The sequence below is a fragment of the Musca autumnalis genome, unplaced genomic scaffold (genome assembly GCF_047663935.1).
Source record: "Musca autumnalis isolate F117 unplaced genomic scaffold, ASM4766393v1 scaffold_1, whole genome shotgun sequence".
NCBI lineage: Eukaryota > Metazoa > Arthropoda > Insecta > Diptera > Muscidae > Musca > Musca autumnalis.
This window is the reverse complement of record NW_027411644.1, coordinates 6083740-6316487: the sequence shown is the minus strand read 5'-3', so window position 1 is coordinate 6316487 and position 232748 is coordinate 6083740. Positions and strand designations below refer to the sequence as shown.

At 34.4% G+C, this 232748-nt stretch overlaps 1 protein-coding gene across 4 annotated transcripts; it reads left to right on the top strand.

Annotated features, from left to right (window-relative positions):
- Positions 1-111456: 111456 nt before the first annotated feature.
- LOC141390143 (uncharacterized) lies at positions 111457-209751 on the top strand. Of its 4 annotated transcripts, none has more exons than XR_012409287.1 (4): positions 111457-111708; positions 156734-157786; positions 209047-209334; positions 209419-209751. XR_012409287.1 is itself a non-coding variant. In XM_073962811.1 (4 exons), exon 1 carries the CDS (start codon positions 184068-184070, stop codon positions 185175-185177), a length of 1110 nt encoding a protein of 369 aa, XP_073818912.1. In that variant the 5' UTR covers positions 176954-184067; the 3' UTR covers positions 185178-185358; positions 185418-185631; positions 209047-209334; positions 209419-209751. The 4 variants fall into 4 exon arrangements, 2 of the variants coding, with proteins under 2 accessions (XP_073818912.1, XP_073818901.1); XR_012409286.1 differs by having other exon boundaries at positions 111457-112005; XM_073962811.1 differs by lacking the exons at positions 111457-111708; positions 156734-157786 and adding exons at positions 176954-185358; positions 185418-185631.
- The last annotated feature ends 22997 nt before the right edge of the window (positions 209752-232748 follow it).

Here is a 232748-nt window from a genome sequence, read left to right as displayed (position 1 = left end):
CTTTTGAAGTCTTGTCTTCGGAGATTTTTCTGTTTGCTACTAGTTTCTCAATTATTTCATCGGTCGTCATCTTTACCAAGTGACATGGTTCCCTTTTTGCCGTGAGGATTACACGATTCCAAATCATCAGGCCTAAATGTGCCTTATAATATGTTTTTCCTTTTCAATGAGACCAAAATCTTGATCGCATGGTAGGCATGAATGGCCAGACACTAAAAATTTGTGGTCTATCCGTTCCACACAGAAGGCCGAATTATTGACCATGTATGTGCAAATAGTATTCATTCTTATGTTACGGTTTTGGCCACTACATTGATCGCGATACATTATTAACTTTTTACATTCTACATTGACGCCTGGGCGTAAGTCAACTTTATTACATAACCTTGGTTTTTACTTACATATTCTTCTCGAAAATTTATTTTTATAGAATTTTTCAAATATACTCCTGACTAAAACGTAACATGCGTTTTTGGCCTAACCCACACGCATTTTTTTATTTCCAGTATTCGATTTTGCCTATGTGGCTTAGGCCATTTTGGCGTCCACATTTTTTCAAACTTTCAGTAAAGGAAAAACAGTTTACGGCATGTAGAATAACCTAGGGTTAACCTATACAATTGAGGATTTTTTAGTATACATATATTACAAAAGGTTCCGGTTCGTCCAGCATAGTCAGTTTGATTTTTTTTGAAAATGTGGGTTAGGCCGTTTTGGCGCTGAGCGCCTCATATATGAATGTACATTCATGCATATAAGATTATTTATCATGTATTGGGATTACTTGCGAATTTATATGTATATTAACATATCAAAGACAAAGGATAACGAAGGTTGTATTGTTTATTTCATTTTTTATCATTTTACGCATCTGACATTTGTGTAACTGAAAACTTGGTGGAGATTTCTGAATAAAATGTATCCTTTAACATTTAGCAAGTTAAAAAAGACATACATTATCTCAAAGATTCGACTATATAGTAGACTGCGACAATAAACTGTACTGGAGAATTGGGTTTACATATAGAAAGTAGTACATTATGAGATGATGTAAATAATATTTAAAACAAAAAATATCCTATTTAGTTTCATACTCATGAAAATTTACCCATAAATAATTGTGAAAAAATTAATATAGTTATGTACGAGTATGTATGTAAATTTAGAACGGTCTAACCCAGTCAGCATTTTTTGAAAATTTTAATCAAATTCGAGTCTTTTTTGATCCGACTGCACGATTAAAAAGCTAGAATATGAGCTCATTTTCTGATCATAAATGACTCCTTTGTCGGTAGGAAAACATAACCTCAGGCGACTCTTCTAAACAAATCACAAATGAGTCTTTTTCGAGTCGTATTTCAATCATTTATTGGTGTTTTGTTGATTAATTTCGGACCCTTTTTCGAGTCTTTTTAGAGTCATGTTTAAAATCATTTATGAGTCTTTAGGGAGTCATTTATGAGTCTTTTTGTTAGACGAAATAAATTAAAAAAAATTTCTTTTTATTCTTCTTTGTTTCTTTCCTTTGTTTTATAGTCTTTTCTGCTTTGTTATGTCTTTTAATTATCCTTTATATGTTGCTTGGTGGTTAGTATACTGCTTCTTCATTTCACTTGGCAAAACCTGTTGTGTTGTGTTTGTCTGTACCTTTAATATTATACGTTACATTTATATCAAAATTTTGTAGAAAGTGTATATGAGAATTTTATTTTTTTATTTACAACCAAATAAAAATAAAACAAAGCAATCAGTTTTTAATCACCTAACTGTTCAAAATATGATCAGAGTATACATAATTATAATCACTTTTCAAACACCTGTATGACCCTTTTTTGATTAAGCATTTTTCAATCTTCCAGATGATCAAAATGTGACAATAAATAACAAAAAATTGTCACATTTTAAACACCTCAATGATTTATTTGTGATTGCTACACATTTGTTGTTGTATTTTAAATTGAACTCTTTTTAATCATTACAGGGAGTCACTTTCGAGTCCCTTTCTGATCACACAAGCGACTTAATCAATTTTTGATCACCAAAAGGACTCTAAAAAGACTCCTCAATGTGATTTTTGAAAAAACAGTCTTCTAAATGCTATCTGGGAAATCATAGAGTAAATGTGTATGTAGTTATATGTTAAAATAAAAATGAAAAACACAGGGTCTATTCTTCAATCTAACATTACGAGAAGAATAAAAGAATAAAATGGAGAAAATAAATAAATGTTTATTTAAAAATAAAAGAAAATAATAAATGTGCATTTTTTCATATTTATTGTTTCGAATATTTGGAAATGAACAAAGTACGTTACAAAGGATATAACATTAGAAGTCATACATTACCACCTATGTGGTAATTCAACGTGTGTAGAATATTATGGTTAATAAAATTCAAAATAATTCTGGATATCGATATGGAACCTCTTTAACCCGATGAGTGGTGTTTATTTTTAATTTTTATACCTTCCACCATAGCTATGGAGGGTATATTAATTTTGTTTTTCGTTTGTAACGCATTGAAATACTCATTTGCGACCCTATAAAGTATATATTCTTGATCAGGGTAAAATTCTGAGTCGATCAATGCATTCCCGTTCATATATATATTCTTGATCAGGGTAAAATTCTGAGTCGATCTATGCATTTCCGTCCGTCCGTCGGCCGTCTATGGTAATCACTCTAGCATCCACAAAAATGGAGATAAGACACTGATATTTTGGGAAAATGCGTATTTTGTTTGCACGCAGGTCAAGTTCGATGATAGGCTATATGGATCCACGTTTTGGTATAGCCCCCATATAACGGTACCCCCAGATTTGTGGTATTTTGACGTACTTAACTAAATTTTCAGACCGAATTAGCTATAATTTGACATGTAGGGTTCTTGAGTGTCATGAAACATATATAACAAAACTTGTAACATAGGTCCATGTTTTGGAATAGCCCCCATATAACGGTACCGCCCAATTTCAGGTATTTTGACGTTTTTAGTCACATTTTTAGATCGAATTAGCTATGATTTGACATTCAGGATTCCCAGTGACCACAAATCTTATATTCAAAAAATTATGGACATATGTCCATGGTCTGGCATAGCCCCCATATAACGATTTTCGGTATTTTGAGAATTTTACCTAAAATTTTTAACCGAACCAGTTGTAATTTGACATTTGGAGTTGTTAGTGATCAACTCATGTCTCCACCAAAAATTAGCGACATAGGTCCATGTTTGGATATAGCCCCCATATAACGGTACCTCCCGATTTTCAGTAATTTGAGGTTTAGAAGCAGAGTTTGTTGTTCGTGAATAAAAATAAAAAATAATCTCTGATGATGATCGACGATGCCGATCGAAATATTGGAAAAATAAAATGATAAAAAAACAAAATTAAACTTGTTTTTTATTCTACTGACCTCGAGCCAAACTAAACTAAAAAGGAAATCTGAGTCCAAAGGTCAACAAAAAACCACACAAAAAAAAAAAAACAAATCTTATGTATTTAGGGGGTTTCAAAATTTTGGTCGTATGAACCGACAAAAATGTTGATTAGGATTAAAGTTCAAAAATTTGGCGAAAAGGTACTTAAAGGAATGGACCGACATAGACCATTGGTCATTCCCATCGAGAGTTATAGTGCGAAAAATTTTTCCGAAAATTTTTGAACTTTTGTGGGGGAGGTACCTGAAGGAGTGGACCGGTAGGGCTTATTTTCAAACTTAAACTAAGTTTGCACAAAATATTACGAAGGTCACATTTTGGACTGAATCGGCAGATTCGGTCGAGAGTTATCTTGCGCTCCAACCACTACACACGGTGTCATAGGGCTTTCTTGTACCTTTCAGGCTATTTTCTCAGGAAGTATGGACTTGCCCTTGAGGAAACTTGTACCTTCGTATAGGGGACAGTGAATACAAGATGTTACAACAAAAACAACAAAACCAAGGCGATTCGAGAGCAGGTACTAAACTGAACTTTTCCGAAATTTTGTGTCGGAGATACTCGAAGGAGTTTACCGATTGAGTCCATATTGGAACCTTATATAAGTCTGGTAGAAATTTCATAATGTGCAAAGTATGGACCAAATCGGTTGCTCAATTCAAGAGTTATCGTACGCACAAATTTTCCGAACATTTTCGAACTTTTGTGGGTGAGGTACCGGAAGGAGTGGACCGATATAATCCATCTTTGAACTTGAACTAAGTTTGGACAAAATATTACGAAAGCCAAATTTTGGACCGAATCGGCAGATCCATTCGAGAGTTATCTTGCGCTCCAACCACTACACACGGTGTCATAGGGTTTTTTGTGACTTTCAGGCTATTTTCTCAGGAAGTATGGACTTGCCCCTAATGAAACTTACATCGTCGTATAGAGGACAGCGAACACAACTTGCGTAAACAAAAATCAAAGCGATTCGAGACCAGGTCCTAAACTGAACTTTTCCGAAATTTTGTGTGGGAGGTACCCGAAGGAGTAGACCGATTGAGTCCATCTAAGTTTGGTAGAAATTACACGATGTGCAAAATATGGACCAAATCGGTTATTCCCTTCGAGAGTTATCGTGCGCAAAAGTTTTGCGATAATTTTTGAACATTTGTGGGGGAGGTACCTGAAGCAGTGGACCTATATGGCCCATCTTCGAACTTAAATCGAATCTGGACAAAATATTTCGATACCCAAAATTTGAACCGAATCGAGTAATCCGTTCGAGAGTTATCGTGCGCACCAGCCTCCCAGACAGACAGACAGACAGACGGACGGACATTGCTAGATCTACTCAAAATTGTCTGAAACGGATATCGTACAAACATACTTGGGGTCTAAAACCATTATTTCGATGAGGCACATTTTTCCTTCGACTCCGACTCCAGGCAAGTTTTTTTCACGAAACAAATTCCTCTTTGGATTTTTTTAGTATAAATGCCAAAACTTGTAAATATATGTAAAAGATTGTAGTACCTAACATAACACCACATATTTTGAACTTTTGTGTAATTGTACTCGCAAGAGTGTATTGGAAAATTTTATCAAAGTCTTCCAGATTTATCGTGAACAGCACATAGACAGACCAGTTGGTCTTTTCAAAGTAATTGTTCTGACCTCTTCATTGAAGTCCTGAATGTTTCCTCATAGAAGATCCAATAGGCCCTCTCATAGAAGATAAGATGAGAAGACCTGTAGGACTTCTAGCAGACGACTTGTAGGACTTCTATAAGTCAAAACAAGTGAGAGCAATAGTAGGAAGTGGACGGTCATGTGATATCCTACATGAGTACTCCTGGACACTAGCTTTCCACGAAATGTTTTGAATTTAAATTATATTAAAAAGTATTGATCTGTTCCAGAACCTGCAAGAAGCTACTTATTTTTAATACGATAACAAATTTTCCTTTTGTGTTATCGAAAAATAGTAAAATTTAGTAGATTCTTGTAGTACTGGAACATACCATATATATTAAATGCTTTGTATTTCTAAGTTACATCACTATATTGTCCACATAATGTCATTGTTATTTGGGAAATTTGGTTAGAAAGTTTGGGTATTATTCATTTGACATCAATTCCAAGAGATCTGTTCCATATTGAAAGGAAAATATATTATCGGCTTAATTTTTGAACTTCAATAAGGTGCCTGAAAACTTTACATAATACAGTATAGTCTCGATAATCCGGACACTCGTTGATCCGGACAACGCGGTAATCCGGACACTAGAATTATTTACATTGTAGACTCTGTAATCCGGACATCACACATTTATCTTACCTCGATAATCCGGACACCAATATTTTGTCCTATTTTGAGTATTAGATTCTTATTTATTTCATTGACGTTCTCGTTCTTAGCAATAGCAATTGGTGTATAAATGAGAAAAATTGAGCTTTTCAAAGTTTTCGGTTCAAATCTCGGCTTTCTGGCTAGCCAGTGTTGATTCATTTATACAGCCAATATGGAATTAACTATCTGAATCTATCAAATGATTTTCTCATCACTCAACTATTGATGCCTGGTTATGATAAGCAACAGTATTTAAAACCTAATGTTGGGAAGCCTATTTACCAGAAAGATCAATGTTGCGTGTTCTTTTCCTCTGAAGGAATTAGTTAATTCGCCCTCCGGTTAGTGAGAAAGTCCCTTGGGCCATGTAATGTATTCAAAGGACATTTTATCTAGAAATTTTTAAATCATTTAAAGCGTCAGGTTTAATAGATTAGTTTTTATTGGAATTTATAACTAAACGAGAAAACGAGTAGGTACCATAGATTCAATGAACTAAAAAAAGCGTATGGCCCCTTTATTTTCTATCTTTGACATTCAAAATTACTGACGACTAAGGATTGTTGTATTGCAACCAAAAGATTTGAATTCCATTTTGTCTTATTCGTAAGCTAAAACATTTATATAAAAAACATCTCTTTTTGGTTCGTCGACGAGATGAAGTCATTTGGTGATGATCATAGAAATCTATATATATAAAAGAGTAGTGAGGTGAGTGACTGACTGACTGACTGACTGATTGACTGACTGATTCATCAGCGCCCAGACGAAACCGCTGAAGCTAGAAAGTTGAAATTTTGGGTGTAGGTTGCTGTTGGGGTGTAGGGGTGAGATAAGGCTGGGTTTTTGGAAATTCGACCTAGAAGTGTACGAAAAGTACTAAAAGGTACTAAATATGGTACCCTTTGTATTAGGCAAACGGTAAGAGCTAGAATTCTGATATTTGGAACGAGGGCAACTGATGTAGAGCTAGAAAGATGTACCAAAGGGTTTTTGGGAATTCGAACTATAAGTGTACGAAAAGTACAAAAGGGTACTAAATTTAGTACAATTGAGAATTGGGTGAACAGATAGAGCGGGAATCCTGAAATTTGGAATGAAGGTCACTGATGAAGAGTAATGATGAAAGGTTTTTGGAAATTCGAACTGTAAGGGTACGAAAAATACTAAATGGTACTAAATTTAGTACAATTTGGATTTCGGTAAACGGATAGAGATGGAATCCTGAAATTTGATATGAGCGTCGCTGATGAAGAATAGCGATGAAAGGTTTTTGGAAATTCGAACTATAAGGGTACGAAAAGTACTAAATGGTACTAAATTTAGTACAATTTGGACTTGGGTGAACGGATAGAGCTGGAATCCTGAAATTTGAAATAGAGTTACTAATGGAGAGTAACAAAGAAAGTTTTTTGGAAATTCTACCTCTTAGTGTACGAAAAGTACTAAATGGTACTCAATTTAGTACTATTTGGATTTAGGTGAACGGATAGAGCTAGAATCTTGAAATTTGGAATGAGGGTCACTGATGGAGAGAAGCGATGAAAGGTTTAAGGAAATTCAAACTATAAGGGTACGAAAAGTACTAAATGGTACTAAATTTAGTACAATTTGGGTTTCGGTGAACGGATTGAGCTGGAATCCTGAAATTTGGAATGAGGGTTCACTGATGGAGATTAACAAAAGTACTAAATGGTACTAAATTTAGTACAATTTGGATTCGGGTGAACGGATAGAGCTGGAATCCTGAAATTTTGAATGAGGGTCACTGGTGGAGAGCAACAAAGAAAAGTTTTTGGAAATTCGAACTGTATGTGCACGAAAAGTACTAAATTTAGTACAATTTGGATTTGGGTGAATGGATAGAGGTGGAATCCTGAAATTTGAAATGAGAGTCGCTGATGAAGAATAACGATGAAAGGTTTTTGGAAATTCGAACTATAAGGGTACGAAAAGTACTAAGTGGTACTAAATTTAGTACAATTTGGATTTGGGTGAACGGATAGAACTGGAATACTGAAATTTGAAATGAAGGTCACTGATGAAAAGTAACAATCAAAGGTTTTTGTAAAGTCTACCTATTAGGGTACGAAAAAGTACTAAATGGTACTAAATTTAGTACAATTTGGATTTGAGTGAACGGATTGAGCTGGAATCCTAAAATTTGGAATGAGGGTCACTGGTGGAGAGTAACAAAGAAAAGTTTTTGGAAATTCGAACTGTAAGCGTACGAAAAGTACTAAATGGTACTAAATTTAGTACAATTTGGATTTGGGTGAACGGATAGGACAGGAATCTTGGAATTTTGAATAAGGGTGACTGATGGAGAGTAACAAAGACAGGTTTTTGGAAATTCGAACTAAAAGTGTACGAAAAGTACTAAATATAGTACAATTTGGATTTGAATTAACGAATAGTGCTGAAATTTGGAATAAGGGTCACTGATAAAGAGTAAGAAAGGTGTACCAAAGGTCGAAAAGTCCTAAATGGTAGTGAGTGAAACTTGGAATTAAGATTACTGTTAGAATTAGAATTGAGATATGGAGGTAACTTTAGAAAATCATACTAATGTGCACGAAGCAGTACTAAATGGTACTAAATTCGATACAATTTGTATTTGCGTGAACAGATTACTGTTGGAGTGTAGGATTGCGGTTACTTTGGAAATTCGTACTTATGAAAAAGTGCTAAATGAAAGTACATTGGCTATAATTTGGATTTAGGTGAACGAAAGAAGTGAGTTATGCAAGTAGTTTTTGGAAAGCCGTGTACGATAAGTGGCAAATGGTACAAAATTTGCTACCTTTTGATATTTGCTATATGGTACAGAATTTTGTACAAATTTGAAATTCGGTATTAGATTAGCAATTGTTGTTTAGAGTGGAGGTAGGGATGAAGTTTTGAAAATTCGCACTTATTTATACAAAAAGTACTAAATAGTAATATAATTGCTTTCAGCGGAACATATAAAGCTGGAAAAGTGAATTGCGGTCGGGATATATGTTGAGTATAAGGAAGTAAGCTTTGAAACCTTTAATTATGTGTACGAAAAGTTTGGTAACATGTTGGTACCAAAACCATTTTGGTATTGTGTAAACGGTTAAAGTGAGAAATACCTACTATAGGTGAACGAAAAGTACTAAATGGTACTAAATTTGGTGTTGGGTGTAGGAACAAAGCTTGGATTATATAATTTGGACACAAAATACGAAATGGAAAAATATTTGTTATGAAGATCACTCTGAACTTGGAGATAAAGTTCGGAGTTCGGTTGGAAAATGTGCATAAAATCTTTAAAATGCTCTAATTCTTCCAAATTCCTCTTCTAATAAAAGTGGATTGAAGTAGACATTTTTTAAATAAAGCTTTTATATCATCTGAGTATTCAAGGTCCAAATCTAAAGAAAATTGGACAGTATAGATTTGTTCTATTTTTAAAAAACACTAAGTCGTGGGGTACCTTTATATGGGGATATATTTCGAAAATTTTACGAACCTATTCGGGTTCTTGGCGAAACCGCTGAAGCTAGAACCTTGAATTGTGAATGTGCGTTATTGTTGTTGTGAAGGGGTGAGAGAAAGTTTAGTGTTTGGAAATACGTATTGGGAGGGAATGCTGTGTAAGTGAAGGAGTAAAACCAGAAGTCAAGTCTGAAATTTGCAATATGAGTCGCTGTTGGTGTATGTCTGTGATATGAGGTCGTAGTTTTGGAAATCCGAAATAAAAAATATGGTAGCTGTGTAGGGGTGCGATACGGCAGATATGTTTTTTGGAATTAAATCGATTAAATGTTGGTATTTAAAATAGGTTTTAATACAACAGAACAGAGTTCATATATATTTTATGCCCTTTCCGCATACGAAGTAGCGGGTATTTGCTAGTCGCTATATATTCACCATAATGAGATGAGTGCATATGTATTCTGTAGTTCTATCGCGAGTCATACGAGGCCCACGGAAAGGAAAAGGGAAATCATTATAGGTACATGGACTACAAAATTTATATCCTTGAAATAACTTTGAATTAATATACACCAATTGTAAGGAAGTTTTAGGTGACAAAAATACTTAGCAAATGTCATCTTACGATGGAGGAATATAAGAAGTAAATTTGGTAGCCAGGAAAGCTGCTCTCGGTCTTAAAATGGTCGCAATCCGTGATATTTGCTTAATATGAATTCGTTTACCTTAGATGTCACGTTATTATATAATAAACGCCCCTTATTAATGATTTAAACTTTCAAAACTATATGTTTTTATTACTACTCGGTAATCCGGACAATTCGATAATCCGGACATCGCCGAAACACATGGTGTCCGGATTATCGAGACTATACTGTATTTTAAGCACATGCCCTAGCATTGGTTTTTGATTTTTATAATATCTACATATATCCTCCAAACGCATCCTTAGACCACATACAATAAGTGAAATACATATTACTGCAATGGATCGTCATCTAGGAAATGTATATGTAACAAAATTACTAACAAATAAATCCCTCTTATAAAGATTTATTTATCTACCAGGAATTCTCTGTCATGTGGCTAAAATATTATGTAAAGTGTTTTCTTCTTTCAATAAAATCCTTTAACAGCTATAGCAGGAACATGGCACCCTGTCAAATCTAATATGCAACTTACCTCTTAAAATCGATGCCAAATGAATAATACTCAAAAATAATTATATAATAATGCTCAATAGTAACACACTTGAGGTTTCATTAAATTGGTACACTTCGACTGTGACCTCTGTGAAAGTGTCCTTTATTAGTTTTTGTTATATATCATTCCATATAACAATGATATTATATGGGTAATATATTTTGATCGAAGTGTAGTCCTTACCGATTAAACTTAGAAATATTAAGCATTAAAAATATATTGTTTAATATATCGGAAACGGACCTCCATACACAATTTCGCGACGATAGGTCTTTAATTTTGCCTGGAGTTTGATTTAAATATTAATGGACGGAATAAACGGACAGGGTGGTACACATAGCTTGATCGTTTCGTTTGTCGATATATGAAAAGTGGTATACCAAAAGGGGTAAAAAAAAGCTGTAACACACTTTCCACATTATAGTGTAGGGTGTAAATAAGTTGGATCGAAAACCAGTGTTCCAAAGTGTAAACAAGTTTTGTTAAGATATCGTTTCAGCTTGAACGCAAAAGATTCAATAAAAATTATATTGTCATACAACTTTACATTTTTTTTTTGCAAAAATTAGGTAGATCAAAAAATAACTACAATAAAGCCTTTTCCTAAAGCCGATTCCTAAAATGTATTAATGTTCATCTCTCTACTATATAAAAATAAAATAAAAATTCCATGTTTCTGTTGCTTAAAGCGCTCTTTCACACTTCAACCACTATAACTTACCCATTGAACTTTATTATTGAATTTTACACAGAAACTGTCCTACCACTAAATTATTTGTTTGAAATCCTTTAAGAAACCACGCGTTCATATTGGCCACAAACAGCGCGTTTACTCACTTAGATGTTACAGAGGTTGTTCGTACACAATCACATTAAATTTCTTTCGGGCAAACTATAATTAGATTACCATCGAAATAGAAAACTTTTACATTTACATGAAATTTCATCAGTTGCTACAACCACCAGAGTGGTTGAAGTCGAAATGTGGATACTCCTTCTATTTCCATCATTCATTACCCATAAAAGCAGAGAGACAAAGTTATTTATGCCTATTTAGACCTTGTTTTTATGACGACTTAACAAGATAAACAAACGTATAAACATATTTATTTACAACACTTCATTAATCATGGCTGGCATCTTTACAAGATTTAAGTATCATATAATTCTTGTTTGGTTAATCTGCAATTTGGAAAGTTCAGATTATTCAACATTTTGGTTTTTCTTTTTTTTTTGGGTTTGTTTATGGAAACAAATCTCAACCTTAAATCAATTCGCTTTGTTTAATTTGAGGAAACAACATTCCGAACAAAAGCGACAGAGGTAACATAATTGCGATTATTGCTATAAATGGCATCGAAATTGAAAAAACAACAAACAAAGCAAACAAGAGCTATTTTTAATTGCCTTAAAACAGAAAAGTTATATTTAAACGTTAATTTATTACATTTATAAAAAGTGGATTACAACGAATAATAAAGAAATACAGGAATAAAAGTCCTCAAAACATTTTCCGATGTCGTGTTTTGAGGACTTTCCAATTTGTAACAGAAATTTCCTAATCTTTATAGGGAATGTGTTGTTACTTTCGATAAAATGGAAATGGATAAAATGGTCAAATATTGTTATCACAACAAAATCTGTACTTGCAACCATAGGTTTCCGTTAAGAAACCCATTATACTAAGAGGAATTGGCATTACGAAATAAGTCCCCAATGAAATAAGTCCCCAAACTGAAAATGAAATAAGTCCCCAAAATTTTATACACAAAACAACAACAACAACTATAATTCCAATTTTTGGGGATTTATTTCATGTTTCTGGGGATTTATTTCATATAAAACTTTCATTATGAAATAATTCCCCAAATTTGGAAATGAAATAAATCCCCAAAAATAAATTTGCATTTTTGTAAAATTGCATATTATTCAGAAACTAATAGAAATATCCCGTTGGACTTATTGCGCGAGTCCTTGTGTTTTCTCATATAGTTATTCCTTATCAATTAGTTAGTAAAGATCAGTATGGAATTCTCGCGAATTTTTGTTTGATACAAAAATATCAACCTATTTTCATAACGAAACAAGTTACGTTCAAATTCTTAATACAATAAAAAATTGAATATGTATCTTTATTAAAAAATGAGCCAACAGAGTTATTGGAAAACTGTAAGATAACGGTAGAAACTTTATTATTTTGGAAATGTATGAGAGAAACGGCATGGGTATGAATATGGTACCATAAGTATATATTTTTCAAGAATAAATTCGGGAAGTTTACTTTTCAGATCAAAATACAATCTTTGATGAATCACTCAATTCCTGAACATAATAACGTCTTCAAGTGACCTTATTTCCTTGGAAATGTGGAGGAAACATTGCTTATTTTTATCTAAATTCATGTTGCATAATTCTATATTGTTTTTTTTTATTTTATTGCATACGAACGAAATAAAAAATATAACAGAGAAAGAAAGTTTTGGGGAATTATTTCATTTTTAAAATTGGGGACTTGTTTCATAATGAAATATGTCCCGAACTTTGGGGGGTTATTTCATTTTATTTTGGGGACTTATTTCGTATCGCCAGAGGAATGACCTGCTGTTATCGCAAAATTTGCTAACTATATCTTTGGATCTATCGAGATAAAGGGATAAAGAAACGTCTTTTCCGCCCGAAGAAAATGTAAAAACTATGTGTGAAAAACACAGATGCTCAGAAGTGAAAATAAAGAGGAAATGTCACATAAAATAAAACTTCAAACTTTGAACTTTGGAAAACGTACCTTTCTTTTTCTGATAATATAGCGTGCTAAAGCTATGGAAATTACACTTTTTCTAGCTGTTGGTATGCGTATCATGCTGAAGGTATACCACCTATCCAGAATGAGGCAGATGAAAACATCTGCGCAAAATTTACTGCCACACTCTTCACCACCAGTACGTCAGACTGGCTACCCTAAGACACTAACTACCTCAAGACAATATCAGAAGTAGGAACAAGGTTCTGAAGACGCTGTCCGGCAGCCTTCCGGATGCTAACAAATAAACGTTGTTGACGTCTTTTAAAGCAATACACTGGTCTGAGGCAAAGGTGTACGAGTATATGTTAACTCTATGCAGTAGAAGAATATTCATTATGCCAGAATGCGGCCTACAAGATTGCAACCAGTGGACCAGCTTCATGAGATGACAAAGATTTTAAGGGTGCATCAGCACAACAAGTTGTTGTCGCCGCAGTAATTGCTTGGGTATTATGGCTTTGCCAGAATCTAGTGAAAAGACTTCCAAACCCATGTACGTCAAAAGAGGTCCTTATGATCTTGAGAAAGAGAGAGGTCCATAGGTACAAACGAGAACCTCTAGATCAACGAGACTATCAGGTACCCTTCGATAGCATTTACACTGATGCAGCTGTTCATGAAGTTTAAAGTATAGTGTGGATGCCGCACTCGAGAGCCCCCCTTTATTTGCAGCAGAAGTACGCCAGCTGCCAAGATTTATTTTAACCCAAATAAGATCCGGACTAAGCAACCACCTAAGTTGGAAATAGGCCCGTATTGAAAGCACGATGTCTAACACATGCATTGCATGTGGACGGGACCCATGGTCCCCTTGAAGCAACTTTAAATGGAAGGTGATTACACCTGGGAAGTTTTTGCGGATTCTGAAACAGCAATGTTCATAGATGAGAAAAATAAAAAAACAAAAAAAAAAAAAAAAAATAAAAAATCACAGGAGAGTTTTTTAAATAAATCGCGATGTTGACATTTTTAGGGTTTTTTATGTTTCCACGATTTTGCTTGAAAGCCGCAAGTCCTATCGAAATGACAAAGAAAATGTTGTAGCTATGAAAATTCTCCACAAGATTCACCTTTATGATAATTTCGTAGGTTTTGCCGTTGTTGGGATATAGAAGTTCAAATTGGACAATTGACTTGCATTTGTTTAACTGTCTAGCTAATACCACTGAAAGAGATATACGAGAGAACATAAAACGGCAACAATGAAATCGGTGTCATCAGCGCAGATGTGCCTATGTCCTGATTTCTATTTTATCTCCATCCCAGTGAGAATTTCTTTTTCATTTGAATTTATTTTAAGAAACAATATTATGTCCATTATTACAATCCATGGAATATAAGTTTTAATATACTCGATACATGAATACCGATACACGATACCTGTGTAAAATTTAGGAAAATCCAATAATTTTGTTGCTGCAAACATATCTCGTGTCAGTTTGCATTTTTATCCCCCGTATCACCTACGACAAATACGTATACCCCTGCATACAAGACTACTTAATTTTCTTGTATATACGTACATACTGATGTGTGTATGTACGAGTCTAGTACATTTGGTCAAATGCCCTAAAGGATTAGCTGTCATTTTTATTCAAAATGAAAAGGATTGAGGAACATGAATTTTATCCAATCATGTGTTGAAATATTTTTCAAATCATAAATCAACAGAGAACCTGCCAGCAATATATCATCAATTTCAGCAACTGTGCATGACTGTGAATTTATTGACTTGGAATAACGTTAGTTTTTGAAACAAAAAAATATTCTGTTGTTTATTATTGTTTTAAATTGCAGAAAACAATCTGAAGTAGAAGTCCAGATGTAAAGTGTTGAAATAAAAACAATCACTTGGTTAACAAACCCTAAAAGAAAAGGATGAACATTTATAAAACTGAGTGCAGTAATCCATATTCAAAAAAAATTGTAAAAAAGAGTACTACATTTACGTTATCTCTGTTATTGCATTTTATTTGTATTATTTACAATTCTAATTAATTTTGTCTGAAAATGTCCAGAATACAAAATAAACTTGTAAACCTAAAACCAAGAATTTTTATAATGTTTTCATTAACACTTTTTATTAGATTCATCCTTGTTCCTGTATAGAAAAGATTACAACAATAGATCTATTCGTTTAGCACAATTTTGGATATAATCGTTAATGATAAAAAGTCACACACACACACATACAGACTAATTTCAACATCCATAACTCATTTTAGTAACCTTTCAAACACATTGTTAACCTTAATATTAATTTTCATATTTAATTAAATCCTAAAAGTCACAATAGCTATCAATTATAAGCATCTTGTGAATACAATTCACATACATATACTCACACATATGTAGATATGTACATAAATCAATAAGCAAACACAGTTGCCCATTGCCCATAGTTATCTCTGGCAAAATGAACTCGGACACATATCCTTCATACAGTCAATGGAGAGAGATTATTCTTGGTCAATATTTATGTTTGTCAATTTAGGCGTTTGTTGGTATTGCCTAGCATAACCTCGCATCCGAAAGGTGACATTCAACATGTTGCCATTGAAAATAATCGAATAATCTAGATCGATTGACTTTGCTCCGACATCCAAATGTGTGCCCATCTATCATTGTTGGCTATTTGACATTTAATACATGAAGGAACAACACGTGTTTATGGTCCTGTTAAAATTCCAATGTTGGGTTATAACTAAAGCCAAAACGAAAGTGCCCAAGGTAATTTTTCATCTTTAAGGTTGAACTTGACGTGACAAACGTTATTTGGAATTTCATAACTAAATTTTGGGTCCATGCAGCGTTTAGGCTTGGTATTCCAAATACATTTTAGATGGAGCATGACGTAGTATATTATACAGATCGCGGTTTATACGACCTCCATATTTTCCGTTGACACATATTCGTCCATAGATTTTCCTAAGTGTATTTATACCCTACACCACTATGTGGGGAGGGTATTATAAGTTGGTTTTCGCCAAAAAGTTTGTAACGCATCGAAATAATGGTCGTAGACCCATACTTATATATACCAAAATGAATGTCTCGACGAGCTGAGTCGATCTGGCTATGTGTGTCCGTCCGTCAGTCCGTCCGTCCGTCTGTCCGTCTGTCCATCTAAACCTTGTAATCACGCTACAGGTCGCAATTTTGATCGGATCGTCACGAAATTTGGGATGTTGATCGGGGTCCCGGAGGGGAAGAAGCCTATTGATTTTGGTGATGGTCAGATAATATTTAGGAGTCGGAAAGGGCAAAAAACTTAGGTGGATAAAAAGACAACGTTTTTTTCCAAAGCCAATATCTTAGCTTCTGCATGGGGTATACCAAAAGCAAAACCTGACAATGAAAGCAGAAAATATCGCCTTTCTAGTGATGTAAAGTAGGTGCTCGTAGGTGATCAAACAACGAAGATATCGCAATAGTAGCAAATCAAACCCCAATTTTCATTTTTTGCGATTTTAATTATATTGACAAATATCACAGCTTTGGTTGAAAATTTTCCAAAAGCAAAGCCTGACTATGAAAGTAGAAGATCCCTTCTTTACAATGATGCAAACTAGGTCGGCGTAGGTAACCAAATAACGGAGATATCGCAAAAGTCGGTAATACATCCCATTTTTCTATTTTTTGGATATCACGCTACAGGTCGAAATTTGGGATGTTGATGGGGGTCCCGGAGGGGAAGAAGCCTATTGATTTTGGTGATAGTCGGATAATATTAAGGGGTCGGAATGGGGAAAAGCTCATTTGGAGACAAATTCAAAGTTTTATTCTTTGTGAATATATTGGCTTCTAGTAGGGGTATTCCAACGGCAAAGCCTGCCAAATCTTCCATTTTTTGCAATCAAGCTACAGGTCGTAATTTTGATTGGATGGTCACGAAATTTTGGTTGCTTATGTGGGTCCCAGAGACAAAGAGGCATATTATTTTTGGTATTAGTCTGTTTATATTCCCCAAAAGAAATGTTTACCTGTGAAAAGCTTATGCACAGGGGTAGTGGTGTAGGGTATCACATGGTCGGCCCTGTCCCGACTATAGCCTCTGCTCACTTGTTTTATACATATATTTTTAATAACCCTATTAAAGCAATCATAAGAGTATATATCGGTATATTTTTTAGAATAACCTTGTGGTATAAAATACTATTTTACAATTAGACCATACATGTCCCAACAAGTTTACGAACAATATTTAGAAAAGTCATCACATTTAACCTCACACCCAAATGTGTTACTCAAATTTACACCAAACAATCCACCAACCAAATGGTCATAAGCCTGTGAACAGATACAGTTTATACTAAACATAACACGAAAAATACCCACATAGGCACACTCACATCGTCAGCACCCGCACATTTCAGTAACGAACGACATGCATTTTAAAATAACAATATTTGTTGCTTACCTCAAAGTGTCCCGACTTTATTGTACTTTCTAAAGGTAAAGCCACATTAGGCAAATATTTGATCCAAATTTGTTTTCCCATATTTGCCCAAACAAATGTGAATTTCATACAGAGTTTTGTTTGTGTTCACATTACATGCAAATATTTGACACATTTTGTTTGTTCAAACAGTGACAAGTAACGCAATGGGCAAAACATGTTTGCCATGTGTTCACATTAGGAAACATTTTTTCACCCAAAAACTGTTTCAGCAAACTGTCGGCAAATATAAATTTATTTGGACGAAAAAATAGAGAGAGAAAAACAGAGAAACAAAGAAAATGGCGCTTCGTTTATTGTTCGCTGTGGAAAAGAGGAATAAAAGACCGCCTGGAGGGGTTGTTCGGAAGTCTGGAGGGGGTTGTTAGGAGGTTTGGATGGATGCTGTTTGAACCTCCTAACAGCCTCATACGAAACTCTTCCGAATATACAAACAACCCCCTGTAAACTTCCGAACCTCCTTACAACCTCATACGACCCTCCGAGCAACCTCATCTGAACCTCCTAACAACCCCATCGAAACAACCCTCAATTCCTCAAATCTCTAAATTATTTATATGTTTATTCCTTAATTATTCACTGACAGCAATGTGTTTCAACAATTACAAATTACAAACTAATTATAAGTCCAAATAAATGTTTGTTAAAAAGGAGAAAAATATATGGTAATATTCAAAAATGTTTTTCAATCGTTAAAGTTCATGTTCACCATTTAATAAGTCGCGAACTGTTAATAGATTTAATAAAATATGAATATATTTATATTAATTGAGGTGTTTTAGCCACGATCTCATAATATGGACCATAACAAATAATTTTCGTGGAAGCTGCGTTGGTGGTAATATAAAAAAATGGGAAAAATGTGTTGAAGTAAACAAGTTTTTTTGTGTTCTTTCTTGATTTCTGGCCAAACCACGCAAAATTCAAACCTGTGCTCAAAGAAAGAAGTAAAGAATGCTCCTTGTGCAACATGGTTCTAGTGTATGACTTTTCGATATATACATTGCATCCCCCTAAAATCGATGCTGACATTTTAAAGTTTTGATTTAAGTGTTTTTCGAATTTTTCTTATAATTAGAGAGTGCAACTAGATAATAATTCAAACTAGTAACAGGATTGTAGAACTCGCGATTCCACGTCGTTCGATGTATATCTCATGAGTGTGATCCGTACAGCTTCCTAGTAATAGGAATCCGAAGGCTTTAAAATGTACAACTTTCGTACAGGTACCCCTGAACCCCGCGTGATTTTAGTTTTTTTACGTGCCGCATCTAATAAACCAATCCGCGTTCGAATTCATCCACTAAAACCCCTGATATAGATACCTTGAAAGTAGGAAAATCTGCAAAAATATATGTTGACAATTCTGCGAATTGAACCGCGATTTTCTTTGATTATTTTTACATAAATGTAATCCTTATACGCGATTATAATATATGCCAAAAAATTACAAGGATTCGGGAGTAGTATCCCTATTTATCCCAAATTATAATGTGGTGGCACAGCCGCAGTTCTTGACGAATCTGTCTAAAATAATTTATATTGACGTACTTTTAATAGGCGGCCATTGAAATCGGATGCACCTTATAATCATATGCACATCGCGTAATTTTTGCCCACTTTAAGGTTTTTTGAATAGTAAGATGCAACTGATGGCACACTTTGGCCGCTGAATAAAACATGGGAAAATCCATGCGTATTGATAGACATGGACTCCCTGTATCCGAAAAGCACATGCACCTCAACTGATTTAAACGGATTCGCGAATTACACGCTTTTTAACTTTTGTGTTTTTTCTTTGGTTGTGATTTCAATATTACTCTGTCCTTCTTAACTCTATTGCTTGTCATTCTAAGCAAATATACTTTCACGATGACAAACTATTTTCCTCGAAGAAGTTTTAGCAAAATTCTTCAGGTTTTGTATGGAAATTTAGCGAATAGTAGAATAACTCCTAAAAATGTTTCTCCAATTTTTCGTATTAAACCAAAAAATATATTTTTGAAATAATATTGCTACAATAAGTTTTATCTTTTGTTGTTGCTGTAATATGCATGTTATGAACCCAGTCTTTATAATTTTGGTCTCACATATTTCTATGCGTTGTCTAGATGCTGTAGAGAATTTAAATTTATTTTTTTGAGATTTATATGGACTCTGAGTTAGAATAAATTAAATTTACTCTAAGATTTTTTTCATTATTTGTTGATTTTCCGCGAAAATAAAAACAAATTTAGAAATATTTTAACATCAGCGGATACATATAGCATTCTGTTAACGATTTATACATATATTTTCTTATTAAAACCCTAAGGGAATTTTTAAAGATTTTTTCTTTATAAGGGAACAAAACCCCCTATAATTTTTGGGTGCAGCATCCAATTTTGTGAACGCGAACATATTTGAAACCACAATTTTTTTCTTAACCTAAGCACCAAAAATCGCGGATGTGCTCGCAAAAAAAATTTAATTTTTTATCAATGGTATTTAAAAGGAAATTTGAAATTACCATATGCTGAACAGTGTTCATATTATGCATGGCACAATTACCAAGGTAGTGGTGTCACACCAACTGTTCGAATATGAAAAATCCCTTTATAAAAAAATTATTAATTATATTAAGAAAATTTTAACATAACATATTCATGATTTTACTATACCACTACCTTGGTAATTACCATGATATTATGGGCAAATTGGTCAAATTTTTGTTTGTCTGCAAATATTTTTGTTTTGTCAAAATCAGCTGTTTTCTTGTTTGGCTTCGAAAAATATTTGCTGGTCACATTGTGGCAAATAAATATTTCTCACTTTTGAGTAAATTTTTGCCTAATGTGACCTTTCCTTAAGCCGTAAAGATGAAAGGGAATGCCAACAACACCGAATTTATGGTCTCTCGGTCAATTCAGCTTAGTTTAGTCGTTTTATTTTGTTTTCGGTGTGCGAATGATGTAGATGTTTTGCGGTTGCATTCATGGTGTTACCGGCCTAAAGCGAGAAACTAAAACATAAAAAGCAATTAAGAATTTTGTTTTCCGCACAATGCTGGCATGAAGTGTTGAATTTTAATAGTGGCAATTTTTTTCAAAAAGAGCAAACTACTTCAGACAAACTAATAGCAACTATAACACTATGCAACGCTGAAAATGCAAACAACTTATAGTATGAATTTTTTGAAAGTACATATTTAGTAGGGTTTTGTCCTGTCAGATCCAGTTCGGATTTTATAGCCTCATCTAAACCGGGCTAAATCTACACTTTTTTGCATTTTTCAGGCCTTTATCTCAGAAACGAATAGGAATTTGGCCTTGCTGTCTTTAGCAATATTGTAGCCATAAACTAGTAGAACTTATCTTTTGCAGAAACCACATAAGAAAAACTCCATCTAGGGCATCAAAATCTATAAAATATAGAAAATCGTACATAATTGCTGAATTTCTTGTCAGTATCGGCTAAACTATTGGGAGTTGAACCAAGTAACCTTTCGCAAAAATCTTCCAAATAAAGTTCTCAACAATTCTTTAGAACTTTCTGAAACTCTAAAATGCTTACTTCATGTTGTTTCTGCGGTATTTTGCATCATATCTTTTACAACACGTATTTCAAACACAGTTCACACCAACAGTTTATTCTCGCATTTCGGATTTCACTACATTATTGGCATTTTTATTAAATCGTCGTTAAAAAATTTACTGAAAACAAAGGCATAGAGGTATTTTACAACAATGACATGTTCTGAAGAGTTGTGTATTACATTCCAGGGAATAGAGAAAATATTCAGAACAAATTAACGGTTTTGGAATCTGAGGCAGTAAATGTAGTTTTTCGAGTTCATTAGTTCTCCAAATATTTTATTTTTGTCCATATCTACCAATTTGCTTCAGAGGTCAGAAGAAGATTCGCATTGGTTTCAGAGATATAGCCCCGAGTTTCTTTAAAAACTCAATATTTAACCATGTTTAGATGGGGACATATTATCCGAGATGGATGTGACAAAACAAAACCCAACTAGGTTTTCTTGTCGTTTGAGTCTGTACTTTGAAAAAATCCTCAGTTCGAATTGTTTGCATAAGATCACCTTAAAAATGTTGCACAGTGTAACATGAAAATGTAGTTGATTTATACAAAATTCTTCAAAATTGAATTCCGAGGCCAAAAAACCAAAGCTGTTGGTAAGTCGGTTTTACCTCAAAAAGAACAAAAAATACAAATTTAAGATTACTACCTATGGACTGAGCTAACAGTGTGTACTCTAAATACGTACCTTAAAAAACTGTAAGGGTCGGTTTAATTGAGGAGCTTTTAGTCCTACTTTCAATAGAATTATTTGTAAATCGGTGTTTTTCTTTAGGATAGAAAATATCACAGCATATTTCTTCGAATATTAGATGAAATTCGAAGGTGGTGCTTATAGGTCCACTCCTTCCAGTACCTCCCCCACAAAAGTTAGAAAATATATGGTACGCGAGATTTCTCATAGACGTAGCAACCGATGTGGTCCAAACTTGGATCTAAATGTTGTCGAAACTTAGTTTATGTTCAAATTTAGGCCCTATCTGTCCAATCCTTGTGGTACCACCACACAAATGTTCAAAATGTTTGTGTGGTTAAGGGTCTGTTTGAGGATCCTTTGGACATTTTTATCGAAGGTTTTCTTAGTGGCCCTGTTTACAGCAATATTATGTTTTTCGTAGGCTAGTGTGATAAAAAGCTCTATCTATCGATATCCCCGCAAACTTTTGAGCTTTAATTCTATCCATATTTTGTGGGTTCATACGCCCAAAATTTTGAAATACATAAGTTTTTTTGATACTTTTTTACTTGTTTTATATTGTCTTCCCATCACCAGTAAAGATTTTGACATGGACATCCCGCAAAAAAACTTTAGTTTGTATTTCTTTATTGTATAACAAATTCTTAGAAATGTATACCCTCTTTTTTGTCTTTGGAAGAAGTTATGTCGCTGCTGGTTATTTCGCAAACTAGGGGATCTTTAAGCAAGTGCTTATAAAAAGTATCGAATGGAGTTAATTTTTTATAACTCCGTGTGGACTGAATCTGGGGATGTAGTGAAATCCTAACTCCACATTGCACCACTTCCAATGTTTTGCTGGGATAGCTTTTATAAACAGTTTCTAGTTTTCACCTACTCTTCTTAATCTATTCGAACAATTCACTGTCTAACAATTTCTTGCAATTGCAACATACTCAAATAATAACATATCATTGTACCTTCCGGTGACTTTATAGAATGTAATAATCTGATATACCGTACGTACATAAAAAACAAAATCAATATGACCAATATAACCAATGTATTACATTGAATTGAGTTGAAACCAATTTATGTAATGCTTCCGTAATGTCCAGCAATTTGCAATGCACCATAAATAAACAATATTACACACAAAATATTTGCATGATTCTGCCAGTCGATCACACTGACTTTAGAAATAGCAACAACGAATGGAAATATTATGCCATAATTTATATTGTCATAGCATACTTCTAGTCGGACTGTAAATTTGTGTAATGACCAATGTTACGACAACGAGGCACGAGGGCACCAGCTATTTGTCTGCATCTTTGACTTTGCCACAACGTAGATATAACAAACATAGACATGTTCATATACATGTACGTGATAGTATTCACTAATAAAAATACAATGTTTTTTTTTTTGTTCCTTTGGCATTTCAACGGAAATGCATTTTTACGGCGGAACATATGAAATCGTAAAATACTGCCCAACATTTCCATTTCCTTTTTGCATAGCAAAACGCAAAACTTTAAAAGTTTAATTTTTTCCTTTTTAATGTTATACAAGAGAGAGAAAATTGCGTTTCGCGTTCGAAATGAATTTATTTATTGATAGACATACATATTTTAATTTTTTTTGTTATTGTTGTAATGCAAAACAAAAATGTCCATTGTAATGGAGAGAACACGTGGACAACAAACTTCATTTGCCTAAAATGTATGTATGTGACTTTAATATATTTTTTGTTTCTACAATGAAAATTTAATAGCCGTTGTCTTCATTTCGTGTCAATGAATGAATTGTTGTGCAAAATATGTGTGCCTTTTTTTCTTCCAAATACGGTTCTTTTGTTGCCTTTTTTGTAAGCCAGCGAACTAGTTAAATCACTGTTAGCACACATGCCATGCTGTGCAACTTTGATAGATAAAGGTAAAGCACAAATTCGTATGGAGGATCGTAACAAATGTATTTTCGCTTCACAACTATAAAGGGTTCCGCTGTGTATGTACAAAATGAAAAAGGACTTCCACAAAGCAGGAAAATGAAAATACAAACAGCTACATACATATATGGGGTAAACAAGATATACAAAGCTGAAAAGTTTATTGTTTCATTACGAAAAATAGTTACCTGTAGCAAAATAAAGAAATACCGGTTTTTAGATGGAAAATACAAACGGGTTTATATGTTTATTTTATGGAAAAATGGATGAACTAAAAAATTTAATTTAAAAATATTCACAAAGACACATGGAATGTGAGATAATTCCAATTTAAAAATTGTAAACAATTCTAGAAAATAGTTTTATATCTTTGTTTGGCATTATTGCAGCTTCGTTTTGAGATAACATATCTGCAGTCAAATAGAATGAGAAATCTTTTTGTAGAACATGTCCGCTTGGTCCCTCTCTTTTTAAATCGTAGTAAGATTACACAAACAAAGAGGTGTTTTAACATCCTTGTATTCGACAAAAATGTTACGTAGAAGATTTTAGGTGTGGTATTCGAAGGCAAGAAATTTATATTATATTTATATATTTATATTTTATTTGCCTTTTTCACTTTTACCCGATCTTTCCTCAGAAAACCGGTATTTTTGTGCATTTTACTAAATTTCGTATAACCCATTAATTACTTAGAGAAGTTCGGTTTCATATAAACTATAGCTGCTGTTATGTTGAACCCTTCAACAAGCCAGTTCAGGTTACCTTAGTGAATGACATTTCTTCCAAAATGTCTGATTAGAGGTTTTAAGAGCTGTTGGACCATTATCTCAAGATTAATAGACTTCCACAATTAAAAAAATTTACGTTTGTAACCATGACCAATCAGACTAGATACAGTAAAATTTTGAAATGATCTGGGAACAAATTCTTAAACAGCTATTAAAAAAAATGGGTGTCGAAGACAGGTCTACTTCTTTTAAATTAGCACACACTAGTTCTAATCCTTAGATATAAGTTCGTTTTATCTGATGGTGTTTGTTAGCGTGTCGCCTTCGGTCATGAACAGTTCGGCTGGTTAATCATCGGTTTTTGTTGTCGGTTGTCTACATTAAATACCATCTGCAGAGAATGGTTATTTGGAATGTCCTCGAACAAACTTGGCATGGTTGACGGTATCGAAGGCCTTCGATAGGTCAAGAGCCACCATGACTGTTCGGTCGCATGGTCTGTTCTTGTTCAGTTCTCGACTAATTTGTGTGGATATGGCGTTTAATGCTATTGTTGTGGTACTGTTCATCTTCCGGAATCCATGCTGATATTGGGGAGGATTGGTGCCCTTATGATCTTCGCTGTTGGCGACAGGAAATCGGCATGTACGATTCGCCTCTGCTGACATCCTTGCCTGGCTTCAGTAGCAGGAATACCCTACCAACTTTCCAAGCCTCTGGTACGATATGTGATTCTAACGACAAATTGAGGTCACTTGTCAAATAATCAACCCAAGGTTCATCCTGTTGCATTCCTATTAAGCACTACTATTGAGATTCCGTGTGGGCTTACCGCTTTGGATAATTTCACGTATCTGATAACATCTGCAACATCGCTTATCCTAAATTGTAGTGGAAATAATAGCTGCACCATTTTTTCTACCGAATTGACTCTAATTTTATATTTTAAGTACTACGTGTAGAGAAAATCTTTTTGCCAAAAAGTATACTCATAGGTACACATTTTAGGTACCACCAATGCACACTGGTCCCAACCTGCGACAAATATCGAAAAATCGATATCAGGAATTCTCTGCGACAATTCGGCAAAGTGTCTCTAAACATATCATATTTTAATATTCCAGCACTATTTGTATAATTTATAACGGTATTTAACAAAACAGAAGAAGTTGACATTTACGTATGATCTCTCAAAATCTTACTATTTGTATGTAAGTCAAGCTTAATCTCATATTTGTTGTTTTAAAATTTAAATGCATATATTTGCAAAGGACTAATAGAACTGATGAGTCCAAGTGGCGTTGGACGAAACTAGTCTTCTCTGCCATCCCCTAAAGTAATCAATTTTAACTACATCCCACTTTAAACTTGTTGTTTTTAAATTTGAAAACAACAAATATGAGATTAAACTTGACTTACATACAAATAGTAAGTAAAACACACATCTCAACAAAACTGCCAAAGTGAATCTCTTAAAAACTTTAAAAACATCAGTAAGGTTGTGACTTCTTTTAAGGCAAGTAACTCAAAATTGAAAGGATAAATTATTTTTTTCGAAATGGAAGTTTTAGTACAAGGTTTTCTTATTACTTTTACATAAAAATTTGTACACATTATTCCCATAAAATGTGCTGGAAATCACATTTTTATAATACTTTTTTGTGGATATTTTCCAAGTCCTAAAAATTGAAGTTAAATTTTACTAACCTTGCCATCCTTCGCCACTCTCCAAACTTTTTGAAGAATATTCGGAATAGTACAATCAAGTGTACAAAAAATTGGTTCCAGCTGCATATATTTGCATTTTCGTGTGTGACATTAAAAATACTGACTATGCCTCTGGTCGTTTCAGTGAATGTGCCGTATTACTGTATTCTCAGTTTCTTCTTTGTTTTGTGTTTTAATTGTTTGTTTTGGTTTTTTCTTTAAAGATTTAGACATTTTTATTTTGGGATCTTCTTATGAGTGTATTTTTTGCATTTGCATATTTTTGATAGATGTATGATTCTACATATAATATGAAAAACAAGTAAAAATGTAAAGTTCGGTCGCACCGAAACCTGGAGCTAAGACCACAATTTTTGGCGCAGAAGGTTTTTGATTATTGAGAACTCCAAATGGCAAATTACAACCAATTCGGGCCGAAAATGTTAATACAATCTTCAAAATACCTGAAATCGGGAGGTACCGCAATATGAGGGCTATACCGAATCCTGGCCCTAAGACCAAATTTTTAAGCGCAGAAGGTTTTTGGTCAATGAGAACTCCAAATGGCAAATTACAACCAATTCGGGCGGAAAATGTTGATAAAATCTACAAAAAAACTGAAATCGGGAGGTATCGTAATATGAGAGCTCAGGGTTTCGGAGTCGAGGTATTTTTGGCTCGACTCCGACTCCGACTCCAGACGAGTTTTTTTCACGACTCCGGCTCCGACTCCGACTCCGGGTCGACTCCGAGAGTGAATTCCTATAGCACTAAAAATGAATAAAATATGCTCAAAATTTTAACTTTTTCGTATATTTTGGGCTATATAGGCTAATGTGTTAGTTTTTCCTTACATATTCATTAGAAAGGACATTCGTTCGAATACATTCGAGCATATCAATATTGTTTCTGCCGAATCTTACATTGAGAAACAGCAAAGTTAAAAAGTTGTTGCCGATTTTCCTTTTTTGCACGAGAATAGTCTGGACGGAATTCTTCCACGTGAGAAAATCTTTAAGCTTTCAAAGTATGTGAAAATGAACGGGCAATACAAATCATAAGGACTACATGCAATAAAAATTATAAGCTATTCATGACCTGGTTTCAAACTGGTGTTTAGTGGGTTTAGTGTGCTTAGACTCAAATAGAGACCCCCAGTTGTAAAGCTTAATAAAAACAATTTTTCATAATTTTTTTTCGAGAAAACTACGTAGCTTTTTGGCAGATTTTTTTCTTCATCTGACAGAGAAAAATATTACGAAGTTTTGAGACCGTCCTGTTTTTATTAAAGCATTGTGCGGTGACAACCCTAGCTCGAAAACTAATAAATCATATGTCATATATTTATGTGGCCGATTTCGAGAAAAACTCAGTTTATATGCGGCATACAAAATAAAATAAATTGTTCCCATCCAACGCTCATACTAAGGCAATATTGTTCCGATCAACTTAAAAATTTGACCACCTATTCTACGATATTTACACTTTCTACTTTTTTCTGAAATTTATAACTAGGGATCACCCTTTAAACTACAATCCAGAGCTCTAAATTTGGACTTTGGTGTGGAGTGGATAATTTTATTGAAATATTTGAAATATATTGTGTATACTACCCAGCACGTAGGCAGATGGATGTTTTCAGGAACTGAAAAGTTAGCAGACGATGAGATTTCGTGCATGAAAATATTCTACAAAAATGTTGCTAAAAAAATTGTATGTAGGGTCTGTCCATTAGGACAAGAAATCTATATTGTCATGTTTTCATTGTCCTTTATCACTTTTATCCGATCCTTTTTCATGGAAACTCTATGATTATATATTTCATTGAATTTCGTATATGATATTGATTGTGTAGAAAACTCGGATACACATGAACTATCTCTGTTCCTGGCGGACAGACCCTGTTATTTGAATGTCTACATCTAAATGAATCCTAGAAGAAGATTCGCCGTTTGTCAGACTTCTGAGATATGTCGGGATGAATCTGTCGTTGACCAACGACGAATACGATACCCTAATTCAGAAGCGTAACCATCCGAATTTCATATATAGTTAATAGATCTTGACTAGATCTTGACTTCCATTTTGTGTCACAGGGTATTCAGTAAGATTTCCCATAGAGATCACAATGTCTTTAATAGAAGACAAGGATGACTTCTCATAAAAACAAGACGAGAATACTAATAGACCTTTGTGAGAAGACCAGTAAGACTTCTTAACTTTACTTTACTTAAAAAAACTTTACTTTTGTTTGCAAAAATGTAAAGAAATTGAATCAACATAATAGGGACGAATAGACTACACTTCAGAGGATAGTAAATATCCTGTAAATTGTCCCTTAACTTAGTATAATATACCGTTTGCATATATGTTTTCTTCTACTTTTTTTTTAAAATAAATAATTATTTTTAAAAAATGTTCTTGTTCAAAATTTAATGTTATATTTCTATAACGTGAAAAAAAATTTGCCCGGAGTCGGAGTCGAGTTATTTTTTTCGACTCAGACTCCGACTCCGACTCCAGCAAAATTGCTCGACTCCGACTCGTAGACTCCGACTCCGACTCCGAAACCCTGTGAGAGCTATACCGAAACCTGGACCTAAGACCACAATTTTTGGCACAGAAGGTTTTTGACCATTGGGAACCCCAAATACCAAAGTGTAGCCAATTAGGGCCGAAAATGTAGATAAAGCTTTAACATATTGATGACATTTTGGCTCAAGTATTTTTAACTTATTTTTAGAATATACTGAAAAAACATCAGATTGATCCGACGATTATAAAAATCTTTGTCGCACCTTCCCATACAAGTGGGACCACTGTGCAATGGTAAGCACGTCCTCCTTCCACTCTGTAAGCCAGGGTTCGATCCCTTTCAATACTTTACATAGTATGCAAAAGTAGGTCCCATATCATTGAGCTAATATGAATCGGCGTGCACTCATGACATGATATGAGATAAGTCTCCGGTGTCCCTTCGGGAATGTGTATAGGAGCATATGTATGTATGTACACATTTTAGTTTACTTCCAACATAGCAGTTCCCCAACTTAAAGTAGCCTAAAAATGTTAACCACATTTTATAGACTGTAATTTAATATTTTAAAATACTAAAAAAACTATTCACATTGACCCCCTTAGTCTTCTATTTTTTAAGTCTTCAGTCACTTTCCCCGTAATCTTTCCGATTCCCGTTTAAAAATGTTTATATTTATTACATACCAGAGCGTATTAGAAATTTTGTAACTTTGGGCATTACTCATACGCTCAATTTGTTGTATTCATTAAATGGTAAAACTACATAACATAAAAACACAACCAACAGACACACGCATACACACGTGGGCATCTCGGCAGCTCGATAAATATGAAATTTTAATCGAATTTAGATGGTTTCATATACTCACATATGCATACTTTTTATGGCGATATATGGTCCAATGCTTTTATTATTGTTCACTTCCCTGCTTGTGTATTAATAATACATTACACCGATTTGAGTGGTCGTATCTATTGATATAACAGAGATAAAACTTCATTTATTAAACAGCTTTCGATAGTAACACTGTGCAACACGAAAATTATTAACACTATTCTGACACCACAGCGTTATAGAAGACCAAAAAAGAGAGGACACGTGTCTCACCGTTTTTTCTTATCTCATCAACTTTCGCGGTTATAGGCCTCCAAAGGTCTCAAGCTTTGATGTAAAAATTGTCATTTAGTCAGGACTATATCTTCCAAATCGTTAGGAAATTTAAATTTATCTCAGAGCAAAGTTGTAGCTCTTGTCTTAAAGAACAATAATTGTGAACACATATAATCCATCAAACTTCATCTGCAAGGTCAAAATCGCCATGATCAAATTTCGTTTAAATTTTTTTCTCAAGTTTTGGTCTGCAGCCATCAAACCGATGAAATTTGAAGCAAACTACAAAACTACAACAATGTACCTAATATCTCAATAAACATCTTTCTAGAACATTCGAACTATGTATAGACGATTCTTAAAGGTCAAAATAGCAAAGGACCTGAACAGGGAAGAATGATCTAAAATAATCGAATTTTGGGCTTAAAGAATCATTTGTTCTAGAAACTTATTTGTTGAAATCTAAGGTAAACTTTTGTATTTGACTGTATCCTTAACTTTTGGGCGGTTGCGTATCTTTGGTCAGGTGTCGGAGAAAAAGTATAAAAATTGGATATTTTCAAAAGGTTTTTGCTATTTTTACCATTAAGAACCGTTCACAGACATTTCGCATGTTCCAGAAAGTTGTTTACTGATGCCTTTGCTACATTATTGTAGTTGGTTGTTTTCTTGAATATTGAACGGTTTAGTATTTGGGGACCAGAACCAGAGAAAACAGTATACAAATCACATTTGCTTTGTTATTTTGACCTTTAACAAGCGTCTATATAGAGTTCGTATATTCTAGAAAGATATTTACTGAGATCTGAGGTACATTTTTAGTTGGTTGTTTGCTTCAAAATTGATCGGTTTGATAGCTGTATAACAAAACTTCAGAAAAAATTTTAAAAGAAATTCGGCCATGGCCATTTTGACCTTGCAGATGAAGTTTGATGGATTATATGTGTTCACAATTGTTGTTCTTTAAGACAAGAGCTACAACTTTGCCTCTGAGATAAATTCAAATTTCCTAACGGTTTGGAAGATATAGTCCAGCCTGAAACCTTCGGAGGCCTATAACCGCGAAAGTTGAATACAACAAACTCTTGTTTTGTACTTTACTTTTAATAAATACAACTTGATTATTTCTAATACATATGTACGGGTATAGTATTTAGAAACAGATGATATCCTCTTTTTCACGTTATATATACATATGTAATTATTTTTGCACATTCTTCTGCAAACCAGGAATTTTAAATTTTTCAAAAGAACTTGTTTTTTATAGTAAGGAATTGTCAAGTGTCACAGGGTGTCAGATTACAACGCCATCGGCTATAAATTTTGTAGCTAGCGACGACGACGTTGCTGGCGTATCGCAAACGATGGCTAAAAGTGTTAACGAATGAAGCAACGATAGTACGAACAACGACAACAATACGAATGAAGCAATGCTTAACCGCTAACAGAAATATTTCCTTCGTGATATCAAGGCAAGAGAAACGCACGCACATTCATAATAATCCGTGCGCTAAGTACAACAATATGTTTTGTAATGAAACAGGTGTAAGTTTATAGAGTTGAACACACAAGCATATACTCGCACACAAATATTATTGACAGACATACATATTTTCATTTTTTTATTATTGTTGTAATGCAAAAAATGTCCATTGTTATGGGGAGAACACGTAGACAAAAAGCTTCATTTGCCTAAAATGTATGTATGTGACTTTAATATATTTGTTTGTTTCTACAATGAAAATTTAATAGCCGTTGTCTTCATTTCGTGTCAATGAATGAATTGTTGTGCAAAATATGTGTGCCTTTCTTTTTTCTTCCAAATACGGTTCTTTTTGTTGCCTTTTTGCTAACTAATTAAATCACATGCCATGCTGTGCAACTTTGATAGATAAAGGTAAAACACAAATTCGTATGGTGAATCGAAACAAATGTATTTTAGCTTCACAACCATAAAGGGTTCCGCTGTGTTTGTACAAAATGAAAAAGGACTTCCCCAAAGCAGGAAAATGGAAATACAAACAGCTACATACATATATGGGGTAAACAAGGTATACAAAGCTCGAAAGTTTATTTTTTGATTACGAAGAATAGTTACCTGCTGCAAAATAAGGAGATACTGGTTTTAAGAGGGAAAATACAAACGGGTTTAGATGTTTATTTTATGACAAAATGGATGAACTAAAAATTTTAATTTAAAAATATTTACAAAGACACATGGAATGTGAGATAATTGCAATTTAAAAATTGTAAACAATTCTAGCAAATAGTTTTATATCTTTGTTTGGCATTATTGTAACCTCGTTTTGAGATTACATGCCTGCAGTCAAATAGAATGAGAAATGAGAGAATGATGATGAGAAATTGATGTTGTCATATTCTATTTTCCTTTTTCACTGTTACCCGATCCTTCCTCAGAAATCCGGTATGTTTATGTATTTTACTAAATTTCGTATAAATCATTAATTACTTATAGAAATTCGGATTCATTTAGACTATAGCTGCTGTTATGTTGAACCCTTCAACAAGCCAGTTCAGGTTACCTTAGTGAATGGCATTCCTTCCAAATTGTCTGACTAGAGGTTTTAAGAGCTGTTGGACCATTATCGCAAGAATAATAAACTAAACTTTACTTTTGTAACCAGGTTCAATCAGACTAGATACAGTAAAAATTTCAAAATGATTTGGGAACAAATTCTTAAACAGCTATTTAGAAAAAAAATCGGGGGTCGAAGACAGGTCTTCTTCTGGTGGTATTGGTCATCTTCCGGAATCCATGCTGATATTGGGGAGGATTGGTGCCTTTATGATCTTCGCTGCTGGCGACAGGAAATCGGCCCATACGATTCCCCTCTGCTGACATTCTTGCCTGACTTCAATAGCAGGAATACCCTACCAACTTTCCAAGCCTCTGGTACGATATTTGATTCTAACGACAAATTGAGGTCGCTTGTCAAATAATCAACACAAGGTTCATCCTGTTGCATTCCTGTTGAGCATTAAATTTTTTCTACCGAATTGACTCTAACTTTATATTTTAATTACTCCAAAAAAGAATACACATAGGTACACATTTTAGGTACCACCAATGCACGTCCTCTTTGCACTCTGTAAGCCAGGGTTCGATTCCTTTCAATACTTTTCAAAGTATGCAAAATTAGGTCCCATATCATTGAGCTTATATGAATCGGCGTGCACTCGTGATATGATATGAGATACGTCTCCCGTGTCCCTTCGGGGATGTGTATTGAAGCATATGTATGTATGTACACATTTTAGTTCACCTCCAACATAGCAATTTCCCAACTTAAAGTAGCTAAAACATGTTAACCACATTTTCATAGGCTGCAATTTAATATTTTAAAGTACTAAAAAACTATTCACATTGATCCACGGTAGGCTTCTATTTTTGAAGACTTCAGTCACATTTTGAAACTCGAATTGGAGGCAATTTAACACTGGGCAGAATAATTCACTACCAAACATTCCCTTAACTTTCAACGTAATCTTTCCGATTCCCGTTTAAAAATGTTTATATTTATTGCACATCCGAGCGTATTAGAAATTTTGCAACTTTGGGTATTACTCATACGCTCAATTTGTCATATTCATTAAATGGTAAAACTACATAACATAAAAACACAACCAACAGACAGACTCATTAGAGTTGAGTAATCTAGTTCCTAGTTCCTTGTACTAGTTCCAAAACGTATGAGTAACATCATGAAATATAACGTGTGATGTTAAGTATACGCAGTTTGTTAAAAGAAAAAATGTGGGCAATTGGAACTGCGAAGTGAACTAGATAGTTCCATATAGTTCCTTTGGCACAACTCTAATACGCATACACACGTGGGCATCTCGAATATGAAATTTTTATCGAATTTAGATGGTTTCATATACGCACATATGCATACATTTTATGACGATAGATGGTCCAATGCTTTTATTATTGTTCACTTCTCTGCTTGTGTATTAATAATATATTTTACAGATTTAAGTGGTCGTATCTATTGATATCACAGAGATAAAACTTCATTTCTTAAACAGCCTTCGGAGAGTAATAAATGTTGTTGGGAAATTTCAAAGAAAACTGATATCAAGCCTGTGCTGGGACAAAGTATAAACAAATGTGGTTGGAGGTAGGGATAGATAAATTGCAAATATAAAATTATTTAATGACCTATGGTAAAAAATATGGGAAAGATATATATGTAAATCTCAACCCTTGTTGTACTTTACTCTTACTTGTACTTTACTCTTAATAAATACAACTTTGATTTTGAAATTTTATATTTAAAATAGTATTTAGAAACAGATGATATACTCTTCTTCACTTTATATATACATATGTAATTATTTTTACAGATTCTTCTGCAAACCAGGAATTTTAAGATTTTCAAAAGAACCTGTTTTTATAGTAAAAAATTGTCAAGTGTCACTGGTTGTCAGATTACAACGCCATGAGCTATAAATTTTTTAGCTAGCGACGACGACGTTGCTGGTGTATCGCAAACGATGCCTTAAAGTGTTAACGAATGAAGCAACGATAGTACGAACAACGACAACAATACGAATGAAGCAATGCTTAACCGCTAACAGAAAAATTTCCTTCGCGATATCAAGGCAAGAGAAACGCACGCACATTCTTAATAATCTGTGTCCTATATACAACAATATGTTGTGTAATGAAACATGTCTAAGTTTATAGAGTTGAACACACACGCATATACTTGCACACATATATTCGTTTATGAATTCTCATTATTGCCTGTTATTCTACCCGTATTGAATAACAACACTTATTGCTTTTGACAACAAATTAAAAGGGAAAATATAACAGAGTTCAGTAACACTGTGCAACATTTTTGAGCCAATCGCGTGCAAACAACTTCTGTCCAGAATTTTATGAAAGTAGAGGACCAATAGGCAAAAACCATATTTGGGTTTTGTTTTCTCAGATCGGGTTCGGTTTTTATGGCCTCATCTAAAGATCGAATTTTTAAAACAAATCGGGGCTGTGTCTCTGAAACCAATACGAATCTTGTTTTGACATCTGCAGCAAACTTTTAGATAAGAGCAAGAAGAAAATATTTGGAGGAATAGTGAACTCGAAAAACTGCATATATTGCCTCAAATTTTATAATATATCTAAAAATTCTATAATTTGTGTATATTTCGCAGCATATCTCCCAAAATGTTAATTTTTTCTTAATGTTACCTTTTGGGAAAATATTCTCTGAAATGTAATACACAACTCTTCAGAACATTATATTGTTGTAAAATCCCTCTATCGCCTTGTTTATAGCAAATTTTTCAACAACAATTTGGTAAATATTTCAATAATTCATTGAAATCCCCAACATGAGAATAAACAGTCTGTGTGAACATTGTTTGAAATAAGTTTTGTAAAAGGTATGTTATGAAATACCCCTTAAACAATGTGAAATAACAATTTTAGAGTTTCAGAATGTTCTGAGGAATTGATGGTCACATTATTTGGAAAATTTTTAGAAAGGTTACTTGTTTCAACTTCTAACAGTTTAGTTGTTACTGACCAGAGTTTCAGAAATTATGTAAACTTTTCTATATTTTAACGAGTTTGATGCGCTAGATACAGCTTTTCCTAGTTCATCTGTTTCACACATAAGTTCTACTACTTTAGGGCTACAATATTGCTGAAGACTGTAGAGCAAAATTCTTATTAGTTTCGGAGATAAATGTCCGATCACTGGAAAAAAGGCTCATTTTAGGTCGGTTTAGATGAGGCCATAAAATCTAAACCCAATCTAAGAACACAAAACCCAATTAAGGTTTTTGAGTCTCAATATGTACTTTCAGAAAATGCCCATTAGAAGTTGTTTGCATTTCCAGTGTTGCACAGTGTAATTTTGGTTTTGTTATGAATGTTGTCTATTGTATTACATTCAATGGATATTTTCTTCGTTTTGTGTACACAGGAGTTACAAGCGTTTGAAGGCATAAAGATGTATGTGTGCGTGTGTTTATTTGCTTGCATTGTTATTAAAATTGTTTATTTAATACCTTTTTACTGATAATAATCGCGTTTGTATTAATCCTTATTATTGTTGTTAATATAATTTAAGCTCTGGTTTTGTTGTTACATTTTAAACATAAAATAAAATGAAAAGAAAAGAAAAAAAAAATTGAAATTCCTCGGAGCACAAGCGAACCACCTTTAGCACAAAAAGCAATACAAAGACCGACATTGATGTTAGGTATTTTTTGTGTATGAAAACGTGTTGTATAGTTTTCTTTACAACCATTTCTCATAACAAAATTATTATAGAATAAATATAATGTTGAAGAGTTTTGTTATTTCTACAAAGCACCAATGTTAAAAGAAAATTCAATTTGTTTACTTTCAACAACAAAGAAACATATTAATTTGAAAAACTGGGGTCAAACTAACGAAATTTCTAAGGTCAATAATTTAAAACATTTTGTGATTTGTCAAAACATTTTGGATGTACAAATTGCAATTCTGATATGAAATAAATTATTTTACTCACTGTATACTATTCGAACTAAGTTAGTTTTTAAACATTAAGCGTATGATTTAGATTGCTAAAATAAGTGTTTTTAAATCTGCCTTAAGTTTGCAACTACGAACATAATCATTGTCCCTTTTGGAGATTCGCGGAATAGATAAACTGTAATCGAATATACGTTAAAGCTATAATAAAAAAATCCACGAAACTACCGTATGGGTGAGGTAGTTAATTAAAGATATAATAAATGACCATGATCGGCTTTAAAAATGTTATCTTGTTAATCTTATTTTTCATCTCAAGTGGACACTGACCTCCGAATGGTGTCAACTGGGGAACTGTCGTAAGCAGACGTTAACTAACGTATAGCTAACATGTGCCCCGAATTCACCCTTAAGAACGATAAAAATTTGGCTGTTAGGACAAATATTATTTTTAATATTAATTTCTCATTTGATTTGAGCTGAATGATTGAAGATATTTTGCAAATGAAAAAGGAAGAAAGTTGAAGACATTTCCACACAACCATGAAACTATTTCAACGTAATTTGGCAAATTTATTTCTAGTTCGAATTCGGTTGCATTTCATCAACAATTTTCAGCTAAATCAACCCGTATCGACTCAAAAAGTGATTCTATGCAGAACTGTAGAACAATGGTTGTATCTCCTTGCCTCCGTCTGTCCATCTAAACCTTGTAATCACGCTACAGGTCGCAATTTTAATCCGGTCGTCACCAAATGTTGGATATTGATGAAGGTCCCGGAGGGGAAGATGCCTATTGATTTTGGTGATGGTCAGATGATATTCAGGTGTCGGAATGGGCAAAAAACTTATTTGGAGAAAAAGTCAACATTTTCTTTCAAAGCGAATATCTCCGCTTCTATATGGGGTATACCAAAAGCTAAACCTGCAAATGAAAGTATAAAATATCACTTTTGCAACGATGTAACGTCATAGGTGGTCAAACAACGAAGATATCGCAATAGCCGCTAATGGAACCCAACTTTGCATTTTTGTGATTTTAATAATAATGACGAATATCACAGCTTTGGTTGGGAACCTTCCAAAAACAAAGTCTGACTATGAAAGTAGAAAATTCCATCTTTACAATGGTGCAAAGTAGGTTAGCGTAGGTGGCCACAGCTTTCGTTGGGACTTTCCTACAGAAAAGTCTGACTATGAAAGTAGAAAATCCCATATTTACAATGATGTAAAGAAGGATAGCGTAGGTTGCCAAATAACGGAGATATCGCAATAGTCGGTAATACATCCCATTTTTCTATTTTTTTTAATCACGCTACAGATCGCAATTTTGCTCGGATCGTCACGAAATTTTGGGGGTTATTGGGGGTCTTACAGAGAAAGAAGCCTATTAATGGTTGGCGACGATGCACTTAAATGCGTTTCAAAAAATTTGACCTGTATTAATGAAGACATTCAGAGCAAAGTCAAAAGTTTATGCACAGGGGTAGTGGTGTAGGCTATCACATAGTCGACTCCTACCCGACTATAGCCTTGGCTCACTTGATCAACATAAGTCTTATTTGCGCCAATGTCTCCTAAGAAGACAAGGACGAGAAGACCAAATATGTATATACTTTACGAGCGCTTAAAACATGACCGGTGCCCTGCCCATTTGAATGCGAAAATCCCTTAGGCCCCACAGTCGGAAAATTCAGTTACCAATATGCAGTTGGAAGAACTAGATTTAGGCATCTCAACATTCATAAATGCACCGGACTGTCACCAGATCATAAAACAAGAAACCGAGCTAGTAATTCATCAATCGTTCCGAAGTGGAAACATCCGTTCTGTTCGGTTAAAAATAGAAAATAAAATAGGAACATGCACAACAACGAAGGTGATTATCGGAAAGCCGCAATCACAACAAAGATCCACATCATATTCCACACAACTGGACCAAGTGCTTAATAAAAACACTCCTCGTTCCGATAACTTATCAGCACAGTATTCTCGGACACTGGAAGCCTCCACCAACAGAAGAATGGGACATTTAGAAGTACTCTACAATCAGTAGCAATCGCATTAGTGACACGGTGCTCTTGAAACAATTTTAAATGGAAGGTGCTTACACCTTGGAAGTTTTTGCGGATTCTGAAACTACAATGTTCATAGATGAGAAAAATCAAAAAAAACAAAAAAAAATCGCCGGAGCGCTTTTTAAATAAATCGCGATTTAAGTTGACATTTTTAAGGGTTGTTTAGGTTTTTACGACTTTGTTTAGAAACCGCAAGTCCTATCAAAATCGGACTAAAGCAAATGTTGTAGCTATGAAAATTCTCTACAAGATCGACTTTTATGGTATTTTCGTAGTTTTTACCATTTTTGAGTTATAGAAGTTCAAATTGGGACAATGCACTGACTGTATCGCCCCCTTACAAAACAATGTCATGAAGGGTGCGCCTTAACTAACTTTTGATGAAAACCACTTACACAGGGAAAGTTTTTGTGAATTCTGAAACAGCAGTGTTCATTGATGAGAAAAATTCAAAAACAAGAAAAAATCGCTGTAGGGATTTTTAAATAAATCGCAGTCAAAATTCACATTTTTAGGTGTTTTTTTGGTTTTCACGATTTTGCTTGGAAAACGCAAGTCCAATCGAAATGGAGCTAAAGAAAATGTTGTAGCTGTGAAAATTCTCTAGAGGAGTGGCGTTTATTATTTGTTCCCAGCCTGTACCATTTTTGAGATAAAGAAGCTCAGTTTACATTTTTAGGTTTTTTTTGTTAGGGTTTCGCGATTTTGCTTGAATACGGTAAGTCTTATCGATATGGGACCTGAGAAAATCTTAAAGCTGTGAAAATTCTCTACAAGACTGGCTTAAGTAACTTATCCTAAGTTGTAACATTTTTTTAGATATATAAGTTTAAGTTGGGAATTTGCAGTCATGACATTGTTTTATAACGGGGCGATACAGAATTGAATTGAATTTGAATTGCCCAATTTGAACTTCTATATCTCAAAAACGGTAAACCCGACGTGGTTACCATAAAGGTCAATCTTATAGAGAATTTTAATGGCTACAACATTTTCTTTCGCCCCTTTTTGATAGGACTTGCGGTTTCTAAGCAAAATCATGAAAACCTAAACAACCCCCAAAAATGTCAAATTAAATCGCGATTTATTTAAAAAGCGCACCGGCGATTTTTTTTGTTTTTTGATTTTTCTCATCTATATACATTGTAGTTTCAGAATCCGCAAAAACTTCCGAGGTGTAAGCACCTTCCATTTAAAATTGTTTCAAGAGTACCGTGGTGAGGTTTCGGGAGAATTGAGAGAGGAAAAATAAAGAAATGGAAAAGCGGGATTGTGAAAAAAATCGAGATGTACAGACGCCAAAATGAGCCCGAAAAATTACACAAAAAAGTGAAACATCAAACTGATGGCGTTGGTACAAACACATCCTCCTGCAAGGTAATCTGGTATAATTTTTCCAAACTTTATTAAAATCATCCCTCTATTCATACACCTTGTTTGATAGTCCTATGAATTATGTGTTACTAAAAAGAATGCAACGCAATGTATTGTTATATTTATGTTTTATCAAAATTGAACGTTTTTATAGGAAATAAAATACATACTAAATAACGCTCACTTACATGTATACTAGTATACAATACGGGTATACTTTGTTGGTAAACATACTTTATAAGGAAAACAACACCTATAAAAATATCTCAACATGTATGAAAAATGTTGAAGTAAAATGAAAAAGAAAGAACAATAACTAACACATACATATGTTCTATTTACGTAAAACAAACAAACGTAAAACATTTATACTACTTGGCATTTATTCAATACAAGGGCAAGACAAAGCGGAGGTCTTTTAAAGGTACTTAAACCTTCAAAACTAATTAAAAATGTATATGGAGAACCACACATTTAAACATGAATCTGTGCATTTATAAGCGTGGTTGTTGCCAATAATGGTAATAGTATTTGCACTGCCGTTACTAAACGGTTGTGTGAAAAAAAATATAAAGTTTCGTTACCTCTTTATGACCACTTGAGGTAAAAGACCATACATCGCTTATTTAACCTCCTTCTGTTGTTATTTTCTTTTCTTTTTTTCAAGAAAATTGTTATTGCACCACATAACATTAACACATATCGTAAAGAATTTTATGGTTACCTAGAAACATATTTCTACGTTCACTACTTGCTCAAACGTTATATTACGTTCTTCTGAAAGATCCTTCCCAGACGTGTGCGTGCATCTATATTGCTAACTATTTTTACAGCTGCTTGTAACTGAAGCCAGTAGTAAAATGAAAATCATAAATGTTGAAATAACTAACGAACTTATAAGAGCATGAACAACTTCCAAAATAGCTAAAACGACAGACGACTTTTAATGGAGGTTTGTTATCTAAACAGCACCACGGAAGATTTTAACTGGAAATGTTAATCGCTTTAATGTGTTGAAAATTATTGAGGCATAACATACCCACAATATCTCAAGGATACGATTGTACACATCATTAGGAAAATGTGGTACACATATATATGTGCATGTGTATAAATATGTTAGTGTGTTTATAATAGCAAACTGAAAGGTTAGGAAAGCACATCATGCACAAATTTAGAGGTTCTTTGAAAAATTAAGCACCGGGTAATATTTTAATGGAAACTTTAAATTTGTATCTGTTAGTGATAACTGTGAAATTTAATGTAAAAATAATTCTCCCCTTTAATATGATTTAAATGGTACAAAGCAATAATTTACAAAAGAAAATATTCCCATAGATGCTTCTAAAGATTCCGGAAATTGTCCCGCAAATTTTGGAATTTTTCAGCAAACAGCTAACCACTTTTTCCAAGTATCGCAGTTGTACAAAGTTGACTAAAGTGGTATCTTAGTATGTTCGACACGACTTATTTTGATTTAGAATCTGTCCAAAAATAGATATTACCAGTTACAGAAAAACCCATTTGAAGTTTTTATTTCACATACAGGACACAACGGATTCTACCATTAAGACGCAACACATATTTGTGCTACTAATACTCCAATCAAGTAACAGAGAACCAACTAGTTGTGGTTTATTCACGATTTAATTACTACCCACTATTAAAATTTGTACATGACCCGAGATATGGCCTACAACTGAATTAAAGCCAAAATCGGTGGAAGACAACTTGCAGGAATGTAAGGATATAGTCCATCTTGGAACTGGATGTCATTTTGTGAGTCAATCTTTTCGATAGTTAAGGTCCCAACCAGCCATTTTAGTTGGTCATCGTAGGATCCAAGGAGTAACTTCGGTATAAATCCTCGATATGGTGGCTACACCAGAACCTGGTGATCTTGTGAGATGATCATGTAGCAGCTATCTATAGATACATAGATACATAGCTACCTAATTACCATGCTTTATTGGTCAAGAACTCTGCCAGCCTTATACATTAATATTAAAGCCAGAAATAATCAGACGACTCTAGGCAGATGTAAAAGAGGACATTTTCGCCTTTCTGTGAAAGCAAATCGTTAAGGCTTTTACGGCCTTTGTGGGTACATTATCACTTAAGATTGGATTTTACTACATATGGTAGAACGAGATATATTTTTAAAGACAACCGTCCTACCCACAAATTAGAAAACATATGTAGTCCATAGCAATAATACCTCCTAATCCCCCAGGAGAACGCCATGTCCACATATTTTTAGCAGGTTTACTATTGAATTGAATATATACGAGTATGTTTTAAAAATTTGTGATAAAAATGTTGATATGCTACGTTGGGACTCGTTAATAAAAATAAGTTCAGTATCAATGTGCTAAAACTGGAATCATTAAAATGAGCTTAATGTTCTCTTCTCCTTTTCGGGGATATGAAATAATTAGACCTGATTCTACTGGACCGATTACTACAAATCAAAATGTGAATTTCGAATTTCTTTAGAATCATTCAATGGACCAATAACAAATTCTAGTTACAACCGAATTGGTTGAAGTTTTATTTTTTGTGGCTAAAAACGTTTCAAAGGCTAAAAAACACTCCTAATATTTTTTTATATATGTAGGTCCACGCCCCATATGTTTCAGTACGGTACCACCATGTTTCAGTTTTTTTTTCACGTTTTAACTACATTTTCAGAATAATTGGCTGTAATTTGGCATTAACGGTTCTCAGTCGTTAATTACTTCTCCACCAAAAATCTTAGACATTGGTACACGATTTGAAATAGCACCCATATACTAGTAACAACCGATATCAAATATCAATTAGTATGAAATTTAATTTGTATGAATTTTTCCTTAAGGCCTCCAATCACTATCAGTATGCCCAACAGCATTTGTGAGAGTATATTTAAAATTTTTGAAAAATTGAGAATGTATATGTGAGTCATTCAAGACGGATGAAACTGAAAACGGGTTTGATTTCAAAATTAAACCCAATTGTCTGGTGAATGGTGTTTATTTTCAAATTGTCAATATACAATTTTTAAAAATAAATAATAATTTTTGTGAAGGAACAAAGAAAAAATATAAAATATATTAATTTTTGGAGGTAAATGTCAAGGTATCGAGAATTGAAAGCTTTGCTACACACTTGTCATGCAAGTTCTGACTCGTTGATACACAGAAAAATATATTTCAACAATTTTTACATATTTTCGTTCGTAAAGTAGTTTTTTCATATTGTACACCTCACATAAGATACATGTGTAGTTTCTCATCTCAATCCGAAAGCCACTATTTTTTCAAAAATATGTAAGATGTTCATGAGATGCAAAATCACTTTCCTATTTTTCCCTATTTTCCGCTATTTGCTCTCATATTTCCTCTCTTGTTTGGTAAATGCTCTCAACTTTGTTCTCGTTTTCTTTTGAATGGTCTCGTCGTCTCACTATCGTATTGACAATGTATCAACAAACCACAACATAACCCCCACCATCGTCTCACCATCGAATTGAGACTACCACTGTAGGTCGGTAAAATGTTGTTGTTAGTTAACTGACAAACCAAACAACAATAATCCGCAACTACAGATTTTACATTTCTTTAATATAAAGGCAACATCTAATATCTGAACTTAGTGCTGATAGACTCAACATGTATGTACATATGGTTCGTATTGTTCTGCTATGAGCACAAGACGATAAACAATTACAGCGAAAATCCATTAGAAGAAACGGTAAATTACAATAATACAAAATAAAAACATTAAATAACAAGTAAAAAAGTGTCAGTCGGCTTTGCCGACAGAGATATACCCTCAGCCTGTGCAAATTGAAAAACCCTTTTTCACAAAAAACTTATGTATTTAGGGGGTTTCAACATTTTGGTCGTGTGAACGGAAAGGTACTTAAAGGAATGGACCGACATAGACTATGGGGGTGCCATAGGGGTTTTTTACACCCTTCGGGCTGCTTTCTCAAGAAGTATGGACTTGCCCCTGAAACAACTTTTACCATCGTAATTGAGGCAGCGAATGTATGTGGAGTGGACAAATATAGTCCATATTCGAACCTGATCTATATCTGGTAGATATTATGAGAATGTGTAAAGTATGGACCAAATCGGTCACTCCCATCAAGAGTTATCGTGCGCACAATTTTTCCGAATATTGTTGAACTTTTGTGGGGTAGGTACCTGAAGGAGTGGACCGATATGGCTTATCTACGAACTTAAACTAAGTTTGGAAATAATATTACGAAGGCCAAATTTTGGTCGGAATCGGCATTTCCGTTCGAGAATTATCTTGCGCTTCCACAATAAACATGGTGTCATAGGGTTTGTTTTTCAACTTTCAGGCTATTTTTTCAGGAAGTATGGACTTGCATGAGGAAACTTGTACCTTCGTATAGGTGACAGTGAATACAAGATAATACAAGAAAAACCAAGGCGATTCGAGAGCAGGTCCTAAACTGAACTTTTCCGAAATTTTGTGTGGGAGGTACTCGAAGGAGTTTACCGATTGAGTCCATATTGGAACCTCATCTAAGTCTGGTAGAAATTTCATAATGTGTTCAATTTAAAAAAAAAAAAAACAGTATTTTTTGTTTTATGAAAAGCGTTCATGAAATGCAGAAATTTAACCTTAGCAAGACTTTACGAACACTATTCCTGAAATGAAGTAATTATTTTTTTCTGTGTATACAAAACATAACTGTTTCTATCAGTTATGTTATTGTGAGTATACACAACCTAAACAATAACTTTTACACTCATTCTCACATTTATATCAGTAATATGTGGAATGTATATGGTATATCTGTTTTGTTCATACAAACAGTATACAATTGCACATGTATAAATTTAAATATTCCGTATTTTTCTTTCTACGTCTTCTCATTAAAAATGTTTTTAAAAATTAAGCATGTTTTAGTGCCCTAAGTAATAACCAAAATTTATATTCACTTCCACTTAATTCATTATTATATCTTTGCGTAACTAGCCAGGCCAACATAGAGCTACATAGTACACAAAAAAACGTGGTGGCTATTTGGTTGCTCCAACTTAATACTTACCTGCAATTTATGTTGAGTAATTTTGAATAAATGATGTTGCTTGAAAATGGTATTCCTACATACCGGCAAGCTATTTATGTTTTTAAAGAAGTCACTATGCTATGATCTGCTGCATTAAAGATGTATAAAAGATAATAGTATTTTCGAGCAAATTTTGTGAATACATTTCTACACAAAACTATTTGAAATCAAATGTTATTCGTAGCAATTTTCTCGGATGATTTCATGCGAACTATCTAATAACGGGAAATGGTAATTATAATAATTGATTTTCACTGGAATAATACAATTACATGTGGCAACAGATTTTCTATAAGTGCACCAACATCATTACATAACATCAATTGAAATCATGTGCATCAAATGAACTTGAACAAAAAATCCAGCATTCAATTGCCAACTTATAAAAATTCAAATGAAATATATTTGATTCGAAATGTCACAAATATTTCCGTTCTCTAATCAAAATATCACTCATGAATATCATATTTAAACTGCAACTGTTTTATATATTTCACATACAAGCCTTAATTCCTTCCTCAAGAACAAATTTTAAAAAATATTTAAGATGCAGTATTTTTCTTTGAGATATCACTAAAAAGGAAACTGCTTTTCATAGCATGACCTGCTTTGGCACATTTCATCGGATTACATTTCTGAGGATAGTGCTCTTTTTTCTTAATGCTTCTTTAGTATTGATGTACATAAAATGAACCTTTTTTCTGTTCAAAGTTCATGGTACTAATGGCGATAGTAAAACCACAAATTTTATTTTCAAGATCAAAAGAAAATCCGTTAAGTTTTTGAGATTTATTACATTGGGGGATTGCACATGTAATTTTAGAAAGTACATTGCTATTAGGGCGGACCGAAAATGAAAGAGAGGCATTTATTTTATATAGTAGTAGCAGATCCCAGTCCGCGTTGCTGGCCCATCGTAATGCGTTTTAATGACAACCCATTATGGGCTTTATGCTTGACTATTCAAAAATACGTATTTTTTAACTCACTTCTCCGGTTGATTGTCAAACCGAGGAGGATTTTAAATGTATCAACAGATTATGTCTGCCATTTTTCTTTTCTCTTACGGACTTTGTCGGATTTTTTCGCCCATTGATGATGTTTAGGATTTATGGTCGTCCATGTACCCTGTCTTTATCTTAAAGCATTCTAATTATAAAAGTAATAAATGGTTAAGTCGAATTCTCCCGCTTATTGAGACTTATGTGTGTTAGTTTATTATTGCTGATGGACCGTAGAACCTCACCATTTAATGCAATTTGTAAATATATCGCTTTTCTTGATCCTCGCGCCCGATAGAGAAAAGCGATATATTTAAAAATTGCCAGCATTGTCTCGAAAATTAATTCGCAAGCCAATGCACTCATAAGTTTAGCAAATATAGCGATTATAAAATATTGCATTTTGGACCACGGTACATTCCTGAACATTTTCTAAAAATTGCATCAAATTAGTTTTAGTAGTTTTGGAAAAAAATAATGTATTAAAAAGAATAGACGTGGTCATCAGTTTTTATTATATAACATATTTAAAAAATTGTCGTGGTCCGGTACTTTGGCTCCAAATATGTACCTAGGTTACACACAACACCATTGCTTATATAGCGTTTAAAAGAAAGGCGTGGGGAAGGTACTCCACCTCCTCCGAAATGAATAAAATATACATAACAACGGCAAACGTTGAGTTTTTTCTGCAAATTTGATAGGAATCGGTTCAGTAGTATTAGAGATATAACATATTTAAAAAGCAGTGTGGTCAGGTCTTTGACAAAATTGAAAAAAGTGGGCGTACATGTAGGCGTGATCAATTTTTCTATGTATAAAAGCCTTAGTTGGGTTATGACGAACATTAAAAAAAAAAAAAAAAAAATATCCAAATCAGTCCAGCCGTTCTTTACTGATGCCATTACCAACGAACGACATTTGATTTGTATTTATATAGATAAGGAGACCGTGGTGTTATATATCACAGTGTAAAACGAAAAACTTGACCAAATTCTGACACGGCAGCGTGATAGAAGACCAAAAAAAAGTCATGTATCTCCCCGTTTTTCCCAATTCGGCCAATATTTGTGATCTCGTAATATATTGTCCAAACTCAGCTTGAGCTAGAATTGGGTATCTTTACATACAGTGCTGCTCAAAACATTTGCAACTCAGATGCCTATTTCACATTTAGACTATTTTTAAGGACATTTTATGTTTTGAAATATATTTATTTTTACAAGTTGATTCTTTATTGACCCAACTTTCAAGACTTTAAAATGATTATTCAGTTCTTAACACTTATGTTACAGAAATGTGTGAAATGTCGGAGGATCATGTGTTTTAGCCTGCTCAAAACATATGCAACTCCGTGGTTCGTATATTTATTACCTAATTTTTGTTGAGTTTTTTGTATTGTTTGGAATAAGATGGTTTTTAATCAGTAGAAGGGGGCAAAAAGCTTTGATGAGAAATGCATTCTATGCCCCCTATGTTTAATTTTGACAGACAAGTATGCCGAAAACAAGACATTTCTAATTTATTAATAAAAACAAAAGTTATGGTCCGAAACTTGTATCAAAGATATGAAAAGTGTTTATTTCTGAAAATTGTGGATCCAACGCAGTCCAGAAATAAATATAAAAACATGACAATATTTAAAATTGAGCTGTATACCGCGTAAAAAGTACTAAAATTGCGATAGGGTGGGAAGGAGGTGAATGTACAACTAGATCTACTGCAGGGGATAATCAAATAATGATGCGAATTATTAAGCAGATCCCTCAGAGGACATCAACAGACGTTAAATAAAGGGTTTACATCGATAAATTTATACAAAACACTCTGATACATACCATAGATACCGGTGTACCAATATGGGCAAATTTTAGGAAAACAGTAATTTCTAGGAAAAGTTCAATTTTTCATATAAATTTTGCAAAAAATGTTTGGAATTGATTTTGGAGTTATAAAATCGAGTAGTTTTCGTAGACTTTAATCAATATTTTAGTTATATGACTTGAAAAAATGTACTTGATCTCCAAGTCGAATAATAGTCGAATTTGTCCCCTTATACAAAAAAGTTGACCCAAAACGAAGATGGTGTTTTATATTGACCTGGAGGTATTTTTATGGACAGATATGGTACTAGAGGCATGAGGTGAGATATTTATTGGATTTAAAAACTAACAAGGCATATAATATGTCGAAATCGCACCACGTACACACCACAGATGTAGTATAAGAGAGGTTTTTGGCATAATACCGCCACTGAACTTATGTATAACCACGTAAAACTAGCAATATTTTGCAAATATTTTTTGTGTTCTTATCGGACCAGATCAGCTTAAGTGATCTGAATTCATATTATAGGTTCCGGGAACCTAAAATGGACTCTACACTATTAAATATCTAATAAAACTTTTGTATTTAATAATTATCCTTAGAGACAGGATTCAAACGGATATATTAATTTATTTAGTTACCTGAATACCTTTATGATATGTCCAGATAATAAATAAAAGGTTAAACTCACAATATATTATCAAAATACAAATCATATCTTCAGATTTTGAATAAAAATTTTCTAAGTTGCAAATGTTTTGAGCAGGACCAAAAGTGAGTCCGAGCTTTGTTTCGTGTATTTTTGTAAAATAAGTGCAATTACTGCCAATTCTTTTTTAAATCTTTAAATGGGGTCAATAACCAATCAACCTACAAAATATTTGCATTTCAAATCCATAAATTACCTCAGAACTATATAAAAAGTGAAGTAGTCATTCCATTTGCAAATGTTTTGAGCAGCACTGTATATCTAAATTGATTCGCTGGATAACTCTCGTAGAGGGTAACCTTGTTGGTTCAAAATATGAATATTGCAATATATTTTCTAAATATTTTCAAATTTTTAAAATAGTTTGCAAAACATCGTAATATTTCTTTTAAACTAAAATCAAAGTCATATAATGTATAAGTCTACTCCTTCCGGTACCTCCCATACAAAAATTTAAAATTTTCGCATAAGTGGAGATTAAGGGCTGTTCGAGAAGTCATATTTTGTAAAAAACAAATTTTTGTCTACAAAACTAGATTTGCTTAACTATATAGTAAACACTCTAATAAATACACACATACTTTTTCTTCAGTTATGTTGCTTCAAATAAACTTATTAGGCCACCTCAACTATTGAAGATCACTTTTCCACTTTCAAATTGGGACTTGTTCTTCATATAAGTATGATCTACAGTATTGAAAATATAATAATGTTGCTTAAGTTATAATAGAAATGTTATTGCACCAACTTATTAAAAGGCTTTGCTGACTGCAAATACCTTTTGGAAACAACTTTTCACACAATGACGTCCCTCTCCGTTTATTTTACGATACCTTTGCATAACGCCCAGTATTAGAATTATTGCGACATAATAACCAACTTCGTCAGAAAATACCAAACCTTCAGCACATCAACCAACTTTTCAACACCAAAATGTATGTACTTGAAAAACTCTGACAATTATGATGGTAAAGGTTCAGAAAGTTTTAATTCGGCCTTTGGAAAATTAAACAAAAATTTAAATAAAACAAACCGCATGGCACAATGAATTCATATATTCATAAAAAGGAGAGTTTTGTTGTTTTTTAAAGACCCCAAATCGCTGGAATAGGGTTTAGATTATTTAAAAATGAGTTTCGCCCACTCTCCCTCTCACACACACATGCGTAAATTTTCATTAAGCAACTGAGTCTCCCAGATTGTAAGTCAGTTTCGATACATTAAACGCAACACCTGTGCGGGCGTATAGACTGACATCCAATTTTGCTGACACAGTTGTTGCCAACAAACTCTTTATTTTTATTTTGCAAAAAAGTATTTTAAAAGAACAATAAAAAAGAACCAGATTGTCAGAGAGGGGGCAACAAATGCATAGGCAAGAGGTAGAGCTGCATTGCAAAGTTAAACGACCAGAAACAAAAAAAAAACTATAACAACGAAGAGATTACTTATAATTTACTCAAGGAAGTATCCTTCATTCTGTGCCTGAATCTTTTATGAGAATTTCTTTTAAAACACACACACACAAACATATTCGTATAAACCAGGGTGTATGCTTCCAGTTGGGATAAAATAAAGTTATGTTCAACATTAAAATAATTTTAAAGCACTTTACTTTCTCTTCTTCTACAAGTGAATCCTTCAACAGGATTTATAGTTGCCAAATATTGTTGTAAACAAAAACAAGTCTTACGGCTTTCATATTTATCAATGTGGAAAGGGTAGGTCAGTCGGAGGTGCAATTTAAAAAAAAAATGATGGCAATGATGGAAATACCTGAAGGACACTTGGAAATTCATTTAACTGCAAAACTGCATATGAATTTCATTTATGATAATAATTTTAAGCATGTGTATTAGGTATGCAGAGCAATGACTTAGAAATTTCTTTACAAAGGAATCTGAGGTACATTTTTGTAGTTGGTTGTTTCCTTCAAATTTGATCGGTTTGATAGCTGCAGACCAAAACCCGAGAAAAATTGTTAAAAGAAATTTTACCTTGGCGATTTTTACCTTGCAGATGAAGTTTGATGGATTACAATTTTTGTTCCTTAAGACAAGATCTACAACTTTGCCTCTGAGATAAATTCAAAATTCCTAACAGTTTGGAAGATATAGTCTTGAAAAATTACCCCTTTTTACATCAAAGCCTCAAACCTTTGGAGGCCTATAACCGCGAAAGTTGATGAGATAGGGAAAAACGGCGAGATACGTGTCTTCTATTTTTTGGTCTTCTATCACGCTGCAGTGTCAGAATATGGTTAATAATTTTCGTGTTGCACAGTGTTATTCGGTTAAATGACTTGAACACTACAATTTCATTGATATTTCCTTTAAAGAGAATTTGTGCAAATAAAAATTAAAATTCTTTAAATTGTTATGCACAAAATTCATTTAAATTATAGTCAGCTGCTAGCTACCATAGACTGCCTCTTCGTATTTCAATAGAACCCCATATCCTTTTTTTGTGGCCCTTCATTGTTTACACAGAGCAAATTTTCATTCATTGAACACTTTAGATCCATACTGAATGAAAACAAATTGCTTATTGTTTCCTACATGTAACCGCAAACATTATGAAATAAAAACAACAACAAAAACAACATCAAAAATCCAACAAGTATTTAATGTAATATCCAACATGACTATACCACAAGGGGTTAAGGGTGTTTGGAGGTCTATCATAACAATTGAGTTGGTATTTTAAAAAGGCATTTGTAAGGATTTTTAACGAACCTTCAACAACCACCAACACCACGATGTAGGTATGTGTGTATGATGTTTGGATTTCGCAAATATAATTTATTTTGATTATTTTTTGCAACATTTGTTGAGGGAATTTCAGGATAAATGAATGTAGTTTGTAAGTATGATATCGTTCGGGCTCCAGAAAAGCACTAACATAAAAAATTAACACAATTCCCTTTTAAACCGCAAAAGCTTTTATGATTTTTTTGTTAAACAAACAAAAGAAAGCAATGGTTGGCCTTTTCCTTTTAATACATTTACTTTTGGTCTTGTGTCGACACCAAAGTGCCTTATTTTACTTCCATTCTGTTGAAATTTGTTTTGCTGTTTTTTTACATTTTTGCAAACATACTCGTACAAACGGACAAGGTAGAACGTTTAAAATGACGAGAAAATGTCTGTGGACAAAGCATCAATAAAATTAAACGATTTCTTACAAAGATGTCAATGAAGTGAACAAAAGGCAAATTGCCAGTCTTACACCCAAAGAGGCAAAGAAAACAAAGCGATTTACAACATTTTCTTAGCAAAGAGAACAGTTCCTTAAACAATTTTTAGAAAAACACTTCATTTCAGCCTTTCTAAACACTTCAAAGAGCTAACAACCATGGTCAACTTTCTGTGAAAGATCAAACATGATTTGAAGTGTTTTTGTGCTTCACAAATTAAAAAAAATGTTGTTTATGCCAAAATCCTAGTAAATAAGCTGTAACTCATTAAGTTTTAAAGATATCAGCATGGAAATTTGACACAAAATAAAGTAGAAGTTGTAGAAAATTTTATTTGGAGAACCCACTTTTTGAGTTATGCCACCATTTCGGCAAAGTTTTAAACCCCTGAGTCATACAGCACAATCATGAATGAAAATTCCGTGCGAAATTTCTCTCTTTTCCCTTCTTTGCTATCACAAACAAAAAATCCGCACGGAAAAAAATTCCGATGGAGAAAAAGTAGGTTTCATGAACGTTCTCAAACATGTGTTTTCCTCCAAAAAAATCTCCCTTGCAACACTGAAGGAAGTTTACAAAAAATCTTAGTATTTCCACAAACTTTGTACAAAACATGCAAAATAAACACTTCTGTTTGGATTTTATACTAAAATCTTTTACTTGTAGTTGCAAATTTATTACAAATTGAACAAATTATTTTGTAATAACATCACTTTGCAAACTCAGTCACTCTCCACTTTTTGTACCGATCAACGATGGGATGAGAGAATTTTGGACATACAAAATTGTTGCACAACAATTATTGAAAAAAACAAGTAAGCCAAGGCTATAGTCGGACGGGGCCGACCATGCAATACCCTACACCTTTACCCTTGGGAATTTGCTTTCCACATATCAACATTTCTAACAAAATAATTGTTTCGCTTTATTGCAATTTTCATCAGGGGGAAGATCAGTAGTTCTATTTTCATATGTAGTATACTTTGCCGGTATATGCCCTCCAGGAAATAAAATATAGACCAAAAATATTTTTTTTTTTTTGTATTTTTCATACAAAAGCAATGGTCCATTTCACCCGCTAAATAATATAAGATCATCATCCAAAATTATAGGCATCTTCCTCTACCTAACTCCCAACCTCGTGCAAAATTTCGTGATTATTGGACTATAATTGCGACCTCTAGTGTATTTATCATTGCACTACAAACAAATAGCAGGGTATATTAGGCTGTAACTCTGTTATCTTATCATGTACACCAACACAATTGACATCAATAGAAAGGTCAAGCGTTCCTCTTCCAAGAATAGCTTACTTGCCCGGAATGTCTCTTCCAAGAATAAAGATTTAAGCTGTATACTAAAATTTTTCACAATTTTCACACAAAAGTTTTGGTCCATTTAACCCTCTAAATATTATCTGATCGCCATCTCAAATTGCAAGCTACTTCTTCGTCGTATAATCTTACCTTACTTAAAATTTCGAGGCGATCTGACTATTATTGCGACCTACAGAGCATCTACAAAATCGGATAAAAATTATGTTTTTGGTCCATTTCACCCGCTAAATATTTCACGATAATCACCAATTAAAATAGCGATCTATTCTGATGTGAAACCGACCTCCATACCAAATTTCGTGAGGATCGGTCCGTAATTGCGGCCTGGAGTTTGATTACAATTTATAATGGACAGACGGACACACGGACGGACGGACGGACGGACGGACACACATCTCAAAATCGCTTTATCTCGCCGAGATATGAAGATTGGTATACCACATTGGGGGTCTCCGACGAATATTTCGCGGTGTTACATGAATTTTTACCGAAACAAACTTATAATACCCTTTCCACATTGTGGTGTAGGGTATAAAAAACTGGATAAAAGCATATTTTTAATTATTTTTATTTCAGAATTTGTATTTCTTTCAATTTTTGCCATTATTCAATTAAAAACACTCGTTTCTAACACATTCATGATAGTGGCAGTTCCATAGCACAATGGAGTCAATTGCACTGCCTTCTTAGAAATTTCCAATCACATCTGATGTTTTTCATAATTAGTAACATCTTCTGAATGTCTTTGATGTATAAAAGTGTAATTTATTTGAATAAATTTGTTGATTTTGTCTAAAAACACAAACACTTAAAATTTTCTCTTTGTTTTCACAACAATTAGGGCACACAAGGTATGAAAAAGACCCTTCAGTGCTGCCAAATTCAATGATTACGAGGGCGGTTCGGAAACTTCTTAGCCTATCAATGAAAGAGAATAGTTAGTTTTTCAAAAATATTTTTATTTTTCAATATAATCTCCTGAAACTTCAATACACTTAGTCCAACGCTTTTCTAGCAATTCTATCCCTTGATTAAAATAGTTTTCCTAAAGGTCTTCAAAATAGTGGTTACAACTGTAATTGCATCTTCATTTGAGGTAAAACGCTTGCCAGCAAGGATTTTTTTAGATTTGAGAACAAGTAAAAGTCACTGGGAGCTAAATCAGGAGAATAAGGTGGGTGGTCAAGCAACTCGTATTTTAATTCGTTGATTTTAGCCATTTTTAAAACACTCTTGTGCGCCGGTGCGTTGTCTTGATGAAAAATTATTTTTTTGTGTTGTAAGCCAGCACGTTTTTCTCGAATTTGTACATTTAATTGATCCAAAAGGTTGCAATAGTACTCTGAATTTATTGTTTTACCCTTTTGCAGATAGTCAATCAATAAAGGTATTTTATTGAAGTCCCAAAAAACCGTTGCTATAACCTTACCAGCCGATTGAATTGTTTTTGCCTTCTTTGGGCACTTCCTCCAGCTTCAGTCCATTGTTTGGATTGTTCATTTGTCTCTGGAGTATAGTGGTGGATCCATGTATCATCAACAGTTATGAAACGACGCTTAAAATCCATTTTATTTCGCTTAAAACGATCAAAACAAGCTTGAGAAATGTTCATTCTTATGCGATTTTGATCGACTGTTAACAAATGCGGCACCCATCTTGCAGAAAGCTTTTTCATCTGTAGTTCTTCATGCAAAATTAAATGGACTCGATCATTTGAGATGCCCATGATATTAGCAATTTCACGCACTTTTATTCGTCGATCATTTAATACCATATCATGCACTTTGGCTACAATTTCTGTTGTTGTTGCTGTTTTTGGACGTCCACTACGTGGTTCATCTTCAATGCTTGTACGACCACGTTTAAATTCAGCAACCCAATTTTTTACTGTTGCATATGAAGGAGCACTTTCACCTAACACATTCACCATATCATTATGAATTTCTTGTCCCGATAAACCTTTTTTATTTAAATATTTAATGACAGCACACATTTCTAATTTTTCCATTGTAAAAAAATTGCGGATGCGTCTTTTTTGAACACCTGTTTCTATATGAAGGAGTTGCCAGATCGAAACAAAATTTAACATGTGTTCATAACAGAGATGAAAGTTCCCAAAACAATTAACTTTTTATACCCTCCACCATAGTATGGAGGGTATATTAAGTTTGTTTTTCCGTTTGTAACGCATTGAAATACTCATTTGCGACCCTATAAAGTATATATATTCTTGATCAGGGTAAAATTCTGAGTCGATCTGTGCACGTCCGTCCGTCCGTCTGTGGTAATCACTCTAGCATCCACAAAAATTGAGATAGAACGCTGAAATTTTGGGAAAATGCGTCTTTTGTTTGCAGGCAGGTCAAGTTCGATGATGGGCTATATCGGTTCCCGTTTTGGTATAGCCCCCATATAACGGTACCCCCCGATTAACGGTATTTTGCCGTTTTTAGCTACATTTTCAGACCGATTCAGCTATAATTTGACATTTAGGGTTCTTAAGTGTCAATAAACTTATATAACAAAAATTGTGGACATAGGTCCACGTTTTGGTGTAGCCCCGATATAACGGTACCCCCCGATTTACGGTATTTTGACGTTTTTAGCTACATTTTCAGACCGATGTAGCTATAATTTGACATTTAGGGTTCTTAAGTGTCTGTAAACTTATATAACAAAAGTTGTGGACATAGGTCCACGTTTTGGTATAGCCCCCATATAACGGTACCCCTCGATTTACGGTATTTTGCCGTTTTTAGCTACATTTTTAGAACGATTTAGCTATAATTTGGCATTTAGGGTTCTTAAGTGTCAATAAACTTATATAACAAAACTTGTGGACATAGGTCCACGTTTTGGTGTAGCCCCGACATAACGGTATACATCGAAAGGTCGATGTATTGATAAAGCACCTGCCGATTTTCAGCAATTTGATGATTTTAGCTACAATATTAAGCCGAACCAGCAGTAATTTGACATTTGAAGTTCTTAGTGGTCACAACACCTCTCCATAAAAAATTGGAAACATAGGTCCATGTTCGGATATAGCTCCCATATAAAGGTACCTTCCAATTTTCAGTAATTGGCAATTTTAGCTACAATTTTTAACCGAACTAACTGTAATTTGACATTTGAAGGTTGTAGTGGTCACCACACATCTGCGTCAACAATTTTCAACATAGCCCCAATATAAAGATACTTCCCGATTTTCGGTACTTTGAGGATTTTACTTAAAATGTTTAACCACGTAGGTCCATGTTTTGGTATAGCCCCAAAACAAACCTCCCGATTTTCCGTACCTTAGCTTTATTTTTTGGACGAACTTTCTGTAATTTGAAATTTAAAAGCTTCAGCTTAAGTTCATATTTTCGAACATACCACATACCTCCGAACTAGCTGTTAATGACATTTGAAGTTCCCACGTTATGTGCCGATTTTCGGTATTTTGAGGATTCTAGCTACAATTTTTAACCGAATTAGGAGTTATTTGACATTAATGGCTCCCATCAAAAACTGTCAACATAGGTCCATGTTTTACTATAACCCCTATATAACGGTACCTCCCAATTTCTCGTCCACCAAAAATTGTCAACATACATAGTTAGATATAGGCACCATAAAATAGGGCCTCCCGAATGAAGCATTTTATGTACATTATCTGACATTTTAACGCACCCACTTAAAGTTGGGGACAGGAATGAAAACTAATTATTTCATTTTAGTTCAGAATATTTTATGGTGGAGGGTATGAAAAGTTCGGCCCGGCCGAACTTAACGCTTTTTTACTTGTTTCTGTTTATACCGCGCTTTTTGTGCTAGGCTAAGAAGTTTCCGAACTGCCCTCGTATTTTTCTCACATTATTCATGATAGGAGGAATGTTCTCTCGAGAAAAATCTATTCCGCGAGAGTTGTATTCCGCAAGAATATTCATGATTGGGATGATAGATAAGATAATTAAACAATATATTGTTTGTTAAATTTATTCTTCATTGGTATGTAAAAATAACTAAAAATCTACTATCTTTACCATATATTATAAAAAATTGAAAAAATATCTTAATATTGCATTACTAAAAAATTGGCAATTTTCGCAATTTTCCTTTCCTCAATCATGTGTCCTTTTACAAGTTTCATGTGACTTATTTGAAGCATTTAAATAAAATGATCACACATCTTAATACTATTTGTTGCCATAAAAATACTGTTCAATATGAAAAATGAATAAATCTTCAACACGAAGCATTCTATCATAAATCACTATTTGCCAAAGGAGAAAGGTAGCAAAAACGTCCTGTAAGGGAAACCGTAACATTTGCTACCAAAGTTTGTATGATTAATGGATATTTGACATTTTGTTAAATTAACTTGTATCCATTTCATACCTTGAGGAGACATAAAAATTGCAAAACAAATTGAAACAAGGTGGAAAAACACTCAGCTATGGTAACTCCCTACATTCCTGTCCCAGCAATTTAGAAAAAAAAAACATCCATCCATAACAATGAATGTAACTAATTCTAAACTATCTAAGTAATTAAATGTTATATCATGGAAATTATTAGTAATTTTAGCCACACTTGTCACACTAAAAATAAAATGCAAATTAAGAGAATTTTTATCATAACCATAATTTCTAATTACACAGACGTTCTTAGTGTGTATGTGTGTGTGGTTTATATTCGAAGCATGTCATTTTACCCATTTAGCAATAAATTAGATGCCATTAATCATTTCTTCTCTAGCCGTCCTACTCATTATGTAAAAGATAAAAGATTTGTTATGCATTTGTCTATTTTTTACCACAAACAAAACATAACTCAATCATGTACACACACAAGCACAAAGAAGTGACATGTCAAAATGTCATCGTTACAAGCAGCATCTATTTAACTTTTAAATTATTTAATACAATAATATGGAAAGAAAAGAGTGGCGACTAGGCGTTTTTAGATACAGTATTTCGATATAGGAAGGAAATAGAAAATATAAAACTTTTTATCTGTCTCAATTCTAAGGAAGGCATTCCCTAGAACGTTGCAGTATCCTTAATATTGATCAATACACTTATACTTTAATCAGAAATTGTGAAGAAAATCTTTCAGTATCACACTCTGTCTAGTATTTTCCCACAAAACTCAAAAATAATAAAAGTGTGTGGAACCGTGCTTGGTTTAGCATAAAGTCCATCTTGCTGCAAGATTTTCGGCAATGATATTGTTTTCTTTGTAAAAGAAGTAAAAAGGTATCAGTCGCCTTTGCCGACACAGATATACCCTCAGCCTGTGTATATTGAAACAATTTTTTCCCAAAAAACGTATGTAAGTTAAGAGACAATATGTTGAACGTATCACATAACCAACCATCCAGCCATGGGAACAATCAACGAAATTCATTCTCATAATTATTGTATGCAATATCAGGTTGCACCAAAATGTGGGAATGAAATAATGCCTACTCAGCGCACGTGTTGTCGTTGCAGCAGAATAAATTAGTTAAGTAGCTTTAAATCACAATTGTAAATTTTAGTGCCAATATTTTATTAATAAAGTGAAGACGTGTTGCTCCGTCAACACAAAGTCTTTTTTAAAAAAATAAAATATCCTGTGTTAAATTAACTGGCGCCCGAGCAGGGACCTGAACGGTGTTATCCTGAGGAAAAATAAGTCTAAACCGCGGAGTTAGCATTTTCCCAGGACGGGTCCACGTCGATAGTAAAAAATTAAAATAAAACCCGTGAAAAATTAAGGAAGAAAACAACAAGAGAGTGCGGAAATGATGCCCCCGAGTAGATGCAATTCAAAAAGGAGTCCTCAAAAGGACAGCGGCCGCATTGTATTATAAGTGACTGTAAGAAAATAAGTAAAATTATCTACATAAAAGTGAACTAAACAAAGAAAAAATATGAAATAAATAAAGAAATGTAAGAAAAAATATTGACTCTAAAATAAGCAAGAAAAAATAAATTAAAAGAAATTTTAAAAAGTAAATGTTGTATGATCCTAAAGAAGGAGTTTATGAAAAATAAGTGACTCTAAGAAATAGAAAAATAAATATTGTGACTCTAAAGTAAGAAAGAATTTGTGAAAATAAATTAAAGAAATTATAAAAAATAAATAAGTGACTTTAAAATAAGAAAAATAAGTTGTGAAAATTGAAAGAAATTATTTAAAATAAAGAAATATTGTATTGAAAAATGAGAAAATAATAGTAAAAAAAGAAAAAAAGAAGTTAACCTTAAAAAAATACAAAGAATTTTAAATTGTTAAAAAAAAATAAGAAAAAAGAATTATTTCATAAGAGAAAAATTTTAAGAATATAATTGAATTAAAGAAAATTTAAATTGAAAAAATAAAATTTTAAGAATATAATTGAATTAAAGGAAATTTAAATTGAAAAACTAAATATTAATTTTAAAAAAAAAAAGCAAAAAGGAACTGATATTACAATTCCGAAATATGCTGCTTTACTTTCGGTAAGTTAGTTAATTTAATTTGGCACTCAATTAAATAAATAATTAAGAAAAGAATTGTTCCGTACATTTGGTTTGATCATAAAATAAAATCCTTGAAATGCATGATTTTTCCTGACTGCAAGAATTAATTTTTCTAAGTACCAAACTAATCCCCTGATTCATAAAAAATGCCTGGAAATCCCATAGATGAATTGTCAAATAGACTTAGTTCAACCTTAAATATTGCCAACATGAATAATAACAGTGAAACTTCAAGATTTTCGTCGGCGCAAAGGGACGAAATTAGAACGATAATATCTGAAATATTGAAAATAGATTCAAACAGTGACGGTTTAGATGAAGATTCCGATCAACCCATAGGAACCGTAAAAGTCGAGGAATTAGAAAAAATTCCAGACATTGTAAAAACAATAAGGGATTTTTCAGGAAAGCCTGGAGAATTTGGATCCTGGCGAAAATCTGTAGAAAAAGTATTAGACCTTTTTAAGGAACTCAAAGGCACAAGTAAATACTATGCCATATTACACACTATTAGAACTAAGATAGTAGGGGAAGCGGATACAGCCTTAGATTCATATAGAACACCTTTAGATTGGCCTAAAATTAAAAAATGCCTCATGATGCATTACTCAGATAAGAGAGACATAGGGACTTTGGAGTATCAACTCTCCACGATGATACAGGGACAAAAATCAATAACTGACTATTATCAAGCAGTATACAAACATTTATCACTAATTCTTGATAAAATTGCCTGTTTAGAATTGGACGAAAATAGTCTAATGGCCATGACTAACGCTTATCGGGATAAAGCTCTTGATACCTTTATTAGAGGTCTAAGAGAGGATCTTCCGAGACTCTTGAGCGTTAGGGAACCCTCATCATTGCCGCAAGCATTACACATATGCCTTAAATTAGACAATATGAATTATCGTATGAGTCAGGCATATGGCCATACGCAAAAACCAGATTATTTAAGAAAAAATTCTGCGGGAAATTTCTATCCACAGCTACCACATATTGGTGGAACAGCAATGCCACCACTACCACCAAGATATCCATCTAGACCAAATTATGGTAATGGTATGGTGCAACCACAACTGCATAGAACATTTGTGAATCCTTATGTGAATAATTTCCCACAACAACAGATGTATCATCGACCCAATCCTACATGGAGCACACAGGTATTTCCAGGCCAATCAAGTTCACCCAGACCTGAACCAATGGATATTGATAGGTCTATTCAGACGAGACAGGTCAATTACGCAAACAGGCAACAGTTTAACCCTACGGTCAAGAGACCAGCTGCATCGTACCAAGGGCCGTCCCCAAAGGTGCAACGGAACTTTCATTTAAATACAGGAAGTCAAAATGATCAAATGGTTGAAGCCGGGGAAAGCATAAATTTACCCGACTACGGACAACAGGTAGAGGCCGGATATAATAATACTGACTTGGCCAGCTACTCTGATATTATGACAGAGGAAAATGTAAATGATCTGTTGGATCAAGGAGGCAGTGAAATTTACACTTCTGATAATATCATTCCTGACGAAGATACCAACGCTGACTTGAATTTTTTTGCATAAAAAGTTCCTCGTTGCCATTCTTTACCGTAAGAACGAGGAACGGACATTCATTACGGATGTTAGTTGATACTGGAAGCAACAAAAACTATATAAAACCTAGTTTAGTTAGTAATCCCCAACCTAATAAAGATTAATTTGCTGCCAAAGCTGTAAAAGAAGAAATTAATGTAGACCACCACGATTTTCAAATAATTACAGAAAAAGTTGAGAATGTACTGACCAACAACAACAACCAGGCCATAATTAATCAATTATCAATACAAAGGTTGAATTTACTCTCAAATGCTACCAACAAGATTTTGAAAGAATTGAAAAACAATAAAGAAACCTCAATGGAAAAAATAACTGAGTTGAAATACAGATTAGAAATAATAAAAGAAGAAATCTTCAACGTGGAATTTGCCATAGAATGGGCGAAGGCCGGCATTATCAATTCATTTATATTTTCAAAAGTCGAAGTAGAGACATTGCAAAAACTTTTCAAAAAATCAGAAATTCCATTTAATAGCGTAGATGAATTACTAAAATTCGCCAAAGTAAAGGTAGCATCTGATTCAGAGAGTTTAATTTACATTGTAAGCATTCCAACCACAGACAATGAAAATTGTAACCATAATCTGTTAAAACCTGTAAAGTTTAAAAACTCTGTTTATAAAATAAAATATAATGAAATAATAATTTGTAAAAATAAATTACTAGGTATTAAGAACAAATGTGACAGCTACGAAAGCTTAAATATCTGTAACATTGAAAATATAGAGAAACTTAAAGACACTTAAAGACAAATGTACAATTATTACAAAGTAAACCATCCACGTGCGCTGTTACTAATAATGACGATGATGACCTGATATTTCTAAACCAGTATTCTGGCGAAGTTTTTGTAAACGAATCCCCCATTTTGTTAAACGGCACATTTATTGTCCATCATGCTGAAACGAACGTAACAATAGAAGGACGATCATTTTTCTCAAAACAAATTACGGGTCTAAAACCATTACCAGCACTGGTGCAACCCAAAGAGGCCGATAGAGAAATAGAAACGTTGTCACTTGAAATGATGAACTCTGTATCATTTAACAACACAAAAATTATAGAGACTATCCAAAGAAGAGAACAGATTGACATCGGAGTGGCTGTATTTATTTTCATAATAATACTTATCATAATAACCGTAATCACTAAACGGAAACATAACTACCCAAAAAACAACGAAAGTGCAACAAAACCAGACCAAGAATCAACAACAGAGGAAATCACAATAGAAAATGTACCCTGTTCATCTTCAAACAACAGGATCAGAAGTCTTAATAATATCCCGTTTTTCTGAAAAAAAGATGACAAATTGATTCATACGAGGACGTATGAATTTAAAGGGGGAGGAGTTAAGAGACAATATGTTGAACGTATCACATAACCAACCATCCAGCCATGGGAACAATCAACGAAATTCATTCTCATAATTATTGTATGCAATATCAGGTTGCACCAAAATGTGGGAATGAAATAATGCCTACTCAGCGCACGTGTTGTCGTTGCAGCAGAATAAATTAGTTAAGTAGCTTTAAATCACAATTGTAAATTTTAGTGCCAATATTTTATTAATAAAGTGAAGACGTGTTGCTCCGTCAACACAAAGTCTTTTTTAAAAAAATAAAATATCCTGTGTTAAATTAACTTGTATATAGGGGGTTTTAAAAAATTTCGGCGTATAAACCGGCAAAAATGTTGATTAGAATTAAAGAGCAAAAGCTTTGCGGAGGAGATACTTAAAGAAATGGATCGACATTGACCATTATGGAAGTGGATCTCCAGCCACTACATATGGTGCCATAGGGGGTTTTTACATCCTTCGGGCTGTTTGCTAATGAAGTGTGGACTTGCCCCTGAAAAAACTTTTACCATCTTAATTGAGCCATCGAATGCAAGTTGCTTCAACAAAAACAAAGGTGATTCGATAGCAGGCCTTAAAGGGAACTTATCCGAAATTTTGTGTGGGAGGTACCGGATGGAGCGGACAAATATAGTCCGTATTTGAACCTGATCTATATTTGGTAGATATATTAGGATGTGTAAAGTATGGACCAATTCGGCCACTCCCTTCAAGAGTAACCGAACGAACAATTTTTGCGGACATTTTTGAACTTTTGTGGGGGAGGTACCTGAAGGAGTGGACCGATATGGCTTATCTTTAAACTTAAACTATGTTTGGACAAAATATTACTAAGGGCAAATTTTGGACCGAACCCGTTCGAGAGTTATCTTGCGTTTCAACCACCTCACACGGTGTCATGGGGTTTTTTTGCAACTTTCAGGCTATTTACTCAGGAAGTGTGGACTTGCGCCCGATGAAACTTGTACCGTTGTATGGCGGGCAGTGAATACAAGTTGCTAAAACAAAAATCAAAGCGATTCGAGAGCAGGTCCTAAACTGAACTTATCCGAAATTTTGTGTGGGAGGTACCCGAAGGAGTGGACAAATATAGTACATATTCGAACTTGATACATATATGTGGTAGATATATTAGGATAGTCGATATAATAGTTACAGTGCTCGTAATTTTTTCAAACATTTTTGAACTTTTGTGGGGAGGTACCAGAAGGAGTGGACCGATATGGCTTATCTTCGAACTAAAACTAACTTTGGTTATTGTGCGCACCAGCCAGACAGACGGACGGACATTGCTAAGTCGACTCCAAATTGTCTGAAATGGATTTATACTCGTATTATTTTCTCGTTTAGAGGTAAGCTTGATGATCGATTTTTTTTTTTTGCAAGAGAAAAAAGAAAGCCAAGGACTCGAACCCACACAGCCACCAAACGCCTTTTTTTGCACTGCCTTTGATGTTATGAGTTTGGCTTTGAACGCTAACACGCCGTGACAAAATTTTTTCATATGTTTTCAAGGACGTGTTCAAATCCAAGCCGGGCTCAGCCCTTTTTTATTTTTTTTAAATTCTGCCTGTTAGGGCGAAGATAATTTTTAATGGTTTTTATTAATTTTCTCGTTTAAAGTTAAGCTTGATGATCGACAGTTTTTATTAACAAAATTATCTTGGAAATTTATAATCCTATTTGTTTTATTAATTTATGTTTTCGTACAATTTTTAAAGACATCTTTTAAATAAGAACTTTCGAAAGTAAGGAAGAATAATAATAGTACAGTCATTACCACAAGTTTATCGCTTTAAAACATAATGTAAGCCATTGTTATCACACAGGAAAAATTAGACCGGCCTTGTACAGTCTTTATGCCGTTTATCTTCAACTGGTAACTAGTTGTTAAATCGCTCAACTTTCCGCATAAGCAAAGCCACAATATACCAAAACTGACAAAAACGTCATTACAAAACCAGAATGGAATTTCGCCCGCCGCCACAATTCAAGTTCAACATGTTTTCATGGCTTCATTTTCCTAACGTAAGTGAAGGCATTTTTTATTGCAAATAACTTTTTGTCGTCACAATAGTGTGCCAAGATACCAGAAAAAGCGGCACTTGTCATAGCCATGACAAATATGGAAAAGTTTTAAACCACATTTACATTGAAAAAACAAGGAATGAAAACAAAAAAGCGACTTCTACAAATGGCAATGAAAAAATTAACTAAACGCACACACACACGCTCATACCCACATTTCATGAAATTAATCATGGCACACGATCATTTAGACAGGTGCTGAACCCAAAATTAAGAAGCAATTCGTGAGATTGCCTGTTTTTATGCATCCAACTTTAGATTATTTCCGTAAAAACATTTCCTTCGGCATAGCCCATTAGACAATGGCAAACAATTGAGAAAAAAGAAAAAGTCATTATTAAAAACGGATGCTGCATCCGTACAATTAGGAGCTTTTCAACCGCTGGCATACTTCAGCTTTTGATTTGTGAGAGCAACAGCAACAGGAGAATGGGCTGCCAATCCTCTGCCCTAAAGTTTTGCATTGTTCCAAATTAACATTCTGATTAAATGTCCTGTTCGTCAAGCATTTGTGGGCTTCTTGTTGTATCTTCAAACGATACAATGAATGTCAACACATTTGTTTTATGGGACCCCTTCCCGTTTGCCAATGAAAAGAAAAATTGTCCTTAAATAGATTTCTTGTTTTATTTTTTCTCTTTTCAAAGACTAGCTAAGTTTGTGTGTTTAGCATGTGTCCTTTATGGCCGGTAAACCCTAATGACAACAATATTGTCAAAGTTATTGCCCCGAGATGAATGGATGGATGGATGCTTGGGGTATTTAAAGCCAATCATCGCTTTAGAAAAAAATTTGCCACCATAAAAAACAGGAGAAAGAAACCGGACATTTAATTTGACCGAATTCAAAAGGGGTAGCATAAATCAAGTTCAATAAGGTATTCGGGTGGGCGAAGAGTCACCCAATTGTATGGGACAATTTGATGTGGCCAATAAAAATAAATTCTTATGTTAAATGTACATTTCTTATTTGTAGATGGAGTATAAAATAAAAAAGTGAGCACACAAATCATGCTCGTTCATCGACTGAATCAGAAGTAAATTGAGATGATGCTGTTTTTGCTTGTTATATAGCTAGTTTGATCAACAATTATGCCATCCGAATACAAGATTAAGTTATGTTTATTTTTCTACGAATTTTGAAGACAGCATCTCTGTTCGCTCAACCTCATAGTACAGGTTCCCAGTCTAAGCAACAATACATTTTCAACGGTAGCAAAACAAGCCTTCACCGTAAGATTGGCGATATTTCCTGAGTATTTCCCCATGTAAAACTTCTCTACAAGTGGTGTATAAAGACACACGGTTCAGAATCGGCGAATAAAAGTAGGTCCCATATCAATGAGATAATATGAAACGGAGTACACTCATTGATTATGAGAGAAGTCCCCTTCCCTTTCTCTCCTTTTTTAACAGAAAATATAATAATATATGTTTACCTCAGCTGATGTTACTGAATTTTGGTAAGTGGAAAACAATTTTGAAGTACTGTGCTGCTTAAAGAAAATAACTGATTTCGAATTGTATCCAGGCATTAAGTTTAGAGAATGAAACCCATTGTCTCCAGATTCACGGTTGTACCAAAAAGAACAGTTGCCGTCGTCGATGACATATTTGATAGGTTAAATAACTACATCCCACCGAAACAAATTATTACCAGATGATGAGTTTTAAGAGTACTTTTTTGTAGTCGTAACTACTTACAAAACCCTCTACTAGTCCCATATTTAACAAGGGCACTGAATAACTAGTTATTCTATAACCACTAGAATAACTAATTATTCTATGGCCACTAGAGTTTGAAAAATAAATTAAAAAACATATGTTCTATTTTTAGAACAGTTGATGTGGAATTTGTTTTCAATTTCAACCCACGTCATATTTATACCCTCAGCATTTATGCTAACGAGGGTATATACAGTTTCATACGGGCAACATGTGCCTCATCGAAATAATGGTTTTAGACCCCAATTATGTTCGGACGAAATCAGTTTCAGACAATTTGGAGTCGATTTACCAATACCCGTCCGTCTGTCCGTCTGTCTGGCTGGCTGGTGTGCACGATAACTCTCGAATGGATGAACCGATTTGGTCCAAAATTTGGCTTTCGTAATATTTTGTCCAAACATAGTTTAAGTTCGAAAATGTTCGGAAAATTTGTGTGCACGATATCTCTTCAGGGGAGCAACCAGACATAGATGAGGTTCCAATATGGGCTCTAACGGTTCACTCCTTTGGGTACCTCCCACACAAAATTTTGGAAAAGTTCAGTTTAGGACCTGCCATCGAATCGTTTTGCTTCTTTTTGTAACAACTTGTATTCGCTGCACCCATTACGACAGTACGCATTTTTTCAGGGGCAAGTTCATTCTTTCTGAAAAAATGGTCCGAAAGCTGTAAAAAAAACCCCTATGGCGTCATGTGTAGCGGCTGGAGCGCACGATAACTTTCGAACGGATTAGCCGAATCGATTCAAACTTTGGGCTTCGAATCCCTTTGATTTTTTGTAACAACTTGTATTCGTTTTACCCATTATGGCGGAACATGTTTGTTCGGGGCAAGTCCTCACTTCTTGAGGTCCAGACGCTCCAAAAAGCCTGGCGGCACTAACTGAACTGGGTAGTACGTAAGATAACCCTCGAAGGGAGAAACCAATTTGGTCCAGACATTGTACATCGTATTATATAGACGTCAGAAGTATTGTGTGTTACTTCTTTTCTTTAGGTCTGAGGCTGAGGGTATTTCTCTGTCGGCCAAGCCGACTGATACTGTTTTACTTGTTTTTTTATAATTACTTTATTTTTCTCTCTGCTAGATCTGATCATGCGAACTGCTGATTTGTAGCGGATAACACTACACACTGTGCTACGCGTACGAACATTAAGGGTTGTTTAAATGCTTATATGTGCACCACCAACTGGTTTTTATATTTTTAACAAAAAACACAGCAGGGTGCCTCCTCATGACACCAGTGTGCCATATTCGTGAAGAGAAGAATATTTTACCGGTGCATCAGCACAGCACGATGTTGTCGATGCAATACCTACTTGGTATTGTGACAGACGTGATCATCACTACCAAAATTTAGTGAACAGACTATCCCAATCCAAGCAAGTTGTTAGAGATTTTCATGATCAAGAGAGAGATCCAAAAAGATCCATACAGATCAAAAAACCTAAAAGACAGGCTTAACTAGATAGATGCCGTACTTGAAGACCATCGCAGCAGAAATACTACAGCTACCAAAAAACAGAAGATGGTTTTATTCGAATTAAGAAGTGGACGTTGCAGTCATCACATTTGATAGTACGATATGTCATATGTCCGACATGTGACCGCTGTATTTGCATTTGCCCAGCTAAACCCACCTCCATACTCTTTATGGACGCAGTCAATTTTTTAATCTGGACACTGAGAAACCAGATCCAGTCAACTGATAATATATACTAACCAACAGCAATAAAAATGTCAAATAAAATATGAGAAGATATCCGATTATATTAAGACAATAACTATTCGTGCAAAATCGGTTCAGATGTACATATAGCTTTTATGTTTCACCCGATTTGCTATTTAAATCCCACAAAAGTCTGATTTTATATATGAACTTTAAACATCTTCCATAATGATGACTCGACATAGAGCTAGAATTGCCTGTACCAAATTTAGTTGACCTCGGATTAGATTTAAACATGGTTTCCATATAAATATGTATTTACACCCAACGAAAGTTGTGGTGATATTACAATTGTACTGATATAACACTCTAGCACAGTGGGAAAAATACCGATCTAGCGTGCAGAAAATCAAAAAATAGACTTGAAAGAAACTATGAAACGTATTGAACTAGATTGTTGACAGTACTTACCGGCATATATAATAATTAGAAATAGTTAGCCAGAACGGAATAAAGGTACATTTAAAATATATATTGTTTACAATGTTAACGATTACTTTATTTAGCTGTAAAATTGCGATAGAAGATAAAGATTCCGTAATAGAAAGTAGACGTATTCTATTACGGAATCTTGTATATTTTTGATATACTGTAATGGAATTTAATTAAACTACATAGTTTTATAACCTAGAGTTATTTTAATTTTGATATTTCAGGCTCAATAAATATAAGATCCATTTTCTTTAATTTCTTCGATTAAAATAGTATGGAAATTCGTTTAATTTCCTTTTTAATTTTTTATTTATCTTGTCTAGAATAAAGCGATGTTAGACTGGAAACCTCACACAAATCGCATTATAGAAGCACGGTTCAGGACGAAGGCCAGAAACTTGACTATAATACAATGCTATGCGCCCACAGAAGCGGCTGAACTCGCAGCTAAAGAAGAATTTTATAACAGCTTAAATTCTGTATTGACAAATGTACGCGGGGGGTGACATAGTCATGCTTATGGGAGATTTTAATGCCCAAGTGGGCAGGGACAACACCAATCTCCAAAATGTAATGGGCACCCACGGAATTGGACGTCTGACTGAGAATGGCAAACTTCTTGCCGAAACTGGTTCGACGCACAATCTTCTGATTGGAGGCACGCTATTTCCACATAAAAGAATATATAAACCAACATGGACATCTCCGGACCACCGCACGGAAAACCAAATTGATCATATCCTGATAAGCAGGAAATGGAGAGGCTCATTACTCGACGTACGAACCAAAAGGGGAGCGGATGTAGGAAGTGATCACCACCTTCTCATTGCAACCGTCCGATTAAAAATAGCTGCTATAAAGAAAGAAGCCAAGTGTTCACGGAAGTTTGATATAGATCGTCTAAAAATTAGGGAGGTTTCTACAGCCTTTGCAAACCCTTTAAGAGAAGCCCTCAGCAACATCCCCGTTGAACAACGAAGCTCATGGAGTACTGTCAGAGAAATATATCTATCATCAGCCAAGTAGAGTTGTGTAGTTCCGGAACGAACTAGTTCCAAGGAACTATTCCGGACAAGGAACTATTGGAACTATATCCGGCTCTTTCATTTATATAGTTCCTTTAGTTCATATAGTTCCAGCCGTGCATATAATTCCTTTCAATTATATAATTCATTCTCTTCTATCTTTCGCGTTCGATTCCTTCATCATTCAGTGGGGCCACATTGTTAAGTAAACGTAAATCACATCCTCGTTACATTGCTGAAATTTATTTATTTGTATGTCAATTAATCCACCAAATGATGAAAACAAAAAGAAAGAGAAAGATTCGTTAAACTACTTCATTCTCGGAACTATTTGGAATGAAGGAAATAAAAAGAATAAGGAACGAGAAAGATGCATTGAACTATATCGGTCTCGGAACTATTTGGAACGAAGGAAATAGAAAGAACGATGAAAGAGAAAGATTCATTGAACTATATCGCTCCCGGAACTATTTGGAACTATGGAACTATATTAAGGAACTAGTTCCTTTTGGCAAAAGGAACTAGAAAGATCGATCCGCTCCAGGAACTATATTGCCCAACTCTACAGCCAAGAACAACATTGGATACGCCCATATTAAAAGAAAGCCATGGATTTCCGATGAAACTTGGGACATAATACAAAACAGGAAACTTGCTAAAGAAGCGATAAATGCTGCAAAAACGAGGAATGCTAGGATGGAAAAAAGTAACCAATACAATAGATTGAACCGCGAGGTAAAGAGAAGTGCCCGCACAGATAAACGGAAATGCATCGATCGTATTGCAACAGAAGCCCAGCGAGCAAGTGAAACGAATCGTAGCCGTGACTTATATAAAGCCACAAAGCTTTTGTCAAATCGACCATTCACATCTGTTAAGCCTATCAGGGATGGCAATGGTACACTGATCTCGGCAAAAAGCAGGCAAATTGCGGTATGGAAGAACTTTTACACAGAATTGCTATCAAACGGACCCTTTAGTGAGCGCAAAGCTCCTATATCCTACAATTACAAACTTCTGGGAAAATGGTACTTTAGACGATGAAATTAAAGAAGGTGTAATAGTAAAGTTGCCAAAAAAGGGTGATTTGTCAAGATGCTCAAACTGGAGAGGTATAACAATATTATGCACCATCAATAAAGTTAAAACCTATATAATAAACAAACGAATCAACTTAGCATACCCTGAGCTGTGTCGAGCAGAACAAGCTGGCTTCCGCCCCCACAAATCGTGCGTTGATCATATCAATAGTCTTCGCATAATAGTTGAACAATGTGTCGAATATCGGTCGCCGTTACACCTAATTTTCATCGACTTTTAGAAAGCGTTTGACAAATTACGCCACCAGGCAATATGGGCTGCAATGCGGTGCAAAGGTTTTCCCGAGAAAATCATAGAACTTGTTAGGCACCCGTACAACGGAGCAAACTGCCGCATATTGCATGAAGGAGTTCTTAGTGATAAGTTTTTCATCAAAGTAGGAGTAAGGCAAGGCTGCATATTATCCCCAACACTATTCAACATAGTCCTAGATGTTGTTATGAACCAAGCACTCCAAAGCCAAAGGGGGATTAGCTGGGGACTACATAGATTCCTGCAAGATCTTGACTATGCTGACGATATCTGTCTACTTGCGCACACATATGATGATATGGCAATACAATTGCCGCCAATGCCGGACTTCATATAAACATTGAAAAAACAAAAGCAATGCGACTAAATACAACGAACAATCGTCCATTTCTTCTAAACGGAAAACCGCTGGAAAATGTGCAATCTTTTATATATCTAGGTAGCACTATTACAAACACCGGTGGAAGCGCTGACGATATCGAGAACCGTATAAAAAAGGCACAGCAAGCTTTTGGACAACTCAAGAACATTTGGACATCAACGTCTCTTTCCATTCAAACCAAGATACGTATTTACAACTCAAACGTAACTTCAGTTCTTTTGTACGGTTGTGAAACATGGAACACGGCGCCTCAGCTCATACAGCGACTACAAAGCTTCAGCAATCGCTGCCTAAGACGCTTGCTAAGAATTTACTGGCCCAACACAATACCAAACAACAGGCTATGGGAGCTAACGACTCAAACGCCAATCTATATAAATATAATGGAACACTGCGGAAGGATGCTGGTGATATAACAAGACAAGCCATTGAATGGAATCCACAGGGAAGTCGGAGAAGAGGACGCCCAGCACACACCTGGAGACGACAAATTGAAAAAGATGTTGAAAGAAGCGGTGTTACATGGAGTGAAATAAAATTATTAGCATTAGATAGAAATAGATTTCATAATTTTGTTCTGGCCCTATGCTCCTTATAGGAGTTTAAAGGAATAAATATATACAATAAAACATTGGCTTTTATTTTCTGCACTATAGGTCTGCATTTTTTCCACTGTGTCTAGGTGGCGTAGGGTATCGCCCCCTCGAGATCTTGATCCTTTCCCTACTGGCTCTAAATTGTCCATAACTCCACTAATCCTTACAATATAGCCTTACATTCTATGGTTACTGATATAAATTCATCTAACCGCGAGTATAGCTTAGCAAACTAAACAATTTTTATGACCCAATTATCTTGGACGGTGCTTTAACAAAAATTAACTATGTTTACGAGACCCCAAAACCATTTTATATACACTGACAGAGAAAGTGGAAAACACTGATGCATGGGGAAGGTTATTTACAATTTGGTTTACACCAATGCACTATTGTTTATCCTTACTTTTCCTGCTCTCTTTGTTATCCACCAGAAAAAAGGAGGTCGATTTAAAAGCCTGGAGGTCGAAGGAGGTCGAATATAAACCAAAACAAGTTAATAAGGGTTAAGTTCGGCCGGGCCGACCTTTTTATACCATCCACCATGAAATACTATGAGCTTATATGGAATTATTAGTTTTCTTTCTATTGCGAAAGTGCCTATGCACACAATTTTAGCTGGAGAAGTTACTGGACCACTAGAAACCATAAATGCCAGTTTATAGCCAATTGGACCATGTAGCTGAAAACGTCAAAATACCGGAAATCGGGTGGTACCGTTATATGAGGGCTATAAGAAAACGTGGACCTATATAGCCCATCTTTGAACTTGATCTAAGTTCAGACCAAAAACACAATTTTAGCCGTGTAGCCATACTCATTCGTAAGATAGCTTGATTACCACAGACGGACGGACGGATAGGGCTAAATCGACTTAGAATTTTACGCTGATCAAGATTATATATACTTTATAGGGCCGCAAATGATTATTTCGATGATTTACAAACGGAATGACAAACTTAATATACCCTCCATATTATGGTGGGGGGTATAAAAAGAATACAAAACAAGTTAGTTTGCTCACAAATAATCATAAAATATTTTCATTTGAGAACTTTTATTTACCGCTTCCTACCTTTTTGTTTTCTTCATTCCACAGACCATTCATACAGTGAATGGCCAAGTTACGCTGTTGCCAGTTAACCGACCTTGGACCAATGACCACAAAATACATTCCAGGACAAGGAAGGGAAAACAGCCATTGCAAAGGATTGCTTGCTTGGTTAGCCGGCTGACAGTAACTGTGTTCAGATTGTCCCATAAGGTTTTGTAATCGACCAACAAATTGGGACATAGCAAAGGTGAAGAGAGAGGAAAATGCAACAATTCAAGTAAAAAACAAAGGAGAAGTAAAATGATTTTTACTCATTATTTAGTCGACATTTTCCGTATTATTCATTGTTCTTTAATGACAATACGGCATCTCATTCGCTCTTCACTTTGACAGACAGGCTGACTGAGTTATTCGAACATAAACTGTTGTTGCTGCAACTTCCGCTGCTTGTACCTTATACTACAGTTATTTTAAAAGTGATTTAAGCTTTTGGTGTCATTACTGCTGTTGTTGTATTTGTTTGTTAATTTTTTTATCACGCTATCATATCAGGCATTAGTAAAGCCGAACAACTTTTATGAGCCCTCGCTCATCTTTTCATTTTGCCCGGCCAAGTTGGCAAATGGCTTTATATATTTTATGTGAATTCATTCCCCTCCTCGCTTCCTCCCGAGAAGAAAAAGTTCTTGTGTTTTCAACAGCTTACAGCTGTTTCTTGTTCCTTCGGTGGCTCCTTGCCAGTTCAGCTTTTGTTGACATCATCATAAATTCATTGTCTTAACAGCCTTTACTGGCCTTCTCATCATCGTCGTTGCCAAACTAAACTCCTCAAGGAATTGCAACAGTTTTGGGATTAAAAGGAAGGCTGTATAGATGGTAGATAATCATTATGAAGGAATGTGGCCGCCAGGGTATCTCTGAATCCTTGTAACTTTTCTAAATAACAAGAACTTTTGCATTTTCTCAGATCATCCTTTTCATGCCAATATTTAATGTTTTATTTTACATTAATCCATATTATAGTTGAATTTGTTGGATGTTTTTTTCTTATTAATGGCAATTTTTTAATTCATAGCATTTGGATATAAATCAAAATATGAAGAGTTTTCCTTAGTGATGATATCCAACATATTTATCTATTTCCCGGAGTCTTGGACGTACTTTTCTTCAAATTCCAATTCCAATCTCTATCGTCTATGCTTGCTTTGCTATTGCTCTTGTTGTACGCTTTTAGTTCTCTCTCTCTCTATCTCTCTCTCTTATTTATCTTGCCTATTCAGTTATGCTTCTGCATTGTGACGTCATTCATTGTGACCCCTCCCACTCCCTCGTATTTATTACCTCTGCCACATGTGTTGTTTACATTAGCATAGACTAATTAATGTATAGACGAAGAAATACTCATGTTATGCTTGGCGTTGTGGCTCAAACCAAATAACTCAACATTTTTCGAAGACAATTTTTGCTGGTAAATTTCAAGATTTTGCTCCATATTTTTATATGAGGATGTAGATCCGGCAAAAGACTACCCAAATATTTTATTTTAGCAGAATAAATAGATTAAAAATGTAAAGTTATTGTCATTTTAAAAATTGAGTGCATATTAAACAGACTCAATTCCAATAACTCACTGAGAGGATTTCTTCGTCTATACATTATTAAGTCTATGCTACGACATTACTTCGTATATTTGTATACGAGTATGTGTGTATGTGCATCAAAATTTCTTTTGAACATTTGAGAACCTCCCAGATGAAGGATGCTAGAATAGTCTAGGCATACGCGAGCGAGTAGGCGAGTTAGTCGCAATTTGGACCGTGACTTGAAATCGTCAGTATAACCTAAAGAGTAAAGAAAAACACCTGAATAGAGTAAAGCTGTGTGCTTTCTAGTTACTAGAGTTAGTTGTGTGCTAGTAGAGAAATAATGTCTTGCGTGAATATCGTCAATAATGCTTTGTAGAATCACAATCTAAAACGAACCGTCCGTTATTTTATCGGGGAATAAAATAACGTCTACACGGGATTAAGTTAACCCCTAGTTCCGTAACAGTATGTTAATGTGCTGTTTTATGTATATTCATATTTCAAACTAATATGTTTATTAAAATTATTTGTCTTAAAATCACTCTTAGCTATCTTCGAATGCCAACACCGTGTAATTAAGAAATGTATGTACTTGCCTCATTACGAATTCTGTTTAATTAACCTTACTGTATAATTCACTCAAAGGAGCCAACTGAATATATTAGGAATCTACCCTTATAACTATTTGTATATTTATTTAAAATATTTTGCTATTATTAACTTATTTTTTTCTCGCTTTTATTGGCATCAGTTAATTTGTAATATATCTTTTATACCATTTGATTTCTATATAATTAACCTTGCAATTCAACTTTTGGCAACTGAATTTGAATATTTGTGGGTTGCCATAAGTATATATGTTAGTAACAGTCATTACTCATAAATGTACTTTGAGCTCATCAATTGATATTCTAGGCATACCCACACCCATAGACAGTCCTAAATAAAGCACTGACTTTGCCACAACTTCTAAAAATTAATTTTTTCGAACGGGTAAAGGACAGAATTGAAGCATATTTTTGGTCAGCTAAGTCAGCAGCAATTAATTAGAATCCATTCGTGCGTATCGAGAAAAGCAAAAACCAAATTATAAATTTATTTTTGCAAATGTCGGAGCACGTGGCTAATATAAGATTTATGTTCACAATATAACAACATTTATGAACACCTTTCCAGTCAACACAGTGCGTAATGAAGAATTGGCATCTTCTTGAATATTGCTTTGTTTATTAACACTGTGCAACATTTTTAAGGTCATCTTGTGCAAACAATTCGAACTGAGGATTTTTTGAAAGTACATACCCAAACGACAAGAAACCCTAGTTGGGTTTTGTTGTGTCAGATCTAGCTCGGATTTTATGGCCCCATCTAAACCTGGTTGAATATTGAGTTTTTAAAGAAATTCGGGGCTATATCTCTGAAACCAATGCGAATCTTCTTCTGAGCTCTGAAGCAAATTTGTACATAAGGACAAGAATAAAATATTTTGAGAAATAATGAACTCCAAAAACTACATTTATTGCCTCAAATTTCAAAATATTTCCACAAAATTTCCACAATTTTTATACATTTCGCACCGTATCTTCAAAACCGTTAATTTTTTCTGAATATTTTCTTTTGGAAAAATATTCCCTGGAATGTAATACACAACTCTTCAGAACATGTCATTGTTGTAAAATGCCTCTATGCCGTTGTTTTCAGCAAATTTTTCAACGACGATTTAATAAAAATGTCAATAATGTAGTGAAATCCGAAATGCGAGAATAAACTGTTGGTGTGAACTGTGTTTGAAATACGTGTTGTAAAAGATATGATGCAAAATACCGCTGAAACAACATGAAGTAAGCATTTTAGAGTTTTAGAATGTTCTAAAGAAATGTGGAAGATTTTTGCAAAAGGTTACTTGGTTAAACTCCCAATAGTTTAGCCGATACTGACCAGAATTTCAGCAATTATGTAAAATTTTCTATATTTTATAGATTTTGATGCCCTAGATGTAGTTTTGCTTCTGTGGTTTCAAAAGATAAGTTCAACTAGTTTAGGGCTACAATATTGCTAAAGACAGCAAGGCCAAATTCCTAATCGTTTCTGAGATAAAGGCCTGATAAATGCAAAAAAGTGTAAATTTAGCCCGGTTTAGACGAGGCTATAAAATCCGAACTGGATCTGACAGGACAAAACCCTACTAAGGTTTTTGTAGTCTAAATATGTACTTTCAAAAAATGTATACTAGAAGTTGTTTGCATTTTCAGTGTTGCATATTGTAATTAACAAATAAGGAATTTTTTTTAATTCTATTTATGATAAAAATATCAAGTTCAATTGGTGTTAAAAATATCACGTGTTAAATCCTACTTCAAATATTGTTAAGAAAATTTGTCTAAATAATAATTGCATGTCACATTTATTTGGCATTAAATACAGAGAAAGATAAGTATTTCTCGTGAGAACAAGTTTAAGCTCTTCAAATGATTTCTTAAACGAGATTATTTTAAACACACATTTTTAAACCATGAAGTGTGTTTACTTAATGACAAGAACATTTTATTTGTGTATCTTTGTTTAATCGAAATCGTTGAACGTTATTTATGTCACTCTAAAGATGCCTTATCTTCCACACTACCATTAAAAGTTATTGGTGGCATTTTAATGGGTTTTCAATGAAGATTTTCTCATCTACTCGTATCCTCCAACAGATATGGTAATTCCTTTTAAAGCAACACACAGAGAGTAGATCATAGATAACCGACTGTTATATCATTGATATTAGCTTGAAAATTATATTTATTGTCCATATAAATAAGGAGAAGAAAGAGAGCCATTAAAAATATATAGAGAAACCAGTATACATAATATAAAGTTGATTGCGTTATCACCACAAGAGGATTTGTAAGCAAATGTAATGCAAATGCCTATAAGGCCAACATATGGCAAAGCATTCCCAAATAGAAAATAACCAAACGAACTAGAGTTGTGTCAAATGAACTATATGGAACTATCTAGTTCACTACGCAGTTCCAATTGCCAACATTATTTGTATGAACAAACTGCGTATACGTAATATCACACGCTAGATTTTACGACGTTACTGACACGTTTTAGAACTAGTTCAGTGAACTAGAAACTAGATTACTTAACTCTATAACGATGATAATGTGATTTAATTTTACTTTACATTGCACTGTGGATGTAGTTATACGGGAAAGTCTGTCCAGAACCCCTAAGTTCATGCACGAATACAAAGCAACTGACAATACGGAAGTTGGTCTATGTCTACGAAAAACTTGATATGATTGACGATATCGAATATATTCGATAGGTCAAGACTGTCCCGTCTCAAGGCCTGTTATGTTATATTTCCGGAATCCATGTCAATATTGGACAACTGGGGAAAAGCTTATTACCATGGTCGTCGCTTATGCTAGTATCCTTGTTTGGTTTCAGTAGCGGAACTACACTATCAATTTTCGAGGCTTCTTGTACAATATAAATTCGTAACTCCTGTTTCATCCAGATGCTTAAGCATTACCATGGAGATTCACTGTTCTATTATTCTTTCCCGGATTCGAAAGTGATTTGACCGTTGCCAACAATTCAACTAATCCTGTATGAATGTTGCATTACTTCAGGTGGTCTAGCCACATCTTCCACCTACTAGCATGTTGACTTCAACAGTAATGGCCTGTTTCTCTAAGACGATTTGAATTCAATTCGAACCAAATTGAATTCGATTCTTCTTAGTGAAACTGGCCATAAGTGTTCTAACCCCCTGTTTTTGTAAAAGTTTTTATTCTTCTCACACGAATTGTCAAATTTTGGAGATAGATTTACTCACCTTAGCGCAAATGTAGAGCTCTGATTTTTAAAAGAGGAATTCTTAACTATATATGGTACGCGTCTACGAAAAATTAGGTCCATATGTCATCTGTTGGCTGAGCTATGGATGCCTAAATTATTACGAATATAGACGAACGAACAAAAAATAGTTACAAAAACAGAGGGTAACTCTTGGGACTTCAGGGTTAGTACGATGAACCTCACGTCCCGAATTTCCTAATTTCATGGATTCAATCAGCAGGTATGTAACGAGCAGCTGAGTCTGTAATAGTATCCCGAAAAATCGTCTCAGCTCTCAGAAACGATGAGTGGTAAATTCTCGATTGCCAATCAGCTTTTCCATGGTACGGCCGTCAGAAGATGATCTGTTAATGAAGACGGCTAAACGAAATAACTCGTTGCTTGGATATCAATTTGCTAGGCCAGCGCTGCGCCCCTCTGGTCATTGCCTAGAACGGAATGCCAAAGCTCCTGATGAGCTTTGAAGTTCCTTAGCACCAGACGGTTACTGTTATCGATACAATTGTTGAACTTTTGTGGGGAGGTAACATAAAGAGAAGATCGATATCGGCCATTTTAGAAGTAAAAATAAATTTGGACAAAATATTAGGAGATCCGACGTTTGGATAAATTTGGTTGCACCGTTCAAGGTATATCGTGCAAACCATTTTAGTAACATTTTTTTAAATATTGTAAAGTATGGACCAAATCCGTGCGGAGTTTTTTTTCCACTTTTTTCTCCCATCGGACGCCTCCCCAGGTGGTGGATAGGGGAACGCTCATCAGATATGATGGGTACCGCAAAAAATAAAATATGCGGGGCGAACCAAAAAACAAAGGGAAAATGGCAGCGTTTGACCAAAAATTGGCGGCAGCAAACAGCGTCTGTACTCCATTGGAGCGGCTGAATTTGTAGACGGAAAACTTTAAACCCTTCAGAAGGCAACGGGAAACCACTGAAGTAAGATCCCTTGTAAACCATGCATCTATGAATATGAACAACAATATACGGCCCTCATTCTCCGGAAACGAGAGGGTGCTAAGAATCCCCGGAGGTAAAACAATAAATACTTTAAATATCGGAACATGGAATATACGAAGTCTATATGAATCTGGCAAATTAGCAAACACAATATCTGAAATGAAAAAACTGAATATAGATATATTAGGAGTGTGCGAAACTTGGTGGCCTGATAGTGGAGATTTCACTTCGCAAAACATGAAAATCTTTTATTCTGGAAATCTGGATAGAAACCATAGGAATGGAGTAGGAATAATCATGAAGGAAAGTATAGCAAGATTCGTAACAGATTACATACCGAAATCGGACCGAACTATGTTTATACAACTTGACACAAAACCAGTAAAAATAAATATAATTCAAGTATATGCTCCCACTGCTGACAAAAGCAAAGATGAAATAGAAAACTTTTATAAAGAAATCAACGACTTACTAAGATTAACAAAATCTCACGAAATTACCATTATCCAAGGTGATTTTAATGCGAAAGTGGGAAAACACATGGTTCCTGGAATTACGGGTCAATACGGTTTAGGATCAAGAAACGAAAGAGGTGACAGACTTGTGCAATTCTGTCAAGAATACAAAATGATAATAACTAACACCTTGTTTAGCTTGCCTGCAAGACGTCTTTATACATGGAAATCGCCACTTGACAGAAATGACAATGTTATTAGAAATCAGATCGATTATATTCTTATAAACAAGCGCTTTAGCTCAAGCATAAAAAAGACGTCGACATACCCGGGGGCGGACGTGCCATCGGATCATAACCTATTAATGTCTAAATTACGAATTAAAATTTCTGCATATGCTAAGCGGACCAAACAAAAGAAAAAGATTGATATACAGAAACTACAGGATCAAACAGTTCGAGCCAATGTGAAACAACTTTTAAGCCACGAACTAACCTCAGTCAACAATGAAAATGTAGAAAATATTTGGGAATCCATAAAATGCGCCATTAAAACTATTGCTGACAATAATCTGTCCTATACAGAAAAGCCACAAAGAAAAGATTGGATGACGAAACAAATACTGGACTTAATGGAAGAACGGCGAAAATATAAGAATACGAATTACGAACTGTACTACGAAATAAATAGAGAAATACAGATTAATATACGCCATGCCAAAAATGAATATCTTAATGATCAATGCAGAGAAATAGAGAGATTGCAACAATTACATGACGACTTCAATCTTCATAAAAAAATTAAGGAAGCTGCTGGAATATACAACAGAGGAATACCTAAAGTACTATACAATGAACATAATGAACCTGTTTTGGATACTATAGACAAGAAAAACATATGGAGCAAGTATATAAAAATCCTTTTTACTGACGAAAATCGGTCCATCTACGAAAGGCCGGTAGATCAACAATTATCTGGGACATCTATCACAAGATCGGAGGTTGAAACAGCAGTAAAGGCGCTAAAAGATAAAAAAGCATGTGGACCAGACGAGATTCCTTCCGAATTGTTGAAGTTAATTGATGGTGAAAACATTAACCTTCTGACGAAACTTTTTAATTATGTTTACGAAACTAGTAAATATCCCAAAGATTGGCTCACATCCATTTTTATAACCATTCCTAAGAAAACTCGTCCAAAATTTTGTAATGACTATCGATTAATTAGTCTAATGAGCCACGCACTCAAAATATTTCTAAAGATTATTCACTCCAGAATTTACCGGAAATGTGAAAATGCAATGGGGACCACCCAGTTTGGTTTTAAAGATGGGATGGGAACCCGCGAAGCTTTATTCGCCTTACAAGCGTTAGTTCAAAAATGCCGAAATTCGCAGAAGGACGTGTTCATATGCTTTATTGATTATGAAAAAGCATTTGACACGGTCCAACATGACAAAATGATAGAGATTTTATTGTCCATTGGAGTAGAAGGCAAGGAGCTTGAATGCATAAAAAGTTTGTACTGGCACCAAACAGCGCAAGTCAACGTCAATGGTGAACTGACTGAAAATATTAATATTTCTAGAGGTGTTAGACAAGGTTGTGTCCTGTCCCCTCTACTTTTCAATATATACGCTGAACGAATATTCAAAGAATCAATAAATGATATCCGGAAAGGAATATATGTAAATGGAACGTTCATTAACAACATAAGGTATGCCGATGACACCACTCTTATAGCTGATAATATGTCAGGACTTCAAGAACTCGTCAACAGGCTGACCACTTGCAGCGAAAAATACGGTCTTAAAATTAATATCAACAAAACGAAATACATGGTCATCAGTAAACGCCATACATATACTAATGCGGCCCCATTAAAAATTAATGAAATAAATGTGGAAAGAGTCCAAAGCTTTAAATATCTGGGAGTTATAATCAACAACGAATGGGACATTTCTAAAGAAATAGCCTGCAGGATTGAAATGGCTAGAGACACATTTTTTAAATATAAAAAAGTCTTTACAAGCCATAATGTAAACTTAAAAACTAAAATAAGATATATTAAAACATATGTATGGTCTGTCCTATTATATGGCGTGGAAACATGGACCTTAAAATCCGTAGATATGAAAAAACTCGAAGCCTTTGAGATGTGGACATATCGACGCATCCTAAAAATATCGTGGACACACTTCATATCAAATAATGAAGTTCTCAGAAGATTACACAGAGAAAAAGAGCTGTTGAATAACATAAAGAGACGAAAAACATCATACTTGGGACACGTTATGAGAAATCAAAAATACAAACTGCTGCAAAGTATTATCCGTGTAAACTTTGAAGGAAGGCCGAAAAGAGGGAGGAAACAACTTCTGTGGATCAACAACATCCAAGAATGGACCGGCATACGTGACGTCATAAACCTGCTAAGCGAAGCTAGAAACAGAGAGACTTTTGCCGATATTATAAACAATATTTAATAATTCAAACTATTGTAATATTATACTTATATTTGCATTTTGGTGCCCAAATCGGTCACCCTCTTCAAGGGTTATCGTGCGCACAATTTTTCCGAACATTTTTGACCTATTGTGGGGGAGGTACATGAAGGTGTGGACTGATATGGCTTATCTTCGAACGTATACTAAATTTGGACAAAATATTACGAAGACCAAATTTTGAACCGAGTCTGCAGATCCGTTCAAGAGTTATCTTGCGCTCCAACCACTAAACACGGTGTCATATGGTTTTTTTTGCACTTTTCATGCTATTTTCTCAGGAAGTATGGACTTTCCCCTGATGAAACTTATAGCGTCGTGTGGGGGGCAGTGAATACAAGTAGATACAATAAAAATCAAAGCGATTCGAGAGCAGGTCCTACACTGAACTTTTCCGAAATTTTGTGTGGGAGGTACCCGAAGGAGTGGACCGATTGAATCCATATTGGAACCTCATCTAAGTCTGGTAGAAATTTCACGATGTGCGAAGTATGGACCAAATCGGTTACTCCCTTTAAGAGCTATCGTGCGCACAAATTTTCCGAACTTTTGTGGGGGAGGTGCTGGAAGGAATGGACCGATATAACCCATCTTCGAACTTAAACTATGTTTAGACAAAATATTACGAAAGACAAATTTTGGACGGAATATATCTTTGAAAACGCGTTTACGACATTTACATGATTCTCAGAATTAAAGAAAGTTAGTGAGAAACAAAAGTAAAATTTTAGTTTGGTTAGCTCATGTGGTTCTAAAGTTTATTTTCATTTATCTATATATATAAAAAAGGATGATGTTAGTTACTACGCTTATAACTCAAGAACGGCTGTAAATAATTATTTTATTTACTGCAATAAATTTGATTTGAATTGAAATTGTTTTAAAAGAAATACAAAAATTAAATTATAAACAATTATTAGCGATGTGGCGTGCAATCATTTTTGGAGGATTATCTGAAATACTAGATACATTTCAGTGTAAATGACATTCTTTAAAACTATGAGTAACGACAAAAAAATGCTATTTATATACATACATATGTACATATGTATGTAGTTGTGATATTTTTTCACGCATTACAGCGCCTCGAGAAAATTCGAATAAACTCTATCGAAGTGTTCAAATGGCGAGATTTTGGGCATTAAAATATAAAAATCTGTAAACAAGGAAGAACCCCAAATACGAATTTTTGGTACATTAATCCACAAAAAATATGAAATATCGGACATTATTATTCTATGTATATGGAAACGTGCAGGAAAGGTTTTACCTCTACCGAAGATCATGTATCGCATTATATCCGTTTGCTTTGCATAGCGAGACCACCACCAAAATAGTTCAAATGGCGGTAAGTTTAACCATTATCATTTTAGCCATTTCGGTTGGATAATGTTGGTGAAATGTTCAAAATACCAATAATTAGTTCTATGGAGACTATAGCAAGGCACGGACCTATACCAACAACTGTCTTCAGGAATATTGTGTATTTTTTCCTCAACGAAGACTACATACAGGATCGTGTCCACTGCTGTAGATTGACGCAGCTAAAATCATAAAAATACCGAAAAGCGTTCTATAGCGATTATCTGGCGTCTATTTTAACAAGTGACCTGCACAGACCCATTTCTGAAAGAAAGTTTTGTAGCAATCACGAAGATTAAACCGTCATTTCGGTGTAATAATGAGGCTCAAACCTTCAAAATATCGAAAAACGGGAGGTACCAATCCATGGGTGCTATATCAAAACGTGGACCTGCACTGACACATTTTTGGAAAAGGTTTTATAGCATCAACGAAAATTAAATAACAAAGGGCTATATCAAAACGTGAACCGGTATAAGTAATTTTCAATCCCAAGTAAAAAACGAACGTACCAAATTATAAAGTTCTATCTACGGAATTTTATGATATCCGACTAATATTTCGATGTGTTACCAACCAAATGGCAATTTATTTATAGTGTAGGGTATAAAAAATACCGAAAATATGACGGTACCCTCCATTCTATTGTACGTACCCAGCAAAATGTTTGCCTCCAAAGATGCAGTTAAATTATATGTACAAGTAATCTGGAAGTGCATCCAATTATGCATTTTCACTCATGATTTTTACAAGAGCGTGACTACTGAAAGATGCACTCCATAGCACTGCATTTTAACTAACCCCTTTGCACTGCATTTTAACTGACCCTTGCCACTGCATTTTAACTGCAAATGGATGTGATTCTTTGGATTGCATCCAAAAGCGGTTAAAATGTGAGGAATGGAGTGCCTTTTTCATGACTCCGTTTGAACTGCATCAAAACATGCCGTGATAGAAGTAGTCTACATTGCACTGCTTCCAATTTATTTTGCTGGGTATATAAAATGTTTACCTATACTGAATTTTTTTGCAAGATAGTTATATATCCCAATGCGAGCTTTACTTTCATTTCAAATAACGGACGGACAGTGTTAAATAAACCCATTTTTTAACCTCAACAAATGTATAAATTTCGTTCCCTTCCTAATTTTTTTAATAATTTCACCTCAAAGAAAAAGTACCCCATCACAGATGTTCTGACCATAATTTCCATTTATAATAGCTTTCATTTCGTAGGGTTCAGTACATTCTACAGCGTCTTAAATATTTAAAAACAAAGAATCGTTTCCCATGTTCATGAGATAGCTATCTAAGAGAATATATGTATGTTTAATCTTCCATGCGTGTCTGCGAGACGAAGTTCGCCGGGTCTTATAGTATGTATATATCTGCTTACAGTGACTTAAAAAAATTGCCCAAATCTTAAAATCATTTTTTAAGTGAGGATTTTTCACCGAATCTGCTTATAATTAAGATTTTATGTAATCTTGCGAAAAAGTCATGACCCTAATATGCTGATTCAGCGGCATCTATTTCTGCAGTCCCACACTTTACTGCTACCCCCATACACTCCATGTATGCGCCAATAGAGTCAAGCTCAAGATACATCGGTAGTAAGTTGGTACTGGGACGCTTCTTCTTCTTCTTGTACGATCCTTCAGCAAAACGTAACCATCGCAACGTTGCAAGCTACTGGCGACGGTGAGCTTTGTTGCCTGGAATGCGACGATCATGATGTTTCTTCGACTCATAACTGAATGACATTGTTGCTATTAAATTGCAAGGATGATGCATTTCCGGAGTGTACAACGGCAAGAAATGGGTCATTTCTCCGAATCATTTTGCATTATGCTCCTCATTCCGATTACCCTAAAAAGCCTTTACTAAAGATGGAAAAATTGAGTCTGTCTATGAGATAAATAAGTTATCGTGTCCTACCAATTTAACAAGTTTTCAACGTTTTATTAACAATCCGCAAACATAAAACACTCATTTGCTTTTCGTTCTCTTAAAGATATATGCTAATGAGAAGATTCATAAATTTATAACCGATCCATTTGTTAGATTTTTCATATTTTTAATGATTTTTTTCCCATTATATTCACAACATTACATGACTCCCCATAACTGGATTAAAGATATAATTTACCAGTTAAAAAATACTTATAGAACAAAACAGAACAACAAACTTTCTAATTAAAATTTGAACAATTGTTGATTTAATGAAATTTCAAACATTTTATGATATCTAATCTAAAGGTATTTAAACTTTTGAACTTTGTCGTTATGCTTTTCTTGGGGTAAGCCTCATAGATTTAGATGGTACTCAGACAAATATGTTGGTGGTTAAAACTGTTTCCCCAAAATTTGTTTTTCCATCAACGTCCTTTTGTGGCTAATGGATATTTAAAGAAAAAATATTTACATTTCTTTTATAGCGGTTTCGCAGCCAGTTCTCGCTATGTTAGCTAACTTTCTTTCCAAAAACATGCTTGATTATGCTAAATTCATCATTGAATTCGTGTAAAAAATCCATGTACAAATATGAAAGAAGAAAAATTGAAACGAGAAGTGAACTATATTTCGAATTGTCCTAATGGCGGGTATAACACTATGACAACTCGAAATATAATTCACTTCGTTTGGTATTCCATCAGCTCAGTTTGTATTTACCCCTCATCACAACGGTCATCTGTTTCTGGTCCGGAGTATAATTGTATTATTTTCATTATGCCATTTCTCATTTTTATATTCTAATTTGTTTTACGCCCCCTTCCATCTAAATCCGCCTTAGGAAGGTGATGATGAATTGCTACTGAGCTACTGCTATAGCCAGTCAGCCGGGTGGATAGATGTTGAGATGAATGAATGAAATTTTATTTCATATTTCCTTGAAGTGAAATGTATTTGTAAATTTTTTTGAAAGATTGCCTGAGACTATGTTGGTGTGCCATGGGCATGATTTTGTGGTCAAACGACAACGACTGATTTTACCTTTGACATGGTTCCAAGCAATTTCATTTAAACACATTTATAATTGCATTACATGGTCATTTATTTTTATTCTTGTATTGAAGACTGATTTCCATAAGGACAAGGAATTCGGGTAAACGGTAAGGGTATGTTTAGATAAAGTTGCCTAAAGTCAGAAGCAAAAACAAATAATATGCTGTCATGAAGGTTATACTAAGCTGCCAGCTATATCGAAAATGTCCGATATTTTGTGCCTCTCATGTCGGGCGTCTGTATCTAGATTCCGATTTTTGAGTTGATATAAATTTGTTATATTTTCCAATACATCATTTCGATCCAAAGATATTATATTTTTCTCGAAAATCGAAGAATAGTGTAAAAACATTATATTTACCTTTAACCTTTCTGCAACTTTACTTTGTAATTAGTCTAAAATCTAATCGATAAATACAAGGCATAAACACGTACACACACAAACACTGCCTCATGAAGGAAATAAAATTTTGCCATAAATTAAAAAGACCTCTTTCAAATTGACAATATTTTCAAAGTCCTTTGGTTAAATGAGTTCTACTAAATGAGTTATGTGTTGCTCTGTCAGTTGAGTGCCGGAAACGGAAGTAACTGTGTAGTTTAGTTTACCCTTGCACGGTGTTGTTGTAATTGGAACAATAACAACACACACTTCTATTTGAACAATGTTGCCGAAAAGTTGAAGGAGACAAGACGAAGCAGTACAATTGCCATAAATTACTCAAGTAAACACATTATAACATATTTAAGATGTTTAATTATTTAATTATACGCTTAACTAGTGTAGCATTCCGCTCTGCAGAGCGGAAGTAAGGAATACGATGACAGAGTAATTAACACTGGGTTGCTTGAACCTGAAAGGAAGAGTTTTGGTAATGAAAAGCAGTAGCATTTTCTTCCCCGGAGGAAATCTGTAGCAATAAGCCATTTGTTTTCATTTGGTATTCAATACTTAAAAAAGAGAGTACTAAACACAACTTCTAGGTATGTGACAGCGTCAACCACTTCAAATGTCGCTAGTTCTCAGTTGGCCAATCTGAAAACACGATTCGGTAAAGTGGAAGGTTAGTTAGAAGATCACTACTGAAGAGACCCAAAACTCTTAAGTCAGTGCATATTCACAGAAATCTTTTATGTATGCTTAGGCGAGCAATTACAGTGTGAACCCAGTTCTTCGAAATATACCATGCTCTTCTAAGCGAACCATGTTGACAAGCTGTGCAACGGATTATTCCAAATGATCTCAGGTTGACACTAACACTATGCAACACTGAAAATTCAAACAACTTCTAGTATGCATTTGTTGAAAGCACATATTTAGACTACAAAAACCCTAGTAGGATTTTGTCCTGCCAAATCCAGTTCGGATTTTATGGCCTCATCTAAACCGGGCTAAATCTACACTTTTTTTCATTTATCAGGCCTTTATTTCAGAAACGAATAGGAATTTGGCCTTGCTGTCTTTAGCAATATTGTAGCCCTAAACTAGTAGAACTTATCTTTTGAAAAAACCACATAAGAAAAACTCCATCTAGGGCATCAAAATCTATAAAATATAGAAAATTTTACATAATTGCTGAAATTCTGGTCAGTATCGGCTAAACTATTGGGAGTTGAACCAAGTAACCTTTAGCAAAAATCTTCCAAATAAAGTTCTCAACAATTCTTTAGAACTCTAAAATGCTTACTTCATGTTGTTTCTGCGGTATTTTGCATCATATATTTTTCAACACGTATTTCAAACACAGTTCACACCAACAGTTTATTCCCGCATTTCGGATTTCACTACATTATTGACATTTTTATTAAATCGTCGTTGAAAAATGTACTGAAAACAACGGCATAGAGGCATTTTACAACAATGACATGTTCTGAAGAGTTGTGTACTACATCCCAGGGAATATTTTTCCAAAAGAAAATATTCAGAAAAAATTAACGGTTTTGGAGATACGGTACGAAATGTATAAAAATTGTGGAATTTTTGCATATATTTTGAAATTTGAGGCAATAAATGTAGTTTTTCGAGTTCATTATTTCTCCAAACATTTTATTTTAGTCCTTATCTACAAATTTGCTTCAGCGGTCAGAAGAAGATTCGCATTGGTTTCAAAGATATAGCCCCGAATTTCTTTAAAAACTCAATATTTAACCATGTTTAGATGGGGCCATAAAATCCGAACTGGATCTAACACAGCAAAACCCAACTAGGGTTTCTTATCGTTTGGGTCTGTACTTTCAAAAAATCCTCAGATCGAATTGTTTGCACAAGATCACCTTAAAAATGTTGCACAGTGTAATAGGCATGGCAGACTCCATTGGGCGTATCAGTGATAGTCTTTGGACAATTCAAAGGAGATTCTCATGTCAGACATTGTGGATCAGGGCAGTTTATGGTTCTATCAGTCAGCCCTGTGCAAAAGAGACGAGGTCACGGTTATCGGTTGCAAATAATAGCATTGGTTCACTTTTGGAAATCAGTAATCTGGCGGCCGTACCTTTTGCTGAAATTCCGTGTGGGATGATAACCTCAGTGTGGGTACATACCTCCTCTTTCCATGGAGCTGGACATGATACTGAATTTAGCCGAAAAGCAGACAGGCACGAAGTTGAGGAAGGATGCTAAACACCGGATTAGGTGGGTTTAGCCGTCGAATCCCTCGGGAGCACCAGTAGGACGGAAACAGAACAAAAGCTTAGATTTGTGAAGATAAATCGGCATCATTGCAAAGCTAATGTTGTTGCTGGTTTTTCTTACATACCAAATAAGATAATAACACGTTTGCATCATTGCCGTTTTAGCATAGGCAATCACTATAAGCATTATTAATTCTCGTTTGTCGAATTTCGTCTAACGTTATTTAGAACATAGTAAAATTCATTTTTAGCTTCTAACACTGAAACACGATCAATTTAACAAATATCAAGCTCCTGCTTATTTCAGAATCCAATGTAATTCCAAAAAGACATTTGCCTTAATCTCAGAATAATGTATTCAGCATCAATCGTTAATATTGAATTTTTATTAACCAAATCCAACCACTGTGTTACCGCTGTTCCCCAGAGAGTTCGTCCATTAAATTCGTACAAAAAATGACTCTGAAAGTTCAATTGATGTTAATTTGAAAACATCAATAAAAATGTTCTTTCCGTATTGTTCGTTCCAGCAGACAATTGCTACTTATTCCCATGTACTGTTGTCCAGTGTAATATCCAAAGCAACGACCTAATTGTTCTACATTCGTAATTATTAAATTCTATTAAGCATTAGCTACCTCCTATTCGACAGCATTCACAAATTGTTGCCTCTGTTGAATATTTAGTTTCTTCCACCAAACGGGGTGGAAATAAATAGTATTTCCCAAAAGCCCAAACTACTCATTGCCAAAGCATTTTGTGGATTGTTGTCTAGTCGGAATGCCAACTTAGTATGAGCCATCATGTTTACGTTCGCTGTTAAGAATAACATAACAACGGCAGCAGCAACAGCATAATGGCCAAATCACTGGCAATAGGCCTTTTAACCCCATTTTCTGACATTAATTATTAACTGGCATTTAATGTTATCTGCAAAAGTGATGGTGTTTGTGTTCGTTTGGCGGAGAGTATGGACCGGCTGTCTTAGCAATCCGTCTAGGCATGTCAAACAATCAATACACGATACACTGCTCAAACTTGTTTCACCTTACAATTTTACTGGTCTTACTCTGCCCCCTCCCCTACTTGTAATTTTTTTTTTTTTTTGGTTTTTCGTTAACCTTTATGTTATTAGAAAAGTTTACAAAGGCTAAACGCGATTTTCCCTTTGGACGTCCGCCTGTCAATGAGAATTTTTAATTTTTTTGATGAACTTTGATTTAAATATCACAGGTAAATTGGCCTGAAGGTGCGATATTTTTCATTTTCAAATAGGGACTGCCATTAGAGAGTTATTAAGAATTCGTAGGATGTTCCATAAAACAAAGTCCATAGCTCGTAAAATATGAATACTTGTGGCCGTGTGGGTGTCCCAAAAACTCAATTACAATGTGGGCCTAATGGAATACAAAATGTAATAATGTTAAAACGTGTAGTCTGTGGAAAAGAATGAATTAGTGCTTTGATGTATGACATAAAACAATTTTTCCCAATAAATGACAACGATTTGTTTAGATATTAAGCATGCTGAATGAAATTTATATTTATTGATATTGTATTAGAAAAACCATTTCAGCGAAATTTATTAATACTTGATGACATATTTTAACAATTGTTTTATATTTCGTGGCTATCTAAAACGACAACCGTCGTAATTACATTAACAGTAATGCGACAGTTGTTTTATTTGAAATAATTTTTCAATTTCAGTTATATTCTATGTAATTATGTAGAATCAATAAATGAAATTTGTGTAAAGTGTTCAATTTCTGCAGAAAAAAATAATTATACCCTCAGCATTTATGCTGACGAGGGTATATACTCTTTCATACGGGCAAAATGTTCCTCATCGAAATAATGGTTTTAGACCCCAACTATGTTTGGACGAAATGTGTTTCAGACAATTTGGAGTCGATTTAGCAATGTCCGTCTGTCTGGCTGGTGCGCACGATAACTCTCCAACGGATGAACCGATTTGGTCCAAATGTGGCTTTCGCAATATTTGTCAAAACATAGTTAAAATTCGAAGATGGGTTATATCGGTCCACTCCTTCCGGTACCTCCCCCACCAAAGTTCGAAAATGTTCGAAAAATGTGCGCGCACGATAACTCTTGAAGGGAGTAACCGATTTGGTCCATGCTTGCACATCGTGAAATTTCTTGAGGATCCAATATGGACTCTATCGGTCCACGTTTTCGGGTACCGCCCACTCAAAATTTCGGAAAAGTTCAGTTTAGGACCTGCTCTCGAACCGTTTTGATTTTTGTTGTAGCAATTTGTATTCACGGCCTCCCGCTTCCTGAGAAAATAGCCTGAAAGGTTCAAAAAAACCTATGACATCGTGTGTAGTTGTTGGAGCGCAAGATAACTCTCGAACGGATATGCCGATTCGATCTAAAATTTGGCCTTCATAATATTTTGTCTAAACTTAGTTTAAGTTCGAAGATCTGCATATCGGCTCACTCCTTCAGGTACCTCCACCACAAAAGTTCAAAAATGTTCGGAAAAATTGTGTGCACGATAACTCTTGAAGGGAAGGATTTGGTCCATACTTTACTCATCCAAATATATCTACCAGATATAAATCAGTTTTGAATATGGACTATATTTATCCATTCCTTCGGGTACCTCCCACACAAAATTTCAGATAAGTTCACTTTAAGACCTGCTCTTGACTAACTTTGATTTATGTGGAAACAACTTGCAATCGATGTCTCAATTACGACGGTAAACGTTTTCTCAGTGGCAAGTCCATACTTCTTGCCAAACAGCTGGAGAGCACAATAACTCTCGAACTGATAAACCGATTTGGTCCACAATTTGGCGTGATATTTTGTCCGAACTTAGTTTAACTTCTAAAATGGCCCATATCGGTCCTCTCCTTAGGATACTTCCCCCACAAAAGTTCAACATATGTTTGGAGATCCTTTGGAAATTTATACCGATGATGTTCTTTGTGGTCCTTTTTACAGCCATATTATGTTTTTCGTGGACAAGTCCATGCTTCCTGGCATACTGGTCCAACAGGTGTACGATAACTCACTGAAATGACAAGTGGGCTCGATATCTGTCGAAAAGATATGACTCTCAAAATAAGATCCACTTCCGTAATGCACTATGTCGGTCCATTCCCTCCTCCGCAAAACTTGTAATGAAATATTAAAGACATCAAATAGCCGCATACAAAATCTCTAACACAAAAGGTTACAAATGGGACATAGTCTAAGAAAATTCTATACACTGTCTTCGGTAGACCTAAATTTTTTTACAATTAGAAAAATCCTCTAACGTTTTAATTGGAGACCGCAAGACTTTCTATAGCCTGTTATATATACCAGATATTTTTTTCTGTTATATTATTGTAAGCTCTTTCTGTAATTGAGGTTTTCCTATCTATGAAAACCTTCAACATATTTGTTCTGTTCTAAAACCAGCAAGAATCTATTTTTTAATTCATAACGGAAGAAACTGGTAGGCAATTTTGACAATGTGTTGTACACATATACACAGGTATGCACTTACTGTTTAATGTAAGTAGTCAAAACTCTAAAAATGAAGTCGATTTTTGACTGGAGGGAAATCCCATAATCGATTATTTTGTGATCCATTTTGCCCATAGATTTCATCTGGCCAAAGGATCTGAAGAAAACTCGAAAATCGACGAATAGTCGATTATAATCGTTTTTTTTTTGCGGTTACCAAAAATTCGAAAATGGGGTTTTAGGACAATTGAAATGATCGCCGGACCGAAAATCGCATTTTTAGTTTTAGACCAAAATCGATTTTTTTCATTCCTATCCCTACTTGAAATATTAAAAAAAATCTTCTTTGTAATTTGAAACATTAACAAATCTCTAATTATTAAACTTACAGCATTCAGATTAATAAACAAGTAAGAGAGGGTTAAAGTCAGACTGTGCCGACGATGTGATACCCAACTCCACTACTGAGTACTGAGTCCTAGTCTTCCGTCCGGTCATACATACATTAGTTGATATACACGATAACATACCAGAGATATGGCACATATGTATATACGCCGTCATTACTGGAGGCGTATGTTGTTTGCCTTATTTTATAATGGACAATCGACAATCGGCGTAATTTCTAATAACGGTTAATTTTCGAAAGCGCACATGTCAAACGATGGTCTAACATGACGCCATTTTGTTTTTTTTTAAACCCGAAGGCGTAGTCTCTAATTAAAATATGTGTCTTCTCTTTCAGCCGCCCGAAGACGAACTGTGGGCTTTCGCTGATGTTTACCGAATCGGCCAATAAAAAAAGATCAATAATTCGAGTTATTATATTACTTTTGTAATCTTCAAGACCCCGTACATCATTGTAATTTGCATCAATTTAAAAACTGGGAGTTTCTTGATTTGACAAATTCTCTCACATTATTGCGACATTTTGTAGCATGGAAGGTATTAAGCTATAACTGCAAACTCTAGCGTGGTTATGGTTACACTACACACAAATAAAACTGTGGTATCCCTGTATATACTAGGGTGTTGTCTGACAACGTATGTCAACATAATTGGTATCAATGAAAAAATCGAAAGATTATCTTCCAAATTTAACTCACGTGGGCGGAATGGGTCAGCCAGGAATAAAGATATAAGATATATACTAAAAATTTTAGTAATTTTCACATAAAAGTTTCGGTCTACTTTACCCGCTTAATAATATCTGATGACCATATAAAATTGCAAGCTTCTTCTCTGTCATGAACTCAAACATGGATTTCTAGGAAACTTTTGTATAATACCCACTTATTCATTTAATTGTGATTTAAGAACCCCCTGTCATTGCTTTTAACATTTAAAACAACTTTGCAGGACCTTGAAGAAGTAAAACTCTATTGATTTTTCTTCCACATAATTTAATTTGCTTCTTCTTCTTTGGCATTTCGAAATGTAAGATGGAAGGAATTCGAAGAACTCAGCAGCATGTTCTCAGAATAAAGCATGTACAACATGATTCTCATTACAAACAGCCTTTAGTCTTCAATTTAAAACGGTTAGTAGATTTAAAGACTTCTTACTACGTTTTACCAAAAAAATATTGGAACGCTTCGATACAAATTCTAAAAAAAGAATACAATATTAGTAGAATTTGTAAAAGTAGGTTCTGGTTTTATTTATGAATAACAATAAGACCACATGCCGTACATGACTAACGATATGTATAATCACGGCAAACAGACAGACAGTCATATGTCTAAAAACATTTCAACAGACTGCCAACAAACCTCGAGAGTATATCTAGATTTGCATGTTAAATCTGTTGTCATTTTAAAATTCGCACTTTTTGCGTTTTGTTGTTGCAGAGAAAACCGCATGAAAACAAACAATCACAGCCCTTCATATAGCCCACATACGAAACAAGCCAAGTAAATCTAACACAAACAGAAGGAAAAAGCACTTGAACTTACTATAAACATATGAGATATTCAATGATTGATTGGAAATTATCCGAATAGCAGAAAAGCCGACATATGAATTCAACAAGGGCGCGGATTTATTTAAACAAAGTAATTTAACAGATCACAGCCCCATTGCGTTATCGTCGTCAACAGAATTACAATTCAATTGTACTCTGTAGTGCGATTCTGTAACTCATTTTTTGAGTTACCGACAAAAATCGTTAACATTAAAACGCAAAATTATGAATGAAAAGTTCAAATAAAAGTTGACAACACTGTTGATATCGGTAGAACTTTTCGACTACTTTTTATTGGTCGCTAACTTACCGAATAATATCGTTAATTACCGAAATTATAAGCATTTTAATTTTACCGACAGTTGTCGGTAACTCAAAAAATGAGTTAGAGAATCGCACTACTGATGTAAGGTCGAGAATATAATGGACTTTTTGAGTCAGAAGAATATCATTGTCGTGTCGATACAGGAAACCAAACTCAAAAAAAACTGCAGTTTGCAGCTTTCTGATGATTACAAAGTGTTAGGAAGCATCGCACCAAAAGTGGAAATGACGGACTAGCTTTCCTATTTCCCTATCCATGTAATGATCTCTACATGGAATGAATGGCGACAGCTGTCAGGTGTGAAACAGCCGAGGTAGAGTTGATTATATTATGTATACATACATAATTGAAATTCAGGTCATAGCCCCAACATTAGACCACTTTTATGAGGTCAAAGCGACTGGCTTCGGGGACTTTAATGCTCACCATAGGTTGTGGCATTAGGTCTCAGATAATGAACAGAGTGATTGAGCTCGTGTTAAGCAGACTGATAGCTCTTGGTTTTGCACCTACCAAAATTTGCAGAGATTGTCACAGTTCGTCAGAAATTACCATCGCGTCACATTGTCTGAGAAAGTACGGCACCTGCCAAAGCGTCGTTTATCTTTGGTCAAAACATCATCATGACATTTGCACAGTGTTGACTCTTTTTTCTAAACGTGCACAAAAATGGAAAGAGGCGCTAAAAATAATAAAATTGGTCCATATCGATTCAGATTTCGAAAAGTACCCATACATATCACTCTACAATTTGGAAATAAAGTTTCCAATTTGGTCAGATATCTTTCAAATTTCTGAGACATCATCATAGCTGCGGTCGAACGATATATAGCTGCTTGTCGAATGTCCGAATTGCAACCAATTTTTCCAACAAAGGCGGAAAGCTAGCAAATGAGGGTGATGCGTTTAGTCGAGCCAATCCCAGACCCTAGAGTTAGGGTGCTGACACAGGAAGTAAGATGGTTAGTCGGTGAGCACAAGCGGAACAAGTGGTTATATCATCTGAAGAGTTACAACATTGGAACCGGAATAAGTGAATTGTGGGTTACTCTCGATGCATGGAAAGAAGGAAGGAAAATGTCATTGACGATTGCGAATTTACGCTGATTGATTCGAAGAGGTGAACAAATTATCTAAATCGACAATTAATCAAGCACCCCAAGGGTGAGAAGGCAAAGAGAGGAACACTACGCCGCGTTAGATATCTTCCCATCGCACAGTGGATCCACTTGTATGGAGAAAGTGGCCAAAAATATATAGAGTGTAAAAATCAAGCCCATGCGCCGGTTACAGCTTTGTGCTGCTGCAAAGAGTGTTTTAAGAAACCACGAGCGTAACTTTTTCCCCACTTTCCCCTCTGGAGGGGGTATACGGTGAGAATTGTTTTATGCTGTTAATACAAAAGGACATGAACTAAGGTCGCGATTATCTTATGCTGCAAAAATAGGCTTGGGGAAACAAAAAAATCTCCAAAACAACATAAAATCCAATCAATTTAGCGGATTAAAAAAATCAATATTTTTGTCTGAAAATTGGTAAAATTTTTAATATAGATCTTTTATCGTTCTTCCTGGTAGACACGTACCGACAACGTAAGGCAAATTAGGAAGAAGATTTCTTCTTGCCACTGATGCCAATTATGTTAATGTACGTGGTCAGATAACAGAGTTATACGCGAATATATCCATAGAAACCCTATTTTAGGGCTGCTTTAGTCAGCGACCCACCATTTATAGTCTGGCACTAGATGGCAGCTGATTTTAATACTGAATAATCTTAAACCAATGACCTATTTTGGAAAATTATTCCCGAGGTGGGCACTGGTGGGCATCCTGACTAAAACCTTAGGTCCAATTTAAGCATATCATCGAATCGGCATTACAAAATACACTAAGAAAATATGCAGCTAACTACAATTTCACAACACGCTAAAACACTATTTTCTAATGAAAATGAAGCTATTACCTCCTCCTTCAAAATCCACTATAATATTTTGCTATACGTATTAGTTTCGCGATATTTTGAATATATTTACTTGCACCAGTGTTCGAAAATAAACACTATGGTATCGTACCGTACCGTTCTGTACCGTACCAAGGTGGATAGGTACACTACGATAGTGTACCGCTCCGGAACATAAACACTAAAAAATATTTTAGTGATACTGTACCGGAACACAACGATAATCGTAGTGTACCGCATGCCGGAGCACTAAAAATCGTAGTGCTCCGACTGCGGAGGACTAAAAATCGTAGTGTTCCGACTGCGGAGCACTAAAGATTTTAGTGTTCCGACTGCCGGAGCACTAAAAATCGTAGTGCTCCGACTGCGGAGTACTAACAATTTTAGTGCTCCGACTGCGGAGGACTAAACATTTTAGTGTTCCGACTGCCGGATCACTAAAAATCATAGTGCACCACGTGTTGGAACACTAAAAAATAATAAAGGTATTATGTTTTCTTGGGAAAATTAAATATTTGGTTAAATTTGATCAAATAAATATTAAGATAAACAGTTACATCCATGTATGTTTAAATTAGTTAAACACATTGCGAAATTTGGTCAAAATTATGAAAAAACAATATTTAGTTTTTGTGGAATGAAGCACAAAGATCGTCGTGCCGGAGCACTAAATATAGTTTTGTACCACGTTTTGAAACTATACGGTAATGAACCATACATTAATTTATTATGATTTCTGAGGAAATTAAATATTATATATATTTTTTAATAAATAAAAATTACAAGAAAATGTGAAAAACATCTAATTTTGTTTTTGGACAATGGAGCACTAAAAATTGTAGTGTTCCGACTTTCGGAGCACTAAAAATCGTAGTGTTCCGACTGTCGGAGCACTAAAAATCGTAGCGTACCACGAGCCGAAACGCTAAAAAGTAACGTTAAGGTAATCGTCTGTTTATTATGATTTATGAGGGAAATTAAATATTTGATGGCTTTTGGGTCAATTAAAAATTAATAAATACTAATTATGATGAGCAAAATGTATGCGGTACAAATTTTTATAAAACACTATTTATTAAATTTTTTGTTACATATAATCTAAAATATTACACGTTACTGTGGTTGCACATTTAGACGCTCAGTATATACGTATCAGAATAACAATACTTAGTGTCATAAAGATGTACATATTCGTATAAAAATTGTCTTCTTGATCTTCATGAATTACTTAATTTTTTAATGTGAACAAAAGAAATAAGGATCGGAAAATATTGATAACAACACAATGTTTGCGGAAATTGTACCTGTAACTTTTTGTATAAAAAACAAAATTCCTCAGTGAATGCAGTTGAAGAAAGTATGTGGATTTTCCCAAGTAGACTTGTACGTTTGAGGACACTTATTATTTTGGGGAAATTGTACCTGTTGATATTTGTACAATAAACAATATCACTCAATGAGAATGTGCTGATTTTCGCAAGTAGGAATGTACATTTAAAGTCAACTTTATGATTTCGGGATAAATACAACCACACACTTATTATTTTGGGGAAATTGTACCTGTTGCCATTTGTACAAGAAACAATATTCATCAATTAATGATGATGATGTTTTTTTCTAATTTTCTACTAAAGCCCTCAACGTTTGTAACTAATTTAAAACACGTGCATTTTATTTATTACCACATTAAATATTTAATTTTTTTATTTTATTTATTACCCATAAAATATTTTATTTTCTTCAGAAATTATAATTAACAGCGTTTCGATTTTTAGAGATCCGGCAGTCGGAACACTACAATTTTTAGTGATCCGGCAGTCGAAACACTACGATTTTTAGTACTCCGCAGCCGAACACTACGATTTTTATTGTTCCATTGTTTCGATTTTAAGAGATCCGGCAGTCGGAACACTAAAATCTTTAGTGAGCCGCAGTCGATTTTTAGAGATCCGGCAGTCGGAACACTAACATTTTTAGTAATCCGGCAGTCGGAACACTACGATTTTTAGTGCTCCGCAGCCGAACACTACGATTTTTATTTTTCCATTGTTTCGATTTTTAAAGATCCGGCAGTCGGAACACTACAATTTTTAGTGATCCGGCAGTCGGAACACTACGATTTTTAGTACTCCGCAGCCGAACACTAGGATTTTTATTGCTCCATTGTTTCGATTTTTAGAGATCCGGTAGTCGGAACACTAAAATTTTTAGTGATCCGGCAGTCTGAACTCTACGATTTTTAGTGCTCCGCAGCCGAACACTACGATTTTTATTGATCCATTGCACAAAAATCAAATCAGGCGTTTTTCACTTGTTCTATTAAATTTTATTTTTTAATTTGTATTTATTAAAAAAAATATAAAATATTTAATTTCCTCACAAATCATAATAAACTCATGTATCCACAGTCAGAACACTACAATTTGTAGTGCGCCATTGTAAAACAACCGACAATATGTATACACACAGGGATTTAAGAGGTGTATCTGAGTTTTTATGTCTTAATTTGTGCTTATCTCAAAAATTATAAATATTTAATTTTCCTCGCAAATCATAATAAACTCGTCTGTGGTACATTATCATTACGTTATTTTTTAGTGTTCCGACATGTGGTACACAACGATTTTTTAGTGCTCCGACTGTGGAGCACTACGATTTTTAGTGCTCCGACTGCGGAGCACTACGATTTTTAGTGTTCCGACTGCGGTACCCAACGTTTTTAGTGTACCAAAATGTGGTACACTACGTTTATCGTTGTGCTCCGGAACAGTATCACTAAAATATTTTTTAGTGTTTGTGTTCCGGAACACTAACGCTAAAAATATTTTAGTGATACTGTTCTCGGAGCGGTACACTATGTTAGTGTACTGTTTATTTTCGAACTCTGACTTGCACTTAAAATACAGGTTGTACGCACAACAAAAAATATTAGTCAAATGTTCCGACTTTTGAAGCTAATTTTAAGAAGATCGCGTTCGAATGAAACAAAAACTAATATATTTTTAAAAAGGTCCATGTCATAGCTGTCAGAGTTGCCAGATGTTGTACCAAAATTTTGACATTCATTTTTTTATTTTTGGCCAATGGGTGGATCCACTGTGCATCGAGGAGGTACCACCACAATTTCAAATGGATGATGTTGGATGGATGATTCTCTGAGAGAAGTCTCCCTTGTCCCATGTGGGATGTTTGTGGAACAATTATTATTATATATATATGTTGCAAACGAATGCTGAAACAGTGGAAAGAACATGGAGTTGAGTATCTCACCAAAGTTCTAAACCTGTCGCTGGCACCCTCATTTTGTGAAAATTCTAAACAAGTAAAAAAGTATCAGTCGGCTTTGCCGAAAGAGATATACCCTCGGCCTATGTGAATTGAAACTTTCATCTACGGACAGATTGAAAGTATTCTTTGTTTTATGGCCCGTTTTGAACATTTAACCTGCCGACAACAATGTTAATTAGGTTTAAAATTCAAAAGTGTTGCGTAGAAGGTACTTAAAGGAATAGACCAACATAGTCCATTAGGGAAGTGAATCTTATTTTGGGTGTCATATCTCTTCGAACAGGCCCTAAGGGGAAGGTACCCTAAGGAGAGGACCGATATGGGCCATTTTAGAAGTTTATGTAAATTTTGACAAAATATTAGGAGCTCCAACAAAGTTTGGACCAAATTGGTTGCCCCGTTCAGGGAATATCGTCCATACCCTTTTTGTGAAATGTTTTAAATATTGGGGGAAAGGTCCGGAAGTTGTGGACCGGTATTGCCCACCTTCGAACTGAAATTAAGTTTGGACCAAATCGGTTGATTCGTTCGAGAGTTTATAACGAGGGTTTTGTCTTGGGCTGAGGTGAGTTCAGTCGCAGCCAGGGTCAACTCAAGGACGAAACCTTAAGTGAAAACACGAGTGATGACAATTCAATTCTTTATTATCACCCCCTTGGTGCTTAATTTATGATTAACATGTGGATACTTATGTGATAAATGCAATTATATGTGGTGGTTATTCGTCTCAGCTGAGTGGAACCTTACTGTGGGCTCGTAGTCAATCGTCTTCGGGCGACACGAGAAAGAGTGATGTTGGTAAACTTGTAGTTGTAGCGGTGTTGGCTTGGTGGTAGTGGTCGTTACGTTGATGCTCGGCTGTAGTACTCGCACCCAACGACTCGGCTTGTTATATTCGGGTTGATGTGGTCGTGTTGATGGACTCGGGTTGATGGTATTCGGCTTGGTGTAGTCGTGTTGAAGCGACTCGGGTTGATGTTACTCGGTTTGGTGTGGTCGTGTTGAAGCGACTCGGGCTGATGTCTTCGGGTTGATGATACTCGGCTTAGTGCAGTCGTGTTGAAGCGACTCGGGCTGATGACTTCGGGTTGATGGTACTCGGCTTAGTGTAGTCGTGTTGGAGCGACTCGGGCTGATGTCTCCGGGTTGATGATATTCGGCTTAGTGTAGTCGTGATGAAGCGACTCGGGTTGATATTACTCGGCTTGGTGTAGTCGTCTTGAAGCGACTCGGGTTGATGTTACTCGGCTTGGGTTGATGATACTCGGCTTAGTGTAGTCGTGTGGTGACCCTCGGCTCTGGATTCGGCTGTGGTAGTCGGGTTGGTGGTTCTCGTTGGGGCCCTTTGGTTTAGTCAGCCTGGAACGAGAATACGATCGTATTTAGAGGGAAGCGAACGAGTCGCGGAAGCGAACGAATCGCGGAAGCGAACGAATCGCGAAAGCGAACGAATCGCGAAAGCGAACGAATCGCGAAAGCGAACGAATCGCGGAAGCGAACGAATCGCAGTGTATACAAAAGAAGCGAACAAGTCGCGGAAGTGAACGAATCGCAGGAAGCTTCGGTTGTGTTGGGTACCAGGCGACTGCGGACACTGCCACACGTCAACTTCGTGTATCTTCGGTTAACTCCAGCACTTCACGACTTCTGGTGTCCAAAACCGAAATACTTATGTGGGTAGCAAAAGGAAGCGAATGAGAATTATATTCCCACACAGTGGAAATGATTGTCATTTATATGCACCGAAGTAAAATAATTCCATTACATCGAATGTTATGACTGAGTGTATTTTATGGAGATTGCAGAGTATGTATTGACCAATGGTAAATTCATAGATAGCGGGACTCGTAGAAATATGCACATTAAGGTGGGGCATATAATGAGGTGGGTTAACCACAAATTAAAATATTTTTAAGGAAAAGAAATAAATGTAATGGTCACGTCACAAGTTATCTTGCGCTCCAACCACTACACACAGTGTCTTAGAGGGTTTTTTGCACCATAAAAGCTATTTTCACTCTAATATTTTTTACAAAATTAGTTTAATTTCGAAGATAGGCCATATCGTATACTCCTTTAGGTACCCACAAAAGTTCAAAAATATTCGAAAAAATTGTGCGTACGATAAATCTTGAAGAGTGACCAATTTGATCCTAAAGTATGCGCCTGATGTAACTTATACCGTCGTATTTGGAGCAGTGAATACAAGTTGTTACAGCAAAAATAAGAGCGATTCGAGAGCAGACCCTAAACTGAACTTTTCCGACATTTTGTGTGGGAGGTACCCGGATAAATTGTGCGCACGATAACTCTTGAAGGGAGTGACCGATTTGGTCCATACTTTAAACATCTTAATATATCTACCAGATATATATCAGCTTCGAATATGGACTATATTTGTCCACTCCTTCGGGTACCTCCCAAACAAAATTTTGGATAAGTTAACTTTCAGACCTGCTCTCCAATCACTTTGATTTTTGTAGAATCAACTTGCATTACCCGTCTCCAATACGACGGTAAACGTTTTTTCAGGGGCAAGACAATACTTCTTAAGAAAACAGCCCGAAAGATGTAAAAACCCATATGGCACCATATGTAGTGGCCGGAGAGCACGATAATTCTCGAACTGATTAACGGATTTGGTCCAAAATGTGGCCTTCTTCATTGTTTGTTCAAACTTAGTTTCAGTTGGAAGATGGGCAATATCGGTTTACAACTCCCGGTGCTTCCCCAAATATTTGTATAACAATGCCACTAAAATGGTACGCACGATATCTCTTGAATGGCACAACCAATTTGGATCTCCTATTTTGTCCAACGTTTGTTTAACTTCTAAAATGGTCCATAGCAGTCCTCTATTTATGGTACCTCCCCTTAGGTACCTCCCCCCTGTTTACAGCGATATTCTGTTTTCCGTGTACAAGTCCACCCTGGACCAAAAATTATACGATCACCGACTGAAATGATTAGTGAGCGCAATATCTATCGAAAATATATGACTCCCAAAATAATATCCACTTCCTTACTTCCAACACTTTTGAACTTTAATTCGACATTTTTGTCGGAAAGTTCAAACCCAGCAAAAAAAGTCATTACCAAGTAATGACTTTACTCAGTAAAATTTGGCAGTTGTAACTACTTACTAATTGACCGTAAAAGTCATTATTTTTACATTGGGATGTCATAGGAATGAATTACTCCCTTAAATATGTTTTTTAAGTACATACTTAAAAAAAAAAAAAAAAACTAAAAAGCATATGTTCTAGTTTTAGAACAATTGGGGTGAAAATATATTCAAATTCAACACTCCACAATTTTTTTTTGTTTTTTCTTTTTATTTTATTCCGCAAACCTAAGATTTGTAGTCAGACACACTAGCCCTGGGCCACCGTACTTATTTCGTAGTAAGTAAGTAGTAATCAAGGATGTAACTAGTTATGTGTTAACTGTTATATATGTACTGTCTGATACTGCGGAGGGTAATGAGTACTCATTAATGCAGAAAGTAATGACATGTGCTTACCAAATTTTTGCTGGGAATGTTCAAAAAATGCATCAAAATTCTGAAAAGACCCTAAAAACATTCGATCTTTCCGTATATTAAGTTTCAATTCAATTACGCTGAGGATATATCTCTGTCGACAAAGCCGACTGATATTTTTTACTTGTTAAACATAAATATAGCCGCAGCTGCGACGCAAATTAACTTTTAAGGCCAAGTCTAAAAAAATTTCATTTTATCTAAATGCATTTAATTAGTATAATATATAACCACATTTAGCGAGTTATAAAAGAATAAACTTTGGCTTCAACTATGTTGAATTTTCAAAAATATTGCCATATTCTTTACAATTTATAATTAATATGTGTACTAGCTTCATATTATATATCAACTATTTTACAATATTTTTCATAAGTCGAAAAGTCGAACTGGAAACTTGGCATAGGTAAAACAAAACCTACCTAGAACTGTTCATATACACGTTTATTTGAAAACAATTCTTGTACAAACTCTTATTAAATATTTGTTTTAAACATACACACGTCTCTGCAGGAATACGTTGGAGTGTCATGAAATTGTGAGTTTTACGCACAACGAGTGTATTAGGCAAGAACGTGATCGGTATCCATAACATTTGGCTCATAGCCACAGTGAAATGGTGCAGATAGGGTGCTGGGATTTGACAGGTAGCCAAGATGATAAAATTTGGTGTTAGGCTTTTATAGACTGATTACAAATTTCACATTGTAATGTATAACAATAACTGAAACACGCACAAACAAGCCAACAACAGCCATACAACCGTAAAACAAACCACACATTAAAGAACAAATAAAAATTGAAATAAATAAAAATAATTTCTGATTGGATAAGCATATTGGTCTGGTTAAATAAAGGTAAATTGTATGATGCCAAAATGCTCTTCCAAAAAATATAAACTGCTGACATTGGCAATGCAAAACCTAAGACAAATAACAGCAATGAACAATTTCAAAGGACCTGCAGTTGTTGACAGATGTGTGAAATATTACATTAAAAGTATTCGCTTTGACAGGAAACAAGAATTTGCTAAGAACAAACAAATAAAATTGGCATTGGCAACGTAGAATAATAAAAACAAAAAACAAATGTCCTTCCACATGGAATTTATTCCAAACAGATGTTGTTTTATTACACTATGCAACACTGAAAATGTAAACAACTTCTAGTTCGATTTTTTAAAGTACATATTGATACTACAAATCTCCTAGTTGGGTTTTGTCCAGTTCGGATTTTTTGGCCTCATCTAAACCGGACTAAAACAATATTTTTTACATTTACCGGGCCTTTACCTCAGAAACGAGTAGGAATTTGGCTTTTTTGTCTTTAGCAATATTGTAGCACTAAAGTAGTAGAACATGTATTTCGAACCGACCACATAAGAAAAACTACAAAAGTCATCAAAATCTATAAAATATGGAACATTTTACATAATTTCTGGAATTCTGGTCAGTATCAGCTGAACTATCGGGAGTTGAACCAACTAACCTTTTGTAAAAATCTTCCAGCAGTATTTTGTGTCATATCTTTTACAACACGTATTTAAAACATTGAAGCAAAAATCCTTTTGTAAAAATCTTCCAAATAATGTTCTCAGCATTTCTTCAGGATATTCTGAAACTCTAAAATGTTTATTTCCTGTTGTTTCGGCGGTAGTTTCTATCATATCTTTTACAACACGTATTTCAAACACTGTTCACACGAGCAGTTTTTTTTTTCTCGCATTTGGGGTTTCACCGCATTATTGACATATTTATTAAATTGTTTTTGAGAAATATACTGAAATACGTGATAGAGGCATTTTACAACAATGGCATGTTTTGGAGAGTTTTGTATTACATTCCAGCGAATATTTCTCTAAAAGAAAACATTAGGAACAATTTAACAGTTTTGGAGATATGGTGCGAAATGTATACATATTATGGCATTTTTAGATATATTATAAAATTTGAGGCAATAAATGTAGTTTTTCCAGTTCATTATTTCTACAAATATTTTATTCTGATCTTTATCTACAAATTTGCTCTAGAGGTCATAAGAAGTTTCGCATTGGGTTCAGAGATATAGTCCCAAATTGATTTAAAAAGTCAATATTTAACCATGTTTAGATGGGGCCATAAAATCCATACTGGATCTGACACATCAAAACCCAACTACGGTTCCTGTCGTTCGGTTCTATACTTTCAAAAATCCTCAGTTCAAATTGTTTGAACAAGATTACTTTAAAAATGTTGCACAGTGTTATGGATATTCAGTACATCTTTCTTTCTTCATTGTCATTTCCTAATTGAAGTTTGTTTAAATAATATTACCTTAAATGATACAGTTTATTGATGTATTGATCCAACAATATTCTTCGGAAATATTTTTTTAATTATTTCTCTTGCGGGTTCGATTAAGGTTATATTTATAAAAAAATATTGCATTACCGTATCTCCAAAAATATGGTGTCATTGAACTTTGATTTATCAAATGACAGTGTTTCAATCTGCAAGGGCTCCCATGGTAAGCGCCATCTAAGAAATCCGTCGAAAATTAGGAGTTTTGGTTTTGAACGTTATTTCTAAATATTCCCCAACGTTTTTATCCACAATGTGCCGATGGCATCAAGGGGTTTACACCAGGATGTTTTGTGTTTAGCGCCGGTTTAACTTTATTATTATACGCAAACATAAGAACGGTTAATACTAAATCACTTTCCGAATTAATATTTTATAATTTATAATTTAAAATTTTTATATAAGGGGAAAATTTTGGTTTTAGGGTATTATGATATTTTTCCCAGACCATGAGACCCAAACCGATTCCGATAATATGGGACATTTATTTCTAGACAAAATTCCGTCACACATTCCAAATTTAATCAAATTTGTATAGATATAGGGTGTATCCCAAATCGGCCGAATATATATATGAGAGCTATATCCAAATCTGAACCGATTTCGATGTAAATTGAATTCGAAATCGGTCATATATAGCGTGTTTTGTGCAGCAAATACGTAAAATCGGACGAAAATATATGTAGGAGCTATATCCAAATCTAAACCGATTTCAATAACATTTGGCACAAGTATTACTAGACCGAATTCAGTCACACATTCCAAATTGGACACACATAGCGCGTTTGGACATAAATACGTGAAATCGGCCGAATGGGAGCTAAATCCAAATCTAAACCGATTTTCACCAAAAGCAATAGCGTTCTTCCTATGACTCAAGAAATTATATTCCCCAAAAACACATTGACTGACGTACAGGCGGACGGACAGGCATAAATCGACTCAGGAAGTGATTATATGTATATCCCCAAAAGGAACTATGGGTCTATTTCGTTTTCTTATGCATGTTACATACAAATGCACAAAGACATAATACCACTTACCACAGATCCAAAAAATTGAATTAATGCGTAATCCTGGATTTGTTGCTTTTGATATGCGCAACACTGTTTGTATTGTATTCGAAACCCAGTTGGGCTCTTGCTGGTTTTGCATGTAGAAGAACACTAAATGCTCTGTTTCAGTTTTCTTCCGATGTATGTGGATATGACATTTAGTACTGCGCAGTTTGTACAATCTATATTAAGGCTGTGTAACTGGTAATACCAAGAACGTTTTCAAATTTTGAATCGAGAATCGGTTTTGTATATTTCTGTCTAACCTAAAAATCAGAGCGTGCAATAATTAAGCATCGCGTTATACTGGCCAAGTGTCTATAACTTTTTAATGGATTCAAATATTTAAATTTATTATTCAATAGCAACATCTAAATCTTCAATTGAGGAATTGAAGTTAAAATGCCAACTATTGATCTGTATTCCCTCTGTTTATAGACTAGGGAGAGTATATACACTTTGACCTGTTAAAAATGTGTCTCATCGAAATAATAGTTATAAACCCCAAATATGTTTGGATAAATTTGTTTCGGATAACTGACCGTATTATAGTGAATTGAGTAATATTGTGTCTAAACATAGATCAAGTTGAAAAATGGGTCATATCGTTTCACTCCTTGTGTTACCTCTCCCCAAAAATGTTCAAACAAAACATGTATTCAAAAATGTTGGTCATTATTCAGGTGATTTGCTATCGGACAAGAGAAATATCGTTGCGGCACTGGTGCCCACCACCGATCTATGCATGCTGGTGCAAAGCGAGCGTTAGCTAGGCGTATGAGTAATAATTACCACGTTATGTATACGCGTAAATTATTCCCTTGTATATTATTATTACATATTTAATTATGTCATATATGTATTTCCTTACTTTTATCATAATATCACTGTGCCGCCACGATTAATTACAATGGTCATAAATCACTCGCGAACAACAACATAAATGTTATTCAATCAATAATAAAAAAATCCACTAAAATTTGAAAATATAAATACAATCATTTGGCCGAAATTCAAATATTTTTCCAAAACATTAAATTCTGGTGATAAAGCACCCACCCTTTCGCTCGCTCAACCACTAGTCTAATCAAAACAAGAGAATGAGTTCACCACTTTGGCCAATGGAAATCAAACTCTTCCACCTTTCAAGTAAATCTAAATTACATATGTAATTGCCATCATCTGGACATTGTAAATTTAAATTGTATGTTTTGAGAAAATGAAACAGCAACAACTTATTGAAAATGCCTATAAATAGTGAAATCAATTAATCTTCATTTACAACAAAACAAACACAAATAAATGTTTTGTTAGGGGAAACCCTCCCAAAAGCGAGAATCATGAAATACCACTTGTGTTTTACAAATATAACCATCAGGATCTGTTCTGTCGACAATAAGGTGTAAACGGCCACATAGCTTGCATTGAAAAGGACGATTTTGCAATTCATTCATAAAACCACAGAGCATTCCATGCCATGAACAAATGCGAAAATGTAAACAATCTTTCATTTGTTGTTCTTCAATCAAAGTCGTAAAAAGAGAGGGACAGAGAGAGAGAGCACTTGTGTGTGCCAAATCGTCGGTGTCATGCTTAAGTGTTCCATACGCCATTTTCCCGTTTTGAGATAATCGCATTTTAATGTTTGCGTCACAGCTGCTTGGTGCTGACTCAAGAAAATATTTGTATTTTTGACTTGAATTATTAGTAATAGTAATGCAAAAATATAGAGGAATATACACTGCCGCTCACTTGAATAGAACCCCCCTGCAAAATTATTTTCAACCTCCATTTTTTCCGTATTATACAAGATATGAAGTTTTTTAAGTTTTATTATATTTTGGAGTAAACATAGTCATTTATTTGCATTCAAATCCAATTTTTATAAGAATTATGCAAGGAAAACAAAATAAAGTCAAAAATTTAAGTAAAAAATTTGGCTCATTTGAATAGAACCCCCCTTTAAAACTTGGGAACACAGAAAGACTGTATTAGAATATCGCTGCATATTCACTCTATATTGAAAACGAAGTACTTTCAGTAATATTCAGTAAAAGTATTTCCTCCCTGATTAAGGATACACCCGTATATCCTGCTTTGGCAAGGATTCTTTAAATAGTCAGGTGTAATGCTTAACAAAGCTTGCTTTTTTCATTCAACAAGTTTATTTTTGGAAGCGTGCTGTCTCCTTTAGTCGTATTTTTACGCATTAGTCATTACCATACATTTTAGAGAATATTTACCACTGTAGAATATGGCGGCCCCTCTAGGATATCCGCATTTCTTTTCAAAAATTAAAGTTTTGATGAATCGAATATGAATATTAGTTAAAGTACTTCGTTTTGAATATAGAGTGAATATGCAGCGATATTCCAATACAATCTTTCTGTATTCCCAAGTTTTAGAGGGAGGTTCTATTCAAATGAGCCAAATTTGTTACTTAAATTTTTGACTTTATTTTGTTTTCCTTGCATAATTCTTATAGACATTGGATTTGTATGCAAGTGAATAACTAAGTTTACTCCAAACACATGAAGCAAAATATAGTAAAACTTTAAAATTTATATCTTGTATAATTCGGAAAAAATGGAGGTTTAAACAAAATTTGCAGGGGGGTTATATTCAAGTGAGCGGCAGTGTATGTTGGTGTATACAAGTTATAGACAATTTTTAAAAAAAAATAGAACTTTGTCCATTGGTTCCATATTAACACTTATGACACAAATGTAAAATATTGTAAAACACATGGAACAGAGTGACAAAAACATTTTCCCATATTTTCCTCAATAAATTCAAACCTTCAAAACCGAAAATTTAAGTACTGATTTTTTAATGTGTTCCTATATTTGTAAGTTATTAAGATATTAACTACATACCTAAGTAAAACATACGCTTTCGCGTCGAATCGTGTATATCTCGGACTAGAGCAGATATTAAAAAACCGAAACCAAAACCGAACCAAAAATTCAGACGAGCATTTTCGAAAACCCTAGAAAACACATAAATCTCAAAAAGTAAAAAAATGACGTATGGAACACTTAAGCCTGACACCGACGAAATGTCAAATGTTGTACATCCAAACAAACACTGGTACAACTTCTTTGACTATCGCCTCCTACACACGTGCCCCACATTCTGTTATCGGCACGTGTTGTTTTTATTTTGATTTTACTCTAAGTTCCGAAAATGATGAGAGACAGTATGCCAACCTCCACGAACAAAAATACTCAGGCGCTCATCTTAACAGAATTTCAAAAATGCACAGTGAGCGGTTTATATTTTTAAAGCAAAAATAATGGTAAAACGCTGAGTCCTGTTACGAACAAACCAATTTGCCAAAATCGCATAAGTTTTATATACACAACCTTTTGGAAACTATGGATGTTATATACAACGATTTTAATTCTCGTCTCTTTTAAAAGATTTAAAAAAAATATTTTTTGTAATTAGCAATTATGTTAAATGTAACTCACATGTTAACATGTTCAACATACTTGCAACTGATACAACTTCAGAAGAATCTGTAGGATTTATATTTTGGCAACATATTGTAATAATGGATTTTTAAGCTTTGCAATGCTGTGGCTTAAAGATAATTTGTAATTTCTAAGTTTCTTTCTAACTTTCAGTTAACGGCCCAGGACCTCATATCAATACCAATGTCTCCTAAGCCTTCTTTCCTCTGTTCTTTTAGACGAAGTCTTTGCCTATCAGTTTTTCGCTTACCGCCTTGCAGCTCATGTACACACATACATACGCCATTCATTTTTATGACAGAATGTCAACAAAAAAAGATCGTATAAAATTTTTATATAGATATTCTTAATATAAATATTCCAAATATAAAATACATTTTATTTAATTTTTATTAAGAATGTGATTTTATTATTTTTTTATATGTACTTATGAAATACACACTTTCATAAATATTTCCCCACTGCAAAATAAAAGCAAAAATATCCCAAAACAAATACCAAACAAATGTAGTTTCCCCCTATTTTTTATTTGGCCATTCTCATGTGCTGTTATTTATTATTGTCGCTGAGATAGAGAGATACCAGCTAACATTGGCCAATGATGGTGTGCGATTTTGCCAGCTGTTTGGCTACTGTTGCTGCTGCTGCTAACTGTGATACGTCTCCGTCAAAGACATAGTCGTTAGGAATTCGATGTGGGAAAATTCACAAATTCAGTTTGTTGTGTTAATTCGGCGCGCCTACAACATTCAGATAAAACGAGGAGCTAAACGTACGCTGTGAAAATAAAAATTGAAAGTTCAAATTCAAAAAGGAATTAAAATGGAAGCATAAAATGTTAAAACGTGCAACCAAAAGAAAAAAATGGAATTTATTCTTAACGGATGAAAAAAGAGAAGAAATAATGAAGCCATAAACAGAAAAAAATTAATAATATATTTAATAATTATTTTAATGAATTGGGGTAATTAACGATGTTATGGCGTTTTGTTGTTTGTCCAACATTCCCTTTCAGTTGCAGTGTGCTTTTGACACTTTAAATAAATTATTTTAGTTGTGTGTGTGCAAAAACAACATTAAAATATTTAATGCCTTTTACAAAATAAATGAGCTAACAAAACGAGTTTATATAACACGATAATTAACATTTAATGCAGAATATTTAATTAAAGTGGAAAAGTCAATTTTAAATGTGTTTTTATTAAACTTAAACAAAGAATAAACATTGAATGACAAAAAAGTTGCAACAATCCTGTAATCTGTAAGTGCTGTCATGGTCTGATAACTTTGTCCTTCTATATCAAGTGTGCTTGTTCAAAAAGAATGTATTAAGTAGACACACACATGTGTATGTCATAATCCCTTAACATTCAATACATATCTATATATACTTTGTATAAAAATACGCCTGAATTGTTGTAATTCAATTCACATGGAAATGTATAGAAATTAAACTGCATGAGACTTTGTTAAATTCTGCAGATTTCATAAAGGAATTAATCCTGTAACGTTTATATGTGACTTATGGAATACATTTTCATGAAATCTGCGTGCATTTGACTTCGATTTTTAGTCTTTTTGAAACAGAATGCTGAATAAAAGAAAGTCGTCGTTGGTATCTCTACGACCTAGTTAGCGTAACCTTTGGTCCTTTTCTCGCAAACACTCCAAGAAGTGACTAGTCTGCTTTTGCTATTACCCACGTTTCAGAGCCACATAACAAACAAAATTTAACAAGAAAATTGGGCCGAGCCGAATATTCCAAACTAATGTAAAATAGCTATTTTTATGAAAAATAAAGTAAAAGTATTTTACTCATTACAAAGTAATGAGTAGATGTGTTACAGAGTATGCGTGGTCGAATATAAAAGAGGGAGTTCGCAGGTTCAAATACGAATCGGAAGATAGCATGTTGAATTCCGCCAAAGGACAAAAAAAATGTGGCGTGCAAAAAATTGAAAATAAATTTACCCAACATTTTCTAAAAACAGAATAAATATCTGTTGTTTTTCTCTTTCAAGATGAGCCGAATGATGGTATTTTTAGACTTATTTACCGATTATAGTAACCTTTAATAACTAATTATACCGTGCGACATGACGTTTTTAAATAAATTGTTAGTAGATTGGATAAGGGGTCCACCGCGGTGCAATATTATGCACACCCGCATGTACGCTAAAGGTCGTGGGTTCGATTTCCCGGTCAGGCAACATCAAAAATTTCAACGGTAGCAACATGTCCCTCAGTAATGTTGGCGACATTTACTGACTATGTTAGCCATGAAAAACTTCTCTACAAATGGTGTCTTAGGACACTCCGTTTTGACTCGGCAATAAACCGTAGGCTCCTTGTAATTGAGCTAATATGGATAGGGGTGCATTCATTGATACGAGAGAAGTCTCCTTTGTCCTGTATGGGATGTTTGTGGAACAATTATTATATATAGATTGGTCTGTATTTAGTCATATCTGCCAAAAATATGATATACACCCATTATTTGTTAATGGGCACCTCTAGTATCAATGTTTTGTATATAGTGACTTTGGCCTGTAAATAGGATTTTATTTCTTTTTGAACCACTTGCTCAATTCAGCATCTACTGACCACAATTATAATTTTCTTTTTTAACAAAACATAAATTTATTTGTTTTGCTTTTCAAAATAGTCAGGCTTAATCCCACAATCGTTGTTTAAATATTTAATTAAAACAACTTTAATTTATTAATGGGAAAATTGGCGATGTTTACCAAGGGGTAAGGCAGGAAAGACTATAGTTTCAGATCTCGCCACAGATCCTCATCAGTCCACTTGTTTCTTATTTTCCAACAAGAAACTTTTAATACCAAAGTGTTAATTGCTCGCTCAAGTAGATACGTGCCTTAACCCTTGGTAAACATCACCAATTTTCCCACTAATAAATTAAAATTGTTTTAATAAACTATTAAAACAACGATTATGGGATTAAGCCTAACTATTTTGAAAAGCAAAATAGAAGTCGTTATCCCAATTAAAAACGCCAACCCTCCTAGTTGTTTGTTTTGTTTATAGTAGTTCGAAAGTAAATCAAGTCGTCGCTACAACAAAACAAAAAACAAAAAGTTCAATTGCTTTACAATTAATATTGATTTTACAATTAATTTTTTTTAATTTATGTAATTATTTTCAAACTGATATAATTTTTGCAATTACAATTTGTTACAATCCATACGAGATACTGTGTCAAACAATATTATTATGATTAAAATTGTACATAATTATAATTTAAGAAATAATGATTCCAAAATTAGAATATAAATAAGAAAAAAAAAACAAGTGAGCCATGGCTATAGTCGGGTCTGTGCCGACTATGTGATACCCTACACCACTACCCCTGTGCATAAGCTTTTGACTGGTAAAATTCAAAATATTAAAATTGGGATAGCTTAGCGCCTTTGCTCTGAATGCCTTCATTAATACAGGTCAATTTTGTTGAAACTCATTTAAGTGAATCGTCAGTACAACTCAAATAAAACAAGTAAGAACGGCGTTAAGTTCGGCCGGGCCGAACTTGTTATACCCTCCACCACAATTTGTATTGAAGTAAAATGCCTTCGTGTATGAAGAAGACAAAATTCTAAATTTCAGCAATTTCGGTAAAAAATTTGGCTAATTTTTACAAATACCAAATTCGGGAGGTACCGCTCTATGGAGGCTATATTAAGACACGGACCTGTACGACAAATTTCTGGGGGAAAGTTTTATCGAAGACTAACTACCAAATTTCAGCCATATTGGTGAATTATTGTGGCTACAACCGTCAAAATACCGAAAACCGGGAGGTACCGTTCTATGGAGGCTTTGTGAAGGCGTGGACCTATACCAACAAATTTCAGGTGGAAAGTTTTATACACCCAACAAAGACTAAATACCAAATTTCAGCCATTTTGGTTGGATAATGAAGCAAAAACCTCAAACCGAAAATCGGGTGGTACCGTTCTATGGGGGCTATATCAAAACGTGGACCGGTAAAGCCCATTTTCAGTACCAACCATCCTGCAAGTAATAAAAACTTTTGTACCAAATATTGACTCTCTATCTTTAAAATTGCGAGCTGTATCTTGATTTCAACAGACAGACGGAAGGACGGACAGACGGACATTGTTAAATCGACATAGAATTTTATGCTGATCAATAATATATATACTTTATAGGGTCTCCGACGAATATTTCGATGTGTTACAACCGGAATGACAAATTTAATTATACCCTCCATATGGTGGAGGGTATAAAAACACACTCACGTACAAAATAAGCTAAAGCAAATTCCATTCTTAAAAAAATCTATTTTTCACTTCTAATCAAAATATCTATTAAATACACACATTTTGTAAATACATATTCGCACCAAATAAAATAAACAACAATGACAACAATAATAAAAACAACAAACACGGTTATAAATGTTTAGCAAAATGCTAAAATTAAAACAGTAATAAATCGTCATCGAAAGTGCAAAAAATACTTAAATAAATAAATTAGATTGAATGGAATTACCACAGCAGCAGCAACATCAAAAGCCACACAGCGGCTATCGACGCAACAAAAAGTGGCAAAATAAATCAAATAAAATCGTGACACCCCATCATTACAGACAACAACAGGCAGCAGCAATAATAACAACAACGCACAGCAACAGAATTTGAAATAATAAACAAACAAAAATATTGAATTCACCTACATATATTGATTCTACATTTTATTTGTCAAATTCACACAAACAAACAAACTGATCATCAGCTAAGCGGTATCACCATAAGTATGTTGAAAATCGTTTAATTATTTAAAAAATATATATATTTTACATAATTTTTGTTAAATTTAACAGCCTGTTTATGTATGTCGACCAAAAGGTTTCTTGCGCTTCCGAAGTGGAAAAAATTATTTTCTGTTCATGTAAACATCTTCGTAACAAAAATCTATGCGACCGACAAGCCATACGATATAACACTTAAACGTACACTTTTCCATGTCAATTTGGGTTTATATATTTTGAAAGGACTGTCTTTTGTAGAAAGAGAATGTCAAAATCATTCACTTGTAGATAGAGAAATTTTAGATAGAGTAATTTTATTTTTTATATCTACACCACTATGTGGGGAGGGTATTATAAGTTGGTTTTGCCCAAAAAGTTTGTAACGCATCGAAATAATGGTCGTAGACCCATACTTATATATACCATAATGATTGTCTCGACGAGCTGAGTCGATCTGGGTATGTGTGTCCGTCTGTCCGTCTGTCTATCTAAACCTTGTAATCGCGCTACAGGTCGCAATTTTGATCGGATCGTCACCAAATTTTGGGTGTTGATGGCGGTCCTGGAGGGGAAGAAGCTTATTGATTTTATTAAGGTCGGATAGTATTCATGGGTCGGAATGGGCAAAAAACTTATTTGGAGAAAAGGTCAACGTTTTTTTCCAAAGCGAATATCTCAGCTTACATTAGGGGTATATCAAAAGAAAAACTAATGAAAGTAGAAAATATCACCTTTCTAACGATGTAAAGGAGGTTGATGTAGGTGGTCAAACAACGAAGATATCGCAATAGCCGCAAATTAAACCCAACTTTTCATTTTTGCGATTTTAGTTATAATGACGAATATCATAGCTTTGGTTGGCGACTTTCCAAAAGCCTGGCTATGAAAGTAAAAAATCCCATCTTTACATCGATGCAAAGTAGGTTGGCGTAGGTGGCCAAATAACAGAGATATCGCAATAGTCGGTAATACATCCCATTTTTCCACTTTTTTGTAATCACGCTGCAGGTCGCAATTTTGATCGGATCGTCACGAAATTTTGGGGGTCCTACAGAGGAAGAAGCTTATTGGTTTTGGTGTTGATCGGATAATATTCAGGGGTCGGAATCGCAAAAAACTTATTTGGAAAAAAGGTCAACGTTTTTTTTCCAAAGCAAATATCTCAGCTTACATTAGGGGTATACCAAAAGGAAAACCTGCTAATGAAAGTAGAAAATACCACCTTTCTAACGATGTAAAGGAGGTTGATTTTTGCGATTTTAGTTATAATGACGAATATCACAGCTTTTGTTGGCGACTTTCCAAAAGCAAAGTGTGGCTATGAAAGTAAAAAATCCCATCTTTACAACGATGCAAAGTATATTGGCGTAGGTGGCCACATAACGGAGATATCGCAATATTCGGGAATACATCCCATTTTTCCATTTTTTTGTAATCACGCTACAGGTCGCAATTTTGATCGGATCGTCACGAAATTTTGAGGGTTTGGGGGTCCTACAGAGGAAGAAGCCTATTGATTTTGGTGATGATCGGATAATATTCAGGGGTCGAAATGGGCAAAAACCTTATTTGGAGAAGAAATCAACGTGTTATTTCAAGGCGAAGAAAGTAGAAAATATCACCTTTACAACGATGTGAAGTTGGTTATCATAGGTGGTCAAACTACAGAGATATCGCAATAGAACTCCTATCCCTAAGATTAACCCGCGCAAAACGATCTTAGTTTCCACAGTAATTTATTTGGGGTCAAATCGTTGAAAAACGTTACCAGTTTATTGTTATGGCTACAAAACTATTTCTACAAACAATTTCATGGAAACAAAGATCGCTAGTTTGGCACGGGTTAACCTTATCCGATCGCCATCAGGAGTTCCGAACAAATTTTTGTTTTTTTGGGTCATTCTAATGGTCATATTAGACTTGATTTCAAGTTATCGACGTTTAGTTAATTAATTTCGTTAAGGGCACAACCACACTGACCAAGAAAAACCGAATTTTTTAATTGAATTGAACATTTTTTAATTGAATTGAACATGTTCCCTTCCTTGCTTTCTTCTAAAACTAAACACTATTATTTCAGAGCTCATCTTCTATTCCCACACCTGCTTTTTTGCTATGTGGATATCTAAGCGTATTTTAAATATTCAGACTATTCAAAAATAGTATGGCCTAATCCCATTGTTGTTGTTTTAATATTTTAAAACAACGAATTTATTCTCTCGTTTTTTGTTTGTGGATATTCCCAAGAAGTTATTTTCCAATAAAGAAAAAAATGAAACCTCTATCCCAATAAAAAGGCCACCAATTTCCTTAATGAAAAACACTGGCACGGTTGTATGTTTGGTTTTTTCTGTAATAATCAGACCAACAAAAATTTTGTTATGCTGCCTTCGTTGTAATTCAACGACACATAAGAGTGGAGAAGAGTTGAACATTTTACCAGTTCAATGTTGTGGCTAAAAAATAAATCCTACAAACATTTGTTAAAGTCGTTTCGGTTTTTATTATAAGCTATATTACAGGGCCCATATTAGTTATACATAATGCAGGCAGAAGTCAAACAACACCTCTCTCTCTCTCTCTCTTCGTATTGGCGTCTTGGCCTAAGTCACTGGTTCACAAACACCCAATAAATTGTCCAAAAACTAAAAACATATCCAAATAATTTTACTATTCGTGCACCCACGGCACCAAAAAATTCAATTATTCTGCAAAAAATACATAAATCTCAAATGCTAATTACTTTCGTATTGCATTATTTCATATTTTTGCCAAAAACTAAAAGCATCCATTCATTAAGCTGACCTTCTGCAGGAATCACATGAATAATTCATTGAAACTACTTGAAACATTTACCTGCCACAATAGTACAAAACTTATTTAGTTGTGTGCGTTTTCCCTTCAAATTTGATTTTGTGTGTATTTCCCACCGCATATTGTTTATGGACCATCAACTATAATGAAAACATTTTCGTATATCAATTTCAATAGAAATAACAACGATGACAAATATCTGATACAATTCATTATCTCGAAAACAGCAACAAGGGTTTACTCAATGAATTTTTTCCTTTGCATTGGTTATCGTTTTCACTTAAATTATTCATATTATTTACATTCTCTTTTTGGAAATTCTTAAGAAATGTAATAGTTTCCATATATACATATAATTGTATGGGGAAACAACAACAATGATTTACTTAATTAATTTTTTCCTTTGCATTGGTTATCGTTTTCACTTAAATTATTCAGATGATTTATATTCTCTTCTTTTTGGAAATTCTTAAGATGGGTAATAGTTTCCATATATACATACATAAATTTTATGGAGAATATTCCATGGCAAACACTAGGTAACGTGCACATTTTAATTTTAATTTCAAGTTTTCCTTTGTTGCTTCGTGGAGCATATTAAACTGAGATAACATGACTCATTAATACGAGTATTATTAGTTGAACATCCTTTTTTAATTAGATATCAAAACAATGTAACAGTTTCAAAAAAACTAACACCAGTAGTGTTGAAATTTTACGACGTTCTAAGAACATTCGGGCACATGTGAATAAAAATTACACATTTAAAATGATTTGAAAATTGAAAATACTATTAACATTTGTTGCATAGTGTAAACATTTATTGTCTTCTTCACTGACTTGTTGGCGATGATGATGACAAGAAGATTTGATAGCTCTTGGCAATAAAATTTAATTTAATCAATGATACTCCAGTCATCTCTCCAATGCAGATTATGGTTTATACATCATCACTACTATGTGGAATCACTGACAGCATACAAATCTTTGGTTTGATATGAAAATAAGCATTGAGAAATTTCGTTGACACAAAAACTTTGGGCTGAGTCACAACATGTCATGGTCCTCTCAACAATACAGGACAAACTAAAACAAACATAATATCTTTAAGCAAAATATAGATTAAATACGAGAAACTAGCAAAGTGTCCGCTACTTCGTATGCGGACAGAGAATAAAAACGAGTAAACAATATTTATTTCATATGGAAACGTTGTGTTAATACATATTTTAATGGATGTTTAATTTAAGTACTGTTCGCAAAAAAAAAACGACCGCTACTGACCCCTACATATCAGCAGCAACCAAAAACCAAACCAACCAAAAAGGTATATCAATATGGGGCTTTCCGTTTATGAAAAAATATAGCAAATCTTCGTTTTTAAATGAACTTACTAAAACGGTGAGAATAATACATAATGTTATCGAAATAGTACTTCACGTTTCTTGATAATACCAGCTTTATTCCCACATGCAATACCAAAATGGTACCAAATTTATATAATTGTTCCACAAACATCCCATTCGGGACAAGGGAGACTTCTCTCATATCAATGAGTGCATCCCGATGCATATTAGCACAATGATCTGGCACCTACTGTTTATCGCCGAGTCCGAACGGCGTGTCTTAAGACACCACTTTGTAGAGAATTTTACATGGCTGAAATACTCAGGAAATGTCGCCAACATTACTGAGGGGTATTTTGCCACCGTTGAAAATTTTGATGTTGACTGGCCGGGGAATCACACCCACGATCTTCAGCGTGCAAGGCGGGTGCGCATACCATTGCACCACGGTGGCACCCCATGGTACCACATTTAGAACTTCAAAAAATACCTCCTTACATCAATCCAGTAAACCAACCGCGATTCTCATTTCCACCTCTATCTGTTCCCCAGAAACGATTAAGGCACTATTTCGTACATTTTTTATACATACAAAAGTGAAAACTTTCAGAACCTTCTCCTAGTATTTCAAACTTCTATCTCATCCCCTTTACACAAAACAAATTATACCAAATTCTGTACTTTTTTTTACTTTTCGTACATTTCCCAAAACATCCCTTCCTTAATTCTAAATTTTAGGACTACAGCTCTATCCATTATACAAAATTTGGTACCGTTTAGAACATATAAGTGGGAGTTTCCAAAACCTCCTCCTTATGCCCACTCTATGCACAAACTGCTTTCCTAATACCGAATTTCAAAACTCCAGCTCAATCCCTTTAGTACTTACCCAGCAAAATGTTCGATGCCAAAGATGCCATTCAATCATGGGTGCGAGTGATCTAGCATGTCATCTTTTTAGCATCTTCATCGATGAATTTTATATGAGCGTGGACCCCAAAAGATGCTATTAATTTTTGGATCCAAAGCATGTCATTTACACCAATGCATTGATATGTCATTTTCACCAATGCTTTGGCATGTCATTTCCACCAATGCTTTGACATGTCATTTTCACCAACCCTTTGCAATGACATTATCATTACGACGAGAGTTTTAACAACGTTGGTTGTGATTTCGAGTCTTCGAATTGTAAATAATTAATCTTATATATTTAGAAAAATGTGTATAAATAAAAATACAAAATTCATCTCTATTGGATCGATGGAATGGGTTCAAATGCTAATGAAAACATCGGATCTTTCACGACTTCCTTTGCATGGGTTCAAATGCTGATGCAAAGATCCGATTTTCCATGACTTCCTTTGCATTGGTTGAAATGCTAATGAAAAGATCGGATCTTTCACGACTTCGTTTGAACCAATGCAAAAGATGCCATGAAATCACGTCATCGCATGGAACCCCTTCCTTCAAATTTTGCTGGGTATCATATGTCAACAGTGACTCTAATACAATTCCAGAATTCCAGTGCTGTTCGTGCACCAAATACCAAATTTAGTACGATTAAGTAATTTTCATATAATTATGGTACGTACATATTTCTTAAACCACCTATATTTACCAATGACACACTCCAGCTCTATCCATACATCCAATAACAAATTGACAAATTGTAATAAAATTACGTCTCCATATTGCCTGCTTGGGAAGATATGGAATGTTTTAATTTCGTGTCATATGACATTGATAGATAGGGTAAACTACCTCTTAGTATTTTTCATAAACTTATGGTACGTAGTTTAACGATCACATCCATATCTCAATCCTACACATAAACAGCGAATTTACTACCAAATTTTCGAACTCCAACCACAATACTAAACCCAACAGTAATCCTAATACAAAAAATTCAAATTCCAGTTCCATATTTGAGAAAATACCAAATGGTTCCCAATTTAGTTCCATTTATCACTTTTGTACACATATCTAAACCCTACACTTGGTGCCAAATTTGAGGATTTCAGCTCTATCCCTTCTCCCATATCTAAATTGTACAAAATTTAGTACTTTTTCATTCACACAAGTACGAATTTCCAAAACTTCCAAAACTCTATACTACAACAGAAACTACAATAACTACCTACACATCTCAATTCTACACTCCAACAGTAATATGAATTCCAAATTTCATGATTCTCCCTATCCGTTTCTCTCTATCCGTTCTACCAAATCCAAATTGTACCAAATTTAGTACCATTTAGTACTCTTCGTACCCATGAGTACGAATATTCAAAACTTCCTCAATCCTACACTCCAAAAGTAACCTTAATTTCAAATTTCAGGATTCCAGCTCTATCTCCATCTCACCCATATCCAAATTGTACCAAATAAAGTACCATTTAGCACTTTTCGTATAAATAAGTAGGAACTTCCAAAACCATTTCCTTATATCAACACCACTTCCCAACCTTGATTTCCATTCAAAATTTCAAAATTCTAGCTATATACGTTCAAAATATGCAATTGGTATTTTTCGTACACTTATAGGTTGAATTTCCAAAAACCCTTTCGTACGTCTTTCTTACTCTCCATCAGTGACCCCCATTCCCAATTTCAGAATTATAGCTCTTCCCGTTTGCCCAATACGAAGGGTACCATAATTAGTATCTTTTAGTACTTTTCGTACCCTTGTAGTTTGTAGTTTGAATTTTCTTTTCTCACCCCTACAAACCAACAACAAGCCACACTCAAAATTTCAAGCTACTATTTTCAGCCGTTTCGTCTGGGCGATGATCTGTCAGTCAGTGACTAGGTTAGATAAAATCTAGTTCGTTTGAACGACCTAGTTCACTATATTGTTCAGTGGGCACCGGTCATTTGTATGAACTAACTGCGAACGAGCTATATTATCTATTTGTTTTTATGAAATAACGCATACGCAAACGAACGAACTACGAAACTGAACTAGTTCACTAGATTTAACATCTGTATCTGTCACTCTCCCAGTTATCACTAAGCTATTTTATATAATAAGATTGACACAATATATATCATCACCGTTAACTTTTCTAAATGTGTTTATACATATGTATATGAAATCCATGTCCTGCAGCCAGAAAGTGTTGTTATTTGCAAAGTTGTATCTGTTCTATTCCAATGCTGGGTAACAGCAGAGGCCACTGAATTTTCGTTTAAACACCTAACACAGCTCCCTTAAATGTTGCAGCCACAGCATTGTTGTGTTGTATTTGTTGTTGGTCTAGGAGTATTTGCCACAATTAGTAGTTGTCGTGTTAACAAATCTCTTTTAAATCAGGGTCATGTTTAAAATTCGTCCACTTTGGAATGGGAATTTAATTGTCCTGACACACAAAACGTTTTGTCATTTTTCACATAAAGATTGATTGCGGCTGAACAAAGTTTTTATATTTATGACATGTGTATGTGTGTACGATGTGTGTAACAGTTATCCCAATGTCGTTAGAGGCAAATTGGAGAAACAAGTTTGTGTAATCTATACTTATAAAAGAGTTGAGTAATGATGACTCACTGATTCACTGACTGACTTGTAATCAACGCTCAGTCTAAACGGCTGGAGCTAGAATCTTGAAATTTTGGGGTGAGGGTCACTCTTGGTCCGAATAGGTCAGATAAGGCTGGGTTTTTGGAAATTCGAACTAGAACGGTACGAGAAAGTATTCAGGTTCTTGGCAAAACCGCTAAAGCTAGAACCTTGAATTTGGAATGTGAGTTAATGTTGGCGTGTAGGGACTGGATAAGGTTGGGTGTTTCGAAATTTTTACTGGAGGGGTAAGAAAAGTACAAAATTTTTTGTTAATGAAAGGGTAAAGCCACAAATCTGACATTTCCAACGTTAGTCCCTGTATGTATATATCTCTGATATTAGGTCGTAGTTTTGGAAATTCGAATTAAAAGGGAATTAAATACTATGCGATTTTTAGCGAATGTCAATCTTTCCAATGGAGATGTCAAACGCCTGGCGGTATCCTTCTTTCCTTTTTGATCCAAAAAACTTTTCTCTCTAATTCTCATCTTCTACCTCTGGCGTGTATGTTTATATCAGTATATTTTATGTCCCCATTGCCAAGTAGGTAAATTATATCCTCTTATACTACCAACACGTTCTTATGATACCGGTACATATTTCTATCTATGAGCAGCACTTCTTCATTTTCCCATTCTAATTTCACAAATTCTAAAATTTCACATACGCTGCTGTCATTTATATTCATGGTCCATAACTTCAATTACCCAATGCTATAAATTATTGGAAATTGTTTTCCCGCTCCATTTGCAAAATTGCCAACAAAACGTGAGAGTTGTTCGTTTCCTCAAACATTCGGAACACCACTAGCCGCCCAACGTTGTACAATCTAAAGAGAATTGTTTTTTGTTTACACACATGGACGTAAAAAACCAATGTTTACATGAACGTGGTTTTCAAGGAGCATAATATCCTTCAAAAGTTTTGTTCTAAAGTAGAAGAGCGGAAAGTCTTGCAAACGTTTTTCACTGAAAAGAACATCTTTAAACCCTTTAAGACTGATGCCGACTTCAGTAGCTGCATATGATGCTGACTTTATAAAGACACCTTCTTACACCACCTGGATTGTGTCGTTTCCTCAATGAAAAGTTCATGATCTACTCGGGGCATAATCCTTGATAGTTTTAGACCACATTTATGCAGTCACACAACGCGTAAATCATGTCATTGCGGCTAAAGTAAACATTTGTTAGGATTTTGCCAAGCAACACCTAAAGCTGCCTTGTGCACTGTCATCGCCATTGACGTTTTACCATAGTTATCAGCAGTCAGCAAAGTTTATTTAATATCCTTAACGCTAAAATGTATGTGTGTTAACTACTAGCTGTATTGGTGATACGATGCCCCAGTTCAAAGGACTTTTTGAACACTATCATTTGCATTTGATGTTTGATATTTGGCATATCAAGCAATAAGTACTTCTTGTAGGAATAGACAGGACTTACTGCGCTTTTCTGAGTTTCTGTCAATTTTATGTGGGTATGTTGTCTGTATTCAAGTTCAGGTTGCTAAATATGATGGCATGTGAGTAATATACTAATATACTCGATTTGAAGCAAGAACTTTCTACGCCAATTTTAAATTGCGTGCAAAAATAAACTCTTACAAAAAACGTACATGTCGCATCGTCATCCCAATAAAAATATTGTCTTTGACATTATACATTCATGGCTTTATTGTGACATTGCCGATGTTATTAGTGTCGTTTGTGTACAGTTTTCTTTGATTATTAGCAAAAATTATGATGTTTACCCAAATATGATGCATGACGTTATGCTTGAGTTGCTGTTTTTGTGCTTTTTTCTTCAATAACTTCTTCTGTTGTCACGTCATTAATCCAAGCTACGTGCACAAGGACCAAATATTGAAACCTCTGCGAATAACGACAACAAAAACAAACATATACTGTATTAGCTGTAAGAAACCCCATGCAATATAAAATATGCCATGAGCATGACTTTTTTGAATAGCGAATGACTCCGAAGATAATAAGGTAAATACTTGCTAAAGGTTTGCTCAATTGTGCCATGACAAAGAAAATATGTACTGCAGGTAAAAAGCTCTGAATTCAATAACGGATTCAGTCTCATTATTCATATAACAAGAGCGCTTGACATTTTCAACAAAATTGACGGAAAATAGTACTATGGAGTGATATATGTAGATAGATAACTGAGGATAAGAAAGAGAAGACAAATTAAGAAACTTAAACAGACCAAAAATATGCAAATGTTCAACGCACACCTTTCCTGTTTGTTCATTACAGTAGTAGAAAAACTAATAAATTAAATAGCATTTTCAACAACTGACGTTTATTTGCAAATATCTAAAAGAAAAGCAAAAATGTAATTTTCCAGCATTTCTCTGTGAAGGTCGTTGAAGCCATCTGGTGAATTGCCATGGGGCAATGCAGCAAAAGAAAAGAGAAACGTTCCACAATTTATACCACTTGCCTTGCATGTATACAGCATGTTCATTCAGATTTCATAATACCATCCCCTTTGCTCTATCATACGGCTGTAGTAGGGATGGTACCACGACAACTTGTTGTGCCAACAAGTTTCTGCAATGCGCTCACTACAGCCAGAATTACAATAACAGCCGCTAAAAATTTATAAAAAAAAACTACGACAATAAGTGTAAATTAAGTTTTTGCTTGATTTAATCTTTTTATTTTTTTTTGCTTGGCGTTTGCGTTCTTCTCCCACTGGCGGTAGTTTTTTGCGCGCAATTGCTGCTCTCATTTTACATATACCTTCATCTCTCCGCTACCACATTCCAGTGGAAGTGAACATATTAAGAGGAATTGCAAAGAAAAGTATTTTCTAGGATTATTTTCTTGATACAAATGATCAGCATCAACATTCTGTAGAATGTAGTCCATGTTTTCTGACATAATGACCCAAAACATCAAACCGTTGTAAGTTTGATATTGGCTGGCCGGGGAATCGAACCCACGACCTTCATCGTGCAAGGCGGGTGTGCATACCAGGGTCTGGATTCTTGTTCTATGAAAATTTTAAATGAAAATATTCTCTTTATAACTTTTTCATTTAACAGTTTTTTTTCCTTTATAAAAGTTTTCATTTCACATTTTCATAGAAACAGAATTGAGCTCCAGTAGTGCGATTCTGTAACTCCTTAACGACAGAATTAACGACGAATGTCGGTAGTTAACGATAGTTTTCGGTAAGTGCTATTCTGTATACCAATTTTAACGATTTTTGTCGGTAAATTTTTTCGTTAATTACCGAAAATTATTGTTAAGTTAACAACAAAAAAAAAGTAGTTGTTAAGTCTTAACGACAGTACATTACTGCAATATTTTGCTGAATTCTTTTAACAACGGCGTTTTATATGAACATACGCTATGTCAATAAAGACGGTACACAAGGTAAATTCCGCCTTATTGAGAAAAATCTTCTTAAGGCATTTACATAAGGGTTAACTATGTAGGATAACAGGGGGAAGTTTCGCCACTGTTGTGCTTTTGCCGGCGCCGATTTTATTGAAGCTGCATAAAGATCACCAAAGAGAAAGTTGTAGATCTTTGATTAACTCATAACTTTCCCTTGGAGGATCTACATGTAGCATCAATTAAATCGGCGCTGACGAAAGCGCAACAGTGTCGAAGCTGCCCCATGCTACCCTTTCCTTATTATTAAAGAGGGAAACCGTTAGCTAAATCTTCAAAAGAACTCAAGGCCTATACCAATGGCCTTAACACTATTTTTCTACGAGGCCAAAACGTGTATGGTGTTCCTACAACCTACTTTGTTCTGTGGTAATATTATAGATTTAAACTCAGCATCACTACTAACCAGAATGCTAAAAATGTCGTATATGTTCGGATTTCCGAACTTTTTATACACTACGCTATGAGAAATTCCATTTGATGTGGGCGTGAATTGAATATGTGAATTTATAAACTCAAATGACAGTAACGTGGATCCACGTACATCATTGTAGGGGTTTAAGTCGTGTCAAATTTCAAAGCTAAATATTCATTTGACAAAAATAACTCTTCGTTTTATTGCGGTGTTAAAAATTTATTTATCTGTTCATTCATAAAAATACAATTATCTTCATAGTGACCTTTTGACCAATGATTCTGATTACACTGTCCACTTCAAACATATAATGCCTTGCCCAGCTAATACGTGGATGCGAATGACACGTTTATTCATATCCTGGAATAAAACCACAAAAATCTATGAGATTTATTTACCTCCTAGAAGTACATACATACACACTTGACGCTTTAGAAGTTGAAAGTAGACTTGTGTTACGCATTGTTGGAATACTTGCAGATACTTATGTTAGGCGCATTTCTTCAAAAAGCGGACCTTTCTTCCTCCCTTACGGGTTTTTTGCCTGTATTTGCGAAGAAACATAATTTTTAATTCAAAAATACATTAATAAATATCAAAATATAATATTTGACAATTTGTCTTTCCATCGATATTCGTCGGTATGTGCTAACGATTTCTACAATCGTTAACACAAAGTTACAGAATAGCACATTCGTTAACTCAACCGAATATTTTTGTTAACTACCGATGTCGGTTCGTTATTAAAAAAAGTTACAGAATCGCACTACAGGTGACACCCAGTCTTTGTTAAATTGCTATAAGTTTATTCTGCGAACTGTGTTAAATTAGTCTCACAGTGTAATAATTAGGCTCAAAGTTTACGATACCTTCCCCACAAACGCACTAGCGAAAATGCTATTTATTTTTAAAAAAATGTTCTACTTCTCCTTGAAATGGGACCTTGTCCAGTGGTTTATTTTTTATTATTACAAATCTTCACACAAGGGAAAAAATTCCTAGAAACAGATTTTTTCATCTAATCTACTTTTCATCTATCTACCTTCATTTTAACATCCCACCATTCGCGCATTTCTTTCATATGAGCATTTTTTCTTATCTCGAAAAGTATCCTTTGACTCTACATCCTTGTGTTCCATATGAATAATTTAATATGAATATGTTGCCTTAGTTTTGATGGTTTATTTTGTTTCATATAATTGGCTATTGCCATTCTCTTTCGTAATTGTGTTGTACTAGTGGAGACACTTTCGTGTCATATGCGTTCCGACGGTGGGTTTTTCGTTATTTTCGGAGCTCTATGTGTGCAGAGACAACAAAACCGCGGGGAACCCATTGATTTGCATACATTTTCCTCAGATAGAATATTAATTTTTTAATTTGAAATTCAGAAATTGGAGCTAACTTTACCATATTTCCTCTATTGTGAACTGATTAAACTATTAAATGTGACTTTTTTGTAATTTTCTTGTGGTTTTGAAAATTTTGAAGACAATTCAGTATAAAATTTTGACTTTTTTAATTGTTTCTACCGATTTCTCCATAAGAATATTTATTCAAACTATAAAAAATCGATTTTCATCATCTTACAAGACCCTAATACACTTTTTCAACCAAATATTTGTTGGAAATGGACACTCTCGGCCTTTATTTTGAGTTATATTTGGTTTTGTATAAAAGTTTACCGCGAACAACAATCGATTTACCTAAATTTTTAGCATGTTTTTTTTCTGGTGAACCATGCATATATTTTCACAAAGCGAGTAAAAATACCGTCAAAACGCATATGTGAAGCATGTTAGGTATTGAAAATTTCGGCTACTATATACTCTACATATCCACAAAAATATAACTAACAATTTCTCTCCTACCCTTAGATATAACGGTATTTGTAAATTCAATCAGGTTTGCTCTAATCAGATGAACCGAAGTGTATGTATGTACATTAGGGCGGCCCAAAAACCGAACAAGTTCTTGTTTGTTGTTGAAATGCCTATCACTTATTTTTTTTCCATTTGACCCAAAAGCCTTTATAACCCGTGCCGCCAGAGTGATCTTTGTGTCCATAGTAATTTGTATGGGCCCGAAGGTGCAATTTAAGGAAAATTCGAAGGTACATTTTCAGGTAGGCGCTTTAATATAAACTTCTTTTGTCTTTTTTTGCCGCCCTAAAGTACATAAGTACTATAAGTAAAATAAACTCACCTCTTGGAGTATCGAAAAGTTCATTTGTGCCATTTAAAATGTCTACGCAATAGCCTGACTCGGTACAAATTGAGTTTATTATCGTATTTCTTTCAATATTCAAAAAACACCAACTGTATCAGAAACCCATATATTATTGACGCTTTCTTCATTTGTACATTTATTCACTTAAGAGAAAATTATCTCCAGGTAGAACTGCCAATTGTTTAAATTAAATTTGTAAACATCGCAGGCCAGACCATTTATAGGCTAGTAAACACGTCGATTTATTTGATCAGACGAAATCATAAGCATCAATCCTTTCAAAACAAAGTAATTTTTTATTGAAACAAAATTGAGGTATAATTTTCCCAAACAAAACAACTGAACATCAATTTGGTATGCTGTGCAATTGTAGCCAAATTGACAGTTAAATGTTTTCATTCATCGATTTTGTGTAGCATTCAATATGTTCTTTGTGTACTTTTTTCTACGAGAGAATTCAATAATTTTCCCATATCCGGTGGGCCAAAAATGGTAAACAAGTCAAGTAGCAAATAAGTATAACAAAACCAGCAAATAAATATGTCTGACAACTTTATGTTTCTAATAAAAAATACGAAAAAGAAACATTTATTTGCAATACTTTGGTGTTTATTAGGGTTGGTATTTGATTTAAAGGGAAAGCAATAGAACTATTCATGGATATGGTATATATGAACCTGAATCGGTGAAAAAAATTATTCCAATTTGACCTTGGCGACTTTGACTTTTATTAGCCGATAGCCTTGGATGCTAGTGATATTTTTTATATAATTTTATTGTAATTTTTTATTATAATAAATATTTGAAATAAATATAAAATAAATAAAAACGTTTTTGAAGAAGTTTCATTGATTTCTTTTTATATGATAAACGCTTCACCATGGCCTCCGAGAGTAATTCAGAATTCTAAACGGATTGCAAGATATAAGCTCGCCAAAGTGATTCTTTTTGACATCAAGACCCCATGTTTTTGGATCCCATAACAGTGAAAGTTTTTGACAACGAAAAAAAAAACGATAGGACACGTTTTTTTTTTCTTTGGATTCTATCAGACTGTCATTTGTATACCCTACACCACAATGTGGAAAGTCTATTATAAGTTTGTTTTTTGGAAAATTCATGTAACACCGCGAAATATTCATAGTAGACTGATTTAGCGATGTTTGTCCGTCCGTTCATTAAAAATTGTAATCAAACTATAGGCCGCAATTATGGAATGATCGTGGAGATCAGCTTCAGACCAGAATAGACACTTATTGTTATTGGTAATGATCATGAAATATAAACTTTTATCTTATTTTGTAGCGGCTCTGTAGGTAGCTATGCTTATAAATTAACATTATGATCAAATAATATTTAGCTGGTTAAATGGACCAAAACTTTGGTGTGAAAATTGGTGATATTTTTAGTGAAATGACTATCTACTGGAAAATACGTTAAACCTATGTAAGTTATATTTAGAAGAGGAAATCTTGACCTTTCCATTGATGCAAATTTTGTATATACGTGGTCTGATAACAGAGTTAAAGCCTATTATAAGCAGGGACCCCCAGTACAGGGATAATCACGTTAGAAGTCACAGTTATATTTCAATACTGACAAATGTTTGCACGAGGTAATAGTTTTGGTTAAAGATAATAATAATAATTGTGTATAATAATCGGATAGTATTTAGCTGGTGAAATTGACCATAACTTTTGTGGAAAAAAATTTCCAAATTTAATTTTTATCAGTATTTTAATTTCTGGGGTGCATATTCGGACAAATTACGAAAACTAAATTTGAAAACGAACTCTTGAGGCAAAGCCGACTGATAATTTTTATTTGTTCTTTTTTAATACAAATTTAATTTTAAAGAAATGGTGCAGAGTATCACATGGTCGGCCTTGTCCGACTATAGGCCTCTCTAATTTGTTTCATGTTTATTATCTTACACAAAATGTGAATTGTTATTTTGTACAAATTCTTAGTAACTAACCAATTTTTTTTTCTATATGTTCACAGCATTTACATACATTTATACATATGTCCCCATCATCCCCCCATCATCTATGAACCTGTTAGCAGATTTAAATCGTATAAAATGTTGTTGTAATTATGACCGATAGTTATGAAAGCGTCATGCAAATCAAATAACGAAACGTAATAATTATTTTGAATAGCCTAGACGGGTCCGAACTTGTTGGTGTTTCGATACTATGGTTGCAAACACCACATGGGCAATGTCGCCAAACACATCTCACAAAACATGTTAACTTTTTGTGATGTCCATTTGTTTTGATTGGAAGTGACAATTAATGTGGTAACAACAAACGAAAGACATTGGTTGTACATTACGTGGAGAACTTTTGTGGCTTTTGTGAACACCAATAATATTGTAAATGACCGGTTGGGATTTAAAGAAATATATTGAAAATGTCGCCGTACCGCAAAAGTTGCAGTTTGTAATAATATACATATAATTATATAATATATGAAATATATGTAAAAATATAATATAATATTTGTTCCACAAATATCCCTGAAGTTACAAGGGAGACTTCTCTCATATCAATGAGTGCACCCCGATTCATATTTAGCTCAATGATATGGGACCTACTGTTTATCGCCGAGTCCGAACGGCGTATCTTAAGATACCACTTTGTAGAGAAGTTTTACATGGCTGCAATACTCAGTAAATGTCGCCAACATAACTGAGGGGTATTTTGCCACCGCTGAAAAATGTTTGATGTTGCCTGGCCGAGGAAACGAACCCACGACCTTCAGCGTGCAAGGTGGGCGTGTATACCATTGCACCACTGTGGCACCCAACATTAAAGTTGTTCACTGCCAGAACAGCATTCTCCTAATTTCTGCACCGACAAGGATTTCTAAAGGTCTTTGAATAAATTTTTCTTTGTAAAAATTTTAATTTTTGAATCAATATTTATATGTGCATACATATGTAATTTATTTAGGCTAAAAAAGACGCTAAGTTATCGCGATTTGGTCCAAATTTTGTATTAGATTTATGTTGAATGGTCCGATATTGAATTTTATATTCAATTTCGAGATGAAATAGATTATTTAATAACAAAGGAAAATTTGAATGCAATCGATGCGGAAACTTTTTTAATGGTAGCCCAGATAGCATTTAGAAGACTGTTTTTTCAAAAATCACATTGAGGAGTCTTTTTAGAGTCCTTTTGGTGATCTAAAATTGATTAAGTCGCTTGTGTGATCAGAAAGGGACTCGAAAGTGACTCCCTGTAATGATTAAAAAGAGTTCAATTTAAAATACAACAACAAATGTGTAGCAATCACAAATAAATCATTGAGGTGTTTAAAATGTGACAATTTTTTGTTATTTATTGTCACATTTTGATCATCTGGAAGATTGAAAAATGCTTAATCAAAAAAGGGTCATACAGGTGTTTGAAAAGTGATTATAATTATGTATACTCTGATCATATTTTGAACAGTTAGGTGATTAAAAACTGATTGTTTTGTTTTATTTTTATTTGGTTGTAAATAAAAAAATAAAATTCTCATATACACTTTCTACAAAATTTTGATATAAATGTAACGTATAATATTAAAGGTACAGACAAACACAACACAACAGGTTTTGCCAAGTGAAATGAAGAAGCAGTATACTAACCACCAAGCAACATAAAGGATAATTAAAAGACATAACAAAGCAGAAAAGACTATAAAACAAAGGAAAGAAACAAAGAAGAATAAAAAGAAAATTTTTTTAATTTATTTCGTCTAACAAAAAGACTCATAAATGACTCCCTAAAGACTCATAAATTATTATAAACATGACTCTAAAAAGACTCGAGAAAGGGTCCGAAATTAATCAACAAAACACCAATAAATGATTGAAATACGACTCGAAAAAGACTCATTTGTGATTTGTTTAGAAGAGTCGCCTGAGGTTATGTTTTCCTACCGACAAAGGAGTCATTTATGATCAGAAAATGAGCTCATATTCTAGCTTTTTAATCGTGCAGTCGGATCAAAATAGACTCGAATTTGATTAAAATTTTCAAAAAATGCTGACTGGGAGGGAACATTGATAATCCGTTTCTTTATATTTTTCCATGCTCTACACCGCTATGTTTTCTGACAAATATACCAAATAACTATGGCCACATCATGGCATGTGGTGATTACTACCATGAATTTTTAGGATTCATTACGCTCCAGATGTGTCCGTAAGTAATATACGAACGGACGAATACATACATATAAGTACATATGGTAAATTTCAAATTTCCTTTTCAATACCAATGAAAAAAAATTTAATTTTTTTTTTGCGAGCACATCCGCGATTTTTGGTACTTAGGTTAAGAAAAAATTGTGGTTTCAAATATGTTCGCGTTCACAAAATTGGATGCTGGACCCAAAAGTTATAGGGGGTTTTGTTCCCTCACAAAGAAAAAATATTTAAAAATTCCCTTTGGGTTGTAATAAGAAAATATATATATAAATCGTTAACAGAATTTGATATTATCCGTAGATGCTAAAATATTTTCAAAATTTTATTTTTATTTTCGCTGAAAATAAAAAATAATGAAGAAATCTTGGAGTAAACTTTATTTATTCTAATTTAGAGTCCATAAAAATCTCTAAAAAAATAATTAAAAATACGTACAGACAAGACAACGCGTAGACAAATGTGAGACAAAAATTATAAAGATTGTGTTCATTGCATGCATATTACAGCAACAACAAAAGACGAAAACTTATTGTTGAAATTTATTTCAAAAATATATATTTTGGTTTAATGCGAAAAATTGGAGAAACATTTTTGGGAGTTATTCTACTATTTCGCTAATTTTCCATACAAAGCATGAAGTATTTTGCTAAAACTATTACAAGGAAAATAATTTGTCATCGTGAAAGTATATTTGCTTTTTGTGATAAGCACTAGAAATAAGTCGTAGAGAGTAATAATTAAATTACAACCAAAGAAAAATCACAAAGATTAAAAAGCGTGTAATTCGCGAAACCGTTTAAATCAGTTGAGGTGCATGTGCTTTTCGGATACAGGTAGTCCATGTCTATCAGTATGCATGGATTTTCCCATGTTTTATTCAGCGGCCAAAGTGTGCCATCAGTTGCATCTTACTATTCAAAAAACCTTCAAGCGGTCAAAAATTACGCGATGTGCATATGATTATAAGGTGCATCCGATTTCAATGGCCGCCTACTAAAAATAAGTCAATATAAATTATTTTAGACAGATTCGTCAAGAACTGCGGATGTGCCACCACATTCTATTTTGGGATAAATAGGGATATTACTCTCGAATCTTTGTAATTTGTGACACACCTTTTTGGCAAATATTATAATCGCGTATAAAGGATTACATTTATGTAAAAATAATCAAAGAGAATCGCGGTTCAATTCGCGGAATTGTCAAAATATATTTTGGCAGATTTTCCTACTTTCAAGGTATCTATATCAGGGGTTTTAGTGGATGAATTCGAACGCGGATTGGTTTATTAGATGCGTCACGTAAAAGAACTAAAATCACGCGGGGTTCAGGGGTAGCTGTACGACAGTTGTAAATTTTAAAGCCAAAAAATAGGTTTTTTCAGAAAATTTACGCACCAAATTTTCGCCTTTGGACTCCTAGTACTAGGAAGCTGTACAGAGCACACTCATGAGATATACAACGAACGACGTGGAATCGCGAGTTCTACAATCCTATAACTAGTTTTAGATTATTATCTAGTTGCACCCTCTAATTATAAGAAAAATTCGAAAATCACTGAAATCAAAACTTCAAAATGTCAACATCGATTTTAGGGGGATGCAGGGTATATATCGAAAAGTCATACACAAGAACCATGTTGCCCAAGGGGTATTCTTTAGTTCTTTCTTTGAGCACAGGTTTGAATTTTGCGTGGTTTGGCCAGAAATCAAGAAAGAACACAAAAAACTTGTTTACTTCAACACATTTTTCCCATTTTTTTATATTACCACCAACGCAGCTTCTACGAAAATTATTTGTTATGGTCCATATTATGAGATCGTGGCTAAAACACTTCAATTAATATAAATATATTCATATTTTATAAAATATATTAACAGTTCGCGACTTATTAAATGGTGAACCTCAACTTCAACGATTGAAAACCTTTTTTGAATATTACCATATATTTATTGATTTGGTGGCGTTTGCAGTGACTGGATTTTTGGTTGATTGGTTCGTTGTCGTACGTCGAACCAATCAACCAAAAATCCAGTCACTGCAAACGCCACCAAATCAATAAATATATGGTAATATTCAAAAAAGGTTTTCAATCGTTGAAGTTGATGTTCACCATTTAATAAGTCGCGAACTGTTAATATATTTTATAAAATACCACTTTTGGTTTGCAACATCCATACACCACTGTCGCCATTTAATTATAATCTTATTATGCGTTTAACATGACACTGCATTAATTTAGTTATTACAACGTAAGACAATAATTATTTTGTAGGGATTTCAGTTGAACATGTTTTTTAAGAACGAAACAATTCGGACTATTAGTATTTTTATTGAGGTATCCAAAACGATTTCAAAGGATTGCAGAGATTTTAAACAAATTTTAAAAAATTATTTATTATAAACTTTTTAAACTCATACAAATATACAAATGATGATTACCAATTGTTCTTGTATATGAAGTTCCAAGAATGTTCATATTGGACAACGGGCACCTTCTCCATGAAAGTGCAAGATTTTAGCTCAAGTTTAAGATCGTTTTTTTACTGAAGGTACTCCTTGTGGTCTTGTTTACGCGATATAATCTGTTCCATGAGCAAGTCTATGCTTTCAAACATAATGGTGAAATAGCTCTAACGTACTATAGTGGTCTCCGTACGTTGTTAGAGCTTTTGAACTTTACATAAGTGCAGTTTAAAGGCTATTCGAGGATTGTCTTAAAATTTACATCGATTGTAGTCCATATGATTCTGATTACAATGATATAATTTTTTTCGTATACCAGCATGCTGACATAAAAATCCAAAAGTTCAATAAAATCTTAAAGTGATTCAGGTGGAACGATAACTATTGAAAGGAATGACTCCCAAAATTAAATCCATTTCTTAGATTAATCCATCTAAGAATGTGAATGGAAATATGGGACCCGAAATTACCCAATATCTAAGGCCGTTCCTTCATATATCTCCTGCACTAAAGTTCTTAGTAGTCTTTGTTGCTATGCTTTAAGGGGTTATCCCTAGTTGTGCAGACCAAAAAAAAACATTTTTTCATAATTTTTTTTTTTTCAAAGAAACTACCAATATTTTTAAGTAGTTCATTCTTTTGTCTGAAAGGCACATCTTATACTAATTTTGTAATTTTTTTTGTTTAAAAAATATTGCATAATTTTGTTGTAAATGGCAAACTGCGAAACTCTTTTTTGTGGAAGGGTTTTGCGGTGCCAACGATAGCTCGAGAACGGAGGGGCGAGCTTCGTATATTTTTGTGGGCGTTTTAAGAACCTAATAATCTTGTCTTTAAGTGAAAAAGAATTTTAAAAATCTTTTTTGAAAAAATTGTAAACTGTCAAACTAAAAATTTATAATAATAATAATAATAATTGTTCCACAAACATCCCAAGCGGGACAGGGGAGACTTCTCTCATATCAATGAGTGCACCCCGATTCATATTAGCTCAATGATATGGGACCTACTGTTTATTGCCGAGTCCGAACGGCGTGTCCAAAGACACCACTTGTAGAGAAGTTGTACAAGGCTGAAATACTCAGATAATGTCGCCAACATTACTGAGGGGTATTTTGCCACCGTTGAAAAGTGTTTGATGTTGACTGGCCGGGGAATCGAACCCACGACCTTCAGCGTGCAAGGCGGGTGTGCATACCATTGCACCACGGTGGCACCCAAAAATTTATATTCTAACGAAAAAATTGACCGTTTCTTCTAAATAAAGTTTGTCTCGCTTAAAGAGAACTTTTTATGTATTTAATAAGCTCACCGAACCATATGAAGATCGGTCAATTCGTTTTCGAGCTAACGTTGGCACCGACTTAAAAAAGCCATTTTGAGAAAAACGCGTTTAAAGTTTTTTTGCCACATAGAAATCACAATAAATTGACCTCTTTCAATGCTCATATCAGCCAATTTTGCTCTGATTGATTTGAATTTTTTTTTTTTTGTGGAATACTCTTTACTTCCTTTTCTTCAAAATAACTCAATAATATTTTTATCACATTTAAGTTCACCGAAAACGCCACCAGAAAAAAACAATATCTGCTGTCAAAAATAGCCTATATAAAACACTGATGCCACTATTGTTCGAAGCGTACTATTTTCTGCAAGTGGGACTCTTTTATCATCTCTAAATAAGATGTTCTAACCTTAACCCACGAATGATATATACGTATATCAACCCTATTGGCCTAATTGGATTAGAATTATCAAACGGATTTCCAATTGAATGCAGTTGATGCTGCTAATGCCGATATTTTTAATTAAATGCATTAAAGTTCATCATAATTAAAGCAAACAAACTGAATCAAATAAAAGTTTGAAGCAAACAGACTTGATACAGATTGTTTGGTAGCACAAAGAAGTAATTTCTGCATTTGCAACATAAGATAAGAGGCAAAAGAAGGACTTGACAAAAGAAAAATGGAATAACAGAATTGCTCTTGAAATACCCACATTTCCAGTCAAACTTAAAAAGCTAAGCGAGCTTCATAAATAAGTTTTTTTATTTCTAATTAAAACTTTATTTACCAAAAAATACAAAACAAATGGCTTCTACTAAACATAAAATTCAAACTAAGTTCCTCGTCACATAGTAACAAAGCCAATAGTTACATACATATATTTACAACTTGCATTTGCCAAAAACTTTTCATAATTTTGTTATTAATATTGGCCCAGAATAAGCAAGACAATGTGGGTGGTATTGGAGGTCTTGACAATAAATTCAACCGCAAACCGCACCCACGTAGTTTCTGACCACATAAGAACAAGTAAAAAATGAACTTAGCCGAAAGAGTAAACAAAAGAACTCTTTGCATTTGCTTGGCTCTAATGAATCCAAGTTGCCAGACGAAATAGAATGAAGCAATAACAGACAACCGCCCAGATGCAGCAATGGCTGCAGTCATCATTTCTCGGACATTTATTTAAATGGAGTTTCTCCTTTTGCCGTTGTTCTCCGTTTCACTTTTAATTAAAAAAGACCAACAATTCCTATTGTTATTGTAAATGTTCAAGGGCAAATGACAAATAAGTTGATAGTTTTATTTTTTAGGGTAATGCAAAAAGACATTCCAACATCCAATGAGCAGGGGGTGTTTTTGCAATTAGTTGTGGACAAAGAGAAATAACCGACAATTAATATTTGTCTCAGTTTGTCTGCCAAGATAAAAGACGTAAGAAGTGAAAATATACCACAAAGTGATTCTTGTTTAAGAATTTGGTTGATTTGTTGATTTCTCATAGTTGACCTATGAAAACCGTTTCTACAGAGTTCGTACGCTATAGAAAGTTATTTATTGAGCTCTTAAAAGATCCCTCAATATATATCGGCTTACATATTTTAAGCGTTGGTTTTAACTTTTTATCTTCTGATATAAGGAGGCACACGTAATGACAGTCCAAGGACTTTTTATTTCCCTTTTCAATATTTTTTGTAATGAATTCACTGTCCACCATGGCGTATGAATAATAACAGAATATAGTAACTGGAGATGGTTTTTACCGGGTATTTACAAGAGTTGTGTCGTTCATGAACGAACCGGCTCAAAGGAACGATTCCGTCAAAAGAACGAACGGATTCGTATCCAGCTCATTCTTTTATATCGTTCATTTAGATCCCCGATGGACGAGTCATTGCTGCTTACAAAATTAACAGCATTGGTTTTGCAGTCAAACTCTAAACAAACGCTGCCTTAGCGCAAGCAGCACAAATTTCCACACAAAACAAACAATGATTCAGAGAGCTACTCTCTCTCAGTAACTCACCTCATTCAGTAGCACATATCGGTTTATTTTGCATCATTCGTTCATCTGGTTATTTCATATCAAAACCACCCCCATTAGCACACAAACAAGCAAGTAACACAACAGTTGTGTCATTCGTGAACGAACATTTTCATAAGAACGATTCGGTGAAAAGAACGACGGAGTCATATGCAGCAGAGAACGAACGACTTCAAAAGAAAATAATACAGTCAAATGTATTGTTGAACAAAAAAGAGCCAACGAACGAAGTAAACGACCCGGATCTTTTTGGTGAACGGAATGAAAAAGATCGATCCGCTCAATGAACGAGATTGCCCAACACTAGTATTTACCCGGTAAATACCCACACGGTGGGTAAATACCGGGTAAATACCCATTTGTGGGTATTTATTTGGGTATTTACTATATTGAATCGCTAATACAAAATCTTAGACCCTATTTCTGGGTTCAGGTTATGAAATCGATTCAAAATGCATAGTTTTACAATACTTTTAACAAGTGGGTAAATACTTGGGTAAATACCCGAGTATTTACCCAAGTGTTGGGTAAAAACTCTTTAACTGCCGAACCATTTGACGTAGACTGACAAAATTTGGCTCAAATCTTTCTTATGTCAAAAGAACTTTTGGTACTGAACATGGGGTCTCTGGGTCCATGTTTTGATATAGCCCCCATATATCCCTACCTCCCGATTTAGGGTATTTTTTACTTATTAGCCTCATTGTACAATCATATTGGCTGAAATTTGGCACAGTGAGTTCTCAATATGTAGAAAATATCCTTGCAAAATTTTTTCAACATAGGTCCACGTTTTCTAGTAGCCCCCATATAAGGGTACCCCGATTTCGAGTATTTACCCAAATGTTGGGTAAAAAACTCTTTAACTGCCGAACCATTTGACGTAGGCTGACAAAATTTGGCTCAAATCTTTCTTATGTCAAAAGAACTTTTTGTACTGAACATGGGGTCTCTGGGTCCATGTTTTGATATAGCCCCCATATAACCGTACCTCCCGATTTAAGGTATTTTTTACTTATTAGCATCATTGTTCAATCATATTGGCTGAAATTTGGCACAGTGAGTTCTCAATATGTAGAAAATATCCTTAAAAAAATTTATCAACATAGGTCCACGTTTTCTAATAGCCACCATATAAGGGTACCCCGATTTCGAGTATTTACCCAAATTTTGGGTAAAAACTCTTTAACTGCCGAACCACTTGATGTAGGCTGACGAAATTTGGCTCAAATCTTTCTTATGTCAAAAGAACTTCTGGTGCTGAACATGGGGTCTCTGGGTCCATGTTTTGATATAGCCCCCATATAGCCGTACCTCCCGATTTAAGGTTTTTTTCATCTATTAGCCACAAAAAGTGGACCCAGGGACTCCATTTTCAATACCTTTAATACTATTAATATAAGAAAGTTTTGAGCCAAATTTTGTCAGCCAACGTCAAGTGGTTCGACAGTTAATGAGTTTTTACCCACTTTTGGGTAAGTACTCGAAATCGGGGTACCCTTATATGGGGGCTACAGGAAAACGTGGACCTACGTTGACAAATATATGCAAGGATATATAATACTTCTTGAGGACTCACTGTGCCAGATTACAGCCGAGTTGGTTGTAAAATTCGGCTAATAGATGAAAAATACCTTAAATCGGGAGGTTCGGCTATATGGGGGTTATACCAAAACATGGACCCAGGGACTCCATTTTCAATACCTTTAATACTATTAATATAAGAAAGTTTTGAGCCAAATTTTGTCAGCCTACGTCAAGTTGTTCGGCAGTTAAAGAGTTTTTACCCAACATTTGGGTAAACACTCGAAATCGGGGTACCCTTATATGAGGGCTATTAGAAAACGTGGACCTATGTTGACAAGTTTTTGCAAGGGTATTTTCTACATATTGAGAACTCACTATGCCAAATTTCAGCCAATATGATTGTTCAATGATGCTAATAGATAAAAAATACCTTAAAGCGGGAGGTACGGATATATGGGGGGCTATATCAAAACATTGACCCAGAGACCCCATGTTCAGTACCAAAAGTTCTTTTGACATAAGTAAGATTTATGCCACGTTTTGTCAGCCTACGTCAAGTGGTTCGGCAGTTAAAGAGTTTTTACCCAACGTTTGGGTAAATACTCCAAATCGGGGTACCCTTATATTGGGGCTATTAGAAAACGTGGACCTATGTTGACAAATTTTTGCAAGGATATTTTCTACATATTGAGAACTCACTGTGCCAAATTTCAGCCACTATGATTGTACAATGAGCCAAATAGACAAAAAATACCTTAAATCGGGAGGTACGGTTATATGGGGGCTATATCAAAACATGGACCCAGAGACCCCATTTTCAATGCTAGATATTCTCTTGACATAAGTAAGATTTATGCCAAGTTTTGTCAGCCTACGTCAAGTGGTTCGGCAGTTAATGAGTTTTTACCCAACACTTGGGTAAATACTCGGGTATTTACCCAAGTATTTACCCACTTGTTTAAAGTATTGTAAAACTATCCATTTTGCATCGATTTCATAACCTAAACATAGAAATAGGGTCTAAGATGTTGTATTAGCGATTCAATATAGTAAATACCCAAATAAATACCCACAAATGGGTATTTACCCGGTATTTTCCCAATTTACCGGGTATTTACCCACTGTCCATCTCTAATAATAACAGTATGATTGATTTTTATTATTCATTAAGCAAAGGTTCAGCAAGTCCAAACAGAGAAAAAACTGCCACCTTAACATATGAGCAACATATTTTGTTTACTTGAAAGTTATAATTTATTCATTTATGCATTCTTTCTCTCTTGAATACTTCCCTACCCTCACCTCTATTTTCTAGCAAACACTTACATAAGTATCTGTGTCACGAAACCAATAACGTTCTGCGCCCCATAAGGTCAGGTCAGTCAGAATGTTAATTATTTTGTTAACACAATGAAAAAGTTGACCAAAAAAAACTGATTTTTTGTGTGCAGTGTGTGGCATAAAAGGAAAAAGCATAAAATGCCCTTTGGTATATCAACGAATTCACTCACCTCTTTATATGCAACACCTCTTTATATACTATTCAGCAAGGGGTTTCAAAGTTTTTGTTTTTCTCATATAATGAGAAAGTAGCGGATATGTGGATACGTACGTACATTAGGGTGGGCGATTTGAACATCTTATGGGATTCTTGGGATTGTACTGAACAAAAAGTCCCCTATACCATACGTCTGCTGTAAAAATCGCGCTTCCACATATTGGCTAGCAGTTTTTTCATGTTGATAAATTTGCAAGTTTTCTTGGGCTCATGTTTCATAAACTATTTGAAATTTTGAAAAAGTAAAGTTGTGTCTATTGTTTCGGCTACAATTTTTCTGAACATATTACTTAAAAAAAACTTTATATTTATTTTTCTGACTGTGTTTTTTGTATATTTTGGCCCATAGTAAAACAAACAAAATACAACTCAACATCAACCACATAGAAATTTGCTTTAGTTTGCAATGTTCAAAAAATTTAAAGAAAATACAAAATACCAAGATTGGCCTATAACAGCCAAACCATTGATATTTTTGATCCAAAAATACTAAGACAAAAACTGTAGTCAAGACAATAGTTAAGAACATTCTAGTACATCGCAAAATCATTGGAACGTTCCTTCAGGCAGTTATGGCCTTGTGAAAGAGCAAATTTTGGTAACTTATCAATATTTTCACGAAATATGGTAACATGGGGAGGGTGTGCCACGCTTTTGTTCAAAATGTTCTAATATCAACACCGTTAAAGTTTTTTCAAATATTATTTTTTGGAAAAAATATAAGCATCACGGTGCTCTTGAAACAATTTTGAATGGAAGGTGCTTACACCTCGGAAGTTTTTGCGGATTCAGAAACTACAATGTTTATAGATGAGAAAAATCAAAAACAAAAAAATCGCCGGAGCGCCTTTTAAATAAATCGCGACTTAAGTTGACATTTTTAGGGGTTGTTTAGGTTTTCACGATTTTGCTTAGAAACCGCAAGTCCTATCAAAACGGGACTGAAGAAAATGTTGTAGCAATGAAAATTCTCTACAAGATTGGCCCTTATGGTATTCTCGTCGGCTTTACCGTTTTTGAGATATAGAAGTTCAAATTGGGACAATTCAAATTCAATTCAATTCTGTATCGCCCCCTTATAAAACAATGTCATGACTGCAAATTCCCCACTTAAACTTATAGATCTAAAAAAAATTTACAACTTAGGATAAGTTACTTAAGCCAGTCTTGTAGATAATTTTCACAGCTTTAAGATTTTCTCAGGTCCCATATCGATAAGACTTACCGTATTCAAGCAAAATAGCGAAACCCTAACAAAAAAACCTAAAAATGTAAACTGAGCTTCTTTATCTCAAAAATGGTACAGGCTGGGAACAAATCATAAACGTCACTCCAATTTTCACACCTACAACATTTTCTTTAGCTCCATTTCGATTGGACTTGCGGTTTCCAAGCAAAATCATGAAAACCTAAAAAACACCTAAAAATGTGAATTTTGACCACGATTTATTTAAAAATCCCTACAGCGATTTTTTCTTGTTTTTGGATTTTTCTCGTCTATGAACACTGTTGTTCCAGAATTCACAAAAACGTTCCCTGTGTAAGCGGTTTTCATCAAAAGTTAGTTAAGCGCACCCTTCATGACATTGTTTTATAAGGGGGCGATACAGTCAGAGCATTGTCCCAATTTGAACTTCTATATCTCAAAAATGGTAAAAACTACGAAAATACCACAAGTGTCGATCTTGTAGAGAATTTTCATAGCTACAACATTTTCTTCAGTCCCATTTTGATAGGATATGCGGTTTCTAAGCAAAATCGTGAAAACCTAAACAACACCTAAAAATGTCAACTTAAATCGCGGTTTATTTAAAAAGCGCTCGGGCGATTTTTTTGTTTTTTGATTTTTCTCATCTAGGAACATTGTAGTTTCAGAATCCGCAAAAACTTCCAAGGTGTAAGCACCTTCCATTTAAAATTGTTTCAAGATCACCGTGGCATATATCTTGGTTATAAGTTTTGATATATAAATGTGTATAATTTTGTTTTTAAAATATAATTTTTGAGAATTTACAAAATGTCTATAAAGTGTCAAAGCCACCCCACCCATGGGGCAGCTTTGTCACTGACGTGGATGCCTACGCCAAGGAACTCTAAATCTTCATTTACCACACTTCTTTCTTGAATATCAAAATTTTAGATTAAAGGGACGTTTTATCTATTGAATAATCAAAAATTATACTACAATTGACAAAAAGAAACAGATCCTAGCATTCAATTGAAGTTGGTATGTTGAATTAGATACAAAAGATATAATATTACATCAATACGATACGTTTAGCATAATATTTGATTTTGACTTCACATTATAGTCTGGTATATCTTTACATAAACAATATAAGTTAAACCCGACAAGTTTCTCAAATTAACCCACCCCACCCCCATGGTGGCATAGGCGCCCCATCCCCAACATATTTCATAATATGAATAATTTTGGCATTTATAATTATTTTTTTAATACAAATTATTTGGATTTCTATTGTTTAGAAGTTGTCTTTTAGCGGTATAAAATGTATTTTGGATATCACCAAAGGCAAACAAGATATAACAAAATATACCTTCCATGAACCTTTTTCGCAATACACTGAAAAACGCAAAACTGCGTGTATCCTTTATCATATCTTTGATACAAATGCCAGCTTTTGGGATATGATAGATCTTCCCTGAACTCATAATTTTTCTTTCAACGGGTTTTTTGTAGCATTTGTAGTTTTCAAGAAAATCTGCAGTGGCAAAGCCGCCCCATTTGCACAGCCGCCCCATGCTACAATATTTGCACTTTCACAAAGCCAAAACTGCCTGAAGGACCGTTCCAATACTTTGTACTAGAGATTTATTGGATACAAGAATCAGAAACGCGAAGCGCCCATTAAGATTTTTGTCTTCCATTCCAACCAGAATGAAAATAAGAATTCTTGCTGAACTACTTTTTCATTTCAAAAATGAATGTCCTCGGGGAATTGGAACAAACGGAAAGTATCATTTTATTAATTTCTCATCGAGTTGAGCTGAATGTTTGTTTGAAACACAATTTTAATTATTCAAATTCGAGTGCGTTGTTGCACCGTTGAGGGTTTTCTCTCTTTAGTACAGCCTCTGGAAATAGTGAGATTGGAGAGGCAAAATTTTTTTGTGTGGAGATAATTATATATAGTAACATGACGATGATCATGGAAAATCAAATCTGCTTGTTCAACGAATTCACTTTAAATACCTCAAATATCTCTCGAAAATATTCGATTGCAACTGTAACTACTTTTCAATCCACATAATAACATTTTATTATTTCTTTTTTGTAACTTCTTCATCAGAGAGAGAGAAAATAAATATTTTTGTGCTTGTTTTACGTTAAACCAAATTGTCACCCATGCTGAAGGGTTACAAGGCTACATTGTAAGGACTATTTAAAATATTCATTTGCTTTTTGAGTGCAACCTCAGTGCGTGTAACCAGAAGACATTTCTTTTAAAAAATATTTTTTTATTCTTCGCAGTGTCAGTAGCACTGCCCAAGGGATACTGCAAAAAATGCATCTTTAATAATACCACACTGTTTGGTACGTGTCAACGTCGCCATGCCTGCATTCTGTGTGACAATCACTAAAAACCGAGCACTCTAGTTGAATAGGTCTTCTACTTTCGATAGGACGAACCGTTTTAAATATAAATATTTTAAAGTTTACGCTTCATGCGACTGTATTTTTTTATAAGCTCTGCTTATGCGTCAACAGTTTTTGTCAATAATATATCACGCCAAGTTGTAAAAGTATGCGAATGTGTGAACATCTCTATATAATGTACAACTATCATTGTATAGCACCTTTTATACAGCCCAGCCTTTAAAAAGCAAGTAAAACAGAATGCTTCACATATAACACTTGATAAATGTGACAAGAATATGAACAAAATGAAAATGAATATGAAAAATTTGTGACACAATATCAATAGAAAAAAGCTGTGTGTGTGTGTGGGAGGTGCATGGTTATCATCGTCACCATCGTCATTACAACTGGTCTCACTGCTATAATCTATGTCTTGTCTTTATTTGCAGCTTCATAAACATTCATTCTCCAGCTTCACCAACAAGTTTATAAAAAAACAACGTAATGTAAAGCTGTAGTTCTTGTGTAATGTTGTCATTGTTATGCCATATGATTAGTCCCAAACACTTACAGTCATTTTTATCACAGAGAGACCAAACATAGAATCTTTAATGATGCTCGGCCCAGTTATTAGAAAATACGATACAGAATGTCCGAAAGAAACTACACGTAGAGGTGACATTTTTTGAAAATGGTTGTCAACTTAGAAGTAAGTTAAATAAAATCTCTTTTTTTATTTAAGCCAATACATTAAGCGTTTAAAATTCCACAAAAAGGTCGAAAAATATTCAAAATACCACATTTGTGTTGGAAAAGGGACCTGCAAAACAATTCAAAATGATCGTTAAATTGCGTTTATGAGAATATGTTGAAATTTCGCGTGGAAGATACCTCATGAAGTGGTTCGATCCATATTATATTCTAATAAGGAAGAAATATTACGAGAAACAAATTTTGAAACCCAAAAGCAACCCTTCTGTAGTTCACCTTAAAAATACGATTATACTAATCCCCCATACTTTATGTTCCGCTTTGCAAGGCCTTAATTATGTTTCTCAATTTTAGATCACGATATTCTAGATTACGTTGAATTATTTCCTAATTAAACACAAATTCTTGTTGCTCTGAACGAAGGACATAAATATCGCCCTTGTCAAACATGAGACGATTTCTCCCTTTTCTTTTGTCTGTTCGCTTTTTCATAGCTTCCGTAGCCGTGATTAAAAAAATGTTTGGCCACTCATTGTTGACTCAATGAAAAGTACACCATCGTCGTCCATACTTCTTGGTCGAACGACTTGTTAATACCCAAAACCCTGTCACTTGCAGTGTGGATCAAATGAAGGTGTAGAATATGTTTTTGTCTTTCTTTTGAACTTTAAACCAAATACAAACGAGCCAACAATACATCAGGAAAGAATCAATGGATGTCCGCCTACATCGTTGGCTATACTCAAACAGAGAATCATCGGCAGAATGATCACGAAAGTGGGTGATGACTATGTTGCTTTTGGTTTCATTTCTCCAGCAACAAAAAATATACACATTGTTAACACTGGGGAATATTTCTCAGGGACAAATGTCGTTGTCTTCAGTATGTCAATGCAGATTTGTTGGGTCATATAAATCCAATACAGAAGAAAAAAACAATAGGAAAACAATTTCAATTGCTTAGCCCATAAACATTGACATCATCATCAACATTATTATCATTTTAAGAAGCCTAACATAGACGCGGGCGGACACAAACCATTGGAAATGTCTTTATAAAACGATTTTTGATTTTCTGTTCTCCTGATAATCCGAATGACTACGATTATCCAAAATAAAGGCAGGAAAATGCACATTCTTACACAATTGGCTTTTGTTTGCGAAGATAAATTGCCGTGCCACTAAACAAACTCAAACAAAATCGAATACTAAACAGTAACAAAGAAACGTTGACGACCACAACAACTACACCAACAATATTATTATCAGCAAAAGCAGACATGCCAATAAACAGAAATGACAACACTGGAAAACCACAAAAACTACATTAATTGAAATGATTTTATTATTACGATATTTCTGATATAATTTCACCTGATATTTGTTGGGGTTTTACTTAACAGGCTTCTAGATGTACAATTCAAGATAATTCAAGCACCGTAACATGAAATGTGGAATCTTTGAATACCTTTAAACAAATTAACTTTTCTGAGGGAAGTATCGGAAGGTGTTGTCCGAAATAGAACTTCCTGCAAGCTGATGTAAGTTCGAGGAAATATTACGACGTGCGAAGATTTTGGAACATTCCATTCGAGATGTTTTCGACCATTATGTCTGGAAGCATGAATTTGCCCACGGAACATATTATGTCGCTTTAAACAGGACCACAAGAAGTATATTCAGTAAGTGAATATTTTAATTTTTTTGGAAGGGACTCAGGCACCAGTTTTGTCCGATATGGAGCTTGATATACGTTTGGAAGAAATTTTACGTTGTTAAAGATTCGCCATAATCATAAAGTAATCGTGCTCATTAGTCAATTTAGTCAATGCCGACAGGGTTTTTTAGCTCTATTACGAGAATAACATTTTGGGCCAGTTCTGTATATGTCTTCGAGAGTTATCCTGCGCTTTAGTCAACAATAAAGACAGACGGACGGACGGACGGACAGCGCTAAATCGAGTTCAGCATAAATTTCACTTTGGGCGTAATGACCTCCCATGGGTGCACACAAAGCCTGAATTACATACAAATCCCAAATTGTAGGTTATGGTCAAATGCAAAGTTGGTTACGCGTATGGATATTCAAAATTTCTGTAATATGGAGGTGTTCGACCGGGATTGAGAACTTTCATCCTTGAACAGACTTTAAACCGTCTACGCTTGCAAAATTCTCGCAACCTCAGAACTTTTTACTAAAAACAGATTCAACACTTAATGGCCTTTGTGGCCGTCATTATACCAATCATAAACCCAACACTGAATTTATACATTTTGATCGCAATCAGGACCCCAAAAAGCTCAAGAATCATGTTGGGCAATATGTCCATTGGAATTATGTCACGTAGGAATTGAAAGTTGTCATTTCTAGGTTATATTTTAATTTTATATCACTGTGCGGTTTTTGGAGTACCTACAGAAAAGTTTTTTTAATGTGATGTTGTCTTGTCGATGTATCGAACTCCAAACTCTCAATGAGCACACATTAAATATGTCTGCCGAACCACCACCTGTTTTAACATTTCATTAACAATTTGTTTCACATGATAAATTGTAATTGGGCATCTTCAGCAGGTTGTTTCGCATGTCTGACTGAATTTCACATTCACCCTCAAATAAGTGAAACTAATATATAATCGTTTTATCTACAAAAACAAGAAAAAATCCAAATGAATTTCTCGTCAATCTCAATTCGATCGTAACTAAAGTGTCGCATAAAACTGTCATGGTCTTCTTGAGCCCAAAAGACTGTTGTCGTTGTACACACACTTACACTGACATCAACTCCTATGCTCTGTATGTACGTTTCATAAACATTCTTTGTTTCGTTCTATTTTGTCCAAATGCTCTATTTAATTTTCCACTCGGCATGAAGAGAACAACGTAGTTTTTAACACTAGGACCATACACCCTCACACGCACCCTCTACAACCACTCCAACCAATTTCAATAGAGATGAACCATTCAAGAACGTCATCAAAGAGTCTGAAGCGTGTAAAAAAAGGTTCAGTGTAAAATATGCTGGGGTATCGAATTCCAAACACATCTGCTTTTGCTACGATGAAGCTGTTGCTGTTATCACTGCTGAGGTGCCAGAAAAGAATGATTGCCACTACATACCTTGTTGATAATATTTATAGTTTTCAATTAGGCTTGAAAATATTAAATGAATGAGGAAATATACCTTTAGAAACGGACATAAAAAGTTTCCCTTACAATGATTATGGTTATTATTGGACAGCTTTTCCCATTCAAGAGTAGAAGGCTGAGTGGTAAATCCGAAATAATTAAAAAATGTTTTTTGAAAAAATTTTGTAAAAGCATTAGAAATTTTGAACAATTATGATCCGATAAATGGTGTGTAATGTTCAATTCCGCCATCGGACAAAATAAATATGCGTGGTGAAAATAAAAATTAATTAACCTAAGTTAGACACTTAGGATATATAAATAGAAACGTGGGCTGTTTTAGGACTTTTACTCAAACTAATGATCTTCTTTTTGACATTCTCGAAACCCAAACTTTCCGTCCGTGACCTCGGTCCGAAAACATGCCAACTTTTTATTCAGAAGACGGTTCGATTTCAGATTTGCTAGGACTGGACGAAGATAATCAATAGCGCCTAAGACATAAATTCAATTTGGTCGAGCATAAATTATCCTCAATATACTCAATATTTTAGGGTGTCACATGTGCTGAGTGTGCGATTGATACACTTATCTACCCAGCAAACCAATCGTACCGACATCGTAACGAAATCGGAACAAAAGTCGGACGATACGTCCGATATCTGATCCGAAATCGTAACGATATCTTAAAGAAAGTTGTATGAAGTGGTTGACATAATTTCGGAACGAAATGTCGGAGCGGCATCGGATCGATTTCGGTCCGATTTCATAACGTAATCTGAAGAAAATCCTTGGTAAATCGGAAATCGGAACGAAATCTGAACGGCCTTGCTTCCGAAATTGTTCAGACTTGTCGGACATCAGACATTTGGTTTGCTGGGTAAGGAATACATCAACAATAGTTTTTTTTATTAATTATGGATTAATCGAGCTAACATGGCCTAAGGAGTTTTGTATTGAAAAATTAATTCTAGCGTTATACCACAACACACATTCAATCAATTACCCTACGTCCTAAAAAGACAATAATAAATAGTTTTTTTTGGTTGCTATTATTGTTTTCTTTACAATTGCATTTTTGGTTTTTGATAATTCCGTAGACATAATCTACTCATCTCGTAGATGAGAGATGTACAACAAAAACAAACAAAAACACTTTTATTTAATAATAAATTAAAAAACAAATAAGTAGAGGAGGAAAGAACACAGTGCACGCTGGCATTATGTCAGCCAGCAACTATATGTACGCAAGAGGTGACAAGGTCCAACACAACACACAGTTTCGAAATGACATTGAATAATTACGATAAACGGTGTTTTATACCCATTACGCGAGAAATTAATTATTTTGTTTAAAAACGACACAAACAACAACAGACCAATTGCCAGGTAAAATTAAGAAATTTTTCATTATTTATTATTTTTTTCGCAAAATATGAAATGTATTCAATTAACAAAACATCGCAAATTATTTACCAAATTAAGAATGAATCAAAACTATTTTTGAGTTTTCATTTATAACACAAATTGCGGAAAATGTTCTGCCTCGCCCTCCTTGCAAATCTTTGCATGCTCTTTGAATGACAATGCAAATAACATTGCCAGGCTATTCATTACTGAACGGTTTATGATTGACAGAACGATGGCAGACGTACGATGGATAAAACGTGCCAATGTCCAACAACACAGAAACAGTGGCCTTCATCAGCCGCAATTATTGAAACAGGAACATAATGCACAGAAGGAAGCAAAAACAGGTAGCAGCACATTGTTTTTCAGTCACAAAAATTAGGGAATTCAAAGGAAAATATTCTCTCATGTATATTAGGGTTATACAAAAACGGATTAAATTTTTTTCTTTTACAAATAAATATACGTTATTTATGATAAAAATAATAGCTAAATTAGATTCAACCGAAAAATAAAACATAAAAAAAATATTTCTGTTTTAAAAATAATAAAATAAATAAACGCATTGATGATATTTTTATTTAAAAAATTTAAAAATGTGTAACCACAATGTTACATATAATCTTATATTTATGTATATTTCCTGATTAAAAATGTATTAATTTGAATTTAAAATACTGTACAACCAACATATTAATTAGATAAACAGACTTCCAGATAGTTAGTCGACCATCCAACCAGCATTCCATTCTATATGCACTCGAAATGATGAAAATTATTTCCAAAGTAAAATAATTTACATAAAGTCATGTCCAATTTTTTTCTTTCAATTTCAAAGCAATACAATTTCATGAGTTGGCCTAGTGGAACTCATTAAAATTTAGCAGTGTTATCGGTGTGGACAATTAGTACTTCTATTAATAGCTTTAAAGCAGTAAACAACGCCGACACCTACTCAGTGGTCGCCTCAAAGGATGGTGGAAATGTGCATTTCGGCAATGTTGTCAATTAGTGCATGTGTCTGTCCCCCTCAACATCATTATTGGCACCACCATCAAAAGCAATTTTATAATGAGCCACAGTGCCACACAATGCGGCAAAGTAAAATCGGAAAAAATGCCTCCCCACAAATTGATTCATTAACGGTTGTTGTCATAAACAGGAAATAAACCTAAATCAATAAAATATATTTGGACGCCAATATATTGAACTAATAATTAATGAACAATATTTTGAAAATTGGTCCTAATTTTAGGGCAGCATTGAGATACTTTTGACAAAATTGGTCCTAATTTTAGGGCAGCATTGAGATACTTTTGACAAAAGAATAAAATAAGTAAGAGAGGGCTATATTCGGGCGGAGTCGACAACTTCCAGTTCCACGTAATATATTCTATATGATTGCGACATGTAATGTTACTGATTGTAATGTTACTGATTGATTGATAATTAATTGATATTTTTGAATCTTTTATTTTTGATATAATTTGCATTAAAAGAAAGGTCAAGATTTGATTTCCAAGTTTTATGTTCGTAATTTGTCTAAATATGGGTCCAGAATTTAAAATTTGGACCAAAAATTAAATTTGGATATTTTTTTCCACAATTTTACCCGCTAAAAACTTTCCGATAATTATACCCTCAGCATTTATGCTAACGAGGATATATGGGCAAAATTATTGAAAATTTAACATCGTTGAAGCCAAGGTTTACCCCTTTATAACTCGCGAATAGTGGTTGAATATTGTACAATTTAAATGCATTTGGATAAAATGAAATGTTTTTAGACTTGGCAAAAAATATTGGCCTTCAAAGTTGATTTGCGCGGAAGCTGTGGCTATATTTATGTTAAAAAATGGGTAAAAATGGGTTGAAGCCAACGTGACTTTTTTTGTTTTCTCTCGATTGGTGATTAAACCACATTTTTCCCGATTTTCCTGTCAAAGTGAAAGTAGAAGCCAACTAAATAAGGATCATCCCACCAATGTATAACTTTTCAAAGTTTGATCTGCGTCTACCATTAAATGATGCTGACATTTTGAAGCCAGATTTTAAGTGTTTTTTGAAATTTTCTTATAATTTCGTTCCGCAAACAGGTTTTTCAAAAAATCATATATAGGAATGAAGAACTCACGATTCTGATTTATTTGATATATGTGTCGTGAATGTAGCCTACACAGCTTCAGAGAAATCTGTATCCAAATACGAAAATTTTGTGCGAACAAATTTCTAAAAATCAAATATTTCGGGTCTAATTTGTACAATTGGCATTCGATTTACTTGTGCATGACTGCAAATTTTGGATTTTTACGTTGCGGATCTAACAAATCAATACTCGTTAAAATCCATCTACTAAAACGCGAGAGAGGAGAAATTCCAAGGTAGGAAAATCACCTAATATTGTTTTTGAAAATATCGCGCATTTTATCGCGTATTCTGGGGGCCGCTTGCACTGCTATGAAAAAACTAGTGCAGCATCTTCCTTTTTGCGGAAACAGAGATTTAAAAACTTCACTGATAAGGGAACTACATTCATTTTATCCCAAAAATAGTGTGTGATGCTACATCCACGGTTCTTGACTGATTGCCTTGAAATAGGTATATATCGATGCAGATTTTCATGGTGACACTAAAACCTGATGCGGAACGAAATTGTATGAACTTTGCGCAAATTACCGATGTTTTATAGGTTTTTTAATGCTAAGATGCAGCCGATGCTACATCTTAGCGTCAAAATTATATTTCGAAAAATATATACAAATTAAAAGATATGGTCTTGCTGTACATGAAAATCACATGCGGACAAAACGATTTTGATAATTACGCGATTTACACATATTTTAATAATGCATATATGTAAAAGCGGTTTATTTGAACTCTATTTCCGTTTAAAATGACTAATGATTTATTTCATCAACCCGATAACTTTCCTCAATGGGAAACCTTCTATGTGAATGTAGATAAAGCAAAATCCGCCCATTTTCTTTAGGAGTTTGAAGAAAAATAAAAGAAGTACTCCTATAGAATTTTTCCAATATTTTCAACTCTAGAATGCATGTGAAAACTATTATTCCAAACCAAAGTTTATTTTTTGTAACACAAATATGTGCTTATTTTGGCTATAATATCCTAACTACTATCCCGATGATTATAAGTTTGGTCTCATATGATTCCCCGTGATGTCTTTATTTAAAACTGTTACTTTTGGTAATTTTTGACGGGTAAATGGACCTATATTTTCAAAAAATTCGGATTACATTTAAAATTTTGTCAATTTTTTGTAAATTCCGCGAATGCTGAGTAACATTTTACAAATATTATGCAATCTACTTAATGACGTCACTTCGTGATAACTTTTTAGTGACAATTGTGCTCAATAAAATAATTAGCGTTTTTATAATAATTTTTTCTTAAAAGCAGAAGTAAAACCGCGATAACATTTGTCCGCAACAACCAAAAATTTGCTCGCGAGCGGATTTGTACAGGGGAATTTTTTCTTAACCTATGTACCAAAAATCGTTGATGTAGCGCGAAAAGAAAAAATTCAATTTTTTGGAAATGGAATATGAAATAATTGGCAGTTTTGCCCATATACACTTTCATACACCCAAGTATATTTCAGATAATTTGGAGCTCATTTAGCCGTCTGTTTGGCTTGAGTGCACGACAACTCTCGAAAGGACCAACCGATTCGGTCTAAATTTGGCTTTCGTAAAATTTGGTCCGAATATGGGTTATATCGGTCCTCTACTTCCGGTACCTCCCCCCTCCGGTACTTATCACCAATATTTGCAAAATTTCACTAAAATGGTACGCACGATATCTTTTGAACTGGACAACCAATTTGGTATAACTTTGGATCTCCTACTAGTTTGTCCAAATTTAGTTTAATTTGCTGAAATTGTCCATATAGGTCCTCTCCTTAGGGTACCTTCCCCACAACATTTCTGTCTAAGTGAAGTTTAGGGTCTGATCGAACATCCTTTGGAAACGTATACTGATGCTGTTCTTTTTGGTCATGTTTACAGTGATATTATGTTTTCCGTGGACAAGTCTTTGCTTATATATACATATAAGCTTAATCGGTTACTTAAAACCGGTTCAAAACCCGGGTTTTATATCCGAACATCCGGCTCAAAAATGTATCCTCCAAGAAAATTTGTCATTAACGTGTTCGACATAACGAGAGCTAGTAATGGAAAATATTTCAGATGCACTCCATATGTCTATATAAGCAACAACAAATTGGCATTTTTACATACCTATACATAACCAATAACGAATATACTAAAAAAAAACATAGATTAGCTCTGAACTAAGTCAGAATAAATTACAAAAATGACAATGAAAACGGGACAAAATCGATTAGTTGTCAATAAGAACCGTACCTAACATCTTCTGAACAACATTTGCAGAATATTTGGATACTGAAAAATCTCATCTTGTGGTACTTTCACTACGGTTCAAGAAATAAAGGACGAAAAGGACACGAAAGGCATTGAGTTAGATTTGACTGAAGACATGTCACCTCAAAATGAAGCTACAACGCCAAATAGAGATATGGAGCTATTTTCCCAAATATTATGGGAAAAAACCCAAAAACTTCATTGCGCGATATCTCAGAAACTTGGTCTATGGTGAAAATTTCCTTTTGGGTTCTTAATATACTCATTAAGGTCTTTCATCTTCAAAAGAACTTGTCTACTCCCCTCTAAAAATCCTGCTGAACAGTATAATTATCGGAGATAATCGTTGTGATTGTGGTTTAAAAAATCCGATCAGACATTAAAAATTTTTTTGTAGGATTCGGTTTTTAGTCACAACAATTGTGGTCTTTAGAGAATTTTCGTGAAAATATACAAATTACTATGAAAAAAAAAGATCACCCGGGTGGCAGTAATTAACCGTTACCGATCGCCATAAAATTTCATATATAAGGTTTTTGGATTAAATGGAAAATATTTAGGGGGTAGGAAATCAAAACAAAAAAAATACTTTTTTTCATTAAATGCTGTATTGCAAAATAATAATTAATTAACTTTTGGAATTCCAAATGAAAGTGCCAACTTTGGTGTCAAGTGCGTGCCGACATGTTAAGTAAACAATTATTCAAATCATCCTCTACTCACGGCACGCACACACACTCCTTAGTTTGTATGGGAAACAATTAACTTAAACTTAATAAGATTTTGTTACCACTCCTCAGTAAATAGAAGATGGAATGAGAAATGAGAAACACTGGAAATTATAACAAATTAACATAAATCTCAAAAATAACATCGCCAACGAATGGAAGGACTACCGACCGACCACCACTTTCGATAGATTTATGACCACAAATTAATTATGTTATGGTTGCTGGTGCTCCTTGCTTGTATATTGTCGGAAAACAATAAATCTTTTCAACAATGTAATTGTGATTTCAAAAACATTTCTAAATTTGTTGCATTGTTTCCTTTATTATTTCATTACAGAAAATCACGAAACCCGGGAAAGTTAGAGCAAGAAAGGCACCATCCTCTAGTCAACAAAAGTCAAATTCAGAGCTTGTCAAACAGCTTTAGAATGAAATGGATTTTCAACAAAGACTTGGTCTACTACCAACATCAAAAAATGTCAGAGACAGGGTCACAGAGGCTACAACAATGACGGCAGCAGCAAAAACAACAACAATTCCAACATGAGCACAAAATGACAACAATACCCTCAATGAGGGTATTGGTAGAATATACGATTCCTTATGTTGGCACGGTTTTAACCCAGGTAACACTGCGGAGAATACGAATGAAAAACTCTTACCCCAGATTTGGCACCGACATCAACAACTCATAACAGCTGCCTTAATACGCAATCGGTGTTAACCACCGAACAGAAAACTTCTGCGTCCCTTCTTCTCAAACCCTGCCCAAAGTGCTGACTTTACTCCATCGCCGTCATCATCATCATCGCCATCAGAGCATTTCCTGCAAAAATATGTGGAAGGTTTAAAAGTTATTGTCGATGATTTGCACCAACCACTTCAATAATTTAAGTATGCACAACCACATGGACAACATCATCACCATCACCCTTTAATGGACTTGGATAAATCTATAACAACAAGTATTACAACAACACCAGCAAGTATTAATCATAGCTACAGTTGCGCTACCACAACGCTAAGCAATAGTGTTCGATGTTTTGTATTTCAACATTTACCCGAAATGGCAAAAGCTTCCTTAGAATCTTTAAATGACAACGAAGCAGTCTGGAGTGAAAGTTCCTAGCACATCACAACACAACTTCTTGGACCCAGGGAACGACAAACATCTCATTATGTAATGATGATTTATGGCCATGGAGTTTGTCATTACTTACTGCAACGGTAGCTGCAAATTCGTCGCTGACTAAATTTTCTAATGCCATCAATGGTACAGATTGGCATGGTAATCTCATTGGAACAATCGGGGATTTCTATTTGTCCTCTTTTTATATTTGCTCTTTATACTGTTTGTGATGCCATTGGGGGTAATATCGGCTTGTTACGGGTAAGTTGATTACGTTTTCATTTTAGTTTTCTAGGTCACTGAGAAGTTTGTAAATTGGAAATTTTTCCACAAGGTGGATATGGCAGGACATTTGTTATAGTAGCTGAACGTTGACGAAACAGATTTTTAAGCGTTCGGCAGTATGGATTCTGTTTATACAATTTGACAGTACGAACTTTCAAGGGATATATTTGTTCATAAGATTTCTTCAAACACATGAATCTTGATGCAATTACCTGCTGACCCAGTAAGCTCAGCAGATGTATTGTACAGTATCTTAACATGAATTTTGCCAATAACATTTATTCTTTTTGATGCCTAAATTCGCCTCCTGTGTAAACTTACTAAAAAAGGATTCAGAAGCAAGTAACGGTGCGGTTAGTGTCAGTGTATTTTGAGTATATGTATATAACCCGTGTACGCTTGCCTTTCGGTTATTATTTTATTTTCATTCAAAGACTGATTTAGTTTACGGCGACACCCAAGTACTGAAGTCACTGAAATTTTTGTAGCTTCTACAAAATATCCTGCCAGTGGATATTGATTTATCACCGTTAACACCACATTGACTGGCTTCTGAGGAATTTAATCTCAAAGTCTTTTTTATTGGTTATACCCTACATCTCCACCAAAAATCGTTAAAAAGTTCATGTTTTGGTATAGACCCCATATGACCGTACCTTCTTTCGGTATTTTGAGGGTCTTAGCTAAATTTTTTGACGGAACTTCCCGTAATTTGACCTAATTGGCTTGATACCACTACCTTATTTTATTGTACTAGATATATTGTGTACATTGTGACATCGAGTTTATTCCATGTTCATACCAGTTCTTTAATCACAATTACGTACCCGAATTAACCCGTTCATACGACATGGTACATACTTCATAACAACAAAGTTCATATTTTCATTATTTTTGTTTGTTGATTTTGAAGGAAGTTTAACCGAAAAGACGTGTAAAAATATTTGATATGAACAAGAAAATTAATAGACCTTTCCTTAAAAATTTATTTAATAATAAATTATATTCTCTTCATCCATGTTTCCTATTTTATCCCAACGTTTTGGTGTTTTCATTAAATTTTTCATATTTTCTATTTTAAAAACTAACAAGTCAGAACGGCTTTAAGTTCGGCCGGACCGAAGTTGTTATACCCTCCACCAGGAGTGGTAGTAATGTAAAATGGAGCAATTAGTTTTCTTTCGTTTATGAAAAAGACTTAATACACAAAATTCAACAATTTTGGTAAAACAATATCGCTATATCAAAACGTCGATCTATACCGACAATTTTCTGGCGTAAAGTTTTTAGACTCAAAGAAGACTACATACTAAATTTGCGATATTTCAGGTCGATAATGTGGTTAAAAGCTAAAAAATACCGTAAATCAAGAGGTACGCTTCTAGGAAGACGTGGACATATACTGATAATTCTTTTGTGGAACATTTTATAACCAAATTAAAGACTAAATAACAAATTTCAGTAATTTCGGTGGGATATTAACGTCACAGGGGGGCTATTCTATGGGGGGCTATATCGAAACGTGGACTTATACCGACGAAATTCAGTCGAAAAGGGTTTTACTTCCAACGTAGCGTGAATTTGAAATCTCTATTTCTGCTATTTCTATTTTTTGCTGTGGTCACAACCCTCAAAAAAGGAAAATCGGGAGGTACCGTTCTATGGGGCTATATGAAGGCGTGGACCTATACCAACAAAATTCTGGGGGAAAATTTTATATTCTCAACGAAGCCTAAGCACCAAATTTCAGCCATTTCGTTGTGATAACGACCTTCAAAATACCGAAAATCGGGTGGTACCGTTCTATGGAGGCTGTATTAAAGCGTGGACCTGTACCAACAAATTTCTGTGGGAAAGTTTTATTACCCGAACGAAGACTAAATACCAAATTTCAGCCACTTTGGATGAATATTGAGGTAACAACTTTCAAATGAAGGCGAGAACCTATACCGACAAATTTAAAGGGGGAAGTTGAATACCCCAAACGAAGACTAAATACCAAATTTCAGCCACTTCAATGGATTATTGTGGCCATAACCTTCAAAATACCGAAAATCGGGAGGTACCGTTCTATGGGGGCTATATGAAGGCGTGGACCTGTACCGACAAATTTCTGGGGGAGAGTTTCGTAACCCCAATGGAGACTAAATACCAAATTTCTGCCATTTCGGGGTAATATTGAGACCACAACCTTCAAAATACCGAAAATCGGAAGGTACCGTTCGGCTATATGAAGGCGTGGACCCATACCAGCAGAGTTCTGGGGAAAAGTTTTATACCACCAACGAACACTTAATACCAAATTTCAGCCATTTCGGTGTGATAATAAAGCTAAATCCTTCAAAATAGCGAAAATCGGGTGGTACCGTTCTATGGGGGCTATACCAAAACGTGGACCGATGTAGCCCATTTGCAATACCAAACATCCTAGGAGTAATAGAAACTTCTATACAAAATTTCAAAGCTCTCCCTTAAAAATTGCGAGCTGTATCTTGATTTCAGCAGACGGACATGGTTATATCGACTTAGAATTTTACCCTGATCAAGAATATATATACTTTATAGGGTCTCCGATGAATAATAATAATTATACCCTCTATATTATGGTGGAGGGTATAACGAGAAAGAGAGAGAAACCTGCCAAAATAACTTTTTGGTACAGACTTTCAGGCAGGCATTTGATATTATAGGGCGTTTATACTATTGAAGGTTAACCCTGTGGGATTTAAATATCCAGTGGGTTAATCTTAACCGTTTATATATGCCTTTATGAGCATATAAATGACAGCTGATTTTTGTTTGTGTATACTTACAAACCAGCAAGTCAACAAAAAATCAACATACATACATAACTTTAATTATTTATTTAAATGCTAAAAAAATTTAATACTTTCCGTGTCCAAAGACGAAAATCGCGATTCTGCCCTATTGCAGCTGCCACTAAGTAAACGTAAGTAAGTGAAAATATTTCCATCATATCTATGAGTGAGGCTAACCATTTCTTCTATAATGTTCTAGATATGCTAATATAAAATAATTATTAGTTGTGGATGTAGCAGCAGTAACTGTTTGGAATAGTGGCGTTAGAATGATTCCAATTGTGTTTCTGCCTTTTCTCTCCCAGTCAATGGTTATCCAAAACCCGTCCCTTACATCGTGTTAGGGATGCACACTGCGATAACACACAAGCAGGTACTGCATCGGCAACATCCTGTTGTGTTGATGCAACGGTAAAACCTTCGTCTCCTCATCCTCCACTGGTTTCATGAGAAAGTCCATTTCCCACTGTGGCTAAGGCAATACAAGAAGAACTAGAATCATATCGCAATTCTGAGGAAGAAATCAAATGTCTAAAACCATCAGTGGGATTGATGGTGAGGCTAAGGTCAAAGGACATTTGGTGAAGCTCGTCTTATCAATGCTGTCAATTCGCTGCCTAAACTAGTGGAGAAGAAACGTTTAATTGATATGCACATGAAAATCACACAGCCAAACCAAACTTTAGATAAACCATTGATGGATCTACTAAAAGATCCAGAATTTGGTACACCTAAAGATAAACTGCGTTTGTTCATTACCTATTATATATGTTCACGACTTTGAGATAGAACGTTTAAAGGAAGTGGTGCACGAGAATGGAAGTGATTTGTCATTGTTGTCGTATATACAACGTTGGAAAGCTATTACGAATCGTATACCAAGTCCAAAAATCAAAAGACCTTGTTCTACAACAATTCCTAACAAGTTTGCTATTTTTCACAGAATCTTCCTGTAACCAAAATCACCGAACAAGTGATGGAATGCCGTAATAATCCCGAAACCAATGATTACCTTCATTTAGATCCGAAACTATTAAAGTTGGTGATGTCATGCCCAAAAATCGTGGACCCTTCCAGGATGCTGTATTTTTTGTGGTGGGTGGTGGCAATTATATTGAATACCAGAATCTTGTGGATTTTATACGACAGAAATGGTAGTATTGTCTATGGTTCATCTACGCTAACAAATGCCCAACAATTCCTTAAAGAACTATCTGCCTTGGGTCGTGAAATTCAAGGTCCTGTTTTATGTTAGGATCGTCCTATCAGTGCTAAGGATATTTTCAATGTTAAATGCTGTTGAGCAGCAGAGTTCGATAGGATATACCACACACAAACCGATAATGGGCAATATTTATACGACATAAATAAAAAATACCGAAACAATAAAGAAACTTTCTTCTTCTTGTTTTTAATTTAGACGCTTAAACAAAAAAGCGTTATTTAAAAAAGCTTTATGTTTGGGTTGCACATCTTAATTTTCATTGTATAAATCATTGTTTTCATCTTTATCATATTCCATTAAATTAGACGACGGTTCCACATCTTCAAATTCAGAAAAATATTTCGTTTGAACCTTCCCTTGTAGAGGACCCTTTCAGCTTCTTTTATTTTTGTATAGAGTTTGTGAAATGCATGTAGCACATCCCAACAATAGACACAAACAGAAGAATCGTACGGTATGTATTCCTATTGTTTTAAAGATGCAATTGAAAATATACATATTTAGTAGCCATATTAATGAAAGTTTTAGGAAACTTACAATATACCACAGATTTTTATCCATTAGGGCCTTCACCATTTTCTCTTTCCACTCATTGGACTAGGCTTTTATGCACATGCCATCAATTCCAAACACAGAAGGCAATTTGTGGGCTTCAAAAATCAAGGCAAAGTTCAAACAAGACTTACCATCAATAACATCAATTACCACCTTAGCAGTTTGGTTCTTTCGGACACTTTCCATTCCTGATTTTTTTGTCAATGAGGGGTTTTTGACTATTGTTTTGTCTATATTAGTAGCGGCTATTCGCCCATCAACTGTATTATTGTACTTTTTGCTCGAAGATGTGTTTGGCCTTCTTCCTGCTCTGATTGTCTATCAATCAGATCGGAAACAGTGCCTTTTTCCGAATCAAACATATCCTCTGTTATAGTGTCCATTAACATTACATATGACGCGAAATTTTTACAGTTTCCTTTCTCTTTTTCTTTCAAATATGCTGTATGTAATGTATTAATTTTTTCTTCCAGTGCCTTTGCTGTGATACTAGTGTCCTGTAAGGATACGTAAGCTTAAAAAACAATTGATATACAAAATTCTTCCCATTACCAACATCAAATCCTCGTTCAAACATATCTTGCAGTACATTTTTTGTTCTTTTCATGACAGATTTGTTTTTGCCAATCCTTATAGCACATCAAAAAGGCCAGATTCTTCTTGATCCACTAAATTAATAAAAAATATATGTATTTATCCTAATATGTATTTATAAAAAGGTCCGCTTACCTTTGACTCATGTTGATGTTTTTGTTGACATGCTTCTTCTTACCAAGTATTCATTCAATTTTGATGTCTATTCCTGTACCAAAAAAGCACCGGTAAAATCTTCGTCTCCTCATGAAGATGGTTCACTGATGTCATGAGGAGGCACCCTGTTGCTGTCCTCAGACCGACATTCTGGCAGGTTTAAATGTTTTTCAACTGCATAGCTTACCACAGACCGGCCTATTGCTTTAGAAGAGGTCAACTAGGTTTCTTTGCCAGCAACCCAAGTGCTTGCCGGCCAGCGACTTGAGGACCTCCTTGTTTTTCTGATCATATCGCAAATTGACTTTTGTAATTTGCGAAAGACGTTTCCTTCTTGCTTTAGACTTTTCCTGCGAAGAAATAGGAAATAGAAGTGCTATTTTATTTTGTTATTCAAAAAAATATTTGTTTACTTACCTCTCTGCGAATAAGTCACAAATTTTCTTTCTGTTTTTATTTATGTACGTTGCTGCATGTTTTTGACAATTAAAAAAATGTAAACAAATAATTTTTGAAAACGCTTGCAACTTTTCGTACAATGGGAAATGAGTTGCATTTTTTAGTACAAAAACAGTGCTGGATTACATAAGTATCCAGATTTCATGCAGGATCTCTAACAAATCCGGTCATGAAAAGATTTAACTTTGTATGGTAAATCTTCATAAATTTGATGAGATTAGGCAAACAAATCCTGATAATGAAGGTTAACCCCGCAAAAAGCTATAGTATAAACAGCATATTAGTTTCTAGATTTGTACGCCAATTTGAAACAATCGACAAGAAATGTAACTGAAATGCAAGAGAAGATCGATTTTTCTTACATTTTTAAATTTTGGATTTTGCCTGTCATAATTAATTTATTTCGATAAATACTCTCATCTGTGTAATTCTCTATTCGATTAATTACTTCATTTTCCATACACAATTCTGACAGCGAAGAACGATTTTGGTACATTATTCAATTTAAATTACCCTACGAACGACCATAAAATATGTCCTATCTGTAACAATTGAGAGTATTTATCGAAATAAATTAATTTTCACAGACAAAATTCAAAATTTAAAATTTTATGAAAACAACCATTATTTTTAGAATAACTGAGAAACATGAATAAAAAGTAAACGGTGGAACCATTAGTATACATTTAAATCACAGTAAATTTTGTCTTCTCTTCCATTGCAGTTGCATTTCTGGTCCTTTGTTTCAAATTCGCGTACAAATCTAGAAAATGAAATCAAATGCCTGCCTGAAATTATGTATACCAAAAAGTTATTTTGGCAGGTCCCTCTCTCTCTCTCGTTAATTTTGAAAATAGAAAATTTGAAAAATGAGTTGAAAAAATCACAATTTTTAAATAACTTAAAACTTAAAATAAAATAGATGTTTGAAGGAAAGAAAAGTATTTTTCTAGTTCATATCAACTAATTTTGTATGTCATTCGGTTGAAACTTCCTTTAAAATCAGCAAACAAAATGTATGAAAATGTGAACTATGTTGGTATGAAGTATGTACCATGTCGTAAGAACAGGTTAATTAGTATACGTAATTGTGAGAGGGAACAACGTAAATAAAGAACTGATATGAACAAACAAAAAATAACAAAGATTTGGATTTAATATTGTATTTCGAGTAAATTTCCACTAAATGGTGACTTAGCGTGGCTCTTTTGACAAATGTAAACAGTTAAGTTGTCCAATCGTTATGTTTTTATATATTTTTACATATTTGTTAAAATCTTCCGTTTATTAGAAAACCAATAAACAGGATACTAATTTGAATCTTAAAAAACCGATTATCATAACATCGCATTTCTTTAGAACTTCATGTAATTTTCGACAAGATTTATAGCTCACAGTATTATCACTTGTTTACACCTACTAGCTCGTTTTACAATTTTATTCGGGCAGCAATAAAACGCCTTACAAACTGTTTGTTCCTTCTAAAGTTTCTCTCACTGTTTTCTTTGCTTTCCAATTCGATTTCTTGTTTGCATATTTACAGACAAAATCGAATTAATAACAATACAAACAGACACCCAACCCAAACTGAGAGGGACTTAATGGGGATAACTGTCAAGTCATTCGATTTTACTGCCACGTTAAGTATTCATTAAAGTACCAAATAAATTTAACGCCTTTTCTGAGCATTCACTCCACCGTTGAATCACCCAACAAAGTGAAAACTTTAACCCTTCCTCACCCACCAACTCTTCCGGTTGCAAAATGTTGCACACAAAGAAGAACCTTTAAAAACAATAGACTTTTTAATTTTTTTGATATCGGCACAGACGGAATTGGTTTCTATACCCTACAACAGCATCTCAAACACAGCATTTTATAAAAATCTTTTGTTTTGAGAACTTAATAAAGAAATAAGATTTACTTTCAATGTTATATCACGTATTCTTTCGCGAAGAATATTTATTGTTGGCGTTTTTTATTGTTGGACTGCAGAATTTTACATCTTTGTGTTTATTTCAGCTTTAGTCCATATTTTGTTGTAATTCAATTGTTTGAATAACAACAAAATATTTTAAAGTGGATATGAAATTGATTAGTTGCGGGCGAAGGGTAGGGAATACTATAGTTTCAGTTGTCACCAAACAACTTCATCAGTTCCCTTTTTCGCCGACTCTGTATCGATAAACAGGTCAATAAAGCCATCTAGCAAATTAAATAAAATGAGAAATTTGCTGTATGGCCCTAAAGCTGTTTACCCTACAATTTGAGTCGAACTAAAGAATTTCATATCCACCACTGTTTTTATGTCGTCTTTGTTTCACAAAGAATACGAACATAGGAGTGTTGCTTCAATAAGCGGGGGTAAAAACAACAAGAAAGTTGTTTTTGCATTACGCATTGGTCAACAAGGCCGTGCTGATGCCTATTATTGTTGTTGGCGTTTTTTATTGTTGGACTGCAGAATTTTACATCTTTGTGTTTATTTCAGCTTTAGTCCATATTTTGTTGTAATTCAATTGTTTGAATAACAACAAAATATTTTAAAGTGGATATGAAATTGATTAGTTGCGGGCGAAGGGTAGGGAATACTATAGTTTCAGTTGTCACCAAACAACTTCATCAGTTCCCTTTTTCGCCGACTCTGTATCGATAAACAGGTCAATAAAGCCATCTAGCAAATTAAATAAAATGAGAAATTTGCTGTATGGCCCTAAAGCTGTTTACCCTACAATTTGAGTCGAACTAAAGAATTTCATATCCACCACTGTTTTTATGTCGTCTTTGTTTCACAAAGAATACGAACATAGGAGTGTTGCTTACCCCCGCTTATTGAAGCAACACTCCTATGTTCGTATTCTTTGTGAAACAAAGACGACATAAAAACAGTGGTGGATATGAAATTCTTTAGTTCGACTCAAATTGTAGGGTAAACAGCTTTAGGGCCATACAGCAAATTTCTCATTTTATTTAATTTGCTAGATGGCTTTATTGACCTGTTTATCGATACAGAGTCGGCGAAAAAAAAAAAAAAAAAAAAAAGGAACTGATGAAGTTGTTTGGTGACAACTGAAACTATAGTATTCCCTACCCTTCGCCCGCAACTAATCAATTTCATATCCACTTTAAAATATTTTGTTGTTATTCAAACAATTGAATTACAACAAAATATGGACTAAAGCTGAAATAAACACAAAGATGTAAAATTCTGCAGTCCAACAATAAAAAACGCCAACAACAATAATAGGCATCAGCACGGCCTTGTTGACCAATGCGTAATGCAAAAACAACTTTCTTGTTGTTTTTACCCCCGCTTATTGAAGCAACACTCCTATGTTCGTATTCTTTGTGAAACAAAGACGACATAAAAACAGTGGTGGATATGAAATTCTTTAGTTCGACTCAAATTGTAGGGTAAACAGCTTTAGGGCCATACAGCAAATTTCTCATTTTATTTAATTTGCTAGATGGCTTTATTGACCTGTTTATCGATACAGAGTCGGCGAAAAAGGGAACTGATGAAGTTGTTTGGTGACAACTGAAACTATAGTATTCCCTACCCTTCGCCCGCAACTAATCAATTTCATATCCACTTTAAAATATTTTGTTGTTATTCAAACAATTGAATTACAACAAAATATGGACTAAAGCTGAAATAAACACAAAGATGAAGAATATTTATTAAATTTATTTTATCTTTTATTGGTAAAAATACCTTGCAGAGTGTCAAGTAATCTGTCCTGCCGTCCTTAGCATTTTGTACAAACTTCCAGGTTTGGTTAATCCAAATGCACAGAGGCATAATGTGAAATAATTTAAATCGAATTGGAGCATTTGGTAAGCCAAAACCAGGCCGAAACTTAAGGCGAGAAAAGGTCGCCAAGTATAAAAGTCGTGCAGAAACCAACACCAGTAAACAGGATTTTAAAAAACGGTCAAACAAGTGTATGTGTGTGAGTGTGTGAAAACCCAACTACAAATATAATATTCGATACAAATTAATAGATTTGTTATTGATTTAAAGAAGAAACAAAAAGAATTTATTGTTTTTACAAAACAAAACATTGCCATTCTCTATCACAGTCAACCGAATTCCAAAAGAGGGTTAGAAAAATAACCAATGTTTTCCTTTTCTTATGATTTTTGTTTTTTTTTTTTTGAGAAACAAGAGCTGCGTTTAAGCACGCCATGTAGATTTTTTTATGAAATATGACAAAAGAACAATGGCCTAACTGAGGGGGTTCTCTGTCGACGACCACTGAGATAAGGTTTTTTTCGATAATGGTTTTAAGTTGCCAGTCGCCTAAATGGATTACTCAGTTACTCATACGAAACATAACAAATGGGAAACATTCCAATACTGTCGCCATAAAGATAACCTTTCCTAAATGTTCCTCTTTGTCATTTGTCATCCCTTGGAATTCAAGGAAAGTGCGGTAAAGGATGGATTATAATGAATTATTCTGCTAAGAAATAAACGATTATGGTGGCATACTTTAACACAAAGTCTCCGTGAAATCCTACATGTCTTTGTAATAGGATTCCACACACACCTACTCCCGTCCACTAACAAATGTTCTTCAAATGTGCCAAACATTGTAAAGGAATATAAATGTCTTGTCCTTAATTTCACAATTGACCTTACCACATATGTATGTACATCCATGTGTATGTACATACATGTCACATATCTTTATAATCAACAATAAAGCCAACAATAACAACAACAGACAAAAGAAAAATCAAAATATTTATATTCCTTCTTATGGCTCATCCTGTTTGAGTGCACAGCGATTTTCTAAATGAAAAGAGGATGTTGTCAAATTAATTTGTAGAAAGACTGCAAATATGATGCCGAGCAAACGAATAATGATAGTATTTTTCCAAGTTATGTCAGTCAATAATCCACTCACACGCAGGCACACTACAATACAAGCCTTATTTCTCCCATGAAAATGCTAATGGTTGTGTGTATACATATGTGTGAGTGTCTTCAGTGTCCATTTGAATGATATAAAATTTCATTGTCCGTTGTACACCTGTCACTAATTAACACGCTCAGGATTATTTCACAGTTTATGTGTCTGAAAGGAGGAAAATTAATGTAAATTTGCGTCAAAAATAACAAATGACCGTTGCTTAAAAAATGAAGAAAAAACATTTAAATAAATTGTCCTAGTTGGGAAAAATTAATTTCCATAAGAATTCCATTGTAAGTTTACGGAACTCCAACAACATTATTATAATTATGTCCAAGAAAAGACTTCCCGTGCCAAAGATGTTACAGAGATTAGTGAACAATGAAAGAAACTTAAAACCAGGGTTTCGGAGTCGAGCCATTTTTCTTCGACTCCGACTCCGACTCCAGGCCAGTTTTTTGTCACGACTCCGACTCCGGAGTCGACTCCGAAGGTAATTTCCTATACCACTAAAAATTAATAAAATTTGCAAAATTTTTCAACTTTTCCTATACTAGGACCCTATATGCTTATCTGTTATTTTCTCTAAGACAATTTGTAATGCAATGAGATGTAAAATTGATGTCCAGTATTGAATCTGCTGTATCTTATATCAAAAAGAACAAAAAGTTTCAGTAGATTTTGCCGAAATATATGTACGAGTATACCCTCAGATTATCAATTTAAAACAAAAACAAGTAGAACTGACGAGTTTGATTAGTCCCAATTTACATTAGGCGAGTTTACTTGCGGCAATTGTCAGTTTGTGGGTGAGAGAGGGTGTTGAGAGGCAAAGGGTTACCATATACCTCACCTCTCTCTCCATCAAACTGACAATTGCCGCAAGTAAACTCGCCTAATGTAAATTGGGACTTATTTTTTTTTTTTTTTGTACGGACGCACAGAGGGGAAACATAGGCATAAAGTTGCTCAAAACTCAAAATATGAAAATCGTTTTTTTATGAAAAAATGTTGATAAACGGCAACCAGACTCTTTTCTACATTTGCTATAACCATCCTCGACTTTGTAAGATTAACCAATCCAATGCAGCAGTCGATTGAACTCAGCCTTACTAAAAACAAAAAGTAAATTTTCGAAAACTAAGAAATTAGGTGAACATTAAAATGACATTATTTTCGCGAAAACTTATATTTTTCAAGATTTATTGTTTTTGTACAGTCTCCGAACAAGATTAGCATTTAAAATTTTCAGATTGATTTTACATCTTTGCTCTTTAATAATGGTAATACATATCCTCTTTATGAAAATTGTTTATGATAATTTTTAAGATTACTACAATTTCAATAGTGAAAAAGTCTATTCCCCGTCGTTTCCCGACCATAGTTTCTTCTAATGTTTTATGCGATTGAGCCTCAAATATCAGATTCAAACATAAAAAATTGCGCATATTTGCGCCATTTCGAAAAAATCTAATTTTTCTCAACTAAAATATGAAATATTTTTATATGGAATTGAAAGGTTTACTCACACAAAATTTTGCTCCGCGTTATAACCGGGGCTCTAATTTATCAGACTAAACCAACACCTATCAAATATGTTTGCATAATTCAGAAAAATTCACGGCTTTTCTCATGTGAATTGAGAAAAATTTAATTTAAGTAAATTTCGAAAAATAAAATTTGGAATGAAATATATGTATATGGGACTATATATACATCTGTACTGATTTGTTTGAAAATTGGCTCAAAATTTTTTTTAAGGCTAGTTCAGGTTGCATGTGTCAAATTTCAGTGATTTTGGTGCATTTTTATCTCATATCAGATGCGAATATATATGGAAGCTGCATCCACATCTGGACCGATTTTCATTATTTTCTATAGGATTAATCCTTGTGCAGAAGATATGCTTTGTGCAAAATATTATATCAATCGAAGTATAAATGCGCTTTCTAGGACTTTTGATCAACTTTTAACACAAATTTCCCCTCTGTGGGACGGGTCACATATCTGTTTCGTTTTATTTTGTCGAAATATGAAGATGGGTATGCCAACAGTAATTTGTTACTTACAGATTTTACGAAAGCGAAATTTTGACTTCTACAGTTCCCTTTTTTTTAAATTCATATTTTTTAATTCGTTTCGCTTAAATACACGATTATTATGTTCTTAATGATCCCACAAAAACATATGCTGATCGGTTTATTCGTTTTCGAGCTTCAGTGGTCACCGCAAACTGCTTTAGTAAAAACAATGTTTTGTAGGTGGCCATTTGTCAGAAAACTGTGCAATATTTTTCAAAAAAAAAAAAAAAAAAATCTGAAAATAGCTCAAGGTATTATAAATCAGATGAAAACAATAGCTCCGCTTCCGTACTTTTTAATAGTAAAACTCGTAAAAGAGAAAACTGTAAAAAAAATATTCTCACATACAAGTTTTTTGAAATAGTTCGGGAACGGAAAAATGGAAAATACGTCAAAAAAACTGGAACAAATGTCAAAGTCAGCGTATAAGCCAATCAGACGCCGACAACCACTTTACTATTTTTTACACGCTCAAATTCTTCGAGTAAAAAGTTTTTAAAGAGAGCGTCATTCAGCGCCATTTTTGTTTAAAGAGAAGTGAATATTTTACAACTTTTTCGTGTACGGGAACGGGTTTTCGGGTAAAATGTGTAAAAGTCGTAAAAATAGTAAAAACTTTTTAGTTCTGGAACAAAGCTAATATCTTTTGGAAAAAATTGGTAGATTACTTGTAAAAATTCATGAAAAATTTAATTTTTCGTGCACAATAACTGACCATAACCCCTTAATTGTGGACAAAATAAACTTTAATACTTTTTCCACATTATATTGTGAAGTGTAAATATATCAGATCTAAAACTAGTATTCCAGAGTGTATATAAGTTTTGTCATAAATGTGATGGTATATTAAGAAATCGATTCATATTGAAAGATGCAATTATAATTCTATTGTCATGGAACATTACTAAATATAATAAATCCTTTGCTTACAAGTTTACTCATAGATTTCCTATAAAATGAATAACCGATTTATCAAAATGTTAATAAAGTTAATCTCTCTATCATAAAAAAATAAAAACTCTTTTGATAAATGTAGAAAAAACATTTTGCCCGGAGTCGGAGTCGAGCTTTTTTTCACGACTCCAGACCCCGACTCCGACTCCAGCAAAATTTGCTAGACTCCGACTCCGACTCCGACTCCGAAGCCCTGCTTAAAACTAAAAATTGGAAACTGTTTCTTTGTCAATTTGTGTTTGAAAATTTCAACAACACAAGGTCACAATTACATGAAATTACAAAATTGGCAATTATTACTCTGCTTGTTCAATATTACTTTAGTGGTACAAAAATTCCACTTCTCAGCTACATTTAAATAATATCAGCATATTGATTCCGCACCACAAAAACTGCTCTGGTTTCGCGGTAAAGAATGAACCAAGCCAACTTCTGATACTCTGTTCTGAAGTAAAACGTATCCTACAAATATTCTAAAGACTACTACAGCCTTTAGCGCGAAAGATTTTTGAAGGTATGACCCTAAATATTGGGTGATTTTGGGGCCCATATCTTATAAAAATCTTCTTAAAATTTCCACTCACCATATTCCATTTTGGAACTGGATCTTATTTTGGGAGTCATTCCTTTCGTGTCATTTTAGGTGGCCAACGTAGGATTTTTTGAGCTTTTAGGCCATTATATTGGGAAGGACACGACGAATATATTATTATATCGTTGTATTCAGAATCAGATGTACTACCTTCGATGAAAATTTCAAAACATTACTCGAACAGTACCTAAACAACTCCTAAACAAAATTTTGAACATTTGTGAGAGAGGTATTCGAAGATGTTGTCTAATATAGACCTTTTTGGAAGTTGATATACGTTTGAGAGAAATATTACGAACCCGATTTACATATGTCTGGATGAAACATTGCGAAAAACAGAAAAACAACTTTTGAACCAAAGCGATTGATTCGGGAGTTATCGTGAGCTCCATTTTAACGAAAATTTTCGAACTTTTGTAGGGGAGGTACCGGAAGGAGTGGGCCGATATGGCATATCTTCGAACTTCATCTATGTTTGGACAAAATTTTTACCAAATAGGTTGATTATTTCGTGAGTTATCGTGGACACCAACTAGTCAGACAGACTAAACTCAAATCATTTATGTATTTATGGGTAAAAGCCGCAAGAAAACATCTCAACATTCTGTTTCAAAACGTAAAGCTGGTTTGCAAAAATACAAATATTCTTCATGAAACGTATACAACCCTTGGATTTCCGTACAAAAAGCCACAATTGTAGGTTTATAGTGACACATTTAAAACATGTTTTTTCGTTGTCGAGGCAAAAAAACCCATCCTTGCTTATTTTTTATACATAATACAGATCTAACATTTTGTAAATTTTCTTTAATGCCCAACAATTTTACCCTCTCACTATCTATTTGCACAGCCATAAATATTTATTAATTTTCGTCTCAACATTGCTGTTTGTGGGCAAACTTTTTTAGTTTATTCGGTTAGTTGAACAACAGAGTAACTTTTGCTGAAAGTATCATTGGTAGGTATTATAGCTTCATTCACAGTTTTCTATTATCCATCTATACATTTTGTGAGATTGCTTCTTTCAGAAAAAAGGATAAACGTTGGGCAAACATATTATCAGGAAATCTAATGAAGAACTGTAGAAACAAAGTTATAAATCCACAGAAATTGAAAACCAGATGAAGTACGTATTTAGCATTTGGACATATGTATGAAGATTTGTATGTGTGCATGGATGTATTGGATTTTTCCTGATTGATAAAATAAGTCCTGGCTTTGATTAACAATGTACTAAAAAGCATCCATAGTGCTGTAAATTAGCACTATGGATGGAAACTTGGAATTTATTTACTATGTTTCGTTTCCAATAATCCCTGCTCATTCACCGTATTAGATCAGAGTAATGATGAAAGTTACATTTAAACTGTTGAATCTCTGTGGAGACATGCTGTTCTATAGTAATAATGAATTTTTTTATTATTTTCCTCCCGAAATACTAAAAGTAGCAATATCTTATAATCAGACACTGTTGAGACTACAACAGGCATTTGTTAATCTGTAAAGTGAAGAGAAAATATTTCTCTATCTGTCAATTCCGAAGCTATTCATGTCTGGATCTTCTTCTTCTTCAATGAATATTAACGTAGTTTAAGTTTTCGAAGAAAATCACAATGGCAAATGTCCTATAATAAATAAATTCTAAATTCAACTATTCAACAATTCATTCATGTAATCTGCATTGTCAATAAGTGGTTGGTTGTGTGTGTGGGACGAATGCTGTAAAAGGAACATTGCAAATGGATTGCCATGCATTGCTGTTTGTTGCCACTGAGTTATTGTCATTTACTTACTCTAATTTCATTGGGAACACAATCCAAGTTTCTATCGCAATGTGTGTAGATGTTTGTGTTTGGATACTGAGCATGAGAAAAAAAAGAAATATTGAGAAGAAATGTCAATTTGTTTTCGAACGACAAATCACTGCATGAAGCAGGCAGTATTAAATTTGTGATAATGTTTAAAAAACATGTGTATATTCAATTCGATATCTCACATGGAGAATGAACACATATGGCTTATTGCAGGCGCAATAAGGCAACTCCTCGCCCAGTACTAGTGTATGGACTTGAAAATTCCAGTAAAAGCATATGAGCCTGCATAGAAAAAATATTTTACACAAACTTCTTATGCACAAACTTTATACACGTGTGACTAGTATTCTACCCAAAATAAAGCGTAATTTAGAAAGAGTTATAACAAAATGTTCCATATGTTAAATCTGAAGTACCCTCCACTATATAATCGGGGGTATATAATTATTGTCATTCCGTTTGTAACTCGTATTAATTATTTGAGAAACAACATGTTTATATTCTTTATCAGCGTGGAAGTTATCTGGTTCGTCAACACAATAACTCTAGAAGGGAATAACTGATTTGGCCAAACTTTGTATATCATTACTAGATCCAATTCGGAGATGGAGTGTATTGGTCCACTCCTTCGGATATCTAGTTACAATAGTTCAAAAATGTTTGTTAACTTCAGCTTAAGGGCTGCACATACATGAAACATAGGCCAAAATTTGATCAAAACTCAATATATAAAAATCGCGTTTTTAAGAACAAACTGTTGGTAAACAATAACCTGACCCCATTCGATATGACCATCCGGAACTTTCTGTAGTTAACCGATCCAACGCTGCCGCCGATTGAACTCAGTCATATTGAAAGCAAAAAAGTACATGTCCGAATACTATAAAATTATGTGAACAATAAAATAAAAGTATTTTCGCGAAAATTTACATTTGTCAAGATTTTTTGTTTTTGTATATTCTCCGTACAAGATAAGCTTATAAAAATTCCAAATTGTTTTTGCATCTTCACTCTTTATTAGTGGTGGTACATCTCTTCTTTCAAGCATATTTTTTATGATAATTTTTTGAAAACTCAAATTTCAAAAGTGCATCCTGCGAACGTTTGCGGACCATAATTACTTTTGGTGATTTATGCGCCTAAGTCCCTAACATCAGATGTAATCATAATATTTGCGCATATGTATATGCGCCGTTTTGAAAAATCTCATTTTTATCAACTAAAACCATTGAAATATTTAAATATGGAAGTATTAAAAATGACATTAACAAAATCGGCATATCTACTTATTTTATTTGTACTCCTGCGTATTAGAGTTCATAAAAATCGTCAAACAAAATTGTTTTTGCATCTTCACTCTTAGATAATTGCGGTACATCTCGTATTTTATAAACATCTTTTATAATAACTCAAATTTCAATGGTGATATACTACATGATGCGAACGTTTGCGGGCCATAGATATGTAGATACTTTTGATGTTTTATGCGCTTAAATCTCGAACATCTGATTCAAACATAACACGCTAAGCGTAGTTGCGCTAATCTGAAATAATCACATTTTTCTCAACAGAAATCATTAAAACCATATAATTTTTCTTAAGTAAAATTGGTATAATTTATATAAAACAATTTTAAAAATTAAAAAAATGTTTGGCAACGTTTGCCAACAGTAATTTTTTGTCTGTCTAATAATAAGACCCCTGGTTAGTCTTATTTATCATTATGTATCATAACTTTTGATATAAGTTTGCGCCATTCCGAAAAATCACGCCTTTTTCTGAAATAAAATTGGAATAATTTATGTAAAATAATTTTAAAAAAATATTTTGGCAACGTTTGATATAAGTTTGTGCCATTCCAAAAAATTACGCATTTTTGTGAAATAAAATTATGTAAATCAATTTAAAAACAAATAAATAAATATTTGGCAACGTTTGCCAACACTAATTTTTGATCTGTCTAATAACCGGGGCTCTTTTTTTATCAGAATGTATCATAACTTTTGATATAAGTTTGCGCCATTCCGAAAAATCACTTCTTTTTCTGAAATAAAATTGGAATAATTTATGTAAAACAATTAAATAAAAAAATAATTTGGCAACGTTTGCTAACACTAATTGTTGGCCTGTCTTATAACCAGGGCTCTTTTTTTATCAGAATGTATCATAACTTTTGATATAAATTTGCGCCATTCCGAAAAATCACGGGTTTTTTCTCATATAAAATTGGAATAATTAAGGTAGAAATAACAAATCGAATGGTTTGAACCAAAATTTGCACACTGTGTTCAAGGCTAGTTCTGAATGGATGTAGCAATTTTCAGCTCATATTGCACTTTTAGTGCATTATTTATCTCATATCGGACGCTAATGTACATGGGAGATATATCCAAATCTGGACCGATGTTAATTATTTTTTACAGAAATAGTCTTTGAACCGAAGATATGATTTGTGCAAAATATTATATCAATAGGAGTATAAATGAGCTTTTCAGTAGTTTTAATCAACTTTTAATATAAATTTCCCCTCTGTGGGCCGTTCGAAAATAGATTTGAAATTTATATCGCATATAATTATTTATTTTTCAAAAATGTGCACCAACTAAATTGACTCAGTATGCAATTTGACCAAAACTTTAAAAATAGTAAAATTTCGTTATTGAAATATCAAATTCTAAAATATCAAATTCTTTAAACGAAAATAGTAAAATTTCTTTTTAGCGTACATCAAATTCATGAAGGTCTACATCGGTCACCAACTTCGCATTCTTCCCTCACAAAAGTTAAAAAATTTCCCTGAAGGGCTTTTCGAAGATTGTTTTTGAATTGTTTAATGAAAGTAGTCCTTGTTGTCCTGATTTCAATGATTCGTGGACACATCTCAATTAAAATGGATGGTAGGAACGATTTCTATCGAAAGGAGTGACTCCCGAGGTTATGTGGACAATACCGGTCCTTTCCTTCGCTTTGGCATATAAACCCAGTGCAAGATCACTTTTCGCATAGGGTTGAAATTTCATTACCAGAAATATGGGCTTCGAAATATCCAAATATTTAAGGCATTTTTACAGCAGGTTCCCTCGATAACGGCTCAAAGTTCCAATAATTACGCCTAAGTAGTGTTCCTGTAATATGTGAAGTATTATGGATTGTATTCGTGTAGACTATGTTGATTGGATCAGTGCGTGAAAATAATTAGACCCAGAGTCTACCTACCGAGTTTAATCAGAGATATAGCCATAGAAAATTTAGGTCCACCATTCATGTTATTGGTTTTTGCACATTTATAGGTTGAAAATATTTAGCTTCCGGCAAACCCGACAGATTGTAATTTTTACTTGCCTACATTGCATTCAAGGATTTTCCCTTGAAGCCATATTTAAATCTAAATTAAAGAAGAATTTTTTGTCAACATCTGTTTAAATTTTTTTAGTCAGTATCTGTAATAAAATTTATTAGCCTGTGCTTAAATTGAAATATCAATTTATATTTATGTAACTACCAATGTAACTATGTGTGCGTGTTATGAGGAAATAATGGATTGGCAAATTAGAAGTCCCCACAAGACTGGAATTATGTATGTGAATGCATTAAATCCATAATTTTGGAATTAAAGCGACAAGATGAGATTCGAAGAACGATGTAAGTACTAGCTGGGATCACTAGTACTATTCCCACGCTACGAAGAAATGCATGCTTAAGGCGGTACGGTAGGGATTGTGGAACAGCGTAATGGGGTTATTTTAGCGTGTTAAAGTCTCGCACACCTGGCATGCCGGGTTGTTAAAGTCATACATATGTACATGTTCATAAGTAATCCAAGTATACTAAACGTATTTCCATTGGGCCATTGCTGTAGCAGTTCTTAGAATCAGATGTTGGTTATGGCATGGGACCCTGAAGTCTGGATGGAACAAATTGGAATAACGGCATTAAAAAAAGGGGAATTCTATTTACCAAATAACGATTGTTTTTCCCTTTGTATTCCTGTTGGCTAGAACACAATTTAAATAAATTGAAAATTTGTTTTTGTTAGCAACAACAAAATAATTAAAGCGAACAAATTCCGAAAAAATTAGAAATGTCTGCTTCAATACAAAATAGCAACGTTTAACGTACAGTGTTCTTGGAAGAAACACTAGACCAACTGCTGCAATTTAATTTGAGTTTTTAGAAGGTGATGAAGGATTTCTGTGAAGGATTGTTAAAGCAAAATTTACCCATTCAGCAATAAGTATTTCACATGAATTTTTTTAGAGAGAACATTCATTACCTTTTTTACATACATAGCAGGAAAAATAAATATGTTTCCAAAAATATTCCAATTTACTTTGAAATAAAAAATATATTTTTGGTAGCATTTTTAAATGCATGTTTGTTTATGACTTGTTCGCGTGTCGTTTGTAGTCATTGTAACCATGACTACAACATTTTACTTTTGGCTAGGGGGTGGCAATACTTTCTGAGATATGAGCCCATAATGACCCAATTACTTTTGAACGGATAGATATACAGTTTTTAGTAGTTTTTGTTAGAATGCTAAAATTTTATTCTGGATAGAACATGTTGATTAGTTCTTTCTGCACAAATGCCTAAAAATGCGCTGAACACTTCCATAATTATAAAACTAGACATATGTATGTTTTTAACGTATTTAGTTTTACCACTCCAGTGAACCTAAATTTATGGAGAGAGGGTATATATATCAAACAACACATTACATGACATTCACCCATTTATTCATTACATGAGCTTTCCTACTACGACAATTACCGGATAATCTCATGTCAATTAGACCTAGTTCTCAAACAAAAGTATGACAAAGCTTTGTGAAGCAACACAAAATGCCCCAATCGCCAAAAGTTGGGCCGGCATGAAAATTACCATAATTTTTTAATGGCAATGCTTGTCTCCTGCTCTATAAGTATTGGGTGAGTTTCATAATTAAGGAATGGGTGTATTAAGGTGAAATGCAATTTAGCAAATGACTAAATGTTTGCAAATATTTGCAAAATAAATAAATGGGTTATCGATTCTTTGTAATGCAATTAGCGGTTGATTTCTTGAGCATTTTCTAATCCCCTAACTAAAACATAAATACGTTATATCCTTGTATTCAAGGAACTATATTTCTTTTGTGTTGAATTTAATGCAATGCTTCACAAAAATCAAAACTGCAACAATGAATGTTGATAACTTTTCCTTGCCGTAACGAAATATTATTTATATTGACAATTTTGTGCCACAAAATTGACATTGCAATATCCTCTTTGCTTTCTTACCCACTTCTTTTTCGTTTTAAAAGGTCTAGTCAACGAAAAAAATAACATACCACAACCGAATATTTGCGTTATAAACAGTCGAGCGTTTTTCGTATTCGGCTACCTGGTGGCATTCTACATACCCATGGTGATGATGGTAATCACGTACCTACGATTCCATTGTTACGGAAGAAGGCTCGATTTGCTGCCGAACATGCAGAAAGCGAATTATTTCGTCGGTAATCGGAAGGTACTGTTCTATGGAGGCTATATAAAGGCGTGGGCCTATATTAAAAAAATTCAGGCGAAAAGGTAATTACCACAACGAAGACTAAATACCAAATTTCAGCCATTTTCCCAAAATACCAAACATTTTAGGAGTAATAGAAACTTCCATACCAAATTACAAAGCTCTATATCAAAAATTGTAAACTGTATCTTGGTTTCCACAGACAGACGGACGGAGAGACGGACATGGCTATATCGACATAAAATTGTATGCTGATCAAGAATATATTTATATACGTTATGGGGGCTCCGACGTGTCGCACGAACATTTCGATGTGTTACAAACGGAATGGCAAATTTAATTATACCCTTCATATTATGGTGGCGGATATAAAAATGATGATGCCTCCCTTAAGCTTTGAATTATAGATATTGTAACAAAATTTGCCTTTATTCGTTTATTTTATATTTTTAGAAACAAAAATAAATAAATGTAAATGTTTAATTAAAATTGGTTCCCGAGAGGTTTTTTTAAGTTCTGTTTTGATCGGCAAGTTTTGTTGGTTGAGGTGTTGATGAGCTGCCCGCACGTAAGTTAATCAAACGACGGAGTATTCGCGGCTGATTGATGATTTGAGGGCAAAGAATAGCACGGAGGATGGAAGGTCGCAGTGAGCTGAGCTATATTTAAAGACACGAAGCTGGTACATCAGGGCATAAGCATCTTGTGCTGACGTATACAAATCGCAGGTATGGAAGTTGTGATGCGATGTGACAACACTTATGGGGCGGTGGAGCAAGACGGTAGCTGAATGGCGTACCTCCGGTACACAACAATTATCAAACGATACAAGACTCGGCGATCCACTGTTCCAAAAAGATCGGTTCGATAAAATACAGCGAAACTTTTTATTTTGTTTAAAAAACTGCAATCTGGTTTTACGAACTGCGCGTCACTTTCTTCTATCTAAAGACAAAAATCACAACTCATCCTCTTTCTTAAAAAAACATTCCTGTTTTTCTCCAATCGAACCATTTTAACGCATAATTCCTCCGTTATTATTGCATTCTCTCCCATTAAGGTTTTGTTTTAGCTTGTCTCACCTTAAGTATCATTGTTGTAATAGGAGGCGGAGACATATGGAGAGGGAGAGAGCAACAGTTGATCAGGCTTCCAATGCGTTCCACTTCCATTGTTTTAGTTTTGCATGCTCCCTGCTTTTGATGCAGAGTAATAATTGTTGTGGAATATTGGAAACAAAAACAATGATAAATAACCAGTTCTCTCTTTGCTGCTTCCTCATTCTACGTGTGATTTTATGATTTCAAGTTCAAGGTTATTGTTTCGTTTCTTATGACTCTTGTTTTCGCGAATTTCAATTATGGGATCCCCCATGCTAACTATAAAAAACTATGTTCGTAACAATATATATTAATAAAAGCGTTTATAATAAGTTATAAGTGTTTCTTAAGGTAACGTAGTCCCATCTTGTACTCAAAACTTCGGTGGATCAATCCAATTTTAAATCGTTAGAACTCAACGCCGATTTTACCTGTTTTTTGTTGATTTGGTAGCGTATGAGTATTGTCCATATCCATACGCATTCGTGTTAAAATGACGAAGGCAAGAAGACATACAAATTATTTTCATTATTCTATTGGTTAATCATTTAAAAATAATAAATTATGTAATTAACTTAACTATTGTATGAAAGTTTGCACTGGGGTCACTAGGAGAAGAAATGACGCACGAAGCAAATACAGATGACAGACAACACAAACACACCCACCAACATTAGTGAACTTTATTTTATTTAAACATTTTGTAATCCTTTCTTATCCATTTTTATTGAATAAAAATAATCTCTCATTAAATTAAATTGATTAGTTTTCAATATTCTTCTCCCCCTCTTTCACCAATACACACTTCTCGCTAATAGCTTGTGGGGTCGCTTCACAATACGACTACAACATTCGCAGCAGCAAATCCAAATGCACAGTAGTTTTAGCAATAATTGTAGGTTTAGTAAATATTACTTTGCTTGTGGCAGTGCAGCGAGTGGTGGTGGTGGCTTGCATCGCAACTTTAGTCATCACCACGAAAAGCAATCCTCTATTCATCGTGGCAATTCATCACCTAATTTCCATCACCAATGGCAATAACGGTAGCAATTGTCCTGGCGTAGGCTTCGGTTCTGGTGGCCCTCTAACAACATCGGGCAACGGCGCAACGACGACTAACACCTGCCGTACAAATACTTATTCGAAGTAGCATATTGCGCCATTCATCTTCGTCATATCTATGCAGCAAACCGAGTAACTTAAAAGTGATGGTTGTTACTACCACAACTGCCGGAAGTGTGGTGGGCAGCAGCAGTCTTGGTGCCATTGGTGTTAGTGGCGGCGGCAACAGTTATGGAGCAACAGTCTGTCTGTACACAGCCATCAAACGGCATCGACGACAGCACACCGGGACACTGGCAAATATTGCCGTTCTTCGCATTCTGATAATGCGAATCTAATGGATAGGTGAGAGAAGATCTTTTGTGTCTGCGTGTGATACACCTGAAAAAATCCAAGAATAATATAAGTTTATATAATTGAAAAAATTTATATTGGGATTTCTGAGTGAAATCGTATTCTTTTTCAAGATGAAGTTTTTGATTTCCTTTATTTCTTGCTGTGGCGATGCTGCTAATCAGCAAAACATTATAGAATATTTTCAAATTCTTGAAAAAGTCAAATTCTGTAAAATCTATGTACAAAGAAATACTCATAACGTCTTTAAAAATGGTCCAAATAGAAAAAATCGTTTTTTTGTATTTTTTCCCTGTTTTATCAGCTATCTAATAAAAAATAGAAACAATTTTGCACATCGGCCTTGGATGCAATTTTCGCAATTTAAAATTTAATATACATTTTTATCAATGGTTGTACTCTTCGAATTTCTTTCCTATGATAGTGTGATTCGAATAATTACTATTATTTCTTAATTTTTTAAAAATTTTCAATACAATTTTTCCAAAAAAATGTTTACCAAAACTGGGCATACACCCAATTTTTAAGAGATGGACATTTTGACACAGGCGTCTAATTACAAAAGAAGGTATATGCTAGAAATTTTGCACTTCATAAATGTTCCCATTGAAAATAGAATGAACTATAAAACGGATACAGAACACGATGCACAGATATATCGAAGCCTTGTTGAGAAACATCAAAAATATTAGTTGATATTTGCAATTCGGAAGATGATATTGTGTGTTAAACAGAAAAAGAAAAATATCAATCTAATTATAGTTTTCTACTTTTATGTTTATATTTTCAGAAAACAAATGTTCTGATATTGGAAAAATAAAAATAAGAAAAAACAAATTTGTTTTTAGTTTTTAATATGACTTCAAGCCAAATTAAAACCAAAGAAAATAGTGTCCATAGGTCAAATATTTTTTTAAAAATTTGTTTTGTACTTTTATTTGGGAATTTATTTTAAACATCTTAAAAACTTCGTCATTTTTTCGATTTTAAAAATGGTTTAGCTGTTATTGTACCAGCCGGACAATAAACTATTTAAATTGATAATCGAAAAACTAAAGGTTGGGCATTATATGAATGGGCATCCGAGACCAATAATCTACCAAATATTAAAGTGGTATTTTCACCAGAAGATGACTATTTAAATACGAATTTGAGATATTAAATGGCCAAAGTTATCGCAGGCACAAAAACAATTCATTCAGTAATACACACTAATGCTGGTACACTAATTGCTAAATCATTCTTTAAATCACAAAATGAAGAAAATTTTAAGATGTTTAAGACAAATTCCTACATAATACATAAAAACAAATGTTTATAAATAAAACTATTAATTCTTGGTCAATTAACAAATGTTTCACCGTTATAAAGAAAAATTGTATTGACAAATTTCTTCTTCTTCTTCATCATAAACTCAAACTTTGTTTAAAATTTTGCGGGTTATTATTTTGACCTACAGAGCCGCTACAAAATTGGTTAAAATTTTGTTTTTGGTCCATTTCATCCCCTGAACATTTCACGATCATCACCAAAAACTAATCATTTCTATTCTTCCCCCGTCAGGGGTAACAATCTTGACGCGATGCGGGGGCTTAGGTCACAATTTTCTGTGCTCGACATGTCATTCTGAATGACGACCTAATATTCATTCTATATGGCATCCTGTACATTCTGAATGAAGACCTAGTATTCATTCTACATGACATCTTGAACACAGAAAAGTGTGACTGACCAAAGGTTATCCACCTTTGTCACAACCCAAGCAGGCGAACTGATAATCCACAGCTCACCTTTAGGTGAGTGACATATATATACACTTTTAAGATCAAGGTGATGGAGTTGTGCCGAGGATCTGAATGGCCGACAAGTGTCTAAAGAAGTCTGGTCGCTAGCAACTCCCCCTCGACGCCAGGGCACGGGTCGGGGGTACTTATAATTAGCCTAGTCTGCGCAAGCCGTCACTGCGTACGATGGTCCATCCCCTTACGGCACACTCGTGGGAACAATCTATGGAAAAAATACTAAAAAAACAAACAAAAACCAAACCAAAACTACCCCTCGGATGCAGTGTGGCAACTCTTCCGAGGATGAACTTTTAGCCTCCAGCCAGGAGCTGGCAGCTAGCCAACCAAGTGTAGTCAGCACTGCAAACAGCTCTGACTCACTTCAGCAACATAAAACAAACACACAAACTCTGACCGTCACTGAAGATGGTCAGTCTAACAAAAAGAAAAAAAGCCCGTCCGACGTTCGTAAGGCCCTGTACCAGAAGGCAAAGTATATTCTCAGCAAAATTGCTAAGAATGCTGCAGAAGGTACAGTCCATGAACGGGATGAAGAAGACAAAATTACTTACACCAAAATCGTAGAGGAATACGAAAAAGCTAAAGCCTCTAAAAATGATCAACCAACATCCTCCAAGCGTGAACGCTCTCGCACAGAGGACAACAAGCCCGCAAAGAGGAAAAAGTTAAAGCATAACACCACTGCCTCTTCAACAATAAAACGCCCATTCAACGAAGTCGTTAAGGATAACCTGATGGTTGCCGTGGCCAACGACAAGAATGACAAGCTGTCCCCTATCACCACAGCGGAATGGGGCATGGTAGAAACAAAGTTGTCAGAACAAGTTATGGAACATGTTTTCGCAAACGACGATTCTCCTGTGCCCCATTTCGACTCTAGCGAGGTACACCGTGGTTATAGGGTAATCAAATGCATGGACGAGTTCTCAAAAGGATTCTTGGAGAAATGTATCGCAAAGATCAGCGATGCCTGGGAAGACATCAGCCTGCGGCTGATACCAGCCCAAGATATCCCTATGAGACCTCGAGCCAGAGTTTGGTTGCCCAAGATAGACTGCGACGGCCCCAAATTACTGCAAGGTCTGGCGAAAATGAACAAAGACGTTCCAATGGATGAATGGTCTGTAATCGCCATAGAACCACCCAATAATAATAGCATGAGCTTGGTTCTCTCGATAACAGAGGCCGGAGTAGAGGCACTGGAGAGACTAGGCAACAAACTGTTCTTTGGCGTAAGGGAGGCCAAAGTTAAGATATTACGCCCACTTGGCCCGAACGGAGAAGACGATGGTGTTGACGTCGACGATGCCGAAAAGCTGCTCGATAATATGCAGCTAGAGGGGCCATCCACATCATCCCCTCATTAAACTATGCTTAAGGTCGTTCAGATCAATCTGAAGCACTCTATGGTAGCTTCAGATAACCTGAGGATCCTTCTGGTGGAGAAGGATCTAGACATAGGCATTATGCAAGAACCATACGTCTTCGAGAATGAAGTAAAGGGACTTGATAGCAGAGAATACAATACATTATACATGAAGGATAAAGGTAAGCCAAGATCATGTCTAATTGTTAAAAAAAACATAAATGCATTTCTGTGTCCTCAGTATAGTACAGCGGACTTCACCGTGGCAAGAGTGGAACTGAAAAATGGTAAACAGTTCTTTATCGCATCCTCTTATATGGCCCACTCAAGGGAAGCACCACCAAGCGAGGTCTGGGACACCTTGGGGGCCATACACCCACACAACACCATTATCATTGGCTGCGACGCAAATGCAAGACATACCCTGTGGGGTAGCTCTGAAATCAACGACAGAGGTGAGTCAGTTTTAGATTTCATTAATACTAACAATCTCACTATATGCAATAGAGGTACTAACCCAACCTTTGTATTTCCAAGCTCGGATAACTTTAGGGGATGGCAAGATGTCATTGATCTAACCTTAGTATCCGATAAACGACATATTGAAATTGCTAATTGGATGGTATCCGATAAGAATTCTTTCTCAGATCACAATTGGATACTATTTAATATATCTGAAAAAGAAACGCCAACAAATTGCTTTCGCAACCCCAAAAGAACAAACTGGGAGAAATTTAATAGGGTTTTAAAAGATAAACTCCCCAGCTCTCCTCAAAAAGGCGACACTACAACATGTATTGACAAAGCTGTATCTATTCTGGAGAAATCACTAGACACAGCCTTTAAAGTATCCTGTCCAATGACACGATCGAAAAAACACTATCCACCATGGTGGACATCCGAACTCTCTAAACTGCGTAAAGAGTCACGGAAAGCTTTCAATGCCAGCTACCAAAGCGGATCCTGGCAGTCATACAAGGATAAGCTAAAGGAATACAAAAAAGCCATAGCCAAAGCAAAAAAGCAATCATGGGTTGATTTTTGCGGATCGTTAGAAAATACCAAAGATACAGCCAGACTAAGCAAAGTTATGGCAAAAGGTCATTCGAATCCTACCTATATAAAGAGAAACAACGGCACCTGGTCCGAAAACTCAGCCGAATCTCTTGAAATCCTTCTTACCACGCACTTCCCCGGCTGCTCGGACAGTACCGAAGAAATGCGACCCATTACAGCTGTAGATAAAAACAACAGTGAAGTTGATAAGATAATAAGTCCGAGTAAAGTCACGTGGGCTATAAACAGCTTCTCCCCCTACAAATCTCCAGGACCAGATGGAATCATACCAAAAATGCTACAATGTGCAGAGGAAATAATAAATCATTGGCTAGTATACATCTATAGTAGATGTATCTCCCTTAACTACGTTGCAACGAGTTGGAGACAGGTAAAGGTTGTCTTCATACCCAAAGCAGGAAAACGTAGTCATGAAAATGCTAAAGACTTCAGACCAATAAGCCTTTCATCATTTCTACTTAAGACGCTCGAAAGACTCATCGACGTGTATATTCGAGAAAAGATGGAAAACTCAAACATCATATCTTCTAGCCAACATGACTATATTAAAGGGCGCTCGACGGATACAGCCCTACACGAAGTCGTTAGGACTATAGAGAAGTCCTTAGAGCACAAACAATTTACTCTAGCTGCTTTCCTGGACATAGAAGGTGCCTTTAACAACGTCAGTACATCAGCTATAAAACAAGCACTAGATAACTTCGGCGTGGAATCACTCATCAGTAGTTTGATTACCACCATGCTGCAAAGCAGAGTTATTAATGCCACACTGGGAAACAGTACACTGTCAAAGCACGTGAACAGAGGAACTCCACAGGGAGGAGTTATCTCGCCATTACTTTGGCTCCTTGTCATCAACGAAATTCTCAATAAACTTGACCACATGGGGATTAAGGTGGTTGCCTATGCGGACGATGTGGTAATACTCGTCTCTGGTTTGTTTCCGACCGTAATAAGTGACATTATGAGCGGAGCCCTGAGATCGCTAGATACTTGGGCCACAAGATGTGGTCTGGGAGTGAATCCAGGGAAAACTGAGATGGTGCTATTCACTACAAAGACCAAATATGCAATACCTAATCTCCCAAGACTGCGAGGTCAAGAAATACCCCTATCAGATCATGCCAAGTACCTAGGAATCATTCTAGATTCTAAGCTGTCATGGAAACGTAACGTGGAACACCGTGCTCACAAAGCAACTGTTGCATATTACGCATGTCGCAAATTGTTTGGAAGCCGATGGGGCCTCAAACCTAAAATGGTGTTATGGATGTACACCAGCATAATCAGACCAATTCTCACTTATGGAGCACTAGTGTGGTGGCCAGCAGTGGACAAGAAAATAACACAGAAAAAACTATACAGCATACAAAGATCTGCATGCATCGGGGCAACAGGGGCGATGCGAACATGTCCGGCCGAAGCCCTCAATATAATGATGCACATTTTGCCAATTGATTTACACATCAAAGCAACAGCAACATGTAATGCAGTAAGACTCCGAGCTCTAGGTATGTGGAGAGACAGAACTTACGGACATGCGTGCATGCTTCAACAACTTCCGAAAGAAATAACAACCACTGCTGATTACTGCGTACCTACATTGGATTTTGATCAGCCTTTTGCAATCAAATTTCCAAGCAGAAGAGAATGGAGTAATGGATCACCATTGATAGCATATGACACTAAGGTATACACGGACGGCTCCAAGATGAAATGTGGAGTCGGATCCGGTGTGTTCTCGGACGAAGCAAACATACACACATCTACAAAGCTACCTGAGTACTGTAGTGTCTTTCAAGCGGAGATAGTGGCAATAAAGGAGGCCTGTACTGAACTTTTACAGCATCACACAGCAAACTCAATAGGAATCTTCGTCGACAGTCAAGCGGCGCTCCTTGCACTAAAATCCAACGCTGTCACATCAAAGCTAGTGAAAGATTGTAAAGAAGAACTTGCCAAACTAGGGCGTCTGTCAAGAGTAGTTCTCACCTGGATCCCGGGCCACAAGGGACTTGTTGGGAATGAAAAAGCAGACGAGTTAGCTAGAGCAGGATCCGCCTCTAACGAACTCCCAAAGGCATCAGTCGCAATTCCAATGGGAGTAGTTAAAGGGGATATCTTCAAACACTATCTATCACTGGCTGAAAGTAGATGGGACAAAACGGCAACATGCAAGATATCAAAATTAACGTGGCCTCAATACAACGCCAAACGAACTAAGTTCCTAATCAATCAAACGCGACGGAACCTTGCAAGACTTATTGCAGTGTTAACCGGTCACTGGGCAATTGGTAACCATGCAAAACGTTTAAATCTACCGCACAATGACCACTGCCGTAGCTGCGGGAATGAAGAAGAGGAGGAAACTGTTGAGCACCTCCTCTGTTTCTGCCCTGCTCAAATGCAACGACGATTCAAAGCTCTAAGACAACCGTTCCTTCGTGATATCACAGAGATAACAGAAGTAGGTCTGGGAGACCTTCTGCGATTCCTCAACTCATCAGGCTGGATTTAACTGTCAACATGCAACAACGAAATAGCAATCTCTGAACGAGTGGTGTGGTTTTTCAAAACGGTATCTCTAACATACTAATTGAGGCTATAAAGTATGGCCACCACGTAAACCAACCAACCATTCTGGCCCGAACCCAACCTCCTTAAAAAATTCGTTACAATCGGTCCATAATTGCTAAATCGCTTTATCTCGTCGAGATATGAATTTCGGCGTACCAAATAAGGGGTCTAGGACGAATATTTCGTGGTGTTACATAAACTTTAGGAGACACAAAAAGTAGCATGGGATAAAAATTTTGTTCTCTACACAGAACCCATTACATATTAGGCAGTAGGCCCGGTATCTAGCAAACACTTTATTGCAATTTACATCAGAGGAAAGGTCAGTAGTTTTTTCCATATGTAGGCTACTTTGCGAAATATATATGTCCTTAAGGAATTTAAATATCGACCAAAAATAAAATTTTTATATTTTTCATACAAAAGTAATGGTCCATTTCAGCCGCTAAAAATATTAAAAATTTTCACAATTTTCACACAAAAGTTTTGGTCCATTTAGCCCTCTAAATATTATCCGATCGCTATCTCAAATTGCAAGCTTCTCATTTGTGATATACTCTTACCTTATTTAAAATTAGGCGTTGATCGGACTATTATTGAGACCTACAGAGCCGCTAGAAAATTGGATAAATATTATGTTTTTGGTCCATTTCACCCGCTAAATATTTCACGATCATCACCAATAAGAATAGGGATCTATTCTGATCTGAACCCGACCTCCATACAAAATTTGGTGACGATCGGTCCATAATTGCGGCCTGGAGCGTGTTTACAATTTAAAATGGACACACGGACGGACGGATGGACGGACACACATCTCAAAATCGCTTTATCTCGTCGAGATATGAAGATTGGTATACCACATTGGGGGTCTCCGACGAATATTTCGCGGTGTTACATGAATTTTTACCAAAACAAACTTATAATACCCTCTTCCACATTGTGGTATAGGGTATAAATAGTAATTATTCGAATCTCACTAACAAATGGGACTTAAAATTTTATAATTATACGTAGTTTAATACAAAAAAATCAAGAAAATCGAAGAGTACAATTATTTATAAAAATTGATTTTAAATTTTAAATTGCGAAATTTGCATTCAAGACCTGGGTGCAAAATTTTTTTCTATTTATACCCTACACCACAATACGGAAAGGGTATTATAAGTTTGTTTTGGTAAAAATTCATGTAACACCTAGAAATATTCGTCGGAGACCCCAATGTGGTTTACCAATCTTCATATCTCGCCGAGATAAAGCGATTTTGAGATGTGTGTCTGTCCGTCTGTCCATTATAAATTGTAATCAAACTCCAGGCCGTAATTATGGACCGATCGTCACGAAATTTGATATGGAGATCGGTTTCACATCACAATAGATCGCTATTTTAATTGGTGATGATTGTGAAATATTTAGCGGGTGAAATGGACCAAAAGCATAATTTTTATCCGATTTTGTAGCTGCTCTGTAGGTCGCAATAATAGTCCGATCGCCTCGAAATGTTAAATAAGGTAAGATTAAGTCTTTTTCCTGGAAGAGACATTCCGGGCAAGTAAGCTATACTTGGAAGAGGATCGCTTGACCTTTCTATTGAATTCAATTGTGTTGGTGTGCATGATAAGTTAACAGAGTTACAGCCTAATATACCCAGTTATTTGTTTGTAGTGTTATCATAAACACGCTAGAGTTCGTAATAATAGCTCAATAATCATGAAATTTTGTACGAGGTAAAAGTTTAGGTAGAAGAAGATGCTTTTAATTTCGGATGATGATCTGATATTATTTAGCGGGTGAAATGGACCATTACTCTGGTATGGAAAATATCAAAATTTTATTTATGTTCATATTTTAATTCCTGGAAAGCATATACCGGCAAAGTAGTCCATATATGGAAAAAGAACTACTGACCTTTCTCCTGATGCAAATTGCAAATAATGTGTCTGCTACATAACGAGCCTACTGCCTATTATATAATGGGTTTTGTGTAGAGAACCATATTTTCCTCCGATGCTACAAATTTGCAATAATAGTCTGATCGGAGCGAATTTTTAAGTAAGGTTTGGGTTTAGGACGAAGAAGAAGCCTGCATTTTAACATGATGATCAGATAATATTTAGCGGGTTAAATGGACCAAAACTTTTGTGTAAAATTTGTATTATATCCTGAACGATAACGTGAGTTATATTTGGAAGACGATCTTTTAACCTTTCCACTGATGTCAATTATTTTGATGTACGTGGTCAGGTAATAGAGTTACACCCTATTATATGCAAGGATCCACAGTTTTAATTGTGTGCCGTGTACTTACATTTACGCTAAGGGTCGCAGTTATAGTTCAATACTGACAAATTTATGCACGTGATAAGGGTATTGGTCAAGGAAGATGCCAGTAATTTTGGATAATGATCGGATAATATTTAGATGGTAAGATTAGCCAAAACTTTTGTCGGAAAGATATAAAAATTTAATTTTAACTCCACATTTTAATTTCTGTGGGAAATATTCAGACAAATGACGATAACGAAACTAGAAAACCAGCTCGTGACCTCTCTTAATACAAATTATATCAATGTAGCAGTTAGATAACGGAAGCACTGTCTAACATATAAATGGGTCTCTTTATTGTTTTGGTTTGCTTGTACGAACTACATTTAGTAGTACCAAATGTCGAGCGAAATTTCCACAATTTAAATTGATGCAAATTGCAATGATGTACTAGTCTTGAAATTATTGTGCTACCTTTGGCCAAAATTAATGTAATACCTAAAAAAAATTGTGGTTTTTTTCATTGGATGATTGGGTAAAAATCAAAGAAAACTACTTCTAAATGTTGTTTGATACTTCTTTCTTTTTACAAATATTAATTTTTGAAAAAAAAACATGAATGTATAAAGAAAATAACACTTAACGTTTCCAGTAATGACGGTGTGTATATAAACTTATGTAGGTATGACCGGATGACAAAAATATGTCGCAATTATATAAAATTAATTCAGTGGAAAACTACTGCCCAGAGGAGGTGGTGTAGGGTATCAAATTTTCGGCCCCGTCCGACTATAGTCCTCTCTTACTTGTTTTATTATATATCTGATAAAATAGCAAAAGAAATACAAAAAATTTTTTTTTCAAATTGGATCAATATTAGAGAAGTTATGAGTCTTTGCATATAGTTTTTACATAATTTGACTTTTTCAAGGCGCGATATTTCTGGAACCGTTAGTCAAAAAAAGTCTGAGCATATACTAAAATGATTTGCTGATGAGCAACATCACTATAGCAAGAAATAAAGGAAATCAAAAACCTCAACTTGAAAAAGTGTCCGATTTCACTCAGAAATCGCCATAGTTTTTCAATATAAGCCGAATAACCCATTACAAAGAAATGTTAATAAACTAATTTTTGTATTAAGAGTAATTGGATGATTTTGCGTTTCGAAAGACATCTGCAACACTTTTCATCATGTAGTGGTACCTAATCAACCCGGATGGCCCTTATACGGCCGGTTTACATGATACCTCTACCCTCATCGATTCTGTCATTATCAACAGTCGCCTTACAACCATTGTATTCCGGATTTGAGATTGATTTAAACGTCGCCATATCATTATCTACCTTAGAGGCTTATCTTACAGAGAATTTAAAGCTTTAAGATCTTAAGAGTGTATTAATTTACTTCATAGATAAATCTAGTTTCAGTGTACACACACTGCGCCAAGCCGGTAATAAAATGTGAGGTGAACACCAAACCTGAGGATGGATAATGATACTGTAAGGTAGATATGTTCGGACACCGTGAACACATCAACCTGCTATTGTTGATATTGTTGAGCATAAAAATGGAAATCAGTTTTTTAATTACATTTTCTTTGCCCCACCGGCGATGAAAGGCACTATTTATTAAGATGAACATCATCATGTGTCAATACTTATGTCTTAAAGTTATTAGTAATATTTTTAAGCTGATAGTGATGAAAGGAATAAAGTGTTAAACAAGAAGTATTTATTTCAAATAGAAAGAATAAAGAAACGGAAGGATCATGCTAACATCGACTAGTAATCAATTTTGACATCAGGCAAATTAACATCGTAGCTGTAATTTAGCTTTTAAGCTGTATTTTTCCTTTTAACAAAAGAGTTTCTAAACAATATCTTCAGACAGACATTCAATAATGAAAATGTCAATATTTTCCATGCTTTGCAAAATAATAAAAATTACAAAAAACTATTAACACCAAGTTTAAATAAATTACGCTAATATTTGTTACCTGCATTAGAGACATAAAATAGCTAAAGTTCTAGCTGGGAAGTGTTAATAGACGACAACAAATTCCACCCCAAGAACATGCAATGAACGTGAATTTGAGTTGACTCTTCTGTTGGCAAAATTTGAAACCCACATTTTCAGCTTAACTTCCCCTCCATTCAAAGCAATTAGACGACCAAACAAACCACCAACAAATATTTTCATGGTAAAGCTGTAATAGTGCTTCGTCCGTACCCGCTTTTAGCCATTTGAAATGGGAAACTGAGAACCAACAAGTTTTAACCATTGCCAATGTCATTATTGCTGGGTGGTAATGCGGTTGGGTGGTTTATGTTGTCCTCGACAACATTTCAATTCGGCTTGTTTTTGCCTCCTGCATCATAAATGTAACAAATTTATGCCGCACAAAAAATGTTACCTTTGAATATTCATATTACATTTTTCGCGCGCATAACCAGACTGTAGAATTGACACTAGCCTACCGTTTTGTGATAGAAATGTGTGTATTATTTTACCCTAAGCATATATCGAGCGTAGTGATGTATCAGTATTTTAATGCCAGAAGGAAAAAATACTTTATTGTTAGTTAAATGAGAACTACATTACAATGTATTAGCTTCAGTACAGTTACCGCCTGTTCATGTATGTTGCACGGACACCTGTAACTAAAGGAAAGCAGTCACTCACTTCCGTCTAAAAATGCGTACATGTATTTCGCAAACTACCGTGCGACTGCCGTTACGTATCCTATACGAAGTGCTACTAATTTGAATGTACATTTGTACAACTATGTTCCATAAATGAGAGCCAAATGAGAAATGAAAACAAAATCCACATATATGTACATACAAACATTGGAATATCCCAATAGAAAGTGTCTTCAAGACAACATTGATGACTCGTGCACGACATTTCCATTTCTTTCACGACTCTTTGCAGACAGCCCTTTGGAATCGTTGACGACTTTTTCACACAAGTGTCCCAGTATTCAAGCACGGCAACATGGGCGACATGGTAAGCGAAGCTGTCGTCGATGATGACTTGGATGACAAAAACCCCATTATTTCGTTGACGACTGCTTTAAAGAAATTGTCTTGCTATTTGTCATTAACGACCATACCAAAGACAATTTCATTTTGTTGTCGTGTATAAATTTTTTATTTTATTATTAAATTATAAAATGTGTATATCATGTCTACAAATGTTATCTTAAATTATACTTAATTCCCGCATGTTTTGCATGTCAGCACTTTCTTCCAGCTTTACCGCGCCTCACTTCTTTCCCCAGCCGACTGAGGGGGCGATCTCGCCCACTTTTGTGGATTCTGCAGAAAAAAATACATACATATACTGTTGACCAATATGTTCGAAAATCTTACCATATACCACGTGCTTCATATTGCGATTTTCAATCGCATGCCTCCAAACTAAATGCACGTATTTAAAGAATAACTACAATTATTTTTAATATAATTACTTATTCTTACTTACCGTTTTTATGTAATGCACTTTCTATGAAAAATAATTGTTTACAGCATGACGCGGTTTCCAAATTTTATGATTTTATAATATTAAATTTCTATTACAAATAGAAAATTGATTATTTTCATAAATATATGAACATTTATTTCAAAGCTCGTTTTCTTGACCATTTTTTGGGTTTGTTGCCAAGACACAATGCAAGACATGGTCATGCAAGTTGTTGTACATGACAATTTCGTAGATTTCCTCAACGAATCGTCGACGAAAATGTCATAAACGATTCGATTTTCTATTGGGATGTGTGATTTGTTTTGTTTGAAAAATAAAATGTGTCGGTATTTTGAGATATTTTTTTTTATTGATTTCTTCAAAATAATGAATGAAACCGCCATTAAAACGTGTCTATAAAATTTTTATTTTGTTTCAAGATTGTGTTGCATAAATTTATTTTAAGATTTTCGATGCTATTCGCGAGTTTACTTTCTACTCGGCAGCTACAAAGCATGTGAGTGATTTTGACATTCTCTTTCTATAAGAGACAGTCCTTTTGAAATACATAAACCTAAATTTACAGGAAAAGTGTACGTTTACGTGTTATTTCGTATGGCTTGTCGGTCGCATAGATTTTCGTTTCGAAGGTGTTTACATGAACGGAAAATGATTTTTTCGACTTCCGAAGCGCAAGAAACCTTTCGATCGACATACATGAACAGGCTGTTAATGTTCAAAAGTATTCGAAAACTAAGTTTAGCAGCTTAAAGTAGTGTTTCTTTGTTTTCATGGACAAAATCGTCAATTTATTCTTTATCCGCCTTACCGCTATCTTGAAGTCCTAAATAGAATAGAATTTTCTGAATGGAAAATAAAGCATTGGGGTTTTTAAAAAGAGCCTAGAAGGTAATTCTCCTTGGTGTCTAAATTTGCATTTGCTTCATTTTTAATTTTCACAATTTTTATATTGTTTGCCATTTGAAGAGGCAACACTTTCTCTCAGGCTGTGCGTGACTGAAACCCATTAAAATACTAAAAATGCAACTGTCTGTGCCCATGCAACACAAAATAGAGAATATAGAGAAGGTAGACAGCCTGGCTGAATGCAACTACAACAATAACATACATTTTATGAACGTGCATGAAATAATAATAACAGTAATGAAGAAGGATAACTGCAGTTATTTTTGGGTGAATGACGAGATCGGCGACTGATGGCATTAAACAAAAACTTAAACCAACCAAAATGGAAAACAATTTTTTGGGGGAAGGCCCAGCATGTGGCATAATTTGCCTGTTGCTTTTTCCACACATAACTCCCATTTTTTTTGTAATTATGATCAGCGCTGGTTTAGAATTAAAAGGTCAACCTTAGGACAACGAGTAACACTCTGAAATTACATGCACAAAAAAAGTCAACCAGTATTGTGGAACGTATTATTGTTGATGTTACTCATACGTTATGATGTTAAGTATTAGTCGTCCGAACCAAATGGTAGTCATAAACACCAGATTTAGACTCCGTGGCATTCATAAATTCAGGTGGTTATTACCAACTCAACTCACAAGTCGATCCTTTTTGTACTATGTACATATATGGAAGTCACTCATCGAATGTGCAGACGTATAAGGAGTGATTCGAAGATTAATCGTCGACTCAGATCAAAGCTTTGTTACAGCAAAGGTTCGATCGAACTGACGCTAGTCGGCAGTTGGACATCGGACAAAAAATACTTCACAAATCGTATACAAGTGCGTATTGAATATACCATCAGACAGTAGGGACGAATAGCCGATGATTGGAACCTAAGCATTCTACATATATATATATATACATATGTCCCGCCCAGAAAAAACGTGATTGAGCACTGTGTGAACAACTGAAAGTTTAATATGGCCAGTAACTTTCAGTTGTTCATGCGAAGTCGCAGAGTCAAATTTGAATTTAATTGTACTTGCCCTGTATTCTCGCTTTACGTATTTTAGGATTTAGTTCCTCGCACGTCACTTTATAATGTTTCGTGTTTTAACTTTCTGAAATAATATATTAAATGTAAATAATTTATAACTGTTTATTTTTGTTGGCATGCGATAACACCCTGGCCGAGTGTAAACAACTCATATTCAATTAAATGATTTAGCTAAATACCCTCAGATATGCTTGGTTTACATATACGAAATCCACTCGATTTCAACTGTCAATTCCTTTGCATATATGTCAAATGAAAACTCATCTGAAATTTAATGGATTTCATTTGACGTTTAAGCAATGGAATTGACAGTTGAAATCGAGTGGATTTCGTAAATGTAAACCAAGCATTATACAAATTAAGACAATTGGATAAAAACAACACAGTCCTTCAAGGCAGACAGGGCTATTTGCCAATCACACTGACAGGCGTCCATGTTTGAAATGTTCCCAATTTTTAACAACGAGAAAAGTTCACATTAATTCACATTTAATTTGCCGACAAATAAAAAACAAAATTTTTCCTGTCTAAAAAGAGTATTTTCCAGGGTGGCATGTCATAACGTCCAGGGTCATATTGTCCATGGACGCTATGACACCAAAAAAAGTGTCGTAGCATCCATGGACATAATGACACATTTGGGAGTGTCATAAAGTCTAAAAATTTGCGACACTACGTCCATAGACATTATGACACTTTTGGAGTGACATAATGTCTAAAAATATCAAAACTTAAAATTTCGATGAAAAGAACCGTTATTTAGTGAGTAGTTTACTCAGAAGCTGTTTTGTGATGTGCTATTGAATTGGAGATGAAGTCGCTTTAAAACAAGCTTTGGAATGCGTGTTTCCAGGAGTCACCCAAAAAGGCTATTGGTTCACTCAGGCTATTGTGCGTAAAGTACATAAAATCAAGGGCTTCGGAAATGTTGTAAAGCGCAGAGAAGAATGCAGAAAGTGGTACAGAAAATTTTTAAGTCTACCATTAGCAAATCCGGAGCAAATTGAAGAGATATTTTTAACACTTAAAAATGAATTAGAGAATTTTTTCCCAAAACAATAAGGAAATTTTTAATACATTTCTGAAATACTTCGAAAAACAGTGGATGAGAAAGGTATGACAAATTATTCTCGGTGGTGGTGAGCAGGATAAAGGGAATAAAAAATCGGCGGCCGATTTTTCATTCCCTTTGTTTATGACGAATAAAGACGGACGACACTGTGAAGAATTCGGTGCGGAAAACGGTAAATGCAAATGTAATGAAAAATCGGCCGCCGATTTTTTATTACATTTGCATTTACCGTTTTTCGCACCGACTTCTTCACCGTGTCGTCCGTCTTTATTCGTCATATCGTTTGATGAGGATGTCTCATATCCTGCTTCTTTGGCGCAAGCTTCGGCGGGTAATTTGAGTGTTTTGCCGAAAAAACGACGAATTCAAGAAAGTAAAAACTGTAAAATCAATTGTCTTACCGAAAAACCCAACAAAGGCGTTATGACTCTATCTGAGTTCTTCGAAGCTATTATAAACAAGGAAAACGACATTGTTAATAATGACATCATAGAGGATGCTGATAGCCAAGATATTTCTGAATCGGAGACTCAGGAGGATACAGAAACATCTCCGAGTCAACCTACAGAGGTCCTTAAATGTGTTATTTGTGTGCAGGAACCGAGAAATATTTTGCTTCAACCATGTAAACATTTCAAGATTTGTTTTTATTGTTTTGAAAAGTTAGATGCAAAGTCCAAAACAAATCGATCACCTTTGCTTTGCCCTTATTGCAGACAAATTGTTGAAACAAATTTAAAAATTTATCAATCAAATTATGAATTATGAATAACACTTTTATACCATATTTTTTTTATTTTTAAAGTGTCATAAGGTCCATGGACATTATGACATTTGCAAAAGTGTCACAATGTCCATGGACGATATGACACTTTTTTTGGTGTCATAGCGTCCATGGACATTATGACCCTGGACGTTATGACATGCCACCTTTTCCAGCCACAATCCTCCACTCACCACCCTATTCAGTATCAACGTAACAACTTTACTCATTGTTAACTCATTACAATAATTTCATTTGATTGTTTTACATTTGTTACAAAAACAAAAGAAATTTTAACAACTGTTTAATCGATAAAAGTTACAGAATGGTTATATTCAAACATTTCCTAAAGCTGGGTACACATTGTCAGTTTTGAATGACAGCTTTGTTGTTGCTTGCTAGTGTGGCCGTTCATTTTTGTCATTCATCATGCAACCGCAAAATGTATTGTGGTTGCTGGACGGTTTGACAGTTATCGATAATTGCGAAATATCGACATTCAAAACTGACAATGTGTTCCCAGCTTAATTACAAAAGTCCCTTCATTTGATTGTGACTATAAAAACTACCTCCATTACATTGATTAAAAACGGCCTTGTCTCCGGCTTCCTGCATATTAAATGAGTTTTGTTGTTAATTTACAATAATTTTTTGTCACTCAAACTGAACAATGTCATTTTTATGGGCATAAATGGAAACATGTAAATATTACATTTTACTGGTAAAGGACTTGGTAGCTTTATCTATGACAATGAGTCACTAATACACTGAAGTTGTGATACACGCTTAAGTGGCATGCCTGCAATATCGACTCTATGTAAATGTAACCAGGCATCTGATGAAATTTTGAAAACACGAATCATGCCACAGAAACGAACATCATCCGGCTGTTGTCGTACAAGCATGCGGCCATTCCTCGTGCAAGGATGAATAAAGAAATGGTATATCGGGGATCCCCGAAGACAACAACATTCCACTATTACGGTTGTTGTTAGTTGGTGGATTCTTTATTTTTTTCCAACAATATAAATGTGTTTTACTTTTATTTAGCTTGGAAATCCGCGTGAAAAGCGTAGGAAACAATGTGCAAATGATCAAATCGCGTAAATATAAGTTAGACCTACGAGAGCTTAGGTCTGAAAAAAAATTAAGATCGTCTAGATCCTAATTAAGATCTTCTAGATCTTGTACGCGTTACTTTGTCGAAAAAGTACCGCGGACCCTTTTAAAACCGGAGTTCAATTATCAAAATTGAACTTAAGTGACACTTATCAAAAGTTTCGCCGCTCCCGAATTAAAAAAAACCGTTTGTTGATTTAAGACGACTTTATTCACTGACAGTTGGTAAAAGAGTGAAGTTAATGTTGTGTTACAATCATAAACTAGATTACAAATATTTGCTTATTTGACATTATGATTTTCCATGAAATCATGTCACTTAGCTTTTAATAATTTGTTGTTACCAAATTCTATTAAATTTGTCTGCACGCGTCGAGCGTTGCATTGGTTGACCGGAAATTGCATTTCTTGGGTTTATTGAAATCGGACAGACGAAAAGCAGTTTCATTGAGTTGGCTGCTTTTGCAACGGAAGTGTATTTTCTGATTTATTAAAATAATTAATTAGAATTTAATATTTGGAGCAGATGAATGTCTGCAATGTGCTTTTGCAACGGAAGTGTGTTTTCTGATTTATTAAAATAATTAATTGGAATTTAATATTTGGGGCAGATGAATGTCTGCAATGTAGTTTAATTGGAATTGAGTTTAACAGAGTATGCAACTTTATTGTTGCTGAGCTTTAGTTTTATTAGGTAAAACAACATATTATGTGTTAACTTATATTTTCGACATATATGGTATGAGTATTTGCATTTGTAGCATGTCATTTATTTTAGAAAAAGAACTGAAAATAAAATTGAAGGGGGTGGGAGTCTGTAACTATTTTTATTTATTTTTTGACTGTCCACTTACGGAATATGTTCGTATATACCTGATCACGGGTAGTTTGAACGATTACATTATCAAAGATGCAAAATGTAGGCAAAACTGTCATTCTAAGCCAGAGTTGCTGTTTGTTGTTCACTATAACTCACTTTTTCTATACTTAAATTATGTTCGCTTTTCAAACACAAATTCGCTTAAAGCTCGTCTCTATAAAATGAATTCATTGTTTTTACGATATTCCTAGGTGGATCTGCCAAGAATGGTTCCAGTAAAATGATGTTTCTTATTCCATGATTTAAAATATTTAAATAAGTTAAACTTTGTAGCGTATAACTGTTAATATAACTAATACACTAATGTATGAAGCAAAATTGGTGCTGTGACGAAAAGGCTATACCTACGACTGTTCAGTATTAAGAACACACAATACAAAATGCTTAAATATGTGCAATAAATTTGATTTATGTATTTCTGGACATGGGTGTTTCGGAGGTTTTACACGCTACTGGACAGTGTCATGCCAAACATACATACAAGTCTATGAGTGAATGCGACCTTGAGTGGGTATATGTATGTCCAAAATGCTTCTTGAATGAGACTTTTTTACAATATGACACGAGACTTTTGAATGGTAGTAGATTAATGGCAAAACGACCAGCTGTAATTGACACTAAATTTCAAATGGTAATTTCAATGGTCATTTGGTTGTTTAAAATGGAATTTTTATTACACTTAAACATTCATGAGTCAGTAGGCTTTATGCATATGGAAGAAAATTATTTTAAATTAAATAGTTTAAGATTCAAACTTAAACGGCTTTGAATAATTTCGTTAAAAAAGTCTAAGGTTAATACTCTAAAAGCGTCGTATTATGATATTACTACTAATTAATTTCTGACAAGCCTTTTTCGAGTACCATCCTCATTAGGAATCCTCTTTGCACCCATAAGGACGGCGTTTCGATTCCCAGGCCAGGCAAAATCAAACTTTCAACTGTAGCACAATACCCCTCAGTAATTTTGGCGACATTTCCTGCGTATTTCAGACATGTAAAACTTCTCTACAAGCGGTGTCGTAAGACACGCCGTTCGGACTCGGCGATAAAGAGTAGGTAGATCATTGAGATAATATGAATGGGAAGCATTCATTAATATGAGAGAAGTCCACCTTGTCCAAAAAAGAATTGATGAGTCTGTCTAAAAGGTTTGCTACATACAACAAATTAATCTTGCCATTATTTTTGATTGCCGCAGACATTTTTAGACCTTCATTTTGTTTTTGTTTAAATAAATTTTCATAAAATTTTTTCCAAGAAATCTACAAAAAAAATTTTAAGAATATTTTGTTTTTATCTCATAGATCACACCTTGAGCAACTGTCGGATTTTTTTTTTGTTGAAAAATATTGCACAGTGTTCTCACAAATGGCTTCCTACGAAACACTGTTATTTCTAAAACAGTTTGCGGTGCCCACTGTAGCTCGAAAACGAATAAACCGATCTGCATAGTTTTTTGTGGGATCAATAAGAACCTAACCATCTCGTACTTAAGCGAAACGGAATTAAAAAATATCCACTTAAAAAAAATGTGGACTGTCAAAGTCAAAATTTCGATTTTAACTAAAACAAGTAAACAAGTATCAGTCGGCTTTTCCGACAGAGATATACCCTCAGCCTGTGTATATTGAAACAATTATTTCCCCAAAAAACGTAAGTATTTAAGGGTTTTAATTTTAAAATTTTGGGCTTTTGAACCGTCAAAAATGTTGATTAGGATTAAAGAACAAAAGTTTAGCGGAGGAGATACTAAAAGGAATGGATCGACATTGCCCATTATTGAAGTGGATCACCAGCCACTACATATTGTGCCTATGGGGTTTTTACACCCTTCGGGCTGTTTGCTCAAGAAGTATGGCCCCTGAAAAAAAAACTTCACCATCGTAATTGGAGCAGCGAATGCAAGTTGCTTCAACAAAAATCAAAACGATTCGTTATCAGGTCTTAAAGTGAACTTATCCGAAATTTTGTGTGGGAGGTACCGGATGGAGTGGTCATATATAGTCCATATAGGAACCTGATCTATATCTGGTAGATATATTAGGATGTGTAAAGTATGGACCAATTCGGCCAATCCCTTTAAGAGTTACCGTACGAACAATTTTTCCGAATATTTTTGAACTTTTGTGGGGGAGGTACCTGAAGGAGTGAACCGATATGGCTTATCTTCGAACTTAAGCTATGTTTGGACAAAATATTACTAAGGTCAAATGTTGGACCGAATCGGCAGATCCGTTCTAGAGTTATCTTGCGCTCCAACCACCTCACACGGTGTCATAGGGGTTTTTTGCAACTTTCATGCTATTTTCTCAGGAAGTATGGACTTGCCCCTAATAAAACTTGTACCCTCGTATGGGGGGCAGTGAATACAAGTTGCTAAAACAAAAATCAAAGCGATTCGAGAGATGGCCCTAAACTGAACTTTTCCGAAATTTTGTGTGGAAGGTACCCGAAGGAGTGGACCCATTGAGTTCATATTGAAACCTTATCTAAGTCTGGTACACATTTCAAGATGTGCAAAGTATGGACCAAATCGGTTACTCCCTTCAAGAGTTATCGTGCGCACTAATTTTCCGAACATTTTCGAACTTTTGTGTGGGAGGAACCGGAAGGAGTGGACCGATATAGCCCATATAGCCCATCTTCGAACTTAAACTAATTTGGGCAAAATATTACGAAAGCCAAAATTTGAACCAAATCGGTTCATCCGTTCGAGAGTTGTAGTGCGCTCTAGCCAGACAGACAGGCAGACGGACGGACATTGCTCAATTGACTCAAAATTTTCTGAAACACATTTCGTCCAAACTTACTTGGGGTCTAAAACCATTATTTCGATGAAGCACATTTTGCCCGTATGAAAGTGTATATACCCTCGTTAGCAAAAATGCTGAGGGTATGAAAATGGACAGCATAATTGTCCAATTTTGCGTATTCTGGGCTCAATATAGCTATATCAAAAATCTGATCCGATTTTCCCAAATTTTTGAGGGATTCATTTTTTAGCCAAGGCAATGAATAATAAAACATAACACAAAAATATATTATATAACAATTTCAAACAATCACTATGAATAATAATAAAACATTACTTTATACTCCCTCCGTTATCTACTCCCCCATCTATGAAATTTTATCGATATCTATCAATAAAAACACTCATCGTTAGTTGTTCTAAGAGCATAGTTCTAGTTTCTTCCTTAAGCAACAACCAATGATTTGATATGGTTTGGATACGAAAAGATGGTGACTCCAAGTTTGTATGTTTACTTTGCCACAATAGTTTTCATGAATTCATACATTAGGGATAAAACATTTTGCAGAAAGCAAAACAACTACAACATATTAATATATTTAGAAATGGGTTGGATCACTTATACAAGGAAATTACGATCAATAAACATAAAATAACAAGTTATTTATGTTAACCTGTTAGTATATACAAACGCATAACCCTATTTTATTACCCAGGTAATAGCCTCCACATGTTATTGAGATAATATTCAGACTTCTAAACAAAAAATTTAAAACATTTTACTTAAAGGTTCTGGAACAGAGCAATATTTACATATTTCCCTAATGTACATATACATACATATGTATTTGTATTAAGTGAAATCTTGAACTTTTGAAATTGAAATGAATCCCATGAATTTTATTAGATGACTATTTTTTGTCGTTATCTAAAAACTGATGCAATCACGACCCACCCAAGTTGAATGCAGTTTCATAAATCAACACTGTCAACATTTAATTGAAAATAAATAAAAATAGTTTATTTTCTTTGAATAAAGCTGGTGATTTAATTAACCACAACATAACGTTGACTGTATAAAATACTTTATTTTTATACGAATTGTCAGTTGTTATTTAAATTAATATATTTAATTTGATAACAAAAAAAAAAAAAAACTAAAAAAATCACCGGAGGTCTTTTTAAAAAAATTGCGGTCAAAGTTCACATTTTTAGGATTTGTTCGGGCTTCACACTTTTATTTGGAAACCGCAATTCCTTAGGAAATGGAACTAAGGAAAATGTTATAGTGAAAATTCTCTACAAGATTGACCTTTACGATATTTTTGTAGGTTTTACTGTTTCTGATGGAATTGGGGCAAGGCACTGACTGTATCGCCTCCTTATAAAACAATGCCATTACTGTAATTTCCCAACTTAAACTTATATATCTCAAAGTTGGTACAACCAAGGAAAAACTACAAAAGGCAGCTATAAGATTTTCTCTAGTCCCATTTCGGTGGGACTTGCCGTTTTCAAGCAAGATATTGAAAACCTAACAAAAACCCTAAAAAATGACCTGTAGTGCGATTCTGTAACTCCTTAACGACAAAATTAACGACGAATGTCGGTAGTTAACTATAATTTTAGGTAAGTGGTATTCTGTATACCAATTTTAACAATTTTTGTCGGTAAATTGTGTCGGTAATTACCGAAAATTGTTGTTAACTTAACAACCAAAAAAAAGTAGTCGTTAAGTCTTAACGGCAGTACATTACTGCAATATTTAGCTGATTTCTTTTAACATATGCGTTTTTATTTGAACATAAGCAAAGATTTATGTTATAAGGCGGGTATAAAAGGTAAATTCCGCGTTATTGGGAAAAAATCTTAATAAGACATTTATATAAGGGTTAACCATATATGTACATATGTATATATGAAAGCTAAACGCACACCTTTGCCTTACTTATTAATGATGAAACACGTTTGCTAAAGTATTAAAACAGTATTGCGGCCGAAACTCATAATAGTATTCCTATATTCTACCTCGCTTTGTGGCAATCTTATAAAGATTTCAACTCAACATCACTAACAATCCAACTTTACATACTCTACACTATGGGAAATTCCATTCAATGTGGGCGTGAAATGAATATGTGCCTGTAAACTTTAGTGGCGGTAACGTGGATCCACGAACGTCGCCGAAGGGACTTAAGTGTGCAAATTTTCAAAGTTCCATCTTTATATAGCTCTTCCTTTTAATGCGCTGTTCAGAATTTTTTCCACAAAGCGCCACAACCCAAAATATGACCCTACCTTTTTAATAAGAAAAAATAAAACAGCGCTTTAGGAAGGATTTTACCAAATTTATAATTTTTAAATCATACATCTATAAAATTCGCTACAGTAGGAAGTGTCCTTTTGACCAATGATTTTTTGCCAAATATACGTCAAATATAAATAATGCAGGTTCTATTGTTTCACAAAAGGCGGTTTGTAGATGCACACAGGCATATTTATTGGTCTAAAAGACAAGTTCTTGTCCACATCAAAACCATAATTGGTGTTTTTCCGAGCTATTACGATGGAGGCTAATGATATTTTTCTTCATATCCTGGAATAAAACCACCAAAATTGATGTCAATCATGTATTGTTCCTTTACCTCCTAGAAGTACTCACATACACACTTGACGTTTTTGAAGTTGAAGTTTATCTTGGTGTTCGCATTGTTGGGATACTTGCAGACACTTATTTTAGATTCCTTCCTTCCAAAAGAAGATATTTGTCCTCCTTTACGCGTTTTATCTTCTGTAGTTGCGAAGAATTAATAATTTTCACTCAAAAATACATTAATAAATACAAAAATATATTATTTGGCAATTTGTCTTTTTATCGATATTCGTCGGTATGTGCTAACGATTTCTACAATCGGTAGCATAAAGTTACAGAATAGCACATTCGTTAACTCAACCGAATATTTTTGTTAACTACCGATGTCGGTTCGTTATTAAAAAAAGTTACAGAATCGCACTACTGAACTTCCATATCTCAAAAATGGTAAAACCTAGGAACAAACCATAAAGGTCACTCCAATTGAGAATTTTTACAGCTACAACATTTTTTAGCCCCAAAATCGTGAAAACTTAAAAAACCCTTAAAATGTGATTTTTGACCGCGATTTATTAAAAAATCCCTCCAGCGTTTTTTTAAGTTTTTTTTTTTTGATTTTTCTCATCCATGAACATTGCTGTTTCAGAATTCGCAAAAACTTCCCAAGTGTAATGGGTTTAAATTGGTTAAGGCTCGCCGCAGATTTCCTTCTACTAAATTTCATTTGACATTTCATTTTGTTTTCCTGTCCATTAGAATTAAATTGCTCTTCATCCATTCCAATATACAGAGGCAATTACATGTTTGCAATAATATTTTATTGTTATGCACAGTCTAGTGACTGTGAAATGAATTGAAATAGATCTCCACTTTGTAGAAGGCCTGGATGTGGATACATCGAAAAACATTTGAATTTGGTAATTTCTGAGAACTTTAATCTGCAAGATCCGTTACCCCGGCGATTGCATTCATATTATTTGTGTGTAAACAATATTCGTACACTCTAAAGTTTTTCTTTTTCTCCTACAATTAATTCTTGGACATTAATCGTTTGCCAGTTTTTTCTCAGGTATTTTGATTTTCACCACAATAAATTCAAATGACATAACACTGTAATAAAATTCTAATGCAATGTTCAACCACCGAAATCTACGTTGCTCTGCGTACCGAAACAAATCCCAGTTGGAATTCTTTGGTTGCGTCAAAAGTAATGGCAAGGAAACACTTGCCGCCTCAATGCAACCATTGCGTTTTTCATTGCGTCATAATCGACGAGACGATATCATTGATCATGGAGAGGGAATGGGTATTGCAACAATTGGTATGGCCAATGTGGGCAACCACTATTATCCTCCACAGCAGCACAACCAGCAACAACATCATCATCATTGTACTGGAACCTGTGAACAAGGTACCCAGACGCCAACTTCAATTAGACGTTAAACAAGACGAAGTCGAAGACTGAAATGTTTCGTTTTAATTGCAACACCAAAAAGCAAAAAGTGTTAAAAAAATGAATTTACAAGACACAGATGTAATGATTTCAATGCTGTTGTTACAGTTTGCACATACATTAGGGACACAACTTTTTACATTTTTCATTCGCAGATGAAATCATTCTTTCAAATTGAAATACAGGGCATTAATTAGAATCTCCACAAACAAATTTCAAATGAAAGTTATTACAAATCTATACAAATATTGCTGCCCTAAGAACCCCAAATTTCACTATAATCTAATGAAATTAGGTTTTTCTATCCATACCATCCAAAAGCACAGTAGTATGAAAAATACACATTGTTTAAGAATCTGTATGGCTGTCGAGGTATGTAGTCACTAGTCGACCTATGTCACTCTTCATATTGCTTATCAGTTCTACAGCTTTTTTTATAGCAAAGACTTCGGGTTGGAAGACACTACAATTTTCATTCTACTTGTATGAGAGGCGTAGGTTCAGGGTATCGGTGTGGGCATCTGATTTTGTTCTTGTTTCCATCTAAGAGTAATCAGTTAAAATCTCTATACCGTCTGTCAAGAAATTCATTTGTGGTGACGTGTAATCATTGTTTTTCTACGAGTTCATTGGTAGTTCTATTTCCTAGGAATACAATACATTGTTGCCGCTCTCTGGACTTTTTTCAAATTTACGTAAATCCCATGTCTTGCTCAAGGCACACATTTCAGTTCCATAGGCATTCATGACTATCGGCGTACGATCTTGAAAAAAACCCTGTTGTTCTAGTCCCCAGCTCTTGTTAATAGAATTCTTGCAGGAACTGGTGGTACAGAGTGATTCCGAGGTACTTAGCTTCTAAAGAGTGCTCTAGCGTGACTCCATCCAGGATTGGTAAATTCAATAGTTTATTTGTTTGTTTGTATTGGATTCAATACAAAACCATAGACTTGTATCAGTTCCAAAACATTTGTCGGAACATTCCGCTAATCATGTTGACTACGTCGTCAGCAGATGCAATGGTTTTTACACAAATTCATTTAGTGTTTCATTTATTGTCTCTTTTTGAAAAATGAAATACTTAATGAATTTGACAAACTACGAGTTAAGTTAGTGATAGACTACTACTACTGGGCATATCCCTAATCTAATTGATCAGTATATAACATTGTTGGACAGCAGAAAAAAGCTGCTGCTAATTGCGTAAACAGCAATTGCTTGGCCATAAGGGGTATAGAAGAAATACCTAAATTTTTGAGAGAATATGGGATGAATTCGAGCCTAAGGTTATTGAAGGCACCGTCTATGACAAGAATGTCTGCTAACGTGTAGTTTGAACACCCGATTCACTTTTGATGTAGACATGTTGGGCAGAAAATCTGACTTAACTACATATATACAATAATTTGCAACTGTATTGAACATTTCGTCAAATTAATCCCTAATGGATAATCTTAAATGGTTTAAAATTATATTCTTCAAACTATTTCTCAAGAAGATCTCCAAATACACAATGAGACATTTCCCATATCAATAAGCGCATCCTACTTCTATTAAAGCACTTTGGTAATACAGCACACCTTACAGACTCGTTTTCCATAACCGAAATATATAAGGATTTGCGGACGCGTTTTGTCACCCGTGAAAAAGATAATGTAAATTACCTTTTATAGGTAATTTTTATTTGGTATTCTATTCATTCAACTTCCAACTTGAAGAAAAGTCCTGCTTATAAAACACATACTAAAAATTTTCAGAATATCCTAATTCGTCAACTTGTTTTTACTTTCAAGAATTTCTCAATTTTTAGTTTTGATACCTTTCAAACCGAATGATTATTAATGTTCTATTGTTCTCCATTTTTTTTACTTACAGCATCCTCTATAACCACAGTTAAGAGCCTATCAGCTAATGCAGTTGCTACGGAACAAAAGACTGCCAAGGTATTGAGTTTGGTGTTCTTCACATTCGTTTTGTGTTGGTCACCGTTTTTCATACAGAATATAATCTTTGCCGCGTGTCCGGAGTGTGAAGCACCCAAAAAAGTCAATACCTGCCTATGACTCGGTTAGATGTCCTCAACCTTTAACACCGTTATCTATACAATATTCAATCGTACGGTGTCCGGACATTTACTTGTTTGCTGAAATGTAACAATAAAAGGTAAGAGGGATTTTTGTCATTTTTGGGAATGGAATTTTGCATCGTGTTTTCACTAATCCTTACGTTATCGTTTTTCCATTGCAGATCTGGTTATTCAACCAACCAACCTCGCCCAGTGACAATTTTGCAACATCATTATGGGAATTCCACGGCAGTTCTACCATATCTCATGATGATGGAGAATTAAAGAAACGGACATGACAACATATACATATGTACATATGTATATACATATCTAAAATATTTCTCATTTATTGGTATTACTTTGGGAATATGTAAGCTCCTTTCTATTTAAAACACAATGGTGCCAAAAGCTGTATTTTTTATTTGATTTTTTATCTTGTATCATTCAATCTAAGCAAACTAGAGAAAAAATTAGTGGAAATAAAAAATTTTTTAAAACTAAAAGAAAATAAATGTGTTATATTCAGGTCAAGTCGGAACCCAGTAAAAATTTGGTAGGCACATATCATTACTTCCTGCACTTCCAGGTAATGAGAGCTCATTACTATCCGCATATAATGATGTAATGATTTACACATAATTACTGATATAAAAAAACTTATAAACTGGGTTATTTTTCACTAGTGGTAATCACATTCGTTTTGTAGCCCTACTATAATAATTCTCATGAACGAACCCAGAATTACACAAACAAATAATTTCATTGATTAAAAGCTGACCTAATACGTATTCCAACAGAAAGCATAATGAATGATAATATTCCATGTTCGTGGAATAAGGTAGTTTGTTTTAATTTGAAAGTAACACTTAACAATACACCACTACGTATTACGAATATACACCTATAATACAAATATGTTATGTACACGCAACTGATAAAAAATATAATGATAATTGTTCTACAACAGCAAAGTTCAGCGCCTATGGTCATGAGCATGGGAAGAGGAACACACGTACACTGTAGGCAACATTGTGTGCTTTCGTCCGATTGAGACATTTGTGGTTGTTTAACACAATTCGAACACAATGTTTAGCCTTTAATTTGGATGGTGCACATTGCTGTTCTACAAACATCCCAGAAAGGACAAGGGAGACTTCTCTCAAATCAATGAGTGCGCCCCGATTCATACCAGCTCAATGATATAAGAGGCGTATCTTTAGACACCACTTGTAGAAAAGTTGTACATTGCTGAAATACTCAGAAGATATCGCCAACATCACTGAGGGGTATTTTTCCACCGTTGAAAATTTGATGCTGCCTGGCCTGGGAATCTAACCCCAGACTTTCTGAGTGCAAGGCGGATGTGTACCAAGGTGGCACCCAAAAAAAAAAAAATAAATAATGATAAATATAAAAAGCGACACTCAGAAAAAGGTTTTAAACTACATATTAATTGATTGTAGTATTGATACAAACGTTTTCCTCAAGATTGCTAAAATCTTATCAAGCTTGCTTAAAGCTTAGACGATTACACTGTGATACAAAAGTTGACAAAAACTTTTGCTGGGGTTCTGATGCATAAATTCGGGTTTGTGGGAGTCCATGGAAAATGAAAATAACACCGGTTTCTTTAGGTCACTTCGGTTTTAGATTTTGTAACGGAAAATGTAGTGAAAAACGGGGTTTCTTGGACTTTCAAATTTAAACGGGTATATCTTATTTTCTCCACAAAGGAGAAATTTGTATATTCGAATTATTTTATTTTAATGTTAGTCATTTAATTCCAAACCTTTCCTATAGTCCGACTTGGCTGGTAACCCTATTTAGCGATCGGTCTAACCACCCGTAAAACGTGGTTCGGTGGATTCCTTATTTTTTGTCAATGTACCTCTTAGGTCAAAATAGCTTAACTCGAAAGAGAATTAATTCAAATATCACTCTAATGTCCTGTTTCATTAAGGCGATTCGAATTTAAATTCGTTCGAACTACTCCCATACTTCTGTTTTTTAAAAAATTTTTAATTAATTTTTGTTTTCAATCAAACAAAAATTTTCTACAATAACAGGAGTTTGGCAGTAATTCGAACGAATTTTAATTCATATCGTCTTAGAGAAACAGGCCATAAAAAAGACCATCGCCTTAATAAGGCAAATAAGGCATGCTCTAGGCTGCGTAGAACATACCAAACAGTGCTATTAATTACTATTAGCAAGAAGGAAATTTTGTTAGCTTTCCAAAATCCGAAAAACCAATGGAATCGGTTAAAAAACTTTTTCGTTTTTTGTATACTTTCCCTTATAAAAGATTGGTTCCTTGTACCTTATTATTAAGTAGTAAAATTCATGTTACAATCATACACACTACGGTACCAATGTTTTATAAGGGAAAGTATACAAAAGTAAATAATTACACTGTTTGATATCTTCTAAGCAGCCTAGAGCACGAGTAAAAACATGTTCCATTTTTTTAATGCGTTTTTGTCACACTCTAAACTCAGCCATTTGTTAACCGATTTTGAAAATCTATACCTTGTTCGTGAGACAATATTCTCCCCTTTCAAGAAAAAACAAACAAACAAACGTATGAACATATTTTTAAAACACTTCATTGATCATGGCTGATTAAGCATCATATAACTCTTTTTGGTGAATCTGCAAGTTGAAAGGTTCAGATTTTTCAATATTTTTTTTTTTGGTTTTTTTTTGGATTTTTTTATGTAGATCGTAACCATAAATTAATTATTCCCTTCGTTTAATTTAGAGAAAACAAAATTCTGAACTAAAACTGAAGAGGGAATATAATTGTTATTGTCGCTATAAATGCCATCGTCTTTTATAGCATACAAGTGCTGTTATTAGTTGCTTAAAATAGAAGAGTAAGATTGAACCCCTGAGAAACATCTGCATCATAATTCATTACATTTGTAAGAAAAAATGGTTTACAATAAAAAAAAAATACATCCGCAAACGTTTTGAGGACCTTCCAATTTGTACATTATACAAAAGATATACGTTAGAAAGTTTTTGAATACAGGAAAGATAACACCAAATTACATTATTCCGTGGCAATAACTTAAAGTGAAACGCCTTGTGATACTAGATTATGTTTTTATACAATTATTTATTATTTTATTATTTATTTATACAAAAATGTGTGTCCGTGAAGTCCAGTAAGTAAGTTTAAAAAACTTAAAACTTACTAAACTCATCTGTAACTTTGACAATAGGGAATTCCAATAAAGATTACCTCTGAAGAAGTCGAAAAAAGCTGACGAAACGTTGGGAAAAAAAAATCATAAAAATCTGTTTTTCATTATAAAAAGTGACAAATTAACCCAAAACACAAATAGGATATTATTATACCTCTAACAGAATTCACAGGGATTGTAGTAGTTTTAACCATGTACTACCTACCATTCATCTACATATTTTGGATGACATAAAAATTTTCTCAGCAACGATTCCAAGCTATTGGTATGATGATCATTTGTTCGGTTTTAGCAATTAAACCAATAAGATATTATAATTCGTGAAGCACGAGTGATTTAATCATAAAAAAAAAACATTTTATTTGTCTTACCATTCGGTAATCGGGACAATTTGGACACCGCCAAAACATTACATAACAGAGCTTAGTGATGACTGAGTCACTGAGTGACTGACAGATCATCGCCCAGACGAAACGGCTGAATCTAGAAGCTTCAAATTTTTAGTGTGGGTTGTTGTTGGTGTGTAGGGGTAAGATAAGGCTGGGTTTTTAGAAGTTCGAACTGGAAGGGTACAAAAAGTACTAAAAGGTACTAAATGTGGTACCCATTGTATAGGGCAAACAGAAAGACCTAGAATTCGGAAATTTGGAATGAGGGTCACTGATGGAGGGTTAGAAAAATGTACCAAAGGGTTCGACTAAGTGTACGAAAAGTACTAACATTTATGAAATTTAGTACCAATTGTATATTTTGAACGGCTTTAGCTGGAATCTTAGAATTTGGTATGGAAATCAAGGTTGGGAAGTGGTGTTTATAAATGGAAATGGGTTAAGAAATTCGAACTTATGGGTACGAAAAGTACTAAGTGGTACTAAATTTAGTAGAATTTTGATTTGGGTGAACGGATAGAGCTGGAAACCTGAAATTTGGAATTAGGATTACTGTTGAAGTGTAAGATTGAGATATGAGGATAGTTTTATAAATTCGTTTTTATGTGTACGAATAGTACTAAAGTGTACTAAATTTGGTATAATGGGGATTTGATTGAATGGATAGAGCTGCAAACCTGAAATTTGGAATTAAGATTGCTGTTGAAGTGTAGGATTGAGATATTGAGGAAGCTTTGGATATTTGTACTTATTTTAGTGTACGAAAAGTACTAAATTGTACTTATTTGGTACAGCTGGTTTTGGGTGAATGGATAGATGTGGAATCCTAAAATTTGGAATTAAGATTACTGTTGGAGTAGAGGATTGTGATATTTAGGTAGTTTTAGAAATTCGTACTAATGTGTACGAAAAGTACTTAGCGGTAGTAAAACTGAAAATGGGAATTAATATTACTGTTGAAGTGCAGAATTGAGCTATTGAATTGTATGATTGACTTATAGAGGTAGTTTTGGAAATTCGTATTTCAAAGGTAATCAATTTGGTACTATTTGGATTTGATTGAATGGATAGAGATAGAATTCTGAAAATTTGAAATAATATTGCTGTTGGAGTATAGGATTGATGTAGTTTAGGAAATTCGTACTCATTGCATACGAAAAGAACTTAATGGTATTACATTTGGCGCAATCTAGTTTTGGGTGAACGGATAGAACTGGGATCCTGAAATTTAGAATTATGATTTCTGTTGCAGTGTAGAATTGAGATATATTTTTTTTTATTTCCGTACTTATGTGTACGAAAAATACCAAATGGTACTAAATTTGGTACAATTTGGACTTGGCTGAATGGATAGAGGTGTAATCCTGAAATTAGGAATAAAGTTCACTGTTTGAGTGTAGGATTTAGATATGGAGGTAGTTTTGGAAAGTACTAAGTGGTACTAAATTTGGTAAAATTTGGATTTGGGTGAACGCATAGCGCAAGAAACATGAAATTTGGAATTAAGATTACTGTTGAAGTGTAGGATTGATATATGTAGGTTTGGAAATTCGTACTTATGTGTACAAAAAGTACTAAATGTGGTACAATTTAGATTTGGTGAACTCATCGAGATAAAATCTTGAAATATAGAACTAAGATTACTGTTGGAGTGGAGTATCGAGATTGTTATTGAAATTCGTACTTTCGTACGAAAAGTATTAAATGGTACTAAATTTATTATATGAATAGAGATGGAATTCTTATATTTGGTATTATAGTCGCTGTTAGTGTGCAGGGATGAGATATGGACGTGGTTGTGGATATACGTACCATAAGTGAACGAAAATTAATAAATGCCACAGAATTTCGTTCAAACTGTTATTGTGTAAAGGGGTAGAGCTGAAAATTTAAATTCGTTATAAGGATAGCAGTTGGCGTTTAGAGTGGAGATATGAAGGAGGTTTCGGAAATTCGTACATATGTATACGTAAAGTACTTAATACTGCTATAATTGGTTTTGTGAGAACAGATAGATCTGTAAATGAGTATCGCGTTTGCGATAGAGGTTTAGATATTGGGATGTAATATTTGAAACTTGTACCTATAATAAATCCTAAATTTGGCAGGCCTATGCTTAGATGGATCAAACAAGTGGATGAAGAGATGAAAAGGCGCGGTATTCCAGAAAGCTAAGCAGCAAACAGAAATAATTGGAAATCTTTTCTTATTCCGGCTTATGGAACAAATGTTCTACAGTGGGCCAGCTAAGTAAGTAAGTGTTGAAATAAAAATAATTTTTCAGGTAAATAATCTTTAAAAGACAACGATAAAAACAAACATGTATTACTCAAATTGTCTTCACTTGTAATTTTAATTATGTTAGTCCGAAAAAAAACCCAGAATCCAAAATAAAGTTGAAAGACAAAAATTATGTATTCTTATAACACAATTTAGTAGATATATACTGATTTCTGTATTAAAAGTATAACAACAATAGCTCAATTAAAAAAAAAACGTCAAACACGTACGAGGCGCTCAGGGCCAAAACGGCCTAATGCTCATTTTCAAATAAAGTAATCTAACTATGCTGATCGATCCGGAAAATTTTAAAATAAATACTAAAAAACTTCCTATTTCATAGTAAATCCTAGGTTACACTACCTGAAAACTGTATTTCCTTTATGGTTACGTTTAAATCAAAAGTATGTTTGAAAAAATAAATCAAGCTAGCTAGCTAGAGACATTAAACTTTTGAATTTTCCTGAAGCGAAAAGTCAACATCCAGAACACATTTTGGTAACATTGCAAACACATTGTTTAACATAATATTAATTTGCATATTTAATTAAATCCTACAAATCAAAATACCTATCAATAAGAAGCATCCAATGGATACAATTCACACATACTCACAGATATATGTATACGTACATAAATCGATAAGTAAACACAGTTGCCCATTGTTCATAGTTATCTTTAGTAAAATGAACTCGGACACATATCCTGCATACATGCAATAGAGAGATTATTCTTGGTCAATATGTATGCTTGTCAGCTTAAGTGTTTGTTCCTGTTGCCTAGCATAACCTGGCATGCAATGGTGATATTCAACATGTTGGTAATGAAAATAATCCAATTGTAGACAACACATTCGAACGAGTTTGGTCATGACATTTAAATGTGTGCCCATCTATCATTGTTAACTATTTGCAAAGCAACACATGTACGAACAACAATATGTTATAGGGCTGTTCATCATCCCATGCTGGGTTATAAATAAAGCCGTAGGGAAAGTGTCCAAGATAATTTTACCACGAATTTTTGGGTAAATTTCAACGAATTTCAAATTCAGTGCTTATTCATATTTTAGATAAATAACATGCAACCATTCGAACAATGTAGTCTATAATACAGCTCACGTTTTATACGACCTCGATATTATCCATAGATTTTTCAGAGTACTTCCTCCTACGATTTCAAAAGTACTAACTCTTCTTAGGTATCCAGCAGCACGAGTAGTATCGGTGTTTTCCATATGTTTTATAACTCTTAAATAACTCTATTAAAGCAAACATACGAGTATATCTCGGTATATTATTTAGAGTAATCGTATGAATGTGTCAACTAGTGTAAAATACTATGTATTTTACAATTAGACCACACATGTCCCAACAAGTTTAGGAACAATGTTTTGCGCTGCCATGACATTTAACCTCACACCCAAATGTGTCACTCAATTTTACACCAAACAATCAACCAACCAAATGGTAATATGCCTGTGAACAGATACAGTTTATACTATACATGACAAGAACACACCCGCACATTTTGGTAACGGGCGACATGTATTTTATAATAGCAAATTTTGTTGTTTACCACAAAGTGTCCCGACCGTATTGTCCGCGAATGTGGCAGCAGAAAGAACATGCCTATTTTGTGCGCGGCATTTAGCTGGTCCATACGGATGAATGCTAACAACATTGACAACGACGTCGAATTTATAATATCTTCGGTCACTTCAGCTTGGTTTAGTAGTTTTATTTCGTTTTTGGTATGCGAATGATGTCGATGTTTTGTGGTTGCATGCCTTGTGTTATGGGCGTAAAGCGAGAGACTCAAATTTAAAAAGCAATTATAAAATTTAGTTTTCAAAACAAGGCTGGCAGGCAGCAACTTGACCATGAAGTTTTGAATTTTAATTGTGGCAACTTGTTTAAAACGAAGCGAACTAACAGCAACTATAACGTGAGAGTAGACTTCTTTTATACAAAACCCTTTAATATTTAATTTAGTATACAATCGGGTGCCACCGTGGTGCAATGGTGTGCACACCAGCCTTGCACGCTAAAGATCGTGGGTTCGGTTCCCCGGCCAGGCAACATCAAATGCTCAACGGTGGCAAAATACCCCTCAGTGATGTTGGCGACATTTTCTGAGTATTTCAGCCTTGTACAACTTCTCTACAAGTGGTGTCGTAGACACGCCGTTCGGACTCGGCGATAAACAGCAGGTCCCATATCATTGAGCTAATATGTCCCATCTGGGATGTTTGTGGAACAATTATTACAATCGGCTTAAGAAAATAAAATTTGATGTCTTCGACCTATGGCAGAGCTAACTCTGTGTATTCAATTCGAGTTCTTTAATTAACTGTAAGGACATATTCTAGTTATTTTGAAGCTCTCCAATTATTTTCAACAGAATTAGTTGTCAATGGTATTTTGTATTCACATGGGCGAGAAAAAAAATTTGCTTCACGTGTTCATATAGCCCCATATAAAGGTACTGCGTGAATGCTTTCCAATGTGTGAGTATAGACTAATGAATGTATGGACAGAGAAATTGTAGTATGCTTCTCTTATCTAGGCGTGGCCCGTGCATATATGCACAGTCTTCTCACTCAATTGAATTTTTCGAAAACAATTTTAGGGGGTATTTCAGGATTTCCTTGCATACTTGAACAACAGGATATACATCCGGCCAAAGACTACCAACATGTTGTCTTTTATCAAAATAAATAGCTTAAAAATTAATATTTTTTTTATTCTAAGAAATGAGAGGAATTGAGTGCACAGTCTTCTAGCCCAATTCGAACATACTCATTGAGAGGATTTCTTCGTCTATACTTGTGAGGAAATAATTCTATATAATTTTATATTGGTTCCCAAATAAGTATTTGAGTTTTCAATTCCAGAATTTGTGGACTGCATTTTTCTTTGTGGGTAATGTTTTTATCCAGTTATTGGTGAGAGTCACTGCAAATATTTAAAAAACGAATTAAAACGAAGTGCATCCTAGTTATGCTACATATTGTAAAAAATATTGGTGATTAAAATTTATTTTTTGATTGCTGAGTATGGCCCCAAGCAATATACGATAAACTTAGTAGCCATAACCTTGATAAACAATTTTTAGTTTTCAGTTTTCACCTACCCTTCTTCATCTATTCAAATAATTCGCTTTCTACGAATTTATTGTAGCTACAGTACAATAATTGCAATATCCAGTACCTTTCGGTGCCCTAATAGTACATAATAAACTGATATACTGTTCATACAAATACAACATGTATATGACCAATATGACCTAAGGTATTACATTGAATTGACTCGAAACCTATTTCTGTAATGTCCAGCAATTTGTAATGCACCATAAATTGACAATGTTATGCTTTTCAACATTTCCTCACACATCCATAAACAAAATATTTGCATGCTTCCACCGGTCCCTCGCACTGAATTTAGAAATGGGTAAAAAGGAATGCATATATGTATTATGCCATAATTTATATTGGTAGGAGTACTAGTGGACTGTAAATCAAACCCGTTCGTTGGTATTGATATGGTTACGAAGTTTTTCGGCAAATCACAAACACGCGACCCGAACGCAAAGTAAGAGAGCAAATGTTTTGATTTTTTTACTTCAGTCTTGTACTGAATATCATGCAAGCTGGCTGATGCCGCTTTTTTTGTTTTTTTGGGTACACTGAAAATATTTTGCAGTTGTACAACAAATATGTGGATGGAAGAATTTGAAAATGATTTTTTGTTTTGTATTAATATTTTTAATGACGCAGAATGCCTCGTCTGCAATGCAACAATAAAAAATGTATATATGCTTAGAAAGTCTTAAAAAATCATTTTTATATATTTTATATATACAATTTGTTTTTTCTCTCAAAAAAATTAACATATGAAGAAAAATACTTTTCAAATTATGAAGTTATTTATATTATTTTTAATTTAAGTCATACAAAGCGAACGCGCCAACAATATATTTTTCATTTCACACTCAATATGAAAATCATCTCCCTGTTCTGTCAGTGTAATTTTACCCACACATAAACAATTTAAGCGCTCGCTCTTCTTGGTCGGCTATGCTGGAGATTTGTGTAATGACCAATGTTACGACAACGAGGCACGAGAACTTCTGTGACTTTGCCACAACGTACAAAGGACATTCATACATACACATGTACGTGATAGTATTCAAAAATAAAAAATCCTATGTTTTTTTATTTAGCATTTCAACGGAAATGCTGTTTTACGGCGGAACATATGAAATCGTAATATACTGCTCCATAATTTCCGTTTCCTTTTTACATAGCAAAAGTTGAAACTTTAAAAGTTTGATGTTTTTTCTTTCCACTTTTATACAAGAGAGTGAGAGAAAATTACGTTTCGTGTTCGAAATGACTTCATTTATTGATTGACATATGTATGTATATTCATGTTTTTATATTTATTAGTTTTTTTTTTAATCCGAAACAAAAATATCTATTGTTATGGAGAGGACACATAAATAAAAAGCTATATTTTTTCGAATGTAGGTAACTTTGATATACTTTTTGTTTCTACAATGAAAATTTAATAGCCGTTGCCTTCATTTTGTGTAAATGAATGAATTGTTGCGCAAAATATTTGTGTCCTTTTTTGCCAAGTACGGTTCTTGTTGTGACTCTATTGTAAGCCAGTGAACTAGTTAAATCACTGTTAACACAGATGCCATGCTGTGCAACATTTTTGGATATGTAAAGGTAAAGTAAAAATTCGCATTGAGGGTGATAACAAATGTATTTTAGCTTCACAATCATAAAGGGTTCCGCTGTGTTATTTTCAAAATAAAAAACCTCCCCATAGCAGAAAATGGAAATAATAACAACTACATATATGTAAACAACGTATACAAAGCTGCAATGTTTTTTCTTTTTTCATTACGAAATATAGTTACCTGCAACAAACTAGAGAAATGTCGTTTTTATATGGAAAATACAAACGGGTTTAAATTTTTATTTTATGCCATAATAAAAGAGATAAAACTTTAATTTGAAGAAATAATTAAATAAATAGGATGATACTCGTATACAGAATGGGAGAAAATTCCAATTTAAAAAGTTACAAACGAGTCGTAATACTTTTATTTCAACAGGTTATCGTTTTGCAAGACGTCGGCTAAGGTGTTTTACAAGCCAAACGGTTTTCGGTTAACCGAAATCTAAAAATTTTCCAAAACCCGGTTTTCGGATTTCAAAAATTTTTAAAACCGGTTGACCCGTTTATTTGATTAAAAATGTGGGGCAAGAGGCAAATTAAGTATAACGAATTCGTTATTATAATATAATTGTTGCACAAACATCCCATGCGGGACAAGGGAGACTTCTCTCATATCATGAGTGGGTGTACCCCGATTCTTATTAGCTCAATGATACGGGACCTACTGTTTATTGCCGAGTCCGAACGGCGTGTCTTAAGACTCCACTTGTAGAGAAGTTTTACATGGCTGAAATACTCAGGAAATGTCGCCAGCATTACTGAGGGGTACTTTGCCACCGTTGAAATTTTAGATGTTGCCCGGCCGGGGAATCGAGCCCACAAGCTTCAATATGAAAGGCGGGTGTGCATACAATTGCACCACGGTGGCACCCACAAATTCGTTATTATATATGTAAATATATCATGATATCCTGGTTATTCGACATTCAACCTCGAAGTGGGCACAGCAATATTAAGACAGAAATTGTACTCTAAGAATAGTAAAAACGCTTACAAATATAATATTGTATACCAAAACAATTAGGCTTACATTTTATTAAGTCTGGATGGACTGCCGGAATCAAACATACATTTTGTTTTCGTCCCCCTTACTAAACTAGTTCAAAAACGTATGGTAACGTCATACAAACTACCGTGTGATATTACGTGCAAAAAAAATTTCAAATTTTAAGGTATCTGACATCTATAACTTTGACCGAACCTTTTGTTATTAGTTAACTTTAGTTTACTTTCAAGAATTCTATTGTAATGACAATTTAAAATATTACTATTTTTTAAACCGATTAACCGACACAAATAACCGGGTTTTTCGGTTAACCGAAAATGGCGTTTTTGACAAAAAACCGGTTTCACTTTTGTAACTCAAAACCGGTTTCGGTTTTGGACACCCTAACGTCGACTTTTGCAGAGTGTTTTTAATTATTCAATCATATCGAAATAACAGCAAAGTAACAATTTAGTACATTAACATTCTATCGAACACCCTATCGAACGTTACACCCAATATTTTGGGGTAGTTTGTGGTCAGAATCAGAACATCATAGAACAATATGTTCAGGGGGAGCCTCCTTTTATCCGTCCAGGTGAGGAACAGTATTGCCGTGGATTTATCAGGGGATAATTTCATATTCCTCAGATGGAGGAACTGCACTACGTTAGCTATATAGATATTAAACTCATCACACATATATGTCATTGACGATAGGTCCAGACGTCAATATCGTACAATCATGCGCATACATTGCGGTTTCTATGACGTCTGGATGGTGTGAATTTTCAGAAAGGTAGAGGTTCAATAGTTCTCGAGACATCACACTGCCTTCGGGTGCTCCCTATCTCTGCATTCCACGAGCAACTGGCGTACACACATATAGTTGATTACACTATGCAACACTGAAAATGCAAACAACTTCTAGTATGCATTTTTTGAAAGTACATATTGAGAATACAAAACCCATAGTAGGGTTTGGTCCTGTCACATCCAGTTCGGATTTTATGGCCTCATCTAAACCGGGCTAAAACTACAGTTTTTTGCATTTATCGGACCTGTATCTCAGAAACGATTAGGAATTTGGCCTTGCTATCTTTGGCAATATTGTAGCCCTAAACCAGTAAACTTATCTTTTGAACAAACCACATAAGAAAAACTCCATCTAGGGCATCAAAATCGATAAAATATAGAAAATGTTATATAATTGCTGAAATTCTGGTCAGTATCAGCTAAACTACTGGGAGTTGAACCAAGTAACCGTTTGCAAAAATATTCCAAATTATGTTCTCAGCAATTCTTCAAAACATTCTGAAACTCTGAAATGCTTACTTCATGTTGTTTCAGGGGTATTTTGGATCATATCTTTTACAACACGTATTTCAAATACAGTTCACACCAACAGTCTATTCTCGCATTTCGGATTTCACCGCATTATTTACGTATGTATTTATTAAATGGTCGTTGAAAAATATACTGAAAACAACGTGATAGAGGCATTTTACAACAATGGCATGTTCTGAAGAGTATTACATTCAAGCGAATATTTTTCAAAAGAAAATATTAAGAAAAAATTAACGGCTTTGGAGATATGTTGCGAAATGTATATAAATTACGGAAATTTTCGATATTTAATAAAATTTGAGGTAATAAAAGTAGTTTTTCGAGTTCAATATTTCTCCAAATATTTTATTCGTTCCCTTATTTACAAATTTGCTTCAGAGGTCAGAAGAAGATTCGCATTAGTTTCAGAGATATAGCCCTGAATTTCTTTAAAAAGTCAATATTTAACCATGTTTAGATGGGGCCATAAAATCCAAGCAAAATACACTTCCAAAATAGCAGTACCCCCAACATAAAGTAGCCTTCAAATCTTAATCCAATTTTCAAAAATATAGCTGTAATTTGATATATTAAAATACGAGACAATATTAACCCACTTAGCGCCGAGAATTTTTTTTGTGAGAAAACTTAAAATTGTTTATGAAAATTATATTTTTGAGACTTTTTAAGCATTTTTTAATAAATAACGGTTTTTAATAAAACTTATAGTTTTCCTGCAATCGGGCCTTCTTTTAATAGTGCCAAAAACTTTGGAGTGTAATATTGGTGTATCCTTACATGCCAATCCCTTGGTTTTTGATTGAGAAAATACTCTTACTATATTCCTAACAAATCCCTGACTTAAAATGATTCTAACATTTATGATTACATTTTTATCGCATATTTAAATTTTTCATCAAAAGTCGAAAATTACAAAAAAGTCAATTTTTTTGAATAGCTTGGGTTTTAGGCCAATTGCGTGGAAATGAATAGGTAAAATGAAGCTTTAAAAGCGCGAAATGGCAGATAACATCCCAGCAAAATAAATTGGAAGTAGTGCAATGTAGACTAGTTCTTTCACGGCATGTTTTTATGCAGTTCAAACGGAGTCGTGAAAAAGGCACTCCATTCCTCACATTTTAACCGCATTTGAATGCAATCCAAACAATCACATCCATTTGTCACATTTTAACAACATCCGGAGGCAGTTCAACGGAGTCGTGAAAAAGGCACTCCAATTCCTCACAATTTAACAGCATCCGGATGCAGTGTAAACGGCACTCCGTTCACTACATTTTATTAGCAGTTGTTAGAGATCCCTACATGTACATAAATCAGTTTGTTCATCTCTACAGGCAGCGGAATACATTTCCAAAAAGAGCTAATCGTGTTAACGTTTCCAAACATTTGTTAATACAAACTAAATAATATTTAATTTGTGAACATTTTTCCGGTATCTCACGAGAAGAAAATTTCCCAATGGAGTGCTGTTGGAGTACATATCAAAATCTTAACTGGTGATGGGAAGACAATATTAAACCCATTTAGCAGATGAAGCAAAAGCACTTAAGTTTGGATTAAATGAAAAGCGGAGGAAACACACATGTTTGCGATTGAATTCGATAGAGAATTTTCATAATTTGTGTTAATTTAATAAAGTTATTAATATTTTTGTTTTACACAAATAATAAATGCATTTTATTTTGTTATTCAAACCACGTGCTCTGGACTGCCTCCTATTCTACTCCAAAGGGTCAGTTAAAATGCAATGCCAAAGGGTCAGTTAAAATGCGGTGCCAAAGGTTCAGTTAAAATGCGGTGCCAAAGGTTCAGTTAAAATGCAATGCCAAAGGGTCAGTTAAAATGCGGTGCAATGGAGTGCCTCTTTCCGGGGTCACTCCCTTGTAAAAATCATGAGTGAAAATGCATAATTTGATGCACTTCCAAATCACTTGTACACTTGTACTATAACAAAATGCAAAAAACACCACAAAAATATTCGAAAAACCCAGAGTTTTACGTCAATTTTTGCAACCATTTTTTGTGGCGTTTAAACGACCAGTGGCTTTATCTGGGTTAATATTGATCCAATTTAGTCGTCGATTTATTACTTCTTCGGTCACTTTTTCAAAATCGAATCGGCAGCAATTTAAAATATGTATATCATATCCAATGGACAGAAGAACTCACTACCAAACATTCACTTCACATTCATCCTTAATATTTTCGATTTTCCATTTAAAAATATTTATGGGGATTTCTGAGTGAAATCGGACACATTTTTTAAGCGTGGTTTTTGATTTCCATTATTTTTTGGTGTGTTGATACTGCTTATGAGCAAAAGATCTGAGTATATTTTCAGATTGTTTTCACTAACGGTTCCAGAGATATCGTGCCTTGAAAAAATCGAATTTTGTAAAACTATATGCAAAGAAATACTCATTACTTCTTAAACATTTGCCCAAGTAGAAAAAAATCATTTTTGTATTTTTTGTTATTTTATCAGCTATCTAATAAAAATAGAAATAAATTGTGCATAGTGGTCTTGGATGCAGTTATCGCGATTTAGAATTTAAAATAAATTTACATATATTAAAGATTTTACTCTTCGATTTTCTTGAATTTTTTTGTATTAAACTACGGCCAATATAGAAGTTAAACTAAATGTGGACAAAATATTAGGAGGTCCAACGTTTGAACCAATTTGGTTGCCCGTTCAAGGGATATCGTTCATACCATTTTAGCGAAATTTTTTTAAATATTGGAGGGAATTACAGGAAGTTGTTTCCAATCTTCGAACTGAAACTAAGTTTGGGCACTTTTTGGGCTGTTTTCTCAAGAAATAAGGACTTGTCCCTGAAAAAGCATTTAACGTCGTAATTGAGGCAGCGAATGCAAGTTGCTTCAGCAGAAATCAAAGTGATTCGAGAGCAGGTCTTAAAGTGAACTTATCCTAAATTTTGTGTGGGAGGTACCCGAAGGAGTGGATAAATATAGTCCATATTCGAGCCTGATATACATATGGTAGATTTTTAGGATGTGTAAAGTATGCATACAAGTGAATGAAGAAATGAAAAGGCGCGGTATTCCAAAAAACGAAGCGGAAAACAGAGAGAATTGGAGATCTGTTCTTAGTTCGGTCTATGGAACAAATGTTCTGTAATGGGGCAGCTAAGTAAGTAAGTAAGTAAGTACAGTATGGACCAAATCGGTCACTCCCTTCAAGAGTTATCGTGCGCACAATTTTTCCAAACACTTTTGAGCTTTTGTGGGGGAGGTACCCAAAGGAGTGGACCGATTGAGTCATTATTAGAGCCTCATCTAGGTCTGGTAGAAATTTCACGATGTGCAAAGTATGGACCAAATCGGTTATTCTCTTCAAGAGTTATCGTGCGCACAAATGTTCCGAACATTTTTTAACTTTTGTGAGGGAGTTACCGGAAGGAGAGGGCCGATATAACCTATCTTCGATCTTAAACTAAGTTTGGACAAAATATTACGAAAGCCAAATTTTGGGCCGAATCGGTTCATCCATTCGAGAGTTATCGTGCGCTCCAACCAGCCAGACGGACCGACAACGCTAAATCAACTCAAATTTGTCTGAAACGGATTTCGTCCAAACAAACTTGGGGTCTAAAACCATTATTTCGACGAGGCACACTTTGTCCGTATGAAAGTGTATATCACGAATATTGTCAAATATTTCATATTCCATTTCAGAAAAAAAGGATAAATTTTTTTCGCGCTACATCAACGATTTTTGATATGTAGGTTAAGAAAAAATTCCCAGTATGAATCTGGTCGCGAGCCAATTTTTGGTTGTTGCGGACAAAATTTATGGCGCTTTTATTTCGCTTTTTAAGAAAGAAAATGTTATAAAAACGCTAATTATTTTATTGAGCACAATTGTTACAAAAAAGCTCTCTCGAAGTGACTTCAACTAGTAGATTGCATAATACCTGCAAAATGTTACACAGAATTCGCGGAATGTACATAAAATTGATAAATTATTGAATATAAGTCAACTTTTTTCAAAATTAAGGTCCATTTAGTGGTCATAAAATTAACTAAAAATTTGATGTGGATCAAAATTTCACGGCGAATCAAATGAGACTACAATCGTACATATTGGTGTTTTAGTTTTGATGTTACAGCCAAATATATAACATATTTTGGTCAAAAAATATTTTTTTGTTGGAAAAAAAAATTTTTTTCACATGCATTATGTAGTAGAAATATTGTAAAAATGTATAGGAATACTTCCTTCATTTTGCTAAAATCTCCCAGTAAAATAGACGAATTTTGCTTTATTGACATTCGTATTAAAGCTTTCCCATTAGGGAAGGTAATTGGGTTGATGAAGATATATCTCGAAATGGAAATAGAGGTCAAATAACCCATTTTAATTTATATGCATTTTAAAATACGTGTAAATCGCGTAATTATCAAAATCATTTTGTCCGCATGTGATTTTCATTTACAGCAAGACCATATCTTTAAATTTTTATACATTTTTCGAAATTTAATTTGGAGGCTAAGATGTAGCATCGGCTGCATCTAAGCACTAAAAAACCTACAAAATATCGCTAATTTGCGCAAAGTGCATACAATTTTTGTCCGCATCCGATTTCAGTGTTCACCATGAAAATCTATATCGAAATATATCTATTTCAAGGCGATCAATCAAGAACCGTGGATGTAGCATCACACACTATTTTTTTCGGATAAAATGAATGTAGCTCCCTTATCAGTGAAGTTTTCAAATCTCTGTTTCCGCTAAAACGAAGATGCTGTACTAGTTTTTTCATTGCAGTGGAAACGAACCGTAGAAAACGTGACAAACTACGCGATATTTCCAAAAACAATTTTAGATGATTTTTCTACTTTGGAATTTCTTGTAACTCGCGTTTTAGTAGATGGATTTTCACGGGGAATGATTTATTGGATCAGGAACGTAAAAAAACTAAAATGTGCAATCAAGTACGAAGAAATCGAATGACAATTGTTAAAATTAGGCCCGAAAAATACGATTTTTAGAAAAATGTTCGCACAAAATTTTCGCATTTGGATGCAGATTTTTATGAATCTGTGCAGACTACATTCACAATATTCATATCAAATAACTCAGAATCGCAAGTACTACAATCCTATATATGGTTTTTTGAAAAACCTGTTTGCGGAATGAAATTAGAAGAAAATTTCAAAAAACACTGTTAATCTGGCTTCAAAATGTCAGCATCATTTAATGGTAGAAGTAGACGAAATTTTGAAAAGTATTACACTAGTGAGATAATCCTTATTTAGTTTGCTTCTGTTTTTACTTTGACAGGAAACTCGAGAAAAGTGTGGTTTACTCACAAATCCAGAGAAAACAAAAAAAGACATGGTGGCTTCAACCCATTTTCACCAATTTTTTAACATAAATATAGCCACAGCTTCCACGCAAATTATCTTTTAAGACCAATATTTTTTGCCACGTCCAAAAACATTTCATTTTATCCAAAAGTATTTAATTTGTATAATATACAATCACGAGTCGCGTGTTCTAAAAGGGTAAACCTTGGCTTCAGCTATGTTAAATTTTCAAAAATATTTTTGATATACCCTCGTTAGCATAAATGCTGAGGGTATAAAAATACATTTTTTAATATTCGTTTTGTTGTTTTATTTGGAATTTGTCTTTAGCATCGTAAACACGGAGCTATTTTTCGAGTTTGACAATGGATTAGCAATTATTGTACCAGCCGGACAATAAACTAACTAAACTGATGTCAAATAACTACAGCTCGGGAATTATGTGACTGATCATCCGAGCCAAATAATCTACCAAATATTAAAGTGATATTTTCTTCAGAAGATGATTATTTAAATACGAAAGAGAATTTGAACATGAAATATGCAATGGTTAAACCCATCGCCGGCACAAAAAAAAAAAAACTTCATTCTGTAACACCCACTAATGCTGGTACACTAATCGCTAAACCATTCTTCAAGTCGCAAACTGAAGAAGTTTTTAATATGTTTAAGATAATTCCTAAATAAAACAATAACAAAAGAAATGTTAATAAATGCAACTTTTTATTTTTTGGTAAAATAACAAATTTTGCACAGTGATATATAGTAATTTAGAAAAAATAGTAATTAATCTAATCCCAATACCAAATAGTGCATAAACGTTGTGTAGTTTATCGTAGTTTAATACAAAAAGTTTCAAGAAAATCGAAGAGTACAATCTTTGATAAGAATTGATTTTAAATAGTAAATCGCGAAAATTGGATCAAAGCCCACTGTGCAAAAATTTTATACATTTTTTATTAGATAGCTGATAAAAAACAAAAAATACTAAATAATAATAAATAATAATTGGTCCAATATTAAAGAAGTTATGAGTATTTTTTTCCATATGTAGTTTTTACAGAGTTCGACGTTTTCAATGGGCGATACCTCTGGAACCTTTAGTTAAAAAACTGAAGATATAGTAAAATGTTTTGCTGATGAGTGGAATCAGCTCAGAACAAAATAAATTATATCAAAAACCTCATTTTGAAAAACTGTCCGATTTCACTCAGAAATCCCCTTATACCCAGCAAAATAAAATTGAACTACTTCATGATGAAGTAGTACTTTCATAGCTTCTTTCCGAAGCAGTCCACAGAGAGTCATGATAGATACAGTCTATTCTTTATCTTTTGACAACATCCGATTTGTATCCATATCATCGAATTTATTGTATATGAACAATTTATGAGTTTTTTGCAAAACAGCAAAAAATGTGATCCGTTATGGTTATTTTTTACTTTTTATAGTAGAGTATTCGCTTTTATTGCTTAAAAATACTCGAAAACTTCTTAAGAAATGCTTCTTTATTGACTTCCACAGAGTCATGCAAAATATGTGATGAACATACAAATTAGACAGTATCCTCACTGCACCATGCCCTTGTAAAAATCATGACTTCTTTCACGTAAAAAGATGTAGTCCAGAAGCACTTGCACTCATGATTCAACTACTTTTTTGGCTACAAACATTTTGCTGGGTATATATTGTATACCAGAGCGTATTATGAATGTTGTGAGTTTTGGTATTACTCATACGCTCAATTTGTAATGTTTATTAAATGGTAAAACTACATAACATAAAAACATAAATAGACAACGTCGTGCAACAGGCACACGCATACCCACGTGCGCATCTCAACAGCTCGATAAATATGAGATTTTTCCCAGCTAGCATTTGGAAGTGAGTTACTCACTTCCTCTACCAAAAGTAATCGCATTCTGAACTTCTTTTCTATAAAAGAGCGATACTTTATCATTTTACAATAACAAATGTATTACTGTTCAAATTAGATCGATCTGCATGAACTACCTAGTGTCGCAGAAGAAGATGAAAATTCTGCATTTGATTGTCTACACAAACAATTTACATTGTTTTACTATTTCTTCTCGTGAGAGAGATACGGTGAGAGTTTTACAGCTATTCCAAGTATTTGCAAAGACCAACAACAAGAAAAATATCATTCAGTTTAATATTTCAAGTGCGAAAAGTACGGGAAAGTGAAATTTCAAAAATATAATTAATAATTTAATATTGAATCTTTAATAAATTAAAAAGTAAAAAAGTGCAGAGACTATATGATTGTGACTGATAATAAGCAGACAAAATAATATGTATTGTGTATAAGGTGAGTGATATTTAGATAAAAAAAAAATAAATTGCATTTTCTTTATCATAGAGTGAATTTGAATATTAGAAAAAAAAACAATGGAAAAAAATCCAAAAAGTCAAAAGTGCCAACAATACTTATTACACTCATTCGACAGAGAAAATTAAAACAAATAAGTTTGCAGAAATAATGATAATAATGATATGAATACTAAAATTTAATTTGACTTTTAAAATGTACACATTTTCGATTTTAATTTTTGTTTTATGTATTTATTTATTTATTTATTTACTAGCAGACCCCGGTCCGCGTTGCTGGCCCGTCGTAATGAGTTTTAATGACAACTTTTTATCGACTTTATGCTTGACAATTCAAAAATAGGTATTTTCTACCTCACTTCTTCGGTCCATTGTCAAACCGAGAAGGATTTTAAATTTATCAACAGATTTTGTCTGTAACCTTTCTTTTCTGTTACGGACTTTGTCGGATTTTTCGCCAATTTGTGCCTTTTAGGATTTAATATCGTCCATGTCCCTGTCTTTATCCTAAAGCGATCCAATTATAAAAGTTAAAAAAATGGTTAAATCGAATTCTCTCGCTTATTTAGACTTATATGTTTTAGCTTTTCATGGCTGATGGACCGTTGAACCTCACCATTTAAGTACATATATAGTTTTTCTTGATCGGGGGCGCAACCACCGTTGTCCCGAAAACTAATTTGCAACCTGATGCACTCATAACTTTGGCAAATATAGCGATTATAAAATAATAGGCCCCGAAATTCGTCTACAAATATATAGCATTTTGGACCACGGGACATTCCTGAACATTTTCTGAAAATTAGGTTCAGTAGTTTTGTAAAAATAATGTTTTGAAAATATATAACATATTAAAAAATGGTCCGGTATTTTGGCTCCAAATATTTACCTAGGGTGCACACAACTTCATTGCCTACCAAAATGTATGCTGAAACCGATATAATCATGAGTGTGGCTTATACATATAGCGTTTAACAGAAAGGCATGGGGAAGGTACCCCACCTCTTCCGAAATTCATAAAATATACATAACAACGGCAAACATTGAGCTTTTACTACAAATTTTATGGAAATACCTTCAGTAGTATTGGAGTCATGATATATTAAAAAAACAGGCGTGTTCGGGCCTATAGGCCCCAAAGAAGTACCTAGATTGTTGATTAATCCGTAAATTTTTATTCCGATACATACATCATTTTTGCAAATATAACGTTTTTTTAAATATCGCATAAGGGAGGTACCCCGTCCCCTAGAGAATTCAATAAAATATGTAACCTGTTTTCGGGGGAGTGGTAAACTTTTCTTTCCAAAAAACCTAAGTTGGATTATGACAGCATTTGATTTTTATTCATAAAGGTAAGGCGTTTTTTTAAATATGCCTCTTCAAAAGGCAAGAAAATATGCCTGTAGATTCCCTGACATTTTCAGGAAAATCGGTTGAGTAGTTTTGTAGATGTAACATATTTTAAAAAGTGGGTATGGTCAAGTCTTTGGTTCCTAAAAAAGTAGGAAAGGTCGGAGACACAATCACAATTGTCTCGCAAATTAACTTCCAAATAGAAACATTCGTAATTATTGTAAATATAACATTTTTAAAAAAGTAGGGTATAGGGGAAGTACCCCGCCCTTTCCGAAATTCAACTGAATTTGTAGCCTATTTTAAGCGGGGGTCATCTCTGTACATTCCCTGGCAATTTCAGTTCTTGTAGAAATGATAAAAAATTAAAATGGAAAAAAGTGGGCGTAAAAGTGGGCATGGTCAAATTTTCTTTGCATAAAAACCCAAGTCGAAAATAGGTCCAGCCATTCTCAACTGATGCCATTACAAACGAACGATATTTGATTTTTATTTATAAAGATTTAAAAGTTTAGACAAATCGCGATTTTCGTGAAAATCCCTTCAGTAGTTTTGTAGATATAACCTAATTAGAAAGTGAGCGTGGTCGGATCTTAAGTCCCAAAATAAGTACGTAAGGTTTGAGACACAATCGCCATTGACTCGCAAATAAATTCCCAAACCGATACATTCGTATTTGTTGCAAATATTGCATTTTTACAAAAATAGAGCATAGGGGAGGTACCCACCCGATCCGAAAGTCAAAAAATATGTAGCCTATTTTTATCGGGGACCAACCCTGTACATTCGCTGAAAGTTTCAGGAAAATCGATTCAGTAGTTTCGTAGATATAACATATTTAAAAAAGTGGGCGTTGTCCAGTCTTAATGCCCCAAATAAGCACGTAAGTTCGGAGACACAATCGTCATTGACTCGGAAATTAATTTTCAAAGCGATACATTTGTAATTGTTGCAAATATTGCAATTTTACAAAAATAGGGCATAGGGGAGGTACCCCGCCCGATCCGAAATTCAAATATGTAGCCTATTTCAACCGGGGGCCATCACTCTACGTTCCCTGAAAATTTCAGGAAAATCTATTGAGTAGTTTCGTAGATATAACATATTTATAAAAGTGGGCGGAAAAGAGGGCGTGGCCAATTTTTTTTTTGCATAAAAACCTAAACTGGACTATGACTAACATTTCCACAAAAAATTATCCAAATCGCTCCAGCCGTTTTCAACTGATTCAATTACCAACAAACGACAATTGAGTTTTATATATAAATAAAATATATATATATATAAATATATATATTATATATATAAAATATATATTTATTTATTTATTTATTTATTTATTTATTTATTTATTTATTTATTTATTTATTTATTTATTTATTTATTTATTTATTTATTTATTTATTTATTTATTTATTTATTTATTTATTTATTTATTTATTTATTTATTTATTTATTTATTTATTTATTTATTTATTTATTTATTTATTTATTTATTTATTTATT

What these genes read in the sequence shown, in the direction of transcription:
- LOC141390143 (XM_073962811.1), top strand. Translation starts at nt 184,068, where the DNA reads ATGCAGTGTGGCAACTCTTCCGAGGATGAACTTTTAGCCTCCAGCCAG.